Genomic DNA, 243,793 nt, shown 5'->3' with positions numbered 1-243,793 from the left:
TCTACAGTGATGCGGAGAAATTGTTTCGCTGCTGTTTCCAAGTCCCCAAAACTCCATGGTTTGTAATCATAGTACAGTTGTCCCGTACCAGAGGGCTTTATTACCAGGGGATACGTTCCCACAGGACGGTCATCTTCACCTGGCTGTGTCTTCATCCATTCAGTCTGTTTCATCTCCAGTCTCTGTGATGTTCGAGGCTGTATGTTTTTAAATTCACCCTGAAATAGTGCTACTTCACCATGTTTGATAAACACCTTAGTTCTGCCCTCGAGTGATCCAGCTGCTGTTGTTGCATACTCTGTGAACCGGCTGCACATGCACGAGAGTCCTTCAGACTATCGGAAAACTCGCCTTCTTCTTCAATTTCAGTTTACAGAAAACGTTTGACCTCTGTCATTGCCAACAAAGGGTATATAACAAAGTATTGAGATAAACTTTTGTTATTGACCAAATACTTATTTTCCACCATAATTTGCAAATAAATTCATAAAAAAATCCTACAATGTGATTTTCTGGATTTTTTTTCTAATTTTGTCTGTCATAGTTGAAGTGTACCTATGATGAAAATTACAGGCCTCTCTCATCTTTTTAAATGGGAGAACTTGCACAATTGGGGGCTGACTAAATACTTTTTTGCCCCACTGTATATTCAGAGGCTTCTTTTTCCATTGTGGGGTATTTTCCTACTAAGAACTGTAGAGGGGTGGTGGGTTTCATAGCAATCGGCCCCTCAGGTAACTCTGAGCTCTCATCTACCATATCTCAAAAAGTGTTTAATTTTTACATTAAAAAAATTATTAGGCTCTACGTGTAATGTGAATACAGATAAAGGAATACAAAATAACCCTATATGTGTATAGTCTATCCCTTAACTCGCATAAGTTTATTTAAAGCAGGGTGATAAGTAAATGATAACTGAATACCATGTAATGTACGGGTGGTGTAAAATAATCGTCCTCTATGGGGCAACCACAAAATAGTAAAGGGTTCAAGATCATTTATAACTGGTATAAACGTTGGTGTATCCTCCACAACAATCCTGGCATCTCTGTGATAATCTTCTCCTTCCAAGGGAGAAACTATTACTTGGGTCAGTAACACACGGACAGGTGCATTCCCTAATACAGCAATGGTGTATGCTTTAAGGTTTATCCCCCCACAGCCAACCCTTTGAGCATCTGATCGAAATGTTCACTCCGCTAATTCAAATACACAGGCTTTTTATTGTCTATAACTAACTCCTGATGAATCATCCCACCATCCAGTCATACCACACAGAAGACATAACACATAGAACAATTACAAAAGACATAGAACAATTACAGAGTACTCATCAGAAAAATATTCAAACACTTAACTCTATCACAACAATCAGCGTTTTATACTTGGAATTCATGCCCTAAGCCCTATCACCAAGTCTCATCAAACACAGAAGTAACCGGCAGTTTATACTTGGAATTTATGCCCTAAGACCCATCACCAAGTCTCATCAAACACAGAAGTAACCGGCAGTTTATACTTGGAATTCATGCCCTAAGACCCATCACCAAGTCTCATAATCATAAACATTTAACCCGGGAATTTATAACCTATTTCCACCTAGGTGGTTTGTGCTTCCTCCCAAGGGTTGTGTAACAATAATTTCACACTTTAGATTATTCCACTATTACAGAGAAATTTAGGTTCGTATACATTTAACAGCGAGGCGCCACTTAAATTGGTATAGAATCAGCTTGATCCCCTCTAAAAAAGTACTTCTGGGTGACACATGCAATCAACAAGCGTGCAAATTTACCCAGTAAACCACCCAAAGACAACATTGGTAACGCAGTGGGTGGGCCAGCGGTGCAGCTAGCCAGCTAGCTCAGACCATAACTAGCTAAACAAACTTATCAGAATGTGGGTTTAAATCAATGCATTTCTTGCATGCCTTATTATTGCCAATTTGACAATAATATTTATTGCCAACCTGAGTGTTCTTGGGTGACCTATATGACAAAAGTGATGTCTTGTCTGCCTCTGTTTACAGGAAACAGTTTCCGCCATGAGTGTTTTTCCACTGACCATACTTTGACCTTCTGGTTGGATCCAGGTCAATGTTCAAAAGAAGTGCTTAACTGTTTCACTACCACCTGTCTTGTTCAAAGTCTACCTTATTCTGGCCTATGATGCTTGTACTCATCTAACGAAATGACTTTTAGACATTTTTCCCAATAGAAACATGAAATCCAAATCTAGTGTCTGATCATTCTGTTTAATTTTTTTTGGCGCGACATGCAATATTATGAGGTGAAGCATTTTTAACATTATCTACAGTACAAGTCAAAAGTTTTGACACACTTACTCATTCCAGGGTTTTTCTTTATTTTTTACTATTTTCTACATTGCAGAATAATACTGAAGACATCACAACTATGAAATAACATATGGAATCATGTAGTAACCAAAAAAGTGTTCAACAAATCAAAATATATTTTATATTTGAGATTCTTCAAAGTAGCCACCCTTTGCCTTGACGACAGCTTTGCACACTCGTGGCATTCTCTCAACCAGCTTCATGAGGTAGTCAACTGGAATGCATTTCAATTAACAGGTGTGCCTGGTTAAAAGTTAATTTGTGGAATTTCTTTCCTTAATGCGTTTGAGCCAATCAGTTGTGTCGTGACAAGGTAGGGGTGATATACAGAAGACAGTCCTATTTGGTAAAATACCAAGTCCATATTATGGCAAGAACAGCTTAAATAAGCAAAGAGAAATGACAGTCCATCATTACTTTAAGACACGAAGTTCAGTCAAACCGTAAAATTTTGTTCACGTTTCTTCAAGTGCAGTCGCAAAAACCAGCAAGCGCTATGATGAAACTGGCTCTCATGAGGACTGCCACAGGAAAGGAAGACACCTTTGCTGCAGAGGATAAATTCATTAGAGTGACCAGCATCAGAAATTGCAGCCCAAATAAATGCTTCACAGAGTTCAAGTAACAGACACATCTCAACATCAAGTGTTCAGAGGAGACTGCACGAATCAGGCCTTCATGGTCGAATTTCTGCAAAGAAACCACTGCTAAAGGACACCAATAATAAGAAGAGACTTGCTTGGGCCAAGAAACATGACTATGGACATAAGACCGGATGGAAATCTGTCCTTTGGTCTGATGACTCCAAATTTGGTTCCAACCGCCATGTCTTTGTGAGACGCAGAGCAGGTGAACAAATGATCTCCGCATGTGAAGTTCCTACCGTGTGGCATGGAGGAGGAGGTGTGATGGTGTGGGGGTGCTTTGCTGGTGACACTGTCAGTGATTTATTTAGAATTCAAGGCACTTTTAACCAGCATGGCTACCACAGCATTCTGCAGCGATACGCCATCCCATCTGGTTTGCGCTTAGTGGGACTATCATTTGTTTTTCAACAGGACAATGACCCAAAACACTCTCCAAGAAGGAGAGGGATGGAGTGCTGCATGAGATGATGTGGCTTCCACAATCACCCGATCTCAACCCAATTGAGATGGTTTGGGATGAGTTGGACCGCAGAGTGACGGAAAAGCAGCCAACAAGTGCCCAGCATATGTGGGAACTCATTCAAGACTGTTGAAAAAGCATTCCAGGTGAAACTGGTTGAGAGAATGCCAAGAGTGTGCAAAGGTGTCATCAAGGCAACGGGTGGCTTTGATGAATCTGTTTAAAATGTATATATTTGTTTATAACACTTTTTGGTTACTACATGATTCCATATGTGTTATTTTATAGTTTTGATATCTTCACTATTATTCTACAATGTAGAAAATATTTAAAATAAAGAAAAACCCTTGAATGAGTAGGCGTGTCCAAACCTGGTACTGTACATCAAACCATGATATAATAGGTCATTTTCACATGCGCTGACCCAAGTGTTTTGGTGCTTTTCCATTGAGACTCACTCCCACATCATTGGGTCGCGATTCACCAATTTATGTTAAGCTCTGGCTGGGCCACTTTATGTTAAGCTCTAGTGTTCAGGAGTTTGACACTACAGACTTGTGGCTTTACAATGGCTTTGCCATTGTAAATGCAAGCTGAAAAGTACCCAGGGCTGTGCTTTGGCTCCCAGTAAGCAGGTACGCTGGAGCCACAGTCCAGTGAGACAAATGTGCCGGGCGGCCCGCTTAGATGAGAACAAAAGTCTGCGTTTTGGGTAAAACACTGGACTAAATCGTCAGTGGAAATGAGCCATTTGAGAAAGAAAAAGGTCTTGATGATTAATATAAAATTGGATTAGCTTTTCACTCAAACACATTCAATTGCAAGTATAGAAAATCTAGTTATTTGAGACAGAAAACCAATGACCCGTTCTAAATATTTGTGATATCTGCATTTATGTGCATTTGTCATAGGGAAATATCCAGCTGCTGTGCTGGGACCCGGAAGTTTAGAATGAGGTCAGTGAGACAGAGGAAACACAATTCTACGGCTAAAATGGCGCAGGAGCAACAGCAGGAAACAACACAGGGAGAGATGGAGGGTGAGTGAAACAACATCAGAACGAAAGATGACCGAAATCTAACCTGCTTCGGCTATCAACGCATTGTTATTTATGCAAGTGTAATGTGATTGTTAGGCAATCTAGTGATAGCAGTTGATGGACAAGTTGCCTGCATGAATATGAGAGGGCAATAGGGGAGGCCAAAGCATTAAAATCACACACAAAGAAACGCATTTTCGACCTGTAGTTTTTGGAGGATGAAGGTGATGCCACATTATGTCACATATAATGCTTAATGGTATCTCATTCACAGTATATTTTTGCCGGATTTCAATTGGTTGTCAAATGTTTATTGACACCATAACTAAAATAGGATAGTTGGCTAGTTAGCAAGCTTAGCTAGCTTGCTAACCAATACATTCAACCTAGTTGTACCTAAAAATATGGTCTGATGTTGATAACATGGTTGCACTTTCACCCCAAGTGAACCAGATTTAATACTGTTGATTACCAATGGTAGACGGATATGTGATGACCGAGTTCGCTAAAACCCCCATGCACGTTGTCATCAATTTCATGTTGTGGTATAAAGTACGTCACCAACAATTGTTATTAAAAAGTGTGATTTTGCAAATATGCTTCAAATCACTGTGTTGTGTTGACACAGCTACTCCAATAACCATTATGTAATATTGCCAGTTCCCACGTTAAATTCAGAATTGGGGTTAACTTTTTTTTACAGCACCATTGCACTTCACTCTCTGTGAATGAACTGTCATGTTACTTGTAAACGTCTATGTTGTTGTTTTCTTCTCTCCAGCTGGAGGAGTAAACTGTCTTGCTTATGATGAGGCCATTATGGCACAGCAGGACAGAATTCAGCAGGAGGTGAGAGATTTTACACTTGAATAGGCGTTGATAATATGTTGGCTAAGGTTTTGAATTAGACTGACATAAGTTGAACTGGTTGAACTGCACTAGAAATGCATACCTTTGCATCACATGATTTTAATCACCCAGTGTTCTTGTTTTATATTGGTTTCTGTAAGTCTATGAGTATGAAACGTCCGTGCGTTAACGTGTGTGTGTGTGTGTGTGTGTGTGTGTGTGTGTGTCTAGATCGCAACAAGCATCCTTTTAGTGTCAGACAGACAGGAGCTGTCAGTTTTGCAGAGAGAGTATGCCGCGGAAGACACCATTTATCAGCTCAAGATCAAGGTCAGTAAAAGCACACAATTTTTCAATTACAGGATTTGAATCTGCATCACTTCATACTGGTTTAAGGTGAAAGGGTTCCTTACGAACACAAAATCAATCAAGGTTAGAAATGGTGACATAATTATTGTATTTACTCTCTTTCTGTCCCTTTTTTCCCCCTTAGGATTTACACAAAAAATACTCATATATTCGTAAGACGCGACCAGACGGGAACTGTTTCTACAGAGCTTTTGGCTTTTCACATCTCGAATCACTGCTCGAAGACAGCAAAGAGCTGCAGAGGTAACATAACACTTCCATGGTGCATTTAGCTCATTGGTGGTCGGTAAAGCAGACGATGTAATACGAAAGATGGATGCAATATGATTAGTGTTGCTGCATTAATTAATAGGCACTGAATACCGATGCAATGTTTTATGTCTCTATAGGTTCAAAGCAGTGGCAGCAAAGAGCAAACTGGACCTGGTAAACCAGGGTTTCACTGAGTTCACCATTGAAGACTTCCACAATACTGTGAGTTGCTTCCCTCTTATTGTACACCACATGAACAACAGTGACAGCTCAAACACATGACATACACTGAGCATACAAAACATGATTAACACCTGGACTTTCCATGACGTAGACTGACCCAGTGAAAGCTACGATCCCTTATTGATGTCACTTGTTAAATCCACTTCAATCAGTGTAGATGAAGGGGAGGAATGGGCAAGACAAAATATTTAAGTGCCTTTGAACAGGGTATGGTAGTAGATGCCAGGCACACTGGTTTGTATAAAGAACTGCAAAGCTGTTGCGTTTTTGTGTGTATCAATAATAATCCACCCAAAGGGCATCCAGCCAACTTGACAAAACTGTGGGAAGCAATTGAGTCAACATGGGCTAGCATCCCAGTGGAACGCTTTCAACACCTCGTAGAGTCCATGCCCCAAGGAATTGAGGCTGGTCTGGGGGCAACCTTGTCTCATAGATTAGACATAACATAGTAAATTAAATCTGGGATACTCAATTAGTAGGATATGTTACGTTTGGTATGGTTGCATAATAAAAGTAGGGTGGTTGGTCAGAGTGGATGGGTGGGCGCATAATGCGTAAGTCTAGCATCCCAAAGGTTGCATGTTTGAATCTCATCGTGGACAACTTTAGCATTTTAGCAACTCTGGAACTACTAGTTGCTATTTTTAGCTACTTTGCAACTACTTAGCATGTTAGCTACCCCTAACCTTAACCCCTTTAGCTAACACTAACAAATTGGAATTCATGTCATACATTTTGCAAATTTGTAACATATTGTACGAATTGCAATTTGTAACATATCATACAAAATGGATGATGGATATCCATAAATTACATTCCATACGAAACATAACAAACATACTAAATAAAGTGTCACGGATTTGCGTACAGAATACTACGAAATGCTCTTAGACCAGGATGAGGGGGGGGGGGCAACTCAATATTTGGAAGATGTTTTGTACACTTTTTGTATACAGTGCATTCGGAAAGTATTCAGACCCCATAACTTTTCCACATTTCTTTACATTACAGCCTTATTCTAAAATGGATGAAATAGTTTCCCCCCCTCATCAATCTACACACAATACCATATAATACACAGCCCATCTGTAAGTAGCACAACTACTTCATCCCCATATTGTTATTTATTTAATTTTTTTGCACCCCAGTATCTCTACTTGCACATCATCATCTGCACATCTATCACTCCAGTGGTAATGCTAAATTGTAATTATTTTGCCTCTATGGCCTATTTATTGCCTTACCTCCCTAATCTTACTACATTTGCACACAATGTACATAGACTTTTTCTATTGTTATTGACTGCACGTTTGTTTGTGTAACTCTGTTGTTTTTGTCGCACTGCTTTGCTTTATCTTGGCCAGGTCGCAGTTGTAAATGAGAACTTGTTCTCAACTGGCCTTCCTGGTTAAATAAAGGTTAAATAAAATAAAGCAGAACAGGTTTTTAGAAATGTTTGCAAATGTATTAAAAATAAAAAAAACTATCAAATTCACATAAGTATTCAGAACGTTTACTCAGTACTTTGTTGAAGCACCTTTGGCAGCAATTACAGCCTTTAATCTTATTGGGTATGACGCAACAAGCTTGTCACACCTGTATTTGGGGAATTTGTCCCATTCTTCTCTGCAAATTCACTGAAGCTCTGTCAGGTTGGATTGAGAGCGTCAATGCACAGATATTTTTGAGTCTCTCCAGAGATGTTCGATTGGGTTCAAGTCTGGGCTCTGGCTGGGCCACTCAAAGATATTCAGAGACTTGTCCCGAAGCCACTCCTGCGTTGTCTTGGTTGTGTGCTTAGGGTTACTGTCCTGTTGGAAGGTGAATCTTCACCCCAGTCTGAGCTCCTAAGCACTCTGGAGCAGTTTTTCATCAAGAATCTCTCTCTACTTTGCTCCGTTCATCTTTCGCTCGATCCTGACTAGTCTCCCAGTCCTTGCCGCTGAAAAACATCCCCACAGCATGATGCTGACACCGTGCTTCACCGTAGGGATGGTGCCAGGTTTTCTCCTGATGTGATGCTTAGCATTCAGGCCAAAGAGTTCAATCTTGGTTTGTAGTGGGAAAATTACATTTAATTTTAGACATACTATGCTGTTTTCACTCAGAGAATTGTCCATTGTTATATGCTAGTGGTTTTTTTACTGGTGAAGGCTTGTCTTGTGACTTAGTGATAAGTCTGGGCATACTGCAGTCGCACCCGGCTTTTATCTGTATGTGACATCCCGTTTGTACTATCTGTAGGAACTCATCTGTGTGGAAACTTGCAGGACCAAACAGAAGAATAGTGTGAGCTGTGGTAATGTCAGCTATCTTAATCTGCATAGACAAGCTAAATGCCTTTTATACACTATGTTCCCCACCCCTGTTTGCTCACATCTGCTAACTGCCCCATATACACAGAGGTTGGACTTTTCTATAAAAGCTGAGACTCAACTCTGTTCGTTGGGCTCTTAACTCTGCACTGTTGAGTGGATTGTTAACAGCTCCATTTTTGCAACTCTTATAAAGTTGCTGTTTGAGGAATCTACAGTCTCGCTCTTCCTTTTGGTTAGAAATTTCCACCACTGGTTTCATCAGACCAGAGAATCTTGTTTCTCGTGTTCTGTGAGTCCTTTAGATGCCTTTTTGGCAAACTCCAAGCGGGCTGTCATGGCTTGGTTTTTGCTCTGACATGTACTGTCAACTGTGGGACCTTATATAGTCAGGTGTGTGCTGTCGTGGAACTGCACCACCACGTCGTGGAAATGACCACCAGGGACACTCTAAGTCAATCTTAAATGAATTGTCCTTTATTATCAATGTGCTGGAGAGGTTCCAACCAATTCAATGCACCATAGTACACATGTCAATCAGGAGCTCTGCTGGGGAAGTCCCAGAGGTTGTCTTATATACGGCTATTCACAGACAAGTTATAGACAAGTTTATATTTGCATGATTTAGCATAATTAATTCATCATTAACGTTTTTGTTTCATTCGTGTGACCGACCCATACTGGTTCATAACATGTAACAGACCAATACGTCACGAGTATTATTCTCTCTAAGCTGAGACCTTGAAACTGAGATGTCTTTTGTTCTCAAAACAAAGGTCTGGGCATACTGCCAAATTGCAGCTACTGATAGTGAGGATTCTTTCAGTCAGTCACTTGCATGAACATAGAAAACATTTATTAGAAAAGCACATGAATAGAACACAGAAATGAGTTATTAGAAAAGCACAAACATTACAATTTTCAAGCATAGTGCCTTTCCAAATCATGTCCAATCATTTGAATTTACCACAAGTAGACTCCAATCAGGTTGTAGAAACATCGCAAGGATGATCAATGGAAACAGGATGCACCTAAGCTCAATTTCGATTCCTATAGCAAAGGGTCTGAATACTTATGTAAATAAGTTATTTCTGTTTTTTATTTTTAATACATTTGCAAAAGTTTCTAAAACCTTTTTCCGCATTGTCGTTGTGGGTAGATTGATGAGGGGATTTAAAATGAAAATAAATACATTTTAGAGTAAGGCTGTAATGTAACAAAATGTGGAAAAAAGGAAAGGGTCTGAATAATTTCCATATGCACTATACTGAACATGTTAACTTTTAAGTCACTTGACGTAAAAGCATCAGCAAACTGAACATTATTGTTTATTCTTCCCCTAGTTCATGGACCTGTTAGAGCTGTGTGAGAAGCAGCCAGGACTCAGTGAGCTGCTGGGCTCCTTCAGAGACCAGAGCGTGTCAGACTACATCGTGGTGTACCTGCGGTTGCTCACTTCAGGCTACCTGCAGAGGGAGCACGGTTTCTTCCAGCACTTCATCGAGGGGGGACGCTCTGTCAGGGAGTTCTGTCAGCAGGTGGGTTCCTTATGGAACATCAGAGAATAGGGGAGATCTACAGTGCCTTCAGAAAGTATTCATACCCCTTGACTTTTTCCACATTTTTGTTGTTAAAGCCAGAATTCAAAATTGATTAAATGTATGCCAGTAGCCTATAATGACAGTGAAAACATGTTTTTAGAAAATGTATTATGAAAATATATACTGAAAAGTATCTAATTTATATACAGTACCAGTCAAAAGTTTGGACACCTACTCGTTCAAGGGTTTTCTTTATTTGTAATATTTTCTACATTGTAGAATAATAGTGAAGATGTCAAAACTATGAAATAACCAAAAAAAGTGTTAAACAAATCAAAATATATTTGAGATTCTTCAAAGTAGCCACCCTTTGCCTTGATTACAGCTTTGCACACTCTTAGCATTATTTCAACCAGCTTCACCTGGAATGCTTTTTCAACAGTCTTGAAGGATTTCCCACATATGCTGGGTACTTGTTGGCTGCTTTTCCTTCACTCTGTGGTTCTACACCTGCAATGCTTGCTGTTTGGGGTTTTAGGCTGGGTTTCTGTACAGCACTTTGAGATATCAGCTGATGTACGAAGGGCTATATAAATAAATTTGATTTGATTTGATTTGTGGTCCGACTCATCCCAAACCATCTCAATTGGGTTGAGGTCAGGTGATTTGTGTAGGCCAGTTTAATTGATGAGCACTCCATCACTCTCCTTGCTTAAATAACCCTTACACAGCATAGAGGTGTGTTTTGGGTCATTGCCCTGTTGAAAAACAAATGATAATCCCACTAAGCGCAAACCAGATGGGATGGCATATCGCTGTGGTAGCCATGCTGGTTAAGTGTGCCTTAAATTCTAAATAAGTCACACAGTGTCACCAGCAAAGCACCATCAACACCACCTCCTCCATGCTTCACGGTGGGAACCACACATGCAGAGATCATCCGTTCACCTACTCTGCATCTCACAAAGACATGGCGGTTGATCTCCAATTTGGAGTCATCAGACCAAACAACAGGTTTCCACCAGTCTTATGTCCATTGCTCGTGTTTCTTGGCCCATGCAAGTCTTTTCTTCTTATTGGTGTCCTTTAGTAGTGGTTTCTTTGCAGCAAATCAACCATGAAGGCCTGATTCACGCAGTAACTCTAATGAACTTATTCTCTGCAGCAGAAGTAACTCTGGGTCTTCCTTTCCTGTGGCGGTCCTCATGAGAGCCAGTTTCATCATAGTGCTTGATTGTTTTTGCGACTGCACGTTTTTGAAATGTTCCTATTTGACTGACCTTCATGTCTTTAAAGTAATGATCGACTGTCATTTCTCTTTGCTTATTTTAACTGTTCTACAGTTGATGTCGGAAGTTTACATACACTTAGGTTGGAGTCATCAAAACTAGTTTTTCAACCACTCCCCACATTTCTTGTTAATAGGTTTTGCAAGTCAGTTAGGACATCAACTTTGTACATGACACAAGTAATTTTTCCAGCAATCGCTTACAGATAGGCTATTTCACTTATAATTTACTGTATCACAATTCCAGTGGGTCAGAAGTTTACATGCACTAAGTTGACTGTGCCTTTAAACAGCTTGGACAATTCTAGAAAATGATTTCATGGCTTTAGAAGCTTCTGATAGGCTAATTTACATAATTTGAGTCAATTGGAGGTGAACCTGTGGATGTATTTCAAGGCCTACCTTCAAACTCAGTGCCTCTTTGCTTGAAATTATGGGAAAATCAAAAGAAATCAGCCAAGATCCCAGAAAAACAATTGTAGTCTGGTTCATCCTTGGGAGCAATTTTCAAACGCCTGAAGGTACCACGTTCATCTGTACAAACAATAGTATGCAAGTATCAACACCATGGGACCATGCAGCCGTCATGCCGCTCAGGAAGGTGACGCGTTCTGTCTCCTAGAGATGAATGTACTTTGCAAAAAGTGCAAATCAATCCCAGAACAACAGCAAAGGACCTTGTGAAGATGCTGGAGGAAACGGGTACTAAGTATCTATATCCACAGTAAAACAAGTCCTATATTGACATAACCTGAAAGGCTGCTCAGCAAAGAAGAAGACACTGCTCCAAAACCGCCATAAAAAAGCCAGACTACGTGTTGCAACTGCACATGGGGAAAAATATTGTAGTTTTTGGAGAAATGTCCACTGGTCTGATGAAACAAAAATAGAACTGTTTGGCCATAATGACCATCATTATGTTTGGAGGAAAAAGGGGGAGGCTTGCAAGCCGAAGAACACCATCCCAACCGTGAAGCACGGGGGTGGCAGCATCATGTTGTGGGGGTGCTTTGCTGCAGGAGGGACTGGTGCACTTCACAAAATAGATGGCATCATGAGGCAGGAAAATGACGTGGATATATTGACCTAAGACAGGGAATTGTTACTAGGATGACATGTTAGGAATTGTGAAAAACTGAGTTTAAATGTATTTGGCCAAGGTGTATGTAATCTTCCGACTTCAACTGTATGTACTTAGTCTTTTACCAAATAGATATCTCCTGCACACCACCCCTACCTTGTCACAACACAACTGATTGGCTCAAACACATTAAGAAGGAAAAATTCCACAAATGAAATTTTAACAAGGCACATCTGTTAATTGAAATGCATTCCAGGTGACTATGTCATGTTACTGGTTGAGAGAATGCCAAGGAGTGTGCAGAGCTGTCATCAAGGCAAAGGGTGGCTACTTTGAAGAATCTCAAATATAAAATATATTTTGATTTGTTTAACACTTTTGGAGGGGCAGAAAGTTTCAACGTCGGGCAGAAATGAGCATTTGAATCAGGAAAGTTTTCTCTCGGCATCTACAAGCCAGAATGTTGAATAAAATGATATTTTCACATACTTTACCAGTTGTCTGTGCGGTTGGTCCTTTTGGCTATAGGAGTGTGAGACTATATCCACAGGAAAATATAATTGCATAAACTTTTCAAAGCGCTGGTAGTGTGTTCAGATTTCTATCACCGGAAGCAATTATACTTTCCTGTGGATATATTGTCTCATTCCTACTGCCAAAATGATCAACTTGTACTTTTTTTTTTGCATATGTACATTCCAGTATCATCTAGAGTTGCATAACAAGTCTCCAAACTCAAACACTTTGTTTGTTCTCTGTGTGTTTACTAACAGGAGGTGGAGCCCATGTCTAAAGAAAGTGACCATATCCACATCATCGCCTTGGCCCAGGCCCTGAACGTGTCCATCCTAGTGGAGTATATGGACCGGGGTGAGGGGGGCACCGTCAACCACCACGTCTTTCCTGAAGGCAGCGAGCCTCGTGTCTTTCTCCTCTATAGACCCGGCCACTACGACATCTTGTACAAATAACTACCTCCTGTTTAGAAAATCCCCCCCAATGTCCTTTCCTACTGCTGTAGTGGCAGTGGCGAAATACTTCACCTGCCACACTGATGCATACACGTGTGTTTGAAGACTACACTGTTTTTTTTTCTTCTCAAATACCAATCACATTATTACAGCCCCCCTCTCCCTCCCCGTCACTCAATATATTCCCTTCATCACAGAACAGTGAATTAATAAAACAAATATTTACCCCAAAAAATAGCAGTGGCTCCAGATGTTTAGAGTTGTACAGTTTTTATTTTGTGGTTGTAAATGTTATCAACTTGCTTTTTTTTGTTGGATTATTTTTCTTTGTTACACTGCGTTTTATTAAAGGTATTTACATCTTATGTGATTTGTATGTAAATGTCTCGTTTGTGCTGTTCTTCTGGTATCTACATTTCAACTGGCATAACAGCAATATGCAATGCAGTATTTACATGCTTGCGTGAATGTCATGTTCTTGTTGTCTGTACATGTCTTGAATTTGGGTTGCTCATCTTTCATACAAAGGAAACCCGTGAAATGCTTCTACTGTCATTCCGCATACTTGTTTCCATGGTCGACGCATGCTCAGTTGCCCTCCACTGCGCACACAGCAGTTCGCTTGCTGTTCAGCAGTGCATGAGGGAGGATTTCTAGGAGAGATACGAATCATGGCGCTGATTTTAAACATCCTGTCGCCAAGGAGGTTAGGGAGGTTAATTGCAAACACACGTGTAAGGCACCACTCCAGTCTTACAAGTATGTCTCGATTTATTGGTCTTGTAAAATGAGTTGATGCAAACAAACTAACGCATGGCTTTTTAATGCTAGCTAACAGTTGACCTCTATGGTGGCTGCAAGCTAGCTAGCTATCTTACTTGCTATATACAGCTAGACAGTGGCTTGCTCTCTTGATTCATTGATTTTGGGTGGCAGGTAGGCTAGTGCGTTGGACTAGTAACTGAAAGGTTGCTGTGTCGAATCCCTGAGCTGACAATGTAAAAATCTGTCGTTCTGCACCTGAACAAGGCAGTTAACCCACTGCTCCCCGGTAATTTAGGCCGTTATTGAAAACAAATGTTCTTAACTGATTTGCCCAGTTAAATACAGGTTAAATTCAAAGGCATTTATTTTTGTATGCAAATACCCACGTTCACTGATGAAATGTAATTTGAGCACAGGTTGGTCAAGTTAGCTTGTTTGTGCTAATCTCCACAGCTAAGTTTTAGTTAGCTACCATAGCTAGATACTCATTGTTAACGTTAGCTCGATACTAACAATATTTTAGGCGCTCTAATTTGTTCTATGAAATGTTATTTTAAGGAAACTCATGAACTGACAAAAATATAATACTGCTAGTATGTCTTTTTTCTCTTCCTGACATTCACCCTCGTTTGTCCCTACTTCTGTAGCTGAACTTATCAACAACATGGACAAGAAAGCAACATGGGACCGGTTCTACACAGAAAACAGCAAGGCAACCAACTTCAAGAATTTTGAGTGGTTCTTTGGTTTCGACGCAATCCGGGAATTCATCTTGCCTATGCTGCATTCACAGCACAACTCTGATGCCCTACATGTTCTGGACATGGGTTGTGGTACCTCTGCCCTGGGACCCTGCATATACAGATACTCTCCCTGGCCAGTGCAGGTGACCTGCGCTGACATCTCCGCTATTGCTGTGCGCCTTATGCAGGAACACACAGAAACCAAAGGCCTGCAACCTCAGAACACTTCCTCTAAGCTGGACTTCTTAGAACTGGACTGCACTCATCTCCACAGACACTTTGGTTCTGAGAGCCTAGACCTCATTCTAGACAAGGGCACCATAGATGCCTTGCTAAGGTCGAGGGAAGGTGGAGCCAAGGCCAGTCAAGTGCTTAAGCAGTGCCTAAAGGTGTTGAGGGACTCTGGGTCTCTCCTTCAGTTCTCAGATGAGGACCCTGATGCCAGAATGTTGTGGCTGGAGAAAGAGGGCCAGGAGCTGGGGAGGATGGTTGCCGATGTGGGGGTGCAGGAGGTGGGAGAGTTAAGGGGAGTAACTTATTACTGCTACCAAGTTACAGCTCATCCTGTAGCACAGTAGATAGTTGTTTGTGTATGTCTGCATAGTCAGGGAGTGAACATCTTTGATGTGACTGTAATAAATAATTCATTTCTTGATACAACTGACCAACTTTTATCTAGACAAAAGATGCACACATTTCTTTCTTTGTCTACACGATATGAACAGAGGTCTTGTGAAGAGCTGTCCAACTATACTATAGAACAATTACTGTAGACTTGACATTTTATTCAGAAGGACAGTTCACAGTGCAAGTTTACATTTCCAAGGCCTATATGTAGTAAGGAAAGCAATTAACATTTGTCAAAGGTAAAATGTTCACATATGTTACATGGTCAGTACTGGAATTTTTTTCTAATTCATGGTTTAACCCTTTTCTTATACATTAATGAGTTATCCCTTTTTATAATTATTTATAAATTCATTAAAACATTTATCACAGGTTAAAAATAAGCAATAGTTGTGTGAGAATCTCATAAGAAAAGAAAATGAAGGACCTGGTCGGTTAGTTTATGTTTTTAAAAATGCTGTAGAAGTTGGCTGCATCTGCAGTCGCATCCAGTTTAGCGCCCTGACAAAACTTAGGAGGGAAGAACTGCTGGGGGTCATCGATCCCAACAACAATGTTGAAGAAGCTGTAAGTGAAAAGAAATAAACAGAATTATCACATAGCATAATGGATATCTAATCTGTAGATTTAACGAAAGTCAAATCCATGCTTCGGGATAATTATGAAAGTACTAATCATTAATAATTCATTCAACTTTTATATAGAAATTATGGATTTTGATGTTTCCAGAAGTGTCAAACTAGCTAATGAAGACATTCTTTTGAATTTTTTGGAACACAAAATGGACTGAGGAACTTCCTCAGAATGAGGATATGTAACAAACACTACATAGGTCTACAAGACTATATATTGATGTCAAATATTACTATTATAGCGTTGTCAGTAGAGCAAAAAATCCAGCCATTTAAAAATAAAAACCAGTCATATTTTACACACTGCCCAATAATATACACACTTACGTTGTAAGCACCCAGCCAGTCTTGTCCGTGTAGTACGTAGTGCTGACAGGTATGCAGCCAAACTCAGTGAAGGTGCTCAACCACTTGTCTTTACCTGAAGATTAAATTTATCAATCAGATAAACAAAATCAGGGAGCAGAAATTTGATTTGAGAACACAAAATCACAAAAAACTTAATTGCCATAAAAAAAAGGTTGCTAGGAATGATTCTCTCCCTGACCGAGTCTGTAATACCTACATGTTTCAAGCAGACCACCATAGTGCCTGTGCCCTAGAACACCAAGGTAACCGGCCTAAATGTGGGCAAAGCTGTCAAGAGTGGCTACTTTGAATAATCTCAAATATATATTTTAATTTGTTTAACACTTTTTTGGTTACTACATGATTCCATGTGTTCTTTCATAGTTTTGATGTCTTCATATTATTCTACAATGTAGAAAATAGTAGAAATAAAGAAAAACCCTTGAATGAGTAGGTGTTCCCAAACTTTTGACTGGTGCTGTACATATTACCTCAATTACCTCGACTAACCCGTACCCCTGCACATTGACTCAGTACCGGTACCCTTTGTATCTAGCCTCTATTGTTATTTTATTGTGTTACTATTTTGCCTTTAGTTTATTTAGCAATTTTTTCTTACTTAAAAAAAAAGAATTTCACAGTAAAGGTGTTGTATTTCACCTGTTGTATTTTGCGCATGTGACAAATGACATTTGATTTAGTTTGTTCCTCAGTAAGAGGAAGCTCACAAATGAAAGGCAACATTTAAACCAACTGCATGCCAAGCCCCTTACCACCAGTTGGGGTTGCACGTTCTCCATACCAGGTGTTGACCAGCAGACCCTGTCCTGGACCAGAGGAGCTCCCTAGGATCACCTGCCCCAGCAGAGCAGCATCTGCAGGGATCTCCATGGGGTGGAAGTCCTCCTTATTCAGCCTCTCCTTCTTACATGTACGGTTCTTGTGGTTAATCGTATACATGACGCCCTGGAAGACGTTGGGGATAAGCATCTGTTTCATGGCAGGCGTATTGTTTTTTGTTGTAGGAAACCATTATTTTTCTAACAATGTAGCTCTGTTTTTATATGAATAAATTGAATGTGCATGGCTGTGAGTTGTGTGCCAGTATGTTGTATTGAATACACGGTTGTTGTTGTGAATAAGTGTTTGTTACCTCTCTGAAGAGCAGAAGGGCATCCAGGCCGAATGTCTTGTTCTCATAAGATCCCATCTCCTTGAAGCGGATACGCTCGCCTAACGCGTCATAGTCGTATTTTGCATATGCATTAACCTTCTCATTTGCCTGAAAAGACAGGAATGTGAGATATATAGCATATACTATTTGCATATATATATATATTTTCTAAACCAAATTTGTATTTTCTGTTTTTTTCTTCATATACTGTATATTCATAAAATATTTAGACCTCTTTTGACTTTTTCCTAATTTTCTTAAGTTACAGTCTTACAGTGGTGGAAAAAGTACCCAACTGTTATACTTGAGTAAAAGCAAGAATACCTTAATAGAAAATGACTCAAGTAAAAGTCACCCAGTGAAATTCTATTTGAGTAAAAGTCTAAAAGCGTTTAGTTTAAAATATACTTGAGTATCAAAAGTATAAATCATTTCAAATTCCTTATAGTAAGCAAACCAGATGGCACCATTTTCTTGTTTTTTTAGTTACGGAATGCCAACGGCACTCCAACATTCGAACATAATTTGTAAACGAAGCATGCGTGATCAGTGAGTCCGCCAGATCAGAGGCAGTAGGGAAAACCAGGGATGTTTGGTTTATAAGTGTGTGAATTTGACAATTTTCCTGTCCTGCTAAGCATTCAAAATGTAACGAGTACTTTTGGAGTAAAAAGTACAATATTTTCTTCAGGAATGTAGTTTAGTAAAAGTTAACGTAGTCAAAAATATAAATAGTTAAGTAAAGTACAGTTACCCCAAAAAACAACTTAAGTACTTTACACCACTGCAGCCTTATTCTAAAATGGATTAAATAGTTTCCCCCCTCAATCTACACACAATAACCCATAATGACAAAGCAGAAACAGGTTTTTAGAATTTCTTGTAAAAAAATAAATAAATATAACATTTACATAAGTATTCAGACCCTTTACTCAGTACTTTGTTGAAGCACCTTTGGCAGCGATTACAGCCTCGGGTCTACTTGAGTATGACCCTACAAGCTTGGCGCACCTCTTTTGGCTCTTTCTGCAGATCCTCAAGCTCCGTCAGGTTGGATGGGGAGCGTCGATGGCACATTTTCAGGTCTCTCCAGAGATGTTCGGTCAGATTCAAGTCCGGGCTCTGGCTGGGCCACTCAACGACATTCAGAGACTTGTCCCGAAACCACTCCTGCATTGTCTTGGCTGTGTGCTTAGGGTTGTTGTCCTGTTGGAAGGTGAACCTTCGCCCCAGTCTGTGGGCCTGAGCGCTCTGGAGCAGGTTTTCATCAAGGATCTCTGTACTTTAGTCAGGATCGAGGAAAAGAGTAGTCTCCCAGTCCCTGCTGCTGAAAAACATCCCCACAGCATGATAATGCCACCCCCATGCTTCACCGTAGGGATGGTACCAGGATTCCTCCCGACTTGAAGCTTGGCATTCAGGCCAAAGAGTTCAATCTTGGTTTCATCAGACCAGAGTTTGAGAGTCCTTTAGGTGCCTTTTGACAAACTCCAAGTGGGTTGTCATGTGCCTTTTACTGAGGAGTGGCTTCCTTCTGGCCATTTCCATTTAAGAATGATGGGGGCCACTGTGTTCCTGGGGACCTTAAACGTTTCTGCAGCATTTTGGTACCCTTTCCCAGATCTGTGCCTTGACACAATCCTGTATCGGAGCTCTACGGACAATTCCTTCGACCTCATGGCTTGGTTTTTGCTCTGACATGCATTGTCAATTGGGGGACCTTAAATAGATTGGGGGCCTTTCCAAATCATGTCCAATCAATAGAATTTACCACAGGTGGACTCCAAGTTGTAGAAACATCTAAATAAACCTGAGCTCAATTTCGAGTCTCACAGCAGAGGGTCTGAATACTTATGTAAATAAGTTATTTCTGATTCTTATTTTTCATAAATAAGCAAAAGGTCAAAAAAAAAAAAGTTTTTGCTTTGTCATTGTGTGTAGATTGACGAGAGGAAAAAAACAATTGAATCCATTTCAGAATAAGGCTGTATCGTAACAAAACGTGTCAAAGGTAAGGGGTCTGAATACTTTCAGAAAATGCACTGTATATATCACACACTGAACAAAGATATAAGCGCAACATGCAACAATTTCAGTTCATATTAGGAAATAAGTCAATTGAAAAAAATGATTAGGCCCTAATCTATGTATTTCAGATGACTGGGAATACAGATCTGCATCTGTTGGTCACAGATACCTTTAAAAAAAAAAGGTAGAGGCGTGGATCAGAAAACCAGTCTGTATTTGGTGTGACCACCATTTGCCTCATGCAGCACGACACATCTCCTTAACATAGAGTTGATCAGGCTGTTGATTGTGGCCTGTGGAATGTTATCCCATTCCTCCTCAATGGCTATGCGAAGTTGCTGGATATTGGCGGCAACTGGAATACGCTGTCCTACACGTCGATCCAGAGCCTCCCAAACATGCTCAATGGGTGACATGTCTGGTGAGTACAGATATGTACAGATCCTTGCGACATGGGGCCGTGCATAATCATGCTGAAACATGAAGTGATGAATGGCACGGCAATGGGACTCATTGTCTTGGCTGTGTGCTTAGGGTGGTTGTCCTGTTGGAACGGTATCTCTGTGCATTGAAATTGCCATCGATAAAATACAATTTATGGTCATTGTCTGTAGCTTACGCATGCCCATACCATAGCCCCATTATGGGGCTCTCTGTTCACAACGTTGACATCAGCAAACCGATTGCCCACACAACGCCAAACACGTGGTCTGCGGTTGTGAAGCCGATTGGACGTCAATTCTCTAAAACGACGTTGGTAGAGAAATTAACATAAAATTCTCTGGTAACAGCTCTGCGGGACATTCCTGTAGTCAGCATGCCAATTGCACGCTCCCTCAAAACTTTACACTTCTGACATTGTGTTCTGTGACAAAACTGCACATTTTAGAGTGGCCTTTTATTGTCCCCGGCACAAGGTGCACCTGTGTAATGATCATTCTGTTTAATCAGCATTAACCTGTCAGGTTGATGGATTATCTTGGGGCGGCAGGGTTGCCTAGTGGTTAGGGCGGTGGACTAGCATCCGGAAGGTTGCAAGTTCAAACCCATGAGCTGACAAGGTACAAATCTGTCGTTCTGCCCCTGAACAGGCAGTTAACCCACTGTTCCTAGGCCGTCATTGAAAATAAGAATTTGTTCTTCACTGACTTGCCTAGTTAAGTAACATAAAATACATCTTAGCAAAGGAGAAATGGTTACTAACAGGGAAGTAAACAAATTTGTGCACAAAATCTGAGAGAAATAAGCTTTTTGTGCGTACAGAACACTTCAGATCTTTTATTTAAGCTCATGAAACATGGGACCAACACTTTACATGTTGCGTTTACATTTTTGTTCAGTATATAAGGCAGGATATCAAGATTTTCTAAATATTTATAGTATTTGTCAAAATGTTCCATCTGATGTTATTGTAGTTTACAAATGGCTCATTAATCCCCCCTCCTCTCCCCTGTAACTATTCCCCAGGTCGTTGCTGCAAATGAGAACGTGTTCTCAGTCAACTTACCTGGTAAAATAACTGATAAATAAAATTAATTGCTATGGGAACTCCCATATTCCCACCTACTATGGAGAAACAAACAGACTTACCACTGACATGGCTCCAGTCAGAAGAGGGGGAGACCCTGAGCAAGGGAAATGTGTTTTATTGGTAACAAGTGAAACATTTATCCATTGTTTTGCTAAACGGACAATTTAGCCGTAAAAGTGGACTATACATTATAAACATAGAAGAAAACATCCACCTTAATTACCATCACATGACTTTTACAGCTCTGCGCTGCCTCCAGTACAATGCACAGGTGTTAAATCAGGACTATGCTGTACACAGGAGCTAATCTTTGACTGGGGGTCAGGCATTCATAACACACTCTTAGGTTAACAACTCAATTTACAATACAATTTCTCTGTCTTTTACTTACTGCACGGATGAGGTGCCTGAGCCAGGCAGCCCACTGCAAGGCACATCAACAACACGAAGGTCCTCATGCTTCCAAATGTCACACACACTCACGCCAACAAACAGACGGGACTGCTGTTGGAGTGCAAAGTCACTTCCTTATAAACAGTACACACCGAGGCTCCAAATCCTAGATCAGCACAGGTGCCAGGTTTTCAATCTCACCAGAGGCCCAGAAACCCCTGTCCTATGAGACTAAGGAATGTTTCCATGGGCCAGGCTAAGATAATGCACTGTGAAGGCTGTTATCTTATCTTGATGAGAGCCATATAATAATGCGTTACGTGACAGTACCTGAGCAATATAACTTCAGGATATAGCCGTCTGATCTGAATGAATATGTGGATATATGGAGGGTGATAGGTCTAAAGATGGCATTTTGTATGGATTGTTTTTTGCTGTCATAGGTATATTTCTATATTGTTTTAACTGTACTTGATCGGTACCTCAACCCCTCGCCCCCACTGTAAGTACTGTATTCTGTTTCCTGTGTATAGCCGTTCAGGGGAGAGGACAAGATTGTGTAAATAACCATTGTTGAAGGAGGAAGCTAGTAAAACATGTAATGGAATAAAACAGGTCTCAAGCACTATTAGCACCATCTGTGACACCACGGTCATATGATCCAGGGGGGTGGGCAAGTCACCTGATGCAAAGAACTAGAGCGCCTGAACTTATGCCTAGTGAATATTGTGTAAGTCATTCTGATTTGTATCCATTAGGGCACACAACTGTAAATGTTTTAAAACAAAATTAGTATTTCTTATTGGACAAATCTAAGTAGCCCCTCCCTGTTTCAGTTTTCTTCCATTTGGTGCCTAATGAATACATCCCTGGTTCACTCAGCGAGATGTGATCAAGTAACATTGAATTAACAAATCATTTGGCGCCTCATTTGTTTGTGGTGAGTGTCAGGTGCTATTCTGGCTAATCTAACCAGACCAATGGATGTTACTTCCTTGTTTGGTCGAATCAGTCGAGCAACAATCCATCCAGTGTTTGGTCTAGAGACAGGTGAACGGATACACAGTAGCAGGTTCATCTTTCATTTCTGTGATACGATGTAATCAATTCAAAAGCAATTAAAACAGATCAATGTCAATTTAATAAAACTGTGTGTGCTACAACAGAGCGCAGGCCTTAGGTAATAAATACATAAACCAGAGTGGTATCAAGGGTCACAAAAACATTTACAGTACATTGAAAATACAGTACGGCCTGATTATAACAGAACTGGTTGTGGTTGGTAAACGGGGCAGGCAATTCTCACTTCTAGAAATGAAATCACATGCTACCGAATGTGCTTCACTACACTGCTGTTTTCACCACAGGATCAGCCCATGTCTAATAGGTCAGAATGTGCATTGTGCATTGTAGTAGGGGATCGCAATGCACATGTTTTAGGCCAAAACAATATGTTGTTCGAGAGTTGTCAAGGAGCCCCAAGCAAACACACATCTCTATCTGGAGTAGACGTCACTGTTTTCAAGACGTATGTTACTGCAGTTTGCCCAGTGACAGTAGGTCACAGATACTGTTGCATTCTGGTCCATGCTGGTCCTTTAGGAAATAACTGACCCCCCTCTCAGCGAAGTTGGTGGCACCTTTAGGGGTCCTGAGAGAGTGGATCTGAGGGTCTGTGAGGTACGTCAGCCCCTTCCCATTGGCGGTCACCCACCCTGGGGAAAAAAGAGAAAAACATTTAGTGACATATAGAAAATGTAATCTAAAATGCTGAATTATAAGATTCAACAAATGAACGTTATAGTCACCTGAGGCATAGACAGACACACGCACACTGCACACGCACACACACACCTTGTAGGTCGACAACAACCTCTTGGCATCCAGAGAACTGGTAGGTGAAATGGCCGAAAGCGATTCCATATTCTGACGCCTTGAACCGCTTGTCCACTTTAGTTGTGTTGTTGGTGAGCTTCACAAAGTCCCCCAGCATGTAGGGCTCCACTGTCACACAGTCCACCACCTCATCCCCCTCCAAGATCTGAAACAAAACAAGCAGCTGTCTAAACAGGAGGAAGGTTCACTTCTTCTGAAGATGTGTAAACATGACATTTTACAATACGTTTTGGTAATTTAGTCGACAAACTTATTCAGAGCGACTTACAGTCAATGCACTCAACTAAGGCTGATAAAACAACCACATATCAGTCATAGCAAGTAAAAACAGTCCTTCATAATAAGCAGCTATCAGAAAATAAAAATCCCATCTTTCAATATGACCATGGTGAAGTTTGTTTCTTTCTTTGGATTGGTTTCTTTCTTCTTAGGGTAAAGCGCACTCACTGTGTTATGAAATGTGCTCTATTTAATTTGATTTGGTGAAGTGTGGGCTTTGGCACAACAGGTCCCAATGCTAATTAAAAAAGCAAATCAAATGATAAAAAATATTAGTTGTGTGTGTGTGTGTGTGTGTTTGTGTGGTGGTGTCTGGAAAAGTATGGCAATATTTCATTTTGAACGGTGTTATTAAAATGTCAATCACCTCATTGCATAATACATCAGGAAGCTAAGCCACAGAGTACTATCCTGGGCCCAGACCTGTTTGTGCTGTATAGTCAACTTCTATGGAGTTGCTCAAACAGATCTGGGCCCAGGCTATCAGAGCACTTACAATCACCAATGAATCAATGATTCGTGGGACGTTAGTTAATGCCTTACCAGTAGCACTTCTGAAGGGATGAAGAAGATCTGAGCGGTCACTTTCTCCTTGTAGAGTCTCTTGTTAAACTCTGTCACGTAGTACTGGGCCGTCATCTGCCTCTCCACGTCACTCAGGTGGAACTGAATGCCCTTAGGTTCTAGGTACTCCTTCCCCACATAGCTGAAGGGGGAAATGAAAACGCGGAGAACATGTTCACGTTAGGGCCCAATCCTAACTCGAGACGGGCACACAATGTTTACTTTTGCAAAAACATAAAATCATGCATCAATGTCGATGGGAGACTGTGCAAAAATGTGAGTCTCTCTGAAGTTAGGATTCAGATGTTTCTGTGTGTCAAAGCTGGATTCAATTAAATCTTGATTTATCCCTACTGACCTACTCAGCCTCTCCTCTTGGTGTAGAAACTGTACCCATAATGCTATTCTCTGCTGGCCTTGCTTCCCTATTGGCTCTCCGATGTACACATAGGTCTCTCTGGACGTCCACAATCCAGAGGCCCTGGAGTACTTCAGAAGGAGAGCACCTGGAGAAAAGAACACAGTTTTTTTTTTAGAGGTTATTACTACGCAAAATACAATTTTTTACCATGTAATATAAATAACTTGTCATTTCTGTTTTGTGAACTTCAGTGCAACCGGTGTCAAGTTCACCATGAACCACTGTGTATGCTGGAAATAGTGTATATGTTCAGAACCGAGTCATTTCCATCACAGTCTAAGGATAGTCGAGTACAAGTTCAAGAAATTGAGCATCTTATGTAACATAATCTTAATGTTAAATAACCTCCATCTGAAGTGGCCGTTGGTGCATTAAACCTTTTGAAAGCATTGAACTGTATGTAAACATTACATTTGTATATTTCATCTTATTAGTACTTAATAATTATTTCAAGTTGCCTTTTACCTTGAAAAACACAAAACAACCATGACTTTACATTTTCTATAACACTACGAGGCAAAAGGAACTCACTGTAGGCGCTTTTCTGTTTCCCAAGCTTGAATTTCATGTCACTCTGCAGTCTCTTTAACATACAGCCATGACACATCCCAGCCAGGAGGGCTATGTAGTCCTCCTCTGTCAAAACGTACTGGTTCTCAGGCACTAGACCACCCATGATGCCGTGCTTTAGACAGGTATAGCATGAGGCGTTTGGGTGAGAGGGAATCTGCTTCTCTCCAGCACAGGGTTCAGTGTTGTGGACTATGTGTCCTATCTCTTTCTCCACCATCTCATAGGAGCTGTCTATCTCTGTAGAGAGACACTGCTCTGGGATGAGGCCCTCAGATCCTAGTTGTGGAGGTCTTCTGTGATACGCTGCAGCACTGTTAGGCCCAAAAGGGTGAGCGGATCCAGTGTCTTCCTCCGTTTCTGCTTCTTGATCCACATTGAAGTTCGGAACTACCTGCGAGGAGGCGGGACCTCGGTGTTCATTTACAGCTGCTGGGGCTGCAGAACCTATTTGTGGTACTGCAGCTGCCTCCCGGGATGTGTCAGATAGGGATAGTTTCTGCCATGATGACTGGGAGCCGAGGCTGTCGCCAATGGAGCTAAAAGAGGAAGTCCTCGACTTGTCTTGGTACTCTGGATGAGTCACTACTCCGTCTCCTGTAGGTCTCACCGACACTGACGCACCACACCTGCGACACTCCTCCTCAGTCTCCACAGTCTCTATTAGACTCTGTTCGTCGATCATTTCAAACTGCTCAACATCACTTCCGGTGTGGGTGGATGATGAGGAAGTGACCCGGGTGGAAGAGTTGGATCCTGCCTGAGCACTGAGGCTTGCTCTGATATCTCTTTTCCTGGTCTTGCTTTTAGATTCTGACCCATTTTCCAACTCATCTTCACTAACCTCGGTGAGACAGTTTGGATCGCACAGATACTCCATGTTTACCTTATCCGGAACACTGCCACCTTTGTTGCCACTACAGCTGAGGGGAGAACCAGTGCTGTTCAAAGATACTTTTTCAAATGAGGACCCAAAGCTGCTACTGAGTGATTTGAGGGACATTTTATTATAGCTATTGCTTGGTAGCTCTTCAGTGCTACCCAGAGTTGTACAGAGCTCCTGTTCCTGAGGTAACCTTGGAGCTAAACAAAATGGTGCTTTGTCTCTGTGTAACTCTTCTTTATGTGTGGCTTTTTGGGGCTTGTGGTTCTCAGTGGCACACTCTGTGTTAGGGGCCGTTGCCGTGGTCCCCAGTGCTGTTATACAGAGTCCAGCCTGGTGGCCTTCATATTTCCTCCTACAGCTTGCCTCAGAGGCCTCACACACTGAGGTGTGGTACTGCCTGAACCTCCCCATCACCTGGGAGAAACCATCCAGAGTGAACCGCACTGCTCGCTCTTCCACCACGTCTCTATAGCTATCTGGGATAAACGACCCCTTGTCTGAGTTCAAGAAAGGATTGACCCGCAATAGAATCTTCACTTGGGTTATCAGACTCATAACTCCAGTGCAAAGAGCATCTCTCTGTTGGCCGTCTGCATGGCAGTAGGCATAGAACTTCTCCAAAGCCTCCCGGCATACCAATCTGGCCTGGTCCACTGTCTTCTGAGGGGTGCCCAGCCACTTGTGACTGACAGTCAGAGAGTAGGCTGCCTTGAGGAATGTGTGGAGCTCCTGTTTGCTGGTGACCATGTCCCCCCCTGTTTTGGTAAGTAGGCCGATCTCAAAGGCTTCCTTGGCCTGGAGGAGGAAGGAGTGTTTGTCCGAGGGGGGGCATTCTACTGAGAAACTGTAGGACAACAGACAGGTGCCTTGGGTGACCTAGAGAAAGAAAGAAAGAGAATGACATAGCATAATATCTAGTATTATGTTAATAGGCAGTTGTGTCACAGTGCTCACCTAGCAGTAAGCTCCAGCCTCTCTAGAAGACTTCTCGCTTATCCACCACAACGACAACCGCCCCTCCCCCACCCCCAAGACAAACACAAAAGAGAGAAAGAGAGGACTCACCACATTGGTTAACACGTACAGTGAGGCATACTGGCTGTACACCACCGCCATTTTAGCTGCCGCAGCTGCTGAGAGGAGACGGTGGCCATCGTTCTCAAGGAAACACTACTCCAGACATAAAGGCATACACTGAGGTCATGTAGCGGTCAGAGACATTAGAAAAGCGACATAAATCATACAACTTACGCAGACGTCAATGTGTATCTTTAGAACACAAGTGATTTCATTGGTTAAAGACTGAGTGCTCACCAAGTCAATGCCCGGATTGGTCTTAAATGCATGGAAGTCGCCATCATTCATAGACACCAATATGTTGGCCAGAATCCCAAGGGACGTTCCAATACCCTACAAATCAAAATGCATACTGAGTTAAAACACATACTAAACACATATTAAACCTTCATAAAGTCGTTTTTAAAACCACTGGAGGAAAAATATGAGCAGTTCACAGAGTGCGTGATTTAGTATTCAGTTATTCATTGGGGTGCACTGGATGTTTAGGCTCCACCTTTTTATCAGGTTGAGGAAGAGCGTAATAGCCGACCAGGGAGGTCCAGATCAGCTCAGCAGCCTCCAGCCACAGTCCTGAGACGAAACATACAATTCAGAGATGGGGGGGGAAGGATGCGTAGACATAATGCTATACATCCTCTCTCTCTCTTTCTTCCCTTACCCAGTTTCTGCAGAACCTGTCCACGCACTTGCACACTGACCGCCTGGATGAGAGTCCTATCGCTGTCAGACTGATATATCCAGCAACCTGCAGATTTCAAACACGCACGTTGACACAGACCCTCATGGGGGAACATTAAATGGTAAGAGAATTGTATTCTGTAAGCCTACCTGTTGCTCCACTAGTGTTGATGAGACTGCTCAGTATGTACTCTGCCTTCTGGAGTTTACCTGTGGACGAGACAACAAGCATGACAAATGATACAAAGCAATATACTTAAAGGAAAATTCCACCCCAAAACTATTTTTTTGGTATTTGTTTCATTAGTCCATTGTTGGCATACTCGCAACATGTTATGCTTGTCAGCAATCACGTTTTCAAAATATACAATTGGGGTGGAATTATACTTAAAGGTTAAGGAGCTTTATCTTGATAGTATGGTAAATAAATTAAAAACAGATAACTAGTATTCCAATACACAGCATGGAGACACCGCATGATAAAGTGCTGGACTCTAATATCGTCAGTAAACAACCAATCTGTGAGAAATATAGTCTGAATTCGCAGAATGATGACCTCACTCACCGTCATTGAGATAGACCCTGGCCTGTCGTATGACCAGCTGGGGGGCGATGGGGGTTCCTGGGTAGTGTCTGTGGAGGAGCTTGGTGATCTTCAGCAGCCGGCTGGACTCATCTGTCCAATACAGGAACCGATCCATCAGGAAGACCACACTTGCCGCCCACTGGGGTTCCCTGGCCAAGATGGACGCCTTCAGCAGAGCCTGATACATTAAAATGAATCAAAAGTTTAAAAAAAAATACTTTGAAGACAGTCTTTTTGTGATAAATGGCTGTTTTTTGGGGGGGGCATCTTGAATCAGAATAGTCAAAATAATATTTGTTGATATATAAATTAAACACAGTTCTAAAAATATATATCTTAGCCTGCGTCCCACATGTCACCCTAGTCTACCATTGACACATTTAGAACACACATGCCTTCATCAGGGAGTGCTTTGTTTGATTTTGCTTTGATATGAGTGGCAGCCGTGTAGGGCCATATTACCAGTAGCTGTGGTAGATGCAGACTAATGACGTCCTTCAAGTTGACTTTGTCCTGGGAAGTGACGGACTGCTTGTACTGCCACTTCTCTGGTACAAATGGCCACCTCATTGCCACTGCCTCCTGCAGTAGCATGCTCAGTTCAACTGACAGGGACTCTGGAAATTAGGGGACAGAATATGGGTGAAGAGAAAAACAATACAGAAAAGTTTTTTTTGTTGTTGAAAAATGTACTTAAATATCATGCTTTGAGAATACCTAAAAGCTACTCTAAAGTTAAAATGGGCCTATTTGAGATCTATGGGTTCATTATACAGTAAGCGATAAGGTCATTCACAATAAATGATCGTTATTTTTAACCCACTTTTCCGTCATTACGATCTCGTCTCATCACTGCAACTCCCCAACGGGATCGGGAGAGGCGAAGGTCGGGTCATGCGTCCTCCGAAACATGACCCGCCAAGCCGCGCTTCTTGACACCCGCTCGCATAATCCGGAAGCCAGCGGCACCAATGTATTTTTTACATTTTTTATACTAAATTAACAATTTACATCCCTACATCAAACATGTCCAACAAAACACAGGTATAAACAAGAAACTACTAAATACAATCCAAAAAGGACATCAAAGCTTGTTGGTGAAACCTAGCCAATTTCGCAGCTAATCTTTCAGGAATATAATTACATTTCAATAAAAACGGAAGACCTCCCAATTTATTAAACACATTGTTTGGAATGAAATACCAAATGGATTCTGTATTGTCAACACATCTTTTCAACCAAATTATATTGAAAGTGTTATATCAACAAAATGCAACATTTCCAGACCTTCCAGATATTTTATTTGAGAGGAATTACTTGTTTAGTTTGTGAGACCTATTTTTACAGATGAAGTCAAGAAAGGTCTTGTTGATCTCTTTACAGGGCGAGGGATTTACAAATAAAGATAATGAGGGGTACACAAAGCGAGACAGCCCCTCTGCCTTGGACAGAAGCACTCTTCCAAGTATAGATTGTCCGTGATCGGACTGAAATGGTCCACCCACACAGACAGCATTGTGAAGAAGGAGAAAACAGCGCCTCTTCAACCTCAGGAGGCTGAAGAAATTTGGCTTGTCACCGAAAACACTGCCAAACTTTTACAGATGCACAATCGAGAGCATCCTGTCAGGCTGTATCAAAGCCTGGTACGGTAACTGCACCGCCCTCAACCGCAAGGCTCTCCAGAGGGTAGTGCGGTCTGCACAACGCATCACCGGGGTCAAACTACCTGCCCTCCAGGGCACCTTCACCACCCGATGTCACAGGAAGGCCATAAAGATCATCACGGACAACAACCACCCGAGCCACTGCCTGTTCACCCCGCTATCACCCAAAAGGCGAGGTCAGTACAGGTGCATCAAGCTGGGACCAAGAGACTGAAAAACAGCAGCTATCAGACTGTTAAACAGACATCACTAACATTGAGTGGCTGCTGCCAACATACGGACTCAAATCTCAAGCCACTTTAACAATGAATCATTGGATGTAATACATGCATTACTAGTCGCTTTAAACAATGCCACTTTATATAATGATTACATACCTTACATTACTCATCTCATATATACTGTACTCTATACCGTCGACTGCAATATGCCGCACGGCCATCACTCATCCATATATTTTATGTACATATTCTTATTCATCCCTTTACACTTGTGTGTATAAGGTAGTCATTGTGAATTTGTTAATTACTTGTTAGATATTACTGCACTGTCAGAAATAGAAACACAAGCATTTCGCTACACTCGCATTAACATCTGCTAACCATGTGTATGTGCGTCACGCCCCGACCTTAGAGTCTCTGTTTTTCTATATATTTTGGTTACGTCAGGGTGTGCCTAGGGTGGGTACTCTAGTTGTTGAATGTCTAGGGTTTTTGTCATCTAGGGTTTTTGCATATCTATGTTGGCCTGATATGGTTCCCAATCAGAGACAGCTGTTTATCGTTGTCTCTGATTGGGGATGATATTTAGGTAGCCATTTTCCCCATTGTTAGTTGTGGGATCTTGTCTACATGTAGTTGCCTGAGGGCACACCAGTAGCGTCACACTTCATTTGTTCTTTATTGTTTTGGTGAGTTTTAGTTTTATTAAAATATATGGAACTCTATTCACGCTGCGCCTTGGTCTAATCATTACGACGAGCGTGACAATGTGACCAATAATATTTGATTTAATCCCTTTGTAGACAATTATTAAATATATTAATTTACATTTTTACATTTTTTTTAGGAGAGAAATTCATAAATATTTGGATAGATGTATTCCTAAATATTTAACAGTCCTTTACAGGAATATTCTATATTTCTTTATCATCAGAGTCATATAAACATAAGATTTCACATTTAGAAAACATTCAGTTTTAATCCAGATGCAACAGAGAATGCCGTGATAGCATTAAGGGCATGGTCTTGGTCTTAATTATTATTTTTTTAAAGTAGTATTGTCAGCCAGTTGGGAAATGTGGATTTCTCTGTTAAAAAATGGATACGCCATGCAGGTTTGCATTATTCAGAATATCTAGAGATAGAAGTTCCACTACCAAAATGAATAAAAAGGGTGAAATTGGGCATCCCTGTCATACACCTGTGTTGATACTGAATCTTTTGGATATATTAAGGTATCACAGAACTATTTATATATTTGTAAAATATGTGAATGACTTTGATAAAAATGTTCACCTTAACCAATAAGTTTCAGAGACCGAAAGAGAAATTCATGTTCAACGTCTTTACAAAAGTACAAAAATAAAACAGCATCCGAGTCAATTGCATCTGAATAATCTAAAAGGTTCAGGACTAAACGAATGTTGGAACTTGTGACTGTCTTTCATAAATCCTGTTTGAGTCTAATTTATAAATGGTATCTATTGCTTTCTTTAATCATTTGGCATAAACCAGAGCAATCAATATTTCATAAATTAATTGGTATCCAATTGTCAATGAGAGAAGGGTCTTTACCAGGCTTCGGAAACAGTGAAATAAGGTCCCGTTTCATAGTGGAGACCATTTCACCATTTTCAATGCAATTTTGAAACATATTAAAAATAGGGTCTTCTAGTAACTTCCAAAACTGCATGTGGAATTCAACTGACAGGCCATCAGGACCAGGTGATTTACCTTTTTTCATTGAATTCAGAGCCTCTCCAATTTCTTCAATTGACACAGGTGAATCGCAAAACTGAGTGGAAATCATCTTCAATTACAGGGACATAATTCTGAATGTGGCAAATGTAGCTTTCACAACCATCTCCCTGAAATTGTGAGTTGTAAAGGTTTTCATAAAAGTAATTGATAAATGTTGATAATTAAAAATAACTGGTGTTTCTTTCCCCCTCTTCAATCCATTTAGCTCTTGGTCTGACAAAGGCACCCTTTGCCAAATCTGTATAAAGATGTTCTAATTGTAAAGATTTAAATAGAGTCTTCTTCTTGAGAAAGATCATCTTCCTTCAGAAATGCTCAAATTCGCTCATCAAATCTTTTTCTCTAAGGTACTTCAGCTCGTTGGCACATTTAATGGCTACAACTCTGACTTCATAGTTGAAGAATTCAAATCACATACACATATTTAGCAGATGTTATTGCGGGTGTAGCGAAATGCTTGTGTTCCTAGCTCCAACAGTGCAGTAGTATCTAACAATTCACACCAATACATAAATCTAAAAGTAAAATAATGGAATTAAGAAACATACATACATACATACATACATACATACATACATACATACATACATACATACATACATACATACATACATACATACATACATACATACATACATACAGTGGGGCAAAAAAGTATTTAGTCAGCCACCAATTGTGCAAGTTCTCCCACTTAAAAAGATGAGGCCTGTAATTTTCATCATAGGTAAACTTCAACTATGACAGACAAAATGAATTTTTTTCTCTCCAGAAAATCACATTGTAGGATTTTTTATGAATTTATTTGCAAATGATGGTGGAAAATAAGTATTTGGTCACCTACAAACAAGCAAGATTTCTGTCTCTCACAGACCTGTAACTTCTTTAAGAGGATCCTCTGTCCTTCACTCGTTACCTGTATTAATGGCACCTGTTTGAACTTGTTATCAGTATAAAAGACACCTGTCCACAGCCTCAAACAGTCACACTCCAAACTCCACTATGGCCAAGACCAAAGAGCTGTCAAAGGACACCAGAAACTAAATTGTAGACCTGCACCAGGCTGGGAAGACTGAATCTGCAATAGGTAAGAAGCTTGGTTTGAAGAAATCAACTGTGGGAGCAATTATTAGGAAATGGAAGCCCCACAAGACCACTGATAATCTCCCTCGATCTGGGGCTCCACGCAAGATCTCACCCCGTGGGGTCAAAATGATCACAAGAACGGTGAGCAAAAATCCCAGAACCACACGGGGGGACCTAGTGAATGACCTGCAGAGAGCTGGGTCCAAAGTAACAAAGCCTACCATCAGTAACACACTACGCCGCCAAGGACTCAAATCCTGCAGTGCCAGACGTGTCCCCCTGCTTAAGCCAGTACATGTCCAGGCCCATCTGAAGTTTGCTAGAGAGCATTTGGATGATCCAGAAGAAGATTGGGAGAATGTCATATGGTCAGATGAAACCAAAATATAACTTTTTGGTAAAAACTCAACTCGTCGTGTTTGGAGGACAAAGAATGATGAGTTGCATCCAAAGAACACCATACCTACTGTGAAGCATGGGGGTGGAAAAATCATGCTTTGGGGCTGTTTTTCTGCAAAGGGATCAAGACGACTGATCCGTGTAAAGGAAAGAATGAATCGTGAGATTCATCGTGAGATTTTGAGTGAAAACCTCCTTCCATCAGCAAGGGCATTGTGAAGATGAAACGTGGCTGTATCTTTCAGCATGACAATGATCCCAAACACACCGCCCGGGCAACGAAGGAGTGGCTTCGTAAGAAGCATTTCAAGGTCCTGGAGTGGCCTAGCCAGTCTCCAGATCTCAACTCCATAGAAAATCTTTGGAGGGAGTTGAAAGTCTGTGTTGCCCAGTAACAGCCCCAAAACATCACTGCTCTAGAGATCTGCATGGAGGAATGGGCCAAAATACCAGCAACAGTGTGTGAAAACCTTGTGAAGACTTACAGAAAACATTTGACCTCTGTCATTGCCAACAAAGGGTATATAACAAAGTATTGAGATAAACTTTTGTTATTGACCAAATACTTATTTTCCACCATAATTTGCAAATAAATTCATTACAAATCCTACAATGTGATTTTCTGGATTTTATTTTCTAATTTTGTCTGTCATAGTTGAAGTGTACCTATGATGAAAATTACAGGCCTCATCTTTTTAAGTGGGAGAACTTGCACAATTGGTGGCTGACTAAATACTTTTTTGAGCCACTGTATAACCCTTTGCACCCGGCTTGAAATAATGCCAGGCATCATCAACAGAGAGATCCTTGCATAATGTTCTGATGATATTGCTAGTTTGAGAGCTTTGCTGATCGTTTTCCACCTAGAATGAGTCAGAGTCATCAGGTGTTTCGTTAAAATCCACTGAGAGATTTAGAAAAGTCTCAATATTTGTTGTGTAAATCCTATAATTCTCTGGCAATTTGGGAAAAAAGGGGTCTTATTTGGAGCACCTTCGAGTTATGTCCATACACATTACAGATGATGAAAATAGCATTGTCCTCCTGAGTGGTGCAGCGGTGTAAGGCGCATCACTATGGACCCGGGTTAGATTCCAGGCTGCGGTGCACAATTGGCCCAGCGTCGTCCGGGTTAGGGGAGGGTTTGGCTGGCCGGTACTTCCTTGTCCCATCGCGCTCTAGCGACCCCTTATGGCGGGCCGGACGCCTGCAAGCTGACTTAGGTCACCAGCTGGATGGTGTTTCCTCTGACACAATGGTATGGACGGCTTCCAGGTTAAGCGAGCAGTGTGTCAAGAAGCAGTGCAGCTTGGCAGGGTCGTGTTTCGGGGGACGCATGGCTCTCGACCATCACAAGTCCGTAGGGGAGTTGTAGCGATGGGACAATACTGTAACTACCAATTGGATGTCATGAAATTGGGGAGAAAAAAGTGTAAAAGTACAAAAAACAAAAAACAAATGACCCATTGTGAAGATGTAGATTCTAGAATGTCGCCTTTCAACTTGTGGATAAGCGTCAAAACACCAGCAGAATGGTTTGATCCATGACCGAGATAGGCCTATCTCCCTATTGTGACTGAAAAAAAAGAGACAATTTTTCACACAAATGAGTTTCCTGAAGATGGACAAAATCTGCATTACTGGCGTTTATAATATAAAAACACGGCTTTCCTTTTTGTAAGATCTCTCAAACCCCTTTGTTTTCAACTCACTCAATATCGAGTGAATGCAAACTCCTGCATAAAGATGTGAGCAATAAAACAAACAGTAAACCTCGAGGGTTTACTCCGACAGAAAACTACGCTCAGGTGAGGTAGCGGTGGTTCCAGCTACACCAACGTGTCGGAGGAAAAAACTGATCAACTGAAGAGAGAAGTCAACAAGTCGCTAGAGCGCAATGAGCCAAGTAAAGTCCCCCCTGGCCAAATCCTCCCCTAACCCAGACAACGCTGTGCCAATTGTGCACCACCCTATGGCACTACCACTCACAGCCATTAGTGACTGGATCTAACCCCAGGCTGTTGTGACGTTGCAACACTGCGATGCAGTGCCTTAGACCGCTGCGCAACTCGGGAAGGCAAAGTAAGTTATTTGATTTGTATTTAATCCTATTCTACACTAGATTTAAACACCTGACAACACATTATGGCCCCGCAAACCTACAAACTTTGTCCCAGCCATAATTTTAGAACTAGGCAAAGAGCACCCTCTGCTGGAGTACCTCTGTATCTTTGGAAGTTGAGCTTGACTTCCTCTGTGGGCTCCACAACCACCAGACCTGCTGCAGACGCAGCCCTGTGACACTCCTCTAGCATGGCTCCCACCTCTTTGCTGTCCATGGTGCCTTTTAGTAACCTCTCGTCAGTCCTCTGGAATGTATACAATGCATCGATGTGTATACAAGAGAAGATCAGTGTATGAAAATAAACAGGTGCCCATGTCCCAGGGCAGGCTCCACAACCTGTGAGAAGCTGAGTGTGTTGCAGTTTCCACTGAAGGAAACAACCCGCTTATTTAGCTTAGCCAATGGTCTGGTATGAGATGAGACAAAAATAAACGGTTATTGACACCGAATAGACTACCTATATTTCCTATCACAGTCTGTTGTATAGTAAGCTATAGACAGAAATGCAGAGAATTGTAGGCTTCAGTAGGGTAAGTAAAACAGTACTTATGATAAGTATAATATGACGTGTCCACTAAATGACCACACTGGTTAGCTGATCAACTATACCCGGACAGTGACTGTTGGTAAAGCATGCAGTCAACAAGAGAAAGGCAATAGTAAGGGTGAAAGTAACATGTATCGGCTTCCATTTGCCCCATCTTATAAATGACTTATGGCAGAGAAAAATCAAAGTTAAGTGACATCAGTATATTTGTGCTGATGATATCGTGTTATTTTACAAAAGATACGACGTGGCGTTTCCATAAAGTTAAAACCTACCTCTGACACCGTCGGCTTCTAACTTCCTGGTTGGGCAGAACTTTGGAGGATGGGCATTTGTGAGTACTGCAATATCATTGGTTTAAATTCTGAATTTAAGATTGATTGACATCTCTAGTTTAAAAACACACGGGCATTGCGAGTCTCTCTCTCTCTCTGTGACTTGAGCCACCAGTGTCTTTATTGATACTAATAAATAGCCTACTGTTATAAATGCGATTGATTAACAAGACCACATAAAACATTCTGAATCAGGAGGCTGCTCAATTCTTGGACAACGACATGCCACGAACGTTCTCCGTAGTCTCGCAATGTCAGAATGTTCAGAGGATATGCAGCCGAGATGTTTTGCATGTTGAACACTGATATGTCAAACAGACAGTGTGCCTGTGTGTTAGGCTTATATTAACCTAAATTCTTCCCGAAAAAGCGGTCAAATGTAACCCATGTCTACACCTACCTATCAATGTGAAAGACTATTCAAACAGATTGCGCAAGAACAAAATTACCAGGCCTATATGCCCCAAATGTATAAATAAATACCGTCATCATTCATGCACATTTATTGGCGGTGGGGTGCTATATACGATGATGCATCGCAAATAGGCTGAACTGTGCGACAGGAGATTGAGCTGAACCACTGCAGTGTTAACCTCACAGCACAGCATATTACTTATGTACGGCTCTAGCGATCTCGAGTAAAGAGAGTAAAACCGCAACAGGCATCTATTTTAACTTGGCGCTAAGTGCTGGCAGCTGGCAGTAGTAGTGCGTTGCATAAGCGCATGGGCAGACGTGTATTTGAGACCTGTAGCTGTGGAGCATCAACTCCAACGGATCTCATATCTGGAACTTGTGACTTCATTTTCGCATGATTTACTGCGTCTTTTTGCAAGGACTTGCAAGTGCATGCATAGGCTTTATCGTTTGGTCTAGATGCTACCCAAAAAACTACACCCGTACAGTTCGATCAATGTGATCTAGACCATAGCCAGCAAACCTACATGGTCTGGTAATTTGTTTATGGAAGGTATCCTGGCGTAGAGGCTGACATTATTTTAGTTTCAGCGCATAACTAGGCAAACATTTCGTGTGATGGGACTCTCCAAACTCTGAAGGTAAGACATATCTGGCTATAACAGAGTGCATGGTTATGCACTTGTGATGTAATTCATGGTTTGCGATATTAATTGGATAAACCTTTTATGCAGGACTGATTTATCTCGGTTTGGACGGATCTTGGCTTTATTACCTCACTTTTGTCTTTATACCGAATAAGGCGAACTTATATTTTGATACTGTGTTATTTTCCAATGGCTCTTTACATGATCTCCAAGTTGCGCAATTACATATGATTTATCCGCATGTGGCGCAAGAGAAGACTAGCCTAATCATGTAAACACATACTGTGTTGCATACATCTTAACAAAACATTGCCCAGGGAGATCATTCAACATTGACTTTGAAATTGGATGTCTATATCCCGAGGACATCTGGGAAATGCCTTCAAAACCAGCCAAGCAACCTGGTCTCAGAGCATTTGGTATTATTCTGTACATAACGCGAACAAAGGCACCCTAATGTAGTGAGTTCGAATCTCATCACGGACAATTTTACATAATTAGAAACTTTGCACAATACTTAGCATGTTAGCTTCCCCTTTCCCTAACGTTAACCCTTTAATCTAACACCTAAACTTAACCCTAACCCCAATGGAACAATGCAGAGCAGAAGGAGCAATCCAGGTTGTCAAAAACAATTAGAAATGTGTTGTTTGGAGCAACTTCAAAATTAGACGTTTGGGAAATGTGGATAAATGTTTAATTCTGCAGTGAGACTGTGAGAGCTTGTTGCCATTGCCACAAGTAAAGTGAGAAAATGAGTGAGCAGTGGCATGTTTCTTCACGCTCTAGCAAACCACGCCTCTGTGTTTGCCACAGTAATGCCAGGGTGCGAATATTCTCACATGCCTATTGAGTGAAACAGATGGGCTATATTTGTGTATGAGACAGACCGTGTTATCTTTATACTACTGGTGATGAAGTTACCACTGCTGTTGAATATTTTGGCTGCTCGCTACCCTCTTTGTATCACATGCCAATTAGTGAGATGCATTAAAAGCTATTGACATCATGAGATCATTGTTCAACACAAAGAAACACCCTGTATGGTTATTCGTGTGTTTGAATTGCATTGTTTAAAAAAAAAAAGAATTGTTATGACCTGGTAATATAGCCTACACAAATATCACTCATACGTCATATTCAAGTACAGTATTAGGTATGTATACAGCACACTTGCATTAACCATTAGGTGTAATGTTATTCATAGGGACTTTAGAGAGCTGCTCCCCACAACGGATGATGGCAAATAAGTCCCTAAACACGTTGACATGGACAACAAGATCTCATGGTTTGACTTCAGATCCAGACTTTTCCCCAAACGTCAAATTTCGTTGTTGTTTATGGGTTGTCACAGTGATCAGTTGAGCCACCTGCTATTGTCGCCGGCGCATCCCATGGTTAAATTTGGGCGTTAATTCCGAATTGTTAAAATAAGGGGTAAGGTTTGGACCAGATAAAAAAATAAATAATAATAATTGTGTCTAGCATTGCAATTGAACACGTGAGCCTGAGCTTGCGGCTTACGCCCATCCACAATCCCTATCCATAACACCCTAGTACAGAGTTCCCCAACTCGGTCCTCGTGACTCCAAGGAGTGCAACTTTATTCCCCCCCCCCAACACGGGCATCAAACTCATTCCATGGAAGGCCTAGTGTCTGCAGGTTTTTAGTTTTTCCGTTCATTTAAGACCTAGACAACCAGGTGAGGGGAGTTATTTTCTAAATAGTGACCTTAATTCATCAATCAAGGTAGGAGCGATAATCCATAGACACATGGCTGCCTGGGGAATGAGTTTGACACCGCTGATTCAACTGATCAAAGCTTGATGATCATTTGATTATTTTAATCAACTGTGTAGTGTTAGGGCAAAAACCAAAATGTGCAGCCCTTGGGGTCCCGAGGACAGAGTTTGGAAAACTTTGCCCTAGCAAAACCCAAGCCTACTTGATGGTAATAGCGCTGACCATTGCCCCTAGTGACGGGTTTTGAAGGAATCTCCCGACGACCTCGGGACATGGACGAAAGTCCAATTTCGAAGTGACTCTTGGAAAAACCTTTGCTGGATATGAATCAGCTCTGAGTGTTGGGTTACTTTCCATTCTGTGCACTATGCTTTGTGTGGCTCCGCAGGCGGCACGGGGCGATAAAACAAGTGAGAGGTCAAACCCTTGCTCACTTTGTTTGGGTATCGATCCGCTGGCATCATTAACTGGTGTCTGGAGCGCCGGCAGGGGTTGCGGGTGGCCCCGACTCCACCCGGCTCTGTCAGAAGCTTTCTTCCAACCGCCCACAGAGCAGCGGGGATTAGGACCAGGCCGGGGTGTTCTGGCTGTTGAGTTGGTCTGCAGTGGAGACTCACTGATTTAACCACAGTTTCTATCCCTCCCTGCTAGAATGTTGCCTGTCAGATTTAGGGCTTTGACTTGTAAGTCTGTCTGGAGGTTTTCACTAAAGCTTTTGACATGGCTCAGTTGAGAAACATGGTGGGATGATGGGGGAATGGAGGGGATATACAGTACCAGTCAAAAGCTTGGACACACCTACTCATTCAAGGGTTTTTCTTTATTTTTTTACTGTTTTCTACATTGTAGAATAATATTGAGGACATCAAAACTATGAAATGAAACGCATGGAATCATGTAGTAACCAAAAAAGTATTAAACAAATAAAAATATATTTGAGATTCTTCAAGGTAGCCCCCTTTGCCTTGATGACAGCTTTGCATTTTCTCAACCAGCTTCTAGAGGTAGTCACCTGGAATGCATTTCAATTAACAGGTGTGCCTTGTTAAAAGTGAATTTGTGGAATTTCTTTCCTTAATGTGTTTGAGCCAATCAGTCGTTGTGACAAGGTAGGGGTGGTATACAGAAGATAGCCCTATTTGGTACTATACCAAGTCCATATTATGGTAAGAACAGCTCAAATAAGCAAAGAGAAACAACAGTCCATCATTACTTTAAGACCTGAAGGTCAGTCAATCTTGAAAAGTTCAAGAACTTTTAACGTTTCTTCAAGTGCAGTCGCCAACACCATCAAGCACTATGATGAAACTGTCTCATGAGGACAGCCACAGGAAAGGAAGACCCAGAGTTACATCTGCTGCAGAGGATAAGTTCATTAGAGTTACCAGCCTCCGATTGAATCCTAAATAAATGCTTCACAGAGTTGAAGTAACAGACACACTGTTCAGAGGAGACTGCGTGAGTCAAGACTTCATGGTCGAATTGCCGCAAAGAAACCACTACTAAAGGACACCAATAATAAGAAGATGCTTGCTTGCTTGTGCCAAGAAACACGAGCAATGGACATTAGACCGGTGGAAATCTGTCCTTTGGTCTGATGAGTCCAAATTTGAGATTTTTGGTTCCATCCGCCATGTCTTTGTGAGACGCAGAGTAGATGAACAGATTATCTCTGCATGTGTAGTTCCCACCGTGAAGCATGGAGGAGGTGGTGTGATGATGTGGGGGATGCTTTGCTGGTGACACTGTCAGTGATTTATTTAGAATAAAAGGCACACTTAACCAGCATGGCTACCATAGCATTCTGCAGCGATACGCCATCCGCTCTGGTTTGCGCTTCGTGGGACTATCATTTGTTTTTCAACAGGACAATGACTAAAAACACACCTCCGGGCTGTGTAAGGACTATTTAACCAAGAATGAGAGTTATGGTGCTGCATCAGATGACCTGGCCTCCACAATCACCTGACCTTAACCCAATTGAGATGGTTTGGGATGAGTTGGACTGCAGAGTGGAGGAAAATCAGCCAACAAGTGCTCAACATATGTTGGAACTCCTTCAAGATTGTTGAAAAAGCATTCCAGGTGAAGCTGGTTGAGAGAATGTCAAGAGTGTGCAAAGCTGTCAAGGTAAAGGGTGGTATTTTGATTTGTTGAACACTTTTTAAAAATTTGCTACATGATTCCATATGTGTTATTTTATAGTGTTGACGTATTCACTATTATACTACAATGTAGAAAATTGTTAAAATAAAGAAAAACCCTTGAATGAGTTGGCGTGTCCAAACGTTTGACTGGTACTGTATGTATGTGTAGGCCTACAGGTGTTCAGAGGTCAAACCTTTATCTGCTTGTTTTGGTGTGGTTCTGTTCGTTGCATGAAGAGCTGAGCTGAATGTTGTTGATTAACTTCAGCAATTATTTGAATATTGGGTAACGTGCTGCTTACTGTGCTCTTGTTGCGTATCAGGTACTGATTGAGAGAAATGCACCATCCTGCAAATAATATTGTATCTAGGCATATCCTGCTCGACGCACCTTTAAGCTACACATACTGTGCAACACGTAAAATACAGTAGGCCTAGCTGATCAATTAGTCAAATCCCAACATAATATCTTAGCGAGTTGATTAATCCATAGGGCAACTATAAAGTCAATGACATAACTATTGCACTGTGCTTGTTCAAAGGCCTGCTAGGATGAGTGTCTGTCACTGTCTGGATTCGAACCAGGGTCTGCTACATGATTGTTAGCCCTCTGAGCTAAAGCAGGAGCATTAGCTCGGGAGTTACCCACTGCACGAGTGTGATTCACCGACGCACCTCTGTTACATTTGGAGTGAATGAGCCTGTTTTGGTGTTCTACACCTCCGCATCATGAACAAAGGAAGTCAGCTGAGGTGGGTGTGATGCACAGGTAAAAAATTTGATCTCTCTCTCCACACAGACAGCCTCCAAGCTTTCCTCCATCTTTTCTCCTCAGGCATATTACCCTAGTCCTCTCTTATGTGTACATGCTTGACATTTTCATTCATCTCCAGGACCAGGGAGCGACCTCACCGACCTGCGGCAACACCGCCATGCCCCAGCGCCTTATTAGGCACGCTGAGCTTAATTAGATTCTTTGTAAAGGGCTGATTTATGCCCAAGGACTGAGATATGGTTAGAGGAGGGTGAGCGAGATGGAAAAAAAGAGAAGGGGGGGGCTGATCAGTAGGAGGCTGATCTGTAGGAGGTGAGAAAAAAAAGCAAAATAAATCCCAGGAGCGCAAAATAAACCAACAAAGAAAGTAATTACAGGTAGCAGCTTCCCAGACTCATGTAGTCGCATCACTAGGGTACGGTTCACTGCTTCCTCTCCTCTCTACTTCACCCCCTTCTCGTTTTCGCCCTTCCTCGATCTCCTTCTTTCTCTCACTCACTCACTCACTCACTCACTCACACTCACTCACTCACTCACTCACTCACTCACTCACTCACTCACTCACTCACTCACTCACTCACTCACTCACTCACTCACACACACACATGTTCCTGAGAGGAGAAATAGAGGACCTGTGCAATGTCATCTTGTTAGTGCTCCTTTCACCTTCAAGGGCAAAGATGGAACACCTGGGAGGGAGAAGGGTGAGGGAGGGAGAAGGGTAAAAGAGGGAGAAGGGTAAAAGAGGGAGAAGGGTAAAAGAGGGAGAAGGGTAAAAGAGGGAGAAGGGTAAAAGAGGGAGAAGGGTAAAAGAGGGAGGGAGAAGGGTGAGGGAGGGAGGGAGGGAGGGAGAAGGGTAAAAGAGGGAGGGAGGGAGGGAGAAGGGTAAAAAGGGAGGGAGGGAGGGAGAAGGGTAAGGGAGGGAGGGAGAAGGGTAAAAGAGGGAGGGAGGGAGGGAGGGAGAAGGGTAAAAAAGGGAGGGAGGGAGGGAGAAGGGTAAAAGAGGGAGGGAGGGAGAAGGGTAAAAAGGGAGGGAGGGAGGGAGAAGGGTAAAAGAGGGAGGGAGAAGGGTAAAAGAGGGAGGGAGGGAGGGAGGGAGAAGGGTAAAAGAGGGAGGGAGGGAGGGAGGGAGAAGGGTAAAAGAGGGAGGGAGGGAGAAGGGTAAAAGTGTAACGGCTATAGATCAAGCAGTCTTGAATTGAAGCAGCCAGGAGAGACCTAGTCAATGAGGTAGGTGGGAGAACATATTAAAATACAGTGGGTGACCCTGTGAAGTAGTCACAATTGTCTGCTTGTACAAGTGCACTGTGTAGAGCCAGTAGTTGCAACAGGTGTGAAGTATACACTTTTCTTGTTTTGAAAGAATTGACCATGCACCTGCAATAGAAAATGTGTTTGCACACAGTTGATAATTTGTGTTTTATCACTGGATTACCTCAGTTTATGTCTACGTGCCCACAAAAACATTCACAGACCTTTCTGGACAATTTCATGCCAGCGGGAGCTGAAAACATTGTTGTTATCAGGTTGTTCTGGCAATTCTCACAAAGGAACTTCATTGGGAGGAGGGATGTTTAACATTCTTTTTACATTTGTATCACAAACCATTTTTGAGAAGTCATGATGAAATTGGCCATTTTAGGCCTTTTTTAGACCTATACATACCCCAGTTAGACTCTATGATCTGTGAACCGTACATGATACAGACATCTTGGTGTCCTTATACTCCTTAATAGGTGAAATGCAGATGAATTCAATCTGTTTTTGACAGCATTCCGCTTGATTTAAACACTCGCTTTCCATACGTGTTTGCCCATGGAAGAATGTGAATTTTTGGAGAAGTTCCTTTTTGGACCCGAATACCAAAAACATTCCGGTGTTTAACTAATTTGGCATACCCCGCAATGTCATTAGACATCCATGTGTTCATCAATGGAAAACATAAATGGTTTTGAGTTTGATACTTAAAAGCTTACAAACAGTATTTTCAAACAATTTTATTTGAAATAAAATGTAAAAATCATTAAACTTTTTTTTTTGGTCAATTATCTATATATTGTTTGATATTCACATATGTTGTAGGTTAAACCATATTTCAGTTCTGACATGTTGGTGTTGTGCCCGCCATCAGTTGAAATACAACATGCTCTTGAATACAGGGTCGGTGTCATTTCAATAATGGAAATAGGTCCATTCTATCCCTTCAGAAAACTACAATTTAGCTGGTACACCATTGAAATGTAAAAAAAAAATATATATTTTTTTTTATTTTACTACCACAAAGATAACCGACCGCTGGTCCACCCACCGTCGATTGTCATCTTAAATGGTCAAGTCTATTCTATCCATCTTTATTTCAATAGGTTTCCAGTATAATTTTAAGCAACAGATATTCCCATTCAAGTCAACATTCTCCGTGTGGAGCCCCAACCACCTTTTGTGGTACCATTTTGAAAGTTGAAATTTAAATTGTATTTCCATTTTAGTACATTTATTAGCCAAAACATGACTAATAAAGAGCATGTTGTGTCTCAACTAGTGGCGGACACAGCACAAAACCCTTCGATTATTTAAAATGGGGTCAAAGCTACAACATATGCTAATATGAAGAAAAAAATTGGTGTTTATGGTTTTTTTGATAATTGATGTTAAATGTAAGTGTTTTATTTTTTTAAACTTTATAAAAAATTTTGGCAAACCTGTTTGTAAGCTTTTAAATTATATCAAATCTCAACCATTTGTCTTTTCCAGTAATGAAGACATGACTGTCTCATGGTACTGTATGGTGGGGTAGGCAAAAAGGGGTAAACTTTGAACACCTTTTATGTCTTGAAAATGTTGGCATTCAGGCCCAAAAAGTCAATTTCAGAGCACTACACTCATTTTTTATATTATTATTTTTATACAGTCATGGCCAAAAGTTGAGAATGACACACATTAATTTCCACAAAGTTTGCTGCTTCATTGTCTTTAGATATTTTTGTCAGATGTTACTATGGAATACTGACGTATAATTACAAGCATTTCATAAGTGTCAGGCTTTGAGTGTTGACCCTTCTTTTTTCAAGACTTTTGCAATCCACCCTGGCATGCTGTCAATTAACTTCTGGGCCACATCCTGACTGATGGCAGCCCATTCTTGTATAATCAATGCTTGGAGTTTGTCAGAATTTGTGGGTTTTTGTTTGTCCACCCGCCTCTTGATGATTGACCACAAGTTCTCAATGGGATTAAGGTCTGGGGAGTTTCCTGGCCATGGACCCAAAATATTGATGTTTTGTTCCCCGAGCCACTAAGTTATCACTTTTGCCTTATGGCAAGGTGCTCCATCATGCTGGACAAGGCATTGTTCGTCAACCTCAGGGATTTTTTTTTGATGACCTCCCATCTATTCAGTATCATGGTGTCAGCTACTTGGGACACTCGGCAGGCTTTGTTCCAAAACATGCAGGTGCCTGGTAAACCAAACAATGACATGTACATAAAATGTATCATACTTTCAGAATTAGCAGGGAGCCCACTCTGGATATTTGATGTATTTCTACAGTATATTGTTCCTAACAATATGTCTTAATATGAACAAAAAGGTTAGTTATGAGATTAAAGGCCCAGTACAGTCAAAAACGTGATTTCCTTGTTTTTATATATATTTCCACACTGAGGTTGGAATAATACCAGATCTGTCTGTTGGCATGTGATAATTATGATAATGCCATTTTAGTGTATGAGCCGTTTTGAAATTCCAGCCTGTTTTGGTGGGATAGACTTTTTGCCTGCCTGGTGACATCACCAGGTGGTAAATTAGTTAATAGACCAATAAGAGTTCCAGACCTCTCTGCCAATAACTTCTAGTTTCTCCCTACACCACTCCCAAAAAATCCTAGCAAAATTCTAGCTGCCATGTCTGTCGGCGCCATACTCTTGGTGTCATTATACTCTTCATAGTGTGTTCTAACATTTTTAGAAAACACTATAAGGAGTATAATGACACCAAGATGTTGCATGCATCATATACGGTTCACAGATCATAGGGTCTTATATGAGGCATGTATAGGTCTAAAATGGTCACTTTCATCATGATGATAAAGATTTTAAAAATGGTTTGATACAAATGTAAATATCTTTCCTCAAATCAAATTTCCATGTGAAAATGGTCAGAACAATCTGATATTTTCTGCTGGCGTGGATTCGCCCTTCTATTGCGTAGTGTTGCTCTAATAGCTATACTGAACAAAAATATAAATGCAAAGTTTTGGTCCCATGTTTCATGAGCTGAAATAAAAGATCCCACACATTTTTCATACTCAAATTTTTTCTCTCCAATTTTGTGCACAAATTTGTTTACATCCCTGTTAGTGAGCATTTGTCCTTTCCCAATATAATCCATCCACCTTACAGGTGTGCTATATCAAGAAACTGATTAAACAGCATGATCATTACACAGGTGCACCTTGTGTTGGGGACAATAGAAGGCCACTCTAAAATGTGCAGTTTTGTCACATAATGCCACAGGTGTCTCAAGTTGAGGGGGGCATCCAATTGGCATGCTGACTGCAGGAATATCCAGCGGAGCAGTTGCCAGAACATTTAATGTACATTTCTCTACCATAAGCCACCTCCAATGTTTTTAACTAATTTCGATCGATGGCCATTTTGAATGCACAGAGATACCGTGATATCCTGAGGTTCATTGTTGTGCCATCCATCCATCACATGTTTCAGCATGATAATGCATGGCCACATGTCGCAAGGATTTGTACACAATTCCTGGAAGCTGAAAATGCCCTAGTTCTTCCATGGCCTGCATGCTCACATGTCACCCATTTAGGTATTTTCAACACATTGTTTCTTATAAAAAGAAGCCAAGAGAGACTGGCATGCATAGTATTTATATCAGCCCTCTGATTTCAATGAAGAGCAAGACTTCTGGGCCAGCTGCAGCTTAACTAGGTTTTTCCTTGCAGTACTCAACCAAACAACTGGACAATAATCAAGATAAGAAAAAAAAACTAGAGCCTGCAGGACTTGCTTTTTGGAATGTGGGGTCAAAATCAGAGCATCTCTTTATTATGGCCAGACCTCTCCCCATCTTTACAACCATTGAACCTATATGTTTTGACCATGACAGTTTACAGTAACAAGTCATTTAATATCCTCAACCTGTTCAACAGCCAGATTCAATTGAGGTCTAGAACTTACGGAATGAATTGTACCAAATACAATGCTCTTAGTTTTAGGGATGTTCAGTACCAGTTTACTGCCGACCCATTCCAAAACAGACTGCAACTCTTTTAGGGTTTCAGTGACTTCATTAGCTGTGGTTACTGATGCGTATATGGTTGAATCATCAGCATACATGGACACACATGCTTTGTTTAATGCCAGTGGCAGGTCATTGGTAAAAATAGAAAAGAGTATTGGGCCGAGAGAGCTGCCCTACGGTACACCACACTTTACATGTTTGAAATTAGAGAAGCTTCCATTAAAGAATGCCATATCGTGGATTCAGAGCTGAGGTTGAAACGCCTAATCGCATGGTTTTTTCAGCAACAGGTTATGGTCAGTAATATCAAAGGATGCACTGAAATCTAACAGTACAGCTCCCACAATCTTATCAATTTCTTTCAACCAATCATCAGTCATTTGTTTGAGTGTCCTTCTCTATAAGCATGCTGAAAGTCTGATAATTTGTATACAGAGAAATAGCATTGTATTTGGTCAAACACTTGGGTAGCGGAATTACTTTGGCTTCCTTCCAGGCCTGAGGACAAATACATTCCTCTAGGCTTAGATTAAATATATGACGGATAGCAGTGGCTACAGTCAGCTACCATCCTCAGTAGCTTTCCATCTAAGTTGTGAATGCCAGGAGGTTTGTCATTATTGATCATTAACATTTTTCCACCTCTCCCACACTAACTTTATAAAATTCAAACTTGCAATGCTTTTCTTTTTGAGCATGTTTGAGATGTTCTGGATCCATGTGTATGACAGCGTGTTCTAGTTCCTACCAATATCCAACAACAGACCTCAATTAGGAGTGGGACAACAGGCTACAATCAACAGCCTGATCACCTCTCTATGCAAAGGAGATGTGTTGTGCTGCACACCAGATACTGACAGGTTTTCTGATCCACACCCATACTTTTTTGTTGTTGGTATTTGTGACCAACTGATGCATATCTGTATTCCCAGTCATGTGAAAACCCATATTTTTGTTCCGTGTAGATACAACTGTAGTGTTTTCAGAGCCTATGTTATCCTTATGCCCAATGTCACAGTAGTGCACACAGACATGGTACTAAAACAGGAAGTGGGGGGGGGGTTTCTCCTCTGGTTGGAGCTGTTTAGGAGGTAACACTTAAACAGGAACTTAGTCTGTTACACTCTACATATAATTAATTGGCTACTTTGTTGGTATGATACTATTATTACTTGGGTTGGCTTTTAAACAAGACATTGCTCATAGTGACTATAGAAAAGGGAAGTATGGGTGAATTTGATACTGGACATGGTGATGAGAGAATGTCAATGGATCTCCACACCTTGGTTCAAACAGTATTTGTCATCTTCCAAATAGTTCTGCGGGACTTAATTGAGCTTGCCTGGGCGTAAATGTAACCAATGGAGTATTATTAAAAGGGCAAACTCCGCCCACCTGGACTGGCACTCCAGCGGACTAAACCAAACAAACACTCAAAAGTACTTAAAAGAAAACAAATACTATTTTTAACCCAGATCTGGTATCTCACTACATAGTGACTGTGCTGAACACCCTGGTATGGTGTTTTGAATGAGGATGTTTTGAGGATGTCCTCCTGGGCTAGTCAAGCCTTATCTGTCTACAGTTGGTGTATTATACTGGCTAGGGCGGACCTGGTGGTGTCCTCTGCCCACAGGGTAAAGAGAAGCCATATTTGCATCATGGGAAGTTGAATGATGGCTGGCAGAGAGTCCCTTGTTAGCCTCAGGGACCATGACAGCCCATCAACAACAGGAAGTTAATTTAGAAACTCTCAATTGAGCAACGCGGGGAGATCTAGAGAGACTGCAGAGAGAAATTATAGAAAAACAAGTGTCTCGGCAGGTGCCTTGTGGGTTGTGAGTTACCGTAACCAGGGCGAGACGTGTCATTCTTGAGTTGATCTGTCACTCTTGTCTCGGGGCACGTTTTCTTGTCTCACACATCTTTCAGCATGGATAGAGAAGAACACTACATGTGAGAGAATGTGTTAACCGTACTGTCTTTACTCACAAGGTGGTTTGAATGACGAGTAATGGAGAGCAGTCATCAATGGAGAAGGACAAACATTTTAACTCATTGTTCACATAATCCTTTACCACACACACACACACACACACACTCACACAGAGCTAGTTTTAACATCTGGTAAAGGACAGAAGTTGAACAGGAAGTATCTGTAGAAAGGCAATGAAAACAGTCAGGCTTTCATATCACAATGCCTGCCATAATATACCCTGAACAAAAATATAAACACAACATGTAAAGTGTTGGTCCCGTGTTTCATGAGCTGAAATAAAAGATCCCAGAAATGTTCCATATGCACAAAAAACGTATTTCTCTAAAAATGTTGTTTACATCCCTGTTAGTGAGCATTTCTCCTTTGCCAAGATAAAACACCTGCCAGGTGTTGTATGTGTAGAAGTTGATTAAACAGCATCATCATTACACAGGTGCACCTTATGTTGGGGACAATAAAAGGCCACTCTAAAATGTGCAGGTTTGTCACACAACACAATGCCACAGATGTCTCAAGTTTTGAGGAAGCGTGCAATTGGCATGCTGACTGCAGGAATGTCCACCATAGCTGTTGCCAGAGCATTTGATATACATTTTTCTTCCATAAGCTGCCTCCGTGGTTTTAGAGAATTTGGCAGTACGTCGAACCGGCCTCGCAACCACAAACCATGTGTAACCAGCCCCGGACCTCCACATCTGTAAATAAATTTGTGCACAAAATTTGAGAAGCTTTTTGTGCATATTACATTTCTGGGATAACAAATATATAAAAATGAAATGGCACTATACATGTTGCATTTTTTAATATTTATTTTTGTTCAGTGTAGTTTTCTGCTTCAACAGAACAACTATTGATTTCAAAATTAATCAAACCATAACTCTATACACAAGGACTACTTTGAACAATTTACACATGTCAAACATTTGCTGGCAGAGCTGTGCAGATGCTAAGTTTGGTAACTGAATTAGAATAGTTTTCAAAGATGTCTGTAGAAAGTTTAGGGTGTCAGCGATGATGACACCTTGAGTTTGAAAAAAATATATAAAAAAATTGGTTATTGAACTACAGTAGGTGAAGTGTATTTACAGTTTAAGTCGGAAGTTTACATACACTTAGGTTGGAGTCATTAACTTGTTTTTCAACCACTCCACAGGTTTCGTGTTAACAAACTATAGTTTTGGCAAGTCGGTTAGGACATCTACTTTGTGCATGACACAAGTAATTTTTTCCAACAATTGTTTACAGACAGATCATTTAACGTATTATTCACTGTATCACAATTCCAGTGGGTCAGAAGTTGACATACACTAAATTGACTGTGCCTTTAAACCGCTTGGAAAATTCCAGAAAATGATGTCATGGCTTTAGAAGCTTCTGAAAGGCTAATTGACATCATTTGAGTCAATTGGAGGTGCACCTGTGGATGTATTTCAAGGCCTGCCTTCAAACTCAGTGCCTCTTTGCTTGACATCATGGGAAAATCAAAGAAATCAGCCAAGACCTCAGAAAAAGAATTGTGGACCTCCAAGTCTGGTTCATCCTTGGGAGCAATTTCCAAACACTTGAAGGTACCACGTTCATCTGTACAAACAATAGTATGCAAGTATAAACACCATGGGACCACACAGCCGTAATACCACTTGGGAAGGAGACTCGTTCTGTCTCCTAGAGATGAATGTCCTTTGGTGCAAATCAATCCCAGAATCACAGCAAAAGACCTTGTGAAGATGCTGGAGGAAACGGGTACAAAATATTCTATATCCACAATAAAACAAATCCTATATCGACAACCTGAAAGGCAGCTCAGCATAGAAGAAGCCAGTGCTCCAAAACCGCCATAAAAAAGCCAGACTACGGTTTGCAACTGCACATGGGGACAAAGAATGTACTTTTTGGGGGAAATGTCCTCTGGTCTGATGAACCAAAAATTGTTTAATGACCACAATGACCATCGTTATGTTTGGAAGAAAAAGGGGGAGGTTTGCAAGTTGAGGAACACCATCCCAACCGTGAAGCACAGAGGTGGCAGCATCATGTTGTGGGGGTGCTGGCGCATTTCACAAAATAGATGGCATCATGAGGGAGGAACATTGTGGATAGATTGAAGCAACATCTCAAGACATCAGTCAGAAAGTTCAAGCTTGGTCTTCCAAATGGACAATGACCCCAAGCACACTTCCAAAGTTGTGGCAAAATGGCTTCAGGACAACAAAGTCAAGGTATTGGTGTGGCCATAAACAAAGCCCTGACCTCAATCATACAGACAATTTGTGGACTGAACTGAAAAAGCGTGTGCGAGTAAGGAGGCCTAAAAAGCTGACTTAGTTACACCAGTTCTGTCAGGAGGAATGGGCCAAAATTCTCCCAACTTATTGTGGGAAGCTTGTGGAAGGCTACCGGAAACATTTGACCCAAGTTAAACAATTTGAAGGCAATGCTACCAAATGCACTATTAGTATGTGAACTTCTGACCCACTGGGCATAACATTTTTTTAAAGATGAAATATTATCACTATACTATTATCCTGACATTTCACATTCTTAAAATAATGTGGTGATACTGACCTAAGATGGAATTTTTACCAAGATTAAATGTCAGGAATTGTTAAACTGAGTTTAAAAAAAATGTATTTGGCTAAGGTGTAAGTAAACTTCCGACTTCAACTATCTATCTACTTGAACTGTACATCCGGGTAAAGGATTTACGGTAACGGAATTACATCATGGGTCCCACATCTGCACACACATCAATGGGGCAGAAGTCCATGAGTAGTTGTGATTTCTGGATGGCCAATAGCTACCAACAATGACAAGAAACTGCCACGTGGGTAATTGTAAGTGACTCATTTCAGCTAGTTCCATCTTGTTCTTGATACCATGTCTTGTTTTGACTGATTCATGTCGATGCTAAAATTCGCTAGCTAGCTAACCAACAAATGTAACGATGTATTTGAGAGAAGTACTCATTGTGCAAATGTATTTATGCTTTCAATAAACATTGGAGAAGAAATATAGTTTTATGTTGTCAACAATCATAGCCAACCCTGCTTGTTTTGTCCCATAGTTGCACATTTGGTTTTGTTGCTAAACAACCAACCCCTCTATACAGAAATACTTAGTTTTAAATATCATTATCTTCATGGGGACGGATCCTCCACCTCCAGTTGTTGTTGCCATCCTGTACCTGTCCCGCAGGTGTGATGTTCCGAACCTGTGCAGGTGTTGTTACACGTGTCTGCCACTGCGAGGACGATCAGCTGTCCATCCTGTCTCCCTGTAGCGCTGTCTTGGGTGTCTCACAGTACGGGCATTGCAATTTAGCCTACATGTAGCCTATGTTTTAAGTGACGAGAGCTTCTTACATTTAGCTTTTCACGTTAAGTAAAAAGTATTTTAATACGGACAGAACCTGTGGCTAGGGTAGGATTCTAGGCTAACCTGGACTAGCTCCTCTGTCCAAGATCGTCGGGAACATTTGGAGGTGAAGGGCGCTATGGAGCCATTATCCTGGCAGTGCTTGTGGAAGGGTGGGTAGGCAGAATCATCGCTGCTGGGTTTGGAGGCGACCTCGTGGTTTGCTGCTGCTCGTCGCTCTCCTTCTCTTTTTTGGTTTTGTTTGGGTACTTTGGTGAAGCCAAGTTTCTGATATCCATCGTGGCAGTAGAAAGTTAGCTGGTTCAAGCTAGCTAAATAGTCTAAGGCTAACACTAAGCTTCTTAGCGAGCTGTAAAAAGCATAACTAAACTCTGTAGTGGTGGCGCGTGAGGCAGACCTGAGTGAAGCAGCTTCATTGGTAAACTTGACCTAGCGTGTCACGTTATTCAGTTAACCTTGTGCTTCTAGTTCCGACAATGCAGTAATAACCAACAAGTAATCTAGCTAACAATTCCAAAACTACTGTCTTATACACACAAGTGTAAGGGGATAAAGAATATGTACATAAAGATATATGAATGAGTGATGGTACAGAGCGGCATAGGCAAGATACAGTACATGGTATTGAGTACAGTATATACATATGAGATGAGGATGTAAACAAAGTGGCATAGTTAAAGTGGCTAGTGATACATGTATTACATAAAGATGCAGTAGATGATATAGAGTATAGTATATACATATGAGATGAATAATGTAGGGTATATAAACATTATATTAGGTAGCATTGTTTAAAGTGGCTAGTGATATATTTTACATCATTTCCCATTATTAAAGTGGCTGGAGTTGAGTCAGTGTGTTGGCAGCCACTCAATGTTAGTGGTGGCTGTTTAACAGTCACCATGGTTTAACAGTCACCATGAAGACCACCATGGTGCTGAGACGGTGCAGTGGCGTTACATTTTGTGCAAACTTGTCACTCAATCATTTCAGCTTTTTGTTGTTGCTATTTTTATACAAGCACATAAAACTGAGGCTGCAAAAGTTTCAACTGAGGGGCTAAAGCCCCCTTTTGCCCCCTCGTGGAACCAGGCCCGAGATCACAGAACTTGTAATGGCCCTTGTCTACAGCGATTTTGAGCACCGTTGTGGACAGGAGTGATTTATACATGCAGTTAAGAGTGGGACAAATTCTTGTCATTGACCTGGATGGGTGTGGGTTTCAAGGGTTGATAAACTGTTGTTCCTGGAGTTGATTTCAGTGCCAGCGTGTAGGAGGATGTTGACGCAGCCCCCCCGAGGTGGCCAGGTTGAGAGGTGTGTAGTCTGAAATGTTATGGTGCTCCTTGTTGGCCCTGCACAACAGTAATGGCTTTACCAGTTGGAAGGAATGGACCAGAGGTTAGTCAATCCACATAACACCGTTGGGGAATTTCCACTATGGACATTCCCTGGTGTTTTACCAAAAAGGCAACAAGTCACTGATGTGGTGTTGAGAGAAGAATGTGTTTTAATGAAAAGCAGCCCCTCTTGTCTTCCTACAGAGCAGGCCAGGGAGAGGTGTGCTTTTGGTTCTCTCGGACTGGGATTCGATGTCCCCTCCTTTATCCAGCAGGATCTCCACCACGCCAATATGACCCAATGTAGCAGCTGGATCAGCTGGGGACAGACAGTTAGATTACCCTCCAACACCAACATACACAGAGACTCCCACTTCTTCACACATTATCAAGTTCCCTGAAAAATGTACATAAAAATATAGCTGCTGTACGTGGTGTGACGTATGTGCATCGATGTCCACTAGGCTTGGGCTGTATACCGGGATATTTGACGGTGCCGTCAGTCTGTTCTTTCAATACTGTTAGAACTGTTTGTACTCTCTTATATTCTAAACAGTTTTTTTATGTGCGCTGGTTGCTAAATAACATCACAACAATGCCAACGAAGTGAGGTGATCAAATGACACTTCTCTTGACAGGAGGAAGGGAAAGGGGGTGGTTCATAGAGCTTGCAAACTTTTGCAGTGATAACGCGTGACCTCTTCCATCTTTTTAGTTAGAGAAGAGAGACAGGTGAAAATTGCTGATCTGGCAGGGGGGGGGGGTACTCCTTCCATTTCAATATTATCGCTTGCACAGTGCTCCTTGGGATGTTTAAAGCTTGGGAAATCTTTTTGTATCCAAATCCGGCTTTAAACTTCTTCGCAACAGTATCTCGGACCTGCCTGGTGTGTTCCTTGTTCTTCATGATGCTCTCTGCGCTTTTAACGGACCTCTGAGACTATCACAGTGCAGGTGCATTTATACGGAGACTTGATTACACACAGGTGGATTGTATTTATCATCATTAGTCATTTAGGTCAACATTGGATCATTCAGAGATCCTCACTGAACTTCTGGAGAGAGTTTGCTGCACTGAAAGTAAGGGGGCTGAATAATTTTTCACGCCCAATTTTTCAATTTTTTATTTGTTAAAAAAGTTTGAAATATCCAATAAATGTCGTTCCACTTCATGATTGTGTCCCACTTGTTGATTCTTCACAAAAAATACAGTTTTATATCTTTATGTTTGAAGCCTGAAATGTGGCAAAAGGTCGCAAAGTTCAAGGGGGCCGAATACTTTCGCAAGGCACTGTATATTTAGAAATCAAGCTATTACACTGGTAGAATATATGGATGATCTTAAAGGAGATCTCCTTTTCTTTATTTCTCACCATAAATCTGTGTGGAGTGAGCCAAGCACAGTGCCAATTCACATCAAATAATGAAGGCCAACAAAATATAGCAAAAGGGATAGAATTCCTGTCTCAAATATACCTTAAGCGAATAAGGAAAATCGCGCCAGAGGGGAGGGCTGCCGTTTTTTAACTGCTCATAATAACTTCTTAGGGCTGAGATCCCGCTAATGGGATCGATATGACAACAGCCAGTGAAATTGCAGGGCGCCAAATTCAAAACAACAGGAATCCCATAATTAAAATTCCTCAAACATACAAGTATTTCACACCATTTTAAAGATACACTTCTTGTTCATTCCACCAGTGTCCGATTTTCAAATAAGCTTTACGGCGAAAGCACCACAAACGTTTGTTAGGTCAGAGCCAAGTCACAGAAAAACACAGCCATTTTTCCAGCCAAAGAGAGGAGTTACAAAAATCAGAAATAGAGAGAATTAATCACTAACCTAATCTTCATCAGATGACACTCATAGGACTTCATGTTACACAATACATGTATGTTTTGTTCGATAAAGTTCATATTTATATAAAACAATCTCAGTATATTGGCGCGTTATGTTCAGTAGTTCCCAAACATCCGGTGATTTTGCAGAGAGCCACATCAATTTACAGAAATTCTCATAATAAATGTTAATGAAAATACAAGTGTTATGCATGGAACTTTAGATACACTTCTCCTTAATGCAACCGCTGTGTCAGATTTCAAAAAAGCTTTACGGAAAAAGCAAACCATGCAATAATCTGAGTACGGCGCTCAGACCAAACCAACCAAAGAAATATCCGCCATGTTGTGCAGTCAACATAAGACAGAAATAACATTTATTAACTTACCTTTGATGATCTTCATCAGAATGCACTCCCTGGATTCCCAGTTCCACATAAATGTTTGTTTTGTTCGATAATGTCCATTTATGTCCAAATAGCTACTTTAGTTAGCGCGTTTTGTAAACAAATCCAACCTCACGAAGCGCATTCACTAGGAGCAGACTAAGTGTCAAAAAGTTTCATTACAGTCCGTAGAAACATGTCAAACGATGTACAGAATCAATCTTTAGGATGTTTTTAACATAAATCTTCAATAATGTTCCAACCGGAGAATTCCTTTGTCTGTAGAAAAGCAATGGAACGCGAGCTACCTCTCACTTGAACGAGCGTCACGAGTTTGTGGCACTCTGCCAGATCACTGACTCAAAGAGCCCTTATGAGCCCCTCCTTTACAGTAGAAGCCTCAAACAAGTTTCTAAAGACTGTTGACATCTAGGGGAAGCCTTAGGAAGTGAAACATGACCAATATCCCACTGTATCTTCAATAGGGAATGAGTTGAAAAATGACCAACCTCAGATTTCCCACTTCCTGGTTGGATTTTTTTCTCAGGTTTTTGCCTGCCATACGAGTTCTGTTATACTCAGACATCATTCAAACAGTTTTAGAAACTTCAGTATTTTCTAAACAAATATACTAATAATATGCATATATTAGCAACTGGGACTGAGTAGCAGGCAGTTTCCTCTGGGCACCTCTGGGCACCTTAATCTTGCCTTCCATCCTGCTAGCTAACGTTCAATCGCTGGAAAATAAATGGGACGAACTGAATGCACGTATAACCTACCAACAGGACATTAAAACTAATCTTATGTTTCCCCGAGTCGTGGCTGAACGCCGACATTAAGAACATACAACTGGCGGGTTATACACTATCGGCAGGATAGAACAGCAGCCTCTGGTAAGATACAGGGCGGGGGCCTATCCATATATGTAAACGGCTGGTGCACTATCTAAGGAAGTCTCGAGGTTTTGCTCGCCTGAGGTAGAGTATCTCATGATAAGCTGTAGACCACGTTATCTACCGAGAGAGTTTTCATCTGTATTTTTCGTAGGTGTCTACATACCACCACAGACTGAGGGTGGCACTAAAACCGTACTCAATGAGCTGTATACAGCCATAAGTAAACAGGAAAACGTTCATCCAGAGGCAGCACTCCTAGTGGCCGGGGACAATGTTGGGAAACTTAAATCAGTTTTACCAAATTTCTATCAGCATGAGCAACCAGAGGATAAATTCTAGACCACCTTTACTCCACACACAGAGACGCGTACAAAGCTCTCCCTCGCACTCCATTTGGCAAATCTGACCATAACGTAAGCAGGAATCCTCCTGATTCCTACTTACAAGCAAAAATGAAAGCAGGAAGCACCAGTGACTCGGTCTATAAAAAAAAGGGGTCCGATGAAGAAGATACTAAACTACAGGACTGTTTTGCTAGCACAGACTGGAATATGCTCCGGGATTCTTCCGATGGCATTGAGGAGCACACCACATCAGTCACTGGCTTTATCAATAAGTGCATTGACGACGTCGTCTCCACAGTGACTGTACGTACATAGCCGAACCAGAAGTCATGGATTACAGGCAACATTCACACTGAGCTAAAGGGTAGAGCTGCCAATTTCAAGGAGTGGGACTCTAACCCGGATGCTTACAAGAAATCCTGCTATGGCCTCCGATGAACCATCAAACAGGCAAAGCGCCAATACAGGACTAAGATCGAATTGTACTACACTGGCTCCAATGCTTGTCGTATGTGGCAGGGCTTGCAAACTATTAGACTTCAAAGGGAATCACAGCTGAGAGCTGCCCAGTGACACCAGCCGACCAGACGAGCTAAATAACTTCTATGCTTGCTTCGAGGCAATTAACAAACATGCATGAGAGCATCAGCTGTTCCGGACGACTTTGTGATCATGATCTCTGCAGCCGATTTGAGTAAGACCTTTAAACAGGTCATCATTCACAAGACCCCTGGGCCAGACGGATTCCCAGGACGTGTACTCCGAGCATGCGCTGCCCAACAAGCATGTGTCTTCACTGACATTTTGAACCTCTCCCTGTCTGAGTCTGTAAAACCAACATGTTTCAAGCAGACCACCATAGTCCTTGTGCCCAAGAACACTAAGGTAACCTGCCTAAATGACTACTGAACCTTAGCACTCACGTCTGTAGTCATGAAAGGCTTTGAAAGGCTGGTAATGGCTCACATCAACACCATTATCCCAGAAACCTTAGACCCACTCCAATTTGCATACCGCACCAACAGATCCACAGATTATGCGATCTCTGTTGCACTCCACACTGCCCTTTCCCACCTGGACAAAAGGAACACCTATGTGAGAATGCTATGCATTGACTACAGCTCAGCGTTCAACAGCATAGTGCCCTCAAAGCTCATCACTAAGCTAAGGACCCAGGGACTTAACATCTCCCTCTGCAACTGGATCCTGGATTTCCTGACGGGCCACCCCCATGTGGTAAAGGTAGGTAACAACACATCTGCCACGCTGATCCTCAACACGGGGGCCCCTCGGGTGCATGCTCAGTCCCCTCCTGTACTCCCTGTTCACTCTTGACTGCGCGACTCCAACACCATCATTGTTTTGCTGATGACGCAACATTGGTATGCCTGATCACCGGCAATGATGAGACATCCAATAGGGAGGCCAGAGACCTGACCGTGTGGTGCAAGGACAACAACCTCTCCCTCAACGTGATCAAGACAAAGGAGATGATTGTGGACTACAGGGAAAAAGAGGACTGAGTACACCCCCGTTCTCATCGATGGGGCTGTAGTGGAACAGGTTGAGAACTTCAAGTTCCTTGGCGTCCACATCAACAAGCTAATGTGGTCCAAGCACATCAAGACAGTCGTGAAGAGGGCACAACAAAACCTATTCCCCCTCAGGAGACTGAAAAGATTTGGCACGGGTCCTCAGATCCTCAAGTTTTTACAGCTGCACCATCGAGAGCATCCTGACGGGTTGCATCACTGCCTGGTATGGCAACTGCTCGGCCTCCAACCTCAAGGCACTACAGAGGGTAGTGCGTATGGCCCTGTACATCAACTGGGCCAAGCTTCCTGCCATCCAGGACCTCTATACCAGGTGGTGTCAGAGGAAAGGCTCTACAAATTGTCAGACTCCACCTACCCTAGTCATAGACTGTTCTCTCTGCTACCGCAAGCGGTACCAGAGCGCCAAGTCTAGGTCCAAGAGGCTTCTAAAACGGCTTCTACCCCCAAGCCATAAGACTTCTGAACAGCTGATCAAATGGCTACCCAGACTATTTGCATTGCCCCCCCCTCTTCTATGCTGCTTCTTCTTTGTTATTGTCTACACTACCGTACAAAAGTCTGGGGCCACTTAGAAATGTCCTTGGTTTTGAAATAAAAGCAACAAAATTTGGTCCATTTAAGATGAACATAAAATTGGTCAGAAATACAGTGTAGACATTGTTGATGTTGTAAATGACTATTGTAGCTGGAAACGGCTTTAAAAAATAATACATATATATATATATATATATATATAGGTGTACAGAGGCCCATTATCAGCAACCATCACTCCTGTGTTCCAATGGCACGTCGTTAGCTAATCCAAGTTTATCATTTTTAAATGGCTAATTGATCATTAGAAAATTGCAAAAGGGTTATGTTAGCACAGCTGAAAACTCTGATTTAATAAAGCAATAAAACTGGCCTTCTTTAGACTAGTTGAGTATCTGGAGCGTCAGCATTTGTGGGTTCGAATACAGGCTCAATATGGCCAGAAACAAAGGCCTTCTGAAACTGGTCAGTCAGTTCTTGTTCTGAGGAATTAAGGCTATTCCATGTGAGAAATTACCAAGAAATTGAAGATCTGGTACAATGCTGTGTACTACTCCTTTCACAGAATAGTGCAAACTAGCTCTAACCAGAATAGAAAGAGGAGTGGGAGGCTCTGGTGCACAACTGAGCAAGAGGACAAGTGCATTAGTGTGTCTTGTTTGAGAAACAGACGCCTCACAAGTCCTCAACTGGCACCTTCATCATAGTATCCGCAAAACACCCATCTCAACGTTAACAGTGAAGAGGCGACTCCGGGATGCTGGCCTTCTAGGCAGAGTTGCAAAGAAAAAGCCATATCTGACTGGCCAATAAAAAGAAAAGATTAAAATGGGCAAAAGAACACAGGCACTGGACAGAGGAATTCTGCCTAGAAGGCCAGCATCCCAGAGTTGCCTCTTCACTGTTGTATTTGTCGCATGTGACAAATAAAATTTGATTTGATTGTTGGATTTCTTATCTAGTAAACCTATGCCATTCACCTGGATATTGCTTACAATAGATGTTCCAGAATATGCATTATTCTGTAGTAAAGATTTTATCCCACTAGGTATAGCTTTTATAAAAGTGCCATTCCTTTCTTGAAACCTTAGTTGTATCTTTCCATAAATTCTCTCCACGTAAATTGATTCTCACTAATACTATCTAATTGGCTGACAAGAACCAATGTTTTTCTAGAGCCAATTATGGTAAAATAACATCTTGTTTCTATGCATTATTAACCCATTATTCCATATAAAACATTTGACGTGAAGTTGTTTATACAGCATAGCCGCCAATTTCACAGGAAGTTTACCCACAATATAAGGGCATTGTAGTAAAAAATGAAAACCTCAGTTTAAAAAAAACAACATATGGTACAATATTCCAAAAACTGAGATTTTCTTTTTAAAGTACCCTTTTAACCCAGTTGACTTTTGAAATCTGATTTAAAGAGTGAAGTCTAAGATATTTAGACCATCATCACAAACCCTGTTGGTGATTAACATCTCTCTTTTTATCTTATGTGGCTTGTTTTTCCATATGAAGTTGTACAATAGCCTATCTAAGGTATAGCAAGTGGATTTGGGAATGTCAATAGCTAGCCCCTCAGCTTTGGATTAAAGAACCCTCATTTGAAGATTGAAATCTCTCCCTAACCATGAAGATAATTTATTTTTGATTCAATTACAGGATTCAAATTAAAATCATTCACAGGCTTAAGATATTTGGTGATTTTACACCAAGGTAGGTTACAATATATTTTTCTGTTTTTTTGACAGGTCCTTTAAGAACAAACATCTCACATTTGGAAAAATGTAATACCAAACCTTGTGACACATTTAAAAAAGTGAGATGTTATCTTGAGCTCTCTGGCCTGGAATGTAAATGCCTTCAAATGGACTTTGTTAAATAAATTAGCATACATTTTGAGATACTAACAAATATAACAAATGTGAGATTGGACAACCTTGTCGTATTCCTTTTTGTAAATGTTAAACCTTGAGGATGTTCCATGATAGTTTGATACAGCTATTGCCACCATTATACAGAGTTGTAATAGCATCATCAAAAAAATGACCAAACTTCAAATGCTTAAGACAATCAAAGATCAAATTGTGACATGGTATCAAATGCTTTCTGAAAATCCAAAAATAAGATGACAGGGAAGTCATTCAATAGATCACAATACTCAACCAAGTCTAACATCAGCCTCTGATTATTAGATATATGATGCCCTTTCATAAACCCTGATAGACATTCATCAATCAGATCATTCAAGCCAGACTTCAACCTTTTCTCAATGATTGAGGCTATCATTTTGTAGTTGTTATTGAGCGTAGTTGAACGCCAATTATCAATAATTAAGAGATCCTTATATGGTTTAGGCGTAAGAGTAATAACCCCACTCAAATGGTTATTTAAGGAGTAAAACTTAGTGGTGAAGTCTGATAACAACTCTCTATCCTCAGTGGTAACCCCATTAATCTTAAATTTTCAAAGTGTGAGTTCCCCTCTCCTCTTGTCCAAATGTAATAAAGTATCTACTGTTCTTCATCTTTTTTTAAGCCATTGTTTTCTGGACCTTTTATGAAGGCTCCTCTAGCCTTTTCCTTATAAAATGAATATAGTTGATTCTGTAAATCATTAAATTTAGCTTTCTCATTAAGATCAAGATGCTCAATCTCTGATATCAACAATTTTCTTAGAGACCTCAGCGACGTCACATCTCCTTAAAGCAAGCCACTTCCCATATGTAATACAGGCTGATTTTTAAAATGTATATATTATTTAAGCAGTTCCAAATATTTCCCATATTCTGCATTTAGAGGTAGCTCAATTCCAGTAAAGAGATTTGATTCTTAATCACATTTTTTAAATCATCATGCAATAAATGAGTCATTCCATTACCTATAACCACCAGAGTATTTCTTATCATCATTACTGCACATTCTTAGTCAGCCATGTAATTTTGTGATCCGTCAGGACTGCAGGCAGTATTTTACCTCTACAGTGTTTGGCTCAAGGCTAGAAGTTATCACCCACAAGCCAATTCTTGATTGTGTACTGTTTCTTTCCAGGGTTAATGCTCCATAAGTGAATTAAGTCGAGGCTTTGGCAGAAATTCACCAATTTGTTCGCACCAATGTTAGGCCTATGGGGCAATCATCAGTCTCCTTATAATAAACTGTATTCAAATCCCCACCCACTGGATGGATATTTTCTCAGATTTAAGAATTTCCTTTAGAAGAAGTCATTTGGAGGACTGGAATAGTATCCATATACATTACACAACACAAATAATCTGTCTATGTGGTTGATGACCGCTACTAGCCAATGTCCATTTGAGTAAACAAAAATGTATCTTTGAAATTGGGTGCTAAAATTACAACCCCAGCTGAATGATTTTGTCCCGTGGGCCAAGAAAATGTCACTACTCCCACTGATTTTTCCCAAAACTATAGTCCTCTTTGCATGAATGTGTCTCTTGAACGAATAGAAAATCTGTGTTGCAGTCCTAACAAAGTTCATTTTCAACAGGTTTCGTATCCCCCTGGCATTGATTGACAAACTTAAAGTCCATATATACACAATAGAAAGGATCCTATGCAATCTCAACTCTACCCTCTATGAAAAGGTGCTTCATAAATGTAGTAACAGAAGTCTTGACTTGTAAACCATAACACCACAATCCAAAACTAGAACACTCAATTTGTTGTGGGGGAAGGGGCTACCTTGCAAGCCTACCAGCGGATCAAATTATTCTCGTATGGGCCTCCCGGGTGGCGCAGTGGTTAAGGGCGCTGTACTGCCACCAGAGACTCTTGGTTCGCGCCCAGGCTCTGTCGTAAGCGGCCGCGCCTGGGAGGTCCGTGGGGCGACGCTCAATTTGCCTAACGCTGTCCGGGTTAGGGAGGGTTTGGTCGGTAGGGAAATCCGTCTCATCGCGCACCAGTGACTCCTGTGGCGGACCGGGCGCAGTGCACGCTAACCAAGGTTGCCAGGTACACGGTGTTTCCTCCGACACATTGGTGCGGTTGGCTTCCGGGTTGGATGGCGCTGTGTTAAGAAGCAGTGCGGCTTGGTTGGGTTGTGTATCGGAGGACGCATGACTTTCAACCTTCGTCTCTCCCGAGCCCGTACGGGAGTTGTAGCGATGAGACAAGATAGTAGCTACTAAACAATTGGATACCACGAATTTGGGGAGAAAAAGAGGTCAAATTAAAAAAAAATCATAAAAATAAATATTTAAATAAATAAATATATTCTCGTATGCATGATTGAGGTCAAACTATAAAAAAATATAAAAAAAATGTTTTTGCACATTTTCTCCAGACGTTGGCCCTTTTTGTTTCTTTGCAGTCACTGATTATGTTGACCTTCGCACAAAGATAGTAGCTACTAAACAATATATATTTATTTATTTTTATGAATGTTTGTATTTTGGGTGCAGGTCTATTGACTGGAGTTTCTGACTCAATTCCTCCATTTCTTCTCCTGAGGAGTCAAGTGGCGGCTTCTCAAGTGGTGTATGACTGGACAGCTAGAAACTGCCTTCTCCTAACTCTTGCTCTTTCGCAATTTTCTTGCTTCCATTTACCCAAGTTTACGATCAAATTAAGCGGTCTACTGAGCGTACTTCTGTGTTTACTATAAACCAAGTTTTTTGGTTTTTATTTTAATTTTATTCCTTTTATTCCTCTTAAACGCAAAGGTTACTCAGAGCAAGATAAATTCCCGTCTGCACCCCCAAGTATTTGAAGTGCACCATATTGCTGAATGCCACCCATTCATGGTGAAAGTGGGCTCATGCAAAGGCTCATGGTCGATGTAGTTTTCATTCTGCCTTAGGGAGACCACCAGGAGACTCCTCATAGCCTGGTCGGTGGATTGTGGTTCTGTGTGACGATAATGTAGTAGTCAGAATGGACTTCTTCACACTCCAGACTGGACGGTAGGGGCCTGATCTAACCTAACGTAGAGGGCATAAAAGTTTATCCATCCAGAGATCTACATATAACGATGAGATGCTCATGTCTCTGACCCTAACAATTGGAGTCGTTTTCACAAAGGCAGGAAGGCAGGCAATAAGCTTAGGTCCAAAATAAGCCCATTTGAAAAGCATTGGGTTTATTTTGGACAGATTTTGCAGAGTGAAACCTCTCGCTTCGCCTCTTCCTCCCTGATCCGTCGCTGTCTTGAGATGGAAAAAACTGCCGCAATGGATTATGGTCATTGCGGGAATCCTATTTGAGTCAGAAAAGGATATTCATATAATAGGTAAGCTATAGAAAACCTTGCAGAGAGCCCGTCCAACTGACAACCTCTTACAAAAAAAGATTAACTATTGGAAGCAGGACTTAATAAGAACTGATATTGGCAGAAGATGGAAGAATGTTGGAACATAACTAATGAGATTACACTTAATGGAAATGTGTGCTTAATCCAGTATAAATTAATGTATCGAATTTGTTATACAAGAAACATAATTCACAAATTCTACAGCACAACGGCAGAGTTATGTCTGAAGTGTAAAAAAAATAATGACCCAATAATCCATGCCTTCTGGGAATGTTATAAGGTACAAAAGTTAAATACATTTTTAATTGGTCTGTCTGCATATTTCAAGACATGGGTTGGATGATACTTTTTCTCGTCAATCATCTTTAAAAAAGTATACTTGAACTGTAAATCAACCAATCCTCCGTCGTTAATGTAATGGAAATGTCAAATGCTTTATCAAACTCATTAAGTGTGTGGGCTACAGAAAGAAACAAAATGGTGCAGTTTGAGGCCATGTCAAAATGAGTTATTTTTTCCCATAAAAGGGCTTTTACAGACAGAAATACTCCTCAGTTTCATCAGCTGTCTGTGTAGCAGGTCTCAGATGATCCCACAGGTGAAGAAGCCGGATGGCGAGGTCCTGGAATGGCATGGTTCCACGTGGTCTGTGGTTGTGAGGCCGGTTGGACATACTTCCAAATGTTCTAAACCAACATTGGAGGTGGCTTAATGCCGCTTAATTACTCAACACTACAGTTTGGACTGTGTGTGTGTGTGTGTGTGTCTTTTTTAAATTTATTTTTTTAGACCTAGTCAGATTGGGGAAAGGGTTATCTGGTCCTAGATCTGCGGTTAAGGCCAAGTTCTACTACAAGCTAGGAGGGGGGGTGTATGGGGTCTGGTGCATATAGAATACTCATTAGTCTGAAGGAATGCTTCCTTACTAGGGTTCCTTTACAGCCGAGGCCCATGGATATTGACCACTAACGACATTAATCAGGCTGGGGAGAATCTATTCTCGACCAATCAATGGCAATATGTACAGATGTAGGATCTTAATTTGAGCCACTTTGCTACAGAAGGAAAATTTTCCTGCAGCAACAGGAAATGTGAATTACATAGACTGTAATTAATAAAAATAATTGTAGGGGCTTGATTACATTTTTCTTAAGGGAAAATCAACATTGAAATTTCTTAGTGAAAATGTAAAAAATTTAAACTTTCATATGGTACCACAAAGCTTGTTGGAGGTCCACACCAGAGAATGTTGACGTGAATCTGTTTTTTTAATCATACTGTCAATTCTCCATAGGAAACCTCAAAGTCATAGAAATGTAGATAATAGAATAGACATCACATTTTATTTGTCACATGCTTCGTAAACAACCGGTGTAGATTAACAGTGAAATGCTTACTTACGGGTCCTTTTTCCAACAATGCAGAATTCAATATAAAGCTCAAATTGTAATAAATTCAATTTGTGACACGGAATAAATGCACAGTGAATAATGAATAACAATTGCGAGTAAAAATAACATGGCTATATACAAGGAGTACCAGTACTGAGTTGATGTGCAGTGGTACAAGGTTCTTGAAGTAGCTATGTACATATAGGTAGGGGTAAAGAGACTCGGCAACAGGTTAGATAATAGACAGTAGCCGCAGCGTGTGTGTGGCGTTAGTGTGTGTGTTGAGGTGTAAGTGTGTGTGTGTGGGTAGAGTACAGTGTGTGCATGGAGTCGTGCAAAAAAGGGTCAATGCAGGTAGTCCGGGTAGCCTTTTGCTTGCCCCGTCGTTTCCTGTAGTCCTCGATCAGCTCCTTTTGTCTTGCTGACGTTGAGACACCACACTGTTGTCCTGGCACCACACTGCCAGGTCTCTGACCTCCTGCATATGGCCTTCCTCATCCTTATTTGGTGCTCAGTCCTAGCACCGTCGTGTCATCAGCAAACTTGATGGTGTTGTTGGAGTCGTGCGCGGCCACAGTCGTAGATTAATGGGGAGTACAGAACGGGGCAAAGCACACACCCCTGAGGGGCCCCTGTGTTGATGGTCAGGGTGGCAGATGTGTGGTTGCCTACCCTCACCGCCTATGGTGTTGAATGCTGAGCTGCAGTCAATGAACAGCATTCTTACATACGTTTTCCTTTTGTCCAGGTGGGTGTGGGCAGTGTGCAGTGCAATGGAGATTTCATCATCTGTGGATCTGTTGGGGCGATATGTGAATGGGTCCAGGGTGTCTGGGATGATTGTGTTGATGTGAGCCATGACTGTAGGTGTGAGTGCTATGAGGCAATAGTCCTTTAGGCAGGATATCTTGGCATTCTCGGCATGGGGACTATGGTGGTCTGCCTGAAACAAGTTGGTATTACAAACCGGGTCAGGGATAAGTTGAAAATGTGCTGATTATGCATCCTGGCATTCCGTCTGGCCCCACGGCCTTGTGCATGTTAACCTGTCTTACATTGGCTACGGAGAGCGAGATCACACAGTCGTCTGAAACAGCTGGTGCTTTCATGCATTTTCAGTGTTGCTTTCCTCGAAGTGAGCATAGAATGTATTTAGCTCGTCTGATAGGCTTGCATCGCTGGGCAGCTTGTGGCTGGGTTTCCCTTTGTAATCCGTGATGGTTTGCAAGCCCTGTCACATCCGTCGAGCGTCCGAGTCGGCATAGAAGGATTCGATCTTCGTCCTGTATTGATGCTTTTCCTGTTTGACGGCTCGTCGACTGTCGTACCCAGATTAGTGTCCTGCTCCTTGAAATTACCATTTAAATTCACATTTGATGGTGGGTGGACCGGCGGACATCTTTGTGGTAGTAATTAAAGTGAAAATGTAAATGTCCATTCTATGAATTCTTTCTTTGCTTGAAATGACACCCACCATGTATTCAAAATGATGCCAGGTACAACACAAAAGCCTCACATGATGTAAAATAGGTTCTAAGCTACAACCTACGTGAATATGAAAAAATCTGAGTTGAAGTTTTTTTTAGACAATTGATGTTAAAGGCATAAAAAAAACAATTTATATTTTAAAACATATATATATATATATTCATCAAATCAGGCCTGCAGCTAGCAGCAATCATCAGCAGCCACTACAGTAAACAATCGGCATCATTCACCACTCGATACCAAACGCCATGTTGTCACCCTCCCCCTGTTAGTATGCGTCTCCATCACCAGACAGTAATGGGAAAAACCAGTAAAACACTGCAGCTAATTCTCCCGGTGTTAGTGCCTCATTGCTGTAACGTTAGCAGAGCGTAAAAATGTCCTTGAGACCACTGTGTGATGTATTGTTTTGACAACATAATTTCAGCCTCCCATTTATGTATTGTTTTTGCTCTCCACGGGTTATTGTTGCCTGGAGACACGGACATGAATCCGAGGTGGGCTAGGGCTTAGTGCAGATAAGTGAGGGTTTGTGTAACTGCTCCACAACAGCAGCTCTTAGTTCGTCAGTAGCTAGGTTTCCATCCAATTGTCGACCAGATTTTCATGTGAATATTGTAAATTCCGCATAAAGAAAATATGTGCATTTTCCCACCAGTGGTGTGTTTCCACCAAATTGACTTGTTGGGGATAAAAATCATTGCGTGATGATGTAGTGCACACTTTTTAAAATATTTTTAAAAAAGTTTTCATATACCAAATAAAAATCGAAAGTTCAATGTGTTTCCATCCCATTTTCAGCTCAAGAGTTTTGTCACATACTGTTGCGTTAAATAGCAAACGTGCACGTGCGCTCTAGCCAACAGCTCGCAAATACTGTGCAGGTAGGCTAGTCTGCATGATGAGATTATTATGGGTTGTCAAACGGCTGTCAAGGATCGATCATGTCACCAGAATAAATATGTATCATATGTACATAATATGTACATATCAATATGTATTGGAAAAGAGCCTCAAGCTCTTCACCGTGTACTGTCACCTAATTTGTAAATGATTTAATCTGTAGCCTAATAAACTGCATGGATCCCGAGTCCTAATGGGAGGACCACACACCATATCACGACTCCAAGTTTACTTCAATATGGTGGTTGTGATATCAATGTTTGCGCGGTGTTTCCACTGTCAATTCTCGCAAAATGTATTTTAACAACACAAAACGATCCCACCATGTCGAACGAACAAATTCTGTCGCCATTTATAAAATTGTACCGAAATGTCCTGTTTCCATCAGTTTCTCGTTTAAAACAAATACAGTATGACTTCACTTGCATAAAAGCTGTGGATGGAAATGTGGTTACTGAGGGAATATAGTAGAGGTATCAGACTGCCAGACAGCCAGGTTGGACCCCCCCTCCCCTCCCATCGCACCCCGATTAATCCGCCCAGTCAATAGTCCTTGCCCCTGTCACCAGGCAACGGGCAGATGACTCCAAAGCCATTGCGGTCGGGAGCGTCACCTGAAACACTCCTTCCACCCAGAGCTAGAGCACTGCAGGATGCCAAAGAGAAGGAGAGAGTGAGTGCCAAAGAGAAGGGAGATCGTTAAGAATAAAAACTCCATAGATTATCCATAGACAATGGGGTGTGAGAGAGAACAAAAGGGGATGATGGAGGAACTGTCACCTGGGTGATGAATGAATGGTGGGACGTCACCCATTTGTCACGGTGACACCAGTCTGTCACCAACCAGCAGGCACACTTTGTGCCACGGGGCCAGACCAACGGGCAGGGCAAACAATGGCAGGCACAGTGGCACTGATGAGTTGTGTGTGTGTGTTTGTTTATTTCAGTGATAAGGGAGGATGGACCCATCGTCTCTATATTGTGTGGTTGAAGGACCAGTGGAACAGTGAGGTCAGAGTGAAGAGCTATTCAGAAGAGGACAGGTCCTTCTCTCTATGGAGAGGCTGGTTGGTGGAGAACTTGGTGGCATTCCAAGTTGTCATCTGTGCATTCATGCTGTGCAGATACAGTTGAAGTCGGAAGTTCACATACACCTTAGCCAAATACATTTAAACTCAGTTTTTCACAATTCCTGACATTTAATCCTAGTAACAATTCAGGTCAATTTAGGTCAGTTAGGATCACCACTTTATTTTAAGAATGTGACATGTCAGAATAGGAGTAGAGTGATTTATTTAGGCTTTTATTTCTTTCATCACATTCCCAGTGGGTCAGAAGTTTACATATACTCAATTAGTATTTGGTAGCATTGCCTTTAAATTGTTTAACTTGAGTCAAACGTTTTGGCTAGCCTTCCACAATCTTACCACAAAAAAATGGGTGAATTTAGGCCCATTCCTCCTGACTGAGCTGGTGTAACTGAGTCAGCTTTTTAGGCCTCCTTGCTCGCACACGCTTTTTTTTGTCTACAAATGTTCCATATGATTGAGGTCAGGGCTTTGTTATGTCCACTCCAATACATTGACATTGTTGTCCTTAAGCCATTTTGCCACAACTTTGGAAGTATGCTTGGGTTCATTGTCCATTTGGAAGACCCATTTGCGAACAAGCTTTAACTTTCTGACTGATGTCTTGAGATGTTGCTTCAATATATCCACATAATGTTCCTCCCCCATGATGCCATCTATTTTGTGAATTGCACCAGTCCCTCCTGCAGCAAAGCACCTCCACAACATGATGCTGCCACCCCCGTGCTTCACGGTTGGGATGGTGTTCTTCGGCTTGCAACATAATGATGGTCATTATGGCCAAACAGTTGTATTTTTGTTTCATCAGACCAGAGGACATTTTCCCAAAAAGTACGATCTTTGTCCCCCATGCGCAGTTGCAACCCGTAATCTGGCTTTTTTTATGGCGGTTTTGGAGCAGCGGCTGCACTTTTTGCACCAAAGTATGTTAAACTCTAGGAGACAGAACGCTTCTCCTTCCTGAGCGGTATGACGGCTGCGTGGTCCCATGGTGTTTATACTTGCGTACTAGTGTTTGTACAGATGAACGTGGTACCTTCAGGCGTTTGGAAATTGCTCCCAATGATGAACCAGACTTGTGGAGGTCTAAAAATGTTTCTCTGAGGTCTTGGCTGATTTCTTTTGATTTTCCCATGATGTCAATTATTTTCCCATATGTCAATTAGCCTATCAGAAGCTTCTAAAGCCATGACATAATTTTCTGGAATTTTCCATGCTGTTTAAAGGCACAGTCAACTTAGTGTATGTCAACTTCTGACCCATTGGAATTGTGAAATAATTAATCTGAAAACAATTGTTGGAAAAGTTGCTTGTGTCATGCACAAAGTAGATGTCCTAACCGACTTGCCAAAACTAGATTGATTGGATTGATTGAAATACTAGTTTTAATGACTCCAACCTAAGTGTATGTAATCTTCCGACTTCAACTGTATCAGATGTCACAATGTTTGGAAAACTCTTGGTAGATCCAAATCCTGGTTATTGGTTGGTTGAGAAATTAATTATGTTGTAGCAATGTTCTAAGATGCCCTTGCAGTGTGACTGCGAAATAGACAACCGGGAACGTTGATCTCCTCACAAGATCAGACTGTGTTGAAAAGAACAAGGCTCCAAACATGGAAGAACAGGGAAGTGAAACGTGTGGTACCACACATTTGGAGACCACTTCTGTTCTTTTTACACTATTTGTAAATAAAGCCCACTCTGGCATATTTCTGTGGTATTTTCTAGCTTCCTCAATTTAGCACACTTTTTGACAGTTTATTTTCAACTACTCAAGGACAGCTGTACTGAAACGTGATTTACTTAACTCAGACAAGGGAAAGTTTGATCGGATGCAGTATTTGTTAGCTGTAAAACAGATTTGAGAGAACAACACATGACTGTATTGAATGACGTGGTGAAACCTTGAGGATGTCTTCAGGTTACAGATTCATGTTTGTCAGTAGCTAGGTTTCTATCCAGTCGGTGACATTTTCATTCTAATATTCAAAAAATCCGAATATAAACAATATTCACATTTTCCTACCAGAGATGTTTACATCAAATTGACTTGTTACAGATACAAGGCTGTGCACATTAAAAAAACATTTTACGGTTATTAAATTCCCATGTACATGGACACGACCCAGTCGTTCGTTCTAAATGTTCCATTGCCATACCGACTGGCAACGTTCTCACCCCTTGCTTGCTAGCTAGCCAACTACGGCGAACTTAGTCACGTCCAAAAAGTGCAGCCAGAATAACAGCAAAGTAGTGACATTTTTATTTGGATACATCCATAGCAATGAGCTAATGAGGCAGGATTTTTGCCTGGCGTAGAAAATGTGCTCACTCGTCAGGACACTGTCGTTCAGAGGAGCTCGTTCAGAGGAGCTCGTTCAGAGGAGCTCGTTCAGAGGAGCTCGTTCAGAGGAGCTCGTTCAGAGGAGCTCGTTCAGAGGAGCTCGTTCAGAGGAGCTCGTTCAGAGGAGCTCGTTCACTCGTTCAGAGGAGCTCGTTCAGAGGAGTTCAGAGGAGCTCGTTCAGAGGAGCTCGTTCAGAGGAGCTCGTTCAGAGGAGCTCGTTCAGAGGACCACAGCTACAGTAACACAATCACGTCAAACTGAATCCAGGATTAGACGCGCCCGTTGTGTACTGTATCTGTGCACTGACATTTCTCGCACAATTAATTTGACCAACACTAAAAGATCCTGCCTTGTCTCGTGGATTTTGATTAGTCAACATTTTTGTAAAGTTTATCAAAAAACTTCTGTTTCCATCAGGCCTGTCATTACATTTTTTTTTTATCCGACATGTACAGTACTTTGTCATAAACCAGGTTTCCATCCAACCTTGTTATCTGAGCAGAGTATATTGTCTGGTCTTATTGTGTTCATATGGAGATGGTACTGGGCTTACTGTATGACAGCTGGGCTCTTTCATACTGATCTTACTGACTGATGGTGAGTGGCTTTAGAGGTCCTCTTCCTCTTTTGTTCTCCCTTTTTCTCCCCATCGATCTCTCCTTTTTCTCATTCCTCTCTCGCTCTTTCTCAGTCTCTCTCTCGCTTCCCCGTGTGTGTGTGTGTGTGTTTCAGACTGCTGGTGAAGCCTGTAATTGAGCGTGTCCACCCACCGCTCTGCAGCAGAATCAGCCAGGGGAAGAAAGCTTCTTTCTTTTGTGACACGCACACTTTTGCTGCAGTGCCTCTCTCTCCATTCCCACGCAACCAACCACCAAAGACCACCCTTCTGGCTGGTGCAGCCTAGAGTCCTAACACACACACACACACACCCTATTCCTCTATCTCTACTCCTCTAATGCAGTAGAGACCTAATGCACATACTTGTATACTTACAACATCTAAAAACAATCCAACCTGGGGGCTAATGTGAATTTTGTGGCAGTTTCACAGTCACCTAATAGTAAGTGGAGGAGGAGCATATGCTGTAACCTCTGAGTTCTCCACTGTTCTCAATGACCGTTTAGTTGCTAATGGCATGTTTTATCTCCTGACTGGTGACAAACCATAATCTACATCGCAAGTTGTAATTCACTGTGGCATAAATATGACAACAGTGTTATTTTGCATACAACCTTCCCACATCTTTCTGGGGATGGTTGCAGGATAGTTGCTTGGCTTTGGAACATTTCTTAGCACATTTAAAGGCACTTGACAAAAATGTTATTTTCTTGGTATCTCATTACTTTAACCGAGCGTTTCCTAAAAGTTCTAACGTGGTTACGTGTCATTTCAACTTTAGTAAATGTTCTGTGAATGTTCTCCAACTGGTTGGACATTGGGAATGTTCTCAAATAGTTCAGAGATCATTAAGGAACAATGTTCTTCTGTGGGAATTTCAGTGCTTCAGCGTAATGTTTGAAACAACAGGTTTCCTCATGGTTCTATTTAAAGTCATGTTCTCATTGTTCAGAGAACGTTAAACAACATTCTTCTGTGGAAATTTCATTACTTCCACAGAACATTTCACACAACTACATTCTGGGAATGTTCCAAAAAAAAGGTGTGACTTAAGCGATGTTCTCAGAATCTGGTTCTCTTATATCAGTTCTTGACAATATTCTGGGAGTATTCCGTTCTCAGAACTTAACATAAAAAAAACATAACTTTAACATTCAAAGAATGTTATTTAAAAACCTATACAGTGCATTCGGAAAGTATTCAGACCCCTTGACTTTTTCCACATTGTTATGTTACAGCCTTATTCTAAAATGAATTAAATAGTTTCCCCACCCTCATCAATCTACACACAATACCCAATAATGACAAAGCAAAAACATGTTTTTGGAAATGTTTGCAAGTATATAAAAAAAACAACTGATCACATTTACATAAGTATTCAGACCCTTTACTCAGTACTTTGTTGAAGCACCTTTGGCAATGATACAGCCTCAAGTCTAAGGTATGACGCTACAAGCTTGGCACACCTGTATTCGGGGAGTTTCTCCCATTCTTCTATGCAGATACTCTCAAGCTCTGTCAGGTTGGATGGGGAGTGTCACTGCACAGCTATTTTCAGGTCTCTCCAGAGATGTTAGATCGGGTGCAAATCCGGACTATGGCTGGGCCACTCAAGGACATTCGGAGACTTGCCCCGAAGCCACTTCTGTGTTGTCTTGGCTGTGTGCTTAGGGTCATTGTCCTGTTGGAAGGTGAACCTTCGCCCCAGTCTGTGGTCCTGAGCGCTCTGGAGCAGGTTTTCATCAAGGAGCTCTCTGTACGTTGCGCCGTTCATCTTTCCCTTGATCCTGACTACTCTCCCAGTCGCTGCAGAGATGGGAAAACTTCCAGAAGGACAACCATCTCCACAGAGGAACTCTGGAGCTCTGTCTAAGTTACCATCGTGTTCTTGGTCACCTCCCTGACCAAGGCCCTTCTCCCCCGATATCTCAGTTTGGATGGGCTGCCAGCTCTAGAAAGAGTCTTGGTGGTTCCGAACTTCTTCCATTTAAGAATGATGGAGGCCACTCTATTTTTTTGGGACCGTCAATGCTGCAGAAATGTTTTGGTACCCTTCCCCAGATCTGTGCCTCCAGTCTCGGAGATCTACGGACAATTCCATCAACCTCATGGCTTAGTTTAGCCATGCTGGTTAAGTGCCTTATATTCAAAATAAATCACAAACAGGCTCACCAGCAAAGCACCATCACACCTTCTCCTCCATGCTTCACGGTGAGAACCACACATGCAGAGATCATCCGTTCACCTTCTCTACGTCACAAAGGTTGGAACCGAGAATCTCAAATTTGGAGTCTTCAGACGAAAGGACCGATTTTTTTCACAAGTCTAATGTCCATTGCTCGTGTTTCTTGGCCCAAGCAAATGTTTTCTTATTGGTGTTCTTTAGTAGTGGTTTCTTTGCAGAAATTCAACCATGAAGTCTTGACTCACACAGTCTCCTCTGAACAGTTGATGTTGAGAAGTCTGTTACTTGAACTCTGAAGCATTTATTTGGGCTGCATTCTGAGGTGCATTTTAATTGCTGCTTTCTGAGGCTGGTAACTCTAATGAACTTATCCTCTGCAGCAGGGGTAACTCGGGGCCTTCCTTTCCTGTGGCGGTCCTCATGAGAGCCAGTTTCATCAGCGCAAAGCTGCAAGGAAAACGCAGTGCTCCATTGGAAATGGATGTACTTCTGGTGTACCAAAATCCAACTCGCTGTCGGTGTGATCGAGGCATTTAGGTTAGATACACACAGACCGCATGAGAGGGGAATGTACATAAAACAATGATGGGAGGGACGGAGGCAGTTCGTGAAATGATGCCTTATCTACTTTGAAGAACTCGTGAAATGTTTTTGTCAGACAGCTCTGCAACGTACTTAGGCAGGCTAGCTAAATAGAATGACCAAAGACAGTAAATTATGGGGAGCAGATACTGTTACACGATGAGACGATGACTTTAAAGAATTTAAAAAAGAATAAAGTAATCAAATAAAAAAATAATGTAATTATATACACAACTGAAATATTTTATTTCATAGTAATTTATTTTTTAAAATTGATGTCTACCCATTGGGGACCTGACAGACAATGGACTATTTTAATTGTTTTGGTAATTGAATGTTCACCATTTTTGGCTTTGTAGAGTTAAAAAAAATGGAAATTCCAATCATTGTAATGCCATTTATATCATAATGTATTAATTTGATTTATTATCGAAAACGTGGCAATTTTTTGATAGTCGAACTGTAACGGAACCGACCTTTAAAAAACGCTAATCGCTCAGCACTACTGTGGTGCCACGAGTGTGTGTTCAGCATGCATGTGTGTGTGTATAGGGAGGGTGGGCATGAGGATGTGTTGCCATGGCACCCCGCTGAGCAGTACCTCACTAAAATAGCATACTAAGAAAAAAAACAGGATAACAGTCTATTTTTAATGTGGAACCACAGGGTGAGACTATTGACATACCTTGTATTATTTCCCGTGGAAGAAAAACTGCGTTGCATGGCTGTTTTTAATTAATGACTACAGAGTTTTTTTCAGGAAGTGAAAAGTTGAGGTTTCTGGGCGAAAGGGGGTTATTGAGACACTGACTGTAGTGTCAGCTGTGTCTGATGGGTTTCTCAGTAATTTTCTATCATGTCGTGTCCCTAAAAAACTCCAATGAGGTTCCTTGTACGTACTATACAAGACACATGATGTACAGTTGAAGTCGGAAGTTTACATACACAGGTTGGAGTCATTAAAACTCGTTTTTCAACCACTCCATAAATTTCTTGTTAACAAACTATAGTTTTGGCCAGTCGGTTAGGACATCTACTTTGTGCATGACACAAGTACATTTTCCAACAATTGTTTACAGACCGATTATTTCACTTATAATTCACTGTATCACAATTCCAGTGGGTGAGGCAACATCTCAAGACATCAGTCAGGAAGTTAAAGCTTGGTCGCATATTGGTCTTCCGAATGTACAATGACCCCAAGCATACTTCCAAAGTTGTGGCAAAATGGCTTAAGGGCAACAAAGTCCAGGCATTGGAGTGGCCATCAAAAAAGCCCTGACCTCAATCCAATAGAACATTTGTGGGCAGAACTGAATAAGTGTGTGCGAGCAAGGAGGCCTACAAACCTGACTCAGTTACACCAGCTCTGTCAGGAGGAATGGGCCAAAATTCACCCAATTTAATGTGGGAAGATTGTGTAAGGCTACCCAAAACGTTTAACACAGGTTAAACAATTTAAATGCAATGCTACCAAATACTAATTGAGTGTATGTAAACTTCTGACCCACTGGGAATGTGACGAAAGAAATAAAAGCTGAAATAAATAATTTTCTACTATTATTCTGACATTTCACATTCTTAAAATATAGTGGTGATCCTAACAGACCTAAGATGGGGAATCTTTACTTGGATTAAATGTCAGGAATTATGAAAAACTGAGTTAAATGTATTTGGCTGAGGTGCATGTAAACTTCCGACTTCAACTGTATATCTGGGTATTGGGTCACATATACTGCACTTGCTACGAATGCTGGTCTTATCAGAATAGTGACATTAACCATTGTAGTTATGTCACCTGATCTGACATATTAGTTATATATCACTTGCGGAAGGTGGTTTGCTGCAGTATGCTGTTTTGAAATGTAACCCAACTGCAACCCACCAGTATCCAGACATGTTATTGTTCTAATTCCATTGTTAGATTTTTGTCAACATTTCCTTTATACGTCCTGGATATCTTGCATCACAGGATCCGAGCAACATAACAGACTATTACTGGCAACCATTCAAACCATGCAGCAATGCTTTCTTTTTCTTACTAGGCCACGCTCTCATCTTTATGTACAGGAGTAGAATTCCTTGGGTGAATTTTTTTTGTCTCTGTGCAACTCCTTTTTCCTTCTCTTTTTTGTGCTCAGGAGTGTCACTGAAGTGGGAAGACTGGGAAAACGAGAGGACTAGAGGAGAAAGATGGAGCCCATATCTTTAGATGGGGCTGCAACGGTGGAGGAGCTGGTGGAAGCGTGCATCCAAGCCTTCGGTCAGTCTCTTTATTTACCTACGAGCACTCAAATATACCTGCTACTCAATGTCGAAATTAGGGCTCTCGAACCCTGTTCCTGGAGAGCTACACTCCTTTTAGGTTTTTGCTCCAACCCTAATCTAGCGCACCCGATTCTAATAATAATCAGTTGGTTGGTAAGATTAACCAGATTAAACTGAGGTTGGTGTGACAACCTACATGAGGCTCTCTAGCAACAGGGTTTGAGGGGCCTGGTCTGAGTAAACAACCCAATCCTTTTTGCGTTCACAATAACATTTTATTTCCAGGAACGGATTGCAAGGAGAAGAACGTTTCTAGGAATAGATGGCAATTTCCCATATGTCCATGCGCCACCATAAATGGCCAACGTTGTCAGTCTCAAATCAACAGGAATTGGTTGTCTTATTTGCAGAAACACTTCAGTCGTTTTTTGGCCGACTGCTCTTTCTGTGTAAAGGGACACAAAAAGGGCTGTTGTGTGACGAGAGTGCGTCTGTCCTCTTTCAGATGAGAAGGGCACTTTGAAGGACCCCACCGTAGTGCGCATGTTCCTCATGATGCACCCGTGGTACCTCCCGTCCACCGACATGGCTAAGAAACTACTGCTCAAGTATCCTTCGTCATCAGGCACCTGCTTATGGCTTATCAGGTGCTGACAGCTACTGTAAGAACAACACATATACTCTTTAACCCTAAAAGCACCCACAAGCACAGAGTACACCAAACATTAAGAACACCTTCTTAATATTGAGTTGCACCGGCTCCCTTTGGACAGAACAGCCTCAATTCGTCGGGGCGTGGACTCTACGAGGTGTCGAAATGCGTTCCACAGGGACGCTGGCCCATGTTGACTCCAATGCTTCCCACAGTTGTCTGGTTGTCCTATGGATGGTGGACCATTTTTGGTACACACAGGAAACTGTTGAGCGTGGAAAACTGTTGAGCGTGACATCAATAAGAGATCATAGCTTTCACCTGGATTCACCTGGTTATCTGTCATAGAAAGAGCAAGTGCTCATAATGCTTTGTGTACTCAGTGTATTTTTTTGTTTAAATGCACCAAGTGTCATTTTTGGTAAAGAATTACAAACAGGAACACTTTGTATTTGTTAACCTTTTATAACACAAGAAAATGGTTTGAATCCCCCAAAATCAGCATATATTTTAAAATGTTCACACGTTATAGTGAAATTGTAGGTTTCAAAATAAATGTTTTTATATGTTTTTTTCATCCTTAGCCTCTTGTTATGGATATTTATCCGTTATTCATTCAAATGTTGTGTTTCTGTGATTCTCGGAGGCTGAGAAATTGGCAATAGAGCTAATCTGAGCGAATAAGATGGCCACCGATATGGCCGTTCTTCTATGCAAAATGTGCAACTGTGCCATCAGACTTTTGGCTCTAACTTTGGAATGCTCTGGGCTATCGACTCAGTTTCAATTGCTTCTGAAAGATGAGACTCCCAACTTGCTATATAGGTATTGACTGATAATTTTTTTAGTTATAGTGTCTGTCCCCCCAACATCTGGGGTGGTTCCATATCTATCTTTTCAGGGTACATACATCAACCTCTGTGCCATATTTGGTGCTTTTATCACAAAGTTTACAATTGAGTCCACATGTTCAGCTTAGCTGTGTATACCACTAGTACACAAAAGAGATTTTATTTTTCATTCTTCTATTTGCGTAACAATTGTGGTCCAATTTTTTTTTTGTTTGTTTGTCTGTATCTAGTTGCTTGATAAAGTTCTACAATTTCTGAAGGATCTTTATACCCCCTTGGAGTCAAAATGAACCCCCGTTGGTGCTTTCAGGGCTAAGGTGTGAGCGAATGGAATGGAAAGGTGTAAGTTGGATGGAATATTCCCAGCGTGCAAAACTGGTTGCAATGAAGTGTTTTGTGACGCCACGTCTGATTGTTAGAGGATGTTTCTGAAATGTCCGTGTAGATGTTTTATGTACCTTGACAGTCGATCAGATCGCAGGAGGAGAGCTGTTCTGCTGAACGCAGGACAAGAATCTGCCACCTGGTGAAGTAAGACACATTTGTAATTGACTTTTGTTATTTGCTTGTGGATGTCTCTTTATTGCTTTATCACTCACTTTGTCTCGGTTTCTCTCTTTCTCTTTCTTTCCCTCACTACCTCTTTCTCTCTCCCTCTCCTTCCGCTCTAACTCTTTCTCCCCTCCAATCTAGGTACTGGATTTCGGAGTTCCCGGCAGAGTTCAATCTGAACCCAGAACTGGCAGAGCAGATTAAAGACCTCAAGGACCTATTGACCACTGAGGGGAACGAGCGCCAGAGTCAGCTCATTGACATCGACAGTGTGTAAGTGTCCCTCTTCAACAGTGATTTCTCCCTCCAACAGCCTCCACTGGTGTGACTGTCCCTATTCTACACTACAGTGTGTAGTCGGTGTGTCCTTGGCTGCATTGTGTATGTGTTCATTTGCCGTCCAAATTGGTCACATACACATGATTAGCAGATGTTATTGCGGATGTAGTGAAATGTTTGTGCTTCTAGCTCCGACAGTGCAGTAATATCTAACAAATTACACAACATATACCCAATACACACATCTCAGTAGGAATGAATTAAGACTATATACATATGGATGAGCAATGTCCGAGCGGAACGGACTAAGATGCAGTAGAATGGTATAGAAAACAGTATATACATATGAGATGAGTAATGCCAGATTTGTAAACATTATTAAAGTGACTAGTGTTCCATTCCTTAAAGTGGCCAGTGATTTCTAGTCTATGCCTGTAGGCAGCCGCCTCTGTGCTAGTGATGGCTGATTAACAGTCTGATGGCCTTGAGATAGAAGCTGTTTTTCAGTCTCTCGGTCCCAGCTTTGATGCACCTGTACTGACCTCACCTTCTGGATGATAGTGGGGTGAACAGGCAGTGGTTCGGGTGGTTGATGTCTTTGATCTTTTTGGCCTTCCTGTGACATCGGGTGCTGTAGGTGTCCTGGAGGGCAGGTAGTTTGCCCCTGGTAATGTGATGTGCAGACCGCACCACCCTACGAAGAGCCTTGCGGGCGGTGCAGTTGTCGTACCAGGCGGTGATACAGCACGACAGGACGCTTTCAATTGTGCATCTGTAAAAACTTGAGGGGTTTAAGTGACAAACCAAATTTCTTTAGCTTCCTGAGGTTGACGAGGCTCTGTTGTGCTTTCTTCACCACACTGTCTGTGTGGGTGGTCCATTTCAGTTTGTCAGTGATGTGTAAGCAAGCCTACTACTGTTGTGTCGTCTGCAAACTTGATGATTGAGTTGGAGGCGTGCTTGGCCACACAGTCATGGGTGATCGGGGAGTACAGGAAAGGGCTGAGAACGCACCTTTGTTGGGCCCCAGTGTTTAGGATCAGCGGACAGGAGGTGATGTTTCCTACCATCACCACCTGGGGGCAGCCCGTCTGGAAGTCCAGGTCCCAGTTTCACAGGGCGGGGCGGTAAGCAAATTGAGGGTGGTCTAGGGTGGCAAGTAAGAAAATGATATGATCCTTGACTAGTCTCTCAAAGCACTTCATGATAACAATTGAGTGCTATAGTCATTAAGTGATAGTCATTAAGTTCAGTTACTTTTGCCTTGGGTACAGGAACAATGGTGGCCATCTTGAAGCATGTGGAGGCGGCACACTGGGATAGGGAGAGATCGAATATGCCCGTAAACAAACCAGCCAGCTGGTCTGCGCGTGCTCTGAGGACGCGGCTAGGGATGCCGTCTGGGCCGACAGCCCTGCGAGGCATAACACGCTTAAATGTTTTACTCACGTCGGCCACGGAGAAGGACCGCCCACAGTCCTTGGTAGCGGGCCGCATCTGTGGCACTGTGTTATCCTCAGCTTTTTGTGTCTCCACGCTGCCTTACATGGCTCATTCTTAGGCCCGAGGCTGGGACCTTGTGACAGAGCTCCTAAATGACCCGTCCTATTTCCTTTGTCAGTCTGTCTGACCCTGGTCTCGCTAGTGGGTTGTTTTATACAGCACTTTCCTGGGACAGTGGAGTTTCATAAATGTCTGTTTTTATTTTATTGCATCTTCTATACTGTCTTCTTCCCTCCGCTCCACATCCATCACAGTCGTAGTTTCAGGCCCCGATTGTAGAGACTGAGGCAGCATGCTGTATTTTGTTAGCCTGGAATGCAAACTGAATATCTCTCTTTCACATTTGACAAACATATTGAAACAGAGCAATTTTCAGTTTGGATTCCAGGTTTCTGTTTTATACAGTGCTTTGCAAAAGTATTCAGACCCTTTGGGTTTCTTTACATTGTATTGTTACAAAGTAGGCTTAAAATCAATTTAATTGTCCTTTTTTTGTCAACAATATACACAAAATATATATATATTTTTTAAGATGAATATAAAATGACAAAAATATATAGTCATTGTCTAAGTATTCAGCCCTTTTTTTAGTCAAGCCTAAATTAGTTCAGGAGTTAAATTTGGCTTAACAAATCACATAAAAAGTTACATGGACTCACTCTGTGTGAAATAAGGTTTTTTTAAATGACATGATTTTTAAATTACTAACCCTTCCTCTGGCCCCATACATACAACATTTGTATGGTCCCTCAGTCAAGTATTGAATTTTAAGCACAGATTCAACTCCAAAGACCAGGGAGATTTTCAAAAGCCTCTTAAAAAAAGGGCAGTGATTGGTAGATGGGTAACCAAAACAAATCAGACATTGAATATCTCTTTAAGTATGGTCTAGTACATTGTGTATTGAACCACACAGACACGTCAAAGATACAGCCGTCCTTCTGAACTGAGCCACAGGGCAAGAATGAAACTGCTCAGGAAGGCCCGTTGTTGATTTTTAAACGGCTACAGAGTTCAATTGCTGTGATGGGAGAGAACGACGGATGAATCAATATTGTAGTGACTGTACAGTGAAAGAACACAAATATACAAAATATAAATATTCCAAAACATGCATCTTGTATGTAACAATTCACTAAAGTAATACTGGAAAAAAAACATGGCAAAATACACTTTTTGGCCTACGTTTGGGGCAAATCCAACTCAACGCATCACAGAGTAACTGCATGGTGGTGGCTGCGTCATGGTATGGGTATGCTTGACATCGGCAAATACTGGGGAGTTTTTCAGGATAAAAAAACAACCTGGTTCAGTCTGCTTTATACCAGACACTGGAAGACGAATGCACCTTTCAGCAGGATAATAGCCTACAACACAAGGCCAAATCTACATTGGAGTTGCTGACCAAGAAGACTGTGAATGTTCCTGAGTGGCCAAGTTACGGTGTTGTCTTAAATCTGCTTGCAAATCTATGGCAAGGCTTCAACATTGCTGTCTAGCCATGATCCCCAACATCTTGATAGAGCTTGAAGAATTTTGAAAAGAATGATAGGCAAATATTGTACAACCCAGGTGTGCGAAGTTCTTAGCGACCCACAGCTGTAATTGCTGTCAAGTTGTTTTATAACTCAGGGAAGGGAACACTAATGCAACGACTATTGTATTTATATATTTTTTTAATATTCGTTAAAAAAAACTAAATTTTTCTTCCACTTTGACATCTAGAGTATTTTGTGTAAATTTGTTGACAAAAAAAATTCTAATCCCACTTTGTAACACAAAATGTGAAGAAATATGGGTTGCAGCCCCCCCTTTTGCCCTCAACCCGCCTTAGTTCGTCGGGGCATGGACTATACAAAATGTTGAAAGCGTTCCACAGGGATGCTGGCCCATGTTGACTCCAAAGCTCACCCAGTGTTGTCCTATGGGTGGTGGACCATTCTTGATGCACACGGGAAACTGTTGAGTGTGAGTTTCCAGAAGCTTTGCAGTTCTAGACACACTCCAACCGGTGCGCCTGGCACCTACTACCACACCCCGTTCAAAGGCACTTTAATGTTTTGTCTTGGCCATTCACCCTCTGAATGGCACACCCACACAATCCTTGTCTCTAACTGGATTTAACATGTGACACCAATAAGGGACCATAGCTTTCACCTGGATTCACCTGGTCAACCTGTCATGGAAAGAGCAGGTGTTCATAATGGTTTGTATACTCAGTGCATGTACTTGGGGCCCAGACATGATATTGTGTGCTTTTTGTCCCTCTTAGACCGTCGTACAAATGGAAGCGTCAGGTGACCCAGCGGCAACCCTCTATGTCCAAGAAGAGGAAGATGTCTCTGCTGTTTGACCACCTGGACTCCTGTGAGCTGGCCACACACCTCACCTACCTGGAGTACAAGTCATTCTGCAAGATACTGGTAGGTGGGGCTATGGGGAAGCAGAGCTGCCTGTCCAACAGATCTGGGTTCATAGTAATGGTTTACTTTCAAATCGTTAAACTTGCGCTTGATTGACCTTCCCTGGTACAGCATAACTAATGGAATACCTCGTCCACCTGTCACTCAAGGCAGGCTTAATTAAACAGGTCTGCTGTCCAAACTGCCTTTGCATTGCTCATTCAACATGGGACTTACAGTACCAGTCAAGTGTTTCGACACACCTACACATACCCTTATTATTCTACAATGTAGAACATAAAAAAAACTTGAATGAGAAGGTGTGTCTAAACTTTTGACTGGTGCTGGATGTTGACTTAAATGTGGGCGTAACTGCTTTTGTATGCCCACTTAATCCATGACATTTCTCTGGCCCCTCCCCCTCCAGTTCCAGGACTACCACAGCTTTGTGATGCATGGCTGCACGGTGGACAACCCCATCCTGGAGCGCTTCATCACCCTGTTCAACAGTGTGTCTCAGTGGATCCAGCTGATGGTGCTCAGCAAGCCCACCGCCCCCCAGAGGGCTGCTGTCATCTCCCACTTCATCAGGGTGGCGCAGGTACGTCGGCTGGGGCAGATTGGTGTTGGAATTGTCCCAGTTATTTCATTTGTTCTGAGGGATGCTCTTAACCTGCGTGCCAGTCTGTTTGGCCTATCATGTCAATCCCTCGTCACTCGTTGTCATGTTTGGCTTGACGATAACAGCAGTGGAGTTGGCAAGAGCACAAGCAGATCTGGGACCAGGCCAGTAGGCTCTACCTCGAGGTCATAAACAAATGTCACTGGTTAATATTAGACAGTAAATGTCACTGGTTAACTTTAGGCAAATAATCCCAATTGGTTATGGTTAGGTGAAAGGGGTTTGGAATGTTGTAAAAGCCTTGTGTTAGCAGTTGAGATGAGATGGGGGAGTTTTGTCACGGAGAGGAAAGGGATGGAGATGCAGATATGGACAGATATTGGATACATGCCAAACTAACCTTAAGAAGGAAAAAAAAACACGGTTCCACCTTCAGGTATTATGAACTGTGTTCGTAGACAGTTACTGCCTGTTATTCCTTACAGAAATTATACAAGTGTGTTTATCAGTAGTGCTATTCTCCCAGTACTACTACTACCAGTGGGTGTCCCTGATAACAGAAGAGAGGCTATATTTGGATTTGTTAAAGAAGAATGTTTGGAGTGTGTCTCCCCATTCCCCAATGCCACTCTCTCCTCTCCAAAACAAACTCTTCATGATTTATTCACTGACAACCCGGCAGGCTCCCAACCCCCCTCTCTCCCCACCCTTTTAACCCTCCTCTGCCAAATATGCCCGAGTTCAAATAGCCAGGCTGGGTGCTAGCTAGCTGGTTTAGCACCCCGTTTTCTAAATAACACGCTTTCCAAAATGTGTAGAATGAAGGATTTCTCTCTCTCAATTATTTTTGGATGGTGACAGGAGAAAATGACGGCCAAATATATATACCCGCCTAAAAGTTGAGTGGGTGTATTTTCCAAAGCTGTGATCCTGCTCCAATACATCCCAGGGAGGGGTCACCTCCCGCTCTCCTTCCCACTCCCTCTTTCCTATTTCACCCCTCCCTCTCTTACTCCCTCTCTGCTCATCCCTTCCAAATATAATTTGCTCTTTCCCATTCACCTTCTGATTCGCTCAGTGTTTCACCTGAAGTAGGCCCTTTTTCTCTGCAGTCTATCTCACCCTTCTTTTCTCTGCTGTCTCTCCCCCTAATGTCTCTGCACAAATCCATTGTCTTTTTTTACCCGTACGCCCCCTTTGATTTGTCATCATAATGCTTAACCGCATTTCCCATCACACATCAGATATTGTATATGTCAGTCATTATGTAGTTACTTACAATGCCTTCACACACATACAGCAGTAATATAGTACATTACTCATCCCACACAGTGGAAAGCTTCGGGCATATCGACAGGACACCCTGATTATTTCCTGTGTTATCGATACCTGTCACTGTTAGTCAGTGGGCTTTATACAGCAGTTTAGTAGAGCCTCCATCGTGCCACTCTGCCATAACGCTTTGCCCATTGATCGGAGTGACCGGGCAGGTATTTGAGCTTAACCAAATGATGCCCGCTGGCAGTCGTCCTTAAACAGAAGTATGTCTGCAACTGTGACACAATGATTAGAATGTGTGCTGTGCTGCCTAATGTTTGAATGGTATTATTAGACGAGACTCTGCAATATTCTAGTTTAGCGCAAACAGTGCAGCTTATTGCTTGAAGTTTGTGTGTGTGTGTGGGTTAGCTGGTGTGTGTATATGTGCGTGTGTATGTGTGACCTTCCCTGGATTTTAGTTATCGTCTGCCTTTGTGTGCCTCCAATTTCATCCAATCCTCTCAGTTTCCCTCAAAGAGAAAATAGTCTCTCCCTAAATCACTGTTTTATAACTTGCTTGCTCCTCTTCCTCTGGCTCCTTGTCAATCGTTCCGTCTCCCTCTTCTCCTCTGTCTCTCTTGAATCCTTGTTGGCACCGGCTCTTACACCCACACGTTGGCTTCTCTTCTTCCTCCATTTCTCTCACCCCTCACTCGCTCTCAATGTTTCTCTCACCCAGTGCCTCATGTCCCTCTCTGTGAATCTTTGATATTTTTTTCTCTCTCGCTGTCTCTCTCTCTCTCGCTGTCTCTCTCGCTGTCTCTCTCGCTGTCTCTCTCGCTGTCTCTCTCTCTCTCTCTCTCGCTGTCTCTCTCTCTCTCTCTCTCGCTGTCTCTCTCGCTGTCTCTCTCGCTGTCTCTCTCGCTGTCTCTCTCGCTGTCTCTCTCGCTGTCTCTCTCGCTGTCTCTCTCTCTCTCTCTCTCTCTCTCTCGCTGTCTCTCTCTCTCTCGCTGTCTCTCTCTCTCTCTCTCTCGCTGTCTCTCTCGCTGTCTCTCTCGCTGTCTCTCTCGCTGTCTCTCTCGCTGTCTCTCTCGCTGTCTCTCTCGCTGTCTCTCTCGCTGTCTCTCTCGCTGTCTCGCTGTCTCTCTCTCTCTCTCTCTCTCTCTCTGTCTCTCTCTCTCTCTCTCGCTGTCTCTCTCTCTCTCTCTCTCGCTGTCTCTCTCGCTGTCTCTCTCTCTCTCTCTCTCGCTGTCTCTCTCGCTGTCTCTCTCGCTGTCTCTCTCGCTGTCTCTCTCGCTGTCTCTCTCGCTGTCTCTCTCGCTGTCTCTCTCTCTCTCTCTCTCTCTCTCTCGCTGTCTCTCTCTCTCTCTCTCTCTCGCTGTCTCTCTCTCTCTCTCTCTCTCGCTGTCTCTCTCTCTCTCTCTCTCGCTGTCTCTCTCGCTGTCTCTCTCGCTGTCTCTCTCGCTGTCTCTCTCGCTGTCTCTCTCGCTGTCTCTCTCGCTGTCTCTCTCGCTGTCTCGCTCTCTCTCAGCCCTAGGTTAGTTAATCACTTGGAGTTCAGGTAGGTTTTTGAGCTTAGCAAACAAAGGAAAGTAGGAGGGGTGCTTCAACAGCAAAGACCAGGATTGTATTTTCTCCTTATCCCCCTCTGCATCTTCTTCTTCTCTCTCCGATAGAAACTGCTCCAGCTTCAGAACTTCAACACTCTGATGGCGGTGGTGGGGGGGCTCAGTAACAGCTCTATATCTCGCCTCAAAGACACCCAGTCACACATCAGCAACGAGACCAACAAGGTGAAATGACTATGCTCATCTCATACCTTATGTACACGCTATGTTGTCACTCTTCGAATAGCCTGGTGTCACCACCACAATTACTGACATTAGCTCACATCCTAAAACAGAAAGGATTAGTTTAGATAACAGCCGGGAGAGATCAGGGCTATTTGTCAGTTACATGGAAGGGATTGGAAGGGTTATTTCGACTGCCGCACAATGTTAATCCACACATGTTTCCCTCCCCCTCTTAACCAATCCTTCCTCTCCTCTTTCAATCATCCCCCCCGGTCCCCTCCAGGTGTTCAACAGCCTGATCGAGTTAGTGACGTCTTGTGGTAACTACAGCCAGTACCGCCGCCGCTTCTCCGAGTGCACAGGCTTCCGCTTCCCCATCCTGGGCGTGCACCTCAAGGACCTGATTGCCGTGCATGTGGCACTGTCCGACTGGGCTGACCCGGGCAAGAGCAGGGTCAACCTGGCTAAGTGTCAACAGCTGTATGCCATCCTCCAGGAGCTGGCGCTGATCCAGACCACACCACCCACCATTGATTCCAACACTGACCTGCTCAATCTACTCACAGTTAGTGAAACATACAGTACCAGTCAAAAGCTTTCTTTTTTTATTTTCTACATTGTAGAATAATACTGAATTCATCAAAACTATGAAAGAACACATATGGACTCATGTAATAAAACAAAACAAGTGTTAAATAAATCAAAATATATTTTTGTATATTAGGTTCTTCAAAGTAGCCCCCCTTTGCCTTGATGACAACGTTGCACACTCTTGGCATTCTCTCAACCAGCTTGGAATGCTGTAATGCTTTTCCAACAGTCTTGTTGGCTGCTTTTCCTTCACTCTGCAGTCCGACTCATCCCAAACATCCCAAATTGGGCTGAGGTCAGGTGATTGTAGAGCCCAGGTCATCTGATGCAGCACTCCATCTCTCTCATTCTTGGTCAAATAGCCCTTACACACTGGAGGTGTGTTGGGTCATTGTTCTGTTGAAAAACAAATGATAGTCCCACTAAGCGCAAACCAGGTGGGATGGTGTATCGCTGCATAATTATGTTGTAGCCATGCTGGTTAAGTGTGCCTTGAATTCTAAATAAATCACTGACCGCGTCACCAGCAAAGCACCCCCACACCATCACACCTCCTCCTCCATGCTTCAGGGTTGGAACTACACATGCAGAGATCATCCATTCTTGTACTTGGCGTCTCACAAAGACACAGCGGTTGGAACCAAAAATCTCACATTTGGAGTCTTCAGACCAAAGGACAGATTGCCACTGGTCTAATGACCATTACTCGTGTTTCTTGGCCCAAGCATGTCTCTTCTTATTATTGGTGTCCTTTAGTAGTGGTTTCTTTGCAGCAATTTGACCATGAAGGCCTGATTCCCGCAGTGTCCTCTGAACAGTTGATATGTCTGTTACTTGAACTCTCTGAAGCAATTATTTGGGCTGTAATTTCTGAGGCTGGCAACTCTAACGAACTTATCCTCAGCAGCAGAGGTACCTCTGGGTCTTCCTTTCCTGAGAGCCAGTTTCAAATCAAATCAATTGTTTTTGTCACATACACATGTTTAACAGATGTTAGTGCGAGTGTAGCGAAATGCTTGTGCTTCTAGTTCCGACAATGCAGTAATAACCAATGAGTAATCTAACCTACACATTCCACAACTACTACCTTATACACACAAGTGTAAAGGGATAAAAAATCTGTACATAAAGATATATGAATGAGTGATGGTACAGAACGGCATAGGCAAGATGCAGTAGATGGTATCGAGTATAGTATATACATATGAGATGAGTAATGTAAACAAAGTGGCATAGTTTAAAGTGGCTAGTGATACATGTATTACATAAAGATGCAGTAGATTATATAGAGTACAGTATATACATATACATATGAGATGGGTAATGTAGGGTATGTAAACATTATATTAACATTATAACATTAACATTATATTAATTATATCATCATAGTGCTTGATGGTTTTTGCGACTGCGCTTGAAGAAACGTTCCAAGTTCTTGATGTTCCTGATAGACTGACCTTCCTGTCTAAAAGTAAGGATGGACTTTCATTTCTATTTGCTTCTTTAAGCTGTTCTTGCCATTTATATGGACTTGGTATTTTACCAAATAGCGCTCTCTTCTGTATACCACCCCTACCTTGTCCCAACACAACTGATTGTCTCAAATACGTTAAGAAGGAAACAAATTCCACAGCTACTTTTAACAAGGCACACCTGTTAATTGAAATGCATTCCAGTTGACTACCTCATGAAGTTGGTTGAGAATGCCAAGAGTGTGCAAAGCTGTCATCAAGGCAAAGGGTGGCTCCTTTGAAGAAAAAATATATTTTGATTTCACACTTCTTTTTGGTTACATGATTAATATGACAACATGCAACAATTTAAAAGATTTTACAGAGTTACACTTCATATAAGGGAATCAGTCTATTGAAATGCATGAATTAAGATCTCACATGACTGGGAATACAGATATGCATCTGTTGGTCACAGATGCCTTTAAAAAAAAAGTAGGGGCGTGGATATGAAAACCATTCAGTGTCTGGTGTGACCACCATTTGCCTCATGCAGCAATAAAAAAATCTCCTTCGCAAAGAGTTGATCAAGATATTGATTGTGGCCTGTGGAATGTTGTCCCACTAGTCTTCATTGGCTGTGCGAAGTTGCTGGATATTGGCGGGAACTGGAACACGCTGTCGTACACGTTGCTCCAGAGCATCCCAAACATGCTCAATGGGTGACATGTCTGAGTATGCAGGCCATGGAAAAACTGGGACATTGTCAGCTTTCATGAACTGTGTACATGAGGTGATGGCGGCGGATGAATGGTATAATGGCCCTCAGGATCTTGTCACGGTATCTCTGTGCATTCAAATTGCCATCGATAAAATGCAATTGTGTTTGTTGTCCGTAGCTTATGCCTGCCCATAATAACCGCACCGCCACCATGTGGGCACTCTGTTCACAACGTTGACATCAGCAAACCGCTCACCCACACAAAGCCATACGCGCTGTCTGCCATCTGCCCGGTACAGTTGAAACTGGGATTCATCTGTGAAGAGCACCCTTCTCCAACATGCCAGTGGCCCTCGAAGTTGAGCATTTTCCCTATGAAGTCAGTTACGATGCCGATCTGCAGTCAGGTCAAGACCCTGGTGAGGACGACGAGCACGCGGATGAGCTTCCCTGAGACAGTTTCTGACAGTTTGTGCAAAAATTATTCGGTTGTGCAAACCCACAGTTTCATCAGCTGCCCGGGTGACGGGTCTCAGACGATCCCGCAGGTGAAGCCGGATGTGGAGGTCCTGGACTGACGCGGTTACACGGGGTCTGTGGTTGTGAGGCCGGTTGGACATACTGCCAAATTTGCTAAAATGACGTTATGCTTATGGTAGAGAAATTCAACATTCAAGAACTCTGGTGGACATTTCTGAAGTCAGCATGCCAATTGCACGCTCCCTCACAATTTGAGACATATGTGGCATTGTGTTGTGCAACACAACACAATATATATATATATATAATCAAAACAAAATCTAATTTTATTGGTCACAAACACGTGATTAGCAGATGTTATTGCGGGTGTAGCAAAATGCTTGTGCTTCTAGCTCCGACAGTGCAGTAATGTCTAACAAGTAATATCCAACAAATTACACAACATATACCCAGTGTTGGACTAGTAACCAAAAGGTTGCTAGATCGAATCCCCAGAGCTGACAAGGTAAAAATCTGTCGTTCTGCCCCTGAACAAGGCAGTTAACCCACTGTTCCTAGGCCGTCATTATAAATAAGAATTTGTTCTTAACTGACTTGCCTAGTTAAATAATTAAAGGTTAAATAAAAATAAATATCCATATGAGATGAGCAATGCCAGATATGTAAACATTATTAAAATTACTAGTGTTCCATTCCTTAAAGTGGCCAGTGATTCCTAGTCTCTGCTTATATGGAAGCAGCCTCTAATGTGCTAGTGATGGCTGTTTAACAAGGTGATGGCCTGTTTTTTTAGTCTCGGTCCCAGCTTTGATGCACCTGTACTGACCTCGCCTTCTGGATGATAGCGGGGTGAACAGTCCTTGATGAACTTTTTTGCCTTCTTGTGACATCGGGTGCTGTAGGTGTCCTGGAGGGCGGGTAGTTTACTCCCGGTAATGCGTTGGGCAGACCGCACCACCCTCTGAAGAGCCTTGCTCTTGCGGGCGGTGCAGTTGCCGTACCAGGCAGTGATACAGCCCGACAGGATGCTTTCAATTGTGCATCTGTAAAAATGTGTGAGGGTTTTAGGTGTCAAGCCACATTTCTTTAGTCTCTTGAGGTTGAAGAGGCTCTGTTGCACCTTCTTCACCACACTGTCTGTGTAGGTGGTCCATTTCAGTTTGTCAGTGATGTGTTCGCCAAGGAACTTGAAGCTTTCCACCTCCTCCACTGCGGTCTTGTCGATATGGATAGGGGGTTGCTCCCTCTGTTGTTTCCTGAAGTCCACAATCTTCTCCTTTTTGTTTTGTTGATGTTGAGTGAGAGGTTGTTTTCCAGGCACCACACTCCCAGAGCCCTCACCCTCCTCCCTGTAGGCCGTCTCGTCATCGTTGGCAATCAAGCCTACTACTGTTGTGTTGTCTGCGAACTTGATGATTGAGTTGGAGGCGTGCTTGGCCAGGCAGTCATGGGTGAACAGGGAGTACAGGAGGGGGCTGAGCACGCACCCTCGTGGAGAGGAGGATTGTCACTCAAATTTAAGGAATAAGTTGAAAGTGTGACGGATTTTTTGTTGTTGTCATTGAAAGAATCTAGTAGGAGTCCAAGGATGGAGAGGGAGCTTGATGACTTAATATTCCCAATGACCTAATGCAAATTCTAATAGGTTCCAGGGGGAATCAAGAATGACTGACTACCTCCAAAAGCAATCAGATTTCTGCTAGTCTTATTGATAGCCAGGACTGTTCCCCTCTACCGTGAAATGACGAAGCTTCTTTGAAAAGGCATACACTGTTAGAATGTGATATTGCCATATAATTTCCTTTCCATTGAATGCCCTATCATTATGAGTCATGCGCAGTGCTTAATTTGTAAATCGGGAGGTGCCGGAACAAAAAGTGAGCGGGAGAGGGTTGTGGGGAGCTCCGAGGTACCAGAACTAATGAGGGAGAAAAAAAAAATCCCTTTTATTTTAAAGCATTGCATGTATATCATTGCATTTGCGTAGTGGCATAGAGCAGCAGAGTAGAGGCGCTTACAGACGTTACACACTTTGGGAACATTTGTAGTAGCCTGAGGTGCTGGCCTTTTTCTAAACATATTTCATGCAATTCTACATCATTTTACATGACACTTTTTTAACACCGTACAAATTATCGGAATGACGGGCCTCTTTGACACTGACTGCCTCCCGAGTGGCTCAGTGGTCTAAGACACTGCATTGCAGTTGCTAGCTTTGCCACTAGAGATCTTGGTTCGAGTCCAGGCTCTGTCAAAGCTGGCCGCGGCCCGGAGACCCATGGGGCGGCGCACAATTGGCCCAGCGTCGCCCGGGTCAAGGGAGGGTTTGACCGGCAGCGATGTCCTTGTCCCATCGCACTCTAGCAACCCCTGTGGTGGGCCTGGGCTCATATAAGGCTGACACGGACGCCAGGTGTACGGTGTTTCCTCCGACACATTGGTGCGGCTGGCCTCCAGGTTAAGCGGGCATTGTGTCAAGAAGCAGTGCGGCTTGGTTGGGTCGTGTTACACGGAGGACGCACACACCTCACACATACACACACTCCCGAGTCCACGGGAGTTGCAGCGATGAGACAAGACTGTAACTACCAATTGGATACCACAAAATTGGGGAGAAAAGGTATAAAATACATAAAAAATATATACATACATACATACATACATACATATACATACATACATACATACATACATACATACATACATACATACATACACACACACACACACACACACACACACACACACACACACACAGTGGGGCAAAAAAGTATTTAGTCAGCCACCAATTGTGCAAGTTCTCCCACTTAAAAAGATGAGAGGCCTGTAATTTTCATCATAGGTACGCTTCAACTATGACGGACAAAATGAGACAAAAAATCCAGAAAATCACATTGTAGGACTTTTAATGAATTTATTTGCAAATTATGGTGGAAAATAAGTATTTGGTCACCTACAAACAAGCAAGATTTCTGGCTCTCACAGACCTGTAACTTCCTCTTTAAGAGGCTCCTCTGTCCTCCACTCGTTACCTGTATTAATGGCACCTATTTGAACTTGTTATCAGTATAAAAGACACCTGTCCACAACCTCAAACAGTCACATTCCAAACTCCACTATGGTCAAGACCAAAGAGCTGTCAAAGGACACCAGAAACAAAATTGTAGACCTGCACCAGGCTGGGAAGACTGAATCTGCAATAGGTAAGCAGCTTGGTTTGAAGAAATCAACTGTGGGAGGAATTATTAGGAAATGGAAGACATACAAGACCACTGATAATCTCCCTCGATCTGGGGCTCCACGCAAGATCTCACCCCGTGGGATCAAAATGATCACAAGAACGGTGAGCAAAAATCCCAGAACCACACGGGGGGACATAGTGAATGACCTGCAGAGAGCTGGGACCAAAGTAACAAAGCCTACCATCAGTAACACACTACGCCGCCAGGGACTCAAATCCTGCAGTGCCAGACGTGTCCCCCTGCTTAAGCCAGTACATGTCCAGGCCCGTCTGAAGTTCGCTAGAGAGCATTTGGATGATCTAGAAGAAGATTGAGAGAATGTCATATGGTCAGATCCAAAGAACACCATACCTACTGTGAAGCATGGGGGTGGAAACATCATGCTTTAGGGCTGTTTTTCTGCAAAGGGACCAGGACGACTGATCCGTGTAAAGGAAAGAATGAATGGGGCCATGTATCGTCAGATTTTGAGTGAAAACCTCCTTCCATCAGCAAGGGCATTGAAGAGGAAACGTGGCTTGGTCTTTCAGCATGACAATGATCCCAAACACACCGCCCGGGCAACGAAGGAGTGGCTTCGTAAGAAGCATTTCAAGGTCCTGGAGTGGCCTAGCCAGTCTCCAGATCGCAACCCCATAGAAAATCTTTGGAGGGAGTTGAAAGTCCGTGTTGCCCAGCAACAGCCCCAAAACATCACTGCTCTAGAGGAGATCTGCATGGAGGAATGGGCCAAAATACCAGCAACAGTGTGTGAAAACCTTGTGAAGACTTACAGAAAACAAACCTCTGTCATTGCCAACAAAGGGTATATAACAAAGTATTGACCAAATACTTATTTTTCACCATAATTTGCAAATAAATTCATTAAGAATCCTACAATGTGATTTTCTGGATTTTTTTTCTCATTTTGTCTGTCATAGTTGAAGTGTACCTATGATGACAATTACAGGCCTCATCTTTTTAAGTGGGAGAACTTGCACAATTGGTGGCTGACTAAATACTTTTTTTGCCCCTGTGTGTGTGTATACACGTGTGTGTGTGTATATGTACAGTGCCTTGCGAAAGTATTCGGCCCCCTTGAACTTTGCGACGTTTTGCCACATATCAGGCTTCAAACATAAAGATATAAAACTGTATTTTTTTGTGAAGAATCAACAACAAGTGGGACACAATCATGAAGTGGAATGACATTTATTGGTTATTTCAAACTTTTTTAACAAATCAAAAACTGAAAAATTGGGCATGCATAATTATTCCGCACCTTTACTTTCAGTCCAGCAAACTCTCTCCAGAAGTTCAGTGAGGATCTCTAAATGATCCAATGTTGACCTAAATGACTAATGATGATAAATACAATCCACCTGTGTGTAATCAAGTCTCCGTATAAATGCACCTGCACTGTGATAGTCTCAGAGGTCCGTTAAAAGTGCAGAGAGCATCATGAAGAACAAGGAACACACCAGGCAGGTCCGAGATACTGTTGTGAAGACGTTTAAAGCCGGATTTGGATACAAAAAGATTTCCCAAGCTTTAAACATCCCAAGGAGCACTGTGCAAGCGATAATATTGAAATGGAAGGAGTATCAGACCACTGCAAATCTACCAAGACCTGGCCGTCCCTCTAAACTTTCAGCTCATACAAGGAGAAGACTGATCAGAGATGCAGCCAAGAGGCCCATGATCACTCTGGATGAACTGCAAAGGTGGGAGACTCTGTCCATAGGACAACAATCAGTTGTATATTGCACAAATCTGGCCTTTATGGAAGAGTGGCAAGAAGAAAGCCATTTCTTAAAGATATCCATAAAAAGTGTTGTTTAAAGTTTGCCACAAGCCACCTGGGAGACACACCAAACATGTGGAAGAAGGTGCTCTGGTCAGATGAAACCAAAATTGAACTTTTTGGCAACAATGCAAAACGTTATGTTTGGCGTAAAAGCAACACAGCTCATCACCCTGAACACACCATCCCCACTGTCAAACATGGTGGTGGCAGCATCATGGTTTGGGCCTGCTTTTCTTCAGCAGGGACAGGGAAGATGGTTAAAATTGATGGGAAGATGGATGGAGCCAAATACAGGACCATTCTGGAAGAAAACCTGATGGAGTCTGCAAAAGACCTGAGACTGGGACGGAGATTTGTCTTCCAACAAGACAATGATCCAAAACATAAAGCAAAATCTACAATGGAATGGTTCAAAAATAAACATATCCAGGTGTTAGAATGGCCAAGTCAAAGTCCAGACCTGAATCCAATCGAGAATCTGTGAAAAGAACTGAAAACTGCTGTTCACAAATGCTCTCCATCCAACCTCACTGAGCTCGAGCTGTTTTGCAAGGAGGAATGGGCAAAAATTTCAGTCTCTCGATGTGCAAAACTGATAGAGACATACCCCAAGCGACTTACAGCTGTAATCGCAGCAAAAGGTGGCGCTACAAAGTATTAACTTACGGGGCTGAATAATTTTGCACGCACAAGTTTTCAGTTTTTGATTTGTTAAAAAAGTTTGAAATATCCAATAAATGTCGTTCCACTTCATGATTGTGTCCCACTTGTTGTTGATTCTTCACAAAAAAATACAGTTTTATATCTTTATGTTTGAAGCCTGAAATGTGGCAAAAGGTCGCAAAGTTCAAAGGGGCCGAATACTTTTGCAAGGCACTGTGTGTGTGTGTGTGTGTGTGTATGTATGTATGTATGTATATATATATATATATATATATATCTCTCAAAATAAAAAAAACATTGAATCTGAGATCAATATTAATTACCTTAAATCCATCAATAGCCTAGGCCTAGTTGTGTGGAGACGCACATTGTAGGCTACAATGTGAGGAGAAAATGAGTCTGCTTTCCAGTTTCACTGACTCGCCCAATGATGCTCAGCTTACTCACAGGTGATGGCTGATGTGTTTGTGCCAAAAGCCTATATTTCTCTCTTGTTTTACAAAGTAAAACAATTACGTCATCATTACTTTGTAAAATCACTTTGTAAAATGTGTTCTGGTACCTCGGAGCTCCCCACCCCCCTCTCCCGCTCACTTTTTGTTCTGGCAACTCCCGATTTTACAAATCAAGCACTGACTCATAGTGATAGGGAAATATTTGGAAGTTGATCAAATATTTTGGTAGCCTACAGCAGACAGACTGGTCTTCTCTTTTCAGCAGGAGCCGTTTGCTTTCCAACCTGTGTTTTTCCTTGCGATTTTGTACTTGAAATATTGAGAAAGGCCTGCTTTGTTTGCATTCTGTTCATTGACAGATTTGCCTCGCGTTCCTGACTGTAGGCTATGCCTTGTTATTGGGCTACACCCAATCCACAGCTAAATTATAGGCAGTCTGATGGTGTAGTAGGCTATTCAGAGTTATTTTGTTTATTTCTGACAGACGGCAGTTATTTTAGAACTTCGACAAATTTGTTTTTCGATATATCACGGGTGCTGCAGCTCCTCCAGAACCCTTTCTGCGTCTATGATTCTATAAGGAAATGCATTATGAAGTGCAACGCTGGAGAGATGAGAGTTGCAGGCTCATGTCTATCAGAGCAGAGAGAGAGAGAGAGAGGGAGAGAATACTGTAGAAAGGGAATCTCATTATAGAGGTGAGCTTCTCACACAGCCACGTGTTGGTCTCAAACAGGTTGTAATGTTGCTCAAACCATAAGCCCAGGCCGGTCCAACCCGAATATTATTATTATTCATATTATTATCATCGCTTTTATTTGAATTTTAACAAAATTTGAACATTATTGTTCATGCCATGAGAGGTACCGGATCTGGCAAAATAGGTTCCGGAATGAAATAGTCCAAAACGGAGATGTACAGGATCCTGTTCCGAATTATGAACTGGTCATGTGTCTGTTTTTAGCTATGACCCGATGGTGTACTGCTCTCGTTCTGGTTTGCGGAGTGAAAAGCTATTCTCTTTTTCTGGTTTGCACCTAATCTCTCTCACTCTCGACCTCTTCCCCTCTTCTTTCTCTCGCTCGCTCTGAGAAACAGGAAATAACTTGACAGTCTTGACAATCATCTGATTCACGGACTTTCATACAGTTTATTCAACTTCAGGTTCGTTAGGAGATTGAGTTAAGCCAATGCGCTTGAAACCATGGCAATACGGTTCACCTTGGAGTAGCCTTCAAGTCTGCCAGTCCAATATTTTTCACCTACTTTATTATTCATTGATGACCTGTCCAAGGAAGGTGATTCCATGGTCCTTGATATGAGAGAATCGCTATATAATTACTAACCCCACATCCTATGGGGTTAGTACACTGTTGGTTATTCTACCTCGTTCTACGCATTTCAACTGAAAAGGAAGTAGCTCTGAGGTAAATGGGTAGTTTTAAAGTTTGGCTACTGCAAAATAATAGTATACCTCTTAAAACAACAAGACCTTTTATTTAATGTAATTTTGATCTCCTCTCCTCTGTTGTCATGGTATCCACATGCTATATTAATACAGTTACCATGTTGCAGGTGTCTCTGGACCAGTACCACACCGAGGAGGAGATCTACCAGCTGTCTCTACAGAGAGAGCCACGCAGTGCTAAACCAGCAGTGAGCGCCAGGGGCCAATAGGAAACAAATGTGTCCTTATGGCCAATAAGAAGCCATTTAAAAAAAAAAGTATTCTATCTTGTAGATAGTTCATGTGTTTCTACAATTTAAATATGGAAGTCGATGTATTCTAATAGCTTATAGGAAACCAATGTGTTAATTTTCTCATGACATTTGAACACCCTTGCTCTCTCATGTTCAACTTTCCCTTTTACTGATTCTAGGAAGTCTCTGGAGAATTGATGCTCTTGTCTTCTCATTGGTCTGGCAGAACTCTGGCCCCGCCCCCGCCCCCAAGCCCTCTATGATTGACGAGTGGGCAGCGTCGGTGAAGCCCAAAGCAGACCCTGCGGTCATCAACAAACACATAGAGAAGATGGTGGATGTACGTTATGCTAGCTAAGGCTCTCTGTTTAGTTGAACCAACAAATTACAAGTTGTTGAAGGAACGTTATTGGCTTGGTACATAGTAGTTATCCTCTCCACTACCCTCTTATTAATAACAACAAGTCACAGGAATGACAACCATAGTACTCTTTGTTTTGAATGTCAGATATGTTGAAGTGATGTGTGTTTCCACGGTTACAGTCTGTCTTCAAGAACTTTGACACGGACGGAGATGGTCACATCTCCAGGGAGGAGTTTGAGATCATCAGGGACAACTTCCCCTACCTCAGCAAGTTTGGAGAACTGGACAAGAACCAGTGAGAGACAAAATCATCTTGGCAACTGTTACCATAGGCTACGTAGCAACAGTCCCGTATAACTGATATTGTAACCATACTATGCGTAATAGTGTCACACAGATTAGGGAAGGAGACATGTTAATTTTCTCTTTCTCTCTCTCTCTCTCTCTCTCTCTCTCTGTGTCTCTGTCTCTCTGTGTGTCTCACTTGGTCTCTCTCTCTGTGTGTCGCTGTGTCTGTGTGTCGATGTGTGTCTTTGTCTCGGTCTCTGTCTTGCTGTGTGTCTCCCTCTTTGTGTCTGTCTCTCTGTGTCCCTGTCTGTCTGTCTCTGTCTGTCTCTCTGTCTGTCTCTCACTCTCTCTTTCTCATCCTCATTCTCTCACTCTCACTCACCAGAGATGGGAAGATCAGCAGAGAGGAGATGATTGACTATTTCATGAAGGCCAGCTCTCTGCTCAACTGTAAGATGGGCTTCATCCACACCTTCACAGAGACCACCTACGTCAAGCCCACCTTTTGTGAACACTGCACTGGCTTTGTGAGTGCACTGTCAGTTTGACCATCTATAAATCCATCCTCACTCCTATGTACAACACAGATCCCTGCCTGTTAAATGGATTGATGAATTGATTGACAAAGGGATGCTTTTAATGCTGATATAGTCCCTTAGTCAAAATGGCTCTTTGAGCTTTGAATACTCACTGCTATAGACTATTAGGTCCATATTCCCATACTATTCCCTGCTGTCTTTAAAAGTCCTTTTTAAATGTATGGATTGGTGAAGGACAGAATGGCGTGGATGGCTATGGTCATGTCTGGCCACCATGACTATGCCACAATATTGTGGGAGTTCTAGACAAATACCTAATTACAACATTTGCACATTTTTATTTGACAAGGAAAAGACCCTTGAGGTTAGAAACCCTGGCAAGAGGTCAGCAGGAAGTAGTCACCGTGCACGTACAACCCGAGCAAAAATACAACACATTAAAGACCAATTGCAAAGGTAAATAAAATTGCCTTCCATCAGAGCTTGAAACTCAGCAAGCGATACCCTCTCCTCCTGTTCCAAAGTTGTTGTTTTTTTGTGTTTTTTTTTTGTGTGTGTTTTTTTTTGCGCAGCTGGCTCCAAGACAAAGGAGCATTATTAGGAGAATGATCCTTCTTCCCGTTTCAGTCCTGGTCTTTCGGAGCCGTGACAGATGGTAGCACCTGAGAACAGATACTAAGTGCCTGCGTTATTATTCATCATTGGGTCTGGTGTCAACCATGGCAATTATTTGGAGATACAGTTCTGGGAGTGTGAGATACTGGAGGTAATACAGCAGGCTCCTTGACAAGCCCTGTATTCCTCCCCCCTCCACATTGCTGTTTTTCATGTGGTGGTGAGAGGAGAGAGCGGTGTCAGAGGGCTTCAGAGGATCTCTGTTGTCTCACACAACGCCAGTGAGTCAGGGGGCTGTAATGAGGGAGAGAGTGTTGGCTTTGATACTGAACTGGGCGACAGCTCCTGAAATTGCACCAAAAAGTCCTGACTGGTACAAAGACCGAGGGAAATGAGGTGCAACGCATTGAAAAACATACACCGTGACTCATACACACGTTCTCTCATCTTGCGCACACACACACACACACACACACTGCTGATTCACATGCCATTCAGAGAAAAATACTATGGAAAAATGGGGGGGGGGGTAGAAATGTGCAAAGCATTCCAGCCACCAGCCTCTTCCTCTCTGCCTGCTTTCCTGTTGGCTTTGGGTCAACCATAATACCTAGGCTTCCAATTTTTCAGAGCGAACGCGGTGAGCAAAAAAACAAGCTGCCCAGCACCATTTCTGGAGTTCATTTGCCCTGGGTGACTCAGGCATAACTTCGTAACCCAACGTTGTTTTTAATGTCTCTCTTCTGACAGCCCCCCGCTGTCGTCTTATCACCTACTTAATGGAGCGAGAGCTTAAAGCTCTTGTGAATGGGTCTCTGTGCTCTCTGTGTCGTTCCAGCTGGGAGATGGAGGGTGCATCCATCATGGTATCCCATTCCCTATATTTTACCTGGGCCCTGGTCAAAAGTAGAGCACTACATAGGAACTGGGTTCCATTTGGTACACAGCCAGGGAGGGAGTGAGTGTTTGTTCTGCTCTGGGGGCTATAAGCTATACATGGGGCCAGCTGTAAGATTTGTGTTTAACTCTCTATTAGGCCATGTTTGTTGATATGAGACTTTGCCATGGGCACTCTTTCGAGGTCTTTTGTTCTTGGCGACTGGTGAGTGTTTTTGTAGTCCTCTATTGGTGTAGGAAAGGTGTAGTTTTTTGAAAGAAAATGAATTCTCTTTGAACTTATGGCTGGTAAGTGTTTTGGTGGCATTGAGGCTCTCTGTCCGTGTGTGTGTAGGGTCAGGTTATTTTCTCGGTCCTCAGATCTCTGATGTGGCTGTGATCTCCTGGACAGGTCTTTCATGTCATTGTACCCCCGCGGTGGGCTCCTAGCGTCTGCTTGATCTCACCCCCCCCCGTCCCACCCCCACCACCTCCTCCTTCCCTCTGCCTCTCCTCCACACCTCCCTCTGTTCCTGCACCTCCCCCTATCGTTCTTCCTCTCACGTTCTTGCTCTTTCTACCTCTAACGCTCGCTCTCTTTCGATCTGCCACTTCCTGTCCCTCGTTCTATTTCTACCTCACACTTTCTCTACTTCCCTCTTTCTTTCTACCTTGCTCCCTCTCCCCACGTCCACCTGTTTCTTCTCTGCATTGTGTCATCCTCGTCTCTCTCTGATCCCTGTCACTCTGCCCTAATCGGTCACTAGACGTCCGGCCTTTGTCTCCATGTGCCAAGAATTTCACGAAGAGAAGTCACAAATAACTTCTCTCTCTCTCTTTCTCCCTAGATATGGGGCTTCTACAAACAGGGATACAAGTGTAAAGGTAAGAGAATCAATACATTTAGCTAACTTGAATAGTTCAAATTGCTATGAAATGAAATAAAATGATTCGTCACTCGAACCAAAGGGGTCTTTGAGCTTCATGTCAACAGCGTGGAAGCCATGGTAAATACATCAGACTACATTACAGTGGCAATTACATGTGAACCCTTTGGAAATACCTGGATTTCTGCATAAATTGGTTTTACAATTTGATCTGATCTTCATCTGGGTCACAACAATAGACAAACACAGTCCACTTAAATTAACAACACACAAACAATTATGCGTTTTCATGTCTTTATTGAACACACCGTGTCAACATTCACAGTGCAGGGTGCAAAAAGTATGTGAACCCTTGGATTTAATAACTGGTTGACCCTCCTCAGCAATAACCTCAACCAAACATTTTCTGTGGTTGTGGATCAGACCTGCACAACAGTCAGGAGGAATTTTGGACCATTCCTCTTTACAAAACTGTTTCAGTTCAGCAATATTCTTGGGATGTCTGGTGTGAACTGCTCTCTTGAGGTCATGCCACAGCACCTCAATCGGGTTGAGGTTAGGACTCTGACTGGGCCACTCCAGAAGGTGTATTTTCTTCTGTTGAAGCTATTCTTTTGATTTTACTTCTGTGTTTTTGGTCGTTGTCCTGTTGCATCACTCAACTTCCATTGAGCTTCAATTGACAGACAGATAGCCAAACATTCTCCTGCAAAATGTCTTGATAAACTTGAGTTCATTTTTCTGTTGACGATAGCAAGCTGTCCAGGCCCTGAGGCAGCAAAGCAGCCCCAAACCATGATGCTCCCTCCACCAGACTTTACAGTTGGGATGAGGTTTTGATGTTTGTGTGCTGTGCCTTTTTTTTCTCCTCACATAGTGTTGTGTGTTCCTTCCAAACAACTCAACTGTAGTTTCATCTGTCCACAGAATATTTTGCCAGTAGCGCTGCGGAACATCCAGGTGCTCTTTTGCAAACTTCAGACGTGCAGTGGGTTCTTCCGTGGTGTCCTCCCATGAACACCATTCTTGTTTAGTGTTTAACGTATCGTAGACTCGTCAACAGAGATGTTAGCATGTTCTAGAGATTTCTGTAAGTCTTCAGCTGACACTCTAGGAGTCTTCTTAACCTCATTGAGCATTCTACACTGTGCTCTTGCAGTAATCTTCGCAGGATGGCCACTCCTAGGGAGAGTAGCAACAGTGCTGAACTTACTCCATTTATAGACAATTTGTCTTACCACGGACTGATGAACATCAAGGCTTTCAGAGATACTTTTGTAACCCTTTCCAGCTTTATGCAAGTCAATTCTTGATCTTAGTTCTTCTGAGATCTCTTTTGTTCAAGGCAATGCTTCTTGTGAAAAGCAAATTTAAATTTTGTGAGTGTTTTTTATAGGGCAAGGCAGCTCTAACCAACATCTTCAATCTCGTCTCATTGATTGGACTCCTGACTCCAATTCGTTTTTGGAGAAGTCATTAGCCTAGGGGTTCACATACTTTTTCCAACCTACACTGTGAACGTTTAAATGACGTATTCAATATAGACAAGACAAATACAGTAATTTGTGTTATTAGTTTAAGCACACTATGTTTGTGTATTGTTGGGACTTAGATAAAGATCAGATCAAATGTTATGACCAATTTGTGCAGAAATCCAGGTAATTCCAAAGGGTTCACATACTTTTTCTTGCCACTGTACATTATCCCCTACAGGGCTCCCTTTGAGAACACTTGAACAGAGCACACAGGATCATAAAATACACCTTTGTGGTTTGAGGGTCTCCGTCGCACCACTGTTTTGTAGAAGCTGTCTCAAGGGTAGAGACATTGTAGAAACATACAAGTCACATGCACAAACACACATGCACATGTCACACTCCCGCTAGCGCCAACCCACAGTAGCATACACCTGAACTCTGTCTGCACAACGCTCTGTACTCAGTAGACTGTGTCTGTCTCTCAGCTGCATCCCAAATGGAACCCTGTTCCCTATGTAGTGCACTACTTTTGACCCGAGACCTATGGGCCCTAGTCAAAAGTGGTGCTCTACGTAGGGAATAGGGTGCAGTTTGGGATGCAACTTCAGTGTGTCTGCTCTACTCTGCCGAGTGCCTTAATGAGATGTGTGGAAGTCAATGAGAGGTCCCAGCCATTCATTTCCATTACCATTGTTAGCCCCAGTCGCCGAGTGGGAGAGACGATGGCGGCGCATAATTGAAATGAATTGGCTTGTCGCAGATGGTGTAGAACAGAAGTGCTGAGTGTGTGTGTAGTCTGAATCAGTCTGGGTGTTGTAGACATTTATCGAATCTAACCTTCGCTGATGTGGACGTTTTACTGAGAGCGAGAGGTGTTTAGAAATCAATGAGTGAGTGAGTGCACGAATGGGAGAGTGTGTGTGAATTACTCTGAATCTCTTTCTCTGCCACCCTGGACATCCCTGCTCCCTCTTTCCTGCCTACTTCCAGAGTGTCCTTCATTGTCAGAGCTGTTGTCAGGGTCTGTCTGCATGGACGTGTGTGTTGTGTGCGTACATCTGCACTGTGTATGAGCACCTACCTCTCACCACTCGCTCTTCCCTTTGACCCAATGTTTATTTTTGCACCCCTCTTTCTCTCTTAAACTTTGCCTCCCTCTCCTCCCCATCCCTGATCTCTCGAACCCTCCTTTACCTCGCACTCGTTCCCTCCAACTCTCTCGCCCTTCCCATCTAAACCGGGCATTCTTCCCTCGTTCCTTCTCATCCTCCTCTCTCCTCATCTCGTTCTCGCTTTGTCTCCCTCCCTCGGACAGCTTGTGGAATTAACTGTCACAAGGCGTGCCAAGGTCGTCTGGCGGTGGAGTGTCGTAAACGGACCAAGAGCATTAGCCACGAGCACGCACCCTCTCTCCAGGCACGCTCATACAGCTTCCCCCCTCCGGCCAACAGCCCACCCAGCCTACAGAACACAGGTGAGAGACCCCGCCCCCCCCTTTTCAACTTCCAATCCGGTTCTACTAATACTATGTCCGCATCTCACCAGGATTCTTCAGATTTGGGGTCACTCAAGAACCGGTAGCATCATACTTCAGCCAGGTTGTCTTTACAGAAGGTTATGAGATGGAATGGTACAGTATGTTTTAGGGCTGACACCGATTAGTCGACAGATTAATTGTTTGATCGATAGGCTGTTGGTCAATGGTGATTTTTTTGTTGTTGTCAAGCAGTAGCATTGTGTGTGTGTGTGTGTGTGTGTGTGTGTGTGTGTGTGAGAGATATATATATACACACAGTACAATTATGTAGTAACCCCAAAAATATATTTTATATAATTCAAAGTAGCCACTCTTTGCCTTGATAACAGCTTTGCACAATGTTGGCATTCTCTCAACCAGCTTCACCTGGAATGCTTTTCCAAGAGTCGTGAAGAAGTTCTCACATATGCTGAACACTTGTTGGATGCTTTTCTGTCACTCTGCGGTCCACAACTCATCCCAAACCATCTCAGTTGGGTTGAGGTTGGGTGATTGTGGAGGCCAGGTCATCTGATGCAGCACTCTATCACTCTCCTTCTTGGTCAAATAGCCCTTACACAGCCTGGAGGTGTGTTAGGTCATTGTCCTGTTGAAAAACAGTTGACAGTGCCACTAAGCGCAAACCTGATGAGATGGCGTATCGCTGCAGAATGCTGTGGTAGCCATGCTGGTTATGTGTTATGTGTGCCGGGATGCTGGTCTTCAAGGCAGAGTTCCTCTGTCCAGTGTCATTGTTCCTTTCCCCATCTTAATCTTTTATTTTTATTGGCCAGTCTGAGATATGGCTTTTTCTTTGCAACTCTGCCTAGAAGGCCAGCATCCCGAAGTTGTCTCTTCGCTGTTGAGACTGTGGCTTAATTCGTGTGAAAATATACGTTTGTGCCACTTAATTCATAGGAAAATTTTTAAAAAATTGGGGGGGAGAACTTATGAACAATTTTTTGTAAGTTATTGGAGCAATGCATTTTGGGCAATGGTGCCATTTTTTTGTGTCCCACATTTATTTATATGAAAACAAACTTTAACATCCCAATATTGTTAATCAACCAGGTTGTCCCCGAAATACTTACGATATAATAGTAGCCTGACGTTTATTTCCTGTTAGAGTTAGGGGGCAGTATTTCCCCTTTGGATGAATTGCGTGCCCATAGTGAACTGCATCGAAATCTGTCCTAAATTGCTAATATATGCATATTATTATTAATATTGGATAGAAAACACTCTGAAGTTTCTAAAACCGTTTGAATTATGTCTGTGAGTATAACAGAACTCACAGGGCAGGCAATCTTCCAAACTAGTTTTGAAATCCTGAAAGTTGGGGCAACTTTGACGTCATCGCCCCCTCCCTTCCCAACAAGTTATGGATCTGGAAACACTTCCTATGTCTTCCACTAGATGTCCTCATTCAGTAGAAAGTGTAATGGAGCATTTGCTGTGAACTTTGACCTAATGGGAAGGAAAGTACTAAGTGTCGCAAAAGATTTCCATGTGCTTGAAGGCGCGTATGTGTTCGAGTGCTTCGTCTGTTCCAATCAGCCCCAGATGAACATGGATGGCCCGGTTGGAATGCTATTCGATCTGTATGATCATAACATCCTGAAGATTGATTCTGCACTTCGTTTGACCAGTTTCGTCGACCTGTAATTTGGAAGTTTTGATGCAAAGTTATCCTGGACCAGAAGTCATTTTTTGGGCATTTGAGCTGAAAGTGGTAGCAAATGCTGCTACATGGACACTAGAATTGAACATTATGAAATAAAACAATTTATTGTTGAACTAGGACTCCTTGCACTACATTCTGATGGAAGATCATCAAAGGTAAGGGAATATTTATGTTGTAATTTTGTATTTCTGTTGACTCCAACATAGCGGAGAAATATTGTTACGTCTGAGCGCTGTCTCAGATTATTGCAATGTTAGGCTTTTTCCGTGACGTTTAAAAAAAAATGTGACACAGCGGTTGCATTAAGAACCAGTGTATCTTTTTAATTAATTAATTTTTTAAATTAATTTAATTAATTATATGTAGAAAATGTATCTTTAGTCAAAGTTTATGATGAGTATTTCTGTTATCTGGCGTAGCTTTCTATAATTCTATAAAAAATCTGACACGCTGGGTAGATGAACAAGGTGTTTATCTTTCATTTGAGGTATTGGACTTTAATGTGTGGAGGTTAAATATTTCTAAGAATATTTTTGCATTCCCTGCGCCACCGTTTCAGCTGAACGGGGGGGGGGGGGTGGAGTTCCTGTAGGGGAACCCATAGGCTTAAGAAGTTTTTAATGCCAATGCTGTTTTCTATGCTTGTTGTCACTTAGCACCAGTATTCCAAAGTATTATGTCAGATTGGAGTAAAAAGCTGTATTTGTCTGTGTTTTTTGTGGTATCGATGAAGGAAACTGATTGGGGAATGGGGATATATTTTCATGATGGGAAACTAATTAATCAATAAATGTGGGGAAACAAAGATATATAAAAAATACATGTTTTGGTTTAAATTCTCCTGGTGTACCTGCATGGGATTTGCAACTATAACGAGTCTGGACTATGATCAATTAAGCCATATCAATGCAGTTAAACAGGTTCATGTAAAATAATGAATTACGTTGGCTTACACTTATGGCACTTCCAAGGCCAGTTTCATGATGATTATTACGGTCGTGTCAATCATGTTATATACTTAGGCTATTGTAACGAGGCATATGCCAGCAATCGTAGGCCTACTGCATCTGCCCAGAGGAATACTAGGCTTTTGATGGCAACGGCCGTTAGAGCTCATTTTGCCACTCGTGAGCCCTGGTTAGAGTCCCTGTTGTAAAAGCAGAAGAAAGTGCAAGCTTTATTGGTAGCAGTGTTGGGATATGATCTAGTGGTGGGAAGCGTTCTGTTTTTCAACATTGTGTTGGGCGTAATTGCATTGATATATCTAGGGAACGATGGATAAGCAACAATGGGCGTGACAGATGGAAGTAGCCACTACAGGTGTGACCAAGCCTTACATCGAAGTTCCCTGACGCTGAATGGAAAGTGCATTGCCCTGGCCAGTTATTCAGAAGTAAAATCCTCTGTGGCGGTCTCGATTACATAAGTTAACTTACCAGTAATGTGAATCACTGTTGATCCACCCGGTTATCGAATGAGCTGGATGTTGGATTTTCGACGGCCTAGAATCAAGGTCTTTCCTTGGTCATGGAGGACGAAGCAAGGCCCCTCTTGGTTCTCATTGGCGAGACTGAACTCGAGTTAGTGGTTACGGTGCATTCGGAAAGTATTCAGACCCCTTTACTTTCCCCACATTTTGTTACGTTACAGCCTTATTCTACAATGGATTCAATTAACAATGCCCCATAATGACAAAGTGAAAACTGGTTTTATTTATATAGATATATATATAAAAAAAGATACCTTATTTACATAAGTATTCAGACTATTGAGACTCAAAATTGAGCTCGGATGCATATTAGAGTCCACCTGTGGTTAATTCAATTGATTTGACATGATTTGGAAGTCACCTGTCTATTTAAAGGTCCCACAGTTGACAGTGCATGTCAGAGCAAAAACCAAGCCATGAGGTCAAAGGAATTGTCCGTTAAGCTCAGAGACAGGATTGTGTCGAGGCACAGATCTGGGGAATGATACCAAAACATTTCTGCAGCATTGAAGGTCCCCAAGAAGACAGTGGCCTCCATCATTCTTAAATGGAAAAAAGTTTGAAATGACCAAGACTCTTCCTGAGCAATTGGGGGAGAAAGGCCTTGGTCAGGGAGATGACCATGAACCCAGTGGTCACTCTGACAGAGCTCCAGAGTTCCTCTGTGGAGATGAGAGAACCTTCCAGAAGAACAACCATCTCTGCAGCACCACCAATCAGGCCTCCATGGTAGAGTGGCCAGACGGAAGCCGATCCTCAGTTAAAGGCACATGACAGCCCGCTTGGAGATTGCCAAAAGGCATCTAAAGGTCTCTTACCATAAGAAACAAATATTCTCTTGTCTGATGAAACCAAGATTGAACTCTATGGCCTGAATTCCAAGCATCACGTCTGGAGGAAACCTGGCACCATCCCTACGGTGACGCATGGTGGTGACAGCATCATGCTGTGGGGATGTTTTTCAGCGGCAGGATCGAGAGAAAGATGGACGGAGTAGAGTTCAAGGATTTCTCTGATGAAAACCTGCTCCAGAGCGCTCAGGACCTCAGACTGGGGTGAAGGTTCACCTTCCAACAGGACAACAACCTTAAGCACACAGCCAAGACAATGCAGGAGTAGCTTCGGGACAAGTCTCTTTGTCCTTGAAGGGCCCAGCCAGAGCCCGGCCTTTAATCTGATCGAACATCTCTGGAGAGACCTGAAAATAGTTGTGCAGCGACACTCCCCATCCAACCTGACAGAGCTTGAGAGGATCTGCAGAGAAGAATGGGAGAAACTCCCCAAGTACAGGTGTGGCAAGCTTGTACCGTCATACCCAAGAAGACTCGAGGCTGCAATCGCTGCCAAATGTGCTTTTAACAAAGTACTGTGTAAAGAGTCTGAATACTTATGTAAATGTGATATCATTTTTTTTTTTTCTAATACATTTGCAAAAATTTCTAAACCTGTTTTTGCTTTGTCATTATGGGGTATTGTGTGTAGATTGATGAAGATAAAAAAACAATTTAATCCATTTTCCAATGTGGAAAAAGTCAGTGATCTGAATACTGCACTGTATGTGTCAGACTGTCTTATTGCTGCTGACATTGCCCATCGTGTATTGCTCTAACTTTCAAAAGATTGTTCTGAAGTTTGCCCCCGAAAAGTATTTTCCTGTGAATAAAGTCACAGAAAAGTGTGTCTTTTTACACAAATTAAGGCACAAAAACACACAGGAAATCTGCTGAAATGCTTTTTGTACATATTTGCATGAATTCAGTGTGGGATCGTGTTCACCATTAGCATGTAGATCAAATGATTGGGTAGTTTTGTTTGATGATTCCTTTGTCATTCTGCCATGCTGCCTTTTCAATGCCTTCTGTGTCTCTCTTTGCACTGTCTCCACCAATAGTTGTGCAAAAATCACTGCAACGTGGGACGAGCAGATGAATCAAACATCCAGGCACAATTAAACTGCTTGGAATGGTTGATTCCCTCTGTATACCACTGTGTTGTAGAAGGATATTTTTGTTGTTGTTGTTGTAATGCTGTTCAGCAATGCCCTTATCTAATGGAGAATGCAGTGCTATTAATGGGTGGAAGAGCCAGTAGACTGTATAGCAGGTAACCATGGCCACTGACAGTCTTGCTCTCTCCCTTTCGCTCTTCCTCTTTTGCCCTTCCTCTCTTTCGCTCTTCCTCGCTCTCTTCCGCTCTTTCGCTCTTCCTCGCTCTTTTTCTTCCTCTCTCGTGCTCTTTTTCTTTCCCCCTCTTTTTCTCTCTTTCTTTCTCTCTCTCTCGCTGTCTTTCTCTCTCTCTCGTGCTCTTTTTCTTTCCCCCTCTTTTTCTTTCTCTTTCTTTCTCTCTCGCTGTCTCTTTCTCTCTCTCTCGCTGTCTCTTTCTCTCTCTCTCGCTGTCTCTTTCTCTCTCTCTCGCTGTCTCTTTCTCTCTCTCTCGCTGTCTCTTTCTCTCTCTCTCGCTGTCTCTTTCTCTCTCTCTCGCTGTCTCTTTCTCTCTCTCTCGCTGTCTCTTTTTCTTTCCCCCTCTTTTTCTTTCTCTTTCTTTCTCTCTCTCACTGTCTCTTTCTCTCTCTCTCACTGTCAATTTCTCTCTCTCTCGCTGTCTCTTTCTCTCTCTCTCTCGCTGTCTCTTTCTCTCTCTCTCTCGCTGTCTCTTTTCTCTCTCTCTCGCTGTCTCTTTCTCTCTCTCTCTGTCTTTCGCTGTCTCTTTCTCTCTCTCTCTCGCTGTCTCTTTCTCTCTCTCTCGCTGTCTCTCTCTCGCTTTCTCTCTCTCTCGCTTTCTCTCTCTCTCGCTGTCGCTTTCTCTCTCTCTCGCTGTCTCTTTCTCTCTCTCTCGCTGTCTCTTTCTCTCTCTCTCACTGTCTCTTTCTCTCTCTCTCGCTGTCTCTTTCTCTCTCTCTCTGTCTGTCTCTTCTCTTTCTTTCTCTCTCTCTCGCTGTCTTTCTCTCTCTCGTTTCTCTTTCTCTTTTTCTCTCTCTCTCTCTCGCTGTCTCTTTCTCTTTCTCGCTCTTTCTCGCTGTCTCTTTTTTCTCTCTCGCTGTCTCTTTCTCTCTCTCGCTGTCTCTTTCTCTTTCTCTGCTCTTGTCTCTTTCTCTCTCTCTCGCTGTCTCTTTCTCTCTTCTCGCTGTCTCTTTTTTCTTTCTCTTTTTCTTTCTCTTTCTCTCTTCTCACTGTCTCTTTCTCTCTCTCTCGCTGTCTCTTTCTCTCTTTCTTGTCTCTTTCTCTCTCTCTCTCGCTGTCTCTTTCTCTCTCTCTCTCGCTGTCTCTTTCTCTCTCTCTCTCGCTGTCTCTTTCTCTCTCTCTCTCGCTGTCTTGCTCTCTCTCTCTCGCTGTCTCTTTCTCTCTCTCTCGCTGTCTCTCTCTCTGTCTTGCTTTCTCTCTCTCTCGCTGCTTTCTCTCTCTCTCGCTGTCTCTTTCTCTCTCTCTCGCTGTCTTGTCTCTTTCTCTCTCTCTCTCGCTGTCTTCTCTCTCTCTCTCGCTGTCTCTTTCTCGCTGTCTTGCTGTCTCTTTCTCTCTCTCGCTGTCTCTTGCTCTCTTTCTCTCTTCTCTCGCTGTCTCTTGCTCTTCTCTCTCTCTCTTTCTGTCTTGCTCTCTCTCTTTCTCGCTCTTTTTCTGTCTTGCTCTCTCTCTCTCGCTGTCTTGCTCTCTCTCTCTCGCGCTGTCTTGCTCTCTCTCTCGCTGTCTTGCTCTCTCTCTCTCGCTGTCTTGCTCTCTCTCTCTCTGTCGCTGTCTTGCTCTCTCTCTCTCTCGCTGTCTTGCTCTCTCTCTCTCGCTGTCTTGCTCTCTCTCTCTCGTGCTGTCTTGCTCTCTCTCTCTCGCTGTCTTGCTCTCTCTCTCTCGCTGTCTTGCTCTCTCTCTCGCGCTGTCTTGCTCTCTCTCTCTCGCTGTCTTGCTCTCTCTCTCTCTCGCTGTCTTGCTCTCTCTCTCTCGCGCTGTCTTCTCTCTCTCTCTCTCGCTGTCTTGCTCTCTTTCTCGCTGTCTCTCTCTCTCTCGCGCTTTTCTCTCTCTCTCTTTCTCGCTCTCTCTCTTTTTCTTGCTCTTTCTCTCTTCTCTCTCTCTCTCTTTTTCTTCTCGCTCTCTTCTCTCTTTCTCTCTCTTTCTCGCTCTCTTTTTCTTGCTATTTCTCTCTCGCTCTCTTTTTCTCGCGCTCTCTTTCTCGCTCTCTTTTTCTTGCTATTTCTCTCTCTCTCTCTTTTTCTCGCTATTTCTCTCTTTCTCGCTCTTTTTCTCGCTATTTCTCTCTTTCTCGCTCTCTTTCTCGCTATTTCTCTCTCTCTTTCTCGCTCTCTTTCTCGCTATTTCTCTCTTTCTCTTGCTCGCTTTCTCTCTCGCTCCCTCTTTCTTTCTCGCTCTCTTTCTTTCTCTCGCTCTTTCACGTTCTTCCTCTCGCTCTTCCCCTCTTTCTCGCTCTCATTTTTGCTCTTCCTCTCTCGCATTTCCTCTCTTGCTCACGCTCTCTTTCTCGTACTTCCTCTCTTTCTTGCTCTTCCTCTTTCTCACTTGCGCTTCCTTTCTTTCTCGCTCTTCCTCTTTCTTTCTCTTTCCCTCTTTTTCTTCCTCTCGCGCTTTCTTTCCCTCTCGCGCTCCTCTTTCTTTCTTCCCCTCTCGCGCTCCTCTTTCTTTCTTCCCCTCTCGCGCTCTTCTTTCTTTCTTCCCCCCTCGCGCTCTTTCTTTCTTCCCCTCTCGCTCCTCTTTCTTTCTTCCCCTCTCGCGCTCCTCTTTCTTTCTTCCCCTCTCGCGCTCCTCTTTCTTTCTTCCCCTCTCGCTCTTCTTTCTTTCTTTCTTCCTCCTTCCCCTCTCGCGCTCTTCTTTCTTTCTTCCCCTCTCGCTCTTTCTTTCTTCCTCTCGCGCTTTCTTTCTTTCCCTCTCGTGCTCCTCTTTCTTTCTTCCCCTCTCACGCTCTTTCTTTCTTCCTCTCGCACTTTCTTTCTTTCCCTCTCGCTCCTCTTTCTTTCTTCCCCTCTCGCGCTCCTCTTTCTTTCTTCCCCTCTCGCTCTCCTCTTTCTTTCTTCCCCTCTCGCTCCTCTTTCTTTCTTCCCCTCTCGCTCCTCTTTCTTTCTTCCTCTCGCGCTTTCTTTCTTTCCCTCTCGTGCTCCTCTTTCTTTCTTTCCCTCTCGTGCTCCTCTTTCTTTCTTTCCCTCTCGTGCTCCTCTTTCTTTCTTCCCCTCTCGCTTTCTTTCTTTCTTCCCCTCTCACGCTCTTTCTTTCCCTCTCGCGCTTTCTTTCTTTCTCTCTCGCGCTCTCTTTCTCGCTCTTCCTCCCTCGCTCTTCCTCCCTCGCTCTTCCTCTCTTGCTCCCTCGCTCTTCCTCTCTCGCTCCCTCTTTCTTTCTTTCTTGCACTTCCTCTCTCGCTCGCTCGCTCTTCCTCTCGCTCTTCTCACTCTCTTTCTTGCTATCTTGCTCTCTCCCTCTCGCTCTTCCTCTCGCCCTTCCTCTCTCGCTCTCTCTCACCCTCTCCCGCTCTCTTTCTCGCTCTTCCTCTCGCTCCCTCTTTCTTGCTGTCTTGCTCTCTCCCTCTCTCGCTCTTCCTCTCACTCTTCCTCTCGCTCTCTCTTTCTAGCTCTTCCTCTCCCGCTCTCTTTCTAGCTCTTCCTCTCGCTCTCTCTTTCTAGCTCTTCCTCTCCCGCTCTCTCTTTCTAGCTCTTCCTCTCCCGCTCTCTCTTTCTAGCTCTTCCTCTCCCGCTCTCTTTCTAGCTCTTCCTCTCGCTCTCTCTTTCTAGCTCTTCCTCTCCCGCTCTCTCTTTCTAGCTCTTCCTCTCCCGCTCTCCGTTTCTAGCTCTTCCTCTCCCGCTCTCTCTTTCTAGCTCTTCCTCTCCTTCCTTTCTCGCCCTTCCTCTCTCGCTCTTCCGCTCGCTCTCTCTCGCTCTTCCGCTCGCTCTCTCTCTCGCTCTTCAGCTCGCGCGCTCTTCCTCTCGCGCGCTCTTCCTCTCGCGCGCTCTTCCTCTCGCTCACTCCCTTCCAATCTCGCTCGCACTCTTCCTCTCTCGCGCTCTTCCTCTCTCGCGCTCTTCCTCTCTCGCGCTCTTCCTCTCTCACTCTCTGAGCGAGGTCGGCCTATGGTAGCCTCTCTCAATAGCAAGGCTATGCTCGCCTAGTCTGTACATTGTCCATTTCTTTCTCCATTTTCTGCCACCATGGTCTGTTCGTTTTAGAGCCAAATAGCATTCAAGTTTACTTTAAGAATCGTTAATGATTTCCCAATAGGTAATATCATTTTTTTTTCTTTGGTAATAATTAATTTTGGACCAGATATTCTGAGTGCTGTCCTGAGGCTTTGTTGGGTTGGTGGTGGATAATGAACTTAGCCTCGGGACCAGCTGGATGAGGGGACTTTGTCTATCATCTCTTGGCATTTCAGGGCTTTGTAGTGGTAGCAGTGGGAGGTCTCTTGTTTTGAGGTGGTTATAGAATTTGATGGCTTGTTTTGGGGTATTAATTAGTAATGGATATTGGCCTGCCTGCATTATTCATATTTTTCTCCCTCCTTCTCACTCAGTGATTGTAGAGGAAGACCTAGAGGCTGTGGAGGAAGGAATGTTTGATATCCATCTATAACCAGGTGAGAAGGAAATAGTTTCCTCTTCCCTAACCCTAACTTACCCCAATACGCCTGGCCTGTGATGTATGCAGTGTATTCAGAAAGTATTCAGACCCCTTCACTTTTTCCACATTTTGTTACATTACAGCCTTATTCTAAAATGGATTCAACCCCCCCCCCTAAATCTACACACCCCCATAATGACAAAGCAAAAATGGGTTTAAACATTTTAGCAAATGTTTTTATATTTATATAAAGTCGGAAGTTTACATGCACTTAGGTTGGAGTCATTAAAACTTGTTTTTCAACCACTCCACAAATTTCTTGTTAACAAACTATAGTTTTTGCAAGTCGGTTAGGACATCTACTTTGTGCACGGTGCAAGTCATTTTTCAAACAAACTGTTTAGACAGATTTATTTCACTTATAATTCACTGTATCACCTTTCCAGTGGGTCAGAAGTTTACATACACTAAGTTGACTGTGCCTTTAAACAGCTTGGAAAATTCCAGATAATGATGTCATGGCTTTAGAAGATTATGATAGGCTAATTGACATAATTTGAGTCAATTTGAGGTGTACCTGTGGATGTATTTCAAGGCCTACCTTCAAACTCAGTGTCTCTTTGCTTGACATCATGGGAAAATCAAAAGAAATCAGCCAAGATCTCAGAAGAAAATTTGTGGACCTCCAGATGTCTGGTTCATTCTTGGGAGAAATGTCCAAATGCCTGAAGGTACCACTTTCATCTGTACAAACAATAGTACGCAACTATAAACACCATGGGACCACGCAGCCATCATACCGCTCAGGAAGGAGACACGTTCTGTCTCCTAGAGATGAATGTACTTTGGTGCGAAAAGTGCAAATCAATCCCAGAACAACAGCAAAGGACTTTGTGAAGAGGCTGGAGGAAACAGTTACAAAAGTATATCCAGAGTAAAACGAGTCCTATGTCGACATAACCTCAAAGGCTGCTATATGAGGAAGAAGCCACTGCTCCAAAACTGCCATTAAAAAGCCAGACTACGGTTTGGAACTGCACATGGGGACTAAGGTTGTACTTTTTGGAGAAATGTCCTCTGGTCTGATGAAACAAAAATACAACTGTTTGGCCATAATGACCATTGTTATGTTTGGAGGAAAAAGGGGGAGGCTTGCAGCTGAAGAACACCATCCCAACCAGGAAGCACAGGAGTGGCAGCATCATGTTGTGGAGGTGCTTTGCTGCAGGAGGGTCTGGTGCACTTTACAAAATAGATGGCTCATGAGGGAGGACAATTACGTGGATATATTGAAGCAACATCTCAAGACATCAGTCAGGAAGTTAAAGCTTGGTCGCAAATGGGTCTTCCAAATGGACAATGACCCCAAGCATACTTCCAACGTTGAGGCAAAATGGCTTAAGGACAACAAAGTCAAGGTATTGGGGTGACCATCACAAAGATCTGACCTCAATCCCATAGAAAATGTGTGGGCAGAACTGAAAAGGCGTGTGCGAGCAAGGAGGCCTACAAGCCTGACTGTTACACCAGCTCTGTCAGGAGGAATGGGCCAAAATTCACCCAACTTGTTGTGGGAAGCTTGTGGAAGGCTATCCGAAACGTTTGACCCTAGTAAAACAATTTAAAGGCAATGCTACCAAATACTAATTGAGTGCATGTAAACTTCTGACCCACTGGGAATGTGATGAAAGAAACAAAAGCTGAAATAAACCATTCTCTACTATTATTCTGACATTTCACATCCTTAAAATAAAGTGGTGATCCTAATTGACCTAAGACCGGGCATTTTTACTGGGATTAAATGTCAGGAATTGTGAAAACTGAGTTTCAATATTTTTGACTAAGGTCTATGTAAAATTCTGACATCTATCTATCTATCAAAAGAAGATCTCTCCAGTGCTAGCTGTGCCACCAGAGACTCTGGGTTCGGGCCCAGGCTGTCGCAGCCGGCCGCGACCGGGAGGTCCATGGGGCGACGCACAATTGGCCTAGCGTCTTCCGGGTTCGGGAGGGTTTGGCCGGTAGGGATATCCTTGTCTCATCTGGCACTAGCGACTCCTGTAGAGGGCCGGTCGCAGTGCACGCTGACCAGGTTGCTAGGTGTACGGTGTTTCCGCCGACACATTGGTGCGGCTGGCTTCCGGGTTGGATGCACGCTGTGTTAAGAAGCAGTGCGGCTTGGTTGGGTTGTGTTTCGGAGGACGCATGGCTCTCGACCTTCGTCTCTCCCGAGCCCGTACTGGAGTTGTAGCGATGAGACGACATTAACTACTAACAATTGGATACCACGAAATTGGGGAGAAAAAGGGGTTAATTAAAAAAAAAAGATCTCTCATTTACTCAGTACTTTTTCGAAGCACCTTTTGGCAGCGTTTACAGCCTCAAGTCTTCTTGGGTATGATGCTACAAGCTTGGCACACCTGTATTTGGGGAGTTTCTCCTGTTCTTCTGTGCAGATCCACTCAAGCTCTGTCAGGTTGGATGGGGAGTGTCGCTGCACAGCTATTTTCAGGTCTCTCCAGAGATGTTAGATTGGGTTCAAGTCTGGGCTCTGGCTGGGCCACTCAAGGACATTAAGAGACTTGTCCCGAAGCCACTCCTGTGTTGTCTTGGCTGTGTGCTTAGGGTCGTTGTCCTGTTGAAAGTTGAACCTTCTCCCCAGTTTGAGGTCCTGAGCACTCTAGAGCAGGTTTTCATCAGGGATCTCTCTGTACTTTGCTCTGTTCATCTTTCCCTCGATCCTGACTAGTCTCCCAGGCCCTGCTGCTGAATAACATCCCCACAGCATGATGCTGTCACCACCATGCATCACTGTAGGGATAGTATTGGCCAGATGATGAGCGGTGCCTGGTTTCCTCCAGAGGTGACACTTGGCATTAAGGCCAAAGAGTTCAATCTTGGTTTCATCAGACCAGAGAATCTTGTTTCTCATAGTCCGAGTCCTTTAGCCAAAAAGGCACTGAACTCCAAGTGGGCTGTCATGTGCCTTTTTACTGAGGAGTGACTTCTGTCTGGCCACTCTACCATAAAGGCCTGGTTAGTGGAGTTCTGCAGAGATGGTTGTCCTTCTGGAAGGTTCTCCCATCTCCACAGAGGAACTCTGGAGCTCTGTCAGAGTGACCATCGGGTTCTTGGCCACCTCCCTGACCAAGGCCCTTCTCCCCCGATTGCTCAGTTTGGCCAGGCGGCCAGCTCTAGGAAGAGTCTAGGTGATTACAAACTTCTTCCATTTAAGAATGATGGAGGGCACTGTGTGCTTAGTGACCTTCAATGATGCAGAAGTTGTTTAGTACCCTTTCCCCAGATCTGTGCCTCGACACAATCCTGTATCGGAGCTCTGCGGACAATTCCTTCAACCTCATGGCTTGGTTTTTGCTCCGACATGCACTGCCAACTGTGGCACCTGATATAGACAGATGTGTGTCTTTCCAAATCATGTCCAATCAATTGAATTTACCACAGGTGGACTCCAATCAAGTTGTAGAAACATCTCAAGGATGATCAATGGAAACAGGATGCACCTGAGCTCAATTTCAGGTCTCATAACAAAGGGTCTGAATACTTATGTAAGTAAGGTGTTTTTATTTTTAGTACATTTGCAAAAAAATCTAATGTTTTCACTTTTTCATGAGGTAGATTGAAGATTTTTTAAAATGTTTATTCCTTCTAGAAAAAGTCTGTAAAATAACAATGTGGGAAAAGTGAAGGGGACTGAATACTTTCCAAATGCACTGTACCTTCAGCCGTTCTGTAATTACTAAAATGGTCAAGCTTTGTCAGCCCACTAGCCAATGATTTAAGTTGCCTAATGTGATTTCAATGAACAATCATTTGGAGTTTAAGTACCGGTAGTCAGATTGAATGACTCTTCTCTTTTGATTACTTTCCTAGAAGTCTGCATTCAGCCTAACACAGCTGGGAGGAAACAACAGAAGATGTGAGCCAGAAGCATAGCCTACTATGGCGGCCTTAGTGCTGGAGTCTGTTCAGAAGGGTGCAATCTGTCATCTAGAACAGACACGATTCCCTCTTCTATATGACAGACAATCATATCTCCTCTACGTAATGGATTTCTGAGTCTGAACATTGCATGTAGAAATGTAATGAATAGAGCAGACACGATTCCCTCTTCTTTGACAGACAATCATGTCTGCTCTTTTCATTCCATTTCTATATGCAACGTTCAGACTGTCTCGGATAGAAATCCATTGTGTAGAAGAGGGACTGGTGTAAGCTCTTCATTCCATTTCTATCTGCAATGTTCAGTGTGTTTCACATCACTGACCGAACACCCCCGGTGAGACTTCCAGAGAGAGAGAGAAGAAATTGCACTGAACCCAACACAGGATACAGACATGCTGTCACATCGTGGACAAAAACTGCAACTGCATATCTTCAAGCACTCAATACTTCTTCCTCTGTGTATCTCAACTCCCTTTAAACAAGTGAATGTGATTTTTGACGAGAATATCTCTCTATGTTAAATCTGCATTTTAGATTCTGGATATGGGCCCATTTTTTCATCTCTTACATAGTTTTAAGCACTAAATATAGAAAAAAATCCACAATTGTATTTCCAGGGTAGAGATGTCATTGGGTTAGTGTAATGTTATTGCCTCCAAGTTTCAGTGGTGTTGTGTTTTCAGTGCATTTAGCTGTACATTATTCTAAATTACTAACCTAAATGTCTCTCCAAAATACAAGAGGTGCTGTTGTTGCCAAGAAAGAATGTATAGGCTAGATGCCACCCGGACTTCCGTCTTTCTGAGAAAGCTTTGCTTTTGTCTTAGTCGTTTGTCATCTTGTTGATTTTAGTGAATTGTATGAGAGAAATTTAAAACACCCATGTGTTCGATGTCCGAGATGAAATGTTTCAGTTCCCGATCTAACTGTTGACTGTGTTCCTGGATTGGGAATCTCACTTGGATCTATCTCGACAGCAACAATATCAACGACCCAAATGGACTGTGGGAAAACTCCAGAATTTGAATATTATTTGAATGCTGACGTATTTCCCGCTCTCCTGTTACCTGAATATTAATGACTGTTCTATGGTAATTTGACTGGTGCGTAAAGCATGGTATGTGGTTATTATGGTCTGTCTCGGTGCATGGGCCACTGTACCTTTCCTCTCTGTAACTTTGGATGTAGTTTGAAACAGTGAATATTATATATCGTCCTGAGATTTGAACTCTATTTTATGAGACATGTTAAAGCCTGTATTTTCTCCTTCTGAGACCCAGTAAAAAAAAAAAAAAAAAAGGGGTGTTTTGTAGGGGGGGGGGGGGTGTACAAAGAAAATAATTTGAACAAATATTGTTTGTTATTTGATGTGCACTGTAGTGGATATATTTTCATTTTTTTTAACCAAGGAGAGAAAGTTGCATGTGATATCATTGAAACTCCCATAACGTCCTCTCAAAGGTAGAACAGCACAGAGTAACTGACCCGTGATTCCAGATTTGTATGAAATGTGACCTATGATTAATTACAATATGAGTCAAATAGTTTACATAATTACATTTTTTTTTTTTGTATGTTTAAAATAAGCTTTTCTGTGTTCGAATGGTGTGGCCGTTTTACCCGGTCATAAAAAAAATATATGATGAACATAGATTGCTGATTGGCCAGCTCATCTTCCGCTGGAGTATGACAATCATACGCTGAGGAAATAACATGCATTTAAAAAAAAAAAATGTTTTGTTTGAGATACACATTTTACACATAGAGATACACATAAAAAACAAGTGTTTTTTAAATATTTTTTTAAAATTTTAACAATGTATGTTTTGGCTACATAGGAGTATAGGACAAGTTAACTACATTATTTGGGTTTGAGTTAACAGAATATGAACTTTTAAAAGTTAACATGTATGGCCTCTGAGATAAGGACCAAAAATGAATGTCCATTAAGAGTGGATAAAAATGAATTGCTGAGCATTAGGAGGATATCAAATATGCTTCTGATTCCATCGAGGTGATCCACTCTTGCCAAATGTCTTTTCTGTGTATTTTTATGTAGCACGCATATATATCTTCCTTTTTTTATGGCAATATGAAATCCTATAGGCGAGTGTCCTAAATGTAGTAGTTTGGGGTCTATAAGAGCCCTACAGTGGAGGTGTCATAATACCCATAAATCCTAGTGGTCAACAGAGAAATTTGTTTTTCCGCCATACAATTTTTTTCCAAAGGGGATTTTAGAAATGCTTCAAATAAGGGTCAGGTTTTGTGTAGGCTTACCCTGGTGTGATGTGTTTAACTGTGTAAATATCTCCTGGACAAGGTGACTTTTGTCAATATATTTGGCTCTATTTACTCTCGTATTTGAAAAATACTAATTAGCGACAAAGTAGACATCATGCAAAACTAAAAATCCCTTCAAGCTCCTGCACGTCATCTCTAGCGGACACCTTTGCTAACAGGTATTGAGTCAATTTAAAACTCACACAAGACAGTTCACAGAATTGTCCACATAAAGAAATGTAGCCAATGTATTAATTACTAAATGTTAGCTAACATTAGATAGTTCATCCAGAGATTTTTACCTTTGCCTTGATTCGCAGCAGTCTTGTCCAGATCATCATGGCCTTGTAGTTCTTTTATGATAGCCACATTAGCAGCTAATTAGCATTTCATTTTTGGGGAGTAAATACAGGTGAATATTTTTTATAAAAGTCACCTTGTCCTAGAGAGATTTACACGGTTGTCAAAACGTCACGCCAGGGTAAGCCCACACGAAACACAGACCTTATTTGAAGTGTTTTTAAAATACCCTTTGGGAAAAATGAATGGTGGAAAAACAATTGGAACCATTAACCTGTTTGACTGCTAGGTTTTATGGGTATTATGACTCATACCCTCTGAGGAATACGAGTTTGAGTCCCCCATTGTCGGCTGCTTTGTACCTTTGAATGAAGTTCTTCCTCTGAATGGCTTTCGTTAATACTGAATAGTATATCCTGCTTCTTTCCACAAAAACAAACTTCCAACCTGCCCTTGTCAGTCTGTCCTGGACAAGGTTCTCAATTGTTACCGTAAGTGAATGAATGTGATATCATGTAAGTAATTCTTTGGATATATATCAGCTTTTTCTTAGTGTTAAATGCGGAATGCATCGCTATACTATGTTTTAAATAAGGATTTACAACATGACTAGCAGCACTGCTACCCAATAAAGCATTGTCTCTTTCTGTGTGTGTGTGTGTGTGTGTTGGGACTCAAACACAATCGTTGTCGAAAGTTCAGATCCAACACACATTTCCTACCATATTGTACTATCGAGATACGATGCCCAGTATTGGAATTCTTACACAGCCAGATTCAATGTATTCTCGAATTACCCAAGAAATTAAGTCAACAGCTATTTGAATGCTCCGTTTTCATCTCACATGTTGGTCCAATAGAGCATTGATTTCTTTTGTAGCTATATTCACCTTTACACAGGCTTAAATTCCATTCCAATGCTATTATATTTCCTATTTCTAAATGCTCTCATGTGGGATGAGAAGAGAGTTCTCTTCACCTTGCGCTATCGGGGATCTGTGTGAGTGCGTTTCTTTATTGATTGAGTGGGGAGGTTTCACTTATTTTCTTAGCTGGGTGTAATTACATCAGCAGAGTTGTTAAGGACTGTCTGAACAGATGGTTGTACTGGCCTTAGACACACACACACACACCTGCTTCGACACCTAGACTCAACTCTTACAAATGCATACCGTAAGTTATATAGTGATCTGATTACATCACGGCGCTGCTGTTGTGATTTTGTCAGACAAAACAAAGGTTAAAAAGTCTGAAGAGAAACCAAGCACAGTAGTTAGACGTTTTGTTTTCCTTCCCATGCTTAGATACTTAAAGGGATCGTGAGAGATTTAAGCAATTAAGCCCTTTTTCTACTTTCTAACTCACGGAAGTCTACCAGAACAACTGGGACTAGGCCCGTTATTGTTACTTTCCACTCAGCTACATAAAACCCCAGCCTGATCACAGTCATTTAGATGTGGCCCTGAGTGATATTGATCTCAATAGACTGAAATGAAGGAAATCTAATAGCGCCACGGCTAATTACGTTGTAATGAAGGCTGCAGGAAATAGCCTTTCGTTGTTAGCCAATTTCCCTCGGCGACCTTGATGTGAAAGAATTCTAAGCTCTTTGAGAAGACTGGTTCAATAGAACAAGCAAAGGTAAGTAATACGCCCAGTTGATATTCAGGCTACCATGTTTTAGGACTTTGGCGTCCATATTAGGACAGCCTTGCATGCTTTCTAGACCAGCCACACGCGGTGCCATATTGCGCATGTTGATTTTGTCCATCCACACCAGATGCGATCAGAACATGCAGGTTGAAATATCAGAATGAACTCTCAACCAACTATATTCATTTGGGGACAGGTCGAAACACATAAAACATTCATGGACATTTAGCTAGCTAGCTTGCTGTTGCTAGCTTTGTTCTAGGATATAAACATTGGGTTGATATTTTACCTGATATGCACGAGGCCCTTTTTTCTGGATCTTTGTAGAATTTTGACCCATTTTGAATCACACAAAATAGTGTGTTTCTCTACTCCGACAATCAATCCACAGATAAAAAGCGAAACCTAGTTAGTCTCTAGTAATTGCGCCTCTCCGGTCTTCTTCTTCTTCTGTGGACTTTATATGGGGGTTGGCAACCATCTTTAAGGTGCTTTACCACCCCCAACTGGACTGGGGTTAATCTTTCAGTCACCCACGTGGGTATATGCTCCTAAAAAACAATGAGGAGATAGGAGAGGCGGGACTTGCAGCAGGCGCCACACTTTAAAAATAGAACAAAGTTATATTAGCGCCTGGCTATGCTGATGCTTGGTGTCACGCGCTAGATGTTTGGATGTAATTATTGAATAACATGTATGTGTACATTTATTTTGCAACACTCGCCCATGCTTCGCGAGCGGTGTGGTCAGCATGTTAGTCTTAACGGGAGTTGAGGCTGTCCTAATATGAATACCTTATTGGCCCTATTTTGATGTGTGGTGCACTTTAGACCTGGGTCAAATGCTTAAGCTGGACTTGATTTAGTTCGCCCATTATGGAAACATTGGAATATTCCAGCGCATCTCAAAATACTCAAGTATTTGACCCAACATACCATCAGAATATTAGGTAGTTATTCATGAAAAATACCTTCAAGTGTAGGCTGTGTTGGTTGCCATGGCTACGGATAAAATTGAGTACATGAGTGAGTGACAGGTTTGATTTCATGTAGCCTGTATACAGGTGTAAATAATATTGACATTGTTAGAGTAGTAGGGTTCTCATGTTTCTCATTTTGAAATAATGAACATTATTGATTTTAATGTCGACTCAACAAACAGCTTGAGAGCATAGCGAACAGGGTTTTTTTCTCTTTGGAAAATGATGAAAACACATAGTGTATTTACAGAGATTACACTGCCCCCTAGTGGCAATGAAACGTATATGTACCCACATCAATATGAGCTGCACAGGCAGCACCACTAGTACCATAATAGACCACTTGATGACGGTATTGAGCTGTTAAAGCGATAAGCAGTCACTCCAGGGCACCGTCATTGGGGAGCAAGAGCATTTCACAGAGAGGAAATGTATATAAAACATTTTCTGTCACGAGGAAAGGGTAGAATCCCTATAACAACTTAATAAACGTTTTGTATTCATGAAATCAGTAACTTTGTTTTACAAACTTGCTCTCTCACATATGCACACTCACCTCTTCACCATGGCCTACACATAGCCAGCCCCCCCACACACAAACTTTGAAAATGTAATCAACGTTTTTTGGCCGCATATGCAGATTTGCAGATGTTATCGCAGGTGCAGCGAAATGCTTTGTGTTTTTAGCTCCAACAGTGCAGTAATAATACCTACAGTAGCATATACAAACACAATACGCACATAATCCAAAAAGTAAATAGAAAGGAATTGATAAATATCAGAACGAGTAACGTCAGAGTCCGGAATCACACACACAACACTGGCAAAGTCTGCTCGCTCGCACACTCATACACTGACACGTCACACTCCTTCCCTTGATCCCTACCCCCTTCACTTTGTTTCATGTTTTTGTCTTGTCTGGCGTTTTTTTGTTTTTTGTTTCAACGAATTTAGGTCCTTGTAAAGCGCTATATATCTCCCATTTATTATTGTTTATTATTATTAGTATTATTATTATGATGCGCACGCACACACACACACACACACACACACACACACACACACACACTCAGTCATTATTGTGTCCATTGGTTATCATTGAACTTAAAGGTCCGCTGAGTGTCAAGATATTCAATCTTAAAACTGAACAAACATATTTCTCCTGCTGTTATCATTGTCTACCATTTATTCTCACACCCTTCCTCTGTAGTGACATATGAGTGTCTTGATTTGTTTGGCGAGAGAGAGAGAGAGGGGGAGCTTGAGTGGCATGGACTGAATATGTATTTGCCCTCTCTGTCTCTCTATAACACACTGGATATTGAATATCTTGTATGCCCCACACTTTCCGGGGTGTGTGTGTATTTAATGACTTTACACCAAGTCCCTATGATTAGAGACCTGACCTGGGAAAAATAGTTATGATGTTGGTACCGCCTTGGATGGTAATCTCTTAATAATAGTAGCTTCTTATCCTGTCCGTGTTTGAAAGCCAAATCCAGACAGTATATTTAGACAGAGACACTGCTTCTCATTGTAGGGTGCTAGTCTGCTAGAATCGTTATTATAAAAGGGAATTAGTGTTCCTTTCTAATATTTATTTTTGCTCCAGATACCCAGAGGGTCCTAGGACTATCCTATATGATCCCTATCTCTCCAAAACAACACACACACACTCCTCCTCCCCTCATATCTCCATGTCCTCTTCTTCCCTAAAAACGTCTAATTTAGCAGGGTTGGTGGGTTCAAGTCGAGAGAAAACCGTCACTGATACCGCATCGACCGTCAGTGGCTGGCCGGGATTGACACATAATCAATGACTCTGCATTGGCAACGGGGACAGGACACATATTTAAGATTCCTCAAGCCGCAGGATCGGAGGGAGGCGAGGAAGAGAGGCTCACGGCTCGCTGCATGCGCTGTGCGTTTGAGTGATGGGCTGGTAGATTGGATCTCGCGACCGAGGGATCAGCGATAGCACGCCTCTGATTTATCTATTTACAGCAGCGCTCCAGGGAAGGCTGGCGCAATCCGCCCGGCCCTGTTGTCAAAGATCCCGGGAAGGAGAGGATTTTAAAAAATTTAAATAACGTATTCCCAATTTGTTTATGGTTCCTTATGGCCCTACTGTCCTCTCTGTTTTGTATCTGAGAGTGAGGATGACGGGATGAGGCCTGTGTTATATACTTAGCCTCATATCATGTAGACTGCATAGGCTGTCTCATGTGCTTTGCACCTGGGACTGGGAGAGGAGGATGAGGGTCGCAAAGCGTGTACCTCAAGTGCATTTTATTACATCAGCCTTTACCAGCTCAATGATATCTCGTGAGCTCATGCAAACTGTAAATTTAGAGGATATAGCAAGTGGATGCAACAACCAAAAATAAATGCGTCATTAAAAGCAATAAAGGATTTATCATGATTCCCCCTCCATTATGATCAACTGGGATGCATGCTCAACTTCCGAAGGAATCTCACCTCTGAGCTTTCTGTCTCTGTCTCAGAAACCAGTCTTAATTAATTCACTAAACAAAGACAAGGGGTGTATGCCTATTCATTAATTGCAGACTGTATAAAAACGTTGGCCTGTTGCACAGAATCAAACGGAACGAAACGGGGAGGGACCTACCCCAGTTCTCCAATTGAAAATATTGTTTTCGTTGCAAAAAGTTTTACATTTGAAGTAAACAGTTTTTGTACCAAAGCGTTTTGCAACAGACCAAATGTTTAGCTATGATCTGAGGCTAATGAACACATCCAAGGCCTCTTCTTACAACACCACTAGACAGGGCTTCTTTACAACATCACCGAGTTTATAACCTGTATTGTACAATGCTGAAAAACGAATTTGCAGACCACAAAACAGCCGAGTGTCTCGCCACTGGCATGGATTCAGTGGGAACGTCATGTTGTAAAAAGTACCCAATTGTCAAAATTGAGTAAAAGTAAAGATACCTTAATAGAAAATGACAAGGAAAAGTGAAAGTCACACAGTAAAATACTACTTAAATGAAAGTCTAAAAGTATCTGGTTTTAAATATACTTAAGTATCAAAAGTACATGTAATTGCTAAAATATACTTAAGTATCAAAAGTAAAAGCAAAAGTATAAATCACTTCAAATTCCTTATATTAAGCAAACCAGACGGCACCATTTTCTTGTTTTTACTTAGATACTTTACACCACTGTGAAGGGAGGGAGTGATGAAGTCTGGCTGAAGATGTTTCCTCCTTAATTTCTCTATTTTCTTCTCCTCCATTCCATCTCTCTCTCTCTCTTTCCTCCTTTATTGTTCCTCCCGTTTCCTCCTCCATTGCCTCTTCTCTCTTCTCTTTTTAATTTTCTCTCCCTGTTTCCTACAGCCTCATTTTTTATTCCTCACTTTCTTTTCTCCTCCTCCATTATTTCCTGTTCTCTCTTTCCCCCAATCTGTTCCTTCTCTTCTCTTCTTTAGTTGGAGCCACAATTTCAACTTGCTTCTTGCCTATTGAACTGAAGAAAGAAAACACAACCTTCTTGCCCAAAAATAGTCACTGTGTCTCTGCATGTTTAGTTGCATAACCCACCTTGACAGTGGATACAGAACGCCAAAGCAGTGGAACTAATACGTCATAATGCCTCAAGTTGAAGACGATGAATTTTCATAAGTTAGCTTTATCTTCTCATCAGATCAGACTCAACCTTAGGATAATCACCTCCCCACCCCGTCTGTTTCTCTGTCAGAGTCTTTCCCCCAAACTGCCTCTTACACACTCTTTGTCCCCTTCGTACCTCTCTCTGGGCGCACGATTATATTCATGTAACGTGTGTTTAGAGGCACTAACATCAACGTCGTCGAGGCATCGTGTTGACAGGGATTTCAAAGGAACCCTTTGTTATGCTACGATCATACTAGTGTTCACCTCATTTACATTTATTAGCCCACAGAGCTAAAGTGCAAAACCTCTTTAGAAGTGTAATGGACAAATGCCTGGGAGACATGTAAAATCATGGGTTCATTTGAAGACCACTTAGGCTCTGTTTATGACGCCAAGCTAACACCTCTCCAACGGATGGATTTAAACATTATGTTTGTTCCTGTAGGTTTATAGGGTCTTTAGCTACACTAGCAGAATAGCCATTAAAGGTTTGTACACTGAGTAAAACAAACATTAGGAACATCTTCCTAATACCGAGTTGCACCCTCCCCTTTTGCCCTCAGAACAGCCTCAATTCATTGAAGCACGGGCTCCACAAGACGTTGAAAGCGTTCCACAGGGGTGCTGACACAAGTTGACTCCAATGCAACCCACAGTTGTGTCAAGTTGGCTGGATGCCCTTTGGGTGGTGGACCATGGTTGATACACACAGGGAAAACCCCAGCAACGTTGCAGTTCTTGACACAAACCAGTGAGCCTGGCACCTACTACCATACACCGTTCAAAGGCACTTAAATCATTTGTCTTGCCAATTCACCCTCTGAATGGCACACATACACAATCCATGCCTCAATTGCCTCAAGGCTTAAAAATCATTATTTAACGTATCTCCTCCCCTTCATTCACACTGATTGAAGTGGATTCAACAAGTGACATCAATAGGGGATCCTAGCTTTCACCTGGATTCAGCTGGTCAGTCTAAGTCAGGTAAAGAGCAGGTATTCTTAATGTGTTGTACACTCAGTGTATTTGACATGGGGAAAATGCATTGGTCAAATAAACCTGTCCTATCCATTCTTCAACCTAATATTGGATATGTTTTCTTGCCCATGCCTCTGTACAATACCATGAGACTACCACTCCTATCTACAAAAGTAGCTTACCAACAGAAGCCTGCCTGGGAAAGGGATTACCACTTCCACTTTGGACCTTGTGGTTCCATAGAGCCTCTGTAGGGTTTCCTCCAAAGACCCTGTTTCATAGGAGGTGTAATCCCAGGCTAGGAGTCCCTGACTTGGGGAGGTCTCTGAGGTCCCAGTGAGAAGGCTGGGCTGGAGTGTATGAATGGTATGAATGAGCAGGCCAGAGTTCGGCCAATGTCTGGCCCCTTCTCTCTCTCTGCTCTCATAGCCCAGCGTTAATTGCTTTGAAGCTCGGTGCTCACCTCCGGGAGCTCGACAGGGATGTTTTACAGTGCTTTCAGGAGACAGACATTAATAATTAAATTCCAGGCATTTCCTCTCTTAGTCTCTCGCCACTGCAGAGGGATGGTAGGAGGAGGGACGAGGGTAGAGAGCACCAGTTGGACAATCCTCCAGTATGCCATAACTCTTTGTTGGTATGGGGAATAGGATGAAGTTGCTCCTCTAGGCAGCCTGGTCTCATAGACTAGACGTAACATAGTAAACTTAAATCCGGGACACTTGAATTAGGATGATATGTTACGTTTGGTATGATGACCCCTCTAGGACCTAGACACGGATCTGAAGTCAGTTTTGAGTTTTCACTGAATGGTTCAGGTTAGGATTTAGTTGGTAGAGACGGATTCTAGATGTATGTACCGAAGGGCATGTTCTACCCGGAGCCGTAGCAATTACCAGGCTTGACCAAATGGAGCATTGGGCTTTTTATAACGTTTTTGGAATGTGACTATAATAAATAACATTAGCTGTAATTCAATTGTTCATTTGTGTGTAATTAAGGTAATGCTGCAGGTGCAATTTGGGTAGAGTTTTCGTATTCTCAGTGTGTTCACTTTTGTAATTGTGTGATAACTCATTAGCTACACAACTGTTGCAACCCCTTTGTAGTAAATTGAGCTAAATCGTATATCAGCTGTGAAATTCACATAATTGGCCAAGAGCAGTCCAATTCAACCTTTAGCGCCTTTAATATTTCAAAAACAATCATGTCTGCACTGCATATCAGAGGGATCAGTTGCTTAGCAGAATGCTAACGTGCTAACGGTTGCCAAGCAGCGAATAATGAGTTCTAACCCTGTGTGGTGGTCATTATCACTCTACCATGATTGCGGTTGATCAAAACAGAGGGGTTAATTAACATACTAATTGTAACCGGCCCTACGCTCGTGCAGAAAAAAACCTGACTTCCTTTCATTTCTCCATCACTCTGTTCTTTCTACAATGGCTTCCTTTCCGAACAGAGATGTTATTATTCCTGGGGTTCTGTGGCTCAGAGAGAAACACTGGCTACCCATGGTGCCACTTACGGTAAAAAATACATAGTATTGTTGTCCCTTCAAAGACCTCAATATTGATTAAATAACCAGTTTAATTTCTTTATCTCCATCAACTTTACAGCAGAACCTGCCTTATATGTTAACTGGCATTAAATCTGACCTCAAGTCAGTTACCAAAACTATTCCACTATCCACATGAAAAAATACTACAGTTTACTATAGAATACTAGCTACAGTACTTGCTATAGAAGTCTATAGTAAAATGTAGTATACTGTATAATACTATACTACACACTATATTATCCCTCACTTATGTGTAGTACTATAGAATGTTGTAGTATACACTAACGGTCAAAAGTTTTAGAACACCTACTCATTGAAGGGTTCTTCTATATTTTTACTATTTTCTACATTATAGAACAATAGTTAAGACATCAAAACTACGAAATAACATATATGGAATCATATAGTAACCAACAATGTGTTAAACAAATCAAAATATAGTTTATTTTTGAGATTCTTCAAATAGCCACCCTTTGCCTTGATGACAACTCTTGGCATTCTCTCAACCAGCTTCACCTGCAACGCTTTTCCATCAGTCTTGAAGGAGTTCCCCACATCTGCTATGCACTTGCTGGCTGCTTTTCCTTCACTCTGCAGTCCGACTCCTCCGAAACCATCTCAATTGGGTTGAGGTCGTGGGATTGTGGAGGCCAGGTCATCTGATGCAGCGCTCCATCACTGCCCTTCTTGGTCAAATAGCCCTTCCACAGCCTGGAGGTGTGTTGGGTCATTGTCCTGTTGAAAAACAAATGATAGTCCAAACTAAGCCCAAACCAGATGGGATGGCGTATTGCTGCAGAATGCTGTTGTAGCCATGCTGGTTAAGTGTGCCTTGAATTCTCAATAAATCCCAGACGGTGTCATAAAGCGTAAGATGGCGCTGAAGAGGATAGCTGACGTTTTACATGCTCCTAACCAACTGTGCTATTTTGTTAGTTGTTTTGTTTTGTTTGTAACTTATTGTTTTACTTATTTTGTACATAATGTTGCTGCTACCATTTCTTATGACAGAAAATAACTTCTGGACATCAAGAACAGCGACTACTCACCTCGAACTGGAAGAATCTTTTTCCTTTAACGAGTCAGACGAGAGGGATATACTGCTTTCCCGGGAACAGGCCCAAATCCCCGTCATTTGCGTGAAGAAAAGATGGAGGAAAAGGGGGCGCACGTCGGGCTGACTTCTGAGAATCCGTAGACGAGCGAGTAAACTCCCACTGTCGTCCGTTCTACTGGCTAATGTGCAATCATTGGAAAATAACATCGATGACCTACGATTACGATTACCCTACAAACGGGACATTAAAAACTGTAATATTTTATGTTTCACCGAGTCGTGGCTGAACGATGACACGGATAATATAGAGCTGGCGGGATTTTCCATGCACCGGCAGAACTGAGAAGAAGATACGTCTGCTAATACGAGGGGTGGGGGTGTGTGTCTATTTGTCAATAACAGCTGGTGCGCGATGTCTAATATTAAAGAAGTCTCAAGGTACCTTATGATAAGATGTAGACCACACTATCTACCAATATTATCTACCACACTATATTATTCGTAGCCATCTATTTACCACCACAGACCAATGATGGCACTAAGACCGCACTCAACCAACTCAACACACTCAACAGTAAATACCATAGTCCGCAAAAACACTACATTATTACTATAGCATATAGACAGTTTTCTTTTACTTTTATTTATACTGAAGTTAACTGTAAATACTACAGTATACTACAGTGACTACTACAGCAAAGTCTGCAAAAACACTACAACGATTACTGTAGTATTTATACCATAGTATACTACAGTATTTATTTTTATGTAGGTACATTCTGCATCAAATAAATACTATTTGTTTTCTTTCCAATACTTTAGCGGCACTTGATTGAAATTTCATGGCACAATGGAACCAATGGTATAGTCCCAAAAATGCAAACCCAGTCCATTGGGCATGATCCAACATCAGCTTGGCATTAGATCTGAACTCAAGTCAGTCACTAAACCAATTTATTTTCCACTGCACTCAGCACCCAGGGCGATATGACTAATTGACGATGCCAATGTGGTGTGATGGAAATAGGGTGATGTTGAAGTTGGGGATGAGGGAGGAGGGAGGGATTGATTGATCTGGTCCTAAATGATAGAGGAATTGATCATGGCTGCAGGTAGTGGAGGAGTGATAGGGGACTGATAGAGGAGTGATAGGGGAAGGTATTGAGGAAGGAGGGAGGAGACACATTAGTGGTTAGAGTTACCGATGTGAGGGGACTTCTCATGCTGATTAAACTGGCTTATGAGGGCAGGGACACATCAGTCTACAGCTGGACCGAGGGGAAGGGAGGCCAAAATGTGTCCGAGGACGGACAATGGAGATCAGGGATGAGCGATGAAGCAGTAAAGCCTAGGTTGTGTCTTGGAATCCAGCCAAAAATAATATTTAGTGACATCTCTAATCTGCACGTATCATCAACAAATATCTGATCATTATAGCTGGGTCCTCACTAAATGAAGAAAAAAAAAACACTGGAAAAACTCAGGATCCTATTCGTAGACTAACTAGGGTCTGTCCTTCGTAATAGCCAATGGCACTTAAAGTCCAATCAAAGTTATAGGTACAACGGTTTTGACACTGATCTTATACTGTAACTGACCTAGACTTCCACAATAGGCTTAATACAGTTTTGTGCTTCTAGAGCCACACACCATCTCTGATCCCAATACCCATTCACACCACCTAAATAAAGGATGAGGTGCTCAATTGTTACAGTCTTTAGAGTGGCCCTCTTTAAAGGACCCTTTTGTTCTCTTACGTTGTTAAGCTTGATGTGTTTGTGTAACCAAATCGACCTCTACCTCCGAGTGTGTCTGTCTGTGTTTATGGCCCATTTCATGTTTTACTGCTCAAATGAAGACCGATCACAGATGGATGAATGATTCACTTCACTGCATTTTTTTGTTGTTGTACCGGAGACAGTTTGAATTTACATCTTTCATTGTTTGGCTCAGTATCGCATACGCGCACGCACACCGTTTACTTGTTAATGAGATTGATGTGTCAGGTCGGGGGGGCTACAAATCCAGGGAAAATCAATGTGATGTTTTTAGCATTTATATGTTTTTAGCATTTATATGGCTTTCGCTCTTGCATATCACTACATGTAGACGGAAGGGAACCTAAGAGCTATGCAGGCAGACATACTAATAAAATAAATGTGACTCACCACCTGGATTTGGTCTTATGTAGGAAAATTTGAATTTTTTAAATATATTTTTTATTACATTGGATAAAAGTAGACTCAGAGCTACAAAATTGAATATCATACAGGCGTTTTTGAGGAACAATGGGAAGGTATTTCTACTTTGAAAGTTGATACACTTGTAAGCTCACTTTTGAGAAAAGTGCGTTTGAATGTTTTGGTATCTACTAGAGAGCTCTTCTTTGTCTACACCCATTCAGCATTGTTCACACTCTCTTAAGCCTTAGCCCCAACAGTCTCTTTAAGGATGTGAGGTCTTGTGCTAAACAGTGAGTAGTGTAGTAAAGATTAATACTAAAAGTGGTAGTAGCCTACAATATGAACAATTCCAGGTAAACAGGAAGTGTCCAGATAAAATTATTTGATGAATATTAGATGACGCTTACCCAGACACACTTGTCTAAATTGATGGGTCATGTGAAAGAAATGCTTTTAACCCCCAGCCACATCCAGTGGTGGAAAAAGTATTACATTTTCATTCTTGAGTAAAAGTAAAAGTAATTTCAAATTCCTTATATTAAACCAGACGGCACAATTGTATTTTTTGTATACTATTTATTTATTGACGGATAGCCAGGGGCACAATGTATTTAAGTATCAAAAGTATAAGCCATTTCAAATTTCTTATATTAAGCAAACCAGACGGCACAATTATATTATTTTTATTGGCAGAGAGCCAGGGGCACATTCCAACACTCAGACATTATTTACAAACAAAGCATTTGTGTTTATTGAGTCTGCCAGATCAGAGGCAATAGGGATGACCAGGGATGTCCAGGGAATTCATTGCCCTTGACAATCAACCGTTCTCTGTCGTGGGTGATGTTGGCTTTCGCAGACTGGTCGAGCACTGGTACACACTACCAAGTGCGCTATTTTTCAGATATTGCCCTACCGGAGTTACACAGTAATAGCGTCCCTGCTGTTAGCTTCAGAACATACATACTATGGAAAGCCGTTTGGGTCTTTGCGTGTCAAAATATATACAGTAGCACTGTCAAAGCTGTACAAAAAAAGTCTGCAAACAAGCAAACACAGGCCACGAACGATGTGTTTGCAATACTGCGTTGGTAATAAAGCATCATTTGTTCGACCGCAATTTCTGGGGTAGCTAGCTTTAGCTTGGTACCTAGCTAACACCAATACAACCGGCCTAAAAACAATGACCAGTAGAACCTGCAGTCATTTTCATTATTCTTAGCAATGATTTAGAAATCCTTGTGAGTAAGTATTTGCTAGGTTGCCACTTGTTGTTCGCCTATTGAAATTGAACTTCAGTTCATGAAAATAAATAGCTAGTCAGCAACTTAACCCTGTTGCCCAAGCTAACGTTATAAGCAGCCAGCTAGCTTCATCTGGCTAGTGAGGCTCGACCGCACCGGGTTATGTGTTGTGAAGCTAGCCACAATAAGGATTAGGCACAATAATGGAATTTTCGGATTGCCTTCAAAAACAAAAAAATGTCAGTGACAGTAATGCAAATGAATACAAAGAAGAATTATGCCATACTTTTATTTTGAAGGCTAACCGCAAAGTCCACTATTGTGGCTAATCCTTATTGTGGCTAGCTTCACATAGATGGGTCCGACCACCATTCATCAAATTAGAACTGTCTTTTAAATTAGGATTACTTTAGATGATGACACTTCGCTGTATAGTTAGCTAACTGGCTAGCTAACAGCAAGCTTTAGCGTGTAATGAAAACAACTTTGACAAAATTAGAAACGTATAATATCTGAATCTGTAGCTAGATTGTTACCTGTATACATGGATGAAAGCTTCACGGCAGACTGCAACCTTTTATAAGACATCCTGTGTTGCTTCCGTTTAGTTTGCACAGCTTGTTTGGCTGTGTTATTTTCAGTGTGAGAGAGATTCAGCATTCGTCGTTCAGAAAGTAGTCCATCACAACTTTTTCCCACTGATAGTTGTCGATAGTGCCTGATAAATTCAGGGCAGCAATGTTATTGAGAGCAGTAGCAACATATTTGCAGTTCTTCAAGGCTAATGTTATATCTTAAAAAGCGAAATAAATGTTTTTATGCAAAAATAAATTTAATAAATAACACTTGCAGTAGGAAGTATTATCTTCGCTTTATGAGGAGCTCATTTAATTGACACAAGATGCAACCTAGCAGACCAGTCCAAACCCGTCTCTTGGCATGTCCAGCCCACTCATTATCTCAGCCTATCATGGCTAGCAGGAAGGTTGCTGACTTTCTCTGTGGCTAAAACCAACTAGGCTCGTAATTTAACAATTGTATTCGTATTTACAGATGACATACAAGTTTGATATTAAGGCACATGAAAGTTAAAATGTCCGAGAAGGCATTTATGCCAAAAAAACACATTTTGATTAAATAAAAAACAAATGACAAATTACGTTCAAAAGGCTCCCCTATGAAGTAATGAAGGCTAGTTTCCTGAATCGGGTCACAAATGTTGGAGCCCGAGGGTGTTTTACAGACAACCGTGGATTTAGAACGGGGAGAAGGATGTGGGGAACTTACTTTTAAGACTACTATATTGAGTCTTATTTGGCGATACTTGAGAGTTGGGTTGATGGGAGAGGTAGTAAACCTGATCGTGCTCTTATGAGGTCATGGGTGTTTAATGCAACCAAACCTCTGGATGAAGATGAGGCCAGAGCATGTTTTTATCTGGAGGTTGAGTTGGTTTTAGTTACCAGGTTAATGGCCCTTATTAGTCCAATTACATAATAAGGCCTGGTGGTATGCGGTCCTTACTCATATCATAGAAATATGGTACTGTGGTACTGTGTTAATGAACCATAGACTCTAATGTTGAACACTGTAAATCCTAAATTACCTAGGACTATTCAGTGACGGATCCTTCACATGAAATAGCTCACCCAATCGTCCGAATTTAGATCACAGCCACAGGTATAGTTTCAGGAGATGTAATTAATTCTCCTGTGTGGAAGTGGAAGATCTTAGAGTTAAAAAAAAAAAAAATTGAGGAAGAAAGGGAGCGAGAAATACAGAGAGAGATGAAGAGAGGGAGAGATAAAAAGAGATAGCAAAGCAAAGACATAATCCGTCTTCTGTAACCAGTGGTGCTAATCTTTTTGATTTGGGGAAACGTTCCTCCCCAAGTCTGAATCAAAAGGTCTATTTGCATTATTTTTTTTTTTTTATGCTGGAGCTTTGAATTTACACAGCTCTGTGGATTACCTCACCTCAAAACTCTTTGTCATAAATGGGAAGATCGCTATCTCTCTTTCTCCTCTCCTCTCCTCCTCTTTTGTTTATTGTTTGTGCTCACAGAAGGAAAGAATCATTACAAATTAATACACAGGCGTTTGTCTTTGGCAATGTTCTCTTCTTACACCAACTTTGTTTTGTAAGGATTAGCATATTCTGCTCAATTGGTTATGCAAATCTCCTGCTACAGCTTTCTTTACTGGTGCTGATAACAGACAGAGAGAAAGTGGGAGCTTGGCTCACAAAATGATGTCAGAGCCTGTTACCGCCATTAACCACCCTAGGTAGTCAGACAGACGTTTATAAATGGTCAAACTGACATAATTGAAGTCCCTCCCTTTTTGGCGCTGGGACTTTCCTATCTTGCCGTCACAAGACTTTTGCCGTTGGCACGGCATGCGAGCAGGCATTACAAATAGAATTCAGCTGAGGATTCCCTTTAAAAACAGACATTAGAGGCAAGCTAAGGGACAGGAGCTCCCCTGTGGAGAGAGAGGGAATGTCTGGACAGGTGGCGGCTGGGGAAAATGGCCGACCAAAAGCAATTAACATTCCCAAATAGTGGCTGGGAAGGAAGGCATCCGTAGAGGTTACACATGGACTGAATGAGCCTCATGCACTAGACCCTCAACGATCATTCATGGGTATGCAGACACACATAAATAAATACAAATATTTGTATCTTTATTTAACTAGGCAAGTCAGTTAAGAACAAATTCTTATTTTCAATGACGGCCAAGGAACAGTGGGTTAACTGCCTTGTTCAGGGGCAGAATGACAGATTTGTACCTTGTCAGCTCAGGAATTCGATCTGCAACATTTAGGTTAAAAGTCCAACGCTCTAACCACTAGGCTACCTGCCACCCCTCCACTCTAACCACTAGGCTACCTGCCGCCCCTCCACTCTAACCACTAGGCTACCTGCCACCCAAATGTGGGCCAACCCTCAAAGTACATTAGCTTGAATGATGTAAAAAAAACTTATGTCATGATATTTGCTATGTGAGTATCTACTCAGTGGATGAAATAAAGTGACATTTAAAAAAGAATACTGTATATTATTAAAACCTTTCCTGACCAGAAACTGTGGATTGATGGCAAAATTTGCGCAAAACTGAAAGTGCGAACCACCGCTTTTAAACATGGCAAGGCGACTGGAAACATGGCCGAATACGAACAGAGCAGCTATTCCCTCCTCAAGGCAATCAAAAAAGCAAAGCGTCAGTAGAGAGACAAAGCAGAGTCACAATTCAAAGCCTGTGGGCTCTCCTTCTCCGTGACTAACGTGAGTAAAACATTTAAACATGTTAACCCTCGCAAGGCTGCCGGCTCAGACGGCATCTCTAGCCGCGTCCTCAGAGCACGCGCAGACTAGTCAAGGACAATATCACCTCCACCCTACCTGATACCCTAGACCCACTTCAATTTGCTTACCGCCCTAATAGGTCCACTGACGATGCAATCGCCATCACACTGCACACTGCCCTGTCCCATCTGGACAAGAGGAATACCTATGTAAGAATGCTGTTCATTGACTACAGCTCAGCATTTAACACCATTGTACCCTGGGTCTCGACCCCGCCCTGTGCAACTGGGTCCTGGACTTTCTGATGGGCCGCCCCCAGGTGGTGAAGGTAGGAAACAATATCTCCACTCCCCTGATCCTCAACACTGGGGCCCCACAAGGGTGTGTTCTCAGCCCTCTACTGTACTCCCTGTTCACCCATGACTGCGTGGCCATGCACGCTTCCAACACAATCATCAAGTTTGCACATGACACTACAGTGCTAGGCTTGATAACCAACAACGACGAGACGGCCTACAGGGAGAAGGTGAGGGCCCTCGGAGCGTGGTGTCAGGAAAATAACCTCTCTCTCAACGTCAACAAAACAAATGAGATGATCGTGGACTTCAGGTGGCAGCAGAGGGAGCACCCCCCCCATACACATCGATGGGACAGTAGTGGATAAGGTTCCTCGGCGTACACATCACGGACAAACTAAAATGGTCCACCCACACAGACAGCGTGGTGAAGAAGGCGCAACAGTGCCCCCTCAAATTCAGGAGGATGAAGGAATTTGGCTTGTCACCTAAAACACTCACAAACTATCACCACCTGATACTGCAACTGCACTGCCCTCAACCGCAAGGCTCTCCAGAGGGTAGTGCGTTTTGCACAATGCATCAACGGGAGCAAACTACCTGCCCTCCAGGACACCTACAGCACCCGATGTCACAGGAAGGCCAAAAAGATCATCAAGGACAACAACCACCCGAGCCACTGCCTGTTCACCCCGCTATCATCCAGAAGGCGAGGTCAGTACAGGTGCATCCACGCTGGGACCGAGAGACTGAAAAACAGCTTCTACCTCAAGGCCATCAGAATGTTAAACAGTCATCACTAACATAGAGAGGCTGCTGTCAACATACAGACTCAAATCTCTGGCCACTTTAATAAATGGACTTAATAAAGGTATCACTACTCACCTTAAATAACGCCACTTTAATAATGTTTACATATCTTACATCACTCATCTCATATGTATATACTATATCCTATACCATCTACGGCATCTTGCCTATGCCGCACGGCCATCGCTCATCCATACATTCATATGTACAGTTGAAGTCAGAAGATTACATACACTTAGGTTGGAGTCATTCAAACTCCTTTTTCAACCACTACTCAAATTTATTGTTAACAAACTATAGTTTTGGCAAGTCGGGTAGGACATCTACTATGTGCATGACACAAGTCATTTTCCCAACAATTGTTTACAGACAGATTATTTCACATATAATTCACTGTATCACATTTCCAGTGGGTCAGATGTTTACATACACTAAGTTGACTGTGCCTTTAAACAGCTTGAACAATTCCAAAGAATGATGTCATGGCTTTAGAAGCTTCTGATAGGCTAATTGACATCATTTGAGTCAATTGGAGGTGTACCTGTGGATGTATTTCAAGGCCTACCTTCAAACTCAGTGCCTCTTTGCTTGACATCATGGGAAAATCAAAAATAATCAGCCAAGACCTCAGAAAAAAACTTGTAGATCTCCACAAGTCTGGTTCGTCCTTGGGAGCAATTTCCAAACACTTGAAGGTACCATGTTCATCTGTACAAACAACAGTACGCAAGTATAAACACCATGGGACCACGCAGCCGTCATACCGCCCAGGAAGAAGATGTGTTCTGTCTCCTAGAGATGAACGTACTTTGTTATGCGAAAAGTGCAAATCAATGCCAGAACAACAGCAAAGGACCTTGTGAAGATGCTGGAAGAAACAGGTACAAAAGTATCTATATCCACAGTAAAACAAGTACTATATCGACACAACCTGAAAGGCCGCTCAGCAAGGAAAAGCTACTGCTCCAAAACCGCCATAAAAAATCCAGTCTACGGTTTGAAACTGCACATGGGGACAAAGATCGTACTTTTTGGTGAATTGTCCTCTGGTCTGATGAAAAACAAAATAGAACTGTTTGGCCATAATGACCATCGTTTGGAGGAAAAAGGTGGAGGCTAGCAAGCCCGAAGACAACTATCCTAACCGTGAAGCACGGGTGTGGCAGCATCATGTTGTGGTAGTGCTTTGCTGCAGGGGGACTGGTGCACTTCACAAAATAGATGGCATCACGAGGAAGGAAAAGGATGTGGATGTATTTAAGCAACATCTCAAGACATCAGTCAGGAAGTTAAAGCTTGGTCGCAAATGGGTCTTCCAAATGGACAATGACCCCAAGCATACTTCCAAAGTTGTGACAAAATGGCTTAAGGACAACAAAGTCAAGGTATTGGAGTGGCCATCACAAAGCCCTGACCTCAACCCTATAGAAAATCTGTGGGCAGAACTGAAAAAGTGTGTGCGAGGCCTACAAACCTGAATCAGTTACACCGGCTCTATCAGGAGGAATGGGCCAAAATTCACCCAACTTATTGTGGGAAGCTTGTGGACGACTACCCGAAACGTTTGACCCAAGTTAAACAATTTAAAGGCAATGCTACCAAATACTAATTGTGTGTGTCTAAACTTCTGACCCACTGGGAATGTGATGAAATAAATACAATCTGAAATATATCATTCTCTCTACTATTATTCTGACATTTCACATTCATAAAATAAAGTGGTGATCTTAACTGACCTAAAACATCATTTTTACTTGGATTAAATGTCAGGAGTTGTGAAAAACTGAGTTTCAATGTTTTTGGCTAAGGTGTATGTAAACTTCCGACTTCAACTGTACATATTCTTATTCATCCCTTTACATTTGTGTGCATAAGGTAGTTGCTGCGAATTTGTTAGATCACTTGATAGATATTACTGCATTGTTGGAACTAGAAGCACAAGATTTTCACACTCACATTAACATCTGCTAACCATGTGTGTGTGACCAATACAATTTGATTTGATTTATTATTTTTTACTTCAATAACAACTGACCCAAAGCATGGTTTCGGGGTCTGCTTAGTGGCCTACCTGAAACAATGCCAGAATGTTCAATATTTCAGCTCCTCCACAAAATCAAAGTCATCATGCTGCTGTTCTATCTAGAATAATGTACACTATCTCTATATTTGGTCAAATATTCTACCTCTCTGTACCACTGAGGTTACTCAGTGACCATGTGAGTTCTGCAAGCAGAGAAAGAGAGAAAAACAAAGCAACAGAACAAGAACAAATGCGTAATCCATCCAATCAGTCATTCTCTTCTGAGACTCTTCTGAGTCACACTACGAAGGCACGCTTCATGTTCCTTAAAGGTCATCCTCAGGCTAGCAGAGACGGGTCCGGAAGGAAACAACAACAAGAAAAAAGATCCAGCCCTCCCTCGGGTCAGGATGCCTTCTTGTTTCATATAGTTGACCCCCCACCCCCACACACACTCCCCCACCACCACCTTGAGATAGTGACAATTGTAACATGGGATTGTAAAAAATAAAAGATAAGTGCCTGTTGGTGATGCAGTGGGGAGGAGGGAGGAGAACCTCCTCTGTTTTCTCCTCTCTCCCCCTATCTCCCCCTATCCCTCTCTCTCCCACCCCCACCCCTCCTCTTTCCCTGTCCTCTCCGTGTCCGCTCACAGCCCATACACCCCCAAGCAAAGCTAATTAAATCCTTATAAGTGAGTCGCCTCGCCTCGCCTGCCATCCCAGACTTTCAGAAAGGTCAGCCCACTCACAGGCATGAGGCAGACATTTTTTCATTACTATTTTTCTTTGGAGAAATTTAGCAGATTGTTAATTATCCGATTACAAGTTTGCTTTTTAAAGGGCACCGCACATTGCCCCGAGTCGGATGGCTGGAGAGGAGGAGGATAAGGAGGAGAGGACTGAGTCGGATGGCTGGAGAGGAGGAGGTTAAGGAGGAGAGGACTGAGAAGGGGGAGTGAGTCAAGGGAGAGGGAAAGAGAGAGGGAGGGAGAGAGGGATAAAGAGGCCATCTGACAGAGACCTTGTAGCCACACCAGGGAAGAAGCCAACAGAGACACCACGGTGAATCTTGCCTCTGGGACTAGTGTATTCAAAGGGGTCTTAGATATACAGCCCTCAACTTCTAGATGTACAAAGAAAAAGACTCAACTTCTACAAAACTTGCAACCCCCGCACACTCACATGTGCACACGTTAACATACGCCCACACTCGTTGTGCAAATGAAGCCTGTCATGACGGCCATAAACCATGGTGTATTTTCAGTGCAAGATAGGCTGCAGGAATAAACTGTGTTTTACACTTGCATTTGGAGCCATTCATTGGAGTCATTCATGTTAGCAGCCATAAAATACCGTTTAGGAAGCTACTACTGATTCATCTTTGCCAGAATATTAGGCTACCTGGAGATTTAATTGATAATATTAATATTTCAGATAGGCCTATTTTGGTTGCTACTGGCTATATGTCTAAAGATAAGCAGTTGTAACATTGCACTGCTTCAGTGCCTTCAATATTATGGGAGGAAGATGCAACATATTCTGGCGAATTTATTAAGATTTTTGTGAGGAAGAACAGGGCTACTCGGCTGGCAATGAGCACACTGCAGGCAGGCTGCCCTCCAAAGTGATGGCGCAGTGTAGACAGAATATGCTTTCCATTTGATCCTGCAACCTCCACTACAAGTAGGCCTTGTGGTTTTGTTTGTGCTGGACTCCAGAGAAGTGACTTGATATACAGTGGGGCAAAAAAGTATTTAGTCAGCCACCTATTGTGCAAGTTCTCCCACTTAAAAAGATGAGAGAGGCCTGTATTTTTCATCATATGTACACTTCAACTATGACAGACAAAATGAGAAAAAAAATAGCTGCACTTTGTATTCGGTCATGTTTCCAGTCGCCTTGCCATGATTAAAAGTGGTGGTTCACCCTTTCAGTTTTGCGCGAATTCTGCCGTCAAGCCACGGTTTCTGGTTAGGAAAGGTTTTAAAAGTCACAGTGGGTACGACATCTCCGATGCACTTGCTAATAAACTCACTCACCTAGTCTGCGTATACATCGATGTTGTTGTCTGAGGCTATCCGGAACATATCCCAGTCCACGTGATCGAAGCAATGCTGAAGAGTGGAATCCGATTGGTCAGCCCAGCGCTGGTCAGACCTGAGCACGGGCGTTTCCTGTTTTAATTTCTGTCTATATGCTGGGAGCAACAAAATGGAGTCATGGTCAGTTTTTCCCGAAGGCAGGGTGGGGGAGGGCTTTGTATACATCGCGGAAGTTATAGTAGCAATGATCCAGATTGCTAGCAGCCCGTGTCGTGCATTCGATATGCTGATATAATTTAGGAAGTCTCGTTCTCAGGTTAGCTTTGTTGAAATCCCTGGCTACAATAAATGTAGCCCCAGGATGTATGTATTCCAGTTTACATAGAGTCCAGTGAAGTTCTTTCAGGGCCAACGAGGTATCTGCTTGTGGGGGATATACATGGCTGTGACTATAATCATAGAGAATTCTCTTGGAAGATAATGCGGTCGGCATTTGAGTGTAAGGAATTCTAGGTCAGGTGAACAAAAATACTTAAGTTCCTGTATGTTGTTGTGATTACACCATGAGTCGTTAATCATAAGGCATACAACCCAGCCCTTCTTCTTACCAGAGAGATGTTTATTTCTGTAAGAAACTGGGTGGCTGTACCGACTCCGACAACATATCCCGAGTGAGCCATGTTTCCATGAAACAGAGAATGTTACAATCTCTGATGTGTCTCTGGAAGGCAACTGTTATCTAGAGATTGGACATTGGTGAGAAATATGCTCGGGAGCGGTGGATGGTGTGCTCGCCTTCTGAGTCTGACCAGTAGGCCTCTCCTGCGGCAACCGCGTTGTTTTGGGTCGGCCTCTTAGGATAAGATCCCACGTGGAGGTCTGAACAAAGGATTCACTTCGGGAAAGACGTATTCCTGGTCGTAATGTTGTTAATTAAGTTGTCATCGCTTTTATATCCAATAGTTCTTCCCAGCTGTATGTAATAACACTTGACATTTCCTGGGCTAACAATGTAAGAAAAAATACATAAAAAAACAAATAGCTGCTTAGTTTCCGAAGGACCTGAAGTGAGGCGACCATCTCTGTCGGCACCATCATTGAAACCATTGATTTTTTCCTTCAAAACAAAACAGAAGATTCTTGATCAGAGGAAATGTAACGCTAGCTAGCTTGCTAGCTTAGCTGGACTAGCTAGCTAGGTAAGTTAGCTACTGTTAGCTAGCTAATGAACTCTGAAAGCCATCCTCTCAATCAAATAGCTATCTTTTTTGATATGCTTTACACACTGTCAATCAATTTTGTCTAAGCCATGGTAATCACTGCTAGACTGGTAGCTACCTTCAGCAGAGTGAACATTATTATTTGTAAAAATTTATTTAACCTTTATTTAACTAGGCAAGTCAGTTAAGAGCAAATTCTTATTTACAATGATGGCCTACCCTGGCCAAACCTTAACCGGATGATGCTGGACCAATTGTACGCAGCCCTATGGCGGCGCACAACCATGCATGTTTGTTTGTTTTATTTTTGACTGACGTTAGCAAACGTAAGCTACCTAATGTTAGTAAATAAGAGTAACTCAATCTGGTAGCCATCTATTCCACCCTTGTCTGGAATGTGTATAAATCGTCTATGGTTAGTTGGTTCTCAGCTGTCTAGCAATCTTGCTGCCAATTTAGTGATGCTAGTTAGCTAATAGCAACCAGCCAATATTGAAATGTCCATGTTAGGTATGCTAAGCTAGCTGGTCTAATAGAGGTCAATACAATTAGAGGGGTGGTTAAATTGTGTATTGTTGTGTATTTTGTTGTAAGTGGTACAGAATGTCATTCCACCGACATGCGCTTCTAACCCCTAACTCTGCACAAGGTGAAGGTAAGTTGGCAAAAATATTTAGAAACTGACAGCTAAGATAGCTCAATTCACAGTAAGCATGGTATAAGCACAAATTGGGTAGTGTTCGTATGGTTTGTATTATGGGGTTACATGTGGTCAGAGGTAGCCTGAGGACCACAGAGTATCTTCCGGACCATGTAATCAATTTAGTCCACTCCTCTTCTCTTTTTACCTATTATTTCTGTAAAACTCATTTGACCTGTAACTCCCAGTAATGGATACCAAACATCTTTGGTTAATTCCCTTTATCTGGTGTAACAATCTGTAGCTAATAGAACTGGTGGTCATGATGAAATTGCCATTCGCAAAGAAACATATAGTAAGACAATACACTATGGTGAGTGTACTAAAGTTCAGGGAATACTTGTACAGCTGTACGAGTCATGATCAAACTGCCATTCAGCTCCTCTTGAGTCGTCTGCTTGAAATCCAGAATGTCTAATCCATAGGAAAGGATACAGTTCACGGGATACAGTTCCGCTATAATGACACATGCAGGCTAAGAAATTCTGTTATTGGATCTAGAATCCACTCCAGGAAGCATCCCAGGCACCACACGGTATTGTCTGTAAGACAAAACAAAGAATAAAAATGATACTCTATTGTAGAGCCCAAAACCTTTGCACAATGACCAAACCATACAAAGGTAGGTAGGCAGACAGTATCTACCTACAGGCATGTCTATCAGGCATGCTAGCTTGCTGGATATACAATACTTGTGTTATGCCTATAGTTTTATGAGATTGAAATACATCCACGGTCATAACGATAACCAATAACCCGTCAATTATGTTACATAGCTAGCTATGAACATTATTTACAGTTGCTGATGTTACACATGTTTGCTAATAAGTTACAAACGTGAGGCGTGGCACATAACAAAAAAAAGTGTCTGTCCTCGGTTGCAACACTCCCCAACGAGTTCCAAACTGCCGCTGGAAGCAAAGTCAACACAATTACTGTTCGTCGGGAGCGTCATGAAATTGGTTTCCATGGCCGAGCACCAGCCTAAGATCCCCATGCGCAATGCCAAGTGTCGGCCGGAGTGGTGTAAAGCTCGCCACCATTGGAATCTGGAGCAGTGGAAACACGTTCTCTGGAGTGATGAATCATGCTTCACAATCTGGCAGTCTGACGGATGAATCTGGGTTTGGCGGATGCCAGGAGAACACTACCTGCCCGAAAGCATAGTGCCAACTGTAAAGTTTGGTGGAGGGGGAATAATGTTCTGGGGTCATTTTTAATGGTTTGAGATAGGCCCCTTAGTTCCAGGGAATGGAAATCTTAATGCTACAGCATACAATGACATTCTATATGATTCTGTGCTTCCAACTTTGTGGCAACAGTTTGGGGAATGGCCTTTCCTGTTTCAGCATGAAAATGCCACTGTGCACAAAGCGAGGTCCATACAGAAATGGTTTGTCGAGATCGGTGTGGAAGAACAAGTTTCCACATACTTTTAGTCATGCAGTGTATGTGTGGCTGAACACATGCCCTCACTTCCAATATGGGTTCCTGCCAAGTGCTTACCGCCGCGCCACGGTATATCTCTCTCAATTTCAACCTATACTTTAGCCCAGTGACATGGATGGTGCCTTTATCACTACGCTCACCCCACGCCGCAGTCTATGCTGTCTAAGGGACATCGGGGATGATTTAACAGCAGTGAGATTCCTAGTGGACCAGTGCTAATGGTCATGTTATCTGTTGTTTCTTTATTCCAGTCATTTAGCACCCCTGGGTATGCTGGTTTTCATCCCAGCCAAACTATCAATCAATATTGTGTGTTATTGAGCCGATAATTGAGCAGTGAATCAGGTCTGACATCGCCTAAACATTGATGAAACATCTCTGTTATGCCCTCTGGTCAACTGTGGGAAGACCGGAGAAAACAAGCGGAAAGATGCAGGTGTAGTGAAATCATTTGGATTTAGTTTGTGTTGAAATGAACGAGCTAGTTCCGATTTTTTTACTGTACATGCTGACTCATGTATTCCTTATTTGCTTGACATTCTATTACAGTATTTCATTTCCATGTCGGTGTATAGTACATGCGTTCCAGGAATATCTCCCCATCACCCTACCTCAACCACTGCTCTCCATATTCTGCCTTGGGCTTTGACTAATCAGGCGATGACATCATATACACCCCCCCCACCCCTGGGGTCACAAATGTTCAAGAGCCCATCTACAGAAGGAAACATTGCTAAAACAATAATAAGCAGGAAAAACATGAGCCTAATTAGAGCTAATAAAGGCCTTGTCAAGGTATATGCAGACAGGAGAGTTGATCAAGTGTCTAGAGGTTCCCTGTCCACGCAATCTCACTCAATTGCTCACTGGCCCAATAAACTCACCAGTGCCCCTCTCTCTCACTGTGGAGTAGATGAAGAGAGAATATAGAGAAAAGGTCTGTGAGAATAGGAGCATGTGGTCGGGTGGTCAGACAAGGGCGTCCTGAGAGCGTGAAGTCAGAGCCGGAGCTATTGTTATTCAGCTCGGGCATGCGCACACACACACACACACATGTACTGTACACTCGCATATGCACGCACACACACGGACAACAGGCGGAGCACACAGTACAGATTGGAAGCCTATTCAGAAGACAGGCCGAGCCTTCTTTTGTAAGATACCCTCTGGATCGATGAGGAGGAGCAGCATGTTACATTGGGGGTTGATGAGAGTGAAATGAGTGAGAATGGACAGAATTAGTATGTTCTACTCCTCTAACCTTTTCTCCTTCTGTTCTCTTTTCTTCGGCGGTGGCCCCAATCAGCACGCCCCAGTAATCCCTGTTGCTGTGATCTGATTGTCCGCAGCCTGCGGTGGGCAGGCAATCAGTGCCATCGCATCACTTTGTGCAGATGCTTATGCTTCAGAGGGAGAGAGGGATGACAGAGGGGGGAGGGAAATGGAGAGAGGGACTAGGGTATGGGAGAAAGAGACTATGAGTAAGGACAAGAGTGGGAGAGAGATTAAGGAGAGAGGGAGAGGGGAAAAGTAAGGGAAGGTAGATGAGAAGGGGAGAGGGAAGATGACGTTAAGACAAGGCGAGCAGGGAACGGAGGAAAAGAGGAAAGGGAGACAGGATAGGAGAGCGAGAGAATGTGAGTAAGTGCAAGAAGGGACATTTTCAGAAAGAGTTGGGGACAGAATTCACAGCCGGCCCGGCTTGACATGATTATTTCTCTATAGACATTGCTACTTCATTCTTATATAACACTATACGTGATCTGATCTAGAGAGACACACATCAGATGACTACAGCACCAAATCAACAAACTTCACAGTAAGAGAAACGAACACGTCAAAAGAACATTGACACATCCAAGTTGACTGGGGACGGCAAAACGACAAACAAGGGAGCATGTCAAAATCCCCGTTTTGATTTCCCTCCACCCATTTCTTTCCTTCCCTCAATCACGCTCATTTCCTCTGCACTCTACTCTTATTAGCCCTCCTCTTAAGCGTTGCGGCTCTGCTAACGAGTTAATTGAAGCCATGTTAAGACTTTGTAGGTGACATTGAGAGTCAGATTGCCTTCAGTGTATGAGAACGAGCCTAGCTAGAGGGCTAGTAGGCTGGGGGAGGGAAATTTACTCTGGGAGAGTGAAGTTCATTGCTCATTATTCAATGCTCAGTGGGCCTGATTATTGTGGCCCCCTGACTATAAACATGCACGCATGCACACTCCATCCTGCGGTGTTATGGTTTAGGCCTGTGGCTGCAGTGCGCTCAAGGCTCCACAGTTGTCTGTGGGCAGGTTGACCGTGCAGACAAACAGGAAGCAGCAGTAGAGGGACCTGGGGCTGATGGCTCTCTGCTTCTCCTAGGAGCCCTGAGGACAGTAGACAGGCCCCATCAACACACACACACGTACACAGATACACACACGTACACAGATACACACAGACACACACACACACACACACACAAACATATGGAGCTTACCAGCAGAGAGGAGAGTGTCCTTTCAGACAACGACAGACAGTTGTGTGTCAAAGTGAACATATAATGCATTCTGACTTTTTTCCCACATTTTGTTACGTTACAGCCTTATTCTAAAACGGATTACATTGTTTTTCCCCCTCATCAATCTACACACAATACCCTACGATTGTCACGGTTTTCATATAGTGAAGGAGAGTCGGACCAAAATGCGGCGTGGTAAGTGTCCATGGTAAATCTTTAATAAAGAAAATACTGACACTGTATACAAAACAATAAACAAATGACAACCGTGAAGCTACAACATAGACAATCACCCACAAACAAACAGTGCAACCCAGGCTACCTAAGTATGATTCTCAATCAGAGACAACTAATGACACCTGCCTCTGATTGAGAACCATACTAGGCCAAAACATAGAAATGCCCCAAAACATAGAAAAACAAACATAGACTGCCCACCCAACTCACGCCCTGACCAACTAAATAAATACAAAACAAAGGAAATAAAGGTCAGAACGTGACATTACCCCCCCCCCAAAGGTGCGGACTCCGGCCGCAAAACCTTGACCTATAGGGGAGGGTCTGGGTGGGCGTCTGTCCGCGGTGGCGGCTCTGGCGCAGGACGCGGACCCCACTTCACCATTGTCTTAGTCCGCCTTATTGTCCGCCTCCGTGGCTTTCTCACCATGGCCACCCCTCTCAATGACCCCACTGGACAGAGGGGCAGCTCTGGACAGAGGGGCAGAAGCTCTGGACAGAGGGGCAGAAGCTCTGGACAGAGGGGCAGAAGCTCTGGACAGAGGGGCAGAAGCTCTGGACAGAGGGGCAGAAGCTCTGGACAGAGGGGCAGAAGCTCTGGACAGAGGGGCAGAAGCTCTGGACAGAGGGGCAGAAGCTCTGGCGCCTCTGGGCTGACGGGCTCTGGCGCCTCAGACTCCGGCAGCGGCGCCGGACAGGCGGGAGGCTCCGGCAGCAGCGCCGGACAGGCGGGAGGCTCCGGACAGGCGGGAGGCTCCGGCAGCGGCGCCGGACAGGCGGGAGGCTCCGGCAGCAGCGCCGGACAGGCGGGAGGCTCCGGACAGGCGGGAGGCTCCGGACAGGCGGGAGGCTCCGGCAGCAGCGCCGGACAGGCGGGAGGCTCCGGACAGGCGGGAGGCTCCGACAGCGGCAGCGGCGCCGGACAGGCGGGAGGCTCCGGCAGCGGCGCCGGACAGGCGGGAGGCTCCGGCAGCGGCGCCGGACAGGCGGGAGGCTCCGGCAGCGGCGCCGGACAGGCGGGAGGCTCCGGACAGGCGGGAGGCTCCGGCAGCGGCGCCGGACAGGCGGGAGGCTCCGGCAGCGGCGCCGGACAGGCGGGAGGCTCCGGCAGCGGCGCCGGACAGGCGGGAGGCTCCGGCAGCGGCGCCGGACAGGCGGGAGGCTCCGGACAGGCGGGAGGCTCCGGCAGCGGCGCCGGACAGGCGGGACCACCTGCAGGGAGGAGACGGAGAGACAGCCTGGTGCGTGGGGCTGCCACAGGAACCACCAGGCTGGGGAGACCTTCAGGAGGCTTGGTGTTAAAAGGAGGCAACTGAAGGACCGGGCTGTGGGGGAGCACTGGAGCTCTGGTGCGCAACCTTGGCACCACTTCCCCAGGCTGGACAACTACTCTAGCCCGGACCCTCCAGAGTGCAGGCACAGGTTGAACCGGGCTGTGGGTAAGCACGGGAGATCTAGTGCTTACTACACGCACCTCTCCCTTAGGCTCCACTCCCACATTCGCCCGGCACGAGCGGAGCGCAGGCAGAGGACGCACTGCACCCTCCCAGCGCCCCGGAGACACAGCACGCAGAGCCGGCGCAGGATAACCTGGACCCAACCTGCGTACCGGCGACCAGACCCGCTGAGCAGGCACCATACGCCCTGGCTCGATGCCCACACTCTCACGGCACTTTCGGGGCTGCCCTATAGCGCACCGGGCTATGGGCGCGCACTGGCGACACCGTGCGCTTAACCGCATAACACGGTGCCTGACCAGTAATGCGCTGCTTATAATAAGCACGAGGAGTGAGCTCAGGTCTGCTACCTGGCTCACTACCACACCTCGTCTGCCCCCCAAAAAAATTTTTGGGGCTGCCTCTCGTACCTGTCGCACTGCCGTGCTGCCTCCTCATATCGCCGGCTCCTCTCTCCGGCTGCCTCTGTTCTCCTAGCTGCCTCCACCTGTTCCCATGGAAGGTGATCCTTTCCCGCCAGGATCTCCTCCCAGGTGTAGCAACCCTTGCCGTCCAATACATCCTCCCATGTCCAGGAGTCCTGTGATGCTGGCCGCTGTTGTTGCCGCTGCTGCTGCTGTCGTCGCTGCTGTTTACCACGCCGCTTGGTCCGTTGGTGGTGGGTGATTCTGTCCGCGGTTTTCATATAGTGAAGGAGAGTCGGACCAAAATGCGGCGTGGTAAGTGTCCATGGTAAATCTTTAATAAAGAAAATACTGACACTGTATACAAAACAATAAACACATGACAACCGTGAAGCTACAACATAGACAATCACCCACAAACAAACAGTGCAACCCAGGCTACCTAAGTATGACTCTCAATCAGAGACAACTAATGACACCTGCCTCTGATTGAGAACCATACTAGGCCGAAACATAGAAATGCCCCAAAACATAGAAAAACAAACATAGACTGCCCACCCAACTCACGCCCTGACCAACTAAATAAATACAAAACAAAGGAAATAAAGGTCAGAACGTGACAACGATGACAAAGGCAAAAACAGCTTTTTTGACATTTTTGCTAAAAAATATAAAAACAGAAATATCACATTTACAGAACTATTCAAACCCTTTACTCAGTACTTTGTTGAAGCACCTTTGCCAGCGATTACAGCCTTGAGTCTCCTTGGGTATGACGCTACAAGCTTGGCACACCTGTATTTGGAGAGTTTGTCCCATTCTTCTCTGCACATCCTCTCAAGCTCTGTCAGGCTGGATGGAGGCTGGATGAGAGTATCACTGCACAGCTATTTTCAGGTCTCTCCAGAGACTTCCGTCTCGCCACTCTGGAGTGCTGCAGAGATGGTTGTCCTTCTGGAAGGTTTTCCCATCTTCACAGAGGATCTCTGGAGCTCTGTCAGAGTGACCATCTGGTTCTTGGTCACCTCCTTGACCAAGGCCCTTCTCTCCCCATTTCTCAGTTTGGCCGGGCGGCCAGTTCTAGGAACTTCTTCCATTTAAGAATGATGGAGCCACTGTGTTCTTGGGGACCTTCAATGCTGCAGAAATGTTTTGGTACCTCGACACAATCCTGTCTTCCGACAATTCCTATAAACTCTTGGCTTGGTTTTTGCTCTGACAACACTGTCACCTGTGGGACCTTATAGACAGGTGTGTGCCTTTCCAAGTCATGTCCAATCTCATTGAATTTACCACAGGTGGACTCCAATCAAGTTGTAGAAACATCTCAAGGATGATCAATGGAAACAGGATGAATTTTGAGTCTCATAGCAAAGGGTCTGAATAACGTTTGTAAATCTGATATTTTGCAAAAAATATCAAAAAACATGTTTTTGCTTTGTCATTGTGGGATTTTGTATGTAGATCAATGAGGATTTAAAGAAAGAAAAAAAGAGAATATGACTGTAACGTAACAAAGTTTGGAAAAAGTCAAGGGGTCTGAATACTTTCCGACTGCACTGTAACTTAAAAGTGAAATATAGGAAGTGTGCTTAAATGTATATGCATACTTCATGTGTGTGCCAATGCATGTGGCTAATCTAACGCGAGACTGCAGGGACCCCTTCCAGGTTGAGCTGGACATCCTGAGCCTGTTATGACAGGTGATTGCGTCTAGCTCGTGTTCCGTCTAGACAGGTCAGTCAGACTGGCACACCACTACGACTGATTGTCCACTAGACAAGCACCTCCTATGACCTTTTCTCTTCCACCATCATCCACTAGAATAGATAAAACACTTATACACCTCCAAAAGCACTTACTGTCTCTATCACAATCCCCCGCAGTAAAGAAATAGAGCAGAAGCACACAGACTTATTCTTGTCACGCTTTGAGAATAGTGGATTTGATGGGACTTTACTGTTATAATCTCTCCATCTCTGACAACAACATTTTTGTAATTTTTTTGGGATTGATCAGAACTCATTTGAATGAATTTGTTCTAGTTTAGGAATTTGGGCTTGTTCTTTGGAGAAGCTACGTTAGATTGAGTATAGGAACATCGAAATTCTCTGCTTATTTCCAGTTTTCTGAAAATGGAAACCCTAATCCTCAATCAAGAACCAGACAAGAACCATAAACAATAACAATGGCTGATGATTAAATTTGATGTCATTATTTTTTTCTTCAGACAAAAAATTACTTTTGTGTGTGATTAGATTTCAACAGACTCATGTATTGTCACATTATACTCATAAGTACCATCTTTGAAGAGCACTGACACAGGGAAATAATGTTAGTAAAATGTTCAATCCATTATAGGCACACCAGGGAGGCATAATCCCTCCAGCGAAATAGAGAATGACATGGAATGGTACAGCATTAGAAATAGAATATCTAGAAGTGACATTCCCTTTCAAATCAACATTCCCTATGGTTCTAGAACTTCTAATTCTATGTGAACAGTAACACTCCTATGCCTGTGTTATTGTAACACATGCAGTGCATCATGTGAATGACTAATGGCCTATGACCAGGGATGGGCAGAAATGTCAAAATACTATTACAAAGTACAGAGACAAAAAACCATGAAGATCAATGTATCAAAATAAACTCAAGTATTTAATTAAAATACATGTATTGTATTTTGAAATAGAAAGATAAATTTGTAAGTAGACGGCCCGACCAGCAATATCAAGAATATGAGCAACAAGTCACTATGAATAGGAGTGTCTGCTAAATTACCAAAATGTAAATGTATATGTGAAAATTAACATACCAAAATGAACTGCAACGCATACTGGGTATTATTATTATTAGCTTGATTTGGGGCGGAGCAAATTAGGATAATACTCAGCATGCTTTGCAATTGTTCATTTTTACATTGACTTTTTTGTCATTTTGCAGATGCATGTCCAGAGCAATTAGTGCATTAATCTTAAGATACCTAGGTGAGACAACAACATATCACATTCACATCAGGTACATTTTCCCTCAACAAAGTATTTACCATTTTTACATATACATTATATTCAGTTAATTTAGCAGATGCTCTTATCACACCATAGTGCTATCAGACTTGTGATACCAATGCAGGGTGATTAAGGGGTGACAAAAAATGTGAACCTCTATTAAAAAAAATGATAAAGAAAAGCGTTTAGTACTTTGAAAATGCTAAATACACTTTTGTTTTGATACATTGAAGTGTCGTTCAGCCCAATGTAAATTAAATGTTCAAAATACTCAGAAGTTATTAACATGTAGGAGAAATACTGCCCATCTCTGCCTAAGACACATGGAAAAGAGGTGGGTGAGAGATAGAGAGGAAAGGGACAGCGAGTGGTTATGGTGGAGAAGAGTGAAGAGGGGGAGAGAGAGAGGGAGAGAGCGAGAAAGAGGTGAGCAACAGTGAGTGGTTATGGAGGAATGAGAGGTGGAGAAAGAGAGGCAGACAGACAGAGAGAGAGGGAGGGGGCAGGGGAGCGAGTGGGCAGGGGAGCGAGTGAGAGAGTGGGGCCGTTCCAACCTAATTGATAGTCCAGGTGTCATCTTTCCAGTCAATGTTGATTAGCTCCTGAACATATAACCTGGGGAGAAAATTAAATATTGATTTATTTTTCTCTTCTTTTTTTGCCACCCCCCTCTCTTTTTTTTTTTTACTCTGATGGAATTTTCAATTGTGAAGGTAACCTGACTAAATGACTACCGCCCTGTAGCACTCACGTCAGTAGCCATGAAGTGCTTTGAAAGGCTGGTCATGGCTCACATCAATACCATCATCCTGGAAAGCTAGACCCACTCCAATTCACATACCGCCCCAACAGATCCACAGATGACGCAATCCCAATCGCACTCCACACTACCCTTTCCCACCTGGACAGAAGGAACACCTATGTGAGAATGCTGTTCATTGACTACAGCTCAGCGTTCAACACCATAATGCCCACAAATTTCATCACTAAGCTAAGGACCCTGGGACTAAACACCTCCCTCTGCAACCGGATCCTGGACTTCCTGACGGGCCGACCCCAGGTGGCTAGGGTAGGCAACAAAACATTTGCCATGCTGATCCTCAACACAGAGGCCCTTCAGGTGTGCGTGCTTAGTCCCCCCCTACAGGAAAAGGAGGGCACAACACGCCCCCATTGACATCGACGGACTGTAGTGGAGCAGGTCGAGAGTTTCAAGTTCCTTGATGTCCACATCATCAACAAACTATCATGGTTCAAACACACAAATAAAGTCGTGAAGTGGGCACGACAACGCCTTTTCCCCCTCAGGGGACTGAAAAGATATAGCATGGGTCCTCAGATCCTCAAAAAGTTGTACAGCTGCACCATTGAGAGCATCCTGACCTGTTGCATCACCGCTTGTTATGGCAACTGCTCGACATCCGACCGTAAGGCGCTACAGAGTGTAGTGCATACGGACCAGTAAATCAATGGGGCCAAGCTTTCTGCCGTCACGGACCTACATACTATGCGGTGCCAGAAGAAGGTCCGAAAAATTGTCAAAGACTCCAGTCACCCAAGTCATAGACTGTTCTCTTTGCTACTGCACGGCATGAGGCACCCGGAACACCAAGTCCAAGTCCACAAGGCTCCTTAACAGCTTCTATCACCAAGCCATAAGACTGCCGAACAATTAATAAAATGGCCACCCGGACTATTTGCATTGACACCCTCCCTTAGTTTTTACACTGCTGCTACTCGCTGTTTATTATCTATGCATAGTTACTTTACCCCTACCTACATGTACAAGTTACGTTGACTAACCTGTACCCCCGCACATTGACTCGGTATTGGTACCCCCTGTACATAGCCTCGTTATTGTTGTATCGTTGTGTAATTTATATATTTTTTTACTTTAGTTTATTTAGTAAATATTTTCTTAACTCTTTTTTTAAACTGCATTCTTGGCTAAGGGCTTGTAAGTAAGCATTTCACTGTAAGCTCTACACCTGTTGTATTCGGCAATTTTAAATGGGTTCTAAATGGAACCAAAAGGGATTCTTCAGTCAAAGAACCCTTTTTAGTTCTAGATAGCATCTTTCTTTCTAAGAGTGTACAATATGTCCAGAACTGTGCTGCATAAGTCCTCACCAACTCCTCCCCCGTGAGCACATCACTCCAGTGCTGTTCAACCTCCACTGGCTCCCTATATTCTTACGCATTGACTTTAAAATCCTGCTTCACACAAACGAAGCTATCCACAACTCTGGACCCAAGTACCCGTCTGACCTCATTCTACCCTCCTGCCCCAGCACACTTCTCTCCTCCAGTTCTGTCTCCCTTCAGCAGCCCCACAGCAGACTAAAAACTATGGGTGACAGGGCGACAGGGCTTTCAGTTGTGCGGCTCCTCGGCTGTGGAACGCACTTCCAGTCACTGTCAGGGCTGCAGGTTCACTGGCCTTGTTTAACGGCACAGCTAAAGACTGAACCTATGTTCATTCTGTTCTTATGTCCACCGGACCTGACGACACCGGTATATACAGTAGCTTTGATTATTGTCTGCTTACAATGTTCTGTGTTTTGGGTAGTTCTTTATTATTTTCAATTGTATTTCTCAGTGACTTGGGTGTGAGAAAAAGGGCTTTGCAAATTAAATAAATTAACATTATTATTATTGTTATTATTATTCAGAAAGGTTCTAAAAAAAAATGCTTCTCCGTGACATCACAGGGTATGATTAAAAGCAAGAAAAACAGGGGTTTTTCAAAACCTGCAACGAGTTTTTTTGCCAGATGGAGGGTCTTTTTTCGCTCCCACGTCACCGCGATTTTCATTGAAAATCACTGTTCTTACAAACATAGAAATGCGCCATTTTCACATATGTGGACACTGGCATTGTGCTGGAGATATTGAAAATTAGGTTGAAAGTGGTGGAATTGCCCTTTAAGGCTGTAAGTGCTTGTGACAAGTGCACCAGAGAGCGATGGAGGAAGGCAGAAGAGAAAGAGTGAACAAGAAGAAGTGAGAGAGAGGGAGTGAGAGAGAGTGAGAGAGCAGACAAGCAATTGAGAGAGAACGTGAGAAAAAGCACTCATCCTTCCCTCTCCGCAGGTATTCATAAATTGATCATAAATGGTCTCTGCCCCTGGGGACCTCTGGGTAAATGGTCTCTCCCCTTTCTCTCCCCCGTCTCTCTCTATCCTCCCCCTCTTCTCCCAGGGGTCCCTCTGCTGCGTGTGGCTTGTGACGGCCTCAGCATTGTGTGGCTGTGAGCGGTTGTGACAGGCCAGGATAGCGACCATCGCCTTTTGTCTAACTGAATCAGTTCCTCTACCTCTGGATGGCTAGAGCTGGGACTGGGTGTCATCTGGCCCACGTACTGGGCTCCCTAAGGGCCTGCTACTGCTGCTGCTAGATGTGGCGGTGGCCATATTGGCTCAAAGGTGCTCCGCTATGGAAGCTTGGTACTTGACACTGACTGAGACTGGCATTATGTATTCACCTTGTAATGCCCTGAAACAAGGGTGCATCCAATTTGTTGTGATTATTTTCCTAATTTTGGCTCATTCACAAACAAGCAAAACATTGTTAAATATGAATTAAATGTGTCAAAACGAATAAATAATGATTCTGTGTTGAGGAAAATTATAGAAAATATTAAAATGTTTGTTTTCATGTAGTATAAGCACTCGGAAGTGGACGTTCGTTAGCTTTAGCATTCTCATAAACGTTAACTTGGAGGGTAAGCTCATTTTGTGGCATAACATATTCAAATCAAATCAAATCAAATGTTATTGGTCACATACACATGGTTAGCAGATGTTATTGCGAGTGTAGCGAAATGCTTGTGCTTCTAGTTCTGACAGAGCAGCAATATCTAACAAGTAATATCTAACAATTCCACAACAAATACCTAATGCACACAAATCTAAGTAAAGGAACGGAAATAAGAATATAAAATATATGGATGACTAATGACAGAGCAGCATAGGCTAAGATGCAATAGATAGTATAGAATACAGTATATACATATGAGATGAGTAATGCAAGGTATGTAAACATCATTAAAGTGGCATTATTAGTTATAATGACTAGTGTTCCATTTATTAAAGTGGCCAATGATTTCAAGTCTGTATGTAGGCAGCAGCCTCTCTGTGCTGGTGATGGCAAATACCCTAATGTTGTCTACACTACCGTTCAAAAGTTTGGGGTCACTTAGAAATGTCCTTGTTCTGAAAGAAAAGCACATTTTACGTCCATTAAAATAACATCAAATTGATCGGAAATACAGTGTAGACATTGTAAATGTTGTAAATGACTATTGTAGCTGGAAACGGCTGATTTCTTAATGGAATGTCTACATAGCCGCACAGAGGCCCATTATCAGCAAACACATGTTTTCCATGTTTTTGATGCCATTCCATTTGCTCCATTCCAGTCATTACTATGAGCTGCCCCCCCCTACACTAATGCTACACTAATGTATACTTATAGCCTCAGGTTAGGACACCATCTTCACAGGTTAGTAGTGTCAGAATGATGATAATAGCGTCACCATACAGGAGGAACAGTTTGACACAGAACTGCACTTTCATGTTTGAAAAACACTGTCACTAGCCTCAAGGCAAGCACAGGGGCGCTTACGCCTCACTAGCATTACATAGTGTAAATGACTAATGTGTGGAACCCGTAAATATTCCTGTCATCCTTGATTAGCCGGGGTAAAAAAGTAAAAGTGGTGGAGGCAGAAGGTTTTTTCAATTATTTACCATAGCTGGGGGGGAGCTAAGCTGTCTTTGGAGCCATGAGGTTGTTACTGTGAGCATGTTTCAGGAGTGGCTCTAACTCTCTTTAGAGACCACATGCTGCACAGAATGTCTGTATGCGGTGTGTTTGACTGACATCTGACATTGAAACGGCTACTTGTTGAATCGTTTTGCCCCGTTGGGAAAGAAATTACCACTCTGAGCCAATCACTGGGGAGCCAAAAAGGAAGGACAACAAGAAGAAAGAAATAGGGTGCTTTTCCCGGTGACCTCCACCCCCATGCAGCTTGCTAAGTGAGCCATCATGCTTCATATGCAATATATGGGATGGTAGCTAGCTGAGTGCACAGAAAACGAAATGCTTCCTTCAAGTTAGCTATCTGGCCACTGTTGCTAGTAACATTGTAATGAAATAACAATGGATTCGTTTCCACGGAGCAAATGCCTGTTAGCTGCCGAGACGCAGTGCGGTGTCTTTAGCTAGCTAGCTGTATTGTGCTAGCTAGCAAATTAAATGCTAACCGGTTAGCTAACGTTAGCTAGCTAATAATCTGGCTATGGCACAGATACAGTGCATTCAGAAAGTATTCATACCTCTTGACGTATTCCACATTTTGTTGTTACAGCCTGAATAAAATTTTTAAATACATTTTTTCCCCTCACCCATCTACACACAATACCCCATAATGACAAAGTGAAAACATGTATTTTTTTTTATGTTTGCAAGTGTATTGAAAATGAATTACAGAAATAAAGTATCTAATTTACATAAGTATTCACACCCCTGAGTCAATACTTTGTAGAGGCACCTTTGGCATTGGTTACAGCGCTGTGAGAGTGTGTACGTATGTGAGTGTATATGTGCTGTGGGATGTGTGTGTTAGTGGGATAAGATGCCCTACAGTCTTTCTGGGTCTCTAAGAGTTTTCCACACCTGGGTTGTGCAACATTTGCCCATTATTCTTTCAAAATTCTTCAAGCTCTGTCAAATTGGTTGTTGATCATTGCTTGACAACCATTTTCAGGTCTTGCCATAGCTTTTCAAGTAGATTTAAGTCAAAATTGTAACTTGGCCAACATTCATTGTCTTCTTGATAAGAAACTCCTGAATTTTAGGTTACTGTCCTGTTGAAATGTGAATTAATCTCCCAGTGTCTGGTGGAAAGCAGACTGAACCAGAGGTTCCTCTAGGAATTTTAAATTTTTAATATAACCTTTATTTAACTAGGCAAGTCAGTTAAGAACAAATTATTATTTACAATGACGGCCTACCCCGGAAGACGCTGGGCCAATTGTGTGCTGCTCTATGGGACTCCCAATCATGGCCGGATTTGATGCAGCCTGGATTCAAACCAGGTACTGATGCCTCTTGCAATGAGATGCAGTGTCTTAGACCACCGCGCCACTGCAGAGAATAATGGGAGAAAGTCCCCAAAAACAGGTGTGCCAAGCTGGTAGCGCCATACCCAAGAAGACTCAAGGCTGTAATTGCTGCCAAAGGTGCTTCAACAAAGTACTGAGCAAAGGGTCTGAATACTTATGTAAATGTGATATTTAAGTTTTTATTTTTAAAATACATTTGCAAAAAAAAATAAAAAAGGAAAAACAGGTTGTCATTATGGGGTATTGTTTGTAGATTGATGAGGGGAAAAAAAGGATTTAATCAATTTTAAAAGAAGGCTGTAACGTAACAAAATTTGGAAACAGTCAAGGGGTCTGAATACTTTCCGAATCCACTGTACAAATGGTGATAACACAGGCTATGTCTAGGCACCCTTGCTCGGGCACAGAGCGATGTCCATGTGATGAGCATGCGGGCAAACCTGTGAGAAAAACTAGACAACTGGATAACCTAAACATGGCACGCCCATCAACCAATGAGCAGCTATCATGCATACAGAACATGCACCGTTGAACACATGGGAGGAACAAGGGCTATGCCATCTGCACTACAATACGATGCTGCGCTTTGTTTTCCCCTATCACAGCCATTAAACTCTGTAACAGTTTTAAAGTCACTATTGGCCTCATGGTGAAATCCTGGCGCTGTTTCCTTCCTCTCCGGCAACTGAGTTAGGAAGGACACCTGTATCTTTGTAGTGACTGGGTGTATTGATACACCATCCAAAGTGTATTTAATAACTTCACCATGCTCAAAGGGATTTTCAATCTCTGCTTTTTTTTTACCAATAGTTGCCCTTCTTTGCAAGGCATTGGAAAACCTCCCTGGTCTTTGTGGTTGAATCTGTTTGAAATTCACTGCTCGACTGAGATAATTGTATGTGTGGGGTACAATGGGGTACAGAGACAAGGTAGTCATTCAAAAATCATGTTAAACACTATTATTGCACACAGAGTGAGTCCCATGCAACTTATGTGACTTGTTAAGCATATTCTTACTCCTGAACATATTTAGTTTTGCCATAATAAAGGGGTTGAATACTTTTAGCTTTTCATTTTTTAAATGAATTTGTAAAAATTGTGAAAAAGTAATTTCACTTTTGACATTATGGGGTATTTTTACATTTAAAAAATATATATTATTCATACTGTAACACAACAAAATGTGGAAAAAGTCGTGGGGTGTGAATACTTTCTGATAGCACTGTAGAACAAGGAGCCAGATGCATCCAGTTGGATTTTCCACTAGTTTCCACCAATAGTTAGGAAGCCCAGTGGCCGGTAGTGGGAGAGTATGGAGCAAGATGGAACTGGTTTGACGTTCTGCTGATTCTCTCATCGGAGAAAAGTCAGATCTAAAAATCTATTACGAACAGAGTGCACTAAGTTTTGTAGACTTTACAATTTGCCAACGTTTTAATTTGTTTTGTTGTTTACAAGGAGTGCAAGGTCAAATTTAGTTATTGCACACGCACATTTCACAGAGAAGGCGTTCCCTAGCGGAAATATGCAAATACATGCTAGAACGCGCCAATAGGATCTCGCTAGCTCGTACTTGGCTCTGTTCTGCCCACTTTGAAGATGATGGCTTATCCTCACCTAAAGACTCAAACATACCCCAGTGTGTGTGTTAAGTGTTTATTTGTTAAAGTGCCCTGTTTTTCAGTAATATTTCATATCCTGCCATAGTTAACATGTTTTTGTCCACCATGTCACCTGCAAGCAGTTTAAGTGTGTTAAAGGAATGTGTGTTTAGAATCAGGATTGGCTAAAGTATATGTGTATTGTAAGCCCCTCCCACCAATTTGAGTTGACTGAATTCAGGTGTATATGTGTTTGGGGGGCAGTTGGGGGTGGAAAGCAAGGGTGGAGAAGAGAATTTTGGCTAGATTTGATGCTCTTAACTTTTTATCCTTGTTTTATCCTTTTACTCCATACCCGGATTTTAACCATTGTTGTATTTATTCATAGAAATTCTAAATTTTGGAGTAAAACTGTGTGCACGATGTAACGGCCAACTTCATCACACCACTATGCTTAGTTTTTTCACATTGAAAACTACACAGATGACCTAATTTGGGTTAGTTATAAATATCTTCGGCCATGGGCTGCCACTGGCAGTCTGGGATTAAATCAAATCAAATCAAATCCAATTTTATTTGTCACATACACATGGTTAGCAGATGTTAATGCGAGTGTAGCGAAATGCTTGTGCTTCTAGTTCCGACAATGCAGTAATAACCAACAAGTAATCTAACTAACAATTCCAAAACGACTGTCTTATACACAGTGTAAGGGGATAAAGAATATGTACATAAGGATATATGAATGAGTGATGGTACAGAGCAGCATAGGCAAGATACAGTAGATGGTATCGAGTACAGTATATACATATGAGATGAAAAGTCAGATCTAAAAAAAAAGCTCAGTTACCTTAGCTTTCTTATGAAGAGTAAGTGTAATTATTTCTTTATCCTAGCTTGTTATCCAGTTGTGGCCATCTGGATAGTATCAACAAGGTATCAACAAGGGCTTTCGAACAACAGTAGTTAGCTAGGTAGCTAACATTGGCTAGCTATCTATTTACCATTAGCGAAACACAGAGGGACATGCTAAACAATACTTAAGAAAGCAATATGGATGGTAATGGACTCATTAGATATCCTGATATCAGCCAATGTTGACATCTTACTTACGCTATATGATGGCATAAAGCAGCTGAGTGAATGAGAGAAGAGCAGCGCCAGCACGTGCGCACGTCATGACAAGTGATGTGAGAACAACGAACTAACAGCACTAGCTAGCTACATAGCTACTTCTGCCCCATGGGCGCTCACTCATTCAGCTGCCTGCAGCGCTCTCTCAACACACACACACACCTCCAGCCTTACCCTTCCATCCCCACACCTCACTCACTCACTCACTCAGCAATAGCCTGCTTCACTTCCTGATCGTCAGCAGCAGCAGGTAACAGTGAAATTAATAGATTAAAAAAAGAAGAGAAATGGTGCCATTTAGAAGAAGCCCAAAACCCTGCAACAAATACATTTTCACCCGCAACATCATTTTCAAAGTAGCCCAATTTGACCAGAAAATCGTGTGTACATGGCAACCCTGGTCCGGACTGTGAGGGACGCCGCTGACGATCCAATCTGCACCCATCACATCTTCTATAACAACAACTTTTATTTTTAAATAAAATAAAGATTTCGCAAAGATTGGCCAACGTTTGCATCTTCCCAGAAAACATGTGATTGGAGCTCTGGATTTGCTATGCTGAATAAAAAAATTTAAAAAACAGAAATAGCAGTGATGTGCTTGGGAAACAGCAACTTGGATTAAATATGAAGATGTTTGGCTTTCTGTGCCTTGTATAGCCTACTACTGAATATGGTGCAAATGGTTGCTCAGATATGCAACCTCCATGTGAATAAGCACTGTGTTTTTCTGCACCTTATTATGTAAAATCATTTGGGCACTGGACATTTCATGAATATGATGTAGGCCATTTTTGATCAGACATACAAAGTTAAAACATTAAAATATCTATGATTCACATATCATGTAAGGATATCTATTGAAATTATATTTTGTTTTTTTGGGGGATACATAAATGACTACAGATAGGATGCATTTCTGGAAATCTGTGGATTCGTTCATGCCCGAGTATAAAGGCATGTGTCAGCAAATTGACACATAACCTTTCCAAGGTGTTAGAATGTTCTGCAAATATTATATTTTCAGGTGCGTGTCTTGAAAGAAACTCACCCCAGATATCTCCCTGGACTCATACGGTAGGAAGGAGATTTCAGAGGTCCAGATTGGATGCATGTAAAAACTGGCTAATTACAGAGAATATCCTAGCTCTGTAAATTAAATTAAGGACATGCTTATCTGGAGCATCAAGACATCAAAACTATGAAATATCACAAATGGAATCATGTACAGTAGTAACCAAAAAAGGGTTAAACAAATCAAAATATATTTTATATTTGAGATTCTTCAAAGTAGCCATGCTTTGCCTTGATGACAGCTTTGCACACTCTTGGCATTCTCTCAACCAGCTTCCCCTGGAATGCTTTTCCAACCGTCTTGAAGGAGTTCCCACATATGCTCCGCACTTGTTGGCTGCTTTTCCGTCACTCTGCGGTCCAACTCATCCCAAACCATCTCAACTGGGTTGAGGTCGGGTGATTGGAGAGGCCTGGTCATCTGGGGCTCCCGAGTGGTGCAACAGTCTAATGCACTGGGATGCAGTGCCTTAGACCGCTGCGCCACACTCCTATGCAATAGAGGTAACTCTGGGTCTTCATTTCCTGTGGTGGTCCTCACGAGAGCCAGTTTCATCATAGCGCTTGATGGTTTTTGCGACTGCACTTGAAGAAACTTTCAAAGTTCTTGACATTTACCGGATTTACTGACCTTCATGTCTTAAAGTAATGATGGACTGTATTTCTCTTTGCTTATTTGAGCTGTTATTGCCATAATATGGACTTGGTCTTTTACCAAATAGGTGTCACGATTGTCTAAGGTGGAAACAGCGGACCAAAGCGCAGCGTGGCGAGCGCACATGCTTCTTTATTATAAGATGTCGCCAACAAAACAATAAACATCAAACCGAAACGCCAACGTAGTGCTCACAGGCAACTATACATGGACAACTACCCACAAATACAGGTGGGAAAAAGGCTTCCTAAGTATGGTTCTCAATCAGAGACAAGGATAGACAGCTGCCTCTGATTGAGAACCACACCCGGCCAAACACACAGAAATACAAATCATAGAAAAAGGGACATAGAATGCTCACCCAAATCACACCGTGACATACCAAAATAGAGACATATAAAGCTCTCTACGGTCAGGGCGTGACAATAGGGCTATCTTCTGTATACCACCCCTACCTTTTCACAACACAACTGATTGGCTCAAAATAGTCAAATAAAGAAAAACCCTTGAATGAGTAGGTGTGTCCAAACTTTTGAGTGGTACTGTATATAATACTTTTTTTTAGATATATGAAAATATATAGATAAATATATCTCCTGATTGCCCAGAACTCATCTTTCAGAAGCAATTGGAACTGAGTTGATAGCCCAGAGCATTCAAAAGTTAGAGCTCAAAGTCTGATGGCACCAGGGCCCATAATGCCCATGACTTCTGTATCGTTGGCCATCTAAGGTCATACAGGTACTTCAGATTAGGTCTATCGCCAACTTCTCAGCTTCTGCGTATCACAGAAACACAACACTGAATGAGTAACATAATTGTTTACATTTCAAGTTGCTCTGGATGAATCAAAATAACTGGCAACGTGAAAAACATGATTTATTTTTAACTTCTAATATTTACTGATTTTGTGGAATTAAAACCAAAAACTTGTGTTACAAAGCTTGACAGACAGTGTCTCTTTGGAATCATTACCAATGTGGGGTGAAAAATGACCCCCCGTTTGTGCTTTTACGATAAAAATATGTTGCCGCTTTTAGGGTTAACAAGGCTGATGGCCAGTGGTCTGTGTTATCTGAAAACAAAAGACATTCTGTTCAGAGGTGCTAAGTACTCTCACCTACAAATGTTCGACAATCCTACTGGCGTGTCCGAACCCTAAGCGACGTGAGTTATTGGATCTGCCTTGGCAACCATTAAGCAGCTAGCGGATTGCATTTCCCCCAAAACCAATCTCCTGTTTTCTCCACCCAAACGCTTTTTTTCCACTTTGGTGAGCAATCGTTGTGGAAAAACTGAGTGACCTTTGGGATTATAATCCATTAGGGCTATAGACAAAAAACTTCACCGCTCTGTGATTCTTCTAACTGCTGCTGAGATAAGAAAAAACCTACAGCCTTCATGTGCAGTGAGTGGAAATGGACTGTAATGTGTGTATGTTTGTGTGTGTGTGTGTGTGTGTATTTCTTGTATTTCTTGGTGTGAAAATGTGAACTTTCACGCACCATAAATGGCTATTATATAGAAACTTGTAAAAGCTGTAAGATTGAGGAAAAATAAACAATAGCAAAACAGATGGGATATCTCTCGCTCCATTGCTTAATATAGAGGAAAAGCACCAAATTCCACTGTGAATTCCACAAAACAATAATAGGTCTTACATGGATGAATTTAAAGGCTGTGGAATCCAGACGCACTGTCCACGCAGAACAAATGGATTTTAATTTTTCACTCCATTTTATTGAAACGAAAGCAGGGACGTCAGTAGCAGAGGTAGCAAAGAGTCAAGTACGGTCACGATTTTAATGAGCCTATGCAATGAGTTGCCACCTGTTTTATCAAGATAATTAGCTGATTGGCCGACCGTGAACGACCCCTGCTTGGTGAGCGTGCTCACTCTCTTTCTCACTTTCATTCCTTTTCCCTCTTCCGTTCTTTTCATCAGACACATATTTCTGCTACCCACCATGATTTAGCCAGGAATAAATGTGTAGTGAAGTGGTGGATGTTGTTATATCCAACACTCAACACAGTCTGGATAGATTATAAAAAATAATAATAATTAGGTCGCCGCTGATATTTGCCCTATTTGGAAATGTGTGTGGATGAGTGTGGGGAGGTGATACGTGCAATTTACCATGTGCTAAAATTACAGTTCTGCTTAGTGATGGTGATAGCCAATCTTCCAATTCTAAGTCCAATTGTCTCAGAGGAGAACTTGAAGGAGACTAACACTGGCTGTTGTATTTTTGAACATGGCTGGTTGCTATGGTTTCTACAGCTAATGACATTTTAGAAGGAAGTAAATGGTTGAAAATGGAGCAGAATTCTTGTCTTACTAATATTCAAAACGTTGAAGTTATAAAAAAAAGAGGCCCTCATTTTGCTTGCCACTTGTTCTTTTAGATCCACTCCACAACAAGGTGTTGAATTTATTTGCATTGTGTGCCATCAATGTGAGAAGGATGATAAGAGTGACCCCCCCCCTCCAAACGACCAAATATAAAGAGCAGAATAGCTCTTATAGGAAACCTGACCTTTCTATAGAAGCTGACCCGCAATCTCCCTGCTCTCAGACCCACAGTCAGATAATGGGCCACACACGAACGTGGCACTACGCGCAAGCATGCACAGACACACGCACAGGAACACACTATCCGATACCGCAGTACGCACCATGATTAGTTCAGTGCTCCTGAAACTCACCCTGAGGCATGGGCTCTACATGCAATCGTTCAACAGCCTCTATCCTCAACCACACACATGCCTGGCTGGCCCTCCATTGAATTGCCCTGGATAGCTACAGCAAGGAGTAGGGCTTGGACAGATTGGATCCCTATGTGTGTTTCAGGCTAGCAAAAGTACATTACAGTAAAGGCAAGAATAGGAATAACATGGTACCTGCTTATAGCATATATATGAGATAGGGAGGAAAATGGAGAATAAATCAATTCAATAGATTTAAAAGAGAAGATTGTGTGAGTTTGTGAAGGAGTGGGGGGAGAAGATAGACGATAGGGATGGAAGGAAACAGAGGAAACACTGTAATTCAGAGATTGAGTGGCGGCAGAGATTGGGTAGTAGAGGGGTGTGTGTTTGAAACTGAGCGGGGCAGAGCGACAGATTTAGCAGGGTAATTGAGTAGTTAATTCATCAGACTGCTCCATGGTCGGCTGTATCTCTACTTAATCTGCACATAATAATACACCACAGACTCACTCACACCCCTGGTCTCCACCTCATAAACCCTCACACACTTTCACCTCCCCAGGTCTCCACTAACACACACTCAACTATACAGTTCGCCCTCCACCCAGCACAGTAGAGAGATTTCATTTTTCCATTATTTTACCAGGTAAGTTGACTGACAACACGTTCTCATTTGCAGCAATGACCTGGGGAATAGTTACAGGCGGATGAATGAACCAATTGTAAACTGGGGATTATTAGGTGACTGTGATGGTTTGAGGGCCAGATTGGGAATTTAGCCAGGACACCGGGGTTAACACCCCTACTCTTACGATAAGTGCCATGGGATCCTTAATGACCCCAGAGAGTCAGGACACCCATTTAACATCCCATCTGAAAGACGGCACCCTGGGGCATTGGGATATTTTTTTAGACAAGAGGAAAGAGTGCCTCCTACTGGCCCTCCAACACCACTTCCAGCAGCATCTGGTCTCCCATCCAGGAACTGACCAGGACCAACCCTGCTTAGCTTCAGAAGCAAGCCATCAGTGGTATGCAGGGTGGTATGCGGCTGGCAATTAACACCACCATGTTATTTTTTGCCCAACCTAGGTCGAGGCACAGACACGGTCTCAATGGGGATAGCTGAGCTGACTACACTGACTGTGCTTGTGGCAGACTCCACTAAGCTGGCAGGCTGGCTAACAGCCTGCTGCCTGGCCTGCACCCTATTTCATTGTGGAGCTAGAGGAGTTAGAGCCCTGTCTATGTTGGTAGATAAGATGAGAGCACCCCTCCAGCTAGAATGGAGTCCGTCACTCCTCAGCAGGCCAGGAAGAGAGGTCAAGCCCAGAGCTGTCCTATACCTGTGAAATGCCAAAGGGTGTAGGTGGATCGCTGCCCTAAAAGAGTTCCAGACTGTAAACTTGTTATTGAAAGTTCACTTGAAATGCTTTGGTATTGTATTTGTTTGAAATGTTAAGATGTCATTTCTACAGTGAAAGCTGAGTTGCTGAGAATCCCTTGTTTGAAAAGTAACAGTATGTTGGATTATTGTTTCAGAGTCTATGTTGATTCAGTTGGTGTAGTATGAAATATAAATGGGTACCTACATTGAGTTCAAACTACAGAGCATGTATTCAAAAGAAACCCTTAGAATATGTCAACATTTTTATTTTGTTTTAAAAGAAGGGGGATGTAATATTCATATGTGTAAACATACTGAATTGTAATTGGATGCATTTTACCGCCATATCATACTGTGCTATGATTGGTTAAGACCATCCAAATGGTTAGGTCATGGTCAGTTTGATCCTGGTAAGCGATACGTGAACATGCCAGTTATAGCTAGCTAATAAAGAGCTACTTTAAAAAATATCCTGTAGTACTGCATTTCATTATTTTGTACAAAGTGTGCAAAACAAGACAGTAGCAAAGTAAGGTTGGCAACAAAACGCACAGCAACACGTAAACAAGTCTATAAGTTGTGACCGGACATGACGGTCATCCCACAATCATTGGCCACTTTAATAAATGGATCACTAGTCACTTTAATAATGTCACTTTGACAATGTTTACATATCTTACATTACTCATCTCATATGTGCTTTTTTTTATACAGTGCTTTGCAAAAGTATTAATCCCCCTTGGTGTTTTTTCTATTTTGTTGCATTACAACCTGTAAATTAAATAGATTCTTATTTGGATTTCATGTAACAGACATACACAAAATAGTCCAAATTGATGAAGTGAAATGAAAAAAATTACTTGTTTATTTTTATTTTTATAATGTTAATAAAAAAGTGGTGCGTGCATATGTATTCACCCCCTTTGCTATGAAGCCCCTTGTCACGCCCTGGCCATAGAGAGGCTTTTATTCTCTATTTTGGTTCGTCCAGGTTGTGACTAGGGTGTGCATTCTAGTTTCTTTATTTCTATGTTTTCTATTTCTTTGTGTTTGGCCAGGTGTGGTTCTCAATCAGAGGCAACTGTCTATCATTGTCTCTGATTGAGAATCATACTTAGGCAGCTTTTTCCCACCTGTGTTTTGTGGGTAGTTGTTTTCTGTTTTGTGTCTGCACCAGACAGAACTGTTTTGTTTTGTTCCATTTTGTTATTTTGTCTCAGCGTTTAGTTTAAATAAATGATCATGAACACGTGCCACGCTGCGCTTTGGTCCTCTTCTTCAGACGAGCATTACAGAACTACCAATCACCAAAGGACCAAGCAGCGTGGTAAGGAGGACTGGACATGGGAGGACATCCTGGACGGCAAAGGATCCTTCACGTGGGCAGAGATCCTGGCCGGAAAAGATCGCCTGCCATGGGAGCAGGTCGAAGCAGCAAGGAAGGCGGAGGCAGCGAGGAAACGGGACAAGGATTACAAGGGGACAAGGCTGGCACTAAAGACCGGGAGGCCACTCCAAACATTTTTTTGGGGGGGCACACGGGAAGATTGGCTGAGCCAGGTTGGATACCTGAGCCAAATCCCCGTGCTTACCGGAGGGAGCGTCGTACTTGTCAGGCACCAGGGCGAAAATAACCATCCAGCCAGGACGAGTTGTGCAGGCTCCTAACTCGAGACCTCCAGTGCGCCACCATGGCCCAGTGTATCCGGTGTCTCTGCCAAGGACATCTATTTTGGTTAGGCCAGGTTGTGACTAGGGTGGGCATTCTAGTTTCTTTATTTCTATGTTTTCTATTTCTTTGTGTTTGGCCGGGTGTGGTTTTCAATCAGAGGCAGCTGTCTATCGTTGTCTCTGATTGAGAATCATACTTAGGCAGCTTTTTCCCACCTGTGTTTTGTGGGTAGTTGTTTTCTGTTTTGTGTCTGCACCAGACAGAACTGTTTTGTTTTGTTCCATTTTGTCTCAGTGTTCAGTTTAAATAAATTATCATGAAGACGTACCACGCTGCGCTTTGGTCCACTCCTTCTTCATGCAACGACGAGCGTTACACCCCTAAATAAGATCTGGTGCAACGAATTATCATCAGAGGTCAAATCATTAGTTAAATAAAGTCCACCTGTGTGCAGTCTAAGTGTCACATGATCTGTCCCATGATCTCAGTATCCGGCGCCGACAGAGATGGCCGCCTCGCTTCGCGTTCCTAGGAAACTATGCAGTTTTTTGTTTTTTTAACGTGTTATTTCTTACATTGGTACCCCAGGTCATCTTAGGTTTCATTACATACAGTCGAGAAGAACTACTGAATATAAGAGCAGCGTAAACTCACCATCAGTACGACCAAGAATATGAGCGGATCCTGCGTTCTGCCTTCCACCCAGGACAACGGAATGGATCCCAGCCTGCGACCCAAAACAACAACGCCGTAAAAGAGGCAAACGAAGCGGTCTTCTGGTCAGGCTCCGGAGACGGGCACATCACGCGCCACTCCCTAGCATACTACTCGCCAATGTCCAGTCTCTTGACAACAAGGTTGATGAAATCCGAGCAAGGGTAGCATTCCAGAGGGACATCAGGCACTGTAACGTTCTTTGCTTCACGGAAACATGGCTCACTCGAGAGACTCTATCGGAGTCGGTGCAGCCAGCTGGTTTCTCCTCGCATCGCGCCGACAGAAACAAACATCTTTCTGGTAAGAAGAGGGGCGGGGGCGTATGCTTTATGGTTAACGAGACGTGGTGTGGTCACAACAACATACAGGAACTCAAGTCCTTCTGTTCACCTGATTTAGAATTCCTCACAATCAAATGTCGACCGCATTATCTACCAAGGGAATTCTCTTCGATTATAATAACAGCCGTATATATTCCCTCCCAAGCAGACACATCGATGGCTCTGAACAAACTTTATTTGACTCTTTGCAAACTGGAATCCATATATCCTGAGGCTGCATTCATTGTAGCTGGGGATTTTAACAAGGCTAATCTGAAAACAAGACTCCCTAAATTGTATCAGCATATCGATTGCGCAACCTGGGCTGGTAAAACCTTGGATCATTGCTATTCTAACTTCCGCAATGCATATAAGGCCCTGCCCCGCCCTCCTTTCGGAAAAGCTGACCACGACTCCATTTTGTTGCTCCCTGCCTACCGACAGAAGCTAAAACAAGAAGCTCCCACGCTGAGGTCTGTTCAACGCTGGTGCGACCAATCTGATTCCACGCTCCAAGACTGCTTCCATCACGTGGACTGGGATATGTTTCGTATTGCGTCAGACAACAACATTGACGAATACGCTGATTCGGTGAGCGAGTTCATTAGAACGTGCGTTGAAGATGTCGTTCCCATAGCAACGATTAAAACATTCCCAAACCAGAAACCCTGGATTGATGGCAGCATTCGCGTGAAACTGAAAGCGCGAACCACTGCTATTAATCAGGGCAAGGTGACCGGAAACATAACCGAATACAAACAGTGTAGCTATTCCCTCCGCAAGGCAATCAAACAAGCTAAGCGTCAGTATAGAGACAAAGTAGAATCGCAATTCAACGGCTCAGACACAAGAGGTATGTGGCAGGGTCTACAGTCAATCACGGATTACAAAAAGAAAACCAGCCCAGTCACGGACCAGGATGCCTTGCTCCCAGGCAGACTAAATAACTTTTTTGCCCGCTTTGAGGACAATACAGTGCCACTGACACGGCCCGCAACCAAAACATGCGGACTCTCCTTCACTGCAGCCGAGGTGAGTAAAACATTTAAACGTGTTAACCCTCGCAAGGCTGCAGGCCCAGACGGCATCCCCAGTCGCGCCCCCAGGGCATGCACAGAACAGCTGGCTGGTGTGTTCACGGACATATTCAATCGATCCCTATCCCAGTCTGCTGTTCCCACATGCTTCAAGAGGGCCACCATTGTTCCTGTTCCCAAGAAAGCTAAGGTAACTGAGCTAAACGACTACCGCCCCCGTAGCACTCACTTCCGTCATCATGAAGTGCTTTGAGAGACTAGTCAAGGACCATATCACCTCCACCCTACCTGACACCCTAGACCCACTCCAATTTGCTTACCGCCCAAATAGGTCCACAGACGATGCAATCTCAACCACACTGCCCTAACCCATCTGGACAAGAGGAATACTTACGTGAGAATACTGTTCATTGACTACAGCTCAGCATAAGGGTGCGTTCTGAGCCCTCTCCTGTACTCCCTGTTCACCCACGACTGCGTGGCCACGCACGCCTCCAACTCAATCATCAAGTTTGCGGACGACACAACAGTGGTAGGCTTGATTACCAACAACGACGAGACGGCCTACAGGGAGGAGGTGAGGGCCCTCGGAGTGTGGTGTCAGGAAAATAACCTCACACTCAACGTCAACAAAACTAAGGAGATGATTGTGGACTTCAGGAAACAGCAGAGGGAACACCCCCCTATCCACATCGATGGAACAGTAGTGGAGAGGGTAGCAAGTTTTAAGTTCCTCGGCGTACACATCACAGACAAACTGAATTGGTCCACCCACACAGACAGCATCGTGAAGAAGGCGCAGCAGCGCCTCTTCAACCACAGGAGGCTGAAGAAATTTGGCATGTCACCAAAAGCACTCACAAACTTCTACAGATGCACAATCGAGAGCATCCTGTCGGGCTGTATCACCGCCTGGTACGGCAACTGCTCCGCCCACAACCGTAAGGCTCTCCAAAGGGTAGTGAGGTCTGCACAACGCATCACCGGGGGCAAACTACCTGCCCTCCAGGACACCTACACCACCCGATGTCACAGGAAGGCCATAAAGATCATCAAGGACAACAACCACCCGAGCCACTGCCTGTTCACCCCGCTATCATCCAGAAGGCGAGGTCAGTACAGGTGCATCAAAGCTGGGACCGAGAGACTGAAAAACAGCTTCTATCTCAAGGCCATCAGACTGTTAAACAGCCACCACTAACATTGAGTGGCTGCTGCCAACACACTGACATTTGATGGGAATTGATGTAAAAATACATCACTAGCCACTTTAAACAATGCTACTTAATATAATGTTTACATACCCTACATTATTTATCTCATATGTATACGTATATACTGTACTCTATATCATCTACTGCATCTTTAGGTAATACATGTATCACTAGCCACTTTAAACTATGCCACTTTGTTTACATACTCATCTCATATGTGTATACTGTACTCGATACCATCTACTGCATCTTGCCTATGCCGCTCTGTAAATTCACTCATTCATGTATCTTTATGTACATATTCTTTATCCCTTTACACTTGTGTGTATAAGGTAGTAGTTTTGGAATTGTTAGTTAAATTACTCGTTGGTTATTACTGCATTGTCGGAACTAGGAGCACAAGCATTTCGCTACACTCGCATTAACATCTGCTAACCATGTGTATGTGACAAATAAAATTTGATTTGAGATTTTGATTTATATATACCTGTTCTGAAAGGCCCCAAGGTCGGCAACACCACTAAGCCAGGGGCACCACCAAGCAAGCGGCACTATGAAGACCAAGGAGCTCTACAGTACAAACAGGTCAGGGACAAAGTTGCAGAGAGGTACTGATCAGGGTTGGGTTCTAAAAAAAAAATCAGAAACTTTGAACATCCCATGGAGCACCATTAAATCCATGATTAAAAAAAGGAGAGAATATGGCAGCACAACAAACCAGCCAATAGAGGGCAGCCCACCAAAACTCACAGACCAGGCAAGGAGGGCATTAATCAGAGAGGCAACAAAGAGACCAAAGATAGCCCTGAAGGAGCTACAAATCTCCACAGAGGAGATTGGAGTATCTGTCCATACGACCACTTTAAGCCATACACTCCACAGTGCTGGGCTTTACGGAAGAGTGGACAGAAAAAAGCCATTGCTTAAAGAAAAAAATAAGTAAACACGTTTGGTGTTCACCAAAAGGCATGTGGGAAACTCCCCAAGCCTATGGAAGAAGGTACTCTGGTCAAATGAGACAAACATTTATATTTCTGGCCATCAAGGAAAACGCTATGTCTGGCGCAAACCCAACACCTCTCATCACCCTGAGAACAGCATCCCCACAGTGAAGCATGGTGGTGGCAACATCATGCTGTGGGGATGTTTTTCATCTGCAGGGACTGGGAAACTGGTCAGAATTGAAGGAATGATGGATGGTGCTAAATACAGGGAAATTCTTGAGGAAACCTGTTTCAGTCTTCCAGAGATTTGAGACTGGGACAGAGGTTCACCTTCCAGCAGGACAATGGTCCTAAGGATACTGCTAAAGCAACACTTGAGTGGTTTAACATTTAAATGACTTGGAATGGCCTAGTCAAAGCCCAGACCTCAATCCAATTGAGAATCTGTGGTATGACATAAAGATTGCTGTACACCAGCGGAACCCATCCAATTTGAAGGAGCTGGAGCAGTTCTGCCTTGAAGAATGGGCAACAATCCCAGTGGCTAGATGTGTCAAGCTTATAGAGACATACCCCAAGAGAGACTTGCAGCTGTAATTGCTACAAAGGTGGCTCTACAAAGTATTGACTTTGCGGGGGCTAGTTATGCACGCTCAATTTTTTTTTGGTCTTATTTCTTGTTTGTTTCACAAAAAAAGTTCAAAGTGGTAGGGATAGGGATGGTAGGGATGTTGTGTAAATCAAATGATACAAACCTCCCCCAAAATATTTTTTAATTCCAGGTTGTAAGGCAACAAAATTGGAGAAATCTCAAGGGGAGTGAATACTTTCGCAAGCCACTGTATACTGTATTTTATACCATCTATTGCGTCTTGCCTATGCCGCTCTGTCATTGGTCATCACTCATCCATACATTTATATGTACTTATTCTATCCCTTTAGATTTGTGTGTATTAGGTAGTTCTTGTGGAGTTGTTTACTTGTTAGATACTACTGCACTGTCAGAACTAGAAGCACAAGCACTTCGCTACACTCACATTAACATCTACAAACCATGTGTATGTGACCAATAAAAGTGTATTTTAGTTGGGGGAAAATGTATAACATTTGTAGAAGATGTATGAAAAATAAAACACAAATATATCTTGATTAGATAAGCATTCAATCCATCTGAGTCAAAACATGTTAGAATGACATTTGGCAGTGATTACAGCTGTGAGACTTTCTGGGTAAGTCAAAGATTTAAGTCAAATCTGTAACTTGGCCACTCAGGAACATTCACTGTCTTCTTAGTAAGCAACTTCAGTGTAGATTTGGCCTTGTGTTTAGGTTATATTCCCTCTGACAGTTGATTCATCTCCCAGTGTTTAGTGGAAAGTAGGTTTTCTAGGATTTTGCCTGTGCTTTCATAGCTCCATTCTGTTTATTTTTTATCCTGGAAAACTCTCCAGTCCTTAACGATTATAAGCATATCCATAACATGATGCAGCCACCACTATGCTTGAAAATATGGAGAGTGGTACTCAGTAATGTGTTCTATTGGATTTGCCCAAAACATAACACTTTGCATTCAGTACAAAATGTTCATTGCTTTGCCACATTCTTTTGCAGTATTACTTTAATGTTTTTTTGTAAACAGGATGCATGCTTTGGAACACTGTTTTGTCCTTTACAAGCTTCCTTCTTTTCACTCTGTCAATTAGGTTAGTATTGTGGAGTAACTACAATGTTGTTGTTCCATCCTCGGTTTTCTCCTATCACAGCCATTCAACACTGTAACTGTTTTAACCAAGGACCCTAGGACTAAACACCTGCCTCTGCAACTGGATCCTGTACTTACTGAAGGACCACCCCTAGGTGGTAAAGGTAGGGAAAAATACATCCGCCATGCTGATCCTCAATGCGGGGACCCCTCAGGGGTGTGTGCTCAGTCCCCTACTGTACTCCCTGTTCACTCATGACTGCATGGCCAGGCACGACTCTAACACCATCATCAAGTTTGCCGATTACACAACAGCGGTAGGCCTGATCACCATCAACGATGAGACAGCCTATAGGGAGGAGGTCAGAGACCTGGCTGTGTGGTGCCAGGACAACAACTTCTCCCTCAACGTGATCAAGACAAAGAAGATGATTGTGGACTACAGGAAAAGGAGGACCGAGCACGCGCCCACTCTCATTGATGGGGCTGTAGTGGAGCAGGTTGAGAGCTTCAAGTTCCTTGGTGACCACATCACCAACAAACTATCATGGCCCAAACACACTAAGAATGTTGTGAGGGCACGACAAAGTCTATTCCCCCAGAGGAGACTGAAAAGATTTGGCATGGGTCCCCAAATCCTAAAAAGGTTCTACAGCTGCACCATCAAGAGCATTCTGACTGGTTGCATCATTGCCTGGTATGGAAACTGCTCGGCCTCCGACCGCAAGGCACTATAGAGGGTAGTGATTACGGCCCAGTACATCACTGGGGCCAAGCTTCCTGCCATCCAGGACCTCTATACCAGGCGGTGTCAGAGGAAGGCCCTAAAAATTGTCAAAGACTCCAGCCACCCTAGTCATAGACTGTTCTCTCTGCTACCACACAGCAAGCGGTACCGGAGCACCAAGTCAAGGTCCAAAAGGCTTATTAACAGCTCCTACCCCCAATTTGTAAGACTACTGAACAGCTAATCAAAGGGCTACCCAGACCCCTCTTTTACGCTGCTGAATTGCTATTGACTCAAGACATTTCAGCTTTTCATTTTTAATTTCTAAAGCATGATTCCACTTTGACATTACAGGGTATTGTGTGTAGGCCAGTGACAAACAAATCTTGATTTCATCCATTTTAAATTGAGGCTGTCACACAACAAAATGTGGAAAAAGTCAATGGGTGTGAATACATTCTGAAGGCACTTTACCTATTGTATTAACACCCTTCCTTCCTGACTATTCACAATACAGCACCTCCTCTACAGTCATATTATTTCAACTTAAAAGGGCAACACACACTCCATAATCTACAGAAGGCACCACACTCCATAATTAAAAGGGCAACACACTCCATAATCTGATGCCTGCAGTTATGGCAAAATACTCAATTTGCCTAGGAGGTTGCGTTGCCATTCCATTAGGGAGAAAAATCCCTGACTGGGTATAGCAGCCTTGCAACTGTTTTTCATGTGGGCTTTCCATCTCCCACACAGATGAGGCTATTCCTGCTTCTAACCCCCCTCATCATCTAACCTGTGATGAGTGTTTGATGTCTAGCGACTCAGTGGGTGGAAATGCTTTCTTAACCTAGAGTTCACTGTCTGTGGTGAATCTCCGCTCAGTCCGACATCTCTTTGATCAAGGCACTAAATTGCTCCAACTAAATAGTTGACCCTCATAAATCCTTCCTTTTCCAGGTGATCTGTGTGGACAGTGTTTTGGCCTGGTCTGGCTAAGGGGCAGGGTGGTGACGCTAATAAATAATATGGTAAATAGTGATGGGTTTATTCCCCAAACACTCCCATCTGTCAGGGCGAAATGGAGGAAGATAAATACTGGCGAAGAGACAGAGGGAAAAAGGTTAGAGGTAGATAGGGAGAGAGACATACTCTTTCTGTCATTGATTTCTGACACACGCACACACACACACACACACACACACACACACACACACACACACACACACACACACACACACACACACACACACACACACACACACACACACACACACACACACACACCTACCCCCCAGCGAGATGTGAGACAACTGAGTTTCCATGTTGACCTGTGTGTTTCTCACCTGTCAGTCTTCTGAGACAGAAGGTACATACAGGGGCCAGGGTATGTGTCACACTGACAGATCTGTGGCCCCTAGCACTGTGGTCCCTGGCAGAGTCACTGGTGGTGTTGCTGTTGTTTTTTTCGCATAACGACAATGTGACAGGAGGAAACGATAGTACAGAGAGGGAAATTCATATGAACGTACTGAAATGCCCTCCTATGAAAAAAGAGACCCTTTGATTGGTGGTGTTGTTTAAAACGGATCATTTTTTTGTTGTCTCTTTTCTCTCTTGTAACTTTAAAGGCCCAAAGCAGCTGTTCTTATATAAATATGAAATTACTTTATTGTTACTTCTGGGTAACAATAAAGTACCTTATTATAATATTGTAATTTCCATTAAAATGTCCAAAAAATAGCAGTGAAAAAACACAGGGCCTTTTAAATGCAACAAATTGCTGTCAAACAAGATCATTTCTCGTAAACTCATGAATCTTGAGAAAAGACCCCCTCCCCTGCCCTTCTGCCACTGCGAGCGCCGCAGTGCATGGCTGAGCTCGTCGCATGCTGTCCACTGGCACCGAGTGGTGAGTTTGAAACGAATACCGCCAGTAGTAGGTTACATGGATTTGTAGCATGTGTTGTCTCACAGTTAGGGACAGAGATGGGGGGGCAACTGCAGTTTGTCTGTCGTCAGTAGCAGAAAACATTCAAATCAAGTAAAGGCTAGTTAGCTTGATTTGACAGCGTAGCCTCTTAGCTAGTTAGCTGATTCTGGATCTAGCCTACAGTAGAGATGATCAGATGATATAACCCACCCCAATTGTCATTCTAGCAAAGATGCTAACCTAATTCCCTTTCATATTTGGTTCTGGCATGCTTAGCCTATAATGTGTGATGACTGAGTGTGTTTTTGTAGAAAAATTATGCCTATGTTAAAACAAATCATGGAGAATTTGTCTACAGGAGCAGTAGAAATGTATACATGGAATTAAAGGGAGGCTGAACTTCCTGATTTAGCCTCGGTTTCAAGTTTACTCTTTAGGAAATGCGACTGAGAATGAAATTTGGGTCTTGGGGGCGTGCCTTGATGTGGGTGTGTCTTATGTATTTGTGTGTGTGTGTGTGTGTGGGTTCGAACGTGTGAAGCGTTTGTACTTTCACTGTGCCACAACAGTACACAGTTACAGTCATTCACCCTTCTAGATAACTTGAAACAGTTTAACCAGGTCTTGTATTTGAAAGTAGTCTAGACTAGCTCAGTTATTTTCAGCCAACCGGTGTACTACTGTGGCAAAGTCGGTTTGAATATGGATAGCCTCTCTCTGGGACATCACTAAATTACACAATGTAAATGTAAACATGTAAATATTTTCATTTAGTTGTCTCATTAAATGCTTTGCATAATTGTATATGAATTTTTACAATTATAGTTGATTTGATGTTTTTAAATCATTGAAGCTATCAACATTTACATTTTTTTGTCCACTATACAGTACATTGTCTAACTTACTGATGGCTCCTAACTAGCCTCATAGGGTTATCAAATGTCAAACTGAATTCACCATAGCCATTATGATCAGGTCACATGCAGATGTGCTCCGAACTGATGAATACTTGGTTGCTGCCAGCTGTGAGCATGTGGGCAGGGTTGTAATGTCCAACCCAAGGAAAATTGTTCAGGTACCCTTCATTCAGTGACCTACAGTACCAGTCAAAAGATTGGACACACCTACTCATTCCAGGGTTTTTCTTTATTTTTCCTATTTTCTACATTGTAGAATAATAGTGAAGACGTCAAAAAATATGAAAAAACACATATGTACTGTAGTAACCAGAAAAGTGTTAAACAAATCAAAATATATTTTATATTTGAGATTCTTCAAAGTAGCCACTCTTTGCCTTGATGACAGCTTTGCACACTCTTGGCATTCCCTCAACCAGCTTCACGAGGTAGTCACCTGAAATGCATTTCAATTAACAGGTGTGCCTTGTTAAAAGTACATTTGTGGAATTTGCTTTTGAGCCAATCGGTTATATTGTGACAAGCTAGGGTTGGTATACAGAAGATAGCCCTATTTGGTAAAAGACCAAGTCCATATTATGGCAAGAACGGCTCAAATAAGCAAAGAAAAATGACAGTCCATCATTACTTTAAGACATGAAGGTCAGTCAACCTGGAACACTTCAAGAATTTTGAACGTTTCATCGTGCAGTTTCATCGTGCAGTTTCATCGTGCAGTTTCATCGTGCAGTTTCATCGTGCAAAAACAGAGTTTTTTTCTGCTGCAGAGGATAAGTTCATTAGAGTTACCAGCCTCAGAAATAGCTAAATAAATGCTTCACAGAGTTCAAGTAACAGACACATCACGCCCTGGTCAAAGTATTTTGTGTTCATCTTTATGTATTTGGTCAGGCCAAAATTGTGGTGTGTTTGTCAGAGTGGGTTGTCTAGCAAAGTCTATGGCTGTCTGCAGAGTGGTTCTCAATCAGAGGCAGATGCTTATCGTTGTCTCTGATTGGGAACCATTTAGGCAGCCATATTCTTTGAGTGGGTGATTGTCCTTAGTGTCCTATGTGTACTCGTTGTTAGTTTGCACCAGATAGGCTGTTTGTTTCGTTTATTGTTTTTTTGTAAGTTCGTGGTTCTTTGTTATATTAAACATGGATCGCAATCGACACGCTGCAGTTTGGTCCGACTCTCTTTCATCACCACTAGAAAACCGTTACAACACATTTCAACACCAACAGATGATCTCCATATGTGTGGTTCCCATCGTGTAGCATGGAGGAGGAGGTGTGATGGTGTGGGGGTGCTTTGCTGGTGACACTCTGTGATTTATTTAGAAATCAGGGGACACTTAACCAGCATGGTTACCGCAGCATTCTTAAGCAATATACCTTCCCATCTGGTTAGTGCTTAGTGGGACTATAATTATTTTTTCAACAGGACCCAACACACCTCCAGGCTGTTTAAGGGCTATTTGACCAAGAAGGAGAGTGATGGAGTGCTGCATCAGATGACCTGGCTTCCACAATCACCCGACCTCAACCCAATTGAGATGGTTTGGGATGAGTTGGACCTCAGAGAGAAGGACAAGCGGCCAAAAAGTGCTCAGGATATGTGGGAACTCCTTCAAGAGTGTTGGAAAAGCATTCCTCATGAAGCTGGTTGAGAGAATGCCAAAAGTGTGAAAAGCTGTCATCAAGACAAAGGGTGGCTACTTTGAAGAATCTAAAATCAAAAATATATTTTTGGGTTATTACATGATTCAATATGTGTTATTTAATAGTTTTGATGTCTTCACTATTATTCTACAATGTAGAAAATAGTAAAAATGAAGAAAAACCCTTGAATGAGTAGGTGTGTCCAAACGTTTGACTGGTACTGTAATTCCCCCTAATTATTTTTCAAATCTGAGTTTTCGATGAGATTTGACTTTCTGACCAAAATCATCCTATTTACAATTTGTAGCACATTTTGACACTAGAATAAATGTTTCTGACTGATATCGATGCCACAGGCCATTTTCTAACAGATAAGTGGTTTGTTGCCTTCAGTTGCTCTTTCAGGTCGATTTTTCTCTCTCACACCAAAGGCCTGTGCACAGCCCTGATGATCTATGTGTGTTTGTGTTCCTGTCTAGCTGTTAGTGAGCCCTTCCCTGAGGTAGTGCTGTTTAAAATAATTGCTGTTTAAAGAGAGGCTCAGAGGAGGTATTAAACACAGAAATGCACAATTTACCATCACACACATGTCGCATGGATGTTTACATGGATAGCGTTCCAATTAAAGTTAGCATTCACACGACGTCACACAAGCATCTTTCTATCTGCCTGTCTGGTGTTGCTTACATCTGGCGCAGTATCATTCACAGGTAATTTAGCCTGCATATGGGAGAACAACCTTACACTGCCCCAATCACCAGTCTCACGGTACGAATTACAGTTGACATTTGTTCACTTCGTGCTTTTGAAATGCCCAGTTTGTTAGTCAGTTCTTATGTTTACATGTAACAAATACAGAATACAGAGCCTCCATACATTCAGTAGTCCTACTCTGTCCACTCAGAGTGAACTGACAGAACATATGTCCTCATGATGTCATATTTACACTTCTATGTTCGCACACCGCTGTGCTGTGAGAACGTAGAGGTGCCTCTTCTCTATCTGGAATGAAAACAAAGCACAGACGGGGAGAGAAACATGTTTTCGGAGCTCTCAATGTCACATGGGTTAATGTCACACTAAATAAATGCCTGAGACAAGTCATCGTGGATGGCGAGAAAACGCTTGCCATCCCTCCTCTCATTAGGAGGGGGGGGGTGGACTCCACAAGGCGATTCATTGCAATCTGTCCTTCAGCACGCTCACGCCAAGGCCGCAACAATAACGGAGGAAAATGCAGAATGTCAAAAGAATATGAACTGGAATAATTAAACAGTGAGGTTGAAATAGAACCACAATCATATAGAGACACACGCATACACATGTACACACGCATGCACACACACACACACACACACACACACACACACACACACACACACACACACACACACACACACACACACACACACACACACACACACACACACACACACACACACACACACACACACACACACACACACTTTCCCTCTCTCCCCACACACCACAGATTGACAGGAAATTAAAAGCATTAAACAACGCTGACCAACATTCAGCCATTTGGAAAATCCGATTTGGTTGCAATACACAATTAGTATAGAAATTGACTTTTTCAAAGTAAGCTTTTGATAACAGATGTTGTCCTGGCATGCAGTGTACCTCTGTACACTTCCCTGTGCAACAGCTTGTTTCATTTGTTGCCACAGCCATATATTAGTAGGGCCCCGAAGCTCCCCCCGATCTGCTACTGCGCACTACACATCCACTGTTCTGGGATACCAGGCTGTGGAGCTGTAGGTGTGTGTGTGTATTATGGTGTCTTGGGAGGGCTCGTCCTATTACACTGTGACTTCATCAAAGCCTCGCTCCCAGGCAACCCTGTCGCCTGGCAACACTCACATAATTCACAGAGGAGACATCAACAAGGAGAGGAAGAAGAGAAGAAGAAGAGGAAGAAAGGATACTCCTCTGCCAAAAGTCTTCCACTTTCTGTCCATCTCCCTCCATCCTTATTCTCTCCCCCACTTTTAAATGAATTGGTTAGAAAAATTTGAGTAGAAACAGTTGTGTGTGAAACGTTGGTGGCATTATTTTGAGAAACGACTGCCTATTATAACAGGCTAACAGGGAAACCGCAACCGATCCAAAAACAGGTTGATAAGTTCTTCATCGTTGTTTTGTTGCTGGCGCTCACACGCAGATTTAATATTACCACTCTGCCAATTGGCAGGCTGAGGCGTCTACCAAAAACCAGCTAGTGGACCTCATGTGGTCGCCTGTCGGAGTGCCGTTCGGAGCGGGTGCACCGTGATCGAATGCGGAATGTGGCTCCATTTCAGAGTCGTTACACCATGAGCAGAAATTACCCACTGGTGCCTGGTTACCGTAGTTACAGCGAGGTAATCAACAGCCCATTAGCACTCCATACTGAGCCCTGACACACAACCCTCCCTCCCTTTTTTCATTTTCTCCATTTCTTTCTATCCACTTCGCGTACATACACGCACACACACACACACACACACGCACACACACCCACACGCACCCACACACACATGCACACACGCACACGCACACACACGCACACCCACACGCACCCACACACACACACGCACACGCACACACACACACGCACACACACACGTACACACACACACACACACACACGCACACGCACCCACACGCACCCACACACACCACACACACGCACACACACACACACACACACACACACACGCACGCACACGCACGCACGTACCCCCCCCACACACAAAGTACTTACTATAGAATTCTGTGGTAAACTGTAGTATACTGTAGAATACACACTGTAGTAACCCTCAATCATGTATAGTGCTTACTATAGAATTTTTGTAGGATACTACAGACCGCAAAACACTACAGTAAATACTACAGTAATGTCCGCAAAAACACTACAATCCGGAAAAACACTACAGTAATTACTATAGTATATAGTACCATATTTAATTTGCATGTACCCTGCCCATTCCCCTCCCCCATATCCCAATTTGTGCCACCCATAAGTGAGAAACCTACATGCCAAGTATAGACCATATATTGTACAGGTTATAGAAAAGAGGGGAATCGCTGAACAATCTGGCAGACCTCAGTCCTACCTACAGGTTATGGAAAATATGCTCTCTGTTCAGACCTCTCTTTCCTCCCACTGCACTAATCCTTTCCTCTTGCAACCTTTGATCCTCTTTGATTTCTCCCTCTCCCTCTGCAGCCTAAATGACTTGTTGCCATTTACAACCACATGGTAGGTGTACTCTCAGCTTCTTCTTAATGATGCTCCATTCTCTCTGTCCTTACCCTCTCTACCTCCGTCCCCTGTAAAAAAAACCCAATTGCTATTGTGTTAGATCTAAAGCTAATGAGGCATCGTGATCCCATTTTACAGGATCTTTGGTAGAGGACACTAAGAGCTACATGTAACTGCCAAACTAAAGGAAACACGAGGGATACAAAGTATATTAAAAGCAGGTGCTTCCACACAGGTGTGGTTCTTGAATTAATGAAGCAAGTAACATCCCGTCATGCTTAGGGCCATGTATAAATATGGCCACTTGCCCATTATTTTGGCTACCATGGCTAGGATAAGAGACATCAGTGACTTTGAAAGAGGTGTCTCAAAGGAGCATAGGGTGTGTGTGTGTGTGTGTGCGGGCGTGCGTGCGTGCGTGCGTCAGTCACCAGATCTCAACGCAATTGAATGCTTATGGGAGATTCTGGAACGGCGCCTGAGACAGTGTTTTCCACCACCATCAACAGAACACCAAATGATGGTATTTCTCATCAATGAATGGGGTTGTATCACTCCAATAGAGTTCCAGACACTTGTAGAGTCTATGTCAATGCGCATTAAAGCGGTTCTGGTGGCCCAAATCCCTATTACAGTTTTTTCCGATTGCTAAACGACAGTGGGCACAACTGGAGTCACATGTGCAAAACTCTAACTACAGTCTGCACTACCAACAGTCACCTGAGCTAAACAGTTCACATCACCTGCAAAACTCATTCCAAGCAACACAACTCTTAACACATGGCTCAAAACACGCTCAGTGCAGCCAAACACTATGCACAACCCTCACTGAGATAACACACACTGTCACTCAGAACACACTGAGAGTAAAAACACTAGCATCAAACACCAATACAGAAAATACAAACTTTTCATCTTTACAGTTTGAACAATTTCAGTGACTTCATACAAAGTAATATTTTCTTCAAAGAAAAGAGTGACATTCTTTCACATGATTTATTACAATTTTTAGAACATAACAAGTCTTTAAGGTAAATGAAAATTAGCAGTTTGCTGCAATAGTCTGTAGTAATTTACGGAATTACAGTAATGAGAAAAAAAAGGTAGAAACTAAAAGTACATACTGTAATTCGAACAAATAATTGAGGGGCTAATCCTGCCTCTCTCTAGCATCAGGCCACAGGTTTTATTCAACATCACATCTAATGTTTTCTCTTGCCATGCACCTGGGGAAGAACCTTCTGGAGTGCCTTATCCATCCCTGGCAGTCCTCTGGACTCGTGTCCTCACATCCGGCACGCATGGCTTCCAAAAGAGACATTTGGTCATGTGGGTGGTGACCAAACACTTTCCACCTCCAGGCAGAGAAAAACTCCTCTATTGGGTTGAGGAAGGGTGAATATGCAGGCAGGTACAAAACCATAAATCTGTGATGTGCTGCAAACCAATCTGTGACAGCTGCAGAGTGGTGAAAAGCAACGTTATCGCAAACTATGACAAAAACTTGGGGGTTTCTTACTGGCTCCCCCTGTTCTGCTGGCACTAGCTGAGCATAGAGCTGTTCTAGGAAAGCTATAAGCCTTTCTGTGTTGTATGGGCCAATGAGTGGTGTGTTGAGAAGCAAACCATCATTGGCCATTGCTGCACACATGGTGATATTTCCCCCCCTTTGGCCTGGAACCTCCACAGTGGCCCTTTGACCTATAACATTCCTTCCTCTGCGCCATGTTTTGGCAAGGTTAAATCCAGCTTCATCGATAAATACAAATGAATGTGGTCTTTCCAGTGCTTCCACCTCCATTACTCTCTGAAAAACAGTAAGTGCACAGTTTTACTGTAGAAATGCTAGTGTTTTTTTTACTGTAAATATTTTGTATAGCTGTGTACGTAACCTCAGACATCTTACCTGGACATATTGGTATCTTTGCTCTTTTACCCGTTCACTGTTTCTCTCGAACGGTACAGTGTATAACTGTTTCATTGTAACTTGGTGTTTCTTTAGGACTCGAGCAATAGTTGTTGTGCTGACAGAATTAACATTTTCAAATATATCATTATCAGCCAGCACTCTATCTTGAATCTCCCGCAGTTTTATTGCATTGTTGACAACAACCATGTCAACAAAAGCATTTTCCTGCGCATCTGAAAATATTTTTCCTCTTCCCCCTGTTGGGGGCAGCCTTTGGGTCCTGTTGTAAAAATATATTTTACAGTCAAACTTACTGTAATATATATCTGTGTAAATATTCTATAATTGCAATACAAAATAGATTCCTGTAATGTTTTCATTTACTGTAAGGATGTAACTCTCACCTGTTTGCATGATGGAAAATTTGCATTACAGATGCCACTGTGGATCTTTGCAGATTGGGTTGCACCCTCAACCCTGCCTCTCTCAATGAGAGACCATGGTTCACAACATGGTCTATAAGTGTAGCCCTTATTTCATCTGAAATAACAGCTCTTTGTCTTCTTTGTCTTCCTCCACGCATCCGCCCTCTCCCTGCCACCCTTCTCCCTCCACGAACCCATCTTCCTTGTTCCATTTCCAAAATGAGTCTTTCTGAGCTCTACCTATATATACTGTAATATGTGTGTGTGTTCACTAACAAGTCTAAAACAAGAGACCTGCTTAGCCTTTCAGCTGAAATTGCAATCGGCAGTGTTTGAAAGGCACAAGGCTGAAATCTATTCCGTTTTGAATGTGTGGTTCACAGTTTTGACAGCAGTGTGTTAGCATTTGAACAAAGTGCTGTAAATCCACAGTGTTGTGCAGGTTGTGGTTAAAGTCATGGGATAAGTGTGTAGAGTTTTGAAAACTGTGTTCAAGCAATGAAAAACGAACTAGAGTTTGGTCCACATGAACTGCTGCTGTGCAGACTGTAGTTAGAGTTTTGCACATGTGACTCCAGTTGTGTCCACTGTCGTTTAGCAATCGAAAAAAACTGTAAGTCATTTTATGTTGGTGTTTCCTTTATTTTGGCAGTTACATGTACTTCCCTCTGTGGAGATACTGTACAGTGCATGGTGGTTAGTGTGTGGTGAAAACAGACCTGAGCTTTTGAATGAGCCTGCCTGAATGGCCAGAAGATGGGTGGGCTTTGCACTTTTGGGACTGTTCCATTGGTTCCATTGTGCCAAGCAAGCTCAATGAAGTAGCAGCTAATGTATTTGTTCATTTTTTTGATTTGTGTTTAGCTAGTCGGTGCCCTTGTTCATCTGATGCAAAGAAGCCATTTCATACAATGACCAGACAGACTAAGCTATTCTAACAAAAGACAGTCCTCCATTGCCACCGTTGCGTTTCCCTCCATTTTGTGTCACTCTCTCCCTCATTCCTTCCTTCTTATTTGTCTCAGTGGCCACTGACTAGGGAGGAAAATAATTACCTATTGCTCTCTAAAACCTCCTCTCCCTCGCACAGACGTCACATAAACATTGGCGTTGTGTCAAAACGCCTGCGTTCCAATTTCACAGTAGTTTCGATCTGGTGGACGTCAGTGGCAGCCAAAAGACAATTACGTTGTTAGGCAGAATGCATGTTGAGCTGGGGCTTGAGGATATAAACTACGCACGCACGCACACGCACACGCACACACACACACACACGCACACGCACACGCACACACACACACACACACACACACACACACACACACACACACACACACACACACACACACACACACACACACACACACACACACACACACACAAAGGGTGATTGGGTTTGTCTGAGGGATGAGGTCATTCCCATTATGGGTAGGGTAGTGTTATCAACCGACATGTTCCATCCCTTTCTATTCTTTCCCTCTAATACCTCTGCTCTGTGTGCATTTGGACAGATATGGCCAGTGGAATGCATTGCAGTCTCTCTTTGTAAGCGTGCTATGGCTACTGTCAAGAAGTCTGATGCTTTATGACACATATGGGTAGTGTGTTCACCCCCTAACCGCGAATCGAAAAGAGTCGCTGGTTCATGCCCCACCTTGAACGTTCCTCTCCAGTCGCAGCACTATTGTGGAAGGTTGATAGCGTCCGAGCTGCATCCAACATGCATCACCCAATGTTAATATCCCCAAAACTAAATCATTTAGTCAGTCTATCTTCTCCTTTAAATCCTCATCTGACATAGTCAAAGACTTGATTTACCCTAAGACATTACCAGGAAATGTGCATTCAAGATTCCAAATCTTTCCAGTATTTGGGGGTTCCTCCAGGTGCTACGAACAGTTGTAAAAACAATTGTCAGTGTTATCTGAGTGCAGGTAGCTGTGGGGAACTGGGGGTAGGTCGGTTCACCGCACTGCTACTTCTCTCAGAGTCAGAAACGTCCCACGGTGGGTATCCATGCGTGCCGTGCCCTCTACCGATAGCTTGATGGGAGCCGGTAGTGGCAGGGCTGACATCCGGGAGGTTGTTATGTGGTGGAATTTCCTCGAGGAAGGGGGAGCAAGGAAAGCGGGATGAGTCCGCACTCAAAAAGAGGTTGCATAAGAGCTTACTTCATTTGTCATCTTTCTTTAGTATTTTCACAGCACCAAAGATAGTTTACACAGACATTTCAGCTTTGCAGCCTTCTTCAGCGTGTATGGGATTGGGGGGGAGCAGAGAGCGGGGGAGAGGATAGAGGGGGAGAGAGAGGGGGAAGGAGAGAGGAGTAGAGATGGGAAAGAGAGAGAGAATGAAAGAGAGAGAGAGGAGAGAGGTTGGTTGATTTGGGCGGTGTGTGATTGGCGGGTCCTGACATGGAGGAATGAGCTGGGGGTTTGGGGTTTGCCGCTCCATCTTCTCCCTGTCAGTCAATCTACATTACTGACCCGACCACTGGGGCCCTGCTAACGAGAACCCCCGGCTAAAACAGAGCAGTACCTAGTTGTTTTGCTCGACTCTTAGGCAGGCCTGCAATCTGACAGCCACATACTGTAAGACTATGAACGTGACCGAGACTGCCAAATATCAATGCCACCAACCAGCAATTAAGTCCCAGCGTGTCCAAACGTGATATGAGGGGCTGGTATTTAAGGAGCTTGTCAGAAAAGAGCTGTTCCATTTAACAATTGAATGAGCAGCCCACTTCCAAAATCATCACCTCCCTGTGGGGACAATATCTGTCTTATTCGGCATACAAGAAAACACATTATCATCAACATCAGACCAGGGTGCTCTGACAAAAGAATGTTTGTGTCTCATCTCAGTAGCTACCAGGTCGACAAGGCGGTCATGTCTAAGTCTTGGTATGAACGACCTCCACGAAGAACATGTGTAATTGACTACATTACATTTAACTCAGGGTGTAAAATACAGAAAGGGTCGGGGTTTACACGGACCCAGAGCGCTAGGTTGTATTTTGTGCAATGCCGACTCTAGCCTTTTGGGGACCCCTACATAAGAATTTCCTGCAAGTCTACACATTTTGCCAAGAGTTATGCCATGTTAACTAACCTGTCCTGGATGTAGAATGAGATGTGCCATCATGGGTGACAGAAGTCTACACAACAACACAGGGTTCTCCCACAACTGCATCAGAGGCAGTCACCAGTTTTCATGTCATGCTGTGTACATCTGAGCTCCACTCCGGGTTACACACACACACACACACACACACACACACACACACACACACACACACACACACACACACACACACACACACACACACACACACACACACACACACACACACACACACACACACACACACACACACACACACACACACACACACACACACACACACGCACACACACCTATTGTCTTAACCACCCATCTCCAAGGCCAGTTGTCTTGTCTTAGCCATTTAGCCACTTAGCCACGAAGGTGTGTTGCATCAAACCATAACACAGCACACCGACTAACCCAGCTTTCCCCCCTCCACCTCTACCTCAAATCCCTGTTCTATTCACCTGCTAGCTGCCCATGAGGTAACCTTATTTTCAGGATTTCTTTTAGGAGAGCCCGAGCTGTGATAATATATGGTTGCTAACCAGTAGCCGCCAACCACAGCAGTGTACTGTATACACCCAGCCCAGCTCCACTCACTCAGGCAGAAGGAAGAACACGTTCAGCCCTGTGCCTCGCCTTTCTCCACCAATTAGGATCAACGGGGAAGCTGGGGAGAGGGAGGGAGGTTGGGGGAGAGAGAGAGAGGCCATAGAGGAGCTTTCAGAGAGAGGGGTAATGGATTTCCTGTGCTATTCCTTGTCTTTTCTGAAATACACACACGCACGCACGCACACACACACCAACCCTCCAGCTGCGCTTCTGAGTAACATTCCCTACTCGTCATCCCATCACAGCAACAACGTGTGTCGTGGGGTGTGTGTGAAACGCTCGCTACCTTATCAAGCCATGTAAACATGAGTGTCTCCACATGCACACAAACACTTCAAAGTGTCTCCTCTGTGTGTTGCCTTCCTGTTCTAATTCTCCATTCTCCATCTTTGAACGATCCCTTTGAACACCCTGCCCCTTTCTGCATCTCTTCTCCGCGTCTTCCCTCTCATTGTTTTGGGGCCTCCCCGGCGCATTCATTTCTCACGTTGTTTACAACAGCCTTTTGACGCTTTCCTGCGCACGCTAGTACTACAGGTTGGGTTGCGGTTGTTTGTTGTGTGTTTATTACGTTATGTTACATGTACTGCCTTTGCATCCGCGAATCACTTAGCAAACAGAGCGTGGTCTTTCACATCAATATTTTAGAACCCACTTCATTTGGATAGTCCTACGAGTCCTATGATGCTCAAACTATTTGAAGTTTCTTTATGATGTTTCCTAAAACATGACATCAACAGACACCCAGCAACTTACTTTCTCTGCTGAGCAATTCTCTAGCTAGCAGAACTTCTGGTGCCTTCTGTATTCTGGGGAGTCACGTCTGGGGCACTCACATTCAGCACGCTTCCTCCTTAGTGAGGCTCAGGGCATCTCTCTGTCCCCTGCTTGTCTAGAGCAGTGGATAAGAGCTCCATGCTCCCACAGACATGCAGATCAGACATGCTGTCAGGTAGAGTGGAGTTCTTTAGAATAGGAGACATAGACAGACAGAGAGAGACAGGGGCAGTGGAAGAGCTTTCAGAGAGAGATGGGTAATGGATTTCCTGTGTTCTTCCTTGTCCTTTCTGAAATACATCCTTTCTTCGCTTCCTGAGCAGTCTGTTTTGAAAGCCGTGGACTTAGAAGTCATACATTAAAAGGTACAATGTGCAGAAATTTCTCAGCCATTTCCTGGTTGCTAAAATTGTAATGGTTCGGCCAATTTAAGTTTGTGACAAAACAATAAATGTTAGTGTGGAACATTTAAAACGTTGTGAAATATCTTTTCAATAACCAAACATATTGTATTTTCAGCTGTTTGAAGCTGGTGTACAAAACCAAAAGTAAAAACAGCAAAAACTAAACTGAAGAACGGGAAGCATAAAAATATCGCACATAGAACAGATCTACCGCTTCTTAGACTTGCTTTCAATGAGAATGACAGATCTATAACTCACATTTCTACTTGAATTTGGTGCGGTCAGCCAAAAAGTTACATGTTGCAGCTTTAAGTTAATCCTTCTAGTTTAGAGTTTAGACTTCATCGCTGTTAATATGACTACTTTTGTTCAATTTTGTATTTCTTATTTATATATTTTTTACAAGGGGGGATTTTGATTAATTCTGACATGTATGTTTCTGGGAGAGACTGGAATTGCCTTTTTGACATTTGAACAAACCGTATTGAATAATCTATGCTGAGATCCTTTTCCACAAGAGCTCGAAATCGCAGTCGCCCGCAGTGACATATGATAATGACTTTCCTCTTCACCATGCCCTTAAACTGACTGTATACATCTCTGTCACGACATGATAAAGCCTCAATGGATTTTTATGGTGATCGATTTTTTTTATCCAATGATTTTTTTTACTGAAAAATGACTGCATCCTTCCGCCTCCCCCCTCTTCAAGGTAAATTGGATCTTATTATCGGCAATAAAGTCTGTGAGATTTTTTTTGCAACATTTCGATGGAGGGGGGCACGGCAGTATATACATTTTCCGTTGACACGAAAGACAGCAATTTTGAACTCTTTAATCATTAACATTTAAATGCTCGGATTGATTGTCTGAAAGGCAAATTTAACACACAAGTGATTCATCCTGTTTCCAGTTGTTGTCCATTAAGTAGCCGTCGCTGATTGATCGCCAATGTTGTCTGGACATCTCCTCACAGACACCTTTCCAATTACAGCTTTTAGAATGACTGTCATCCACCATCAACAGTGTGATGGCTTCATCCAGTGGCGGATGTGGGAGGATGATAATTTTTTTATGAGAATGGCCTTATTTCTACAATAAACAAATATATGAAATGTAAAGTGTTGGTCCCATGTTTCATTAGCTGAAATAAAAGATACCAGAAATGTTCCATACGCACAAAAAGCTTATTTCTCTCAAATGTTGTGGCCAATTTTTTTTACATCCCTGTTAGTGAGCAAAATCCATCTACCTGACTGGTGTGGCATATCAAAAAGCTGATTAAACAGCATGATCATTACACAGGTGCACCTTGTGCTGGGGACAATAAAAGGCCACTCTAAAATGTGCAGTTTTGTCACACAGCACAATGCCACAGATGTCTCAAGTTTTGAGGTGGACAATCCTGCTGACTGCAGGAATTTGAATGCACAGAGATACCGTGATGAGATCCTGAGGCCTGTTGTTGTACCATTCATCTGCCACCCTCACCTCATATTTCAGCATGATAATGCACGGACCCATTGGCATTCAGGCCAAAGAGTTCAATCTTGGTTTCATCAGACCAGAAAATCTTGTTTCTCATGGTCTGAGAGTCCTTTAGGTGCCTTTTGGCAAAATCCAAGCAGGCTGTCATGTGCATTTGACTGAGGAGTGGCTTCCGTCTGGCCACTCTACCATAAAGACCTGGTTGGTGGAGTGCTGCAGAGATGGTTGTCCTTCTGGAACGTTCTCCCAACTCCACAGAGGAACTCTGAAAGTTTGTCAGAGTGACCATCAGGTTTTCGGTCACCTCCCTGACCAAGGCCCTTCTCCCCCAATTGCTCAGTTTGGCCAGGTGGCCAGCTCTAGGAAGAGTCTGGGTAGTTCCAAACTTCTTCCATTTAAGAATGATGGAGGCCACTGTGATCTTGGGGACCTTCAATGCTGCAGATATATTTTGGTACCTATCCCCAGATCTGTACCCCGACACAATCCTGTCTCGGAGCTCTACAGACAATTCCTTTGACCTCACGGGTTGGTTTTCTGACATGCACTGTCAACTGAGGGAGCTAATATAGACAGGTGTGTGTGTCCAATCAATTGAATTTACCACAGGTGGACTCCAATCTAATTGTAGCAACATCCCAAGGATGATCAAACAGGATACACCACATCTCAATTTCAAGTTTCATAGCAAAGGGTCTGAATACTTATGTAAATAAGGTATGTGTTTTTTACATATTTTTAATACATTTGTAAACACTTCTGAAAACCTATTTTCGCTTTGTCATTATGGAGTATTGTGTGTAGATTGATGATCAAAATGTATACATTTTAGAATAAGGCTATAATGAAACAAAATGTGGAAAAAGGGAAGGGGTCTGAATACTTTCCAAATGCGCAAATTCAATACCTTCTTGCACACTCTTGCTAGCATCTAGCTGATCTAGTGTGTAATCATTAGTCCAACATTTGCATACAAGAGTTTCTATTGGACAAATTCAGGTATGTTTATTCCCATTTTGTTCCATTTGCTTCCGTTTCAGAAAAAAAAATTCAACAGTATCACAGGAATGAATTCACCCCTGATCACACGCAAACACAGTTCACTTCCATAGGAGCCACATACAGTACAAACAGCAGGAACATTTAGCTCATTGTATAGTTTTTTCTCGCATCTATGTACTCTCCTCCTCTCACCTTTTCACATCACATCAGCTAAATGTTACCAGGCGAAAAAAACCTTTCCAATCCAAACCTTTATATCATAACCACTAACCGCTACACACAGCCTACATTGTTGTCACAATATTAGCTAACGACATTTGTGACGTCTTAGTCAATATAGTTTCTAGAACTACTCGCGACAATGCAGTACAATCAGCAAGCAGTTTAGCAATTAAACTGGCGGGCTCTGGTGGCAATACATTTATACAACCAAACGCTTACCTTGACTTGGAAAAGTTCCAGCATTGGAAAGCCATAGCCAGCTAGCTAACATAGCATCCCTCTCTTCTACTTGCCCAAGCCGGGTGTTGAGGAGGTTAAACTAGCTAGCTGCATTCGCTAGCTAAGTGAAAGTGAAAAAAATCTACAAATAAATATGAACTCAGCAAAAAAAGAAAGGTCCCTTTTTCAGGACCCAATCTATCCCCATATTGTTTTTATTTACTTTTCTGCTTTTTTGCACACCAGTATTTCTACTTGCGCATCATCATCTGCTCATCTATCACTCTAGTGTTAATTTGCTAAATTGTGATTACTTTGCTACTATGGCCTATTTATTGCCTACCTTCTCATACCATTTGCACACACTGTATATAGACCTTTTTTTCTATTGTGTTATTGACTGTACGCTTGTTTATTCCATGTGTGACTCTGTGTTGTTGTTTGTGTCACACTCCTTTGCTTTATCTTGGCCAGGGCGCAGTTGTAAATGAAAAAAAAAACATATATTCATAAAGCCCTTCTTACATCAGCTGATATCTCAAAGTGCTGTACAGAAACCCAGCCTAAAACCCCAAGCAGCAAGCAATGCAGGTGTAGAAGCATGGTGGCTAGGAAAAACTCCCTAGAAAGGCCAGAACCTAGGAAGAAACCTAGAGGGGCACCAGGCTATGAGGGGTGGCCAGTCCTATTCTGGTTGTGCCGGGTGGAGATTATAACAGAACATGGCCAAGATGTTCAAATGTTCATAGATGACTAGCAGGGTCAAATAATAATAATCACAGTGGATGTCGAGGGTGCAACAGGTCAAGCACCTCAGGAGTAAATGTCAGTTGGCTTTTCATAGCCGATCATTCAAAATATCTCTACCGCTCCTGCTGTCTCTAGAGAGTTGAAAACAGCAGGTCTGGGACAGGTAGCACATCCGGTGAACAGGTCAGGGTTCCATAGCCGCAGGCAGAACAGTTGAAACTGGAGCAGCAGCATGGCCAGGTGGACTGGGGACAGCAAGGAGTCATCAGGCCAGGTAGTCCTGAGGCATGGTCCTAGGGCTCAGGTCCTCCAAGAGAGAGAAATAAAGAAAGAGAAAGAAAGAAAGAGGGAAAGAGAGAAGGAATTAGAGAGAGCATACTTAAATTCACACAGGACACCGGATAAGACAGGAGAAACACTCCAGATATAACAGACTGACCCTAGCCCCTCTGACACATAAACTACAGCAGCATAAATACTGGAGGCTGAGACAGGAGGGATCGGGAGACATTGTGGCCCCATCCGACGTTACCACTGGACAGGGCCAAACAGGCAGGATATAACCCCACCGACTTTGACAAAGCACTGCCCTCACACCACTAGAGGGATATCTTCAACCACCAACTTACCATCCTGAGACAAGGCCGAGTATAGCCCACAAAGATCTCCGCCACGGCACAACCCAAGGGGGGTACAAACCCAGACAGGAAGATCATGTCAGTGACTCAACCCACTCAAGTCACGCACCCCTCCTAGGGACGGCATGGAAGAGCACCAGTAAGCCAGTGACTCAGCCTCTGTAATAGGGTTAGAGTCAGAGAATCCCAGTGGAGAGAGGGGAACCGGCCAGGCAGAGACAACAAGAGCGGTTCGTTGATCCAGTGCCTTTCCGTTCACCTTCACACTCCTGGTGTCACACCCTGACCATAGTTGCTTTGTATGTTTCTATGTTTTGGATGGTCAGGGTGTGATCTGAGTGGGCATTCTATGTTGGATGTCTTGTTTGTCTATTTCTATGTCTGGCCTGATATGGTTCTCAATCAGAGGCAGGTGTTAGTCATTGTCTCTGATTGGGAACCATATTTAGGTAGCCTGGGTTTCACTGTGTGTTTGTGGGTGATTGTTCCTGTCTCTGTGTTTTGCACCAGATAGGACTGTTTTAGGTTTTCTCACGTTTGTTGTTTTTGTTAGTTATCTCATGTGTAGTGTCTTTATAAATGAAAGAAAATGAACAACCACGCTACATTTTGGTCCGCCTCTACTTCACCTAAAGAAAACCGTTACACCTGGGCCAGACTAGACACAATCATATGACCTACTGAAGAGATGAGTCTTCAATAAAGACTTAAAGGTTGAGACCGAGTCTGCGTCTCTCACATGGGTAGGCAGACCATTCCATTAAAATGGAGCTCTATAGGAGAAAGCCCTGCCTCCAGCTGTTTGCTTAGAAATTTTAGGGACAGTTAGGAGGCCTGCGTCTTGTGACCGTAGCGTACTTGTAGGTATGTACGGCAGGACCAAATCAGAGATATAGGTAGGAGCAAGTCCTTGTAATGCTTTGTAGGTTAGTAGTAAACCTTGAAATCAGCACTTGCCTTAACAGGAAGCAAGTGTAGAGAGGCTAGCACTGGAGTAATATGATCACATTTTTTGGATCTAGTCAAGATTCTAGCAGCCGTGTTTAGCACTAACTGAAGTTTATTTAATGCTTTATCCGGGTAGCCGGAAAGTAGAGCATTGCAGTAGCCTAACCTAGAAGTGGCAAAAGCATGGATACATTTTTCTGCATCGTTTTAGGACAGGAAGTTTCTGATTTTTGCAATGTTACGTAGATGGAAAAAAGCTGTCCTTGAAACCGTTTTAATATGTTCGTCAAAAGAGGGATCAGGGTCCAGAGTAACGCTGAGGTCCTTCAGTTTTATTTGAGATGACTGTACAACCATCAAGATTAATTGTCAGATTCAACAGAAGATCTCTTTTTTGCTTGGGACCTATAATAAGCATCTCTGTTTTGTTCGAGTTTAAAAGTAGAACATTTGCAGCCATCCACTTCCTTATGTCTGAAACACAGGCTTCCAGCGACAGCAATTTTAGGGCTTCACCATGTTTTCTCCAAATGTACAGCTGTGTGTCATCCACATAGCAGTGAAAGTTAACATTATGTTTCTGAATGACATCACCAAGAGGTAAAATATATAGTGAAAACAATAGTGGTCCTTAAACGGAACCTTGAGGAACACCAAAATTTACAGTTGATTTGTCAGAGGACAAACCATCCACAGAGACAAACTGATATCTTTCCGACACATAAGAACTAATCCAGGCCAGAACTTGTCCCTGTAGACCAATTTGGGTTTCCAATCTCTCCAAAAGAATGTGGTGATCGATGGTATCAAAAGCAGCACTAAGGTCTAGGAGCACGAGGACATGCAGAGCCTCGGTCTGACGCCATTAAAAGGTAATTTACCACCTTCCCAAGTGCAGTCTCAGTGCTATGATGGGGTCTAAAACCAGACTGAAGCGTTTCGTATACATTATTTGTCTTCAGGATGGCAATGAGTTGCTGCGCAACAGCTTTCTCTAAAATTGTTAAAAGGAATGGGAGATTCGATATAGGCAGATAGTTTTTAAAAATATTTTCTGGGTCAAGGTTTGGCTTTTTCACGAGAGGCTTTATTACTGCCACTTTTCGTGAGTTTGGTACACATCCGGTGGATAGAGAGCCGTTTATTATGTTCAACATAGGAGGGCCAAGCACAGGAAGCAGCTCTTTCAGTAGTTTAGTTGGAATAGGGTCCAGTATGCAGCTTGAAGGTTTAGAGGCCATGATTATTTTCATCATTATGTCAGGAGATATAATACTAAAACACTTGAGTGTCTCCCTTGATCCTAGGTCCTGTCAGTTCTGTGCAGACTCATGACAAATTAGCTTTGAAGGAACACACATATTTAAAGAGGAGTCTGTAATTTGCTTTCTAATGATCATGATCTTTTCATCAAAGAAGTTCATGAATTTATCAGTATCAAAAATACATTTTGGATTGTTCTTATTTTCCTAAATTAATTTGGAAAAATAGGATGATCGAGCAGCAGTGAGGGCTCTTCGATACTGCACGGTACTGTCTTTACAAGCTATTCGGATGACTTCCAGTTTGGTGTTGCGCCATTTCCGTTCCAATATTCTGGAAGCTTGCTTCAGAGCTCGGGTATTTTCAGAATACCAGGGAGCTAGTTTCTTATGACAAATGTTTTTTGTTTTTAGGGGTGCGACTGCATCTAGGGTATTGCGCAAGGTTAAATTGTGTTCCTCAGTTAGGTGGTTAACTGATTTTTGTACTCTGACGTCCTTTGGTAGGCGGAGGGAGTCTGGAAGGGCATCTAGGAATCTTTGGGTTGTCCGAGAATTTATAGCACGACTTTTGATGATCCTTGGTTAGGGTCTGAGCAGATTATTAGTTGCGATTGGAAACATAAAAAACGTGTTCTCTACTAGTTTACCTGGTAAAATAAAGGTGAAATAAAAAATAAAATAAAAAGATCTTCATTGTAAAGGGTTTAAACGCTTGTGTCACAGGACAGACAGCTGATCGTCCTCGCAGTGGCAGACCACATGTAACAACACCTGCACAGGATTGGTACATCCGAACATCACACCTGCGGGACAAGTACAGGATGGCTTCAACAACTGCCCGAGTTACACCAGGAATGGAAAATCCCTCCATCAGTGCTCAGACTGTCCGCAATAGGCAGAGAGAGGCTGGACTGAGGGCATGTAGGCCTATTGTAAGGCAGGTCCTCACCAGACATCACCGTCAACAACGTCGCCTATTGGCACAAACCCACCGTTGCTGGACCAGACAGGACTGGCAAAAAGGTGTGACAAAACCGTGACTCATGGTCGGATTCGCGTTTATCGTCAAAGGATTGAGTATTACACTGAGTCCTGTACTCTGGAGCGGGATCGATTTGAAGGTGGAGGGTCCGTCATGGTCTGGGGCTGGTGTGTCACGCATCATCGGACTAAGCTTGTTGTCAGTGCAGGCAATCTCAACACTGTGCGTTACAGGGAAGACATCCTCCTCCCTCATGTTGTACCCTTCCTGCAGGCTCATCCTGACATGACCCTCCAGCATAATAATGACACCAGCCATGTTGCTCATTATGTGCGTGATTCCCTGCAAGACAGGAATTCCAGTGTTCTGCCATGGCCAGCGAAGAGCCCGGATCTCAATCTCATTGAGCAAATATGGGACCTGTTGGATCAAGGGCTAGGGCTAGGGCCATTCCCCCCAGAAATGTCAGGGAACTTGCAGGTGCCTTGGTGGAAGATTGGGGTAACATCTCACAGCAAGAACTGACAAATCTGGTGCAGTCCATGAGGAGGAGATGCACTGCAGTACTTAATGCAGCGGGTGGCCACACCAGATACTGACTGTTACTTTTGATTTTGACCCCCCCTTTGTTCAGGGACACATTATTAAATTTCTGTTTGTCACATGTCTGTGGAACTTGTTCAGTTTATGTCTCAGTTGTTGAATCTTGTTATGTTCATACAAATATATACACATGTTAAGTTTGCTGAAAATAAACGCATTTGAGTGTGAGGATGTGTCTTTTTTGCTGAGTTTAGCTCTCTCCCTCTCTCTTTCTTGCTTCTATTTCCTTTTTATAGAAAATAATTAGTTAAAAACTGTTCAACTATTTTCTTTCTCTCTCTTTGGGTCAACTACTCACAACAATTTTATGCACTGCAGTGGTAGCTAGCTGTAGCTTATGCGTTCAGTGCTAGATTCATTATCTGATCCTTTGATTGAGTGGACAATGTCATTTCATGCTGTGAGATCTTTGACAGGTTGGAGGACGTCCTCCGGAAGTTGTCATAATTACTGTGTAAGCCTATGGAAGGGGGTGAGAACTACGAGCCTCTGAGGTTTTGTATTGAACTCAATGTACCCAGAGGAGGACGGAAACTTGCTGTCCTCTGGCTACACCATGGTGCTCCCTAAAGAGTGCTGTTGAGGTTAATGTAGACTGTCATTGCAAAACAATGTGTTTTAATTAAGTATTTGGTGACATGAATATATTTAATATAGTTTTATCTAAAAAGGATAACTTTTTTAATGTTTCACAATTTTAATTTGTATGAAATTCACTGAGGAGGATGGTCCTCCCCTTCCTCCTCTGAGGAGCCTCCACTGCCTTCATCTACTGTGCATGGACAAAAGGGGTGGGGACAAAATGCACTACCCAAGCAAACAATTTCCATCCATGACAATTTTGTCTATAGAAGGTGTATCAGTATTTTTGAAGGCACATTTGCCTAATAATAGATAATGGCTGAAAGTGGAGGCTGCTGAGGGCAGGACGGCTCATAACAATGGCTGGAACAGAGCGAATGGAAAGGCATCAAACACATGGAAACCATGTATTTGATAGCATTCCACTTATTCCGCTTCATCCATTACCACGAGCCCGTCCTCCCCAATTAAGGTGCCACCAACCTCCTGTGATGGCTGTGTACAAAACGGCACCGTATTCCATACATATTGCATTATACAGGGCCCATAGTCTGGTAAAAAGTAGAGCACTATGGGCATAATACTTTTCAGAGTCCGCCAATATCATGTCATATGGCCCTTCAAAGCAATCAATTGACTGATCTTAAGACCGTGTCTTCTATATGTCCGGGACCACTTAGAAATTGGATCATGTGCTGTATTATATATGCTATATGTAACATAATTTTCTATAGCCTGCTTGCCGTATAATGGACATGAAAAGGTACCTCAGCAGATAGGTTGTAACGATCTGAGTTAGTGCAATATCCATCATTGTCTGTGGGGTCCAACCAAGCCTGCTATCGACTGATCTACTAACAGGGAAAGGTGAGTTAGTGCCACTCCTGGAGATAACCTGAAGTAGCGTTCTATTTAAAAGCAAGCTGATATAGTCCGGTGTAAACCTTCCTTTCAAAACCACAACATAACCACTTGAATATAGCAAATAAGTATCTTCCTGTTTTATGCCGTTAGCTAAACGTTAACGTTCCTTTCAACCCTACAAGATGACCACGTGAATATGGCAAAGGAGTATCCTCCTGTGTTACGCTGATAGCTTTGTCCATCTGACACTCCCGTAGCGTCCTACACGAAGGAGCTTTTCGTCTATGACGTTCGCTAATTGTGTTTTCTGGGTTCTTCCATAGCTGATGCATTTCACCTCGCCTGTTCCCACGTCACTAGCCCGAGTCGGGGCTGCCGATGATGAACTGTACCTCTCTGCACATTTGCGACATCCAGAAACGTACCAGTTCATGTACTGTATGGGCCCCTACTCCGATGGACTGGGCTGCTCTGCTCAAACATGCAGGAAAGAGCGCTGCACCATGGGACTTTGAGCTATAGCACCATGGTGTGTGCGTGTGTGTGTGTGTGTGTGATGGGTGTGTCTATAGTGTGACACATTCAACTGCTTTTGCCTTGTTGTATGTCTGATGGCTGTGTGGGCGTTCTGGCGATGTGGCCACTGGAACATGAAGAGACAGTCAAGTTGATTAATGCATCCGTTCGGGCATCTCAACAGCTACGGAGATGGAGAAGGGAGGAATGGGGAGGATGAAGTATAAGGTCTGATTTAAACCCCTTTGTGTTGCATGTTGCATGGATGGAATAATCGCTTGTGTCATCATGTGACAACGAGGACGTGAATGTAATATTTTTTGCAAGTAATGTTTGCGGAGAACATGTATGAGTGATGTGAGAGTGTATGAGAATGCACGCACACACACACACACACACACACACACACACACACACACACACACACACACACACACACACACACACACACACACACACACACACACACACAACCAATACATGATTCCCCACCAGAAATATGTATTTCTTCGTCCTCTTTCCTTCCCAGGTGGAGGGATATTATCAGGATAGTCTGATAATAAAACATTATTCTGAGAATCTAAAGCATTGAATGTCTGTAGTAAATATCCCCATTAGAGTTGTCTCGGGGCCTGAGCCAAATGCTCAGTCTTATTGATGCCTCTGCACCTACACAATCACACACAGTATTGTCTGTATTGCACAGAATAACTCTTTCGCCATTGATTTCTACTTTTCATTAGGTAGTGTACCAGACTTGGGCTATTTGACAATACACTCTTTATGGCATTGGGTTCCTTTATCAAGTGGGAATGGCAACAGGAGGAGTAAAAACACAGCCATCCACTTTCAGATACTGCTAAGTACGGCGATACGATCACAACTAGAGCCTGTCTGGCTTCGAGGGTCATCCAGACACTTTTCTGTCGCTTCCATTGATTTCAGTTGATTCACCTGTTCGAAGTATACTTTGCTTATTTGGTTTCGATAAATGTCCAACAATTCAGATATTTATGTTATTAAGGAATAATAGTGTGTTATAGAGGACTAATCTATACATTATCTGCTTGGTCAGACCATGGGAATGCATGGATGCCCTTATGTCACGATCGTCGTAAGCACACTTGGACCAACGTGCAGCGTGATCTGGGTTCCACATCTTATTTATTGAAGTAAGTGAAGCGCACAACAAAACAATAAAGAACAGCCGAACTGTGACGTTCTGGAGTGCTCACAGGCAACAACACAAAAACAAGATCCCACCAAAACACAGTGGGGAAATGGCTGCCTAAATATGATCCCCAATCAGAGACAACGATAAACAGCTGCCACTGATTGGGAACCATTCCATGCCAACATAGAAACAAACAACCTAGATAGGAACACCCCCCTAGTCACACCCTGACCTAACCAAAATAGAGAATAAAAAGGCTCTCTATGGTCAGGGCGGGACACCTTAATTACCTTTCTTCTAGTCCTTCGCTGTAAAAATGTATTCCCGCCTGGATCAGATGGTAGCATTATTAAAAATGAATTCATGGGAATTGAGTAGTGGCATGTATGAAAGGAAGGTGTGATACTTTTCACTCAGTGTGAGTGTAGGTGTGCAACTGACATGTGGCTCTTTCTCCTTCCTGATCTTTCTCTGATCTTTCTCTCCCTCTCCTCCTTCTCTCTTTCCTTTCTCCTCATCTCTCTCTCTCTCTCTCTCTCCCTGTATCTCTCTCTCTCTCTCTCCCTGTATCTCTCTCTCTCCTCTTCCTGGATCTCTCTCCCTGTATCTCTCTTCCTGTATCTCTCTCTCTCTCCATCTCTCTCTTCCTGTATCTCTCTCTCTCTCCTCTTCCTGTATCTGTATCTCTCTCTCCTCTTCCTGTATCTCTCCTCTTCCACTTCCTGCATCTGTATCTCTCTCTCTCCTCTTCCTCTTCCTGTATCTGTATCTCTCTCCTCTTCCTCTTCCTGTATCTCTCCTCTTCCTGTATCTGTATCTCTCTCTACTCTTCCTCTTCCTGTATCTGTGTCTCTCTCATATTCCTCTTCATGTATCTCTCCTCTTCCTCTTCCTGTATCTGTATCTCTCTCTCTATTCTTCCTCTTCCTGTATATGTATCTCTCTCTCCTATTCCTGCATCTGTATCTCTCTCTCTCCTCTTCCTGTATCTGTATCTCTCTCTCTCCTCTTCCTATATCTGTATCTCTCATCTTCCTCTTCCTGTATCTCTCATCTTCCTCTTCCTGTATCTGTATCTCTCTCTCTCCTCTTCCTCTTCCTGTATCTGTATCTCTCTCCTATTCCTACATCTGTATCTCTCTCTCCTCTTCCTGTATCTGCATCTCTCTCTCTCCTCTTCCTGTATCTGTATCTCTCTCTCTCCTCTTCCTGTATCTGTATCTCTCATCTTCCTCTTCCTGTATCTCTCATCTTCCTCTTCCTGTATCTCTCTCTCCTCTTCCTGTACCATATCTCTCTCTCCTCTTCCTGTATCTGTATCTCTCTCTCCTCTTCCTGTATCTGTATCTCTCTCTCTCCTCTTCCTGTATCTGTATCTCTCTCTCCTCTTCCTCTTACTGTATCTGTATCTCTCTCATATTCCTCTTCATGTATCTCTCCTCTTCCTCTTCCCTTATATGTATCTCTCATCTTCCTCTTCCTGTATCTCTCATCTTACTCTTCCTGTATCTCTCTCTCCTCTTCCTGTAACTGTATCTCTCTCTCCTCTTCCTGAATCTCTCCTCTTCCTCTTCCTGTATCTGTATCTCTCCTCTTCCTGTATCTCTCCTCTTTCTCTTCCTGTAACTGTATCTCTCTCTTTCTCTCTCCTCTTCCTGTATCTCTCCTCTTCCGCTCTTCCTGTATCTGTATCTCTCTCTCCTCTTCCTGTATCTCTCCTCTTCCTCTTTCTGTATCTCTCTCTCCTCTTCCTGTATCTGTATCTCTCTCTCCTCTTCCTGTATCTCTCCTCTTTCTCTTCTTGTATCTGTATCTCTCTCTTTCTCTCTCTTCCTGTATCTCTCCTCTTCCTCTTCCTGCATCTGTATCTCTCTCTCTCCTCTTCCTGTATCTTTCCTCTTCCTGTATCTGTATCTCTCTCTCCTCTTCCTCTTCCTGTATCTGTATCTATCTCTCTCTCCTCTTCCTCTTCCTGTATCTGTATCTCTCTCTTCCTGTATATGTATCTCTCTCTCTCCTCTTCCTGTATCTCTCCTCTTCCTGTATCTCTCCTCTTCCTGTATCTCTCCTCTTACTCTTCCGGTATCTGTATCTCTCTCTCCTCTTCCTGTATCTGTATCTCTCTCTCTCCTCTTCCTCTTCCTGTATCTGTATCTCTCCTCTTCCTCTTACCGTATCTCTCTCTCCCCTCTTCCTGTATCTGTATCTCTCCTCTTCCTGTATCTGTATCTCTCTTCTTCCTCTTCCTGTATCTGTATCTCTCTCTCCTCTTCCTCTTACTGTATCTGTATCTCTCTCATATTCCTCTTCATGTATCTCTCCTCTTCCTCTTCCTTTATCTGTATCTCTCCTCTTCCTCTTCCTGTATCTGTATCTCTCCTCTTCCTCTTCCTGTATCTCTCTCTCCTCTTCCTCTTACTGTATCTGTATCTCTCTCATATTCCTCTTCATGTATCTCTCCTCTTCCTCTTCCTGTATCTGTATCTCTCTCTCTCCTCTTCCTCTTCCTGTATCTGTATCTCTCTCTCCTCTTCCTGTCTCTCTCTCCTCTTCCTGTATCTCTCCTCTTTCTCTTCCTGTATCTGTATCTCTCTCTTTCTCTCTACCCTTCCCATATCTTTCCTCTTCCTCATCCTGTATCTCTCCTCTTCCTCTTCCTGTATCTGTATCTCTCTCTCTCCTCTTCCTGTATCTCTCTCTCCTCTTCCTGTATCTCCCCTCTTTCTCTTCCTGTATCTGTATCTCTCTCCTCTTCCTGTATCTCTCCTCTTCCTCTTCCTGTATCTGTATCTCTATCTCTCTCCTCTTCCTCTTCCTGTATCTCTCCTCTTCCTCTTCCTGTATCTGTATCTCTCTCCTCTTCCTGTATCTCTCCTCTTCCTCTTCCTGTATCTGTATCTCTATCTCTCTTTCACTTTCTCTTTCGCTCTCTCTCTGTCTTTCGCTCTCTCTCTCTTACGCGCTCTCTCTCTTTCGCTCTCTCTCTCTCTCTCTCTCTCTCTCTCTCTCTCTCTTGTCTTCCAGGAGCAGGCTCTCACACACATGATGTACACAGGCCATTATTCCATGTAATGGTCTTTACCACATACTCACACATCAACAGACCCCTACCGGAGACTGCACTGACAGCCTGCTTGTTTATCTTAATGTGTGTGTGTGTGTGATTGTGGTGATGCTTGTGATGTGCTTCTGTGTATTAAAGTGTAACTATTCCCATTCCCCCATCTTCCTTCCCTCCTCTCCTATCCGCTCTGTCCATCTCCCTCTCCATCACCGCTCTCTCCCTCTGTCTGAAACGAAATGGCCACCTCCTAAATGGGCCACTCAATGCGTCTAGATGATGCTTATTATCAAGGTCTACTCCTCAGCGTATACATCACCCCGCTGCCTCTCCTTCTCCAGCCTCATCCCCCTATCCTCCACTCTCCTCCCAAGGTGTGTCATCCATCACTACTCCCTCTCTCTTGTTTTGTCTCTTCTCTTCTGCCATATCTTTCCCTGCATGATTTGCCCCTCTGGAACGATTCCATGGCATGTGAAATACAGCATTGGGCAACATATGTCCCCCGCAATCAATTCTCGCCACAGGGTTATCTTTCCAGCCCGACCATTCTCTCTCCCACTTAATCTTCTGTCAGAGTACTTTAGGAATTGAGGAGGAATGGGTAGGTTCTGACCTATGAATGGGACTGTATTGGTGAACACGAATGCCTCCCGAGTCCCTAGTTAATCAACCATCAAAATGCATATGATGTTAAGATTTCAGGTTTATTTCTTTATGTTGTGATGTGTCATGACGGTCCCGTGAGGATCCAAATAGGTCAGATCAGGTTTGCAATGAATAACGTCAAACCAGACCCCTTTCACCCGCAGAGGAGGGTGGAGAGAACTGGTGGAGATTAACAACTCACGTCCTGTTGTAAATCAAGTTGATTGTCACGTTCTGACATTTCTTTTCCTTTGTTTTGTCTTTATTTTGTACGGTCAGGGCGTGAGTTGGGGTGGGCAGTCTATGTTTTGTGTTTCTATGTTTTTCTATTTCTGTGTTCGGCCTAGTATGGTTCTCAATCAGAGGCAGGTGTCGTTAGTTGTCTCTGATTGAGAATCATACTTAGGTAGCCTGGGTTTCACTGTTGGTTTGTGGGTGTTTGTTTCCGTGTCTGTGTTTTTCACCACACGGTACTGTTTCGGTTTTGTTATTTCACGTATTATTTTATTGTTTTTGTATTCCATAGTGTTCAGTTCTTTTCTTATTAAAATCGTCATGAACACTTACCACGCCGCATCGTGGTCCGATCCTTACTCCTCTTCAGACGAAGAGGAGGAAATCTGCCGTTACATTGATAAGATTCAGGTCTCCCTCTCCAAATTCACCAATTGAATGTGCCATTGTTTCAAGAGACTTTTTCCGCCGAAACTCTAACATGTACAAAAGCTAATTCTGGAACAATATTTCTAACATAGAACGTGGGAAAAGGCAATCTATAGAACACTAATGTCGTTTTGTTTGTTATTTTGTTATGTCATTAGAAATGTTACAAAGGAAATACTGTAACTTGGAAAGTATACCCACTACATGTGTGAAGTGTCCAACCTATGCGTTGTGCATGAAATATAAACAATTATGAAAGGGTTTCTGTTAAGAGAGGGATGTGATTTTAGGAGCCATAAGAGATACTTATTTTACATAAATTTGCACAGTGACAAGTCACGCCCCTGAGTGAGGTCAGAGAGTTTGTCAGCCAACCTTTTCGAACAAACTGTATAGAATTATGGGTTAAGAATGAACATATCAGACCAGAAAAGTGTTGAGCTGCAGCTGCACGCTTGAAGTGGTCTGAACTTTGAATCTCAGCACAAGGTAGAGACGATAAACTCACTTCCCGGACAATCACTGGTATGGCTGATTAGCTGTCCTAAGTATCTAGAAAAGTGAATTTAAGTGGTACCATTCTACTACTTTGCTCAAACCATCATGTTGCGCTACTCTCATCACCCTACTGGGAACCATCGACACGGCTGGCTAGCCTATCTTCAAAGAGGCATCTTCAGGAGCAAATGGAAGGAAAATCAAATCTGTAGTTCTGTTCAGGACTACACGACAAGTCACCGGATACCGGACAACTTCAGAGAAGAACAACAGTAGAATACATTTTGCAACCCTTTTGGGACAATCAGAGTCTTACAAGCCGTGAAAAGGTCCAACCCCCTTTCCAAGACCCTGTCCACCGAGAGAGATCTGGCATTTCACGTAAATACATTCATGATTTCTTACTCAAAGAGGGCAGCGGTTCGTGTGCAAAGTATAAGTGAGAGTAGTTTCTAAATGTACCAAGGTTAAGTGTCTCAGTCCCTCTCTGCTTCCCCCTCTCCATCTCTTTTGTAACAAGCAGCCATATTGTTGTCATTCAGGGACAGGGACCTGTTTTTAATGTATTAAGTGTGTATGTTTATTCTGTGTTATCATTTAATTAGCTAGTAAATAAATAATTAAACCAACTTGTGTAGTACTGAATCATAAGTAAGGCTCGGGTTTTTGCAGATGCAAGGAGGTTACCTCTGTTCAGAATGATGATATAATACGAGGATATGATTAATAGGTTGACTGTTTATAGATGTAATATGTCAAGACCTTTTTAGAGTTTAATTTGGGAGACGGTAACTCTTTAAAGAACCACTCTTGTGGTGCCCCAGATCCTAAGGAGTTAATTGTTACATGATTAATTGAATTGGGTAATAATTAAACATAGTTAGGTACTTAGATAAATAACAGTCTTTGGAGTAATTTTAAAGTCAAGTCACGACAGATGACTATTGTATATGTCTTTGTAGCGGACAGGGTGTCATCCTTTGTCCTCTAGTGGTGTATTAATTTGAGAATTTCAGCACCATAGGAGTGGACAACTCCCTTTCTCCCTCCCTCTCACCGTCCCTCTCACCCCCCTCTCTCGCTCTCTTTCTCCCTCGCTCTTCCTGATCTGATAAAGACTTGGCTTCTCCTGCCAAAAGGAAACAAATGGTCACTAAGAGAGAGGCACAGAAACACATTAAGAAAGCAGGAGGGGATGAGAGAAAAAGAGCAAGAGAGAGAGAGCGGTAGAGTGGAGAGAGAGAGAACGCGACAGGAGAGATGCTACGGTCTGACACAGGTTGCTGTTGTTTTTTTCATCTGACAACATTTCTTTGGCCCTTATCGGTGTGCTGATGTGAGGTCGTTAATTTTCCGGTTCCCCCTCCCGTCTCCCCCTGCTGAAGCCTGCCGTCTCAGTCGATTGCATGTGGCCATGAGGAAAGGCAGCAGAGAGGCAGGATGGTGGGAAGAAAAGGCAGGGAGGCAGAGAGAGAAATAGAGAGAGACATGAGCACACACACACACGTATACACTCCACACACACACACATGCAATACATTCTCATAAAATATCCCGTCTCTATTGCCTCTCTCTCTCTCTATTGCCTATCTCTCTCTCTCTCTATTGCCTCTCTCTCTCTCTCTATTGCCTATCTCTCTCTCTCTCTTGCCTATCTCTCTCTCTCTCTCTCTCTCTCTCTCTCTCTATTGCCTCTCTCTCTCTCTCTCTATTGCCTCTCTCTCTCTCTCTCTCTCTCTCTATTGCCTATCTCTCTCTCTCTCTCTCTCTCTCTCTCTCTCTATTGCCTATCTCTCTCTCTCTCTATTGCCTCTCTCTCTCTCTCTCTCTCTATTGCCTATCTCTCTCTCTCTTGCCTATCTCTCTCTCTCTCTCTCTCTCTCTCTCTCTCTCTCTCTCTATTGCCTCTCTCTCTCTCTCTCTCTCTCTCTCTCTCTCTCTCTCTATTGCCTCTCTCTCTCTCTCTCTCTCTCTATTGCCTCTCTCTCTCTCTCTCTCTCTCTATTGCCTCTCTCTCTCTCTCTCTCTATTGCCTCTCTTTCTCTATTGCCTATCTCTCTCTCTCTTGCCTCTCACTCACTCTCTCTCTCTCTCTCTCACACACACACACACACACACACACACACACACACACACACACACACACACACACACACACACACACACCCTACCTTCCACACATCCACACAACGAAATCAATTTATTTTTCTCACACATACACACTATCTACCTCCTATCTGTAGAGGAGTGTGTACAATGGAGAGCTTAAATAAAGAGCAGGATGGAGTGTCTTCATTATGTTCCAGTCCGACTGTGAAAACCGGAGGGAGAAGAGGAAGGGAATCGGAAGGATCTTAAATCACCATAATCCTCTCCAAATGCGTTTTCTCTACTCCTTTTAAAGCTAGGCCTCCTCCATTTGTCCGTGTCGCTCTATCTATGTGGGGGAGAAAGGTGCCCTTCAGTGTGAAATACATCCACGGCTTCTCCTAGACAGGCATTCTTACTGAACACCTAAAAGGTATTTGATTACGAATAGGAGCCCAGACTAGGCCCCATTGGGGGTATCACACCTGGATCAGAGATTATACCATTTTCTATCATCTCTCTACTGTACCATGCATACATTTATGAGTGGCACCGAAACCTTTCCAGCTCGTACCCTACTATAGATATTACATTATTCCCGCCTTTAAATGTTCCATTCAATTAGTGGCGGCCAGAGGACTGCTTAGAGCAGCATATACGCTGCCTTGTAATTCAGCTGTCATCTTTTATATATGTAGGCAATTCCCAGCCCCCAAGGACCAACGTGGATGTGGTCAGGCATTGAATTAGCTTTCGACGGCCGACGGTGTAGTCACACATTAAAACGCAGTGGCGGTCACGGGCAGCAGACAACGCACTCTGGCTGTCAGAGTGTCAGCGTCGCCCCTGTGTTAGGAGGTCATCACTAACTCACTGCTACTACAAACCCCCGAGCCAACAAACTCCCAACTGCAGTGTCAGAAGAACTTTAGCAGCATTCGCACAATGGTGGCCATTTTGTTTTTTTTCCCTCCCTTTTTTTCAGATTTCACAACATAGATTTAGGAGCTTTATCTGGAAATGGACAGGCTTTGTCCAGCGCTGTCAGGATGTATATTATCAGTGGAGTCATTGTGCTGCAGTGAAGGTCATCTCATACAAAGGCACTGAAAGGGTCTCATAAGACCCCTACTCTCTCTCTGAGCTCCGGTGGCCAGGTGGCTGTATAATACACCCAGAGGTTGACTCGACCCTATACAGACTCTACTTCCAGGTATAAAATAGCTCTGCCTTCGATTCACCCCACACAGCTTCCAGCATTCACAGTCCTCTTACATAAATAAGGGTGTGGTGTAACTCTAAGGGGTTGCTATTGTCACAAAGGCCATCCTATATCTGCGAGATTGACTAGGGCTAGGAGCTTTTCGTGACAACATAACACACTAGTGTTAGAGAGGAAGGATACGTTTGGTGTTAATCGAAGTGCCGGTTGTCATATCACGCAGTAGTAGACGGCATCAGGAACTAGCTTTTAGGCCATCATTCCATTGGGTGTGTTTATAGAGGGGACTGCAGTAATGTGTTGACATTTGAGCCAAGCAGGGGAACGTGTGAACCACTTTTAATCAAATTGAAACACATTGGTGTTTCGCCATCACATTGGCTAAGACATTATCACTTCCACCATACTGTATATTTCTCATCTTGCAGTGTACCAGACCTGGGTCAAACACGTTCATAATGTCAAAAACGTTCAAATACATGTGATGGCTGATTTGGTTTGCCTGGTACAATGGCACCAATGGCATAGTCCCAAAAGTGCAAGCCCCAAGGTGAGTGTTCCACCCAGGTCCGTACTGAACTTATGCTCCTACTCTCCCTAACATAGTGGATGTCCCGAATACACTCCTCTCCTCAGAACATATTGGGGTGTCAGTCAGCATTTGTGCATCTAGGTGAGGAGGAGTCACTTCGCGGAGGAGGAGTAGCGAGCACTGAGCCCGCTGGCACTCTGACGAGATTAACTCTACCCGGAATTCAATTAGTAGGTCCAGCTTTAGTTGCTGGCCTCCTTTTCAGGGTCCACATAATTATAACAGATGGCTTTGTATTAGCTACCCTAAATGTTCATCTCCCATGGCCAAGGAATATGAAGTAGCAGAAACACTCATCACTATGGAACAGTAGATCATGTGGGTTTAGAGATTTGTCCCTGTCGTATCAGAATTGATAACCCCCTACCGGTGTTGAAATCATGTTTTGTTGTGACATGGGGGATTTTGATGGTTTGAGTTTGATGTGGATGGGAGGTGGTGTGTCCTTGTAATGAACCTTTGGTAACCTAATGTTGTTTTGGATTAAATGTTGATGTGCTGTTTAAATGTGCACAGGCTTCTGGGTGTCTGGGGTTGCGACGTTATCGTCTGAGTTCTTTAAGAGAACTGAGACCCACAGCCTTTGACCAAATAGCGACCATAGCTCAGTACACTCTTTGCTCTCTGTTCACGTGTGAGGCTTTACAGCAGCGATATTTTGTATGTCCATAACAAAGTTAAAGTATTCAAATAGAGCAATGGACTTTTCACATTTTCTGTCTGCACCTGTGGGCTGTAATTCAATTCCGGCCTTTAGTGGTAGACTGAGGAGACCTGGGTTGACTGTGATCAAAGTATGTGTGCTCCAGTAAAGGGCTGATCCAGTCCGAACCAGATAGAGCTTCTTAGTCCTCCTGTCCCTGAGTCCCCTCTCCTCCCCTCTCCTCTCTGCCTTTGAATCCTGTCACAGATAATACAGCGGATTAAGGCTCCACAAGTCACTTTCATAGCGGCTGTACTGTGTCGAGAACCTCCCACTCTCACTCCCATCTACATACTGTACCTTCCAACCAGCAAGAAGTAAGGAACACTGTATGTATACTATGGTGGGGTGTCTATAATGAGACTGTTTTTGTGTAGGGGGCAAGGGTCTTTGTGTGCGTGTGTGTGTGTGTGTGTGTGTGTGTGTGTGTCCATGCATGGATGAGCCCATGCAGGTGTGAATGTGTGCACACGCAAACAGATGTGTGTGATTGTGTGTACATACATTTGAATGTGTGTGTGTGTGTGTGTGAACTACCAGACTCTTCCTCAGACAGCCTCTAAAGGCTGTACCACCTGGCCTGACTGCGTGCTATGAGCAGTGATAAGCACGCTAAACGAATCATCGTGGGCCTGCATTAGCGCCCCTAGACGACTGCCAAGACGTTTATCTTCCCCCAGTTAAGACGCACACAACACGCCTCTCTTTGCGGTTTAGGTGGCGTGGAGAAAAGAGAGAGACATAAATCGCACGCCCCCGGAGGGCGGGGAGGGAAAGAAAGGGAAGGGGAGAGGGGGGGGCGAGAAGGAGAGAGGCAGGCAGTGGAGTATTTCTTCCATGTAATTGGTTTAATAAATTGGAGTAATTTGTCTGTGAGTTGACCAGACGTAATGGAGTGGAGCTGGGGTTTAATGTGTGCCGCTCTGCCTGCTGGCACTGAGGAGGGGGGTGAGGGGGGCAGTCTGGGGGAGTGGGGGGGTCTGAAAGGTGAGATGGGAAGTAAGCCAGCTAAACACTCTCTTCCATTCTTCTCTGACTGGTGATGCAGTGCTAAAGGGTGGGAGGAAAGAGGGGCAGTGCTATCCAAGTGAGGGGGGTTAGGGGTGAGGTGTTGGAAGAAAGAGGAGAGTGGAAGAAAAGAGGTGAGGAGGTCGCAAAGTCCAGGCATTTTGATTTGACATTTTTATAGGATCCCCGTTACCCGACGCCAATGGCGACAGCTAGTCTTACTGGGGTCCGACACATAACGAAAAAGACATTACAGACAAAATACAGACAACACACATTTAAAAAAAGTTTACATGTAGCGTGTGTGTGTGTGTGTGTGTGTGTGTGTGTGTGTGTGTATGTTTGTGTGTGTTTGCATCTGTCAGTTACAAGTACATGTCAGTACATTCACACAAAAAGTAGGTCACATGGGGGAGAGGCGCTTTGCCGTGAGGTGTTGCTTTATTTGTTTTTTGAAACCAGGTTTGCTGTTGACTTGCGTTATAGGAGATGGAAGGGAGTTCCAAGCAATCCTTGCTCTGCATAATACAGTACGTTTCCGAGAAACCAAGGGACTATGATAAAACACCTGGTGGTATGTCTGCTGGGGTAAGTGTGTGTCAGTCAGTGGAGGCTCCTCAGAGGAGGAAGGGGAGGACCATCCTCCTCAGGGAATTTCAGAAAAATAAAAATGGTAAAACATTAAAAAACTACACTAAATATATTCACGTCACCAAGTAATTGATTAAAACACACTGTTTTCAAATGAAGGTTTACAGTAGCCTCAACAGCACTCTGTAGGGTAGCACCATGGTGTAGCCGGAGGACAGCTAGCTTCCATCCTCTTGGTACATTGACTTCAATACAAAACCTAAGAGGCTCTTGGTTCTTACCCCATTCCATAAGACTTACACAATAAAGATGACAAATATGACATCCGGAGGACGTCCTCCAACCTATCAAAGCTCTTGCAGCATGAACTGACATGATGTCCACCCAATCAAAGGATCAGAGAATGAATCTAAGAGAGAGAGAGAGAGAGAGAGAGAGAGAGAGAGAGAGAGAGAGAGAGACAACAGTTGAACAGTTTTGAGCAAATTATTTTCTTTAAAAATGAAGGAGAAGCAAGAAAGAGAGAGAGATATATTCAGTCATTTTTTTGCCCACTTTCAGTTTCACTAGTGTGGCTCAAACAGAGGGATGCTATGTTAGCTAGCCATGACGATCCAACACAACACTGGAACTCTTCCAAGTCAAGGTAAGCTTTTGGTTTTATTCATTTATTGCCACCGGGGCCCGCCAGTGTAACTGCTTACTGACTGTACACTGTAACATTACAGCATGATTGTAGCGGGTTTACTAACACATTAGTTCTATTAGCTATGTTGACTAGGACGTCACTGTAGCTAACATGGGGACAACGATGTAGCCTGTGTGTAGCGGACATGGTTTGGCTTGGAACGTTTTTTTCATCTGGTCACATTCAGCTGATGTGTTGTTCATTGAAGTCCACAAATGAAGGGAAAAGGTGAGAGGAGGAGAGTGCATTAGAGGCTAGAATGAATGCAACGTGGCTGCTATGATCAGGGGTGTATTCATTCCGCCGATTCTGTTGAAAAAACTTCCTTAAACAGAAGCAAACGAAACAGGGATAAAAATACCTGAATTTACGTCATAGAAACTCTCATTTGCAACTGTTGGACTAATTATTACACCCTAGATCAACTAGGCGCAGGCAAGAGTGTGAAAGGGCGGTATTGAATGTGTCACTGTCTGTCCATGTGTCACTGTCTGTCATCTCAAATTTTTCTCCCGAACCTGTGAGCAACTATGTTGTAAATGTTCACTTGTAGGCTAGTTTGCAGCAACCTCATGATGGATAGAGGGAAAATCTGAGTATCATGTAGAAGCCTCAACCCATCGATGTTACATTGAACTGGGTGAACAACAGTCAGGTTGCCTTGCTTGCCTTCTGGCGGGAAGGTGTATGCTTCAATCCCCTCTGTCCTCCATCACTTCAACACCCCATACTATCATACAGGGTACGAGACACAAACGTTGGAGCAAATTACCTTGTAATATGGCCGCAGTATAGTATCCATATTAAAACTGCCTCGCATCATCACACACTAGTACGGGACATTATCTATTAGATACCACCTCCACGGTGTGCCCCCCCTCCAACTCATTATAAGACTAAGTAGCGGTACCAGCCAGTGTCTCTGTGTGCTAATAGCCACAGCTTTATGGCCTGGAGTGAACAAGCCTGAACTCTGTCAAAATGTATCTTTTAATGAGGTTTAATGTGGAAGAAAACCTTCCAGCAGCCAGCTACAACTTCTAATTCCCCAGCGCGGTCCAGGAACACATTTTGCTGTAACTGGGATGGGATGTCTCAACTTTTACTACTGTCAGCTCTCCTGGTTGGTTAGAGGAAGGATGAAGTCCACGGCGTCTTGTCAACAGAAAATACAATGCACTGGGAGACAACCCAGTAAACAGTGGATGTCATCGGAGAGGGAGGGAGGGGGGAAGTTATGGTAATTATCTTTGTGGACTGTGTTCGTCAGCGATCGGTCTGACTGAGAGGGAGGTAAAAGTACACAAGCACAAATGATCACATGCACGCACCGCGGTTAAATGAATCTCCTAAATCGTGAGTCAGTGTTCAATTCATTAGGGAGCGCTGAGCATCTGTTCTTATCCAAGTACATCAAGGCCTGGATTTAACACGTATATTTAACACCATGGATATTTAGGGAATGTGAGTTCTCTTACTAGGCTTCTTAGTAGCTAGGGAACAATTGTTCATCTTCTACTGTGAGTGTGATATGAATATCCCATTAGCCAATTATATATTTCCCCACATTCATTTTTCAACGGATCACACTTGTATGAGTCAAATTCTAAATGTCAGCAGCTTCTTCAGAGCAGTCAAAAGCCCAGCAGAACATCATCTGATGTCAATTACAGAACCTCCTAAAAAAGTATTGCCCGACAGACAGGTGAGTTTCCCCAGATAAAATGTTAGGTCCACACTTTTCGGGAAAGAATACCGACACCCGAGAAAGCGGGGAGGCTCCAACAAACTGCCAGGGGGAGAGAGAGGGAGAGAGAGAGGGAGAGAGGGAAGAGGGAGAGAGAGAGAGAGGGAGGGAGAGAGTGGGAGAGAGAGAGAGGGAGAGAGAGAGGGAGAGAGGGAGAGAGAGAGAGGGAGAGAGAGAGGGAGAGAGAGAGAGGGAGAGAGAGGGATAGAGAGAGAGGGAGAGAGAGGGAGGGAGAGAGAGGGATAGAGAGAGAGGGAGAGAGAGGGAGGGAGAGAGAGAGGGAGAGAGGGAGAGAAAGGGAGAGAGAGAGGGAGAGAGAGAGAGAGAGGGAGAAAGAGAGAGAGAGAGAGAGGAGCAAGAGACACGAGGCTAAGATTAGCCAAAGTAGAGGCCCTCTGACATGGTGTGATAATTTTTTATTTAACCCTTATTTTATCAGGTATGTTGATGGAGAAATCACCTTTTCATTTACAGCAACGACCTGGGGAATAGCTGTAAGGGTTGAGGACGGGGATACATGAGCCAGTTGGAAGCTGGGGATGATTAGGTGGCCATGATGGTTTGAGGGCCAGATTAGGAAGAGAGGGAGAGACGCAGAATGGTAGGGATAAAGAGCGGTGTGAGAGTGTGAGAGAGAGACAGTCTGCATGATATTAAGAGAGTGTGTGTGTATCTATTGTTCGGTGTTTGTGAGACAGACACACGGACACACACATTAGGACAGAGACATGCTTTTTTCAGTGCTGAGATCAGCAGGATTTTGTCAGAAACAGCAGTTTAGGGGGGTGGAGGCTGTGGAGTGTGCGTTTTAGTGGAGGGTGCTGAGGGGAGGACAGCTCACAGTAATGGCTTGAATTGGGTAATTGAAATGGTATCAACCACATGGAAACCATACATTTGATACCATTCCATGGACTCCATTTCAGCCATTATTATGAGCCATCCTCCCCTCAGCAGCCTCCACTGGTGTGTGTGTGTGTGTGTGTATGTGTGTGTGTGTGTGCGTGTGTGTGGAAGCTGTGGCATACGACAGCCACGCAGCCTTGGCAGGGTCACATCAGGCCCAGTTGGTTTCTGTCTGTGATGGAGTCTGACTTTGAAAGATGGTTGCTTTTAAGTGACAGCCCAATCAAGAGCACCAGTCACTCTGTCCACATGCCACGACCAGCCTTGGCCAAACACACACACACACACACACACACACACACACACACACACACACACACACACACACACACACACACACACACACACACACACACACACACACACACACACACACACACACACACACACACACACACACACACACACACACACACACGCGTAGAGAGAAAAACAGATGCTGTCCCTTTTCACATTCAGGGCTAAATAAGTATTTTGATGTGTCCAGCATCTAAGGAGGGGCTTCTTGATATGTGCCTGTATGTAAGATAAACGTATGTGTGAGAAAGGGTGAGAGAGTTCATCAATGTGTCATGTACAGTATATGTACAGTATGTAAACATGGTATTGTGCACTGTCTCTGTGGGTGTGAGGTAGACCACTTGTGAAAGCTGAGGTTGTGTTTGTATTTCAGTGTGTGTGTGTGTGTGTGTGTGTGTGTGTGTGGACATAGGGGAGGCTGGTGCTGGTGGAGACCTTGGGGTCCCTGAAGTGTTGAAGGTCACCAGTCTGAGTGGTTCCTGGAGGACACAGAAAAGCGATCCCACTGAAAGACATTAGCCAAGTGCCCTGGAAGCGGCAGCCATGATGGCTCAAAGACAATGTCACAGGGACATGTTTGGGGGATCCAGTTTTACCATTATTCATGTGATTTGTGAGAATTTACTTTTGGGGTGTAGGTTGTTTTGTGGCTTCTAGGATTAAGCGGTCACTTACCCAATGGATAGTATATCGAAATAGGCTCAAATAACACGTTTTAGTACCTTTTCTGGATTTCACAGTACATTCATTGTGTAGTAGAAGATTCTATTGTGGTCTTTACTGAGGTCTATCCCTTTGGTCCACTTTTTCCCCCAAGGTGTCCAGTTATTAACATTCTCAGTGAAAACACATCTTCACAGATCGATTATAAAGTCCATTATTCAAAGACGTTTGGTACTTTTGAGGTAAGTGGAGGATCCAAAGGCAATCTCATATTCAATGTCTTAAAAGGCATCCAGTGAGGACTGCTTTTGTGGTAAAAAAAAAAAATTAAAACACTGACACTTTTCTTTCAAATTGCTTGGCTTGTTGAGATAAGTGGACGACCGATTCTGTCAGCATGCCGGTCTTCATTCAGACATGACAGAAAACGCCTGTGAATACCCAGACGTCTCGTTCAATGCAGGCAGATTACCAAGGAACGGTGATGTGTATGATGATGCAGTAAAGGTTTTGTATGGATATGTTACATCCATAGCCTGGTGATTGTTACACTCCAAACCTCCTAAAATACACCACTGCCTACAAATATATACCATTCAGACTGGAGTCCAGTATAGCGTCAGTGCGGGCAGGAAATTATTCTATTTTTCCCTCCCAGCACTTCCTGTGTATCTGGATTCTATAGAGGAGCAACCATAGATATGTCATTTCCTTTCAAGAGAAAGAAGGAGGAGGAGGTTTCCTGTTGTGGCATAATGGGAGAAATGGCGGGAGTCCTCATGATGCAAAGTTGTACCCACATCTACTGCTACATGATGCAATTCCACTCATAAGAACACACTCCACAATCTACAGATGGCAGCACACTCCGTGATTAAAAGGGCAACACTCCATGATCTCTGTTGCCAGCAGCGATGGCAAATGTTGCCATGGAGGTTGTTGTGACATAAATGAGCGTCTCTTCACCTGTGAGGTCGTTTTCCCGCTATTCCTGACTGCCAAAAACCCTGCCCCAAATAACGTACACATTCCAGGCACCTCTCTGACGCATATCTCTTACCTCATTATATCTCTCCGCTCCCTGAGCTTGTATTTTCGGAGGGAGTTGGTAAGTAAACCTGCAGTGACGTTGAAAAATTGTGACAATGCTCTCTTGCTTGCTGGCTGTCCCCAAATGGCTGGGTAAATGACATCCATACAGCTGTGCTATACATGTGAGTTTGTAGAGCCACTGTCTTGTCCCAACAGACAGTACATGCAGGGGTAGGATCTTCATTTGATCACTATTTTGTAGCTGAGAATTTCTCCGCAGAGCAGGAAATGCAAACTTGCAGTGTATTTGAGTTTTAAAAAGGCTTCATCTTTGTAATTTCCACTTAGAAATTTCAGACTTGGTTTGCCATAACGAAAAATGTATCCACATTGTCCATGAATTATAATCCATGTAATAATTCACATTTCCTGTTGTTTTCCTGCTGTAGCAAACTGGCTCAAATTAAGGTCCTACATCTGTACTACTGGCACTAACCCGAAACAGCGTGGGTATAAGTGGTATATACTTTACATGGATGCATTCGATGGGGATGCCTCATGCAAGCTTCCACACTCTACAATGAATGCATTAATGACAAATGCACTCCTCCCAATTAATCTGCTCCAGTACTAACAACCCAGGCTTGGCTACACCATTTCCAGGAATGGAAATAGAAATGGAGAGAGAGAGAGAGAGAGAGATAAGAGGAATAGAGAAAGGGAGGCAGGGGGAGAGCTAGAGAGGAGAGAAACATTTCATGTTAGTCAGGTCATTTTGTGCTGATTCCTCCAATTATGAGTGATGCGCAACACAGAGATGTGTGTGTGTGTGTGTGTGTGTGTGTGTGTGTGTGTGTGTGTGTGTGTGTGTGTGTGTCATGAGGATGGTAGAGCAAATTTTTCCCGTTGACGAGAGTTAATTAGCTTTTTCCGATTTCGGTTATCTCTGCCAAGAGTCAAGATGAAAAGCAAGATATCTACTTGACAACCCCGGTTTTGAGATGCCTCTAATTGTGAAATGAAAGAAATAAACAGAATATTATCAACCAAATATGTCATAGAGCTCAAATCTGAAAGCCTCGCTAGAACTACAATTCCCGAGCCCACAGCACTGACCCTCTTATCTTTAAAACTGAAAAGGTTGTATTTCCTATTGTGAGCCTTTATCAATCAAGACATTGACCAAGAACTCAGAGACACACAAAAATTATCTTTAAATGGGACAGTCCTGGGTGTCCCTCTGACCATGAGTGTCAACTTCCACCCTTTCCTTTCCTTCCCGTCCTCCGCCCCTGCAAGGCCCAGGCAGTGCGACGGCCTCTCTTACCCCACGGTGGGCAGCGTTACTGGGGTGAGGCGCTGCTCGTCATCAGCCTCTGATGGATGGAGGACATTAAAGATGCCGGGGACAGGTGCCGCTCACGATTAAAGGGCCGAGCCACTCGCTCGGAAAGATATGGAAGTGGAAGTTTCTACTATTAAACTCGGACAAAACAGAGATGCTTGTTCTAGGTCCCAAGAAACAAAGAGATCTTCTGTTGAATCTGACAATTAATCTTAATGGTTGTACAGTCGTCTCAAATAAAACTGTGAAGGACCTCAGCGTTACTCTGGACCCTGATCTCTCTTTTGAAGAACATATCAAGACCATTTCGAGGACAGCTTTTTTCCATCTACGTAACATTGCAAAAATCAGAAACTTTCTGTCCAAAAATGATGCAGAAAAATTAATCCATCCTTTTTTCACTTCTAGGTTAGACTACTGCAATGCTCTATTTTCCGGCTAAGTTACAGCACGGCAAGAGGTACTGGAGTGCCAGATCTGAGCTAATGTTAGCTAGCCAACATTAAACCTAGCTAGCTAACTAATGTTAGTTATTTGGTATCCATGCCAGCTAACGTTATAAATCATATCGCATTTTGTCAGAAATCCATTTGCATTGCAAAATAAAGCCTACTGTTTGCTAGCTACTTGGTAACTAACACCACCACCAATCAGAAACTTTCTGTCCAAAAATGATGCAGAACATTTTATAAATGCTTTTGTCACTTCTAGGTTAGACTACTGCAATGCTCTACTTTCCGGCTACCCGGATAGAGCACTAAATAAACTTCAGTTAGTGCTAAATACGGCTGCTAGAATCCTGACTAGAACCAAAAAATTTGATCATATTACTCCTGTGCTAGGCTCCCTACACTGGCTTCCTGTCAAAGCAAGGGCTGATTTCAAGGTTTTACTGCTAACCTACAAAGCATTACATGGGCTTGCTCCTACCTATCTCTCTGATTTGGTCCTGCCGTACATACCTACACGTACGCTACGGTCACAAGACGCAGGCCTCCTAATTGTCCCTAGAATTTCTAAGCAAACAGCTGGAGGCAGGGCTTTCTCCTATAGAGCTCCATTTTTATGGAACGGTCTGCCTACCCATGTCAGAGACGCAAACTCGGTCTCAACCTTTAAGTCTTTACTGAAGACTCATCTCTTCAGTGGGTCATATGATTGAGTGTAGTCTGGCCCAGGAGTGGGAAGGTGAACGGAAAGGCTCTGGAGCAACGAACCGCCCTTGCTGTCTCTGCCTGGCCGGTTCCCCTCTTTCCACTGGGATTCTCTGCCTCTAACCCTATTACAGGGGCTGAGTCACTGGCTTACTGGGGCTCTCTCATGCCGTCCCTGGAGGGGGTGCATCACCTGAGTGGGTTGATTCACTGTTGTGGTCATCCTGTCTGGGTTGGCGCCCCCCCCCTTGGGTTGTGCCGTGGCGGAGATCTTTGTGGGCTATACTCAGCCTTGTCTCAGGATGGTAAGTTGGTGGTTGAAGATATCCCTCTAGTGGTGTGGGGGCTGTGCTTTGGCAAAGTGGGTGGGGTTATATCCTTCCTGTTTGGCCCTGTCCGGGGATGTCCTCGGATGGGGCCACAGTGTCTCCTGACCCCTCCTGTCTCAGCCTCCAGTATTTATGCTGCAGTAGTTTATGTGTCGGGGGCTGGGGTCAGTTTGTTATATCTGGAGTACTTCTCCAGTCCTATTCGGTGTCCTGTGTGAATCTAAGTGTGCATTCTCTAATTCTCTCCTTCTCTCTTTCTTTCTCTCTCTCAGAGGACCTGAGCCCTAGGACCATGCCCCAGGACTACCTGACATGATGACTCCTTGCTGTCCCCAGTCCACCTGGCCATGCTGCTGTTCCAGTTTCAACTGACCTGAGCCCTAGGACCATGCCCCAGGACTACCTGACATGATGACTCCTTGCTGTCCCCAGTCCACCTGGCCATGCTGCTGCTCCAGTTTCAACTTCCACCTGACTGTGCTGCTGCTCCAGTTTCAACTGTTCTGCCTTATTATTATTCGACCATGCTGGTCATTTATGAACATTTGAACATCTTGGCCATGTTCTGTTATAATCTCCACCCGGCACAGCCAGAAGAGGACTGGCCACCCCACATAGCCTGGTTCCTCTCTAGGTTTCTTCCTAGGTTTTGGCCTTTCTAGGGAGTTTTTCCTAGCCACCGTGCTTCTACACCTGCATTGCTTGCTGTTTGGGGTTTTAGGCTGAGTTTCTGTACAGCACTTTGAGATATCAGCTGATGTACGAAGGGCTATATAAATAAATTTGATTTGATTTGGAAAAAGGGGAAGAAGAGGAAAGAATGGGAAAAGGGAAACTGTTACTGGAGAACGAGTAAACATGATTCCATGGGGAGCGGCACAACTGAGCGAGTGGAGAGGATGATGATAGGCTATAGGGAGGGGGAGAGAGAAGAGGAGGGAGGGAGGGAGGTAGAGAAAGAGGGATGGCTGGCTGTACAAGACAGACGGCGAGGAAACTGTTTGGATGTTGTAATCTTGTTGATAATACTGTCAGTGTTTACCTTTGTGATTGAATGCTATCATCTTCTGCGTGACTATTGATTCATTCTACCATAGGAGTGTCGGTTCTCCTGAGATTGTTAAACTGAAGCACTCAGACACATTCTCTCTGTCCCTCGCCCTCCTCTCTTTTCCTTTTCGGTCCATCTCTCTTTGTCACACTGACACTCTTACTGTCACTGTCCTTGTCCCTCTCTGCTCCATCTTTCTCGGCCCCTCTATTCCACCCCCTCTTTTACACACTGACACTCACTCTCCATGTATCTCCCTCTTGCCCCCCCCCTCTTTTCCTTCTATCTGTCTCTTTCTCACATTGACACCCCTTCTCCCTGTCTTTCTCTTCCTCCTCACCCTCTGTCTAACTGCTGCCACTTGGCAGACGGAGACATGCAGCTATCACCAGCCCCCGGTGCTGTGCCGTACTGATGACATTTGTTTCCTAACCCTGTCAACTGGCTAGGGGCACATCTCCCTAGGGGCACATCTCCCTAGGGGTACGCCCCCCCCAGCACCCCTCACCTTCTGTCACACGGACCTGTCGCCCTGTCACCATCACTTCACCTTTATAATTGTCCCTTCCTCGTTCCTCGCTGCTCTCGAGACTCCGTCACTTAAAGTGCCGACGGGCCCCCTCGAAGGCTAGCAGGGCTTTGCGCAGTGCTGCCATTACACATACGGTACGTCACTCCATCCCTTTCATTTAGACAGAGTGCACAAAACATTAGGAACACCTTCCCAATATCTAGTTGCACCATGCTTTTGCCCTCAGAACAGCCTCAATTCATTGGGGGCATGGACGCTACAAGGTGTTGAAAGCGTTCCACAGGCCCATGTTGATCTCATTGACATTTGAGTCTCTTATCCAAGGCAACTTACAGTAAGTAGTGAGTGCATACAGAGTGCACACAATCGACAGACTGATTGTGCTAAATTAAATCTCTATGGGACCATGGCTGGGAATAATAGGGATGCAGGCAAGGGAGCCGAGGTATCCCATCACGACGGTATGAAATGCTCTGCCATCAGCAGAAAGGCGTGTCCTGTTGTCTGTCCGTATTACACATATTGCACATATTGATCTGGAAATTGCTTTGTAATGATGAAAAGAGCTGAGGGACAGCGTGACAGACAACAAGGCTATTAAATATCACATTAATAAAACATTAGCGTAGCCACATTTGTAAACTGGTATTTGACATATTAGCCAGTTCACCGCTAGCTTCTCTCGCACAGATTTCAATTGTAATTTTTGTTGTTGTTGCACAACCCAATCTCATGGTGTTTACTGTTAGAGTCTTTAATGTTTGCACATTTCCTCACCTATAATCCTTCAGTAAACTCCCCATCCTCCACCGGCCTTTATATTCAGGCACATGGTGTCACTCAGGGATTAGCGTCAGTGAATTTAGCGAGATGATACAGCGCTAAAATGTGACTGAGGGGAAGAAGGGAAACTACCAACTACCAGACTGTCACACCAGCCACAATGGATCCTGGGAGTGCATGTGCGCGTGGGGGTTCTCTCTAAGGGATGCTACTTTAAACCACTGTAGAATATAAATTGAAGAGACACTCCACTTTTTTTTTGCACAACCCAATCTCATGGTGTTTACTGTTATGTGTGTTTAATGTTTGCACATTTCCTTACCTATAATCCTTCAGTAAACTCCCCATTCTCCACTGGCCTTTATATTCAGGCACATGGTGTCACTCGGGGATTTAGCTTCAGTGAACTGTACATCCAATATAATTAGCTAACAACATCTATTACTGTAGGCTCACATATTCCTGGTGACCTTTTGACTTTATTCGATGAGGAAGTCATGCATTAGAGGATGTATTATCACAGTAATATTACTGTGTCTGCCTCAAGCAAGACTGGACAAGTAAACAGGCATTTTTACAATGGCTTTAGTATAGATTTAGTAGAGCAATGTTACTGTACCTATAGGAGCAAAGGCACTTACCTTGCTTTTAAATAAAGTACATGTCTGACTAAAGCAAGACTTGACGAGTAACCCACCGTTTTTCACAATGAATTTCGTGTGGGGACTGCTATTGTTCCCGTGGAAGACAGCTACCTTGCTTTGAAATGAAGTACCTGTCCAGCCGTACAAACGTTAGCGCGTGTTCTCTCCCTACTAATTACAGTAAATCTGGAATGTTCCCTTCTTCCCCCCCCTGGTTTCTCTTCCTTTCTTTCTGAGTAGAGCTGCCATGTCGCTAAGGTTGGTTCTCATCTTAAAAGTGTCCTTTTATCTGGCAATCCACACAGACAGCGCACAGAGCCTCTCTCTCTCTCTCGCTTATCTCAGACATACCGTTCATTAACGAAGAACAGCAGCAATTACCCATGAATATCCCCAGCAACAAAGACACAAAGGCTAACCCCCCCAACTCCCTCCTCCCTTGCCCCGGCCTTTAAAGTTAAAGAGGCTCTCACGAATGATGGGGGGGGGGGTACAAACACAAAGACAAAACTCTGGATAAGACTGGTGTTGTTCTGTTTAATTGGTTGGTCTCTCCTGAGAGGAGCCCCAGTTCTGGCAGGTTTTAGACGGTTAGCTTCAGTGTTAACAGCCTGTCAGGGCGTGTGGATGGTGGCAGCGCTAACGTTAGCTAGCTATAGAGCTACACAGCCATAGGAGGAAGTTGGCCACACAGTGTCTGCACCTCTTCACACTACTTGTTCTCTTGACCTCTCTGCTCTCTCTATCTTCTTTCAAACACTCTTCAGACTGGATTTGACTTCCATCTCTGAATCATAGTGGTGGCCATTTTCTGGTTGTAGCAATGGCGCAGAGCGAGACCATTGAGTCTAAATCAATCATTTAAAATGGCCGTGTCTGGGAAAAGGCTGGAGTGCTAGCTCTGTGGTTCGTCTGACATTTCCAATTCTGATGACATTTTGAACGGAGAGAGGTTTACAGGTGGAGGAAGCAGACTGGGGAAGGTGTTCTGAAATGTTGAATCTGCTTGTTCGTGTGGATGACATCAAAATGAGAGAGGAAGAGAGGGAGAGAAAAATAGAGAGGGAAAGAGAGAGGAGGATGAAGGTGTGGGCCAGACACTATGATTCGGAGACGGAAGCCAAATCTAGTCGGAAGAGTTTGAAAGAAGAGAGAGAGAAGAGAGAGAGGACAGAGAGGTAGAACGAACAAGCAGAGTGGAGAATTGCAGACAAACATTATGTGTGGATGGATGCATTTGTGGATATGTGAGGTACGTGTGTGTATGAGGGAGGGAGGGAGAGATGGAGATAGAGAGAGAGAGAGAGAGACGTCAGGAAAAGCTTTTAGCGAGAGGCTGGGAGTGGCCTATGAGGTTGTTTATGTCTGTCTTTGTGTGTGTGTCCGTGTGCCTGTTTGATTGGTGTTGCTTGGCAATTTGTATGTTATGACTTTGCTGGTGTCTATTACGTGTCTGTGTTTTCAGACTGTATTTATTACTTTGTGTGTGTGTTGATAATGACAGTGTGGGGCCGCAGTAGTAGCAGTAGCAGCAGTAGCAGCAGCAGTAGTCGGATCAGCAGTAGTAGTAGCAGCAGTAGTAGTAGCAGCAACAGTAGCAGCAGCAGCAGTAGCAACAGTAGTAGTAGCAGCAGTAGTAGTAGTAGCAGCAGCAGTAGCAGCAACAGTAGCAGCAGCAACAGTAGTAGTAGCAGCAGTAGTAGTAGTAGCAGCAGCAGTAGCAGCAACAGTAGCAGCAGCAACAGTAGTAGTAGCAGCAGCAGTAGCAGGAGTAGGAGTAGCAGCAGCAGTAGCAACAGTAGTAGAAGAAGAAGTAGTAGCAGTAGTAGAAGTAGCAGCAGTAGTAGTAGCAACAGTAGTAGTAGCAGCAGTAGTAGTAGCAGCAACAGTAGCAGCAGCAGCAGTAGCAGTAGTAGCAATAGCAGCAGCAGTAGCAGCAGTAGCGCGAGTAGTAGCAGCAATAGCAGCAGCAGTAGCAGCAGTAGCAGAAGTAGCAACAGCAGCAGAAGTAGCAGCAGTAGCAGCAGTAGCAGCAGCAGCAGCAGTAGTGCGAGTAGTAGCAGCAGCAGTAGCAGAAGTAGCAACAGCAGCAGCAGAAGTAGCAGTAGTAGCAGACCAGTGAAGCAGACGTTGTGTCTGTATGGCAGAGCCTCCCTCCATGACTCCTGTCCGTGGGCGAGTTGTTTTCTGCCTGGGAGGCTAATGCTAGCTGACAGCCAGTCCTGGAGCTCTCTCCATCTCTCTCTTCACTGCTCAGAGCAACAACAAAAAAAGTACATCCATCACCACTGTAAGAGGAACTTTCTAGAAGTCCCCTCAACCCTCCATCACTTGCGAGCAGAGGCGTAAAAACACACATCTACACAGTGGGGAGAGAGTCAGACACACAGGAATGTTTGATCTGACACATATGTACTGTAGCAGATGCTCACTGGGGCCTGCATGGTGACCCTGGGGTCATGGCGGTATGGTGTGTGTGTGTGTGTGTGTGTGTGTGTCACAGGAGGCTGCTGAGGGCAGGAAGGCTCATAATAATGGCTGGAATGGAGTGTATGGAATGGTATCAAACACATGGAAACCATTTAATGTATTCCATTCCAGCCATTATTATGAGCCCATCCTCCCAATTAAGGTGCCACCAGCCGCCTGTGGTGTGTGTGTGTGTTCATGTGCGTGTCTATGTGTCTGTGTTTGTGATAGTGTGTGCCTGTGTGCATGTGTGTATACATGGAGTGCGCTCCACTGCCCCCTGTCAGTGTATGAAGCAGGCAGCCCAGGCCTATGGTGTTCGCTCGTTCCCCCCACATGCTTTTATGGACGCTCTCCGAATGGCTGAGCAGACAGCAACCAGGAAACCAGCCTGCCACCTTCAGCCGTTTGGGGATTCAGTTTCTCCCTTAGCATTTGGACTGGGCTTCAGTGTAGGGAAACTGCTACTGTCGTGGCGGAGAAACATTAGCATGTAGGCTCATCCTGTAATGTAATGTCTTGCTGTGTGTGGTTAGCATGTCATTTTACCCTTGAGGAGAGTGTTACCCTGGTACTCTAAATACCAGCTGGATAGGTAATGCTGCTTCAGAACACATACTCAAGTCTTCAAGAGCTTTAACCTTGTCTCAAAGCAGACCGACTGGGAACGTCTGGCTTCTCAATAACCACATAGATGAGATCTGAACAAAAATACATGCTGTTCAATGGCTAGAGCATGGTGCTTGCAACGCCCGAGCTATGGGTCAGGAATACATTCCTGCACATGCCACACATACTGTATGTAACATGCATCTACTAAACGTCCATGCTAAACATTTTATGATCAGAATGTCGAAACCATATTTCTTTCTCTATTCTAAACTCCCACAGCCGTTTCAGTGCTAAAGCATTGGCAGTCGCTTCACTGTGGTCTGCTCTACTAGCATTCCAATTGGGTTGCCACAGCATGGGCTGACCTCTACCGAGTAAAAAGAGGCAGGTCTATGGAGGACGGTGTGATCTGGAGCCAGATGAGGCTGGAGGATCAGAGAGGACGCCTGGTGAAAACAGGGTAAAGCAAGGTCATTCTACCGCTGCAGGCACAGTAGGAAAAGCAGACCTGGTAGATTTGGGCTTCATGAATTATGCTGGCCTGTAATGTTCGCCACTGGATATGATTGGGCGTTCAGCTCAGTGGCTTTGTACAGGGTTGTAGTTTTTGCACTATATTATAATCACTGCCATCATCATCATCACCATCATCATCATCAGTAAGGTTTTCTTCAAAAATAAGTGGGGACAAAACAATTGTCACTTTATTGTACAGAGAATACTTGCATTTCAATATTTCAACAAGAACCTCTCAAAACGCTCCAACATCTAACCGTTTCTAGGATCTGATTATTCAATTATTACATCTCCTGCTACCTTATCCTGGTATAGCTGCTTAATGACTTTAATGATGACCTTCTCTAGCTCTAAGAGGTCGCCCTACTCACATAGTCTCGGCTGCAAATTAATTCTCCCTCAAGAAGATCATCTTATAAAAGCTGAATGTCAAAACTATTATCTCTTCTCGCCAAAAATACCCAGCTCACCCTCTGTACACAGTTCAACCATTTAACAGAGAGAGAACTCCAAGGTTTTAACTTGTGATGATACCATGAACAACCTTTAATAGCCAAGGGAGATGGTTAAAGGTCTGAAATTAAACAGCCCAGTAAGATGTGGAAGATTGTTCTCCCTTAGTATTTTGGGACAATCACAGTCTTTGGTTTGGAGAACTCGGAGTCAGAGAGAGGGGATGCGAGGGTGCTGGAGTAGATCACATCCATCTGTAACTGCTGCAGAGTTGTGGGATGCGGCAGCGACTTGCCGACCGAGCCCACCGACATTGATGGATGCAGGTGAGCATGGCTGACTCTCTGCCCTTAAATACTCATGTGTTGGAGATGCATCTGTTGCCGGCCCATCTATATGAACCCATGACTAGTCCTGCAGATTGAAAGGCAGCGGCCCCATTTACCGTTGGTGTGTATGCACAAAAAAAGACTCAAAACCTTGAATGTGCCACTTTTCTGAAAAGGTTGGTATTTATCCATTTTGAACATGACAGGAAAGTGTGCGTATCTCCACGCAAATCTCAGATCTTGTGTAGGCACAACTTCTCGTGGTTGAAGAATTGTATTACAAGCAAATATTGTTATTTTGGGGTAAATAGAGATGTTTGATACGGGAATTATAATAATGGTAGACTAATAAAAACCTTAAAACGTACGCTACTGTCATGCCCTGACCTTAGAGAGGCTTTTTATTTCTCTATTTGGTTAGGTCGGGGTGTGATTTGGGTGGGCATTCTAGTTTTCTATTTCTTTGTTGGCCGGGAATGGTTCCCAATCAGAGGCAGCTGTCTATCGTTGTCTCTGATTGGGGATCATACTTAGGTAGCCTTTTTTCCACCTTTAGTTTGTGGGATCTTGATTTTGTATAGTTACTGTGAAGCCTGCAGAACGTTACGGTTGTTTATATTTAGTTGTTTTTTGGTGTTCATCAAATAAAGAAAGATGTATGCTTACCACGCTGCACCTTGGTCCAATCCATCTCTAAACGATCATGACAGAAGATCCCACCACCAAAGGACCAAGCAGCGTGGCCAGGAGGAGCAGGGATCCTGGGCCCGGGAGAAAAGGGAGTGGAGGACATCATGGACATGAGAGGAGATTATGACAGGAGACAAGACCCTGCCATGGAAGCAGGTGGAGGCAGCGAAGGAGGATCAACGACGACTCCAGGGTTCACAACCATGACGGAAGCCCCGAGAGGCAGCCCCCCCAAAAATTTTTGGGAGGGGCATACGGAGTGGTCGGCGGAGCCGAGGGGTGAACCAGAGCCAGTCAGGGAGTCGTGTGAGGAACTCAACAAAAGATTCCGGAGAGAGGTGTGGGCGTTGAGAGCGCTGCAGAGTGGGTGTGCTGAGGAGCGTGACACCAGTCCGGTGTCATATGCACCAGTTTCACGCACCTGGGCTCCAGTGCACCTCCTCAGTCTGGTACGTCCTGTGTCTCCTCCATGCACTAGTACTCCATGCAGTACGTCCTGTGCCATCCTGTGTTATCAGCCCAGTGCCACATGTACCAGTCCCACGCATCAGGCCTCCAGTGCGTGTCTCCAGCCTGGTACGTCCTGTGCCTGCTCCACGCATGAAGCCTCTAGTGATGATCCATGGCCCAAAGCCTCCAGTGATGATCCGTGGCCCGGAGTCTCCAGTGATGATTCATGACCCAGAGCCTCCAGAGACGATCCAAGGTCCGGAGTTTCCAGCGATGGTCTGCAGTCCAGAGTCTCCAGCGATGGTTGGCAGCCTAGAGCCTCCAGCGGGGGCTTCAGGATTGTTATGATCACATGGACTGGGATATGTTCCAGGTAGCTTGCAAAAATAATCTAGACGCATACACAGATACGGTGACAGAGTTCATAAGGAAGTGTATAGGAGATGTAGTACCCACTGTGACTATTAAAACCTAAACTAACCAGAAACCGTGGACAGAGGGTAGCATTGGCGCGAAACTTAAAGCGTGAACCATCGCATTTAACCAGTGCAAGGCGACTGGTAATATGTCAGAACATAAACAGTGTAGTTATTCACTATTCCTTGGCGTACACATCACTGACAAACTGAAATAGACCACCCACACCGACAGTGTGGTGAAGAAGGCACAACAGAGCCTCTTCAACCTCAGGAGGCTAAAGAAATTTGGCTTGTCACCTAAAACCCTCACAAATTTTTACAGATGCACAATTGAAAGCATCCTGTCAGGCAGTATCACCGCCTGCTACGGCAACTGCACTGCCTGCAACCGCAAGGCTCTCCAGAGGGTGGTGCAGTCCCAACACATTACCGGGGGAAAACTACCTTCCCTCCAGGACACCTACAGCACCTGATGTCACAGGAAGGCTAAAAAGATCATCAAGGACATCAATCACCTGAGCCACTGCCTGTTCACCCCGCTATCATCCAGAAGGCGTGGTCAGTACAGGTGCATCAAAGCTGGGACCGAGAGACTAAAAAACACCTATCTCAAGGCCATCAGACTGTTAAACAGCCATCACTAGCAGATTAGAGGCTGCTGCCTACAGGCATAGACTCGGAATCACTGGCCATTTTAAGGAATGGAACACTAGTAATTTTAATAATGTTTACATATCTGGCATTGCTCATCTCATATGTATATACTGTATTCTATACTATTCTATGGTATCTTAACCACATAATAATGTTTACATATCTTGCATTACTCATCTCATTTGTATATACTGTTTTCTATACTATTCTATGGTATCTTAGTCTGTTCCTCTCTGACATCACTCGTCCATATGTATAGTCTTAATTCATTCATACTTAGATTTGTGTGTATTGAGTATATGTTGTGTAATTTGTTAGATATTACTGTACTGTCAGAGCTAGAAGCACAAGCATTGCACTACACCCGCAATAACATCTGCTAATCACGTGTATGCGACCAATAAAATTGGATTTGACTTGAAACCGTTACCCCCTGCATATAGCCTCGTGAATTGTTATTTTACTGTGTTCGTTTTATATAATTATGTACGTTTATTTAGTAAATATTTTCTCACAAATATGACATGGCTCTGATCGAATCAATGAAAGCATGTGTATATTTTGCATGCAACAGTTGGATAAATCCCAATCATTGTAGCGCGGACAAACCATAGAATCTTCCCGTGTGCCAGAATGCAGTAAGAAATGTACGTACGGTTGATAAATGAGGCCCCAGGAGAGGAAAGACAAGTGAGCGAGAGGCCAAGAACAGAGTGAGGGAAAATGAAGATGAGCATGATAAAAAAAGAGAGGGGGAGAAGATCAAGGATATGGAGTGAGGAAGGGGTCAAAGGGAAGAAGGAGAGGCGCTGGCCCTTTAAACGAGTGCATTCAAAGTGCCTTCATTAACTTCTCCTACATCGAATGAGCTTTTTTCCCCCCCTCGAACCTGTTTAAATATTAAGTATAATTAACAGGTGATAGAGTGAAGCACAACAGGGGGGCTCAAGCCTTATTGACTGTAAGGTGACAAAGTAACAATGCTGCAGCTAGCTGGCAAGGATTTGGGACTGTGTGTGTGTGCTATGTATGTGCGTGCGTGAACGCATGTGTGTGCATGCCTGCATGTGTGTGTGTTGCATACCTGCATGGGCGTTTATTTTCCTGAATGAGTTTGTGCGTGTGAGAGGGAGGGAGGGTGGGAAGGAGGGACGAGGCCCTTGGGGGCTAGAGGTTCTGGATATTGAGATCCATTCATCTGTTTGTGTGTGGCTCACAGCTCCCCAAGGCTCCCAGGCCTCAGAGAGGGATAAGAGGCAGAGACACATCTTGGTGGGTATGTATCCTTGAGTGTTTATGCATTGCCTAACTTGTTTTTGTGCCGGGTGGGATTGATTCCTAGCTGTGGGACGACGACTGGGTGTGCGACTGTTTCGAGCGCTGTGATGTGTGTGTGCGCGTGTGTATGTAGTATGTGTGTTTGTGTGTGTATACTTGTGTGTGATGGCCTAGATGTGCTGTTTAATCACCGTTGTCTAACACTGTAGTTATGACGATAGAAGATTATCAAACGAGTTACAGTATAGGCTTCTCTGTTTATTAATATTTGATTGGCAAACATATTTGCCCTGTTATTGTATATTGTCAGGCGTAACAGGAACGTACAATATGAGTCCACTTTACCATGTCAACTAATGTCTTGTATTGACATTCTTCTCCTCAACATAATCCACCCATCCATATGTACAGTGTCCATATTAGGACAGCCTCAGAGTCACTGAAACCAAATCCTTAGGAAGTCCTCTTGGGAAGTCCTAATATGGACACTGTGCATATGGTGTAATGACAGGGGTCGTGCAAATCACCTCCTTGAAAAAAGGAATCTTATTATCCAAACACTGATTGTTGCCTAGACTGAATGATTCACGAAACACCACTTCATACTAGAACACATTTGAAGACTGCATTGAGTTGAAACACCCCTGATAAGCTTTCGAGGGAAATAAGTTGCTCTTTCTGTTGCTCAACTTCAGCCTTGATTTTGTTCAGCCCACCTACCTACCTAGCTCCCGCTTCAGGTTGTGATGTTGTGTTACCATGCTGGTTACAGGGTAGAATAGTGTATTGGAGTTTAAGCTTCATTAATCATGTGGAGCTTGGAGTAAATTCACAGCTCAATAGATTTAATATGGGATACACTGTTTGCCTGGGAGTCTACTTGGATGTTCCGTATGAGTGTAGTAGGTTAAGGGAAAATTATTATGGAAATATTTTCCGGGGAAGGCTGGGGTTTAATAACGCCTCAAAATAAATGATGGGCTGATATCAGAATTGACTGTTGTTTTTCCTCTCTCTTTCCCCAAGATACAAGGTAGAGTGTAGGTTTTAACCACTGTTATGCCTTCAGTGTATCCAAGGTGATATTACTGCTGGAGGCTCATTGTGATTATGCTGTATTGGAATATATTACGATCCTCTTCCTCCGCCTCTCTTTGAATAAATCACAGCTTATGAGTTTGATACTGGGGGAATTGACGTGCATGTATCTACATTACACTGTGACATTCATGCATATTCAGACTAAAGCAGTGAGATTAAACACACACTCTTATCATTAGACCTGCATGATGACAGAGGTGATAACAATGATGATGAGTGATGATGAAACAATGACAAAATGCTGATGACCTTTCGGGACAAATACAAAATGTCTGCTGACTAAGGTAATCTCTTGTAGATACCATTTTGGCGCTCAACAGAGTAGACAAACGTGGCCCACGTTTCGGGAGGAAGGGGAGAGCTAAAAATGGCAGGATGGGAAAAAGAGCCACATCAATAACAACCGTGAAAATCCAAGGCACTCGGCATCCAGGCAGCACATAAACTAACCACTCGTCTGAAGGATGCCATTTTTTTTGTGTGCGCAGGAGCAGGTTACATCAGCAGCCATGGATGAAATGCAAAACCAGATGATAAGGCCGGCGTGTGCAGCAGTGTGGCTGTGTGCCTCCACTCATTATTCTGCTCATCGTTAACCTTTATTCTGCTCATCTTAAACCCACCAAAGGGACAGCCTGGAGGAGCTATAGAGCTGTACAGCACACTCTTAGAAGTAGAAGAGTCTCAAAAAACCTTCTGGGATTCAAAAGATTGCCACTGTGGGGGAACCTCTTCAGGTAAAAAAAATTAAAGCCCCGTGGAAAGGTTCAAACAGGATCATTTCTGTGATGGGAGGGGTTACATTTTGAACTTTTTAAAAATAATATATTGTAGCAGCGGCAGCCTATAAGAAGATTGGAAGCATGGCTTATTGGAGGCGTGGCTTTCAAATAGTTATTTTTGTCCACCCGTGAGAGTTAATGTCATTCCTGTTCGTCAAGTTAAAGGTCCAACGTGAACATTACCAAATCATTTCTGGGTAACAAGTAAGTACCTTACTGTGATTGTACCTTACTGTGAAACAAAAATATCTTCTTAGCAAAGAGCAATTTCTCAAGCAAGACTTTTGTTAGGATTGTCTGAGACTGGTCTGAGTGGGGAGGAGACAACTGAAAATGTGCTGCTACTGGCAGAGAGACTTGGAACTATTAACTAATTCACCAGGCAGGCCAAAACTCCATCCCACCAAAACAGGTTAAAATTTCAGGTGTTTTTTTCAAACACTAAAAGGGCAATGTCATAATTATCAAAACCTCATAGTTTGGAAATATACACTACCGTTCAAAAGTTTGGGGTCACTTAGAAATGTCCTTCTTTTTGAAAAAAAAGCACATTTAAAAAAATAAATAACATAAAATTGATCAGAAACACAGTGTAGACATTGTTAACATTGTAAATGACTATTGTAGCTGGAAATGGCAGATTTTTTAAATGGAATATCTACATAGGCGTATAGAGGCCCATTAACAGCAACTATCACTCCTGTGTTCTAATGGCACGTTGTGTTAGCTAATCCAAGTTTATCATTTTTAAAACGCCAATTGATCATTAGAAAACCCTTTTGCAATTATGTTAACACAGCTGAAAACTGTTGTCCTGATTAAAGAAGCAATAAAACTGGCCTTTAGACTAGTTGGGTATGTGGAGCATCAGCATTTGTGGGTTCAATTACAGGCTCAAAATGGCCAGAAACAAATAACTTTCTTCTGAAACTCGTCAGTCTATTCTTGTTCTGAGAAATGAAGGCTATTCCATACGAGAAATTGCCAAGAAAGTGAAGATCGCGTACAACGGTGTGTACTACTCCCTTCACAGAACAGCGCAAACTGGCCCTAACCAGAATATAAAGAGAAATGGGAGGCCCCGGTGCACAACTGAGCAAGAGGACAAGTACATTAGACTGTCTAGTTTGAGAAACAGACGCCTCACAAGTCTTCAACTGGCAGCTTCATTAAATAGTACCTGCAAAACACCAGTCTCATCGTCAACAGTGAAGAGGCGACTCCGGGATGCTGGCCTTCTAGACAGAGTTGCAAAGAACAAGCCATATCTCAGACTGGCCAATAAAAATAGAAGATTAAGATGTGCAAAAGAACACAGACACTGGACAGAGGACCCAATGCCTGCAACACAGCTGTTGGGTCACCCAAACAACCCAGCATTTTTAATAGTTTAGGCTAGGTTGAAGATACTGTAGCTAGCTAGCGACACGTAATAATTATCATCATTAACAAACTGATTTTTTCCCGGAATTTAAACAGGAGGCTACAGTCATAATGTACTGTAATTGGCTTGATAAATAATATTGTATTATTCATTGCTTTTAAAATAATACTCATATAGGAATGGGTAATTGTTTACAAGTTGATAACTATCCCTTAAATCCATTGCTGAAAACCACATATTTTCATAATTTTTTTTCTCTTTTTTCTTGTGTATTTAACACCCCTTTTTCTCCACAATTTCATCATATCCAATTACAATCTTGGTGGATTTCCATGGCTTCATGGACACACAGAACTTCTGGATTAGACAAAGTTAAGGAACAGAAAGCAGCGAGATCGGGCGATGTCCTCCTTTTAATGAGTTGAGATCTGTTGGACATTTCCTCCTGACCTAATTAAAGTCCCCTGGCCCAGCAGAGCAATTGGCCATGAATTAAAGGATTCTTCCACCAACTCCATGGGCCTTTATTTTATTTATTAAATGTTTTTTTTTTCACCCCAATTTTGTGGTATCCAATTGGTAGTAGTTACAGTCTTGTCTCATCGTTGTAACTCCTGTACAGACTCGGGAGAGGTGAAGGTTGAGAGTCATGCGTCCTCCAAACACAGCCGAGCCGAGCCGCTTCTTGAAACAATGCCCATCCAACCCGGAAGCCAGCCACACCAATGTGTCAGAGGAAACACTGTACACCTGGTGACCGTGTCAGCGTGCCCTCTGCCGGCCAAACCCTCCCCTAACCCAGACAACGCTGGGCCAATTGTGCGCCGCCCCATGGACAGAGCCAGAATCTCTAGCCTTAGACCACTGCGCCACTCGGAGACCCCCATGGGCCTTTTCTACAGTAGTGATGCAGTGCCTTAGAACTCTGCGCCACTCAGGAGGCCAAACACCAAATACAACAGCAAAATAAATTCAGAGTTGTCTGCACGAGCCAGAAAAAGGTTCCTCCAGGAACTCTTTGCTACATTAAACATTAACCATTGACTGCAATGGTTCCTCTCTCAAGTGCTCTGCTCCTTTGTTCAAACCTAAATATTTCCCTTTCTTCTAACCCAAGGGTTTGTGGATAAGTGTTCAAGACTATTGATCACAAGAACATCTCACTCTTCAGTTCAGTGCCATAGTTTTGTGTAAGAGACCGAAAGAGAATAGTACATTATCCTTCTATTTACATTTATATTTGTCCATCATACCCTAGCCCTGGTTTTACTGTGTTGGTCTATTTGAGACACAAGGACACCATGCTGTGTTTAGCTCTGTGATAGGCCTCGCAGCCATACACGGTCTTGCTCATAGCCATAGGACGATGTTTGAGGGTGGGGGTGCTGCGATTTGGTAGTAAAGGCACAGTGCACTAGTTTTCTACATTGTAGAATAATAGTGAAGACATAAGCAACTATGAAATAACACATATGGAATCAAGTAGCTATAACGGTTTTCTTCCTGGGAAGGAGAGGAGGACCAAAATGCAGTGTGGTTATTTATAAACATCTTTAATGAAAGATGAAAACGTGAACACTATACAAAATGAGAAAACGTGGAAAAACCAAAACAGTCCTAATTGGTGCAAAACACATAAACAGGAAACAATCACCCACAAGATACCTAAAGAATATGGCTGCCTAAATATGGTTCCCAATCAGAGACAACGATAAACACCTGCCTCTGATTGAGAACCACTCCAGGCAACCATAGACTTACCTAGAACACTCAACTGAACACAACCCCACAGACTACAAAAACCCTAGATAAGACAAAACACGTCCATATATATTTTATATTTGAGATTCTTTAAGCCTTGATGACAACCAGGTCATCTGATGCAGCAGAGCCTTGGACACTTATCTGGTGACGCACTGCTGTACTGTTCGTTGCTACCTGGCTACCTACCAAACAATTTTTCTGCATTTGGCTCTTAATAACTATTTAATCAAACTCTCTATTTAAGAAGTTTAGGTTTTAGTTTTGTCCTCACACGACTTTTTTAATAAAACTTTTTTCACCCCGGACGCTTTATCTGGACACTACATGACCAAAAGTCTGTGGACACCTGCTCGTCAAACGTCTAATTCCAAAATCAAGGGCATTAATATGGAGTTGGTCCCCCCTTTGAAGGGCTCCCGAGTGGTGCAGCAGTCTAAGGCAGAAGTGTAACTAAAGACACCTTGGTTCAAATCCAGGCTGTTTCACAACTGGCCAAGATTGGGAATCCCATAGGGTGGTGCACAATTGGCCCAGCGTTGTCCAGGTTTGGCCAGTATAGGCCGTCATTGTAAATAAGAATTTGTTCTTAACTGACTTGCCTAGTTAAAGGAAGGTTATATATTTTTTAAATAACAGCCTCTAGTCTTCTGGAAAGGCTTTCCACTTTATGTTGGAACATTGTTGCGGGGACTTGCTTCTATTCAATCACAAGAGCATTAGTGAGGTCGGGCACTGATTTTGGGCGATTATGCTCGGCTCGCAGTCGGTGTTCCAATTCATCCCAAAGGATGTCAGGGCTATGTGTAAGCCAGTCAAGTTATTCCACACCGATCTCGACAGACCATTCTGTATGGACCTCACTTTGTGCACATGGGCATTGTCATGCTGAATCCCGAAAGAGCCTTCCCCAAACTGTAACCACCACAAAGTTGGAAGCACAGAATCGTCCAGAATGTCATTGTATATTGTAGTGTTAAAATTTCACTTCACTGGAATTAAGGGGCCTCGTCCGAACCATGTAAAACAGCCCCAGACCATTATCATTATTCCTCCTTCGCCAAACTTTACAGTTGGCACTATGCATTCTCCTGGCATCCGCCAAACCTAGATTCGTCCGTCAGACTGCCAGTTGGTGAAGCGTGATTCATCACTTAGAACGCATCTCCACTGCCTCAGAGTCCAATGGCGGCAAGCTTTACACCACTCCAATCGACGCTTGGCAATGCGCATGGTGATCTTAGGCTTGTGTGCGGCTGCTCGACTATGGAAACCCATTTCCTGAAGCTCCCGACGTTGCTGTGCTGACGTTGCTTCCAGAGGCAGTTTGGAACTCGGTAGTGAGTGTTGCAACTGAGGACAGATGATTTTGACGCTCTCTGCGTTCTGTGAGCTTGTGTGACCTACCACTTCGCGACTGTACCATCGTTGCTCCTAGACGTTTCCACTTCACAATAACAGCACTTCCAGTTGACTTTGGCAGCTCTAGTAGGGCAGAAATGTGAAGAACTGACTTGTTGGAAAGGTGGCATACTATGACGGTTTCACGTTGAAAGTCATTGACCTCTTCAGTATTGGCCATTCTAATACCAATGTTTGTCTATGGAGTTTTCATGTCTGTATGCTCAATTTTATACACCTGTCAGCAGTGGGTGTGGCTGAAATAGCCAAATCCACTAATTTGAAGGGGTGTCCACATATATTATGCTTTCTCATTGCAGTCTATTCTTATTATACTGCAAAAATATCACCTTGTGGTGAGGATAGCAGAGTTGCAAACTCGGCTTCAGACGCAATTGTTATTCAAGGAAAGTTTAAGTGTAGGAAAGGATGATACAGCGTCTGTGCCCACAGTAAATTCAGGTAGTAGTGCACAGTCTCCTCAGCCGGAACATTTTCCCTTGGCTTCTGGAAATAAATGCTTTTTTTAGCATGCTCAACCGGTGTCGCTCATTTAGCCGAGATAAAAACGGTTTTCCCCATTAAGCAACAAGTCAGAATCCGAGCCTTCTCAGGTCTCTCCTTCACCCATTACTGGGTCTGAGCCGCCGAAGCCTCCTACCATTAGCGCTGATGAATTGAAAACCCTTGTCATTGGTGACTCCATTTCCGGCAATATTAGACTTAAAAAAGAATCATCCAGTGAACATACATTGTTTGATGTGATCATACAGGGCTACCGACATCAAGGCTAATCTGAATATGGTGCTGGCTGAGGCTTAAACTAGCAAGTGTAGATGGTATATGGATATTTTTATCCACGTTTGCACCAATGATGTTAGGATGAAACAGTCAGAGGTCACCAAGCGCAACATAACTTCAGCATGTAAAATAGTTAGAAAGATGTGTTGGCATCGGGCAATTGTCTCTGCCCCTCTCCCAGTTAGGGGGAGTGATGAGCTCTACAGCAGACTCGCACAACTCAATCACTGGATGAAAACTGCTTTCTGACCCTGCCAAAAGATACAATTTGTAGATAATTGGCCCTCTTTCTGGGACTCCCGCACAAACTGGACCAAACCTGGCCTGCTGAGGAGTGGCAGACTCCATCCAAGCTGGAGAGGTGTTCTCATCTTATCTGTCAACATAGACAGAACTCCATTTCCTCTAGCACCACAATGAGATAGCCTGCTGCCTGGCCTGCACCCTATTAGCCAGCCTGCCAGCCAGCTTAGTGGTCTGCCACTAGCACAGTCAGTGTAGTCAGCTCAGCTTTCTCCATTGAGACCGTGTCTGTGCCTCGATCTAGGTCGGGTAAAACTAAACATGGCGGTGTTGGCTTTAGTAATCTCCCTGGAATAAAGACCTCCTCCATTCCTGTCATTATTGAAAGAGATTGTGATAATATCTCACATGTCAAAATAGGCCTACTTAATGTTAGATCCCTCACTTCAAAGGCAGTCATAGTCAATGAACTAATCTCTGATCATAACCTTGATGTGATTGGCCTGACTGAAAAATGGCTCAAGCTTGATGAATTTACTGTGTTAAATGAAGCCTCTCCTCCTGGTTACACTTGTGACCATATCCACTGCACATCCTGCAAAGGCGGAGGTGTTGCTAACATTTATGACAGCAAATTTCAATAATAAAAAAAGTCTGTGTTTTGTCATGGAAGTTCTAATCAAGAGAGAGAGACATCCACCAGGGCGTCAGGTAGTGGTAGTGGTTCCTATCGGACCTTGTAGTCATAGCAGATAATATTCTAATCTTTGGTGACTTTAATATTCACATGGAAAGGTCCACAGACCCACTCCAAAAGGCTTTTGGAGCCATCATCGACTCAGTGGGTTTTGTCCAACATGTCTCTGGACCCACTCACTGTCACAGTCATACGCTGGACCTAGTTTTGTCCCATGGAATAAATGTGGTGGATCTTAATGTTTTTCCTCATAATCCTGAACTATCGGACCACCATTTTATTACGTTTGCAATTGCAACAAATAATCTGCTCAGACCCCAACCAAGGAACATCAAAAGTCGTGCTATAAATTCACAGACAACACAAAGATTCTTTGATGCCCTTCCAGACTCCCTCTGCCTACCCAAGGACGCCAGAGGACAAAAATCAGTTAACCACCTAACTGAGGATCTCAATTTAACCTTGCGCAATACCCTAGATGCAGTTGCACCCCTAAAAACTAAAAAAAATTCTCATAAGAAACTAGCTCCCTGGTACACAGAAAATACCCGAGCTCTGAAGCAAGCTTCCAGAAAATTGGAACGGAAATGGCGCAACACCAAACTGGAAGTCTTCCGACTAGCTTGGAAGGACGGTACTGTGCAGTACCGAAGAGCCCTTACTGCTGCTCGATCATCCTATTTTTCTAACTTAATTGAGGAAAATAAGAACAATCCGAAATTCCTTTTTGATACTGTCGCAAAGCTAACTAAAAAGCAGCATTCCCCAAGAGAGGATGACTTTCACTTTAGCAGTGATAAATTCATGAACTTCTTTGAGGAAAAGATTATGATTATTAGAAAGCAAATTATGGACTCCTCTTTAAACCTGCGTATTCCTCCAAACCTCAGTTGTCCTGAGTCTGCACAACTCTGCCAGGACCTAGGATCAAGAGAGACGCTCAAGTGTTTTAGTACTATATCTCTTGACACAATGATGAAAATAATCATGGCCTCTAAACCTTCAAGCTGCATACTGGACCCTATTCCAACTAAACTACTGAAAGAGCTGCTTCCTGTGCTTGGCCCTCCTATGTTGAACATAATAAACGGCTCTCAATCCACTGGATGTGTACCAAACTCACTAAAAGTGGCAGTAATAAAGCCTCTCTTGAAAAAGCCAGACCTTGACCCAGAAAATATAAAAACTATCGGCCTATATCGAATCTTCCATTCCTCTCAAAAATTTTAGAGAAGGCTGTTGCTCAGCAACTCACTGCCTTCCTGAAGACAAACAATGTATACGAAATGCTTCAGTCTGGTTTTAGACCCCATCATAGCACTGAGACGGCACTTGTGAAGGTGGTAAATGACATTTTAATGGCATCGGACCGAGGCTCTGCATCTGTCCTCGTGCTCCTAGACCTTAGTGCCGCTTTTGATACCGTCGATCACCACATTCTTTTGGAGAGATTGGAAACCCAAATTGGTCTACACGGACATGT

General features: G+C 43.1%; 5 protein-coding genes across 19 annotated transcripts; 3 read left to right on the top strand and 2 right to left on the bottom strand.

The window, feature by feature from the left end:
• The first annotated feature begins 4,363 nt into the window (after positions 1-4,363).
• On the top strand, positions 4,364-13,779 carry otub1b (OTU deubiquitinase, ubiquitin aldehyde binding 1b). Its single transcript, XM_024434869.2, has 7 exons — positions 4,364-4,502; positions 5,284-5,351; positions 5,583-5,681; positions 5,845-5,963; positions 6,110-6,194; positions 9,877-10,071; positions 13,217-13,779. The coding sequence occupies exons 1-7, from the start codon at positions 4,415-4,417 to the stop codon at positions 13,412-13,414; spliced, it is 852 nt and encodes a 283-aa protein (XP_024290637.2). The 5' UTR covers positions 4,364-4,414; the 3' UTR covers positions 13,415-13,779.
• A 116-nt stretch (positions 13,780-13,895) lies between these two features.
• Positions 13,896-15,579, top strand: cskmt (citrate synthase lysine methyltransferase). 4 transcript variants are annotated; one of them, XM_024434871.2, is made up of 2 exons: positions 13,896-14,148; positions 14,827-15,579. In XM_024434871.2, the coding sequence occupies exon 2, from the start codon at positions 14,844-14,846 to the stop codon at positions 15,498-15,500; it is 657 nt and encodes a 218-aa protein (XP_024290639.1). In that variant the 5' UTR covers positions 13,896-14,148; positions 14,827-14,843; the 3' UTR covers positions 15,501-15,579. The 4 variants fall into 4 exon arrangements, with proteins under 4 accessions (XP_024290639.1, XP_024290638.1, XP_024290640.1 ...); XM_024434870.2 differs by having other exon boundaries at positions 13,955-14,173; XM_024434872.2 differs by lacking the exon at positions 13,896-14,148 and adding an exon at positions 14,187-14,465.
• Positions 15,580-15,692: 113 nt separating this feature from the next.
• Positions 15,693-21,812, bottom strand: epdl1 (ependymin-like 1). The gene is made up of 6 exons (XM_024434873.2): positions 21,654-21,812; positions 21,322-21,356; positions 17,683-17,811; positions 17,303-17,495; positions 16,509-16,602; positions 15,693-16,114 (listed from the first exon to the last, which is right to left on the bottom strand). Exons 1-6 carry the CDS (start codon positions 21,718-21,720, stop codon positions 15,985-15,987), a joined length of 648 nt encoding a protein of 215 aa, XP_024290641.1. The 5' UTR covers positions 21,721-21,812; the 3' UTR covers positions 15,693-15,984.
• A 961-nt stretch (positions 21,813-22,773) lies between these two features.
• alpk1 (alpha-kinase 1) lies at positions 22,774-37,362 on the bottom strand. Of its 2 annotated transcripts, none has more exons than XM_024434865.2 (15): positions 37,237-37,362; positions 36,694-36,733; positions 35,968-36,115; positions 29,078-29,232; positions 28,595-28,793; positions 28,180-28,239; positions 28,010-28,096; positions 27,845-27,921; positions 27,586-27,681; positions 27,337-27,441; positions 25,347-27,147; positions 24,753-24,900; positions 24,374-24,536; positions 23,510-23,696; positions 22,774-23,370 (listed from the first exon to the last, which is right to left on the bottom strand). In XM_024434865.2, the coding sequence occupies exons 3-15, from the start codon at positions 36,083-36,085 to the stop codon at positions 23,189-23,191; spliced, it is 3,378 nt and encodes a 1,125-aa protein (XP_024290633.1). In that variant the 5' UTR covers positions 36,086-36,115; positions 36,694-36,733; positions 37,237-37,362; the 3' UTR covers positions 22,774-23,188. The 2 variants fall into 2 exon arrangements, with proteins under 2 accessions (XP_024290633.1, XP_024290632.1); XM_024434864.2 differs by having other exon boundaries at positions 36,694-36,759; positions 37,237-37,361.
• Positions 37,363-37,433: 71 nt separating this feature from the next.
• On the top strand, positions 37,434-119,643 carry LOC112260063 (RAS guanyl-releasing protein 2). 11 transcript variants are annotated; one of them, XR_002954980.2, is made up of 18 exons: positions 37,434-37,811; positions 78,040-78,161; positions 78,672-78,774; positions 80,144-80,200; positions 80,363-80,494; positions 84,276-84,426; positions 84,833-85,006; positions 87,964-88,080; positions 88,364-88,645; positions 99,045-99,125; positions 99,397-99,510; positions 99,714-99,829; positions 100,208-100,349; positions 100,711-100,817; positions 102,701-102,737; positions 105,533-105,691; positions 115,402-115,464; positions 119,343-119,643. XR_002954980.2 is itself a non-coding variant. In XM_042328459.1 (18 exons), the coding sequence occupies exons 3-18, from the start codon at positions 78,092-78,094 to the stop codon at positions 118,947-118,949; spliced, it is 1,881 nt and encodes a 626-aa protein (XP_042184393.1). In that variant the 5' UTR covers positions 37,434-37,811; positions 70,025-70,144; positions 78,040-78,091; the 3' UTR covers positions 118,950-118,965. The 11 variants fall into 11 exon arrangements, 8 of the variants coding, with proteins under 8 accessions (XP_042184393.1, XP_042184392.1, XP_024290636.1 ...); XR_002954978.2 differs by having other exon boundaries at positions 119,340-119,643; XR_002954979.2 differs by lacking the exon at positions 119,343-119,643 and adding an exon at positions 118,911-118,972.
• The last annotated feature ends 124,150 nt before the right edge of the window (positions 119,644-243,793 follow it).

Source organism: Oncorhynchus tshawytscha, linkage group LG10 (assembly GCF_018296145.1).
Source record: "Oncorhynchus tshawytscha isolate Ot180627B linkage group LG10, Otsh_v2.0, whole genome shotgun sequence".
NCBI lineage: Eukaryota > Metazoa > Chordata > Actinopteri > Salmoniformes > Salmonidae > Oncorhynchus > Oncorhynchus tshawytscha.
The sequence above is the reverse complement of the archived record's forward strand: the minus strand, read 5'-3'. Positions and strand labels throughout refer to the sequence as shown.

Coding starts and splice junctions, on each gene's coding strand:
- otub1b (XM_024434869.2), top strand. CDS start 4,415: ATGAGGTCAGTGAGACAGAGGAAACACAATTCTACGGCTAAAATGGCG. Junction 4,503..5,283: donor AACACAGGGAGAGATGGAGG/GTGAGTGAAACA, acceptor TCTTCTCTCCAG/CTGGAGGAGTAAACTGTCTT. Junction 10,072..13,216: donor TCAGGGAGTTCTGTCAGCAG/GTGGGTTCCTTA, acceptor GTTTACTAACAG/GAGGTGGAGCCCATGTCTAA.
- cskmt (XM_024434870.2), top strand. CDS start 13,999: ATGCTCAGTTGCCCTCCACTGCGCACACAGCAGTTCGCTTGCTGTTCA. Junction 14,174..14,826: donor GCACCACTCCAGTCTTACAA/GTATGTCTCGAT, acceptor CTACTTCTGTAG/CTGAACTTATCAACAACATG.
- epdl1 (XM_024434873.2), bottom strand. CDS start 21,720: ATGAGGACCTTCGTGTTGTTGATGTGCCTTGCAGTGGGCTGCCTGGCT. Junction 16,603..17,302: donor ACGTGCAACCCCAACTGGTG/GTAAGGGGCTTG, acceptor TTTAATCTTCAG/GTAAAGACAAGTGGTTGAGC. Junction 16,115..16,508: donor ACTGGCTGGGTGCTTACAAC/GTAAGTGTGTAT, acceptor TTTCACTTACAG/CTTCTTCAACATTGTTGTTG.
- alpk1 (XM_024434865.2), bottom strand. CDS start 36,085: ATGGACAGCAAAGAGGTGGGAGCCATGCTAGAGGAGTGTCACAGGGCT. Junction 24,901..25,346: donor GAAACAGAAAAGCGCCTACA/GTGAGTTCCTTT, acceptor TCTTTTCTCCAG/GTGCTCTCCTTCTGAAGTAC. Junction 24,537..24,752: donor CAAGAGGAGAGGCTGAGTAG/GTCAGTAGGGAT, acceptor TTCCCCCTTCAG/CTATGTGGGGAAGGAGTACC.
- LOC112260063 (XM_042328457.1), top strand. CDS start 78,092: ATGGAGCCCATATCTTTAGATGGGGCTGCAACGGTGGAGGAGCTGGTG. Junction 78,162..78,671: donor AGCGTGCATCCAAGCCTTCG/GTCAGTCTCTTT, acceptor GTCCTCTTTCAG/ATGAGAAGGGCACTTTGAAG. Junction 105,692..118,910: donor ACCCAGCCTACAGAACACAG/GTGAGAGACCCC, acceptor AATTTACCACAG/GTGGACTCCAATCAAGTTGT.